The sequence below is a fragment of the Melanerpes formicivorus genome, unplaced genomic scaffold (assembly GCF_026170545.1).
Source record: "Melanerpes formicivorus ecotype bairdi unplaced genomic scaffold, bMelFor1.0.p_v2 SCAF_14, whole genome shotgun sequence".
Taxonomy (NCBI): domain Eukaryota; kingdom Metazoa; phylum Chordata; class Aves; order Piciformes; family Picidae; genus Melanerpes; species Melanerpes formicivorus.
The window spans coordinates 10,644,874-10,913,242 of record NW_027142366.1 but is presented as its reverse complement, the minus strand read 5'-3'; the positions used below and the strand labels follow the sequence as shown (position 1 = coordinate 10,913,242).

At 48.1% G+C, this 268,369-nt stretch overlaps 3 protein-coding genes and 1 long non-coding RNA gene across 9 annotated transcripts; 3 read left to right on the top strand and 1 right to left on the bottom strand.

The window, feature by feature from the left end:
* Nucleotides 1-220: 220 nt before the first annotated feature.
* ADCY9 (adenylate cyclase 9) lies at nucleotides 221-94,486 on the top strand. Of its 2 annotated transcripts, XM_068146962.1 has the most exons (10): nucleotides 222-2,694; nucleotides 53,753-53,925; nucleotides 58,479-58,583; nucleotides 62,976-63,193; nucleotides 67,811-67,913; nucleotides 70,458-70,666; nucleotides 81,437-81,596; nucleotides 84,972-85,120; nucleotides 87,081-87,122; nucleotides 92,319-94,486. In XM_068146962.1, the coding sequence occupies exons 1-10, from the start codon at nucleotides 996-998 to the stop codon at nucleotides 93,505-93,507; spliced, it is 4,047 nt and encodes a 1,348-aa protein (XP_068003063.1). In that variant the 5' UTR covers nucleotides 222-995; the 3' UTR covers nucleotides 93,508-94,486. The 2 variants fall into 2 exon arrangements, with proteins under 2 accessions (XP_068003064.1, XP_068003063.1); XM_068146963.1 differs by lacking the exon at nucleotides 58,479-58,583 and having other exon boundaries at nucleotides 221-2,694.
* A 30,198-nt stretch (nucleotides 94,487-124,684) lies between these two features.
* On the top strand, nucleotides 124,685-228,079 carry CREBBP (CREB binding protein). 5 transcript variants are annotated; one of them, XM_068146959.1, is made up of 32 exons: nucleotides 124,686-125,206; nucleotides 139,209-139,744; nucleotides 139,871-139,921; nucleotides 164,861-165,037; nucleotides 176,429-176,678; nucleotides 177,349-177,462; nucleotides 184,540-184,782; nucleotides 186,044-186,143; nucleotides 186,617-186,763; nucleotides 187,245-187,362; nucleotides 189,985-190,177; nucleotides 190,297-190,350; nucleotides 192,106-192,230; nucleotides 192,820-193,008; nucleotides 194,301-194,720; nucleotides 195,343-195,522; nucleotides 195,753-195,939; nucleotides 200,353-200,471; nucleotides 200,606-200,845; nucleotides 201,609-201,697; nucleotides 207,490-207,600; nucleotides 208,309-208,365; nucleotides 209,557-209,634; nucleotides 210,119-210,186; nucleotides 215,253-215,403; nucleotides 216,175-216,321; nucleotides 216,790-216,903; nucleotides 217,325-217,490; nucleotides 219,249-219,416; nucleotides 222,772-222,933; nucleotides 223,206-223,487; nucleotides 225,657-228,079. In XM_068146959.1, exons 1-32 carry the CDS (start codon nucleotides 125,122-125,124, stop codon nucleotides 227,823-227,825), a joined length of 7,290 nt encoding a protein of 2,429 aa, XP_068003060.1. In that variant the 5' UTR covers nucleotides 124,686-125,121; the 3' UTR covers nucleotides 227,826-228,079. The 5 variants fall into 5 exon arrangements, with proteins under 5 accessions (XP_068003059.1, XP_068003057.1, XP_068003060.1 ...); XM_068146958.1 differs by having other exon boundaries at nucleotides 124,685-125,206; nucleotides 139,209-139,921; nucleotides 192,136-192,230; XM_068146956.1 differs by having other exon boundaries at nucleotides 124,685-125,206; nucleotides 139,209-139,921.
* Nucleotides 228,080-229,601: 1,522 nt separating this feature from the next.
* Nucleotides 229,602-232,566, bottom strand: LOC137445342 (uncharacterized). The gene is made up of 3 exons (XR_010988391.1): nucleotides 231,848-232,566; nucleotides 231,408-231,541; nucleotides 229,602-230,268 (listed from the first exon to the last, which is right to left on the bottom strand). It is a non-coding gene; the product is annotated as an uncharacterized lncRNA (long non-coding RNA).
* A 1,623-nt stretch (nucleotides 232,567-234,189) lies between these two features.
* Nucleotides 234,190-262,902, top strand: TRAP1 (TNF receptor associated protein 1). Its single transcript, XM_068146961.1, has 18 exons — nucleotides 234,190-234,293; nucleotides 239,204-239,371; nucleotides 240,262-240,344; nucleotides 240,735-240,875; nucleotides 250,634-250,705; nucleotides 251,426-251,586; nucleotides 252,743-252,852; nucleotides 253,023-253,096; nucleotides 255,784-255,939; nucleotides 256,807-256,927; nucleotides 257,043-257,112; nucleotides 258,515-258,662; nucleotides 259,169-259,354; nucleotides 259,952-260,090; nucleotides 260,533-260,618; nucleotides 261,104-261,249; nucleotides 261,599-261,671; nucleotides 262,095-262,902. Exons 1-18 carry the CDS (start codon nucleotides 234,206-234,208, stop codon nucleotides 262,194-262,196), a joined length of 2,124 nt encoding a protein of 707 aa, XP_068003062.1. The 5' UTR covers nucleotides 234,190-234,205; the 3' UTR covers nucleotides 262,197-262,902.
* Nucleotides 262,903-268,369: the final 5,467 nt, after the last annotated feature.

Here is a 268,369-nt window from a genome sequence, read left to right as displayed (position 1 = left end):
AGACCCCGCACAGCCCGTCTCGGAGGGCACACAGCCTGTGCGTGTGCGAGGCGAACGGCTCCCGTCCCGCGCCCCTCGGCCCGGGAAGAGGCGGGCGGGAAGGGAGCGGACCGGGAGGGTGTGCGCGTTCCCGCCGCGGCGCCGCGCCCCATTGGCTAACGGGAACGCGCTCCCGCAGCCTCCCTCTCATCCCCCCGTCAGGAACATGGTGGCGGTGGCTTGAGCGCGCCCCCGCCGTTCCCTCCCTCCCTCCCCTCGGACGGCGGCGCGCAAGCGGGCGGGCGGGCCGGCCCCCGCCCGGGCACGGAGCTCCCCGCGGCGCGGCACCACCCCGCCGGGAAGGGTGACGGGACCAGCCCCGCCGCAAGCTGTGGAGGAGGAGGAGGCGGAGGCGGTGGCCAAGCCCCGTGCCTGGGGCTGAGGGGCGCCGCGGGGGCATTCGCTCTCTGGCCGGCGGTGCCAGGAAAGCGCGGGGCGGCGGAGGGCCCAAGGCCCCGCGGAGCGGCGGAGAAGGGCGACCGGTGCCGTCCCGGCTAGGCGGGAGGGAGAGAGGGGGCGGCGCGGCGGGAGCCGGCCCCTTGGCGGCGGCCGTGAGGGGAGCGCTGCCCGGCGGGCGCGGGGAGGAAGCGGCGGCCGGCTGCAGCCGACATGGAAGAGCGGTCCCCTCCCGGCGGGGGCCCGGCGTCCCCCTCGCGGCACTGACTTGAGCCAGCGGCCGCCCGCCCCGAGCTTCGGCAGGGCTTGCGGGAGCGGGGCCAGCGGCAGCCCCGGCCCTGCTCGGCCGGCCTCCGGAGGGGACTATGCGGGGCTGCCCGCGCCCCAGCGCCCTGTGTGCCGAGCCCGGCGAGCGGCGGAGCGGCGCGGCGCTGCCCGGCCGCCTCTCCAGTCCGGCGGCGGGAGGAGACTAGAGGCGGCTCTCCGAGGAGCCCCGGTGGCTTTTCCCCAAGCCCCAGAGACCCAACTCTTGAGCGGGCTTTTCGGGAGGAATTGACAACATGGCTTCCCCACCGCACCAGCAGCTGCTGCATCACCACAGCACCGAGGTGAGCTGCGACTCCAGCGGGGACAGCAACAGCGTGACGGTGAAAATCAACCCCAAGCAGCACCAGGGCTGCACCTCTTCCAAGCACTGCAAGTACAGCATCTCCTCCAGCTGCAGCTCGGGGGAGTCGGGGGGCACCCGTCGGGTCGGCGGGGCTGGCGGCAGCGGCCCTGGCCTCCGCCGGCCGAAGAAGCTGCCGCAGCTCTTCGAGAGGGCCTCTTCCAAGTGGTGGAACCCCAAGTTTGACTCCAACAACCTAGAGGAGGCTTGCATGGAGAGGTGCTTCCCTCAGACCCAGCGCAGGTTCCGCTACGCCCTCTTCTACATTGGCGTGGCCTGCCTTCTCTGGGGCATCTACTTCGGCATCCACATGAGAGAGAAACAGATTGTGTTCATGGTGCCGGCCCTGTGCTTCCTCTTGGTATGTGTAGCTTTTTTTGTGTTCACTTTCACCAAGACCTACGCCCGCCATTACGTATGGACTTCGCTGACACTCACCCTCCTGGTTTTCGCTTTGACTCTCGCTCCGCAGTTCCAGACTCTGAAGCCTGTCTCAGGAAGTGGTGACATGTCCAATCGGACTCCCCCGGCAGATCCCACAGACACTTGTCTTTCCCAAGTAGGCAGTTTTTCTATGTGTATCGAAGTGCTCTTGTTGCTCTACACAGTGATGCACTTACCCCTGTATTTAAGCTTGTTCCTGGGACTGTTGTACTCGGTCCTCTTTGAGACCTTTGGCTATCACTTCCGTGATGAGAACTGTTTTACACCTCTCGGAGCCGGTGCAGTTTACTGGGAGCTGTTGAGCAAAGCCTTCCTGCACATCTGCATCCATGCCATAGGTATCCACTTATTTATCATGTCCGAAGTCAGATCAAGAAGCACGTTCCTGAAAGTGGGGCAGTCCATCATGCATGGAAAAGACTTGGAAGTGGAAAAAGCCCTGAAAGAGAGGATGATTCATTCTGTTATGCCAAGAATAATAGCCGACGACTTAATGAAGCAGGGGGATGATGAAAGTGAAAACTCTGTCAAGCGTCATTCCACCTCGAGCCCCAAAAACAGGAAGAAGAAGCCCTCCATACAGAAAACCCCCATAATATTCCGTCCCTTTAAAATGCAGCAGATCGAGCAAGTGAGCATTTTGTTCGCAGATATCGTTGGCTTCACGAAAATGAGCGCCAACAAATCTGCCCACGCGCTGGTGGGACTCCTGAACGACCTCTTCGGCCGTTTCGACCGCTTGTGCGAGGACACCAAATGCGAGAAGATCAGCACCTTGGGAGACTGCTACTACTGCGTAGCCGGCTGCCCAGAGCCCCGGGCAGACCACGCTTACTGCTGCATTGAGATGGGCTTGGGCATGATTAAAGCCATCGAGCAGTTCTGCCAAGAGAAAAAAGAAATGGTGAACATGAGAGTGGGTGTTCATACCGGGACGGTCCTCTGTGGCATTTTGGGAATGAGGAGGTTCAAGTTTGATGTGTGGTCTAATGATGTCAATTTAGCCAATCTGATGGAGCAGCTTGGGGTGGCTGGCAAAGTCCACATTTCGGAAGCTACCGCCAAGTATTTGGATGATCGCTATGAAATGGAGGATGGGAAGGTGATCGAGCGAGTTGGGCAGAGCGTGGTGGCCGACCAGCTGAAAGGTAGGTGGTTTTATTTCATGCTCAGCCTTTTTTGTTTTGCTTTGGTTTGGCTTTTTACTGTGTTTAGTGCATGTTTTGTGCTTGCTGGCTTGCAGATGGAGCACCCTTTACGTTTAACTGGTAATCAGAAGCGCCATGGGAGCTAGGGAGTGAAAGATGTCACGGAGATAAGCGTGAAAGATCTTTTGGGGGTGCTCAAAACGTCCTCAGAGCTCCACATCCCCTGTGAGAGGAGTGTTGTAGGGAGGAGAAGGTTAAACGTGTTCACTGCCTGCAAGAGGTGTTTTGTTCTACTGTTGTGTGTCATCCTTTAATTCAGTGAGTAAACTTGTTAATTGACTTCATGTGCCATACAGGGAGCATATGTGTTTTGCAAAATTATGTCTGTCTGTGAAAAACTCTTTCCTTGTGTGTTTTTTTTTTTTGGCATTGGGAGAGTTGGGACTGCGAAGGCATTTGGGAGAAATGACAGCTGGATTCACAGAAAGGAGCGAGCGCTGGAGATTTGGCAGTTGGGTAGAGCAAGTTGTTACAGCTCGAAGTTAGGCTGGAAAAAGTTACTCAGGTGGCTCAGTCAGCTGGCAGATGCAGCCCTCAGGATTTGGGGATGAAACTGTGAATTTGCCTTCTGGAAAAGCACACAAAGGATCCCTCGGTTCCCCTTCCGGCGTGGTGAAGGGTCTGGGATTTGTTTTTCTAGAGTATTCATTTTGCAGTGCAGCCTTTGACTGCTTGCTGGCAGCGTGTGGAAGCGCGTGCAGGGGGATTGTACATGCTGAGGGTTTAATTGCCCCTTTAGTCAAAGCTGTGTCTCTAGTGCTGTGCCTTTGTCTGGTGGAGGTACAGCTGCCTGCAGTGTTTGTGGCCCAGAGCGGGGAGCAGATGATCAAAATGGGAGTGGAGTGCGTTGCAAGCCTTTTTGTACTCTCTGAGCTCATTCATTCTGCCCATAAATGCACCCCTCTTCATAAAATAAGCACGGGAGGAAAGGAAGGAGTCGTAGGATGGCGTGGTGACAGAGGAAGGAGATATTTGTTGCAGCAAATGCAGCAGGAGGCTGGGATGGCTGTGGAAAGGTCAGTGAGTGAGGACGGGGGAGCGTGTTGCGGAGCAGTGGTGGAAGCAGTCGCTGCAGGCCGCTGGCCTGTGGCAGGTGCTTGTCCTGATGTGACAACGCTTATTTTGGGTGAGCCTCTGGCCTCTTGCATTCGGCAGCGGGGCTGACACGCGAGGCTCACAGGGAGGGAAAGTATCGACAGTGACACTGGTGTCTGGAAGCTGTAGAACTGAAGCAGATGTGTGTCCCTGGGCTTTGGCTTTCTGTTTAGCTTCTAAAAATACAGATCCAGTTAATTTCTTTGAGAGCTGTTGGCACTGATGTATTTATAGTGGAAGTGTGCTTTCAGGAAAAAAAAAAAGGGGTCAGCCTTAAATTCTCCGTTGCTCTGAGCTGAGTCTTGCTGTGCTGGTGAAAATAATTGGAGCAGGTTATAGAGAAACAGCCTGGTGATGTTTCCCTCTCCCATCCACCTTCACAGCTTTGCTGTAGCAACAAATGAAATTAAGTATTTTTGTAGTTATAACTGTCCTCAAAACCATTAATCCCCAGATGAGGTGAGAGACTGCTTGTAGTGCTCTGAAATATTTCTGTTTATTCCTGTTTTCTAGGAGTCACCCCCTGCTAGCAGTGGCTTTTCATGGTCTTCCTCAGACTTCTCTTCTGTCTGTGATTACATTTATTGCAGGAGAGCTTAGCCTGCCATCTCTCCTCAGTACAGTGGTCTGGATTTTGCAGCTTTGAATGCCTTTCTTAGGTCCTGCTGTAGACAGGGCACTACAGATGAGCAAACTGAAACACAGTCTAGATGAGGTGAAGTATGCTCTCTGGACTGACTGACATTTTCACAGTCTCTTCTTACCATGAAACCTAGCTAGGAAAGCAGCTGGAGCATGTGGTAAGAATTAATTTAAGGAGGAGCATGGGTTGGGTTGATTTTCATCCTTTTCCCTTCTGTGTTGTGGAGCTGTAATTAGCTTCCGTTTCTTATCAATGTCTTGCATAGTCACAGCAATCAGACTCTGGGTGTACTTTTAAACCAGGCAGGCCTCTGCTGTGATCACCTTTACCCTTGGGTCTGTGGCACATGCAGTAAGTTCCTCTCTCTCCCAGACCTTCAGAGGCACATGGTGGGCGATGAGTGGCTCATTTTCTCCTTTTCCCTCAGAGCTTTGTTCTGCAGTGAAATTCCTTAGCTGACAGGTAAATGACACCAGGAAAAAGCCCCAGAACTAACTCAGAAGGCAGCGATAAAAGCAACCTAACAGCAGTTCCACAGGCTGGCATTGAGAACCTGCTGCAGGGGAGGGTTTTGTTAAGGAGCTGCTCAGAGATTTAACAGAGTAAACTGAGATTTCATCCTCTGCCAAGCCCCTGCTTGGTTCTGCGAGTGGAGATGCTGTGAGGAGGCTTTGCTTGCCTGTTTTCCCTGAGAATCTGTTGATAGAGAAGAGGAAGTTTGTTGTGCTTGTTTAATTGTGTCACATGTAGTACTCTCTTCAAGTATGTAAGTGCTGTGGAGATAACAGGCAGAAGCTTTGTTTCCCTCCTGGTGCTTCACTTCTCAGCTTCCTTTCAACCTTTGATATCTTAATGATATCCTACTCTTAATGCTGGGTGTCTAGTTTGCTATCTCTTCTCTGTCTGAGCTGCTGCAGCAGTCGTAGCTATCTTTCTAAGGCAACTCAACACCGTCAAGTAAACTTTACAGAGCAAAACAAGAAGTGCTGGGGACTCAGTGTCCACGTTATATATGCTTCAAGAGTGCTGCTGCCTGAGGCTGGATCTGGACTGGCTTTTTGAACAGAAGTACCTCTGTGGCTGAGCACATCAAGCATGCTCCTGCAGCCAGTTGTTTGGCTTGGTTCACCTGAGCGGAATCTGGGTACAGCTCTACAGTGTGCACCAAAGCAGGGCATGTGGGAGTGGACTGGGCAAACCACTTCAAACCTGTGCTCCTCGTTCCATCTGAATGCTGATGCAGGTGTACCCTGAGTTGTCCTGGTGCTGCTCTCATTAGTTTTGGCAAGATATGAGGCAAAACTAAGTTTCCCTTTACCTGGGCTTCACTTAGGATGAACATATCTTTTCTTCCTCATTTGCTTCCTTAGCTCCATATTGCAAGAAGTGGGGCTGTGGTATGTTCCCTCCTGTTCCTGACTCCTGAATTAAGTAGATAGTGTCTAAAACCATCCAAGACACTGAGACTGAAGACTATGATGTTCTGGCCTGGTTTTGGCTGCCATTTCCTTTAGGATTGCTTAAGCCATCTGTTTCCACAGCACCTTGTCCCTTTGGGTCTGAGGGGAGTACTTTGGTGGTGATTGTTGGAGGTCCACAGATAAACCCTAGACATCAGTTCAATTCTATCTTCCATAATAACTTTGCCATAGGATTTGAGACAGTTATTTTAATTTTTTTTTCCTGTTTTCATGCTGAGCTTCTTAGCAAGTGAATGTGTTGAGGACTCTGTGATGCTGGGCGTCAAATAATACAGGTTAATGTGTCCCTTCTGGACTCTGGAGTCAGAGCTCTCTTCTCAGGATATAAAAAGCTCTGCTTGTGGAAATATTTTTGTTTTGCTCTGTTCTTCCTGGTTGTTTGCATTTCTCTTTCTTGCTACTCAGGAGGTCACAGTATTACTATTTGCCAGCCAACAACTCTTCCAGAAGTACCAAGGTCAAAATACATTAAGCGTGTTGGGGCAAGAATGTCTCTTCTGTGTTTATGGAGCATGTCACAGTGGAACCATGAGTTCATTTGGGGCAGTTGTGCTGATGCTCTACATAAGAGCTGTCCTTGTTGATGTTCCCCTTAAAACAATTTCTCAGCTTTCTGCAGCCAGACACCTCCTTGTTTGGTTTGCCTCAAGGAAAGGCTTTATTGCTGGATTTCTGTTAGAAGCCATGGAAGATACAGACAGGCTTTGCTCTCCCATTTTGTCGCTTGCTACATCATGGTAACATTAAGTGGGTCTTGTGCCTGCTGTCACCTGGCTAACCAAACCAATCTGAGCTGTCAATAGTGTCAGAGGGGGTCAGAGAATTGTCTCAGTTGGAAGAGACCCCCAGGATCACTGAATCCAACCATCAACTGAAGACCAACATGGCTATTAAACCGTGTCCCCAAGTGCCATGTCCACATGTTTCTGGAACATCTCCAGGGATGGTGACTCCACCACCTTCCTGGGCAGCCTTCTCCAATGCCTGACCCCTCTTGCAGGGAAGGAACTCTTCCCAATATGCAATGCAAATCTCTCCTGGCACAATTTCAGGCCACCTCCTCCTGTTCTGCCACCTGACATGAGAAGAGATCGACCCTCACCTCATTGTGACCTCCCCCCAGGGAGCCTTAAGAGAGCATTGAGGTCCCTCCCTCAGCCTCCTCTTGTAGCTCTCACAGTGCTTGCTGCATGGAAATTCACCAGTTCACCTGTGGCAGCTGCTGGCCCTTGCTGATAAACCCTGTCAAAGATCTGCAGCTCCTCTGCTGTTCTTCGTGTTTTTACTACCTGTTTTACCCTTAAACACGTTTCAAATAAACCAAACGAGTTATAGAAGTCGCTGTTTGGGTCACTGTTGAAAGCTTTCTGTGTAATTTAAGGCTATTATTTCTCCATAAATAGCTCAGTGCTTCACGTGGTGCCAACCTGTGACCCGAGGGCTGCTTTCTCCCTTGGCAGCCCCTGGGGTACAGCTTTGCCTGGTGACTCGATACTCTGCTGCTGCTTCAGGCTTGGGTTACAGGGAACACGGTGCAGGTGCTCCTCAAAGACACAAGTCTTGGATGAGGTTATAAAGAGAGAAGTAGCTGAATTGTTCTTCCCTTCCTCCCCTCTGTGTCTCTTCTCCCCATGCTGGGAGGGAGACCACACACCCTGACAGCAGTGAAGCTTTCCCCTGCCTGCTTCATCTTTCTGTCCTGTACCAGCCCTGCACACAGACCTGAAGCTGTCCTGTGCTTCTGGAAGTGCATGGGTAGATGAAAGATAAGATGAAAGTTTTTCTCTGCTTTTTGAGCCCAGCATGCTGAGTGTAGAGAAAATCTAGAAGGATTGTGCTTGTGCCAGCAGGACAGCTCTGCAGAGCTCTGCACAGATTCAGCTGTAGTCACTGACCAGGGAGTGCTTTTGGGGCTGACTACAGGAGGTTGAGATGCTTGTCTTGTGTCTCACCAGCTGCTGTGCAAGTCTTGCCATCCAGCATCTAGTTTCATCCTGTTCAATCTTTAGATTCTGGCTTTTGATACGTGTTGAACTCATTTGTGGCAGACACTGTAATTCTGGATTTCATGTCTTCTGATGCTGGCCTCATGGTCAGGCAACAACTGATGCAGAGCAAATGCCAGGTTTTGCCAAGTAAGCATGTGTATGGATTTCCCACAGAACAAAATGCTGGGTGCTGACTGAGACCATGTGATGAGCAGCCACCTTATCAATTTTGCATAATCCAAGCTATTAACTGTTGCTAGTGAGTGGTCCAGGATCTTGTTTTGTAAGTAGGAGGCGGAAAATAAAATACCATCCCCGGGCTGACTTCACTCCTCTGGTTAAAAAATGAAAAGTATTCAGTGGCAGATAGAGAATTCTAATGAGAGGTGATTTGCATGAAGGCATAGTGCCAGGCAGGAGTGAATTCTACACTGATTCAACATTTTGACATGATCTGTAATTTTACCATGGCACAGCAAAAAGAAAAGGAGGTAAATAGTGAATGAAGTTGTTCAGCCTGGTACCTGTCAAGAAGTGTTTTGTAGCTATACAGGAAAGACAGAACTTTGGAGGGAATGTGAGTGATTCTGTTGCACTGACTGTGTTTGCAGTCAAAGACTGCAACAGGCTGCCCAGGGAGGTGGCTGAATCCCTATCCCTGGAGGTGTTTCAAAGAGGCAGAGGTGTGGTGCTGAAGGGCATGGTTTAACACCAGGCTTAGTGGAGTTAGATTAAGAAGGAGCTGATCTTGAAGGTGATACTGTGATACTGTCTTTTCCAACCAAGACAATTCTAGGATTCTGTGGTTATTGAGCTTTCCAAATACTTCATGTGTGGCAATGATACCACTTTTTCTGAAGGGAATCCTGTGTGTTTGTGCCGTAGCACCAACCATCTTTGCTGCCAGGCAAGATTTGTGACCTCTACAGCAAGGCCCCAATTTCTCCCCTTTGTGAAGGAGATCTTTTGAGTTGCTGTTGGTTTTGTTTGTGTGAGACTGAGTCAAAAAATACCTCAGTTAACAAATATTCACACTTCAGCCCTTTTATTATTTAAGGGAAAGTTGGATGTTGGCTTTAGAGCCTTCAAGCTTTGATCACTAATTTAAGGGCTAATTTGACTGCACACTGTGGAAAATAATGTGTGAGCATACTTGGTATCAGTCTCCACTTTGTGTGAGATACACAGAGTGACTCTAACCATGTCCAGGTTGGGAGCCCTCAGCACAGGAAGGACATAGTCCTGATGGAGTCCAGAGGAGGACCACAAAAATGATCAGGGGCTTGAAATACTTTGGCTATGAGGACAGGCTGAGGGAGCTGGGATTACTCAGCCTGGAGAAGAGAAGGTGCTGGGGAGACCTAATAGCAGCCTGCCAGTACCTGAAGGGGGCTACAAGAAGGCTGCGGAGGGACTGTTTGCAAAGGCCTTCAGTGACAGAAGGAGAGACAACAGTTTGAAGTGAGAGAACAGCAGATTTAGATTGAATGTGAAGAACAAGTTCTGCACCATGGGGGTGCTGGAACACTGCAAAAGGTTGCTCAGGGGAGGCAGTTGAGGCCCCATACTTGGAGATATTCAAGGTCAGGCTAGACAAGGCTCTGAGCAACCAGCTCTAGTGGATGCCCCTGCTGAGTGCAGGAGGGTTAGATTGGATGACCTTTGGAGGTTCCTTCCAATCCAGACCATTCTATGATTCTGTGTACTTTGTTTAACAGCGTGGGCTGTGTCCTGACAGTGATTAACAGATTAGACCCTGCAACGCTGATGGTCGGGTTGTAGCCTGTTGCAGTTCTGCCTGTTTAAGCCCTGAGTAAGCACCACATGGTGAAGTAACAGTTTCAATAGACCTTTAGACATTTTATATCCTGCAAAAGTCCAGCTTTGTTCTAGACTGTGTGAAAGCTGAGCTGAAATCTGTGGTCCTGTGGTAGAATGTGGCCTCAAGTACCTCCCTGGGCAACTAGTGCAGAACTTGTTCCTAGCATCCAATCTAAATCACCTCTTCTCTAATTTAAAGCCACTGCCCCTTGTCCTGTCACTACAGGCCTGGAGAGCCATGCTATTGGAGGGAGGCTATGATGTCTGCTGCATTTGGTGATCACCAACTGTGTCCAGTTATGTCCCTCAGTTTAAGAAGGACATCGAAACACTTGAATGTGTCCAGAGAAGGGCAACAAGGCTGGGGAGAGGCCTTGAACACAGCCCTGTGAGGAGAGGCTGAGGGAGCTGGGGTTGTTTAGCCTGGAGAAGAGGAGGCTCAGGGGTGACCTCATTGCCCTCTACAGCTACCTGAAAGGTGGTTGTAGCCAGGAAGGGGTTGGTCTCTTCTCCCAGGCACCCAGCACCAGAACAAGAGGACACAGTCTCAAGCTGTGCCAGGAGAGGTTTAGACTCAAGGTGAGGAGAAAGTTCTTCACCGAGCGAGTTGTTTGTCATTGGAACAGGCTGCCCAGGGAGGTGGTGGAGTCACCATCCCTGGAGGTGTTCAAGAGGGGATTGGACGTGGCACTTGGTGCCATGGTCTAGTCATGGGGTCTGTGTTGATAGGTTGGACTCGACGATCCTCGAGGTCTCTTCCAACCTTAGTTGTACTGTGATACACCATCTGCAGGGGCTTTCCCTCATGTTTCTTGTTTGGCTTTTTTTTTTGGCTACCCAAAGTTTGGGGACTGCACTGTAAACAGGCCTCTTAAAAATCAGAACTCTGAGCTCCCTACTTCCTGTTCCTATCAGTGAGTCTTCAGAGGTAGGTGAGTGATTATCTAAATACAAGAGAACTTCTATAAATGAAAGCCTTGACACAGTGGTTTTGGGGGAAGCAGATTGATGGAAAAGACAAAACAAAGTCAAAGACACCTAATTCAGATCCATCTTCTGTCATGAAGAGGGTGCAGGATTTGAACAGGTTGTTTAAAACTCTTTGCAGTTGTTTCACAAGATGCACTTCCCTTTATTTTTTTCTTCTGGCAAGCAAGGTAGATAAGAATTTACATTCACCACTTTAGAGCAAAGCAGGATCTCCTTGGATTCTCAGTTGCTGTAGATGGTCCTGGAGTATTAGTGAAGTGAGTACACGAGAATGAGTTTCTGCCATCTCCATTTGTGTGTACTCGCTCTCAGCTCCTGAATCACAGGCTTGCTCCATCCATCCTGGCTCTGTAAGCAGAGACAGCCATTCCTCTTTCTGTCACAGCTGACACTTGAAAATTCTCTGCTATTTTTAGCTGATTTTCAATCTCATTTCTGTCCTTTGAAAAGAAAGAAAGGGGGGGAAAAATAATCCTAGCCTTTAAATTGGTGACTTGCAGTGGGAGTTGCTGTTGCAGAGAAGCCAGCTAGTCAATATAGCCTCATTAACACATTTCAACAGGCTGTCTTATGTAAGCCTGCATTATTGGGAGGGCTGAGCCATAGCTTGGTTGGTAGGAAACTGTTGGGACTCAATTGAAAGCAAAGCCATGCAGGTTTTGAGAGTGGAGCTGCTTTCTCCCAGTTATGATTTGGGAAAATGATGAAGTGGCAGCTGGAAGAGAAGTACTGGCTGGAGGCTGTCAACCTACAGGAACTCTTCTGCTCCTGGTACTGGGTATTTAGTTCTTCACATCCATTAGAAAAACCAGGATCCCAGAATACCAGCATGGTGAGAGCTGGGAGGGACCTCTGGAGATCATCCAGTACAACTCCCCTGCTAATGCAGGGCACTCACAGCAGCTTGCCCAGGATCACAATAGCCAGGTGGGTTTGGAATCTCTCCAGAGCAGGAGACTCCACAGCCTCTCTGGGCAGCCTGCTCCCGGGCTCCAGCACCCTCACACCAAAGAAGTTTCTCCTTATTTTTCCTTAGGGTATTTGAGTCAGAAATGGAGCCTTGTTATTCTGAAACGTGCAGCTTTGGTGTTTGACTTAGATGTACGCTCTCAATACAGCGAATAGAGGTTAGTTTGTGCTTCCTTGCAGGGGATTACGTTAGGTGTGCTGGTGTCAAACAGGCTCCCTGGGAAGCGTTTACGTAGCTGTTCCCAGCACTTCTTGGAATCAAGTTCTCATGTCCTTTCACTCCTGTTTATTGGACACGTGAGGTCTGTCCTGTGAGGTACTAAGTGTCTTTAACCTCTGACCAACTTGGATGAAAATACAACAGATAAATCTTTTGCAAACGCTCCGGGCCTGACAGGCCCGGTGTTAAAGACAGGATGTGGTGAGGAAATGGTTCTGTAAGAGCATTATTTGTGAAGAGACCAGGTACAACCTTGGCTCCTAATTTCCTTTGTTTAGACAGCATGATGCTTAGTGAGAGCTGTCAGTGTTTCCAGCAGGTCTGTGTGGGGACTGCACCAAGAGGAGAAATAGCTCCAGGCTTCCAGGAGAAAGATGGAGGCTTTGCTGTGTTGTACACACCCACACTGAAATGACACCAGCAGATAACCAGGCTTTGGTGCAAGGCTTTTGTAACCTTTCCCAGCTATTCACAGGTTTTAAAACTTGGTTCTTATTTGATAATAATCTGTAGAAAAGGAAAAGGCTTTAACCTGTTTTGTTCTTACTCCCTTTGGGACTGATCTTAACACTGAGGTCATAGAATAATAGAATGGCTCAGGTTGGAAGGAACCTGGACATCATCTGCTCCAACCTCCCTGCCATGAGCAGGGATACCTCTTAACTGGACTTGGTTGCTCAAGGCCTCATCCAACCTGGCCTTGAACACCCCCAGGGAGGAGACATCCAAAACCCCAACAGGGCAGCCTGTTCCAGAGTCTCACCACCCTTGTACTGAAGAACTTCCTCCTAAGATCCAGTCTAACCCTGCTCTCCTTCAGCTTAAACCCATTTCCTCTTGTCCTAATACTAGACACTCTTATGAAAAGTCCCTCTCCAGCCTTCTTGTAGGATCCCTTCAGGTACTGGAAGACATCTCTAAGGTCCCTCTGGAGTCTTCTCTGAGCTGAACAAGCTCAGTTCCCTCATCCTGTTCTCATAGCAGAGATGTTCCAGCCCTTGGCTCATCCTTGTGGTCCTTCTCTGGACTTGATCCAACATCTGTGCCCTTCTTGTGATGGGGACAGGACACAGTATTCAAAGTGGGGTCCCACAAGAGCAGAGAAAAGGGGCAGAATTCCCTCTCTTGACCTGCTGGTCACACTGCCCTTGATGCAGCCCAGGACATGATTGCCTTCTGGGCACTGTTGGCTCACAGTGAGCTTCTCATTAATCAATGCATCCAAGTCTCTTTCTTCAGGACTACTCTCACCCCAGTCTGCACTCCGCTGGGATTTGTGCCTGGGATTGGCCTGACTCAGATGCAGGACCTTGTGCTTTGGCTTGTTGAAACTGATAATAATGGGCAAATTGTCAGTGGCCCACTTCTCAAGCCTGTGAAGACCCTTCTGTGTGGATCCCTTCCCTCAAGTGAGTCCAGCACCATGCAGCTTGGTGTCGTTGGCAAACTTGCTGAGGGTGCACTTGATACAGTTATGGAAGGTAGAGGTTAGGAAGAAGATTGCATCTCTTATGTGCATGTAAGTTCACAGGATGGTAGAGGTTGAAAGGGATCTCTGGAGATCATTTAGTCCAACTCCCCTACCAGAGGACCACAGAATCTAGCACAGGTCTCACAGGAATGCATCCAGAGAAGGAGACTCCACACGCTCTCTGGGGAGCCTGTTCCAGTGCTCTGTGACCATCACAGTGAGGAAGTTCCTCCTCAGGTTGAGGTGGAACCTCCTGTGCTGTAGTTTATATCCATTGCCCCTCGTCCCATCACAGTTACTGGTGACAGACAGTATTTCATGTCTGACTTGCTGCTTGCCATTGTGGCACCAAGTGCAAGCCGAAAGCCTTCCGAAAAGCACCACGTGAGGATGAGAAAATTCATTCTGAGTTGTTTCACAATCCCAATAAACCACTGCAGGGAAGCACACACGCCCCGCGCCTCGCCCCGGGCCCTGGAATCCCTAACAATCAGTACCTGGATTTTTCTGCTGAGGATGTTAAAACAACATGTACATCTTTGGTTATGAAACCTTCCTGCTGCTGGGGTTTGCTGTGGATACAGAGGTAAATAAAAGCTCTGCTACACTTCCTCACTCAAGTCACATTTTCTTACCTGTTTCAGATGCTTTGATTTGGTGTTTGACGATAGTTTTCCACCAGTAAGGCCAAAAACCTTAATTACATAAAGCTGTTGTGAGTTACTGGCTTTTTGCATGTACACTTATATGTGTTTGTCATAGACTCACAGAATGGTTTGGGTTGGAAGGGACTGTCAGGATCACCTAGTTCCAATACCCCTGCATGGGGCATGGACACCTCTTGCTAGACTGGGTTGCTCAAGGCCTCATCCAGCCTGACTTTGATCACTTCCAGGTTTGGAGCCTCCACAACCTCTCTGGGCAACCTGTTCCAGTGCCTCAGTGCTGTCACAGGGAAGAATTTCTTTCTAATGTCTAATCTCAATCAAGCTTTTTCCAATTTGAAGGCATCACTCCTCATGCTGTCACTCTACACCTTCATCAAAAGTCTTGCTTCAGCAGCCTGCTTCAAATACTGGAAGGCTGCTCTAAGGTCTCCCTGAAACCTTCTCTGCTGGAGAGCAGCTCTGGAGAAGGAAGGAGCTATAGTGGAGTTGTGTGAATAGGATCTGCATGCTTGTGCTGAGCCTGTGACCTTATGCTTTGTCTGGTGCCAGGGAGTGGTGAAGAGGATGTTGGGAAGAAATCCTTCACAGAAAGAGTGATTGGCCATTGGAATGTGCTGCCCAGGGAGGTGGTGGAGTCACCATCACTGGAGGTGTTTAAGAAGAGACTGGATGGGGTGCTTGGTGCCATGGTTTAGTAGATTAGCTAGTGTTGGGTGATAGGTTGGACTTGACCATCTTGAAGGTCTTTTCCAACCTGGCTAATTCTATTTGTAAGATAAAGGGATTCTAGGATGGCAGCAGAGCTGCTGAAGGGTGTGGAGCACAGATCTTGTGAGGAATAGCTGAGGGAACTGGAGTTGTTGAGAACTTCTGGCTCTCTACAACTCCCTGAAGGGAGGCTGGAGCCAGGTGGGGGTTGGTCTCTTGTCCCAAGGAACAAGTGATAGGACAAGAGGAAATGGCCTCAAGTTGCACCAGGGGAGATCTGGGTTGGACATGGGGAACCATTTCTTCCCCAAAAGGGATGTCAAGCCTTGGATCCAGTTCTTGGTGGTTTAGTGGTACCCTGGCAGTGCTGGGTTAATGGTTGGACTCAATGATCTTGGAGCCCTTTTCTAGCCTGAATGATTCCACAATGCTGTGACGATTTTTGGTTCTTTCTTTGCACGTGCCAAGGCTCAGGAGAGGAAGGTGCTGGTTTCTGAGCCCAGCAGCTCCACTGGGGTGCCTGTTGTGCTCTTGCTTACCCCTGCCTGAAGACAGAGGCAGCTTGGGGCTGGGTGCTTGCCGTTGAGGGCTGCTTTGTGTTGGCGGTCAGGCAGCAGAGCAGGCAGACGCTTCTGATCAGGCGCAGCGGCAGAGCAAACCGCGTGCGTGATGTGGCTATATTTGAAATCATCTGCATCTGTTAAACATTTAATTCTTTCCAAGATTTCAGGAGGTGACAAAGTTGGAAATTGCCTTAAAATTCAGATTAAGATTTGTTTTTTTTCCAAATCATTTTTCTTCCCCCCCCTCCCCAAGTTAGGCTGTTTCGCCTGCTTGGCATCCGCACTCGCCAGCGCTTCGCCGGAGTGGTGTGTTTGATAAACACTCAGATAATCTGCATTACAGATGTATTTTGGGATTTAGATGAGGATTTGACTGGTGTGAGCCTAACATATCAGCCCTAGACAAGCCAGTGTGGTCATAAATCTGTGTGGGTTGTTGTGCTGCTGCTGTAATGGAGAAGCTTTGCTGGGCTGGATTGTGCTGACAGTGCTTTATGTGTCTGACCCGTTTGGAGGACAGGATTTGTTCATTCTTGGGCTGCTTACTAAGCGCAGCAGTTGGACCGTGCCCCGCCAGTGTTTGGGGCAGCTTTTTAAACACACAATCCACCCAATTCAAATGGCACTCTGCTAAAAGTTTGCAGTTGTTTGTGTTTCAAAGAAGGGCCAGTTGGTTTTAATAGCTGGATTAAGGATTCGTGGAAACAACGTGATGATGTGATTTTTTTTGGGGGGGAGGGGGATGTTCTGGTAGCACAGCAGTCTTGGGGGGGGGAAGAAATGCTGCAGTTAATAGACATTGAGGCTCTCTGTAGTCTATCTGAATAAGGCAACTTTAAATATAGCAAATGGCTTTCACAAATATAAGTACAGCAAAATGGATCCTCCCAAGTCCTTGCTGCTGTATTTAGGTGACCCAGCATGAGGTGAACACAAAGTGCAGGAGTTGAAGCTGTAGGCACTGGCTTTTTGTTGTGATGTGACTTTGTCACATCTCATAAATTGAAGACACTCACTCCCTTTCTTTCAAGAAGCCTTAGAATTAATATTTGATTGCTATCTGTTTGGATATTTTTATAGTGATATAGCTGAGCTCTGACAAAAGGAGGATGAAATTTGATTTTCTACCCTTACTCTTTCCTTTGTCAGGGGATAAGAATCTACCCCATTGGCACAGCACTGAAACTGGGAAAGATCAGTGGGAATTTGGGTGACTGGTGTGGATTAAACATACCTGGATGTTGTAGTAAGAGAGAGCCAAGTGCTTGGTTTGAAAATCTGGGGTCCCTATTTTTGGTTTCTTAGTGAGTTAGCTCTTCAGCTGTAGCTCTGTAGCTCACTCCTCAGAAAAGCCCTTCTCTGGACATTTGACATGTGTTATTTTTCTGAGGTGCCCAGTCAGTAATCTGCCAGAGGGGATAAGTTATCTCTCATCAAGCTCCAGTTGTAGCTGGTGTTTTGGTGGTTGTGTTTTGTGGTGCTCCTGCTTGCTTCAATAAAGCTTCTGGAATAGCTTGCTGTGAAGTTTAGCTATTGGTAATGGTTTGGGGTTTGGTTGTCCTATTTATTTTTTCTTTTCCTGTGATGCTTAGCAGACACATCCTCAAAATGTGACAGTGACACGTTGCCTTGCTGTGACTGAGACTTCTGCTGCACGTTCTGCTGGGTGACTCCTAAACCCGGCTTTAAATCCCTAGCAGTCATCCTGGAGCAGCTCCAGGGCAGGCCACAAAGATGATCAGAGGGCTGGACTATCTTCTCTATGGGGACAGGCTGAGAGACTTGGGGCTGTTGAGCCTGGAGAAGAGAAGGCTCCAGGGAAGGAGACTCCACAACCTCTCTGGACAGCCTGCTCCAGAGCTCTGCTACTCTCACAGTAGTGAAGCTTTTTCTCATGTTGAGGTGGAACCTCCTGTGTTCCAGCTTGTACCTGTTGTTCCTTGTCCTGTTACTGGGCACCACCAAAAAGAGCCTGGCAGCTTCATCTTCACACTCACCCCTCAGATATTTACAGACATTGATAAGATCCCCTCTCAGCCTTCTCTTCTCCAGGCTAAACAGCCCCAGGTCTCTCAGTTTTCTTCAGCATACAGGTTTTTGGACATTGGAGATGGAAAGAGCATTCTGCAACAGCATATCCAAGATGGGTTTTGTTGCTCATTTGTATTAAGCTCTCCCCAAAGGAAAATTCCATGGAGGAGCCTCTACTTGTCCCTTGTGTAAAAAGGATTGATTCAGGAAATATGTCCAGCTAATACTTGGCTGTTTTGAATACAGAGACTACTTAGTGTGATTGTTTATGGGAATACTTCTTCTGTTGTCCACATGTCTCCATGTGTGGAGAAACTGGAGTTCTTGATCTGTCAGTACACCTTCTACAAAAAAATCATGAGGTTTTGATGTAGCTTTGTCAGCTAGGACAGCAGAGAGATCAAGTGTATGAAGAGCTGAAAGTTAGGCACCAACATATGCATTAGAGCACAAGTCTTGCCAGGAGCATCTGGGGGACCTTGGGTTGTTCAGCTTGGAGAAAAGGAGACTGAGGGGAGACCTCCTGGTTCTCTACAGCCCCCTGACAGGAAGTTGGAGCCAGATGGGGGGGCATCTCTTCTTCAAAGGAGCAAGTGATAAGACAAGAGGAAACGTCCTCAAGTTGCACCAGGATGGATTTGAGTTGGACATGAGGAACAGTTTCTTCCCTGAGAGGGTTGTCAAGGCCTGTCCCAGGCTGCTCGGAGCAGTGGTAGAGACCCCATCTCTGAAGGGGCTTCAAAGCCCTGGAGATATGGTGCTGAGGGCCATGGTTTAGTGATGACCTGGCAGTGCTGGGTTAGTGGTTGGGCTTGATGTTAAAGGTCTCTTACAGCCTTACTGGTTCTGTGATTCCATGGTTATGGGGATGTTTACAGCACAGTCAGCAGGTGGTTGAGTTCCTTCATGTTTGCCTTTAAAACACACTACTGCAGGAGTTGGAGATTTAATTACTTAATTATTATATATTGTAGGTTTTCATTTTAATAATTGATATTAAAAAATATCTTCTTACCTGAAGTTAATTTGGAAAAGAACTCCACAGCCATCTAAAAGAACCTGAAGTGAAAGGAAGATTAATGGCAGCTTTTTTGGTCTAGGGGAAGATGATTAATTCCCAGGGTCTTCTGAGCATGGTGGTGATGGTGCTTCTGCATTTTCTGAGCTCAGATGCTGGGTTCTCTCCACAGAGCTTAGTTTTGCCTTTCTGGTTGCTGCTTTACATTCTTCACTACAGATTGCAGGGGCTGCATGGGAGCTGAATTTTCCTGGTGAAGCACAAGCTACTACCCATGGTAACTTGTGTGTGGCTAAAGAGAGGTCATATTTGCTGGTAGATCATTCTCCCTCCCCCCCCAAAAGACCTGACAGCTGGTTTGAGAAGTTATTTTCAGGCTGGAACGTGAAACTTGGAGGAGAACCAAACTCCTTTATAAACAAACTTAGCAGTCATGGTCTTCCCCCTACTCCATTAAAACGGATTCTGTGCTTTGATTTACACTTCAGGGTAGTTGGTCACATGTTAAAACTGTAGTTTATTTGCCCCTTTTTGTTGTTCTTTAATGTTTGTTTCCTAATAATTCTAAAGCACAAACAGCTGGGGGGGTAATGGTGGGCTGTGTGCTAGTAGTTGTGATACTGCTCCCTGTGTAATTTGCTGGTGTGAAATAGGTTGGATTTGGTCAGCAGCCAGTGCATGCTCAGGTGGTCAAGAAGGCCACCAGCATCCTGGCTTGGATCAGCAGTGGTGTGGCCAGCAGGAGTAGGACAGGGATTGTGCTCTTGTACTAGGCACTGGTGAGGCCACACCTTGACTGCTAGGTTCCTTTTATGGGCCCCTCACTCCAAGAAGGACACTGAGGGGCTGGAGCAGGTCCAGAGAAAGGCAGGGAAGCTGGTGAAGGGTCTGGTGAGGAGCAGCTGAGGGAGCTGGGATTGTTCAGCCTGAAGAAAAGGAGGCTGAGGGGAGACCTCTGGGCTCTCTGCAGCAAACTGAAAGGAGGCTGGAGCCAGATGGGACTTGGTCTCTTCTCCCAAGGAGTAAGTGGCAGGACAAAAAGAAATGGCCTGAAGTTGCACTAGGGAAGGTTTAGCTTGGACATGAGGAGCAATTCCTTCCCCTAAAGTGTTCTCAAGTCCTGGAACAGGGTGACCAAGTCAGTGGTAGAGTCCCCATCCTTGGAGGGGTTTCAAAGCTGTTCAGGTGCGGTGCCGAGGGACACGGCTTAGCAGCAGACTTGGTAGTGTTTGCTTAATGATTGGAGTCAATGATCTTAAAGGTCTTCTCTGGATTAAACCATTGCATGTTTCTGTGACTTACAGAAGCTGCATTATGGTTTCTAGCCATAGAACTGAAGAGCAAAACTTACTTCTGAGGAGTATCTTGCATATTTTGCTGCAAGTTTCCAAGGTCCCACAGCACCGGGGTAGCTTTCCTCAAAATATTGTGGCTTGTTTAGATAAATTCTCAGGGTTTGTTCTCTTTGTTCTGTTGCAACTGATGATAAGCCTTGGAGGCATTGTAGTAGCCAAATATTTTAATGGAGTGGAAGCTGCTAAGGGAAAAAGAGTTATTAGTAAATTCTCTTTTGTACTTTTAATTAGCCATTAGATTATGCCCTCTGAGAAGTGAATTGGAGAACTTTGTGATGGTATTTGGAAAGGCTTTGGGAGCCAGTGGGGAAGTGGCAATCAAAGGGTGATAGTGTAGGGGAAGAGATCATGAGGAGTTGGAATCTAAAGGAAATGAACCAGAATTGCTTTTTGTGGGGTGTTTCTAGTTTAGGCTGTAAACCCTAACAATTTTGTTTCAATAGTATAAGAAACAAAAAGGATGTGAACCAAATGGAGAGATTCCCAAAGAGGGCAGCCAAGGTAGGTAGATCCATAGAAAGAGCAGAGGAATGGTGTAGTTGGTTTAGTCTGGAGTAGAGAGCTGAATGGCTCAGCCAGCCATGGTCTTCTGGAGTAAGAGAAAAGTGGGACAGCCAGCCATGGTCTTCAAACATGGTGAAGGCTGCCTATGGAGAGGAAAGGAGACAGGGCAAGAAGCCTTGTACTGAAATTGCTGGGGAGGGGAAACACCACCAACTGAAGCAGAAGTTAGGCAATTTATCTGCAGGGACTGCTTTGGGTACCTAGCCTTAGAGCAGGTGAGTGTCTGGATTGCCAGCAGTCCATGGAGCTTTACCATGTTAACACAGAATGGGATCCACTGGAGATCATCCAGACCAACCTCTCTGCTCAAGCAGGGGCACCCACAGTAGCTTGCCCAGGATCACAGTGGCCAGGTGAGTTTAGAATCTCTCCAGAGAAGGAGACTCCACAACCTCTCTGGGCAGCCTGCTCCAGGGCTTCAGCAGCCTCACCAAAGAATTTGCTCCTCCCGTTCAGTTTGTGCCCATTGCCCCTTGTCCTGTCACTGGGCACTAGTGGCAAGAGTCTGGCCCCATCCTTTTGACCCCTGCCCTTTAGACATAGCTAAGCATTGCTCAGCTCTGCTCTCAGTTCTCTCAATTCCTATGTTTGTTCATTCTGTGAAGATAACTTCCCACCTTCCAGAAGGGACTGGGAAGCTGTGAGCAGTGATGGGTGGCTGCTGTAAGCATGTAGCTGTGCTGCTGTAAATAAAGATGCAGTGTTTCAGCAAGATGGCATTAAAAGAATGTTAATCCTCTTTTGACATGGAGCTGTTGTTGATTTTCTGAGGGGGGAGATTGCTGTTTGAGTGTGTTCCCAGAGGAGCTGCATGGTGCACATAGATGTAGGTTGCCAGAGGGTGATGCAGATGTGTGTTGGTATCATGGTGCCCATTTCTGGAATGAAGATGTGTTGAAGTGGGAGCTTCCCTTCCTCCTAGTGACAGCTGCTGAAGAGGGCAAGGGCCTTCAGAGGAGTAGTGGTTCTTGGTATTTTCTTTTTTTAGCACCTCATCAGGCTCTGCTTTTCACTGCCAGAGTCTTTCCTGCAGGTGAGAAGTCAGCCTGCAGTGGTGGTATTTTTTTCTTTCTATACCTGCATGTTCAATGAGGGCAAGTGTAGGGTCCTGCACCTGGGGAGAAACAACCCTCTGCACCAGTACAGGTGAGGGGTGACCTGCTGGAAAGCAGCTCCAAGGAGAAGGACCTGGGGATGCTGGTGGATGACATGTTCTCCAAAAAGGCCAAATGGGCTCCTGGAGTGCAATGAAAAGAGTGTGGCCAGCAGGTCAAGGGAAGATCTCCTCCCCCTCTATGCTGACCTAGTGAGGCCACAACTGGAGTACTGGGTCCAGTTCTGGGCTCCCCACTTCAAGAGAGACAGAGAACTACAGGAGAGAGTCTGGAAGAGAAAACAAAAATGCTGAGGAGCCTGGAGTAGCTCTGTGAGGAGGAAAGGCTGAGGGTGCTGGGGCTGTTGAGCCTGGAGAAGAGCAGCCCCAGAGGGGATCTGATCAGTGCTCAGCAAGAGCTAAAGGGGTGGGGGGGCACGAGAATGGGGCCAGACTCTTGTCAGTGGTGCCCACACAAGGGGCAGCAGGCACAAACTGGAGCCCAGGCAGTTCCATCTGAACAGGAGGAGAAAATTCTTTGGTGAGGGTGCTGGAGCCCTGGAGCAGGCTGCTCAGAGAGGTTGTGCAGTCTCCTTGTCTGGAGAGATTCCAAAGCCACCTGGACATTGTGATCCTGGGCAAACTGCTGTGGGTGCCCCTGCTTAATCCCCCTGGATTAGCCCAGGTGATCTCCAGGGGTCTCTTCCAACCCCCACCATGCTGGCACAATCTGCCAATCCATGCCTTGATTCTGTTCTGAGCTCTTACTTCTCACAGCAATGCTGCAACCTCCTGTTCTGGGGATTCTTTGGCTTTTAATGTGAAAACCTTTGGGTGCTGCAGCCACACAGAATGCCTGGGCAGAAGCTGGTCATCTCTCTCCATTCTGGCTGTGGGGGCAGTGTCCCTCAGCACAGGGGCAGCCTGTGTCCCTGGCAGGTAGGTGGGACAGCCCAGGTCAGCGTTCTGCAGGCTTGTTTTTCAGGCTGTTTTGTCTTTCTGTGCTTATCTGTGTTTGCCTTGGCCGGCTGAACCCCATCCCACTGCAGCCGGCCGGGCCTCGCCGCGCAGCACTCGTGCCTCTTCTCTGAAGGTGCTTCTGTTGTGGGTACACTTCTTTGATAAGCTTTTGTGATTAGTTCTAGTGTTTGTTGTTGGAATTTATTGGGCTCTGCTCTGCAAGCCATGCCATAACATCTCCAGGTTTGCTTAGCTGGCAACTTCACTCCTGCTGTTTGAACTTGCAAAACCAAAGCAGCCATAACTCTTGGGGAAGGTGTTTGTGAGAGCTGTTCTTTTGGTGTATGTACTCTCCAAATTCAGATTGCAAAGAGTAAGAGGAAGGTGAAAAAAAAACACAGGTGATTTGGGTGAGCCAGGAATAGTGAAAGATGAATTTCCTCTCTGGCTTGGTGTACTCCACCACATGTGTATCATGAAATGCTCTCAAATATTTTCCCTTCTTATTTTCTGTTCTTACCTGCCAGTACAATTCTCTAGGCTTGCTGATTGATAAGCAGGTATCAATGGATCTGTATCAAAGATTAAGAAAATAAACTTGATGTTTTGATTGAGTCAGAGTTGGCAAGTGCTTAGAGAGTCGCAGAATGATAGGGGTTGGAGGGGATGTAGAGATCATCCAGTCCACCCCCCCTGCCAAAGCAGGGCCCCCTAGGGCAGGTCACACAGGAACGCATCCAGGTGGGCTTTGAAAGTCTCCCAAGAAGACGACTCCATAACCTCCCTGGGCAGCCTGCTCCAGGGCTTCAGCATCCTCACAACAAAGAAGTGTCCCCTCATGTTGAGGTGGAACCTTCTGTGTTCCAGCTTGTGCCTGTTGTTCCCTGTCCTATCACTGGGCACCACCAAAAAGAGCCTGGCAGCTTCATCTTGGCACCCACCCCTCAGATATTTATGCACATTAATAAGATCCCCTCTCAGCCTTCTCTTCAGACTAAACAGCCACAGGTGTCTCAGTCTTTCCTCACAGGAGAGATGTTCAAGTCCCTCAATCATCCTTGTAGCCTCTGTTGGACTCTTTTCAGAAGACCCCTGTCTCTTGAACTGGGGAGCCCAAAATGGGACACAATATTCTGGGTGTGGTCTCACCAGGGCAGGGCAGAGGAGGAGGAGAAACAATCCATGATGTGGTTCATGTGATGGAAACAATCTGTGTGTGAGGGAAGGTTCTCTGAGGTGGGTGAGCCTGATGGTCTTATTGGTACTGTTTCAGCCTTAATGTCCCTCTTGGCTATGAGGAAAGACATCAAATAATTCAATAGCATGTCAGCAGTTCTCTCCTTGCAGTTATCTACAGGGAGACTAAGGAAAAATACCTTAGGAAAAAACCATGTGACTAAGATGAAAGTATATTTAGGGGAGGATCACTTCAAGGGCTCATTTTAGGTGCCTAAAACTTGAGACTGTCTCATCTCAGCCCCAGTTTGGTTTTATATGGTGCTTTAACTGGTCTGGTGTTCGGGGTTTTTTGGGTTCTTTTTGTTTGTTTCTTTGGTTTTAAAGAAATAAGATAAATTCTGATTATTTTCCTGATCAGGAACGTTGTTGCCTTGCAGTGCTGTATTTTCAGTGGTTTCAGGAAGTTTTAGGGGATTGCATTGTTTATGTTGGGTAAAGAGTGAGCAGAATGGATAGAGAGCAGCCCTGTGGAGAAGGATTTGGGGGTGCTGAGGAGTGCAAAGCTGGCCATGAGCAGGTACTGTACACTGCTAGGGCAGCAGGGGCAGGGAGGAAATTCTGCCCCTGTGCTGTGCTCTGCTGAGACCTGCCTGCAGTGCTGGGGCCAGCTCTGGTGTCCTCAGCACAGACAGGGACCTGTTTGAGCGGGGCCAGAGGAGGCCACAGCAGTGATGCAAGGATGGAAGCCCTCTGCTGTGAGGCCAGGCTGAGAGAGTTGGGGCTGTTCAGCCTGCAGAAGGCTTCAGGGAGACCTTCCAAAATGTGAAGGGGCTACAGAAGAGCTGGAGAGGGACTTTCAACAGAGCCATGTAGTGAGAGAGTGAGGGGTAATGGCTTCAAACTTGAAGAAGCTTGACTGAGATTAGACAGTAGGAAGAAATTCTTCCCCATGAAAGTGGTGAGGCAATGGAGCAGGTTGCCCAGATAAATTGTGGAGGCTCCAGTCCTGGAAGTATTGAAAGCCTGAAATGTTGATGGGGCCTTGAGCAACCTGGTCTAGGAAGAGGTGTCCCTGCCCCTTGCACAGGGGTTGGAGCTAGATGATCTTGACAGTCCCTTCCAACCCAACCCGTTCTACCATTCTGTGGTACTAATGAGTTTGAAGTGTCTCTCTTACCTTTGCATCTGTTTTATCAGTTTTTCTGTTCTAGACTTTCTTCTTCAGTTGGAGAGAGCTGAGGTTGGTATGGCAAGGCTGCCAGCATGGCTTTGTATCCAGTTTCCTCAATAATTTGTTCTCCTTTTGAGTTTGCAACCCAAGGCTTTGATTTGGTTGAGTTCAAGTCTAAGGTAACGGTGCCAGATCTCATTATTTAAATTTCCCATTGTAATCTCCTTACAACTTGAACATTCCTACAGCATGGGGCTTTCACAAGTCCTGAACTTGTCCAGGCTGTACCTTGCATGTAATTTGCAATTGCAGTGGGAGCTGTGTCATGATCTATCCAGCTACAGGTTGTAGAAACCAAGTGTGAAGCTCAGCCCGGGGAAGAATGTGCGGGATAAATATCCTTTGCTCATTTCACTGGAGCTGTTTCTGTAGAAAGCAAGCTGTGTTGAGCAATGTGAAGCCCTTATTTAGTATCATACAGCATGTTCCCAAGAGCCACTGGTGGCCTTTTTTTTCTACTCTCATGTGGGATTGATGTAGTTGGGATAGACTGAAGGCTTAGTCCAATAAGCTAAGTCTTGCCTTTTGATGGAGACAGATGTATTAATTTCTCCATCCAGGTGCCAAATGCACCTTCTTCACCATTGCTGGAGCTGGGCATTATTTACTGAAGGATAGGAGAATGCCCACACCACCCCAGCTGCTGCTGGCCATGGCCACAGTGCCTTTCTTTGCAGGATGTGCCATTGCAGGGAGTTAGGTGTGTCCTGTTAACGTTCTGCAGTTCTCCCATGTCCATAGCCATGTCCATAACCTTGTGCAAATAACTAACCAGCGAAGCTGCATCCCTGTAAGTCACCCTCCAGACTTGGGCTTCATGCTCCTCAATCTGTAGAGGGATATCCCCAGAGAGCAGAGTCCCTGCCCAGGAATAGTACAGCAGCAGCTGCTGGTGCTGGCTTGCTCTCTGGCTTTTCTCCCCCTTTCTTTGCCAGCTCTCCTCCTCTCCTCTCATTAGTGTAACTTTTATTCAAATTAAATTAAGGAAGCACAAGGGAACATGCATACATTTTAAGAGGCTGGTTCTTTTCTGCTTGTGCAGTGTTTAAGTGCTTCTTGGAGTTTGCCTCCATTTAGCTCTTGCTTATTTTCAGGAGAGGGGCAGAAGCAAGCTAGACGATTTTAAATAGGGGAGGTAACGAGGCTTTGCTGCTTGTAACTGATGCAGTGTTCAGATGGCTGTGTGGTTTCTTGGCCTTGCCCCCTCTATCTAGATTAGAACTGGTGCATTTCCATTACCATTTGGAAAATTTGCTTCACCTTCTTTAGTAAAATCTTAGAACTGTTTTCCCTCCCTGCCTCCAGCTTCTTTATTCCCATGTCCCTTCCCCTCCTTCCAGTCCCTTTTTCCAGATTTCCTCTCTGAATCCACAAGAAAGGACTCAGTGTTTGATGCAAATGAGGGAGTGAAAAGCTGAAGCAAAGGAAGAAAATGAAATAATAGGAGTCCCTAGGTGGGACTGGCTGGAAACCTGTGCAGCAGATCTGTTGATGAACAGGAATACCTTGCTGGTCTGCAGCAGATCTGCTACCAGGGTTTCCTACTTCCTCTGGCCTCTCATTTTCCTCCTTGCAGTTGTCCAGTTAATGTGCCCATCAGGATGGGATTCCCTAAGAAATGGCCAAAAACTTGACTGAAAAGAGGCATCCTTTTAATTTTATGTGGGCTGTGATCTGGAATATTCCACAGTCACAGAGCTGCTGGACTGGTGTTGAGTCTCCAGGCCATTCATTCTCCAAAACCTGTTCTAGCTGCTTTTAGTAACCTGAAAATGTAAAGATGCAAATGGCAGACAAGAGATGGAGCAGCTGAGCCCCTGGGGGGGTTCCTAGGAAGGCAAGGAGCCTGACTCAGGTGGTCTGTGAAGCGTCCCTCAACCTCCCTCAATCCAAGCAGCTTCTTTCCACTCTGGATTTGGGATTTACAGTAAGCAACCTGGGGAGCAAATAATGCAATAATCTAACTAGAGCATCTCTTCTAGACTTGAAAATTTAAGGGCATCAAAGTTGGTGAAGGGTCTGGAGAATAGGTCTGGTGAGGAGCAGCTGAGAGAACTGGGGTGGTTTATCCTGGAGAAAATGAGGCTGAAGGGAGATCTCATTGCTCTCTACAACTCTCTGAAAGGAGGTTGGACCCAGGTGGAGGTTGGTCTCTTCTTCCACAGAACAAATGAGGGAATGAGAGGAAGTGGCCTGAAATTGTGCTGGGGAGGTTCAGGCTGGAGATGAGGAGAAACTTCTTTGCTGCAGGAGTGGTCAGGCATTGAAACAGGATGCCCAGGGAGGTGGTGGAGTCACCATCCCTGGAGGTATTCAAGGGACATGTGGCCATGGCACTTGGGAACATGGTTTAATGGCCATGGTGGTTTTAGTTTGACATTTGAACTCAATGATCTTAGAGGTCTTTTTCCAACTGAAACAATTCTATGGTTCTGTGAGTTCTAGGAAGGGAAGAACTGGGATGCCTATGGGAAGCACAGCTTGCCTGGGGCTCATAGCGCTGTTTGGTTGAAGACTGGGTGCTCCCTGCCTTCCTCCAGCATAGACCACAACCACCAGCTATGGGCCATAAAAGGGAGCAGCATTTCTTGTCAAAATACAGCTGCCCAATGCCTTTGCTTTCTGGGAAAGATGTCCAGTAAGTGCTGAGACAGCTTGTGAGGTGCAGATAAACATTTACTTGCTCTTAACCAGAATTGTTGGCTTTTCAGAGCCCAGGGGGCAGGGGGATCACATCATGCTGCCGACTGATGAATGCTTGCCGTGGAAAGCCTAGACAGAGGTTTAAAGTTCAAACCAGTTTGCTTTGCTTTAAAACAACAAAAAAGAGAGCTTTTATTTTATCAGGAGGAATAGAGCAAACAGGCTCATTATTTGGCATAACAGTGAATCTTTGCATTAAGCTCCATTTTGGGAGAAAAGGTAGCAAAGATTTGTTTTCCTCACAGTTGAATGTGAATGATTGTATAATGCTTTTCCTTATTGCTCTGAGACTTTTACGTTTCTATGAGCTCTTTAAATGATGCAAGAAAGTGCTCTGTTGGCATAATGTAAACTGAGTGAGTGGAAAAGTAAATATTTAAGGTTGACATATCAGAGTATAAATAGCGGTTACTGTGTGTAATGTTTCAATTGTAAAACTATTTGGAGGGCTCTGGTAGGCTGCACCACAGCTCCTTGAAATGGTGGGGGTTTAAAATCACAGGATGGAATCAGAGTCCTTTTGATTGGAAAGGGTCTCTAAGAGCATTGAGTTCAACTATTCTCTAACTCTGCCAAGGCTGGGGCTAAACCGTGTCCCTCAGCACCACATCTCTGCCTCTGTGAAACCCCTCCAGGGATAGCTATTCAACCACCTCCCCGGGGAGCCTCTTCCAGTGGCTGAGAACTCTTCCACTGAAGAATTTTCACAGTATAACTAAGGTTGGAAATGACCTCAAGGCTCATTGAGTCCAACCTATCAACACAGACCCCATGACTAGACCATGGCACCAAGTGCCACGTCCAATCTCCTCTTGAACACCTCCAGGGACGGTGACTCCACCACCTCCCTGGGCAGCCTGTTCCAAGGATGAACGACTCGCTCGGTGAAGAACTTCCTCCTCACCTTGAGTCTAAACCTCCCCTGGTGCAGCTTTCTTCTAATATCCAACATAAACCTCCCCATGTACAACTTGAGGCCATTTCTTGTTCTCCTGTCACTTGCTACTAGGGAGAAAAGTCCAACACCCCCCTCACTACCACCTCCTTTCAGAGAGTTGTAAGGAGTTCAAATTTTCCCCAGGCTGAATTCATGTTTTGGAAGGTAGAGCTAAAACTGCTCACGAACACATCTCAGTCATCTGTGGTGCCTCAGATTCCTGATGTCTTTGTCACTCCCCTCCTGAGAAGGTCTGATCTGCTTGTCAGCAAACACCAATGTACAGTCAGTGAGGTTTATCATTCCCAGGGCTGTGTCCATATTCCAGGCTGGATTTGGAGCTGTTTAATCCAAGACTAAAGAAGGTGGTCAGGCAGCAGGAGCTCGCTTCATCCGGTACCAGCGGTGGGTCAGCTGAAAGCCCAGGCTGCTGGGTGGGCAGCACTCGCTGGGGAAGCTGCTTTGGGGGAACGCTGGTGGTGCTCCTTGTGGATCATGCTAAGTAATTATCACATCTCCCCAGGCAAGCAGAGTTTGGGTTTTCTGCCTCTTTGGAACCTGATCTTTAGCACTCGTGTTTTGCAAGAATGAGGTATTGTACCTTGTCTCTTGAAGTACCTTGTCCTAGAGCCTCACTTGAGTGACTCTTCTCTGGGTTTCTCACTCTGGCGGATTGAAGAAGATCCCAAGTGTTGCTTCAGCATAGCTCTTGTCTTTAGCAGTAATTACACAAGCTTTACTGTATCCTATCTGTGTCATTAAGACTGGCTGGCTTCCATGCGGGCAGAAAACCAGCGAGATGAAAGCTTTTAGCATGCCTTGACATTGCACAACAGCTGTATGCTACTTGCAGCTAAAGTTTAGCTCCGCCTAAGCCAACCTGACACTTGAACTTAATGTTTAACTGCACAACTAATGCTAGGGAGGCATCTCTCTGTGGAAAGGAGTTGCTGTGGTAACAGGTAACACTCCTGTGGAATTCCATTGATACCTACAGCTCAAGCTGCTGTAGAAAGTTTGTGCTTTGTATGTAAACTGTGTTTCCACTGAAGGAGTAGTGTGAGAGAGCTCTCTGAATTGCAGGAGCTATAAGCTGGAACCCAGGAGGTTCCATCTGAACAGGAGGAGAAACTTCTTTACTGTGAGGGTGCTGGAGCCTTGGCACAGGCTGCCCAGAGGGGTTGTGGAGTCTCCCTCTCTGGAGAGCTTCCAAAGCCACCTGCATGTGTTCCTGTGTCGCCTGCCCCGGGTGGTCCTGCTTTGGCCGTGGGTTTGGGCTCGATGATCTCCGGAGGTCCCCTCCAACCTCTACCATTCTGTGATTCGAGTTCTTAAAATACTGAGTTGAAAATGCAGCAGTCCAGGCTTGGATTGCACTGCAGAATGTGAACACACTGGAGCTTTTCTGAGGGTTTTCTTGCTTTTCTGAAGTGTGGCTTGCTCCGAGCAGATTGATGAGTTTGCCAGTCACAGGCACAGTTCTAAATGTTAATTCTCCTCGTCTCCATGGCTGCTGCTGCTGTCCTTGTCCGCTCACGCCTCCTCTTGTCTGTTCCCTCTCTAATCCTGCCTGCTGGTTCTGAGTCATCCTTTGAAGCTGTGGTTTGGGGACTCCTTCCCAGGACCACGAGCTCTCCCCCAGTGATGTGCTGTGTTGCATTACTTTCTTCAGTAAGCTTCCTTTGCTGGCAGCTCATAGCCCCTGGTTCTCCTAACCCACCTGCAGCCTTCATGGTCACTGCTCCAAGTAGCCCCTTACAGGATGAGTTTTGCATAGCAACACAGGGACAGCGGCCACACAACTTCTGGTTCTACCTGACTGTCCTCAAGATGGGTTTATAATATTCATGGTGAGGGTGTTTTTGTGTCACTAGCTAGGACCAGCAAGAGGGAGTGGAGGATTAAGGATGACTGCTTCCATTTAAGTCACCTGGTTGTCACAGAAGCAGGAGAGGCAACTGAGAACAGCACAAATGTGACTGCAGAATCATAGAACTGTTTTGGTTGGAAAAGCCCTCTGAGATCATTGAGTCCAACCATCAACCTGACTCCACCATGGCCATTAAACCATGTCCTGAAGTGCCATGTCCACACATTCCTTGAACACTTCCAGGGACACCCTTATGAAAAGTCCCTCTCCAGCCTTTCTGTAGGCTCCCTTCAGATACTGGAAGGCAGTGCTAAGGTCCCCCCAGAGCCTTCTCCAGGCTGAACAACCCCAGCTTCCTCCACCTATCCTCATAGAAGAGGTGCTCCAGCCCTTGGCAAAGGTGTTCCTGTTTCTATCCCACCTGATGATCTGCTGCAGCTGGTCAATCCTGCCAGTCACTGATTAGCAGTGATCTTCAGGGAGGCTGACTATGATGTGGTCACATCTTTGAAGATGCTTGCTTTAGGCTTAGCTCCTTTTCATTGCTAAAGCTCTCAGGTTTGTAGAGAATCAGCATGTTTAAATGCTGGAGAGAGACACACACAGTGTCTCCACAGAGTGGCCAGAAGCTCCTTCCCTGAGCTCAAAGCTCAGCAAGGGCCAGCTAGCTTGGTAAGGTGAGAATTGCTGATTTGACTTCCATCAGTGATACATATTTCTTTATATATGTATTTAGCAGTGTGAGCTGCAGTAAATGAGGGTCACTTATAAAGCTTTAATCCCAACAGGTTTTCCAGGTTGCATGTAGTTAATTCCTACCCCACAAGGCTCCGTTGAGCAAACGCTGAGTATCTTTTATTACCTGAGAAACTCCACTTTCTGCTGCGGTTCCAGTCAGGCTGAATCCTCATTTCATCGGTGTGTCACTTAACAACAGATGCTCTGGTGTGTAAAGGCTCCTGTAATGAGCTTTGGCATGTGCTTCCATGGTAGGTGAAATAGTTTGCATGCCTCTAGAATAAACATTTCCAGCAGCCTGTGTTTGGAGTCATGGTAAACAATCGAAGGTCTTGGCTCTGGCTCCTCTGTGGTCAGCGTGAGCCGTGGCGTTGGAGCAGGCATCGTACCCTTGTGATTCACAGCTCTCGAGCCCTGCTCGAATGGCATTTTTTGGTTGTTGTTTTAATGCTCCCAAAAAAGGGAAAAGATCAAAGTGCAATCTGTTCTTTCCTGCCCTTCTAGATATACAAAACAGCTGCAAAGCACAATCAGCCATTGTAGTGATATGTGCCCCAGGTCTATAAATAGATGGAAAGCTTCAGGCCTGAGCTGTGCCGCTGGAGAGGCCAGGGGATTTTCGCTTGGGGTTACCAAACATTCCCTCGCTTGTTTGTGGTTCAGAACCATAATTTCCTAGGCTGCTATATTCCAATTAAATGTGAATTCAAAATGATTTTACTGTGAAGGCTTTACATGACTTCAGCTTGCAGTTTTCTCCTTCCTTGTTTTTGATTTTTTTGTAAAGAATGTGTTCCCCCCAATGCACAAAAATTGCTGCCAGTTCCTAAAGGAAACCTATTTAGATAGAACAACTGCATTCTTAATTCAGCAAGGATAAGTGCAGAGTCTTGCACCTGGGGAGGAGTACACCATGCTTCAGGACAGGTGAGGGGCTGACCTGCTGGAGAGTAGCTCCACAGAGAGGAACCTTGGTGAAACCCTGGAATGGGTTGTCCAGGGAGGCGGTTGAGGCCCCGTCCCTGGAGGTGTTTAAGACCAGGCTGGACGAGGCTCTGGCCAGCCTGATCTAGTGTGGTGTGTCCCTGCCCATGGCAGGGGGGTTGGAACTAGATGATCCTTGTGGTCTCTTCCAACCCTGAATCATACTATGATACTATGAACCTTGAGTCCTGGTTGATCAGAAGTTATTCAGGGAACAGCAGTGTGCCTTGGTGGCCAGGAAGGTCAATAGTATACTTGGGGGCATTAAGAAGAGGGGGCATTTAGGAAGAAATTCTACACAGAGAGAGTGATTGCCCATTGGAATGGGCTGCCTGGGGAGGTGGTGGAGCCACCATCATTGGGGGTGTTTAGGAGGAGACTTGATGGGGTGCTTGGTGCCTTGGTTTGGTTGATTAGGTGGGATGGATAATAGGTTGGACATGATGATCTCTAAGGTCTCTTCCAACCTGGTCTGTTCTATTCTACTCTCAAAGAGTGTGGCCAGCAGGTTGAGGGAGGTTCTTCTCCATTTGTTTTCAGTCCTAGTCAGGCTACACCTGGAATACTGTGTACAGTTCTGGGCTCCCCAGTTAAAGAGGAAGGGGGATCTACTGGAGAGAATACAGCAGAGGGCTATGAGGATGACTGAGGGACTGGGGCATCTCTCTTACTTGGAAAAGCTGAGACCTGTGGCTGTTCAGTGTGGAGAAGAGGAGGCTGAGAGGGGACTTTGTCAATGTCTGCAAATAGCTGAAGTGTGGCTGTCAGGAGGATAGAGCCAAGGCCTTTTCAGTGATACCCAGTGATAGGATAAGGGGCAGGGGCCATAAACTCAATCACAGAAAATTCAATCTCAACATGAGAAGAAACTTTTTTACTGTGAGTGTGCTGGAGCCCTGGAGGAGGCTGCCCAAAGAGGTTGTGGAGTCTCCTTCTCTGAAGACTTTCAAGACCCTCTGGATGTATTTTGGTGTGACCTGCCCTAGGTGATCCTGCTCTGGCAGAAAGCTTGGACTGGATGATCTCTGGAGGTCCCTTCCAACCCCTACCATTCCATGATTCTTTACCCAAAGAATATTGCTGTGGTGGGAGTGGGAGGTTTATGGAGATGTGTATGAAGAGTGAAAATTGGGAGTCACATTCCATTAAATCATGGTCTGGACTCTCCCTCAACCTGGAAATATGTAGTGTGGTGCTTGCTAAGAGCTTCGTGTTCTCTTGAACTGGAGAGTAGGCGGCGGGAACGCTCTGCCTCGCTGCGCGAGGGGAGTGAGATCTGCACGGCAGATCCAGAGCTGCCAGAGCTGTTCCCAGCTTTTTTTTCCCCTTAATTCAATATGCTGCATATTTTTTATTCATCATGTTAACTGGTACTGAAGAGCTGTTGAGAATGTGAGAGCTCGGGACTTGTTAGATGATGAGAGAAAAATTAGTGTGCTTGGCCGAAGGAAGGTGTTGGAGTAATTTGGGTTTGGAATATCCAGGATGTGGTTGAAGCTGCTGCTGGCAGAGATGAAGACGACTTGAAACTGCTCATCTCCTTTCTGTGCTCTCTCCCTAAAAGTTCATAGAATGGCTCAGATTGGAAGGGACCTTAGAGACCATCTACTCCAACCTTCCTGACATGGGCAGGGACACCTTTTTGCTGCTAAAAGCCTCATCCAACCTGGCCTTGAACGCTTCCAGGGAGCGGGGATCCGCAGCCTCCCTGGACAACCTGTTCCAGCGCTTCACCACCCTCACTGGAAAGAACTTCTGCTTAATCTCCATTCCAAATCTCCCCTCTCCCAGCTCAAAGCCATTGTCCCTTGTCCTGTCACTCAAAGCCCTTGTCAAAAGTCCTTCCCCAGCTCTCCTTCAGCCCCCTTCAGGCACTGGTCCAAACCTGTGCTCCAAAGGGTTCTAACTAGAGCTTGTTGGTATGAGTCTTCCTAGGTGTAACTTGTCCCTGGAGTATCTTGTCCTGTCACTGTGCACCTCTGAGAAGAGCCTGGCTCTGCTGTTTCATAATTAGTCTTCTCAAAACTGCTAAACCCCCTCTCTGTCCTTGCTCTCGGTGAGCATCAGCCACCCAGTCATTGTGGTGGCCCTCCCTGGCATCACTCCACTGTATTGGGTCACACTCCTAGTCTGGGGAGCCCCGAACTAGACAGTGCCATCCACAGTGCTCACTGGAATGCCCTCACTGCTGAGGTGCCTCTGCATGCAGCCTGTTCTGTCAGCCTATTGACTTCTCCCAGCATGCCATCGAGTGTGAGGAGTTGTGCTGGAGGCACAGTGTAGGGTGCTGCTCTCATTAGACGTTCTGTCACAGATAATAAAGGTGACGAGGAGCCATTGGGGAGGTCAGTGGATTCTTTGTTTTGGACTAGAAGATGCTGTCATCTGTTTCTTTTCCCAGTAAAAAGAGAAGCATTTTAGAAGGGTTGGTTTCTCAGGCAGGTTCTGTGTTGCACGCTCCTGTCCTTTGGGATCAACATCCTTGCCTAGCACTCATCAGGCAAAACCAGGCTCTGCCTTACTTCAGTACCCAGTGGTTTTATCTGTTTGCATTTGAGAGCAGCAGTTTGTTCTGTTTGGTTTTTTTCCAGTGAGCTCTTGCTGGGTTTCTGATGTTGATTCGGGTCCCTTAGCTGAACTCCTGAAATCACCTCGTTATCTCGAACAAAGCGCTGCTGTTGTGATAGTCCTCACAACAGTTCCCTCTGCGAGCTGGCAAATCTTTTCCTGGACTTGCTGTACCCTGCAGTAGATAAAGTGGCAATCTAAAAGCAACACAGGCTCCACACCAAAAGACGTTTTTTTAATTATTATTATTTTCCCTCCAGGCTTCTGCACTTTCTGCTTTGCCTGAGAGAGACAGCCCAGCTACCCTGGCTGAGTGCACCACGCTGCTCCAGCTGGAAAGACAAATGCTTTGCTTGTGCTCTGGTGCTAATAGGAGAGCAGACTTAAAATAATCACTTTTCCTCTAAAGCAAACAACTTTTATGCTTCTGACATGAAAGATGAAAAGCACACCTCCTTTTACAACCAGAGGCTGCTCCTTGAGACTGTGGCAGCTTCATAAATTCAGGAAAAATAATAATAAAATTGTATATGCTCCAGATGAGAAATTCTGTTTAAGAAACACTCCATGATTGCCATCTTCCACATATTCTTGGGACTCGATGAAGAGGACACCCAGCTGTTGTGTAATGCTGCTGGTCAATGGCTGTGACGCAGTGGAGCCCTCCAGTAACTATTACAGAAGCATTTCCTTTCCCAGTTGTAAGTTTATATGCTCTTGTTCCAGTTTCCCAAGTGAACTCTTGCATGAAATTCCAGTGGCCTGGATCAATGAGAAATGGAAATGTCCTTGCTTGGACTAGACAGCTGATGGGAAAAACCACATTGAGTTAGGGGTTTAGCACAACAAGGCTGTTGGAGGCTGGATTTTGTGCTCTGCGGGGGGAGAATGCTGTGCGTTTGGAAGTCTCATTTTCCTGAGAGACATGGATGGAGGATTCTAGTCTAGGGAACTGTCTCAAGTGGAGCAAAAACTGCAGTGCTCTGGAGTCCTCAGCACAGGACAGACAAGGACCTGTTGGAGTGGGGCCAGGAGACCACAGCAATGACATGAGGGCTGGAAGCCCTCTGCTGTGAGGCCAGTGTGAGAGAGTTTGGGTTGTTCAGCCGGGAGAGGCCTCCAGGGAGACCTCCTGGTGGCCTTTCAGTGCTTAAAGGGATTGATCAGCAAGCTGGGGACAGACTTTTGAGCAGGGCCTGTTGTGACAGGATGAGGGCTGATGGTGTGAACTAAAAGAGGAAGATTCAGACTGGAGAGAAGGAAGAAATGTTTGGCGCTGAGGGTGGTGAGACTGTCCCAGGTTGCCCAGAAAGGTTGTGGAGTCTCCTTCTCTGGAGAGATTCCAAACTGACCTGGCCATTGTGATCCTGGACAAGCTGCTGTGGGTGCCCTGCTTTAGCAGAGGGGTTGGACTGGATGATCTCCAGGGGTCCCTTCCAATTCCCACCATACTGGAATTCTCTGAATATGTGCACTGAACAGCCTGTGAACTCACCCCTCAGTCATGCACTCTGCTCAAAACCATTTCATGATTTCAGTGTCTTTAATTTGATTCTCTTGGTGGTTTCATTTTGGTTTCCTTGGAGGAAGACACATCAAACTGAAGGGTGAGTTTAACACTGCCAGTTCTCCTCTGTGCTCTGCAGCTGCCTTGCTGTGCTGTAGACTCATAGAATGGTAGGGATTGGAAGGGACCTCTGGAGATCCAACCCCCTGCCAAAGAAGGATCGCCAGGGGCAGGTCACAGAGGAATGCATCCCTAGATGTGCTGTGGTTTCTAAAGCAGCAGGAGCCTGGTTAGCTCAGGATGCAACTAAGGTGTCAGCAGTTAGTTATAAAATGCTCTCTTTACATAAAACATCATCAACAATGGTGAGGGTAACAAAAAGCCTAATCTCTTTTCTCATTCAAACAAGTTCAGAGTGTTTCTTGGATACTTTTGAAAGAAGACTTGCTTTTATCAGATTAAACAGCCCCCATTTTTTATGATGATTAAGCTAAACCCACTGTGATTCATCATATTTCTCAGAAACCTTGATCCCTAACCTCAGGGGAAAAGTAATCCCACAAAACACTTCAGTCTTCATTAAGGAATTTTCTTTTGAATGCTCAGATCTTCAAATAAATCAGGAAAGGCAACGTTAGATGAATGATTGGTAGAAATACAGAGAAATTGGACTGCCCCTTCCCATTCTAAGAGAGTTCTGTTGGCAGGAGCAGCAGCAGAGAAGCAAGTGTAGGGGGTGGGGAAAGATTTAGCCTTTGTTGGCTTTCTTTCAGTTTTGCCAAGAGCCTTTTGGAGGTGGGGGGTGGAAAGGAGCTGTTTCTTTTGTGTCTGTGCTTTTACAAGGGTTGGAAGGGACCTGGAAAGATCATCTAATCCAGCCTTCCTGCCAGAGCAGGATCACCTAGAGCAGGTCACACAGGAACACAGCCAGCTGGGTTTTGAATGTCTCCAGAGAAGGAGACTCCACAGCCTCTCTGGGCAGCCTGCTCCAGGGCTCTGTCGCCCTCACAGTGAGAAGGTTTTTCCTTATTTCACTTGATTTTTAGTTTCTGGGTTGATTTTAAGTATTATTCTTTTTACAGGTATGGCTTTGGTACAGGTGTAGTTTTTACATCTGAAGGCCTGAAATGCGATCTTTATTTTTCCTGGTGTCAAAGTGGCTAAGAATAGCTCCACCTCTAAACAAGGAGGGATTTAAGTTCCACCGGTGCAGCACACCAGCACAAAGCCCAAACAACAAACTGGGAGGACTGATCCCCTCATTTCCATAGGTACCTTGCAGGGCTGCTTCCTTCTGCTGTAGCATCCTTTGCAAAGAGGCTGGAGACCTTCAAGCTCTGTGTGCTGATTCCAGGGTTTAACTCCCTGCCTGAAGGTGCCTGGGCGCTAGAAGGTGGAGGGTGATGCAGGAATTTGCATGGACTCAAGTCAGTTTTCATAACAGAAACTTTCTGTTGATAAACCTGTTAGATGCCATCATTTAACCATAAGAAAAACCTTTCATGAGAAGAACTTCTCCTCTGTTTCTTTCCAAAATGTGAAGTATTTGACATACCCTGAAGCTACTGTCAACAGATTACTCAGGATTGTTAGCGACCTAGCATGCAAGCGTAGTAGAGGCTTTATTTATAGTGGATTTTGTGTAGATACAAGATGTCTCTTACTAAGAGCTGGGAAAGTGGCTGAATCACTTCAGCAGTCGATTAGCTCCAGCAGATAGTGGGCCACCATTTCCTGGCTTTGGTTTGTTGAGAGGAGATGAGTTTCCGCAGCGAACCATCTATTTATACCAGCTCGGAGCCCACTGATTTTTCACCCCGGTTGTTGTTGCATTCCAGACACATTCCTGTACTCCCCAGTAATAACTTTGAGCCTGAGGGAAGTTTGCAATGTAATCAGCTAGTTATTAGCATGAAGTCTGAGAATGTTTTTGGAAAAGATGGAAAAAAAAAATCCAATCTGGGCTGTGAGCTGCTGGAGGAGCTGCTTGTTGGGGGCCTTGCTTTGGTATGAAGCAGGCTGCTAGGTTTGGAGCAAATACAGAGGAAAATAGTAGCTAATTTATGGAATATTCAGACCTAGGAACAACATAAATGCTGGTTGGTTTGGTGGTTGTTTTTTTTTCCCCCCCCATTTTTTACCCATGTCTGGTTTATGTCACTTGAGGCACTGAGTGGCTCAAGAGCAGTGTGGAGGAGAAGGACTTGGGGTGTCAAGTTGATGATAAACTCTTCATGAGCCAGCAGTGGTTGCTGGCAGCCCAGAAGGCAGCTGTGTGCTGGGCTGCATCCAAAGCAGGGAGAGCAGCAGGATGGGGAGGGGATTCTGCCCCTCTGCTCTGCTGAGTCCCCACCTCCATCTCTGCACTGGGGTGGGGGACAGGTAGCATCTGGCATCCAGACATCACAAGAGCCGCTGTGTCTTTGAGGGGCTGCTCCACGTGGCTGTCTCCATAGTGGGTTTAATGCTGTGTCTCAGGTAAAAGGGATCCATAATGTGGGTCTGACCTGGAGTCCCAAACTGACTGCCTTATGAAGAGGAAGGTTCATGTGTCATGTTGGGACTAGAAGTTGCCTGAGTCTTAGCCATGGGGGAAAGGAAGGAAATTCAGAGACTGTGTGAATAAGCAGTCCTGGAAAGATTCAATTTTTAACTTTGGTTTGGGACTTTCAAATTCTTTGTGTTTTGGGGAGGGGCTGTTTGTTTATACATCTTACTGAAGGAGGGGGAAATAAACTGAGAAGATAGCTGTTCTCTCAAATTAATCTTTCTTTTGTGCCCCAGACACTGCAAATACCCTGTGGTTGGCCTTTGCCCACTAAGAGCACCACCGTGCCGTGATGCATACTTAGGTGGTTGCTGCACTCAGGAATTTCTCCTTCACCACCTCACCAGTGTTTACACTGCTGCTCTATATTGTTATTCTGAAGTGCCTCCTGCAGCAGTTTTATTTGCATTAGTTTTATTTGTCAGGACTGCATCAGTAACCATTTAAAGCTGTCGACCACATGTAAACAAGTCCTGGATAACAACCAGCTCACGGCAGCTGCCTGCTTGGACTGCACGGGACACAGAGCCAGGGGAGCTAGGAACTGGCTGAACCCCACAGGACAACATCAGCTCTCCTTGTCTGCTTGCTTGTATCAGATAGATGCTTGAAGGGTTCCCATCAGCAGCCATGCAGGCAGTGGGGTTGCTGGATTTTGCCATGGTGAAATATTCTGGCTCAGATCCAGGCTGTCTGCCATGTGAGGAGCAACATCTTAGGTGGTGCACACTATGTAGCTTTTTGGTTCTGTCTGAAGAACTAAGTGCAAGGTCCTACACTTAAGTTGGGATAATCCCAAGCACCAATCCAGGCTGGGTGAGGAGTATCTCAGGAGCAGTCTGGAGGAGAGGGACTTGAGGGTGTCAGCTGATGGCAAACTCCCCATGGGCCAGCAACGTTGCTGGCAGCGCAGAAGGCAGCCGTCTGCTGGGCTGCATCAGGGGAAGTGTGACCAGCAGGACAAGAGAGGTGATTCTGCCCCTCTGCTCTGCACCTGCAGCACTGCATCCAGTTCTGCTGCCCCAAAACCAGGAAGGACATGGAACTGTTGGAGTGGGTCCAGAGGAGGCCACAAAGATGATCAAAGGGCTGGAGAACCTCTCCTGTGAAGACAGGCTGGGAGAGTTGGGGCTATTCAGCCTGGAGAAGGGGAAGCTCTGGGGACACCTTAGAGCAGCCTTCCAGTATCTGAAGGGGGCTGTGGGAGAGCTGAGGAGGGACTTTTGACAGGGATGTGGCAGGACAAGGGGCATTAACTTTGAGCTGGAAGAGGAGAGATTGAGACTGGAGATTAGGAAGAAATTCTTTCCACTGAGGGTGGTGAGACACTGGAACAGATTGTCCAGGGAGGCTGTGGATGTCCCCTCCCTGGAAGTGTTCAAGGTCAGGTCAGATGGGGCCATGAGTAACCTGGGCTAGTGGAAGGTGTCCCTGCCCATGGCACAGGGGGGGCTGGAACTGTGTAGCCTTGAAGGTCCCTTCCAACCCAAACCGTTCCGTGAATCTATGAGTAACAGGGCTTGGTTGAGGGGAAAAAAACCCAGTGATTATTAAGTGATTTAACAAAATGTATTTAACAGGCACTTGAGGTAAACATTAATGCAGGTGAAGAAATGATGACATTTTCTTTTACTTTGGTAGAGGAGTGATTTAAAAATGATTATCCTCTTTTAATGCAGGAGTTATCTGAGATATGCAAATGTGCTGCTTCAGTTTGATGCCTTCAGGACAAATCTTTTCTGTTCTCTGATTATGACTTGGGCTAATCAGGTTAATGAAGTGTGACTGGAGGTAACCTCAGGAAAAGTGCTCAGGTGAAATTTCACAAACTGTTTTCCGTCTCCTTTTTGACTCAGCATGTAGGGTTCCTGGCAAAGTGTCATTTACTAAGATGCCCCAACCTGCTATTGAGATGCTTCAGTGCAAATAAGCAGGGGTGGAGAAAAGCTGGCCAAAGTTTGTAGGGAAGCTGAAGAGCAGAACCAGTGGTTTGCATTTCCCAAACAATTCCTTCTATTCATAGAATCCTAGAATGGCTCAGGTTGGAAAGGACCTCAGAGATCATCTACTCCAACGTCCCCATCATGGGCAGGGATGCCTCACAACTAGACTTGGCTGCTATATCCAGCCTGATCTTCAACACCCCCAGAGAGGAGGCATCCACAGCCTCCCTGGGCAACCTGTTCCGGAGTCTCACCACTCTTGTACTGAAGGACTTCTTGCTAAGATCCAATCTAACCCTACTCTCCCTGAGCCTAAAACCATTCCCCCTTGGCCAATTGCTAGGACCTTATGAAAAGTCCCTCTCCAGCCTTCCTGTAAGATCCCTTCAGGTATTGGAAGACAGCTCTAAGGTTCCCCCCGACAGAGTCTTCTCCTCTCCAGGCTGAACAACCCCAGCTCCCTCAGCCTGTCCTCATGGCAGAGGTGCTTTTTTTACTATTATTATGTAACTGCTTTGTAGCAATGACCAACTAGAAGAAGTTCACAGAGATAAGGGGACTTGGAAGGGACCTCTGGAGAACATCCAGTCCAAACCCCGTGCTAAATAGGGGCACCCACAGCAGCTTGCCCAGAATCACAATGTCCAGCTGGGTTTGGAATCTATCCAGAGGAGGAGACTCCACAAGCTCTCAGGGCAGCCTGCTCCAGGGCTCCAGCACCCTCACACCAAACAAGTTTCTCCTCCTGTTCAGGTGGAACCTCCTGGGTTCCAGTTTGTGCCTGTTGCCCCTTGTCCTGTCCCTGGGCCCCCTTGACAAGAGTCTGGCCCCATGGTCTTGCCCCTAGCCTTTAGCTCTTGCTGAGCATTGATCAGATCCCCTCTCAGGCTGTTTTCCTCTGGGCTCATAGACCCAGGGCTCTCAGCCTTTCCTCCTCACAGAGGTGCTCCAGGTCCCTCAGCATGTTTGTGGTCCTCCATGGACTCTCTTCAGTAGTTCCATCTTTTTCTCAAACTGGGGAGCCCAGACCTGGACCTGCTCTGGCCTCCTAGAGGAGAACCTCCCTTGAGCTGCTGGCCAAACTTTTCTTCAGGCACCCCAGGAGACAGCTGGCCTTCTTGACCCTGAGGACACATTGCTGGCTCATAGCTAACCAGTTCCCCATGTGGAGCCCAGCAGTGCTGTGGCAGGGGGTTAGGGTTAGTGGCTGGCAGCGAGCGGTGCGCTCACACGGCGCTGGGGACATAACTACTGTAGGATTGCCTTGGCTTAAACAAAATGCTGATGGAGCACGTGGACTGCAGGCTACCTGCACTATGCAAGAGGGAAGGAATTTGCCTGATTGTGGCCCTGTCAACACAGAGAGATTGCAGCAGTGTAAGAAGAGAGGCTGCTGAAGTCTTGTTTGAATTGGCTTGGGCCCTTGTCTGGATTCTATTAAAAAAAATCTTAAGTACTGGGAGCTACAGCAGCTCACCCTGCTACCAAAGGCTGAGCAGGCTCCAGTTTCATCAGACTATTGTTGTTCAGTGGAGTCCTCCTGTGCATCCTGCATGCTCCCTCTTCATCATCTCCAAAATACCCATCACAGACAGAAGTGGCATCGTCTGCTTCCAAGTGAAATGGCCCTGGGTGGGCTTTCCAATGAACTTCCAACTGCTTTCAATCTGGCTCTGCCTTTTGAGGTTCAGATGAATAAAGTCCCATTCCCAAGAGCCTGGAGCTGACAAAACTTTCATTTAGATCCTCCCTCTGTCTTCAACTCCTGGGTTTGTGCCTGTATTCAGCAGAGGCTGGCATGGCCGGCCGTAGTTCTGGAGGTATGGGAGGCAGTATGTGGGCAGGAGGACATGTGGTATATAGGATGGCTTTCTGGAATGTTTGTGAGGCTGCAAAATTGTCCCATCTAAGATGAGGAGCAGCTGAAGGAGCTGGGGTAGTTTAGTCTGGAGAAGAGGAGGCTGAGGGGAGACCTCATTGCTCTCTACAACTCCCTAACGGGAGGTTGTGGCAAGGTAAGGATCGATCTCTTTTCCCTGAAAGGAGGTTGGAGCGAGGTGGGGGTTGGTCTCTTCTCCCTAATATCAGGTGATAGGACAAGAGAAAATGGCCTCAAGTTGCACCAAGGGAGGTTTAGGGAGTACATTAGGAAAAGTTTCTTTGCTGCAAGAGTGGTGAGGCATTGGAACAGGCAGCCAAGGGAGGTGGTGGAGTCGCTGTCCCTGGAGGTGTTCAGGACATGTGTGGGCATGGCACTTGGGGACATGGTTTAATGGCTGTGGTGGTCTTAGTTTGACAGTTGGACTCAATGATCTTAGAGGTTGTTTCCAGCCTGTTCTGTGATTGTATAAACTCCTCAGCCATCCATACATCCCTGCTTTGTAATGCTGCTGCTGAAGTAGATGGTTTGAAGTCCTTGCCTTGGAGCTACCCCCGTGAAGTTTCCCCAGTCGCTCCTTGCCCTCCCACAGTAAAATGTATTTTTAAGTAAGGAACACTTTTTTTGTTTATAATAAAAGGAAGTTTTGGAAGTATGTGATAGATGTCCTCAAAGGATTGCTGTGCTCTGAGCCATCAGGAATGTCAGAGCTTCCCGCATCTGCAGGCTCCCCGAGGAAATGCTGCCAGCTGCCTGACTGAAAGCTGGGCTTTAAAAGATTGGACGGGAAGCTGCTCCCAAAGGCTTCCTCCCTTGCCTTGCTCACTTCCATGCCCTCCCCAGGGCCTGACCCTGTAAGCACAGGGATGCACATAATGCAAGCGTGCTGCAGAGGAGCTGCTGGGTCTCCATACGTGGAGGGCTGAGCAGAAGTTCAGGCTGGTTATTACCTCAACCATCTGGTATTGAGCCTTGAGGTACTTCCCTTGACTATTATGGAAGTTGGGAACTCCCCAAACCCCACATCTGCACCCTACATAAGAAACTGTAAGTAAATCTCCCTCTTTAATGTCTTCCAAAGACTTTACAGCGTTGCCACCTTATCCTTTTTGTTAAGGAACAGTCCCTAGCATGCCAAACCAGGCATGTAGTGTAGCTGAAGTGTATTTACATCTGCTTTGCATTGCTGCAGCTGGGCAAAGCAGGCTGGATGTCTTCCTCCCATGGCTCCCAGTTCACAGGGGGTGTACTAGTGAGCAGGGCAGTGCTAGAGAATGTACTGGTGCTGGAATTATTCTGGTTTCATCTCTGCTCAAAGCAGCCCTTTGCTTCTCTGCAGGTCCTGCAGCACTGGCACCTCGTTCACAATCCAGGCAGTGCACTTCCAAAGGGGCTGTATTCATAGTTAGCTTCAGTGCCTAATGCATTTTTCTTTAGCTATACTCTCAGAACAGGTATTCTGTGGAAGGAATGAGAAGAATTTGAAGGAGGAGTTTGGCCCCCCCCAAAAAAGGTTGTGCCATTCTGTGCTTGGTTGACTCTTGTTTTGGCAGCAACACCCTTCAAGAATTTAATTTTCTCTCAGACTCACAGACTGCTTTGGGTTGGAAGGAACCCTCAAAGGTCATCTTGTCCAATCTGCTTCTGCTGCAGTGAACAGGGACACCTCCAACTAGAGCAGGCAGCCCTAGGCCACATCAGGTCTGGTCTTGAATGTTGCCAGGAATGGGGCCTCAACCATGTCCCTGGGCAACGTGTTCCAGTATTTCATCACCTTCACTGTGAAGAGCTGCTGTCCAACCTATATCTTCCCTGCTCCAGTTTCAAACCATGGCCCCTTGTCCTATCACTACAAGCTCTTCTAAACAGTCCCTTCCCAGCCTTCCTGTAGGTCCCCTTGAGGTTTTGAAAGGCTTATCCCTTCCCAGGTGCTAAAAGGAACACAGAGAATGCGGGCATAATCAATACCTGATAAAGGAATGCCAAGGAGACAACAGCAGATGCCTTTTCAGACATGGAATTGCATCATGGAATTTGTTTCCACAAAGGTATTACAGAGACCAAGACTGCAGGAGTGTTTCCAGAAGGACTGAGCAGTGGGAGTAAAAGCCAGACAGGATCTTTACCAGTTAGTCCCATCTATCTTAGGGCTGGAATTAGGCCCTCTGCTTGCTTTAAAGGCAGGAACATCACAAATCCTGAGAGAGATACATGAGGAGCCCTGAGGGTAGTCTTTTACCTTCAACGTGGTACTAAATTTGCTGGACTTCAGGCTTCCCTTGTGGCACACACTATTTCCCCTGGCAAGGCTGAAAAGTCCCAGCTTACCTTTTAACTCAGACCTACTCTTCTTTCCTATTAAGGTGTCAAGCTGTGAGCTGTATGCAGTTAAAGAAAAATGAGTTCAAAGCCCAGCAAGTCCCTGCAGGGAGCAGGCTCCTCTGCCACTTGCTTGCCATAGCCCACAGTACATGGCCAGCAGCAGAGCTGGTGGAGCAAAGGTAGATAAGGGCAGTTGTGAACCCCAGGCTGTAGGGAACAGCTTCACTCCTCAGCCTGTCTTTCATTTTGCCAAGAGAGTTTAAAAATTCCTGTGTAAATATATTTCTGAGCCAAGCCTGACAGCTAGACTTTGTGTCTGAGCTGAATTTACCTAGGCCTTCTCCCCTGTGTCTTCTCATGGATGCATAGAATGGTTTAGGTTGGAAGGGACCTTCAGGATCATCTGGTTCCAACCCCTTGCCATGGGCAGGGACACCTTCCACTAGACCAGGTTGCTCAAGGTCCCATCCAGCCTAGCCTTTATCACCTCCAGGGAGAGGGCATCCACAACTGCCCTGGGCAACCTGTTGCAGTGTCTCACCACCCTTGGAGGAAAGAATTTCTTCCTAATCTCCAGTCTCAATCTCCCCTTTTCCAGCTCAAAGCCATTGCCTCTTGTCCTGTCACTACAAGCCCTTGTCAACAGTCCCTCCCCAGCTCTCCTTTGGCCCCTTTCAGGTAATGGAAGACTGCTCTAAGGTCTCCCCAGAACCTCCTCTTCTCCAGGCTGAACAGCCCCGATTCTCTCAGCCTGTGCCCATGATTAGAGGCCAGGTGTTCTGGCCTCTAATCATCTTTGTGGCCTCCTCTGGACCTGCTCCAGCAGCTTCATATCCTTGTTATGCTGGGGACAGCAGAGGTTGCTTGTTCAGGGCTTTTCTTTATCCCACACAGGTGAGAAGAAGATGAAAGGGACTGCGGAGGGACAGAGCAGCAGCTTGCATCTTCATTTCTGTCATTTAGCAAGAAATGCAGTCAGTGGGTTTGGGGACAGGGTTCCCCACTTCAGCCTGGCAGCTGCTGAACACCAACAGGACACACACACACTGCTGAGCAGCATTTTCCAAACCCACTGTTGTCTGAGATTAGCTGCTCAAAAGGGAGTGTTTTGCTGGACAAAAGGGGGCATGAGAAACATGCTGGATGTCCAAAATCCAGGAGATGCCTCTGGCTCCTCTGGCTCCTTGCAGTTGTGCTTTGGAGATTCTGAAGATAGGTTTGGGCTTTGTTTTGTGTTTCCAGTCTCTAAAGTCTGTTTCTTATTATCATTGTTTCTGCCTTCCAGAGACCCAAGATAACAAGTTGGCTCATGAATTCTGTTTCTAATTTTAGCCACAGGAAATGTTGCTCCATACATCCAGAGTGTTTTTCCCAGGTAGGCTGGGTCGGTAGGATCCAGGCAGTTTGGGTTACTCTCTTTTGTTTACCATGAGCTGGAAGTGGTTTCAACACACTGGAGGGTGGAAGTTGATTCATTGGAAATCCAGCTCTGCCACTTAGAGAAAATTCCCACCCCCCCTTTTTTTTTTTAGTGTGTGAAGTCATCCAATGCAGTCCTGCAGTGGCAGCAAATGTCTGTTGATATAAAAGATAGTGATGTGCTTTCCAAGCTAGATAGCCAAGCTTTGTTTCCAAGCTAGATTGCTGAGATCTCTGGAGATAAAAAGCTGAAAGTCAGGACTATGGCAGGACAATCCTGAAGTACTTTCAGGACACTTAAAAAAACCAAAACACCACATGCAATTTTGTTTAACCTCATTCTGTGTAGCCATTTACTTAGCAGAGCAGTGGGATGTGTTGTGTGTGACCTTCCTGGCACTTCCACCACTGTTTTTCAACAAGGATGGATGATGGTGGGGGTTTAGGTTGTATTTAACCCCAGAATGCCAGCATGGTGGGGTTGGAAGGGATGCTTGGAGATCATGCAGTCCAACCTCTCTGCTCAAGCAGGGGCACCCACAGCAGTTTGGTCACAATGGCCAGGGGAGTTTGGAATCTCTCCAGACAAGGAGACTCCACAATCTCTCTGGGCAGCCTGCTCCCGGCTGCCAGCACCCTCGCACCAAACAAGTTTCTCGTCCTGTTCAGGTGGAACCCCCTGGGTTCCAGTTTGTGCCTGTTGCCCCTTGTCCTGTCCCTGGGCACCACAGACAGGAGTCTGGCCCCATCTTCTTGGCCCCCAATGCTGAGCATTGAGCAGATCTCCTCTCAGGCTGCTCTTCTTCAGGCTTAACAGCCCCAGGTCTCTCAACCTTTTCTCCTCACAGAGATGCTCCAGGCTCCTCAGATTCGTTGTGGGCCTCCATAGACTCTCTCTAGTCATTGCCTGTCTCTCTTGAGCTGGGGAGCCCAGAACTGGACCCACTACTCCATCTGCAGCATCACTAGAGCAGAGGGTAAACATAAAGAGACAAAATACTAAGTTAAGTACTCAGGCCTTTCTCTCAGATCTCTCTGAGGAGTCACCTTTTTAGTTGCTGTGTCTAGTAGTGTTTAACCACAGCTGCTGATAGTACATTCAGGATATCAGATGAATTCCATTTGGCCCAGTGGGCAGGCTGGGGTGGGCAGTTGTTTCCATTCTTGCTGGAGAAGCTGCTCCTGTAGCAGCTAAGGATCAGGCTGTTAGCTCTGCATCCTGGGCATGGTGCCTTGTGGGGATCTGGTAAGGTTCTGCCCTGGAAGCTCTGCACTGTTTGACATGGGCAAGCAGATGTTTGACTGCCTGCCTGCCTGTGCCCCTTTGGGAAGGAAGGTCTTGTGAGCCCTTGTGCTGGCAGTGCCCTCTTGGCACAGCCTCAGGCACCACATGGCCTCAGGAGCTGCTTCAGAGAGTCCAGCAGAAATGTAGTCATTTTCAAAAGTAATTGTGACTATTTTCTTCCAGCTGCAGACCTGCTGGGCTGCAGCTTTCTCTCCAGGCATTCTAATTACAATGCAGTCACGTCTTTGATATTAAAAATGCACCTTCAGGCCTTTGCATGCCTGCATTTCTGAAAGCCAGAAAGCCTAAGGTTGAGCTTTGAAGTCAAAGCACACTCAGTGAGTTGTGATGCACAGTAACTGCTGGAGTACTCCTGCTCCCCAGGCTGTGACAGTTCAGCTGGCTGAAAGGTGCCTGACAGGGACATCACAGCCCCTCTCAGCATCCTCTTGTGAGACCCCACCTCCAGTACTCTGTCCAGTTCTGAGGTCCATCATAGGATCACAGGGTTGTTGGAGTGAGCCCCAAGGAGGGCCACAAGGGTGATCCAAGGGCTGGAGCACCTCTGCTGTGAGGATAGGCTGAGGGAACTGGGGTTGTTCAGCCTGGGGGAGAGAAGATGCCAGGGGGACCTTAAAGCTGAAAAGGTAAAGTGATTCCTATGGAGGAAGGAGCAGGGATATAGAGTATTATGAAACAAATCAGGCTGTGAATGAAATACTGCCACCACTTTCTGGTGTCTCTGAGAATCACTGCTGAGAAGGGTTTCAAAAGCACTTGAAGTTTGCTAGATAGAGATGTGAGAAGTCTGACATCTTCAATTTGCTGGAGAGAAAGCAATTTCCCTGTCTGCTGTTACTAGAGGGCTAAAAAGTTTCCATTCCATACAGGTGGAGCATAAAAATTTGAAATGGTAATCCTGTTTTGTGAAGGAATTGCTTATCAGTATTCATCTTAATCACCCATCTCTGAGATCTCCTGTAGAAGACTCCCATCTTGAAAAGGTGCAGGGGGGATGCCCTCTGCTCATGTAAATCAGGAAAGTAAATGAGCTGCAAGGAAGGAAATAAATGAGTTAATTAAGAACCCTAAGGACCAGAACATATTTCTCTCCCTTTTCCCATCCCTTCCCAGAAAGTGACTTCCCACTGACTGCCTGGGATGCTGCTTCTCTCTCCCTTTTCCCATCCCTTCCCAGAAAGTGACTTCCCACTGATTGCCTGGGATGCTGCTCCTATGCTGAGACAGCTAGTGTCAAGGGTGGCAACATCACTTCCAGCCTGACCCAGCTCAGAGCAGCCCAGTGGCTGGTGGCAGGGTGGAGGCAGGGAGTTTGCAGGGTGAGGGAGGGTGCAGGCAGGGTGTTGGCAGGGTGCAGGCAGGACAGCAGCCCTCGGGCAGGGCGCTCCAGGCTCTGCTTGCACCCTCAACACTGAACTTTCCGTTCACTCCACACCAGCCCGGTTTTCTCACGCTACCAAAACCAGGTTGAGGACTGGGATGTTTATACACAGCCTTATTTATACTTCTGTTTATTTTTGGTTGTACAGAAAATAATCTGTGTGTGAGTGCATGCATATGGGGTTTTTTTGCTCGTTACTAGGAGTAGTTTTTAGCCTTTGGGCTGGTTGTCTGTTTTTGTAAGTTCAGAGAAATGCCACTGATAAAGAGAAGAAAGAAGCCAAGTGCAGAAATTGCCTAAGGTTTCTAAAATTCAGCAGTAGCAGGACTAATAAACCCTCTATAAAAGGGCTGGGAGCGCCTCTGCTATGAGGACAGGCTGAGGGAGCTGGGGTTGTTCAGCCTCGAGATGAGAAGGCCCCAGGGAGACCTAATAGCAGCCTGCCAGTACCTGAAAGAGGCTGATAGAAGGCTGCAGAGGGACTGTTTGCAAAGGCCTGCAGTGATAGGAAGAGGGGCAATGGTTTGAAATGAGAGAAGAGCAGATTTAGATTGGATGTGAGGAACAAGTTCTGCACCCTCAGGGTGGTGGAACATTGGTACAGGTTGCCTAGGGAAGTAGTTGAGGCCCCATCCCTGAAGATATTGAAGGTCAGGCTGGTGAAGGCTCTGAGCAACCCGATCTGGTGGAGGATATCCCTGTGACTGCAGGGGGAATGGACTAGATGACCTTTGGATGTCCCTTCCAACCCAAACCATTCTGTGATTCTAAGATCCTGTCAAAAATACACTTCTCCAAGAGGACCATTATATTGTGCATTATATTGTCAATATTGAAGCTAGTTGAATTCGAGAAGGGAGTGGTTTGGCTCAGTTACTTGTTATAATGCTTACAGATTTTCAGAGCTTGGAGACAAGTGAAGGACATGTGTTTCTTAAAGATACACCATGGAGCTGATGTTTTTTTTTTCCTCAGGGCAAAAAATTCTTGATGTGTTAAACTGGTATGTTGGGGGATGGGTTGTTGTAGCCAGTTCCCCCCTCCCGTCTTTGCTTCCTAAAGCCATCTCTGGAGCAAGCAGGAATGTGCTTCAGGATGGAGCCTGCCAGAGCTCGGATCTGCTGTGGGTCACTTTGAGACCGGGTTGGTTTTCAGCATTTATTTGGCCTAAATCTGGGGGAAGGACGTGAGTGTGAGTCTGGGAATGACAGGAGGGGAAGAAAGGGTGAGCTTTTAGAGAGAGCTGTACGAGCATCTCATAGCGCTTGCTTCGGCGCTGTGTCTTCAGCGATGTTGTTGCACGGCAACATGCACCCAAAATTGCCCCATTTGCTGGTTTTCACATCAAAGAGCTCCTCCATTGTCAGCTTATCCAGTTAATTGTCCTCTGTTAGCTAATTGATCTGAACGTGCCGTGTGGCGGGGCGAGCGTTCCTCGCTCTGTGCGCCGTCTGCATGGAAAATGACAGTGTGGAGTGTACTGATTCACTGGAGATGGAGGAGGAGGAGGAGAAATGCTCATGTATAACAAGTTTTGGTTACACCACTACAGTTCTGCTGAATTAATGCCCCCTTTTTTATACGGAAGCATTTCAGGCTGAAGGGAGGAGTTGTTGTTTCAGCCTGAAGGCAGGAGTTGCTGTGTGAGGCGTCAGCAAGTCACAAGGAGTACCAAAGTGAATCGAATTTTCCTGTCACAAGAGAGATTGAACAACAAACAAAGCATTAGGTGGACAATGGTAGTAAGGTTCTGTAACAGTCAAAGGTCTTTACTCCTCCTAATTTTCCAACACTTTCTCAAAATACCCGTTTTATTCTTACTTGCTTTCCCAAGAGCCTCACATTCAGCACTGGGAGCCCTGCTGACTTCCTAGAGAACTGTGCTCTGATTCGGTAGGATATTGGCTTTTCTTTGTCCCATTTCCCAGGATCCCACCATGGTGGGGTTGGAAGGGAGCTCTAGAGATCATTGAGTCCACCCCCCCTGCTAAAGCAGGGCACCCACAGCAGCTTGCCCAGGATCACAATGGCCAGGGGGGTTTGGAATCTCTCCAGAGAAGGAGACTCCACAACCTCTCTGGGCAGCCTGCTCCAGGGCTTCAGCACTCTCACACCAAACAAGTTTCTCCTCCTGTTCAGATGGAACCTGTTAGGTTTCAGTTTGTTTCTGTTGCTCCTTGTCTTGCCTGGCCTCATTGTCTCACCCCTAGCCTTTAGCTCTTGCTGAGCACTGATCAGATCCCCTCTGGGGCTGCTCTTCTCCAGGCCCAACAGTCCCAGGTCTTTCAGCCTTTCCTCCCCCCAGGGGCTCCAGGCCTCTCAGCATCTTTGTAGCCTGCACTGGCCTCTGTCTCTTTTGAACTGGGAAGCCCAGAACTCAACAGAGGGAGAGGAGAACCTCTCTCTGCCTTCTGCTCACACTCTTCTTCATGTATCCCAGGAGCCCATTTGCTTTCTTGGCCACGAGGACACATTTCTGTCTCACGGAGGACTTGTCCACCAGCACTCTGAGGTCCTTCTCCCTGGAGCTTCTTTCCAGCAGATCATCCCTCATCTGTACTCACGCAGCGGGTTATTCCCTGCCAGGTGCAGGACCCTGCACTTGCCCTTGCTGAGCTTCATGAGGGTCCTCTCTGCTCAGCTCTCCAGTCTGGGGCAGGTCTCAAACAGTCAATAACAGAGGCAGGTCTCTGGCTTGGTTTGAATGTTCAGGAGCTGCATCTGTCAGTGGAATAAACAGAGAAATGGCAAAATTGGTGTTCTTCTGACAAACCTCTTTGTATTGGAAAGGTTACAGACAAGGTCCTGCCTGCGTTACAGGTGACATTAAAAGAAGGGGCTGTGAGTGTGATTTTTCTGCCTGTAAGGAAGGTTGTGAGCCAATGACCTTTCCCTAAGGAGCAGAACCTGCCCTCTGCCAAGGGCTGCAGCCTGACCTGTTTGTTTCCAGCTTCCCTTCTCCGGGCAGAAGCGGTTGTGCGCAGTCGATGGCTGTGACAGTCACGTGTCAGGGGGTGACAGGAGTCAGACAAAGGGAGGGGGAGTGCACAGCTGACCCAAATGGAAACCTTACAGCCACCCTGGGAGCCTCAGAGCAGGAGGTCAGCCCTGGAATTGGGCTGGAGAGCAGGCTCTGAGACCACAGCCCAGTGCTTGTCAGGGCCATGAGCTGCTGACCTCCATGCTTTCTGGAGCAGGGCCGAGCTCTGCCTGGCTGACTGGGAGAGTTCCCATGCAGTGAGCTCAGCTGAATGCAGAAAGCAGTGTGATTAGTGGCTCCTTCTTAGTCTTTGTGCCTAGAAATAACCCAGAACATCATAATACGAAGTTTTCAGGAAGCAAGGCGTATTCTGAACAAAATTCAGCTCTTTTCTTCTTTGAACAGGTTTTTGACACAGCTCAGCTTGCTACAACATGGTATTTACCAGCCTGGCCTTTAATATTGGATCTGCTTTCCAATTATGCTTTAATTCTTACAACAGTTGCAGAGGGTGGGTGTGGGTGGATGTGTGAGAGAGATTGATTCTGTGCTTTTAAAATGTGAAGTCTGCTCTAGCTCTGAAAACCCACCAGGATTTCTAGCACTTTAAACACCATTTCCTCCCTCAGCGTGCTACCAGCCTGGAGCAAGCCTACTGGCATCTCTGACAAATGGAGAGTGCAGGTGGAGGGATACAGGCTGGTATTTCAGCCATCCAGAAGGACCTGGGACAGTCTGGAGAGGTGGGCTGAGGAGAATCTCATGAGATTCAGTAAGGCCAAGTGCAAGGTCCTGCACCTAGCTTAGGGCAGCCCTTGATGTCAGTCAGGGCTGGGGGATGGTGAGCTTGAGAGCAGCCCTGCAGAAGAGGACTTGGGAGTGCTGGTGGTGGAGAAGGTGGACATGAACCAGCAATGGGCACTTGCAGCCCAGAAGGCCAATGGTGTGGCCAGCACATGGAGAGAGATGATTCTGCCCCTCTCTGGTGAGACCTCGCCTGCAGTGCTGCGTCCAGCTATGGGGCCCTCCACACAAGAGAGACATGGACCTGCTGGAGCGTGTCCAGGGGAGGGACACAAATACGATCAGAGGGTTGGAGAACCTCTCCTATGAAAACAGACTGAGAGAGTTGGGGCTGTTCAACCTGAAGAAGAGAAGGCTCCAGGGAGACCTTAGAGCTGCAGTTCAGTATCTAAAGGTGACCTACAGGAAGGCTGAGAAGGGACTGTTTAGAAGGGCCTGTGGTGACAAGATGAGGGGCAATGGTTTGAAACTGCAGCAAGGCAGATTTAGGTTGGACATCAGGAGGAAGCTCTGCACAATGAGGCTGGTGAAATACTAGAACAGGTTACCCAGAGATGCAGTTGAGGCCACATCCCTGGACAGCCTGATCCAGTTGCAGGTATCCCTGCTGACTGCAGGGGTGCAGCACAAGATGATCTTTGAGGGCCCCTTCCAACCCAATGCAATCTGTGAAAAGTAGAATAGGAGCCCAGCAGGCTGAGCAGCCTTTCCAGAAGTGCTAATGTGGGAGCTCAAATCACAACTTGGACATGAGCACATGAAGTCTTAGTTCTATCTTTCAGAAGTATCTGAGTGAACATGGAACAAAGAAAGTATGTATCAGTCCTGACTGGTGCTCTGTGTTAGTCTCTTGTGTCTGGGACAGCAGATGTTGGGCAGCCCTGATTGCCGTCGTGTTACTCAAAGCATCTTTGTATCCTGGTGATTGTTCCCAGCCCCTCTGCTGGATTCCCAAGCCTTGACAGTGCTTTGAGAAGTTACTGTTTCCTATCTGAGAAGTCCAAAGCAGTACTGTTACTACCTTTCAGGCATTCTGACTGTTGTTTTATTGTTTCCTGTAGGTCTGAAGACCTACCTGATCTCTGGGCAGAAGGTGAAGGAGCCCCACTGCAGCTGTTCACAAGCATTGCTTCCTGGCTTGGAGTCTGGAGATGGAGCCAAGACACAAGGAGCTTCGTCAGCTGAGAAAGCCAGCGAGTCCACAAAGGCTCTCAAGCACCCAGACAAACCTAAGGTGAGCTCTTCCTTCAAAGCCAGGCACTACAGGTCCCAGGCTGGACCCAGTACTTCAGATGTGCCCTCAAACATTTATTGTGTGCTAACTTGTGGTGCTCCTTGTTAAAATGCTCCGAGTCCCACATGCAAGCTGCTGTTCAGGACCAGCTGTGGCATGTGTGTTCTGAAGCAGTGCAAGCTAAGTGTGCCTTGCTCTGCAGAAGGGTGGCTGTGGACACACCACTCTAACTGCACAGCCAGCATGCAATGTGGAGATGTGCTGCTGACCATGATGGCTTGGTTCTGCCTGGTCCCCAACTTTCTGCTCTGGTTCCTACCATCCTGGCTGGGCTTTAATTGCTGTTGAAGTGCTGAATAATGCTCTGCACAATGCAGAAGGACAAACATAGCTGTCTGAGTAAGTGAAGCTAAAAGAAGCTGCTTCCAAAGAGGACCTAGGACAAATGCCAGCTTCATTTCAGCCACCTTGGATACCCTGTCTACTGTTGTGCTAAAGCTGCTGCATCGAGTTTATGCTTAGAGATACATGGTTTGTTCATGCCCCTGAGCACTGCAGGTCTGGCTGGTGTTTCCCCAAGCACAACTGTGAAAATAGTCCTCACAACTCTTTGGAAATAGTCCTGCCCCAAATACAGCAATGCTGGAGTGAGTTTTGGATGAGCCCAGCCTCAGCTTTCACTGCGGTCTGGTAAGCATCCACAGAACGCATGCCACAGGCGGTGTCGGGATGCCTGCAGCATAGTGAGGAAGCTGAGCACTTACAGATGTGTTCTGCCACTCTAGATGCAGCAGAGCAGGGCAGTGCAGAGTCACTTCTCACAGGATGGCCAGGTACAGGTGTTCCCAGACACAGGATCACAGAATGCCAGCATGGTGTGGTTGGAAGGGACCTCTGGAGATCACCCAGTCCAGCCCCTCTGCTAAAGCAGGGCACCCACAGCAGCTTGCCCAGGATCACAATGGCCAGGTGGGGTTGGAATCTCTCCAGAGGAGACTCCACAACTTCTCTGGGCAGCCTGCTGCTGGGCTCCAGCAGCCTCACACCAAATGAGTTTCTCCTTCTCTTCATATGGAATCTCCAAGGTTCCAGTTTGTGCTGATTGCCCCACATCCTGTCGCTTGGGTACCTCTTGAAAGAGCCTGGCCCTGTCAGCACTGGTCAGATCCCCTCTGGGGCTGCTCTTCTCCAGGCTCAACAGCCCCATGTCTCTCAACCTATGCTCTTTGCAGAGATGCCCCAGGCCCCTCAGCATATTTGTAATCTTTGCTGCACTCTCTCTAATATTTCCCTGTCTGTTGAACTGGGAAGCCCAGAACTGGACCCAGGAATCTAGATGTGGCCACCCTAGGGCAGATCTGATGGAGAACCTGCTGGAACCTGCTGGCCCTGCTGTTTTTCATGCACTCCAGGAGACCATTTGCCTTCTTGGCCATGAGGGCACATTGCTGGCTCATAGGTAGCTTGTCCACCAGCACTCCCAGGACCTTCTCCGCAGAGCTGGTTTCCAGCAGGTCACTCCTCACCTGTTCTGATGCAGGGGATTGTTCCTCCCTGGGTGCCAGGACCCTACACTTGTCCTTGTTGAACTTCATGAGGTGGTGGAGTCACCATCACTGGAGGTGTTTAGAAAGAGGCTGGATGGGGTGCTTGGTGCCATGGTTTAGTTGATTGGATAGTGTTGGTTGATAGGTTGGACTCGATGATCTCAAAGGTCTTTTCCAACCTGGTCTGGTCTAGTCTAGTCTAGTCTATTCTAGTCTATTTCACAGAATGTTAAGGGCTGGAAGGGATCTCGAGAGATCATCTAGTCCAACCCCCCTGCCAGAGCAGCAGGTTCCCCTCCTGCCAGCTCTCCAGCCTGGCCAGGGCTGGCTGGCAGCACAGCCTGAGGGGGTGTCAGCCACCCCTCCCAGTTATCATCAGCAAACTGGCTGAGAGCACACCTACCCTTCATCCAGGTCACTGATGAAGATACTGAGCAGGACACCCCAGCATGCTGTGGGGTGCAGATGTAGAGCAGTGTTGTCTCTGCTGGAGCTGCTGTGGACCAAGAGGGCTGGGCCAGGCTTTCAGGGAGCGTTCATTTGCCAGCCGTGCTCGAGTAGGCCTTGCAGTGTTAAGAAAAATACCTAAATATCTCTGTATGCTAAAACATTCCCTTCAAGAGCAACTGCACAATTCAGTAACAGATCCTGAACAGCTCTGGAAAGTAGTGGGTCTCTTTTTCACGTGTTTTTGGGTTTTTCAGTGCCTGCATCTCGCTGGTAAGGACCGGAGAGAATAATTTGCCGAAGAATCATGACTTACACGGCAACTGTTTTAAATACAAAGCTGTAAACAGTGTCAGTGTGGGAGGAGATGACTCCAGCTCTGCAGGAGTCTGAAGTAGGTGGGGCAAAATTACAGGGAAGCTGAAATATTTTGGTTTTCATGGGAAGAAGTGGCCATGTTGGATGCAAAGGATGGCTTCATTTTGGCCTTGGAATGGATGTTCCAGCAGATGAGATCTGTCAAGGAATGTCAGGAAGGAGGGTGCAACAGTGATGGATCCATGGAAGGAGTTGTGTTTCCCCCTCTCCCCTTGTCTATCTGCAGTTCATTTCATTGCAAACCTTGTTGCAGTATAGATATCAATAAAATCCACATGGGTAATTGAAATGGTGAAGACAGAGGCTGCAAACTGGGAGTAACTCTGTAACAGCAGCGAGGGTTTGAATGAGAACACTGCTGCCTGCTCAAGTGGGTTTGGTATCACTTTATTTTCCCCATCATGTTTTATAAACCCCCTTACATGACAGGGAATCATAAGCTGTTGTTGAAATGTTTTAATCATCTCCTGGTATGAAAACAGAAAGTGCTTCTGCTTGTCTTGGTGTTTGCTGAAAGCACACCCGTGCATTATTCATCAGGCTGAGGTCACACAGGCACCAAGGCTGTGTGAATGTCTGCAACAGAGAATGGGGTTAGTGGTGGTGCCTTCAGAAGCTGGGGTCAGTTAGATGGACTTGGGCTTCTTCTCCAAGCATCAGGCTTCCTTTGTGAGGTTTTTGTCTTCTGGGGTGAGGTGGTCTTGCAGCATCACCTCAGTTGATGAATGTGCCTCTCTGCTCTCCTGAGACCCCACCTGGAGCCGTTGAGAGGCATTGTTGGGTGATCAAGTGGTCAGCAGTCATGGGAGGAATGAGTGGGAGAGATCACAGTATGTTAGGGGTTGGAAGGGACCTTTGGAGATCTTGGAGTCCAACCCCTGTGCCAGAGCAGGACCATATAATCTGATGTAGGTCACACAGGAACACATCCAGACAGGTCTGGAAAGTCTCCAGAGAAGGAGCCATGCTGTAGCCACCTAAAAATGAAACATGCTGCAGGTGTGACAGCAGAGGTGGAAAAGGGGCTTTGAGTGCAAAGTCAGTTCTGAAAAGACCTCCACCACTGCTCTCTGAAGTTGAGAGAGAACCTGGGAGCAGAAGTTGTGGTTTTGGAGCAGCAGAATGACAGACTGAAGGAATCCCTTCTGAGCCCAGAACAGACAAATGAAATGGACATGAGGTGTTGAGTCTGGGACAAAAGGCTGGAGTTGCTTATTGGAAAATTGATGCTGCTTAGTGGATCACTTACCACCATTTAGTGCATAGTGTGCTGCATTTAGTGTGCTGTTCCTCATGACTGGTGTCTCTGTAACCTTTAGTAGACTTCTGGCAAGCCTGATACCAGTAAACCATCTCCAGAGCAGAGAGGTTGCCAGTGGCATCACACACAGGGTCCCTGCCATGCAGAATCCTGCCTGTGCCTTGCCAAGACTGGAGAAAAGTGTGAAGAACTTGCAAGTCAGGGGGTTAATGCCCTCCAAAACCAGAATTTCAGCTCTACAAACTGAACTCTAAGGAACTAGGTTGTTTGAAAAGCTGTGTGTGACATTTCAGATTGTCTCCAAACTGCATAACCTGCAATGATTCCAAGTCTGTGATCGTTTTGCTTTCCGTGGATATTTGTTGGCTTCCACGCTGCGCCGCAGCCTGAGCTCCACTGAGCTGCCTTAGAGCCCTATCTGTGGAAATGAATTTCCTTTGATTAATTTCAGCTTTGTTGCTTTCCATTGCCCAGTACTGTTCACAATGCATCACGGTATTCTCTGCTTGTTTGGACCTGGTTTTGTCTGCATTTTGTGCTGATTCTTCCTTTGTGAGGCCGTTCAGCTCCTTTTGCAGGCAGTTTTTAAGCAAGCAAATTGCATTCCTCTCAATAAAGAGTATGTTGTCCTTCTTGGGCTGGGCCTGTTGCTGGTGTGCAGTGCTGACAGTGTATCTGTGAGCTTACACCAGTGAAGCTTCCCTGGATTAGATTTAGCTTTGGTAAACAGAAAAGCTGTGACTTATTTTTGAAACGGTGCATTCTGTTCCAGTCAAATTTTATTCCCTGCCTCCCATTCTGTAGCTTTGTTTATCTCCTAACCCACACCACAAGCATACAAGTGGACCAAATTATAAATTGCATAATAACAACGAGGACACCAGAACATTCCTGGCTAAAACCTTTTTGTCTCCTTGCAGCCTTGCCCTTCATGTAGTACCACCCTTGCTCCCCACTGCGATGTCAGCCTAGAGGAAGGAGCTATCCAAAATGGTTGTCAGGATGAGCATAAAAACAGTACAAAGGTAACTGAAGTATTTGTCATTTCCCTTCCTTTCCCTTTCTTTCTCCTCTTCAGTTAGCTTCCTCCTTTTGGCATTGCTCTTCCTTTCTGCAAGCTCTTAAGCGGCAGGACTGATACGGAGCAGTTGTGTTCACAAATTTAATTGAGGCTCCCTCCCCCCCCATTTTCAACATTAATAGTTATTGCATAGGCCCAGCTTGATACTGAGAAGGACCTGAAATTTGGACTCTTCAAATTATGCTGAAACTACCCAATCCAAAGGGCACAACCATCTCCATCTCCTACGGCAGCTGTCTGTGTGTCACCCAGCCGCGAGTGACACCAACGTCTTGCTGATGTCTTTTGCACCGTAGCTCTGTAAGTGATCCATGCCCCTCCACACAGCTGACTTCCACAGCCTTTAAGGCACTTTGCTCCCTTTTTCTGACCAACATCCTGCATATTCAGCATGCTGCTCCCACCATTGCTTTCCTTGCCTGTTGCTTAGTTGTTCTCACTGCAGCCACCCGCTTCCTCCACAGGTCCAGACCTTGCCTCTTTCTCATCCTGCTGGTGGCCTTCCCAGCCTCTCTGCTCTGCCTGCCACCTCTTGCTCCTTCCTGACTGTTAAGCTTCTGCCTACATGCAGACTAGATATGAGTCCTCACCACCTGATGGTTGTATTCTCAAATAAGTGTTGTTGGGGAGAGTCACTTAGCATGCTCAGAAAGAGTTCCTTGTTCTTCTTTGCAGCTCTTCTCACGTGTAGAGCTGACTAACAGACCAGCCACTGCTTGTTCTACTCATGAGCTGCTCCATTAATCTGTGTTTGTCCCTCTGTTCTCTGTGTTTGACCCATTGTCTCAAATGCCTCAATGGAAAGCTTGGAAGCAGGGGTTGCCTCACTGGGCTGCAGTGGTAGGTGACAGAGGAAACCACCTTCTGTGCTATGGCTCCTAGGAAACAGCCTAAGAATAAAATAAGATAATCTCTTCAGCCCTGAGGGAGGTAGAGCAGGCTGGCCAGCAGGTGCTGGCCTCAAAGCAGCAGGAGATCTTTAAGGCAGAAAACACCATGGGAGCTGTGCCCAGGCTGCCAGGATGGTAAGTATGAGATGATGCTTCCTCAGGTTGCTCTGCCCACGTGCCAGGGACCTCCAGAAGTGACTGCAAACGGAGCTATTCCTTGGGTACCAACTGGCTAGGGTCAGGTGTTCTTCTCATCAGAATTAACCTTGAAGTTTCTTCCTGCTGCAGCTGTATTAGCTTCATGTGTGTGAACCAGCAAGTCATCCAACCTTGCTTAGAAGAGGTCTGGACAGTGCTGAATAAAATGTCTGTGTTTCACTGGGAGTAACATACTCCTGCAGACAAATCACATCTTTCATTTGCTTTACTTATTGCTAAGTCAAACCCTGGAGCAGTTCAGTGGCTCTCCAGTAATGTGGGATGCCTGTTTAACTGAAAGCCTAAAGAATAACCTGCTGCACAAGGTTGCTGTGGCATTCAATTTCCAAAGTCTTTGCAGTCCCAGCTTTCTTGGGCAGAAGAGTCATAAGCTCCCTCTACTCATCTCTGGAGCTTGTTCCCTTGCCATGCCACGTTGCTGTGCCTGGCCCTGCAGTGTCCCCGTCCCCATTTAGGGAATGTTAATGATATTAAATATGTCCTTGGACCTTCATGGGTCCCAAAAGCCTCTGGAGCCTTCCTGTCTCTTGATGAAACTGTCACATGCATGATACTTCAAACCTCTGAGTGCTTGCAAAGCCTTGTGCTGCCTGTTGCCATCAGAACCCACAAGAACATTTCCTCAATAGGGATTTTCTCCTCACACACAAGCAGTTTCACACCCTAATCCCCTCCTGTTAAGATTAACTGAGTGGAGACAGCACAGGAAAACCTTGAGCTGACTGGAGGGAAGAATTTTCTTAGGGATTTGAGCCTGTGCCAAGGAGCTAAAGAGAAAAGGCCAAGAGAAGTCCATGCTGACCTTCTCTGAAAGAGCTGAAATTTTTGCTGCATTTCTCAGATGAACTTGAAGAGCAGACAGGGAAAGCAAACAGTGCACAGGAGTCTGTAGCTGTCATTTGAGCTGCTCATAGCTCTAATGTGTCCTCTCTTAGGCTTCTCAAGTAAGGACATCTACTGCAGGGTGAGGAAAAGGACAAAGATCCTTTGCCAGAAAAAAAACCAACCCTAAAGTGATAACTCTGACCATTATTTTTTCTTTTAGGCCTCCCAGTTGTTCTGGAAAGTTCTCTGAACCTAAATTAAAAAGAAACAAACTAAAAAAGGAGACCTTTCAGCTCTAGTACCTTGTTGGACAGTTCTCTTTTTGAGTTGCTTTAGTTAGGACCCTTTGTCCCAAAGTCAGAGAGGTTGCCTGGGCACTGCAGTGCATCTTGAGCTCCCTAGCCACGTGCCCTCTGGGAGGGCTGGACAGCCTGTTGGGGCTGCAGGAGGCCTTGCTCTGCATCTGCTGGATGCTTTCCCTCAGAAAAGAAACTGGTGACCTTTTATGTGAGATGTCCTATGCCTCTGGCTTACCAGCAGAGTGTCCTTCTCCAGTCCAAAGCATTTTGGTCTGCTTCTGCTGAGAGATGTGCTGCTGAAATTACCTTTCTCTTCTGTTGATTATGTCCTTTAGCAAAACATTGGCAGCACACCAGGGTAACTGCTGAATTCTCTATTTTACTCTGTCAGCTGCTGTCCCTGTGCTGTGAACACCTGCAAGCTGCCAAAACAACAGTTGTGAGTGGTAGAAGGGACTCAGCTGGGAATCCTTTCATCTGCTGGCTCCCAGCACGTGGCTGCTGGGGCTCCCACCTCCATCAGGGCAGCCTGCAGGGTGGGAGCCCTGCATCCCTGATGGGCAGGAGGAAAAGGAAGCACAGCCCATCTCCCTCCTGCTTTTCCTGTAGCTCCAGGGAACCATTCCAACACACCTTGTTATGACTTCAGCTCTTGAGGTCTTGGCAGTGATAAGGAACCAAGCCCAAGTGCTTTTTAGCTCTTCCCTGCTCAAGGTGATGTTCTCCTGCTGCTTCATTAGCCTTGTATTCTCACTGATTGTGGCTGCACCTTTCATTACCTGCCTATATTCACAGTATCATGGACTGGTTTGAGTTGGAAGGGACCTTTAAAGGTCTCCTAGCAGGGACATCTGCAACCAGAGGAGGTGCTTAGAGCCCCAGACAATGTGACCTGTAATGGTTCCAGGGATGGGACATCCACCACCTTTCTGGGCAACCTGGGCCAGTCTCTCACCACCTTCATGTGCCCCCTGTGCTTTACAGGATGTAGCTGCACAAGGAGGTTGAACTAATTTTGCATGAGCAGCCAGAAACCAGATTATTTCTTAACTCAGTGAAAGTTAAGAACTTGAAGTTAATTTCCACTGTAGGTAACATATTTCACTGTATAGTTGGGGTGGTGGTGATATTTATGGTATTTATTTATGGTCACTGTGGTGGCATCCAAGAATAGTCTTCTGGAGGAGCTTGTCAGTGCTGCACAGGCAGGAATGAAGGAACTTCTGTCATGAGTGGGCTTCAGCATGAGGATAAATGATACGTGATAAATGGTAAGACATGAAGGGGGGAGCTGAGCATTGAGATCTGCCAAGTTTGGTACATGTTTGCTTTTGAAAATGATCCTGACTAACTGCAGCTCATTTTCATTCTAACCATACTTAGCTGTCTTCATTTCTTTCCCCCCCCCCAATAGCTTCAGTACATATTTGCCTAGGCCAAATAAAATGCAAAAGGAGGAACTTCAGGTTCCATGAAAATAGAATCATTTGGCCCTCGAAGTGATTTGTGCCCTGCGGCCAACCAAAGCGGAATGGCTGATTCTGTGGACCTAAGCTGGTGTCAGTATTTAGGAGTGCAGCTTTAATTAACACAAAGGCAAAAAGAAAACCAGGTCTTAGTGAAGAAAATGTGGTTTCACTTGCCAAAGAAACTGTTTGTAGGACGACGAGATGTTAAGAAGGGCAGGAGGAAGCTCTGGCTGCAATAGGGCTGTAATGGTCAGTGGGAGGATCAGCAAGGGCTGGTGGAGTGGATCATCTCATGAAAGATAGCAAGGGTTAGAGATTTGAAAAGCTTGTTGGTGGAATCTTGACCTTAAGAGAAGGGAATGAAATCTGGGCTCGTGGTTGGTCATGTGGAAATGTACTTTCGTTTTCTGCTCCTTGGAAACTTGGTACCTAGAAAGGTAAAGAAGTGACACCTAAAAATAGCCAGAAGATGTGAAGGATTCCATGGCAGGTGGAGTGAATTCTGTGATGAGATCAGGTAAAAGTTCAGTGTGTTGCAGGAACAATTTCTTTCAGCCTCTGCTCCACAAAATCTCTTCTGTTGATTCCTCAACCGCTGACATTCTCCACTTGTGTTTCGCTTTCTGCCCTTCAGGCTCCAGGAGGACACAGTCCAAAGACTCAAAATGGGCTTCTGAGTCCCCCACAAGAAGAAAAGCTCAGCAATAGTCAAACCTCACTGTATGAAATGTTGCAAGAGAAAGGAAGATGGGGAGGAGTGAGTCTGGATCAATCGGCTCTGCTTCCTTTGCGGTTCAAAAACATCAGAGAGAAGACAGATGCTCACTTTGTGGACGTGATTAAAGAAGACAGGTAAGGAGCTGTAACAGTGTGAGGTGGTGCAGATGCAAGAAGGCAGGAGCAGGGCTCCTGTATCTGTACTCTTTCTGTGTGTGCTTTTTGCCTCATGTCAATAATTATTCTTCACACACATCATGTGTTTTCTGATCTTAGTCTGTGTTTTGCTTAATCTGCAGTAGAAACTTGAGGTCAAAAACATTCCCTGCAGGGATCTGTGAAGCCAGGCTTTTTATCATTGCTGTGGTTATCAGGCATGCTTCAGCTGAGTCTTCACAAAGGAAAATATGTCTAAATCATAGAATGGCTTGGCTTGGCAGGGACCTCCAAAGGTCATCCAGTCCAACCCCCCTGCAGTCAGCAGGGACATCCTCAATTAGATCAGGTTGCTCAGAGCCTTGTCAAGCCTGACCTTGAATATCTCCAGGGATGGGGCCTGAACTTCCCTGGGCAATCTGATCCTATCTTCTGCCACCCTGATGGTGCAGAACTTGTTCCTAACATCCAATCTAAATCTGCTCTTCTCATTTCAAACCATTACCTTTGCAAACAGTCCCTCTGCAGCCTTCTTGTAGCCCTTTTCAGGTACTGGCAGGGTCTCCCTGGGGCCTTTTCTTCTCCAGGCCGAACAAACCCAGCTCCCTCATCCTGTCCTCATAGCAGAGGTGTTCCAGGCCCCTTAAAATTTTTTTGTGACCCTCCTCTGGACCTGCTCCATCAGGTCCATGTCCCTTCTGTGTTGAAGGCTCCAGAGGTGGGCACGTTACTGCAGGTGAGGTCTTTCCAGAGCAAAGTAGCAGAAGCACCTCTCTCCAGCTGCTGACCACTCTGCTTTTGATTCAGCCTAGCATGCTATCACAGTGTTGCACTCTTATCTTTACATTCAAAAGTCCTCTTAATGCACATAGTCTGAACCTTCCTCTGCCACTGAAAGTGTAACACAGAATCCAAACCATAGAACTCACATTTTTGTCCAACAAAACCCTGTCTGATAACATTGTGTGACTCACTGATCCCTAGCAAAGTGGGCTTGGAAGCAGAATTCACAATGAATTCTCCTGGAGCTACAACCTACTGACAGTGTTTTCTAAAGTTAGCTTCTCTCTCCGTTTCAGACCCAAATAACCTTAACTTGGACAAAAGACAAGCTGTCCCCCACAATTCAGTACTGTGTGATTCTTGTGAACACACCCTCACTTCTCCCTTGCTGTGACAGTGACTTGATTGGAGCAGCTCACTAGATAGCTGGGGGTTGTTGTTGTTGATGGCTATTCTTAGATTTGCTTCACTGCTTCCACTCAGGGCTGTTTTATCTGAATAGCCTTGAAACTCTGTGTTTCTGTAGACTTCAGGCTGCTTGAGACAGGGACACTGTCAACTGGAAACATGGCTAAGCCAGGAAGAAGTGAGAGGGAGGGCCACCAGTCCCTCTCCAATCTCTTCTGAAGGTTCTGGTTTTCAGGTTTCCTTTCTCCTGTGGCAAACTTCAGTTAAAATTTAGCCTCCCACTGTGTTTTTCCTCTGCATTGTCAGTTGTTGGTGACTGAGAATAGGTGTTTAGGTGATATTTTCAAATATCAGGGGCTAGATGGATTGGAAAGGTCCAAATGTTGGCAGCAATCAGCAAGGACAAACTGGACTTTGGTTGATCATGTAACTAGCATGCAGCACATTTGAGGTTCCAAAAGCAGACTAATTTATGCTATTGGTCTGCTGAAGAATCCTGGCTGAAGCTCTTCTGTTCCTGATGCTTTCCTCCTCCACTCCCCAAGTGGATCATTCTTTCTGATTCAGAAAGAGGAAGAGGTAGGACCATGGTTTGACAGCAGTCAAAGACTATATACTGTTGTGGTTTTTTTGGTCTCAATTAAATACCATCCTCACCATATTAAGTGGGCCAGTTTGTGTTGCCAGGGAAACTTCTCTGCTGAGTTCAGTGCATGTAAACATAACTTTCCCAAAATAATCTTCTGATGAATTGGATCTGTGCAAAAATCCTTTAAGCCCTGCTGTTTTCCTTTACTCCTTTCACATTTCTCAGTTATATGTAGGAAGGCATTTCAAAACCATTCTTGTTCCCCTCCTGTAACACATAATCCATTAGTGTTGACAAATCCAGCATCCAGGATGATGGATGATGGGAGATCTGAGTTCTCTTAGGGATAAGGGTGAAGTCCAACCTTCTCTTTGGTCATCTTCCATGAAACCTCACTTGGAGCATTAGAGGAGTTTGGCTGCTGTGGGTTTGAGCTTCCTCAAGCACTGGGCAGTGCTTTCCACTGGGGTGATGTGGTCTGTGTTCTACATTCCTGTTAACAGGAAGTACCTAACCCAGATATGGTGATGAGGTCCATAAATTCAATCCTGCAGGCTCTGTGCTGCTGGGAAGAGTTAAACCTATCCTCAAGAGGATTCAGGAGTCTGCACTGCCTTAGGAAGCTGCCTGGGGATAGCCTGGAGGAAATGCTGGACACTGGTGGAATCAGTGCCAGCCTCTCTCTAGAGTTGAGGTGTGTGGCTGAGGGCTTCCTGAGTGGCCACTGATCTCTTTGCATGCCAAGATTCCGTCTGGAGCTGGGCTGCATTCAGAAGAGTGTGGCCAGCAGGTCAAAGGAGGTTCTGCTCCCCCACTGCTCTGCCCTAGTGAAGCCACATCTGGAATAATGGGTCCAGTTCTGGGCTCCCCAGTTCAAGAGAGACAGAAAAATACTGGAGAGAGTTCCCTGTAAATAGAAAGTGGAATTGGCTGCTTGCAAAGGGAAGGAGGCTTATACTGAGTCTGTGGCTCTGAAGGCTCAGATGAGGACTGCACAGAAGGCAGGTTGACAGGCTTGTCCCAGCAGGAACTGGCAGAAGCAGATGTGACCTCACTCTTGGAGCACTGGGCCCAAGGCTTTTGGTGCTCTGTAAGTTGTGTCCTTGAAGCTCTTTGGCACCTACTTGAGGAAGAAAACGTTTGCAGCTGAAGTACCTTAGGTGTCATTAGAGAATTTCTTTCATAAACCTCTTACACCTAAAGGAACACTCACAAACTGACCTGTTTTGTTTGAGGGTGAGGAATAGAAACAACTTTGCCATGATTGAAGCCTCTTGTGTTATTTTTCCTGCACCTGACCCTGGAAGAGAAGGTGAAGGAGGTATATATCTCCCTGGTAGATGTTGTCTCCTGGTTTGTTAGACCTAGTAGGGAAGGCTGACAGCCCTGGGGCTGCTGAGCCCGGAAAAGAGCAGCCCCAGAGGGGATCTGATCAGTGCTCAGCAAGAGCTAAAGGCTAGGAGCAAGAGAATGGGGCCAGGTTCTCTTCAGTGGTTCCCAGCAACAATACAAGGGGCATCAGGCACAAACTGAAACCTAAGAGGTGCATCTGAACAGGAGGAGAAACTTGTTTGGTGTGAGGGTGATGGAGGCCTGGAGCAGGCTGCCCAGAGAGGTTGTGAAGTCTCCCTGTCTGGAGATTCCAAACCCACCTGGGCAAGCTGCTGTGGGTACCCTGCTTCAGCAGGGGGGTTGGACTGGATGCTCTCCAGAGGTCCCTTCAACCATGCTGGGATTCTGTGAGCTCCCTTCATTATTTTTCAGGGCCTTTGTTGATGATTCTGGTGATGTCAGGTCCTCTGTTTCAGAAGTAAATGTAAGCTGCCCGTCTGCTCAGGTTCCATTTCTCTGCAGCCTGGGCTGTAAAGGGAGCATTCCCATCTGAGTTGCTGAGTTGTTTCAGTGCCTGTGAGATCACCCAAAGGGCTGCTTTCTAAAATGGACAGCACAGGGGGTTCTGACAGTTTGTCCCCTTTGTCATCCTTGGCTTGCAGTGAGCGATCGAATCCCACCTCAGACACCAGTACCCCCCAGCCACACCTCCCCTGGGGTCGTGCCTCTGTGGCAGCAATTAACCTTTACTGCTTGCTGGCTTCTAGTGCAATTAGCTGTAGTCAGATGTGCTTATGGCTGTTCTGTTTCTGGAAGGACTTCTTAGCCTCTTCCTGAAAGTATGAAAGTTGACTCTGTGTACTCTCCCTTTCTCTGCTCCCAGCCAGACCTTGTCTCTTGTGGGGGAAGTGTGTGGCTTGGCTCAGCCTTGGCACAGCTAATTTCTTCTGTGGAATTCAGGCCTAGGCATGGGGGCATAGGGAGGCATGGGGGGGAGTGTGTGTTGAGCATGGAGGATTGGTTGGGGGGAAGGTTTTGGATGATCTTGGCTTAGGGAGGTTTTGAATTGTTGTTGCTGGTCTCTTCTCACAGGTAATTAGTGGCCTCCAGCTGCCACTGGGTAGGTTGAGACTGGACAGTAGGTCAGGCATTGGAATGTGCTGCCCTGGGAGGTGGTGGACTCATGTGGTGCTTGGGGATACAGTTTAGGGGTGAACCTTGTAGAGTAGAGTTCAGGGTTGGACTTGGTCATCCTGAGGGTCTTTTCCAACCTGAATGTTTTGGTGATTCTGTGAGTTTGTCAATTTATTTCCTGTCTGAGCAGTGATGTGGGTGAGGTGATGCCTGTGTGAGTGAGAGTGATGAAAAGCTCCAGGAGCTTCCAAGCCAAGCACCAGCACCCCTAGATACTGAAAGCACAGCACAGGGGGCTCTGGAGGAGTTACAGCTGAGTAAACTGGTGTTGTGTTATCTTTCCTCTTCAGCCTCATGAAAGACTACTTCTTCAAACCACCTATTAACAAGCTGAGCCTGAACTTCTTGGATCGAGATTTGGAGATGGACTACAGGACAAGCTATCAGGAAGAGGTGTGTTCCTCCTGGCATTGATTTCCTTCTCTGATCTCTTTATGCAACTGCCAGTCATTGTTTTTAACACATTTATTTGCAGCTGATGACAAGAGTCATGAAATGTCACCATGTGGTTTACTGCTTGGCACTGCCTCCCCTGAAAGCAGTCTCCTTTCAGTTTCCCTGCTTTGGGCCATGTCCTCAGTCTAGTCCAGCATTTAGGCTGGAAATACATTTTCACAGTCCACCAAGATACACTGATTGCTTCTCTTCTGCCTTCTCTCTGTTTTCAGCTTCATCTTTGAAGGCTTTAGACAGGCCAGAGAACCATGCTAAGGTGACAGCTCTGAGAATGACAACTTTGAACTTGGTTCTCATTTCTGTCACAGCCTCATGGTTTATCCCTGTGGAACCCAGACCTGCTCTGAACTCAAATGTCCTGATTTCTGTCAGGGTGCTGTGTTCAGAAACAGGCATGGAATGTGGAATGGGAAGGCATAGACAATAAATTGGGAAGAACTTGGTGCCTGTTCCAGTGTTTCACCACTCTCACATTAAAGAGCTTCCTTCTAATGTCCAGCCTAAGTCTACCCTGCTCTAATTTCAATCCACTGCCCCTTGTCCAGTCTCCACAGGCTCTTCTAAACAGTCCCTCCCCAGCCATCCTGTAAATTGGAGATACTGAAATGCCACTATAAGGGTTCCCTGGAGCCTTCTCTTCTCCAGGCTGAACAGCCCCAACTCTCTCAGCCTGTCCTTGTAGGAGAGGTGCTCCAGCCCTCTGGTCATCTGTGTGGCCTCCTCTGGACCTGCTCCAGCAGGTCCATGTCCTTCTTGTGTTTGGAACCTTGCAATGGGAGTCTTCACTCTGCAGCACTGGGACAAAACCTGTTGAAGCCTTACTATGAGCACAGTACTGGTCCAAAAGAACAGCAACAACAAAAATCTTCTCTCGGGAAAGTGAAATGATTTGTCAGTACTGCTGGTCCTTCAATTGCCCTGCAGTGAACTGCTGCTGAAAGTGGCTTCCAGCAGCACTGAGTTCACCTTGAGTTCTGCAGTGCCTGCAGTGTGAGTGCTCTGCAGGCAGTGCTGCTCCCCAAGAGCTCCCTGAGCTACCTCTTGTGAGGAAAGGAAGGCATCACGCAGTGCTGCCAGGGCATCCTGAGTGCTGCCACTCTGGGGACGCTGCTGCTCTCCTTCCTACAGTTGTGACTTTGTCTGGACTGACAGGATCCTGTCACAGCTCAGAGGTAAAGGCAGTTTTGCCACTGTGCTCACTGAATCTGTTCATCTGCAGAGAGGTACAAATGAGGATCAAGCTCACTGCCTAGTACTGAGTGCAGGCAGTGCTCTAGGGAGCAGAAGACTTGTCCAAATGAAACAGAGCCCTAAACTGTAGTACTGGAGATATGGGTAACACACTTTGTGTTTTCCCTTGGAACTTGCTTCTTGTGGTCCCTTGAGCAGACCAAACTCTCAGAAGACTGGGCTCATCTAAGTAAAGATGTGGTGCTCATCATCTAGTTTCTGGCTGAACTGGCCAAAGCAGCACACAGCACAGCTGCACCAGCACTGGGGCCAGGACAAGAAGGGACAGGAATGTGTGGTGAGGGAGAACAGAACTGGATGTCCTGGGCTTTGATCAATTTAGATTACATAGTGTCCTGATCACTGCTTTTAATCTGCTCTGAAAGGGAGATATGAACTCTGCCACAGGCAGCTCGCTGTTTCTGTGGAGTGGTGTTTAGAGGGTTTTCTTAGGAAAAAAACCAACAAACCCCAAAAGATTTATTGTGAACTCAATCAGCATTTTAAATGAAAATCCTTGAAGAGAGAGTTCTTAGAAATTACCATAGCTTTATCTGCTAGTAACTCTGGCTTTAATGTTTCTTTGCACAGAATAGGTCAGGAAACGTTTCCATATGGTTTATTTCTGTATCATAACAGTCTGTGAAGTCACCCCACAGCAGGGGCTGGCTCTGCCACTGGCTTTTTAAAGCGCAGACTTACTCTCAGGGAGCTGTGATAGCCATTGAACCACCTCTTCTGCTCTGTGCTGGGTTCAAGAAGTGTCAAATAGTTCTGTGTTTGGAGATCCATAAAATGGTTTGGGTTGGAAGGAGCCTTAAAGATTGTCTAGTTCCAACACCCTGCCATGGGTAGGGACACCTTCCACTAGCCCAGGTTGCTCAAGGATGCATCCAACATGGCCTTGGACACCTCCAGGGAAGGGGCATCCATGACCTCCCTGGGCAATCTGTTCCAGTGTGTCCCCACATTCACTGTGAAGAATTTCTTCCCAATCTTCAGCCTAGATCTACCCTCCTCAAGCTTCACTCTATTCCCTCTCATCCTAGCAGTACAAGCCCTTGTAAAAAGTCCCTTCCCAGCTTCCTCACAGCAACCTTCAGGTACTGGGAGGCTTCTGTAAGGTCCTTGGAACCTTCTCTTCTCAAGGCTGAACAGCCCCAACTCTGTCTGTGAGCTGCTCTTTATGGTCCAGTTGAATCAGCAAAACAGCATTTAATCTCGTTCATCCCTTCCCTTTATTCCACACAGGTTATAAGGAATGCTCCCGTGAAGACATTTGCCAGCGCTACCTTCAGCTCGCTCCTGGATGTGTTCCTCTCCACCACAGTCTTCCTCATCCTCTCTATCACCTGTTTCCTGAAGCATGGGATGGTTGCATCCCCTCCACCACCTGCAGCAGTTGTGGTGTTCATCATTGCCATCCTGCTAGAGGTGCTCTCCCTTGTCATCTCCATCAGGTAAACACAGCCTAAGAGTGTCTTGAAATAGCAGTGGGACCTGAAGTGGTGGCTGGCTCGGGAGCCTTCTGCTTGATGGCATCCCAGGAGCTCGCTTGGGCAGCCTGTAATACTTGGAGAAGAGGGTTAGTGAAGCCAAGAAGGCTTGTGGCAGATCCTGTGCAAAGAGAGGTCTAAAAGTGACTCTGATAAAGGCCACTTAAGGAAGCAGAGTCTGCATGCCATGCCTGCCCTTAGGATGCCACACGCAGCTGAAGGCCTTCTCTCCTCACAGAGTCATCAGAGTAAGGGAATTCAAAGACAAAACCTACCTGTTATTTAGGAAAAAAAGCCTCCTTCCTTTAAATCCCTAGATAAAAGTGCATCCTTCTGGAGTCAGAACTGGAATAAGTCATCAGAACAGCACAGAGCAGGCCTTGTCTCAAAATACACCACACCAAGCTGGCTGCAGAAGTCACATCGCATTGGTCCAGCATTGGTTTTCTCAGTGATCTGTTTCAAGTCTCATGGGCTCATGGCCCTGTGCTGTGTGACACTCAGCTGTTGCTTGAGAAGGAAGGGGAAACTCCTTGGTCCCCCACACTACCTCAGCAGCGAGGTATCCCTAGTCCCTGAATCCTTAAATGAGTCCCTGCAACTCAACCTCTCCGGTGCCCTCACAGGTGAGGCTTGGCTGCAGATGCAGACACTTGATATTTAATAGTGATTTCTCACTCCTGACCTCTATCCAGTCACCCAGAGGAGGCCTGTTCTGCAGTGCTAGGACACCTGGAGGCCTTACCCTGGCATTTGTAACTGCTCAGTGAGTGGTTCCTGTGGGGTATCCCCTGGGCACAGCAACTGTTACTAACACCTTCAAGCACAGCAGTTGTCTCTCCATTCCCTGACACTCACACTCTCCTCAGTTGCACAGATACCATGTGTAACCTTTTAGTAAGCCAGATGACAGGCCTAATAGTAAGTTGTTTGTGCTTGCAAGAGGAAGTTTATCCTGCTCCTCTGATCCTTTATTCTCACTGTTTCATTCTGACACGAGCATGTTCTGAGGGTGGTGTGTGGAAGTGTGTGTCTTTGCTTGTAGTTCTGCAAATCAGAGAATCATTATTTGGTTTGGGTTGGGAGGGACCTTAAAGATCATCTGGTTCCAACCCCCCTGCCATAGTCAGGGACACCTCTTCCTAGGCCAGGTTGCTCAAGACTCCATCCAGCCTGGCTTTGAGCACTTCCAGGCTTGGAGCCTCCACAGCTTCTCTGGGCAACCTGTTCAGTGTCTCACCATCCTCCATGGGGAAGAATTTCCTCCTAATGTCTAATCTCAAATGAGCTGCTTCACCTTTGAAGTCATCACCCTTCATCCTGTCCCTCCATCTCTTTGTAACAAGTCCCTCCCCAGCTCTCTTGTGGCTTCCTTCAAACACTGGAATGCTGCAATAAGGTTTCTCCAAATCCTTCTCTTCTCCAGGCTGAACAACCCCAACTCTCTCAGCCTGTTTTGATAAGAGAGGTGCTCCAGCCCTCTGACCATCTTTGTGGCCTCCTCTGGACCCACAGTAATAGTTCCATGTCCTTCTTGTGTTGGGAGCTCCACAGCCAGACCCAGCACTGCAGGTGGGATCTGACCAGAGTGAGTGAATCACTTTCTAGCCTAACGCCATTAGCCCTCAGCCTGTCTCTCAGGTGTGTGTAAGTTAACATGTTTTTGCAGTTACAAGTCAGGAGCAATTCTGCTGTGGTTTCTCAGGAAACAGGAGATGGCAGTCTGCACTCTTGGTTTGGCTCTGCAGGGTCAGGGCAAAAACCACTAAATTAGGACCTCAGTCACTGAAGGAAGCTTGGAACTCAGTGTGCCTGTAAATGTGTGCAGGCATCTTCACCTGAAAGCTGGCATTTGGGAGCAGAGAGAGGGCAGTTAGCAAGAGGGGAAATGCTTTTAAGGAGAGGATTTCTCACTGAGTGTGGTTGATTTAACTGTTGCTCTGTCCTCTCTCCTGCACCAGGAATGTGTTTCCCCTTTTGCAGAACAGTTTCTGTACCTTGCCTTGAATGAGGGAAGGTTTTTTCAGTCAGTTTAATGTGCCTGGAGAGCTCTTTGGTCACATCAAGCAGTATAAAATCTGGGTTAGGAAGAAATTCTTTGCAGTGAGGGTGGTGAGACACTGGAAATAGGTTGTCCAGGGAGGTTGTGGATGCCCCTTCCCTGGAGGTGTTCAAGGTCAGGGTGGATGGGGCCTTGAGCAACGTGGTCTAGTGGGAGGTATCCTTGCCTGTGGCGTGGGGATTGGAGGTAGCTGATCTTTAAGGTCCCTTCCAACCCAAACCATTCTATGAATCTGTTTAGCTCTGAACCACCCTGACAGCACTTTCCAGAAGAGTTGGCTTCTGCTGTCCAGATAGATTTGGAAAAAAACTTGTGGTGCTTCACCTTGCCACTGCAATTTTATTCCAGTACAGTATTTTTCACTCCATTACTGTTCCCACTTGTTTTTCCAGTGCTGCATCGTGTTTGCCTTCTCTGATTTGGCACATGTATAAAAATGACTGCTCTAAGCTTAGGCATTTTTATGTAGGTAGGTACAGAAGGTTTTATTTCAGTCCTGTTCTATACCTGGTGGTTTCTGAAGGAGAAGGAAAATTGTTGTTTTCAGTGTGCTCTCCATCTAGTCACGATTTTGCAAGGTGGTTTTGTCTTCCCGAGCTGTGTGTGGCTGTGGAGATGTTTAGTTTCACTGCAGCGTGGTGGTGTTGAGAGCCCTGCTTTCTGGGAGTGAGCCTGGGCCATCACCAAGGTGACTTTAAGTGGCTTTATGATGTTTTCTTTTTAACACTGTTTGGTTTTGCTGCTAACGCTTCTAATGTTTTCATGAGACCACGCTGGCTTAAAGCCCAAGTTTTACTTTCTAAGCTGGCTTGGGTGCCTCTTTTACAGTCAGCAAGTTTTAAAAAGCCAGTGCTTCAGGATAGCTCCTAAGTCCCCAGATGTCCCTTGCTGCTGGAGCCGTTGTGCACGTGAAAGATGTGTTGCTCCTATCTTTTGATGGGAGGGAAGCGTCTGCACGTTGCTCTGCGTTTCTTCCACTGTTGCAAGCAGCTGTTTCTCAGGAGCTTGCTACCATGGACTCACATTCACAATCTTTCCTCTCCTAATGAGATGTGTTTTGGCTCAACTCTGATCTCACATTAAGGCACCACTTCAATAAATCACTTACCATACAAACCAGGATCATCTCAGACCTGAGTAGCTCTTACCCATGGTACCTTCTTCAGAATAGCCTCGTGATGTAGAATAGAATGGAATAGAATAGACCAGACCAGGTTGGAAGAGACCTTCAAGATCATCACATCCAACCTATCATCCAACACCACCCAACCAACTAACCCATGCAACCAAGCGCCCTGTCAAGTCTCCTCCTAAACACCCCCAGTGATGGTGACTCCACCACCTCCCCAGGCAGCCCATCCCAATGGGCAATCACTCTCTCTGTGTAAAACTTCTTCCTGACCTCCAGCCTGAACCTCCCCTGGCGCAGCCTGAGACTGCGTCCTCTTGTTCTGGTGCTGGCTGCCTGGGAGAGGAGACCAACCTCTGCCTATCTACAACCCCCCTTCAGGTAGTTATAGACAGCAATAAGGTCACCCCTGAGTCTCCTCTTCTCCAGGCTAAGCAGCCCCAGCTCCCTCAGCCTCTCATAGGGCTTGTGTTCCAAGCCCCTCACCAACTTCGTTGCCCCAGCAAGTCAACCTCCTTCCTAAACTGAGGGGCCCAGAACTGGACACAGGACTCGAGGTGTGGCCTAACCAAAAGAGCAGTTGCAGAATCATGGAATTGCAGACTGCTTTGGGCTTTAAAGCTCATCTAGTCCAACCCCCTTGCAGCCAGCAGGGCCATCTCCAACTAGAACAGACTGCTCAGAGCCCCAGACAAGCTGACCTGCTGTGCTGCCAGGTGTGGGCCATCTATCACCTCTCTGAGAAATATGGGCCAGGGTCTCACCACCCTCGCTGTAAAAAATGTCTCTCTTCTATCTAGTCTGAATCTCCCCCTTTTAGTTTAAACCCATTACCCTTGTCCTGTCACAACAGGCCTTAGATGTCTGTGTAGATGTAAGCTCTCAGATGCTTTCTGGTAGGTTTTCAGTTTCAGATGTACTGGCAGTGGTGTATCTGGGGGGACTTCTGTCAGAAAAGGTTTATGGTTTGGCTTGGAGGGTACTTTTGGTTTGCATTTATAATATGCATTTGCTTTGGAGTAAATACATAAAACAGGCTTTAGGGACACTATGAGACCTTCACAGCCTGAGGCAAACACTTCTGTGCAGCTCCCTTGAGCAGAAAGAAGAAAATCATTTTCTTCCTCTCCAAATACTCTTCAGAGTGAGGACTGCTCGCCCTGACCACTCGTTGTGCACTAAAATGGTGCAGAACTTCCTGTGCAGAAATGTCATCCCAAATGACAATCACAGAATCCCACCGAGATATCTGAAGGGAGGAGGTTGGACTACAATGCTGGGCACAATCCCAGGATTTCAGGAAAAGAGATTATTTTAGAACCAGAAAATTCTTGCCTGAGTTTCTCATTGTATTTTCATTGTCGTGATGCTGAGCACCAAGCCTTTAAATCAGTCTGGCTTCTAATTGATTCCAGCACTCAGCCCAGGACTCAGCCCAGGAGGTGCTCACTGCTGCTCTTCTGGCTGAGACCCTCTGTCTAGCTGCAGGAGTGGAGAGGAGAGCACTGTCCCTGCCATCCCATGAGAAATGGGCTGCACTATGAAAGGTGTCTAGGGAGGTTTGCCTACTCCTCTATTCTGCCCTGGTGAGACTGCATTGGAATACTGTGTCCGGTTTTGGGCTCCCCAGTTCAAGAGAGACAGGGATCTACTGGAGAGAGTCCAACAGAGGTCACAAGGATGGTGAAGGGACTTGAAGATCTCTCCTATGAAGAAAGACTGAGAGTCTGGGGCTGTTTAGTTTAGAGAAGGCTGAGAGGGGATCTTACTGATGTCTATAAATATCTGAGGAGTGGGTGTCAGGATGAAGGTGCCAGGCTCTTCTTGGTGGTGCCCAGTGATAGGACAAGGAGCATTGGGTACAAGCTAGAACACAGAAGGTTCCACCTAAACATGAGGAGAACCTTTGGTGTGAGGAGCAGGCTGCCCAGAGAGGTGGTGGAGTCTCCTTCTCTGGAGACTTTCCAAACCCACCTGGATGCATTCCTGTGTGACCTGCCCTGGGTGATCCTGCTGTGGCAGGAGGGTTGGACTGGATGATCTCTAGAGGTCTCTTCCAACACCAAACCTTCTATGATTCTATGAGAAGAGTTAAAACTTGTAAATTCTGGAAGAGCAGGAGTCCTCCTGGAGCAAAGCTTACAACAAAGAAGGATGTTTTGATTCCTCTGAAGTGTCTGATAATAAATTATTGCAGTATCTCTAGATGAGGATCCCACTGTGCCCACAAGTGCCACTCCAAAATTAATTGCATCAAACTGCACGCACAAAAGGGTGCTTCATTTGTAAAGCACGTGGAAGATGTCATCTCTCGTGAGTGTGCTGCAGAGTGGCCTTCTGCCCACTTGAACTGTGACTGCTTTGACTTTCCTGGCTTCAGCTGAAGTTCAGCAGTGCCTAAAGTTCTGCTGTATCCTCCAAATCCTTTGGGAAGTGTCACTGAACATCCAGCAGTGGTAGGTTTCACCTGGGCTTCGAAGGAGTGCTTCTGCAGGAGCACAGGTGGAAGAGAGACATCTGCCCACTGTTTCAGCTGTGAGTAACAGTTTGGTTAACTTGATACTTGACATCTAGTTCTTGTTCTTGAGTAGAACTTGTTAGAAAGAAGTATGTTTAAAGGGGGGGGGGGGGGGGGGAAGTTGCTTTTGATAGTATCCTTCAGGGAAGACTTCTGGGTGAAGAGGTGAGGCCAAGAAGTGGCTGTTCAAAATGCTAGGGGGTGAGAGAACTTGATTCGTTGATCTGTGAGTTTAGAAGGACTTTTCTAGAGAGCCAAAAACCCTCCTGGATGAAGAAAGCAAGTACAATCACACCAGCAGAGTGGAGAAGTGCTGTTGTGTGACTAAGCAGAGCTGCCCTCTGCCTGGTCCTGCACCTTCCTGGCCCCCATGGGCTGATCGCAGCTGAGACCCTGCGGCCAACCACTTGGATCTTCGTAAATTCCTAATGACCGGGAGCAGAGATTTTCTGCAGCTAGAGCTTGATGAACCCACTCCATTAACAACAGAACTGATAGAGTATTGATGCAAGGGAGAACAATGTATTCCATTTGCCTTGCTTTTATTTCCAACATCTGTGACTTTGGTATTTAATATCCCACCAAGTGGCTACTGTGCCAAAAACTTTTGATTTGAACTCTGGGAATTGCTTTTAAACTGCCAGTAAATACAGCAATGATGATAGCATTCTCCATTACCCATTAATCATTTATGTCACAGTTCCTAATTTGAACTCCAGCTTGTGTAAATATCTGGGATGCTTTTGCATTTAAGCCCTGCTGAGCTGCCCACTGACACTGCATTATTTACTGGTACTGCCCATAGCCATTAACGCTGTCTGCAGCTCTCCTCCCTGCCTGCATTTAATGCACTTCTGACTTCCTGTGATGGGAGCCTTGTGCAGTGCTCAAAGGCCTTGGCTGCCTTCTGAAGGATGAGATTTCACAGAATGCCAGCATGGGGGAGGTTGGAAGGGGCCTCTGGAGATCATCCAATCCAAGCCTGCTGCTGAGGCAGGAGCACAGAATGCAGGCCTGTTGTGACAGATAAAGGGGTGATGGTTGAAACTAAAAGAGGGAGATTCAGACTGCGTGTAAGGAAGGAATGTTTCAGGCTGAGCGGGGTGAGATGCTGGCCTGGGTCGTCCATGGAGGTAGTAGATGCCCATCTCTGGAGCAACTGCAGGGCAGGATATCTGGGGCTCTGAGCAACCTGCTGCAGTTGCAGATGCCCTTGCTGACTGCAGAGCTGGACTGAATGAGCTTTAAAGATCTCTTCCAACCTGAAATACTTTGTGATTCTATGATAACAATGTCTAGGTGGCTTTGGAATCTCTCCAGACAGGGAGACTCCACAACCTCTCAGGGCAGCCTGCTCCAGGGCTCCAGCACCCTCACACCAAACAAGTTTCTCCTCTTGTTCAGATGGAACCTCTTGGGTTCCAGTTTGTGCCTGCTGCCCCTTGTCTGGGCACCACTGACAAGAGTCTGGCCCCAGCCTTTTGCCCCTCCAGCCTTCTCTCTTGCTGGACATTGAGAAGATCTCCTCTCAGGCTGCTCTCCTCCAGCCTCAACAGCCCCAGGGTCTCTCAGCTTTTCCTCCTCACAGATATGCTCCAGGCCCCTCAGCACCTTTGTGGCCTTTGCTGGACTCTCTCCAGTAGTTCCCTGTATCTCTGAGAGAGCCCAGAACCCTGTAATCCATCTGTGGCCTTCATGGATCAGAGTAGAGGGGGAAGAGAACCTCCCTTGACCTGCTGGCCATGCTCTTCTGAATGCACCCCAGAACCTCATTGACCTTCTTGGCCACAGGAGCATGCTGACCCCAGAGTGGAGAGCATCACAATTAAAACCCACTGGGACAGATTAAAAACCAGTGCAAGAAGGTTAACATCAGCACAAGAAATGTGGCGTGGTCCTGGGATTTGCAGTAGCTTTCTTGATGCTCACAGCTGCCTAAATAAAGAAGTGTCCTCATGGCAAGATTAACTGATCAGGTTCTCTGATGGATTTGTTGCTATAGTTCCCACAAGAATTTGTCCTGGCATGGAGGCTTGCAAAAGAAACAAACACCACCAAACCTGCAGAAAAAAGCTTTCTGCACCATGGAGTCCCTGCTGCGTGGGCTGGGGTGAGAGACATGAGCTGCACTGGGTACCTGCCACGCTTTACACGCTGCAGAGCTGGTTTCTGTGCCAGCCTCCACGACATGAAGCTCCAGCAGAGCGTGGGCAGAGGTGTTGCTTCTCCTGGCAAGGCTCCGGCCGCTCTGCCGCCGGCACGTCGGCTAGGCCAGGGAGCTGCTGCTCTGCCCTGGAGCCTGCCTCTGGTTGCCCCCTCACAGCTCAGCCCTGTCAGTGCTGACCCTCCTGCCTCGGCATTCAGAGAACTGAGCTTTATTTTTAGAGACATGAACTTCGGTGGCATTTTCAGAAGGACTTGATACTGGGCAAGCTTGGCTGCCACTGAAGATGGGGATCGTTCTGTCATTGGGGGTAGATGCAGCGGAGTTGGGCAGTGTGGGGGGCTGCAGAAGAGCCAAGTCTCATTCTGCAGAAGCTTTCTGATTTTATTGTTGCTTTTATGTGCCATTTTTGTTTTTTAAACTTCTGTGCTTTGGAAATTCATCGCCGTGATGGAATACAGGCATCGTTCCTGGTGTAAATGGAACGAGTCCGTGAGACTCGGAACTAGCAGATCTGTGAGCGCCCTCTCGTGGGGTCCTGCTGCACTGCAGCCGCTGCCGTCCTCTTTCGCCACATTTCTCTCTCTTTCTCTTTCCCCCCCCGCATTTAAATATATGAAAATCTGGAATTTAGATTAAAGAAACTCGAAGTTTCAAAACAGTGCTTGAGGCTGCAAAATTCGGGGCAGAAGCCTAAACCAGAGGATGAAAACATCATCCACAAACAATGCATATTTACAGGTGTGGAATGAGTGTCAAATTCACATCCAGAACGTCAGCCTGGCTTCAGGTTGGGATTTTATCCAGCATAATTCCTTGTGGTAAAAGATCAATGGAGAGCTCTTCTCTTTTAAAAGATACAGGTAGTGTGGAATTGTCTGTGTCACCTTGGACATTGTGAACCATTTGTGTCACTTGAGGGATTGTGAATGTCATATTTAGTGTAAGTTCTGTTTAATGTGGGTTGTGGTTGATAGGTTTTGGTTGGTTGGTTTTGTTTTCCTAAGCTGTGAGCATCTCTGTCCAAACCCAGTGGTAGTTATTGAATCTTTGAGCTCTCCTGTAGCCCACTGTTAGTTATCTGCCCAGACTGATGTGGGTAATTCCTACCGTCCACTTGTGATGGCTTTGAACAAAGCTGGAGTACTGTGCCCAGTTATGCCGCCCCCATCACAAGAGAGACATGGACCTGCTTCAGCAGGTCCAGAGGAGGGACACAAAGATGGTCAGAGGGTGGGAGAGCTTCTCCTGTGAAGACAGGCTGAGAGAGTTGGGGCTGTTCAGGGAGAAGAAAAGGCTCCAAGGAGATCTTAGAGCAGCATTTCAATATGTGAAGGGGACCTACAGGAAGACTGAGGAGGGGCTGTTTTTCAGAAGGGCCTGTGGTGATAGGTGAGGGGCAATGGTTTGAAACTGGGCCAAGGTAGATTTAGGTTGGACATCAGGAGGAGACTCTGGAAAAAGAGGTTGGTGAAATACTAGAACAGGTTGCCCAGGTATGCAGTTGAGGCCCTATCCCAGGAGACATTCAAGACAAGTCTTAATGTGTCCCTGGGCAGCCTGCTTTTTGGAGGTGTCCCTGCTGACTGCAGGGAGGTTGGACCTTTGAGGGTCCCTTCTGACCTGATGCAGTCTGTGACTCTCTGATTGTACCATGTTGCCTTTTAATATCTTCATTAAGATCATGAGGAGCATGAAGAGCAGTCCCAGTGTCTCCAGAGGTTATCCCTCGGATTTGCTGCCGTAACTAACTGATAGTTTTCTGTGCCACGTCCCCGAGCGCTGAGCACCCTTTTACCTTTCCTTGTCCATTTTAACTGCTCTCATTTACAATATATCACTGTTAAGCTGCTCTCCAGAGCTCTTCTGTTGGGCTCCTTCAGCACCACCCAGCTTTGGGTCCAGCAGCACGAAGCCAGGATGGTTCTGTGCCGCATGCCTCATGTGGAGCCAGCTGGGCTGCTCCGAGGGGTGAGCAAAGCAGCTGCCCGGCTGCCAACTGGGCTGCCTGCCCGGGGTGCCAGCTCTCACCCACGCTCCTCTTTCCCTTCCCTAATGAGAGGCACCAGAGGGTGGCTGTAACTGGGAGAACTGGTTTTGTTGCAGCACGGTGGTAAGATGGCGTGGAGCTGGAGGGCCCCTGGGTGACAGCTCAGCCCTTCACATGTTCCTGGTGTTATTTTAAGTTGTTTTTTCATCTTAGAATCATAGAATGGTTGGGGTTGAAAGGGACCATTAAGATCATCTAGTTCCAACCCCCCTGCCATGAGCTGGGACACATTCTACTTTGCTCAAGGTTGCTCAAGGCTCCATCCAACCTGGCTCCATCCAACACCTCCAGGGCTGAAGCCTCCACACTGAGTTCAGCCATTCTCTGACTCTACCAAATCTGCTGCCAAACCATGTCCCTCAAGCTCCACATCTCTGCCTCTTTGAAACACCTCCATGGATGGGGACTAAACCACCTCCCTGGACATGCTGTTCTGGTGTTTGAGAACCCTTTCAGCGGAGAAATTTCTTCTAATCTCCAACCTAAACCCTCCCTGCTGCAACTTAAGGCCATTTCCTCTCATCCTATTGCTTGTTTCTGGGGAGAAGAGACCAACTGCCACCCAGCTCCAACCTTCTTTCAGGGAGTTGTAGAGAGTCAGGAGGTCTCCCCTCAGCCTTTTCTTCAGGCTGCACAACCCCAGTTCCCTCAGTTGCTCCTCACTAGACCTGTTCTCCAGAGCCTGCGGTGTATCACGTGCTGGGGTTGCTCACACAGCCCAAGTGAAGGCTGGGGACCTCTATTCTCACAGAGATATGAGATATGTGCAGTGGTGTGCTGAAGCTGATGCCTCTCATTGTGTTTGTTCCAGGATGGCTTTCTTTCTGGAGGAGGTGATGACTTGCACCAAGCGTCTCCTGGAGGTGATATCTGGCTGGCTGCCTCGCCATTTCTTCGGTGCAATCCTGGTTTCTCTCCCAGCTCTTGCAGTTTTTTCGCACTTCACCTCTGATTTTGAAACAAATATACATGTAAGTTGTCCAACTCTGTTTCATAATGTGATGCCTTGGATCTGACAATGCTTGTTGCTTCCCTGCTGTCTCCCTTCACCTCCCTCATGCTTTACCTCTGTTTGACACAGATCCCTTGGAGGGATAGAACTGTGTGATGAAATGCTTCATTATGTAAATACAGTCACTGGCTTGTTGGGAAACTCTCCTACAAAGGAGGAGAAGGATACCTAGAAATGCTTCCCTATGTAGCTATTTTTCTTGTTGCCTAGACCTAAGCTTTCTGGAGGTGTTCATTCTAGCTAATGCAGGCAGTGTATCCCAGGCTTTCCATTGCATTCATCCTGGGTTTGATTTAGAGGCTGTAGTTGGTGGTGCTGTGTGTAGTGAAGAATTTGGCATGCACCAAGTGAATCTCAACAGCAAGCACAGTATTAGCAGGGGATGTGTTTTTGTTTGCTGAGTTAGATGGAGGAACTCAAAGGAGAGCTCTTGGTACATAGAAACGATTCTCCTGAAGGAATGGTTCAAGGAATGCAATAAGCTGCCCTCTGAAAAGGAGCAGGCAGAGATGGGCAGCCCAGCCACGGAAAAGTCCACAGGAGATTTGGTGTTTCCTTTAATAAAAATGTTCAGAAAGGGGAAACAAGGGATTAGATATTGAGGAGGAAGAACAGTTTACTTCAAAGGCTAAGTGTAACATAAAACCAGTGCCTGAAAACTGCTTGTGAATAAAAATGGGCTGGAATCAGAGGGTGAGGTTTCTTTCCCTGCAGGTTTCTCTTGGGTAGCCTAGGTTACAATCCTTCCTTGCCAGGATCTTCAGTTTCACTCATCTTTTGCTATTTCAGGGCCCTGGGACTAGGTAACAGCCAGATCCACATCATTCACAGTATCACAGTATAACTAAGGTTGGAAGAGACCTCGAGGCTCATCGAGTCCAACCTATCAACACAGACCCCATGACTAGACCATGGCACCAAGTGCCACGTCCAGTCTCCTCTTGAACACCTCCAGGGATGGTGACTCCACCACCTCCCTGGGCAGCACATTCCAATGACGAACGACTCGCTCGGTGAAGAACTTCCTCCTCACCTCGAGTCTAAACCTCCCCTGGCACAGCTTGAGACTGTGTCCTCTTGTTCTGGCGCTGGTTGCCTGGGAGAAGAGGCCAACCCCTTCCCAGCTACAACCACCTTTCAGGTAGTTGTAGAGGGCAATGAGGTCACCCCTGAGCCTCCTCTTCTCCAGGCTAAACAACCCCAGCTCCCTCAGCCTCTCCTCATAGGGCTTGTGCTCAAGGCCTCTTCCTTCTATCATCGATTGCTACTGGATGTTGGGAAATGTTTCTTCCAGGGGAACATATGGATCAGTCATTTTTTGGGCCTTCCTGACTTCATTATCTAGTCCCTGATTATCATAGTCACAATAGAGAATATTTGGTCCTCTTTCACATCCCCTGTTTAGAATCATTCTGCAGCTTTTACCTTTTGTGAACTTCAGTTAACTAATTGGAAGCTGTAAATGACTTGTTTTCAGTTTAATGATGGTCTTCTTCCCTCCTGTTGACCAGTAAACTAGTGTAGGATTGTTTTCCTCGTGCTGAAGGGAGCTGAAAGCCTTCAGATCTGTCCATTGATTTTTTTTTTTTATGTCATCCCATTCATCACCATCCTTGATCATCTCTCCAAATGTTTCCAAACAGTGTCTGCAGAACCATTTTGTTGGTGTCTTTTTGATACCTGCTTGGATCAGGTTGTTAGTCTGAGCGCTTCAGGCAGCAGCAGTGAGCTGATGGTGTCCATCAGCAACCTGAGAATGAACTTCCCTTTCTTTCCTCTTTGCAGGTCCTCCAGAGTCGTGGGGTTGTTGGCTCACTCTCCAAGAGGTGTCCCAGCTCGCCTTGTGCTCAGTGTTTCAGCAATCACGGAGCTCTAGGAAGCGGAGTTAAGCTGTAGAGGGTCAGGTAAGTGTCATATTTTACTATGACATGGTTTTGCAAAGTTTTTTTTTTATTCAGACCATTCTATACCTTCCCTGGCTGTAAAAACAATTACAATTGAAATTAACCAAACCAAACCAAAAACAGCAATGAATGAAAAAAAACTTTCCAAAGCCATGTGTACATAGTAAAACACGGCACGGACCGACCCTCTACAGGCTGGCTTCACGCTGGGGGCATCACTTGGAGTGAGAACCAGTGCTCTGCCACTTTAGGAGACCTGAAATGGGGGGACCAAAAAAAAACCAACCCAACAAAGTAAGTTTAAATGCTGAGACTTCTGATGGAGGCTTCTGAAATTCCTTTTATCCCTCTTTGGGCCCGAAAACCAAACAAAAAGGCAGCGAAAGCAGCCCGGAGGCGGTGCTGGTGGCCTGGAGGCGGTGAATTCCGCGAGGCGTTTGCCCTCCGCCGCGGCTGCTCGTGGCAGCGATTTGTCCTGCTGCGGCCTTGCTGATCTGCAGTCTCTGCACTTGGGCTGTGAAGGAAATCTGAGCTGAGAGAGAATGATCACTTGGTGCTGTGACCGGCAGCGTGGAGCTAGAGCAGAGCTCCGTAAGGCGGTGGTGGAGCCTCTGCTTTAGCTCGGATGGTCATGAATATTCTCGGTGAAACCAAAAGCCGCACGTCAGCCTGAGGGGTTTGACCTCTGGAAGGTGGCTTCTCAGGGAAAGAAAGACTTGCTGGGCAGTGTTTCTGTCCTGTCCTTTCTTTTCTATATCCAGTAAAGCTATGGGAAGGGAAAGGGGTTTTGAGACAGGGCAGCTGAAACAGAAGATCTAAAATTGTCCTTTCAAATTGGCACAAGCGGTGCTGTTACCAAGGAGCAGCTGACAGTGACTGATACCTGCCTTTTGTTGTCAAACCAGTTTGGCTTAGCTGAATTCACCTGTTGCTGGCCAGTGTAAAAGTGTCCTCTGAGAAGTGTTTGTAACAGCAGTTGGGTAAAGTCTCTGAGGGTGAATGTTCCACATTTTCGATGCAGTGCCATCTTCAGTTGCAAACAGGCAGGGTCTGACCCCAGCAGCTAAGAGGAGGTTACCAGGAATGTTTCTCTTTGTGTTTCATTTAAGCACTGAGCTTGTGGCAAAGGTAAGCTGAAGGGATTGCAGGTTACTGAAATAACACTTGTGGAAAGCAGTGACACAAACCTCCTTCTAGGGAAACCAGTGACAAACTACCTGTGCTAAAAGTGTTCTTGCTCTTTGAAGGGAAGACCTCCACCTCCAAGTGCTGTCTCCTGCTGCAGACACAGTGAGGGATCTCTTGCTGTGTGTGTCACAGATGAAATGAGCTCCTTCTCTTTCTGTCCCACCTTCCTTAATGTGCACTGGCAGCTCTATGCAGAAGGGCAGCACGAAGAAGCTAACTCCTGCTCTCTCTCTCTGTTGCAGTACACCATGTTCATGTGCTGTGCCATTCTGATCACCATTGTGCAGTACTGTAACTTCTGCCAGCTTAGCTCCTGGATGAGGTCTCTGCTGGCAACTGTAGTAGGAGCAGTGCTGCTCATTCTGCTCTACGTCTCCTTGTGTCCAGACAGGTGAGCATCACACCTTGGCACTCCCACACTCTGGGTTTGGATGAACAGATGTGGGGTTCTCCACCAGTGAAGTGAGAGTCTAAGACCTGGGATTTTAGTGTCTGCCTCCAGCATCCCAAACTTGATAATTTTGTTTGGGAAGAGTTCTTCTTTTTTTGTGTTCTTTTTTTGAAGGATTTCAGGACACTGAGAGGTCCTTTCCTGTAACCTGTCTTGAAATGCCACTGTCCTCAGGTGATGTATTTCTAGAGCACATTTCCTCTGATCAAACCCATGGAAATGTCCTTCACCTTTTCTTTGAAAATCCATGTTGAGAAGAACTTTCAGAGGTATTTAGTGGTGCCTGAGAATGCAGTTGTTCCCCCACACCCCTCAGGGTTTATTTTTGCCTTCAGGAACTATGTGTCTGTGTTCCACCTCCTTCCTCAAGGAGTTTTCCACTGTGGCAGGCAGGTGCTTAGATGTAATAGGATTCTAGTGCCCTGTTTCCATTCTCACTTTCCTGCCTTTTCAGATGACACTTGCAAGACAGTCTCTGTGCAGGAACCTTAAGTCTTTCAGTTTTTCCTCTCATAAACAATTTTCCCCATTGGAGAATTTGTCTGCAGTGTTCTCCTCCTCTTTTCTTGCCAGGAGGGCCAAGGGAGTCCCTGCAGCCATCCACTCCTGTCGTCAACATCTTGTAATCAACTTGCATTTCTCAGTGCCTTGAGAAATCTCCTGCCTGTGGCACTCTCACCTCAGGGTGGGCTTTGCAAGGACTTCTCATAGAATCACAGAGTCAGAGAATCGTTTTGGTTGGAAAAAGACCTTTAAGATCATTGAGTCCAACCAGCAACCTAAGGCCACCATGGCCCAAAATGCCATTGTCCTGGTTCCTAGCCCTTCTTCAGAGGCCTGCTCAGTCATGTGGGGAAAAAAAACATACAGGTTGAGTCAGAGCCATAATTTTGTTTGTTAATAGTAACTTCTTTTTGTTCCTCTCTATTAATTATCATTGAAGGGGGCTGCTGGAGAGGGACTTTTGACAAAGGCAAGGAATGACAAGATGAGGAGTAATGGCTTCAAACTGGAAGAAGCTCGATTTAGATTAGACATTAAGGAGGAAATCCTTCCCCATGAGGGTGGTGAGGCACTGGAAGGGGTTGCCCAGAGAAACTGTGGAGGCCCCAAGCCTGGAAGTGTTCAAAGCCAGGCTGGATGGGGCCTTGAGCACTCTGGGCTAGTAGGAAGTGTTCCTGCCCATGGCAGGGGGGTTGGAACCGGATGATCTTTAAGATCCCTTCCAACCCAAAACCTTCTGTGTGATGATTTTGGGTAGTATTTTTGCTCCAGTGTAACTGCAGCTTTCTGTGTGGCACAGGCACATTCACTCTGCAGATTCTCTTACTTCTTTTGCCTGGAGTAACCCTGAGAGCTGCAAGACTTGATTGTGGTAGAGAAATTGCAATGCAAGTAAACACAAACATTGCTTGATTAGGGACTTGCTGTCTGTAGTGGCGTTGTCAGCAATAGGCTCTGTTTTGTTTGGGGGCTTTTTTGTTTAGGGAGGGGTTTGGGAGGTTGATTTGGAGGTTTTTGATTAAAATCTTTGTATTGTGTGGCCAGATAAGATGAAGGCATAACTGGGTTTTAGAGTTCTGAAATTGCTTTTCCATATTTCCAAGGTAAGATTGGATTGGTTAATAATTACTCCTTGCAGGCATTTATACCTTGCCTACACTATCCTCAGTCACCCTTCAGGGGTGCTCACATCTCTGGCTGGTTGCTTCTTCCAAGCAAAAAGAGCAGATAAGTCACGTTCAGACAAAGTTTGTCTGAAGCTGCTCAAGCATTCAGTGCAATTATCAGTCCTATGGTCTGCAGAATGGAGAAGCTTAAAAAGGCACCTGAAATGCTGGCAGGATGCTTTGTTGATTGCTTGAACTTCCCTTCTGAAATGGGTGCTTTTCTGTTGCAGCTCTGTGGAAACTCTTCATCCAGATGTGGCACAGAACGCCAGGTAAGCTTTATACACAGTTCTCATCTTTATGTTTAGGAGTAGAAACATTTCCAGTCAATTACATGTAGCAAAATTCCACAGCCACAGTAGCACACTGGTCTAGTGGAAGGTGTCCCTGTCCATGGCAGTGAGGTTGGAACTGGATGATCTTTAAAGTCCCTTCCAATCTAAACCATGATTGAGGGACTGGACCACATGTGCTGTGAGGAGAGGCTGAGAGCCCTGGGGCTTTTTAGTCTGGAGAAGAGGGGACAGGCTCTTCTCCTTTGCATCCTGTGACAGGACAAGGGGCAATGGATATAAACTGCAGCACAGGAGCTTCCACATCCACATGAGGAGGAACTTCTTCACTGTGAGGGTCACAGAGCACTGGAACAGGCTCCCCAGAGAGATTGTAGAGTCTCTTCTCTGGAGGCTTTCAAGACCTATCTGGATGTGTTCCTGTGTGACCTGCACTGGATTCTATGGTCCTGCTCTGGCAGGGGGAGGTTGGACTGAATGATCTCTGGTGTTCTCTTCCACCCTCTAACATCCTGTGATCCTTCTATGATTCTGTGAAAGAGCTGGCTGTGAAGCTAGCCACCTTCACTGTGCTGGATGTGACATTCTGGGTGCTGTCTGCCACCCTGAGCCCACTTTGGCAGAACAGAAAGTTGGAGAGCAAATGAAATGTAGCCCCTAGGCTTTTAATCAAAGCAATTATCTTTTCCTGGATTTTTAATAGCTCCTTATAAATGAACCCATTAAAGAGTCACTCATTACTTCAGCACTGAGTTTCCCAGGTTTTGCAACACCCTTTCAAAAGTGTTTTTATTGGGCTTTGGTCTTAGAAAAATATGTTTGCTAATTAGGGATCTGGGGGCAGTGCTGGGGTGATGTTGTGTTGGGTTGAACTGGTGACCCTGTAAATAAGTGACTCAGGAGTTCATCTAAACAGACTCAGGAGTGTGAGGCTTTTACTGCAGTATCTATCAAACAAAATTAGTTTGGAGAAGGAAAGGCTTTGAGCTGGAAGAGGGCAGATTTAGACTGGAGGTTAGGAAAAAACTCTTTCCAGTGAGGGTGGTGAGACACTGGGACAGGTTGCCCAAAGAGGGCAACCCCAACAAACTCTTTGGCTGTTCCTTTCTCTGGGAAATAAAACAAAAGGGTTCCTTGCTCACCCCAGGCAGCACAAAAGCTTTCCTGTGTCCAAAGACAGCCTAACAAACTCCTTTGTTTTGCAAGCCTTTAGTGAGGTTATTGCCTTTTCTTGATCAAGAATTGAGATAATTATTAATGTTACATGAGAAGAGAGATCCTCAGAATAGTAATGAAGTCCTAGCAGAGAGTTCACCTCTGGACTGTCCATGCTGTGCTCAGTAAATCAGACCAAGGAATTTGCTTTGTTTTCCAGTCAGACCAGTTCTTCAGCCCACAGGAGATACAACCATAGACTTTGTCATTCAAGCAGGAAATATGTCTCTGTTTCAGTCATTTCTTACCTCAGAGCAGGTAGGGTGAATCATTTCCCCATCTGTGACTGCTTGAGGAAGAGCAGTGATAATCCATTGAGGTGGAAGGCTTAGATCACTTGATGGTAGCAGGCTTTTGTAAGCATCCACTCTGTGTTCTTCATCAACAGCAGCAGCTGGAGTCTCAGTTCCACACTACTCCACCACTGTGTGCTTACTCAAGGTACAGTAGATGTGCATCCTCCTTAAACACATCAAGGCATCCTAATCCAAGTGTAGGTTACAGGTTTAGGAGCAAAATGGCTTTCCAAAAATCTTTGAATGGCAAGCCATTGTCTTTGTGCTTTGTGAGCCAGCCAAAGGAGATCCTATCTCCAGAGCTCTCACTTGTTCCATGTTCACCATGCAGCCTGGATGAAGATGCCAAATTAATAGTTGGCTGTCTGTGCCAGGAAGCACTTCACCCATGTGAGTTAAAGAAACTGTCAGCTTGAGCTTTCAATTTGAATGGCTCTTGAAATGAGTTTTCTGCTGCGGCAGCTCATAAAAATTTGACCTTAAAAAGATTTGGTGGGGTGTGATCTTTTCTGTTAGAGATGCAGGGAAGGGTTCTCCTTTTCATGCTAAAGGGTAGTTTCAGGTCATCTTTGCTAGCTGACTGTGTTGGATGATTTATAGTCCTGTAACCTGGTCTCTGCAGCATCCAGAAACTTGATTTCCAAATGAGTAAGCTGTAAGTGCTCCCTCCTGAGGCTGGCAGCCGGGCTTCTGTAGCCGTGGTGGTGTGATCAGGAATGCCTGCTCTGGCACCTTCTTTTCTGAGATACTAACCCATTACCTTGGTAATGAAATCAGGTCAGCTTGTGAGTGAGTCACTCTCCTCACAGGCTCATCTCTGAGCTTGTTTGCCCACGTGGGAAACAAGGTCAGGCCAGCCTGGAGGAGATGATTGAGAGCTCACAGATGCCGGCACTTGGAGAGCAGGAATGGGAGGCAGCAATTGCTTCTTACAGGGCAGAGCTTGCCTTCAGCACAGGCCACTTCTGGTGACATCACATTTGTGGTGCTCTCCTAATTCATTTAAGAGGAATTCAAGTACTTTGAGGAGTATTTTATACAATAAACTGTAAATAAAGAGCCTTTAATGACTTGACTATATCCCTGTGGCAGGGTTGTTTGATGTTAGAGCAGATTATCTGGATCACCCCTGTACTCTCAAAGCAGTAACATGCCAATGCTCAGATCCTCTTTGTTCCCCACAAGGTAGGGAAAATACTGTGCTGGTCTAAAAAGAACCTGAGTCATGCTGATTTAACCAAAAGCCATTCCTCACCTTCCCCAGCCTTATTTATTTCATAGTATCATAGTGTCAGTCAGGGTTGGAAGGGACCACAAGGATCATCTAGTTCCAAACCCCCTGCCGTGGGCAGGGACATCCCACACTACATCAGGCTGGCCAGAGCCTCATCCAGCCTGGGCTTAAACACCTCCAGGGACGGGGCCCCAACCACCTCCCTGGACAACCCATTCCAGGGCTTCACCACTCTCATGGTGGAGAACCTCCTCCTCACCTCCAGCCTGAATCTCCCCACCTCCAGCTTCATTCCATTCCCCCTAGTCCTGTCACTACCTGAGATCCTGAGAAGTCCTTCCCCAGCCTTCCTGTAGGCCCCCTTCAGATACTGGAAGGCCACAATGAGGTCACCTCGGAGCCTTCTCTTCTGCAGACTGAACAGCCCCAACTCCTTCAGTCTGTCCTCACAGGAGAGGTGCTCCAGCCCTCCGATCGTCCTTGTGGCCCTTCTCTGGACATGTTCCAGCACCTCCACATCCCTCTTGTAATAGGGGCTCCAGAACTGGACACAGTACTCCAGGTGGGGTCTCACCAGAGCTGAGTAGAGGGGGAGAATCACCTCCCTCGACCTGCTAGCCACACTTCTGATGCAGCCCAGGATCTGATTGGCTTTGCAGGCTGCAAGTGCACATTGAGAGCTCCTGTTGAGCTTCTTGTCCACCAGCACCCCCAAGTCTCTCTCCTCAGGGCTGCTTTCCAGCCAGCCTGGTTTTCCCGCCAGATTTCCTCAAATCTTTGCTTTTACTTATCCTCCCCTCATTCTGTTTTGCTAGCCCATCAAACTGGGAGAATCCTTTGCCACTTGCAAATGTAGTAGCCAGGATTATATTTCAGGAATTGCTGCTGGTTTAGTCATTTAGTAACTTAGTCTCTGTCTTAGCCTCTGGCTTGTGTTTCTAGGGATAAAATGAATAGGTTCTGTTGAGAAAAGTAGTTGTGAGGGGGAAAGGAAGGAGTCTTAGTACAGCAACAGGGCAGCAGTGACAGGAACCTGATGGCTGGGGCCTATTCTGTGGATTGGGAGGGGTCTCCTCTTGTTCTCCCCTTGTGGTTTTTGTACTACCAGACCAACAACAGGAGTATACTTTCACTGCTCCTAGGAGGAGTATGCTTGTGTTTGAGGAGGAGGAATTTCCAACAGAATACATGATCTTATCTTTAATCTCAAGTTCAAACTGTAAGCTCTCTAGTGTCAATATTTAACTTCTATGAGACTTTCTTGCCTAGATAAAAGCTGGGAGATACCTTCATAGGGAAAGTACAGAGGTACAGACTGCCTTTCTGTTCTCAAGGAGCAAGGCTGATGTGCTGCTTTCCCTTTTCAAGCCCTGAAGGATTTCAGCATTTTCTGCTCATGTCAGATCTTCAGCACTGAAGAAATGGCAGTGAAGTGACTCCAGAAGTCACTGCCTGCCAGTATGTCTGGGCTTAGGCTTTGCATAGGTGGTGTCTGCCCAGATTACATTGGTGTCTTTGCATCTCTCCAGAACATGGAGATTGTAGACTGCAGATGTCTCCTTGTTAAGACTGGGCTGGCACTGGAAGCATTGCTCCATCTTCATGTGCACAGGCAGTCAGCTATCAGAAGGGTTTGAAATGTTGCTCTTGATCTGTGTGAGACAGGAATTTGTTTTTCTTTAATCTTGGCACTTTGAGAAACTGTCTACCTCCACCACAACAAGCTTCAGTGGTTATCACATACCAAAGATGTCATCCCAGAGCTCCATGTTCTCCGCTTCCATGCAGCTCTCTGTGCCTTGTACAGGGTTATCTTATGCCAAAGCCTTCCTGGGTTACAGAATCACAGAATAGAGTTGGTTGGAAGAGATCTTCAGGATCATCTAGTCCAACCTTCAAGTCAGTACCTTTAAAGGTCCTCTGCAAAGGCACACCTCCTTTTTGGGGAGGCAAAAGAAAGGCCCCAGGAGTGCAAAGCAGATGTTCCTGAATACAAAAAACAGGAGAAATGCCACAAAACTGAAACACCCCCCCAGAGCCAGTCGTGGGCATGCAGCTCTCTGAGCACAGACATCACTGAGCATTTGGATTTCCAGGTTTGCAGGCAGTGCTTTTAGTTCTGTCTTTAGATATAATTAAAACTGCTGCTGCCTTGGTGAAGTCCTCAAAATAGGACTGCTTGGGTGATTTCTGTGTTGCTGAACCCAATGCTGTCCCTTTAAGGAAGTGCTTGAGGAGGTTAAAAATGAAATCAATTCTTTACCATTCTGAGCAGCAGCAGCAGCAGCAGCTCTCGAGGCACGTGTCATGGTGCAGTTTGCAATGTACACGTCCTGCCCTTCTCTTTTAGCAAAGCAGCAGAGGTAGCAGTGCTCTGCCTTTGTGGTCTTAAATGCACCTTTCATGTTCTTCCCTTTCTTCTGCTTCCAGCTCCAGAAAGAGTCCCTGCAACAGCTCGATGCCAAATGACACAAAGAGGCCATCAGACCTAATTGGTCAGGAAGTGATTTTGGTTTCCTTCCTCCTGCTCCTCCTGGTCTGGTTCCTGAACCGAGAGTTTGAGGTCAGCTATCGCCTCCACTACCACGGAGACGTGGAGGCCGACCTCCATCGCACCAAAATTCAGAGCATGAGGGATCAAGCCGACTGGTTGCTGAGGAACATTATTCCGTACCACGTGGCCGAGCAGTTGAAGGTTTCCCAGAGCTACTCCAAGAACCACGACAGCGGCGGAGTGATCTTCGCCAGCATCGTGAACTTCAGTGAGTTCTACGAAGAGAACTACGAAGGGGGCAAGGAGTGCTACAGGGTCCTGAACGAGCTGATCGGGGACTTCGACGAGCTGCTCAGCAAGCCGCACTACAGCAGCATCGAGAAGATCAAGACGATTGGGGCGACCTACATGGCGGCCTCGGGGCTGAACACCTCCCAGTGTCAGGACAGCAACCACCCCCACGGGCACCTGCAGACCCTTTTTGAATTTGCCAAAGAGATGATGCGCGTGGTGGACGACTTCAACAACAACATGCTGTGGTTTAACTTCAAGCTTAGGATCGGCTTCAACCACGGCCCCCTCACCGCCGGGGTCATCGGCACCACCAAGCTGTTGTACGACATCTGGGGGGACACTGTGAACATCGCCAGCAGGATGGACACCACCGGCGTCGAGTGTCGCATACAGGTGAGTGAGGAGAGCTACCGCATCCTGAGCAAGATGGGGTATGACTTTGACTATAGGGGCACTGTCAATGTGAAGGGGAAGGGTCAGATGAAGACCTACCTCTACCCCAAATGCATGGACAACGGCATCGTGCCCCACCACCAGTTGTCTATATCTCCGGACATTCGGGTTCAAGTGGATGGCAGCATTGGGCGATCTCCGACAGATGAGATTGCCAACCTGGTGCCTTCTGTACAGAATTCTGATAAGATAGCCCATGGCACAGATAACTCAGAAGCCAAGGACGTCCTTCCTTCCGCCAAGAAGCTCCAGAAGGACGCGGTGAAAGCAGAGGAGAGGTGCAGGTTTGGCAAGGCCGCGGAGAAGCCTGACTGTGAGGAAGCGGGAACTGAGGAGGTCAATGAACTGACAAAGCTAAATATCTCTAAGAGTGTATGATGCACTGTCGGAGTTGCATGAAGTGCTCTGTCAATAGAAACACAAAGACATTTGCAGTGGGCAGTTTTCTTTTCCAAGAGAGACCTTCTCAACACCCGGGTTGTACGTTTGTTTTCATTTCAGCGCCTGGTGCTGTGTGGATCACAGCTCTTCAGGGCTTGTTTTCATCCATCTCTCTCCTCCATGCCCCCATATCACATCCCAAGCTCCCCAGCTCCCTGTGCAACCATCTAACAGCTGAGTAGAGGATATTAAGTGCCTTCAGATATACTCCATTGGACTCCCTGTCAAGGTACAGAGGCCCCAAGTGAAATCATAGCTTTGGGTATTTATCTAATTTTAAAGAAAAGAGAAGCTGTGGTTATATCATTTTTATTGTTGTTTCTCACAAAACACTTTTTTTGGCTACTGCAACTCCTTGGGTTTTTTATATCTCTCTGAACAATGTTTTACTGTTATCAGACCTTTTGTATGTAAACACACAGACAAACGTGCATGTATCTAGCGTATGAGACTGACATAAAGTGCCAGTAAAGTACCACAAGAGAATGTCTTGGCGAGGGGGTGACGCAGCCCGACTCGGTGTTGGGCTGGAGGAGGAGCTCTGCCGGGGCTCAACGTTTAGTTAGAGTAGGCTGAACAACTGCTGGCTGTGCTTTTCTTCTCCTTTACTGATGCTTTCTTCAACCTTAATGTGCCATTGTGTGCTTTGGATACACTTCTGTTCCATATAGCCAATGAGTTACTGATGTGTGAGGACGAAGCGAGGGCTTGGCCGTCACCAGCTCTCAGGACAGGTGTCCAGAAGCAGAAGGGTGACCGCCAGAGGGTCACAGTTCAGGTCTTGCCAGGCTAAAGCAGTTCCGTGTTACTCCGTGCGCGAGCTGGATTGGCGAAGGTAGGTGAAGTTGGTGTCTCTAAGCTGGTCTGATTGGAGAGGGAGAGAGAGAGAAAAGTGAAATAAATGTTTTGGGAATGCCTTTATTTATTTATTTATTTTGTTCCTGGGGTGGGGGCAGTTTGTATCGTTTGGGGAGTTTTCCTCTGTGTGTGCGGAAGGGCTTGGGAGAGCCGAATCATCCCTCGGTTCAATAGGAGTAATAAGGTGAGGTTTCAGCCTCTTTGAACTGCCAGCCACTGTGAGGATGTTACCTAGGCAATATCTGTTTCCGAGCTGGTGAAACTTCCAAAGCCACCAAATGCAGCTGAGGATCCCAGCTTCCCTCTGTACTGAATCAGTGGCGCTGCACAATACCGTTCAGGGTTTCCCTCCCCGCCCTACACTGTGCTGTCGCAGCAGGGAATAGAACAGCAGGCTCCCTGCGTGTCACCAAGAGAGGGAACAGTGAGAGGAGTCCTTCCTAGGGAGCTGAGAAGCACAATAATTTCCCAGTCGTGCAGATGACTCTGTGCAGGCCCCTGGGACTGGTGAACTCAGGATCCTGCTTGTATGGAGGGAACTGCAGGACGGGGGCCTTAGGCTTTCCCAGCCTGCCCACTGCGTGCTTCCATCACCTCCTTCACTCGCACTGGATAACGTGAATTACTCAGCTACTCCAGTTCAGCTGGCTCCTTGTGACACCAAATAAAACTGAAGAATGTTTATGCCTGAAGGAAGTTCATTAGTCAGGGGAGAGCTGGTGAAATGCAACACTCTGCTGTCTGCACCTGTTTCACTCTTTCTTTCCATCAGAACTCAAGTCAGCAGATATTGATACTTACGTCTGTTGCCTATGTGAATGTGGAAGTTTGAGTAATAAATACATACATTGTGAAGTTCCTATGCAGCTCCTGGAAATCCATCTGCGCTCCATGGCGAGCACGGAGCCCTCGAAGCCATTGCCTGCAAGAGGTGTGGACCTGGGTTAGTTGAACAAGACTGCATGCTCTCCTCACAGCAGCTCCTGTTGATGCACATCTAAATGGGGTTTGATAGGATGTCTGCTCAGAGTTAATCTGACTTCCTCAGTCTGCCAGCACACCAAAAACCAAAGAGATGCTCATCCCCCTACCCTCCTGCTGTGGCCTCTTTGGGACTATTCCTGCTGAGCAGCAATATAAGGTCTTTCTCAGTGCACAGTTTTGCAGCAGCCTTCCTTCCCTGCAGATCCAAACTAGCCCCTCTCTGCCCCCCTCCCTGTAGTGGGCTGCACTTCCACATTGCAGGTAGTGAATTCTGCAGATACCTCTTGCACCTGAAGAATGCACTCTTGAAACCATGTCTAGGGTTGTCTTTTCAGCTGAGCATGTGTCAGTATTGCTTTGCTTCCTGGAGAGGAGCTAACATGGTCTAGAATTGTTTTCATGCCTCCTGGTGTTTTATTAATGTCTCAAAGTTGTTCAAACCTTCCTCCCTTTCAGTCTTTCTCCTAGTTTTATAGGTGACTCCACTCAGCATTTCCCTCTCACTGATGAGCTGTTCACAGCATCAGAGTTCAGGTGAAACATGAGGTGCTGTGCAATAACTAAGCTTCCACCAGCCCTGCACCCCATAAGAGGTGGGCACACAGGGACTAAAGCTGTGAGGAGAAGGCATGGGAGTAGGGCCTCATCCCCAGAGCCCTGCCTTCTCCCTGTTCAAGCACTGCAGGATACAGCAGCCTCATTCTCCAGCCTATAACACTACTGGTGGTGTGGTGCTACAGGAGTAGTGTTGGGTTTCTGGTAATCTTAGAATACCAAAAAATAAACCTCAACCCAGGGTCTCTTTTCTGTTGGCACTAGGCAAATGAAGTGACTGAGGACAGAAGCTTTAGTGGACTCTGAGTTCAAGCTGTTGTCTGCTCTGGGAGCTGCTTGCAACATTACTCTGCCTTAACTCTGAAGCTGGAAAGAGAGCCCTGAAAAGCTGAGTGATGAGTGGTTTCCTATTTGCTTGTGGCCACCAGGAGAGCAGCAAATAGTCAACAACCAGAGTGCAGGTTTGCTTCTAGAGCTTTTGCATCTTCTCTTTCATGCAGTGCAGGCAGGAAACCAAGGGTCTCAGCTCTCAGCATGGGGTTCAGGTAGTGAGACTTTCCCAGGCCCAAGGAGATCCCTCTTTTCTGCTTTACAGCAGTGGGAGCTGAACCTTTACACCTTCAGCACACACCCCAGTGCTGGCAGCAGTGGCTGTGGAGGCGTTTGTGATGGCACTGTGCAGTTCTGCATTCCCCTGGGCACAGCCCCGTGACACGTGTGCGCTGGTGGGAGGCTGCGATCAAAGTTCACCTGGTGAAAATACCTCCTGTGCTCCTTCTGTGAGTGCCAGCACAGCTCAGGCACAGGCTGGGGACTGAGGTAGGCAAGGAGCTCGCACCTGGCAGAGTGTTCTGTGAGAGCAGCCAGTGCATTCCTGCTTTTAGGATGTTTTAATGGTGATGTCAGAATTCTCCAGAGGGGGTTGGGAATGTTGCTGAATATTCTCTAGCCCCGTGCTGCCTCCTGCCACACTTCACAGCGTAGAGTAGTGAGGAACAGGCTGAATATTTTCTGCAGTGTCATCTGAATCTGCTGCTAGCACACCCAAATGCTTATTTTTCCCCCCAGCTACTTCTGTGAGACAGATTTCTCACTCCAAAGCAAGGAAATGGCATTCCCATCCATGTGCTTCTGGCATTTGTGATTTGGAGAAGAGCAGATTTGCCTGATAGTGCCCAGGATCTGGGGCCATTCCCCTCTGCTGGAGATAACACAAGGTGGTGCAGTGCCTGACTCCTGTGTCCTTGCACAGAGTGCAGGAGGATTTCAATGTGACAAAATGGGGAGAGAGAAGCCCCAAGGGCTCAAACAAAGTATTTAGATACTCTTTACTTTTGGACTACAACATAGAAAGGAGATGCCTGGGGCAAAAATGTAAGGAGCTGTAAAGCAAAGAGTGTACCCATAGCAGCTTTGAGCTAAAGGAGAGCTTGGCTGATTACAGAGCCAAGCTTTTGGGTGCCTGGCATTTTTGATTGGCTAACTCTAATCTGTTTCTAAAACCTTAACTCTGAAGAGGACCAAAAAGACATTGCAAGGGAGCAGCTATTAACTTCATCTCTTCGTTTTGCAACATCACAAGAGGCCAAGAGCACCTGAGGCTGGAGGAATGCCATCAGCTGTTGAACTGTGCAGCCTGGGGTGGGTTTGGAGGCCAAAGTTGTCTTCTGCCTTCTTCCCTGCCATGGCTGTTTCCTGGGCCTGGGCAGGACACACGACTGGTTCTTGTCTCCCTGTTCACAGAATCACAGAACCAATAAGGTTGGAAAAGACCTCAGTGCACAGCAGTGGTTGAACTCTGCTGCTGCCAGGCCCTGGCTTCAGCTGCTGCTTCTGCTGCTCTTTGCCTCTCTGCTTACCTAATAGCAAGGAGCTGAGTGTGTTTGCTTTGAGGTCTTGGTCCCTTTGTCCAGTCACAGCTCCAGCTTTCTCCCTGTGGTGGTGTTAAGGTGTTTGACAGAGGTGATGGAGGAGCAGCAGGCACTTACAGTTAAGAAGTCTGTGAAAAAAAGACATTTGTCATCATCTCTGACAGGGGGGAAAAAGTTGCATTTCCCTGAGCTTCAGCAAATGTACAACATGAGAAGAGGATGAGAAGTAAAATCCAGTGCTTGCTGCCCAGAGTCTTGGTTAAATATTCCCAAGCTGCTACATTGCTGATTGCTGTGACTCTCTCCAACCCTGGAGATGTGGCAGGGGTGCTTTGGCTGTAAATACACAACAACTGTGGAAAGAGAGAGCAGTTGAGGCAGAGGTGCAGGGGTCCCCCAGTGCCATGGAGCTTTCATCTCGATGCCCAGGCAAGCAGCAAAAGTCCAGTTGGGTCTCGGAGTGATCCTGAGAGGTGCTTGGTTGTACGTGGGACATGAGTTTGGGCAGGGAATTTTTATCCTTTGAGTCCTCTAGGCAGGCTGTGGCAGTCCTTGTTTTGGTTTCTAGGGGAGCAGCGTTTAAGGGGAAGAGCTGAAGTGCTGTTGGTTGTTGTGAGAACATCCTCCACTGCCAGCAGCAGGATTCTGCCAGGTCCTGCAAAAGTGCTGGCAATTATAAACATGTCACACTTAATTCTGGCAGGCACTGGTGCTGTCCAGGTTTGGTTTGAGTGCACCAATGCTCTGAAGTGTTTTCAGTCAAGAGCTGTGTCATTTTGGACTGTTCTCTGCTAAAATACACCAAAAATGGAATGGAAGCTGAAGAGGTGGAAGCCCACAGACTGCAGAAAGGCAGCAGGAGCAGTGTGGGGGTTGGTGTAACAGAGGAGTTGGTGTAACAGAGAGGTTTGGCTCCCTGTGCCAGGGTAGGAGTTGGTGTAACAGAGAGGTTTGGCTCCCTGTGCCAGGGTAGGAGTTGGTGTAACAGAGAGGTTTGGCTCCCTGTGCCAGGGTAGGAGTTGGTGTAACAGGGGTTTGGCTCCCTGTGCCAGGGTAGGAGTTGGTGTAACAGAGAGGTTTGGCTCCCTGTGCCAGGTTAGGAGTTGGTGTAACAGAGAGGTTTGGCTCCCTGTGCCAGGGTAGGAGTTGGTGTAACAGAGAGGTTTGGCTCCCTGTGCCAGGGCAGGAGTTGGTGTAACAGAGAGGTTTGGCTCCCTGTGCCAGGGTAGGGTTTGGTGTAACAGAGAGGTTTGGCTCCCTGTGCCAGGGTAGGAGTTGGTGTAACAGAGAGGTTTGGCTCCCTGTGCCAGGGTAGGAGTTGGTGTAACAGAGAGGTTTGGCTCCCTGTGCCAGGGTAGGAGTTGGTGTAACAGAGAGGTTTGGCTCCCTGTGCCAGGGTAGGGGTTGGTGTAACAGGGGTTTGGCTCCCTGTGCCAGGGTAGGGGTTGGTGTAACAGGGGTTTGGCTCCCTGTGCCAACCTACAGGGAGTGGGAGATGCTTTGTGTGGATGCTCTGGGTGATTTCAGGTCTGAAATCTCAGAGAGAAAGAGCAGAAGTGAGAGGCTGAGTTGTTGGAAGGCTGATCTTGAATCGCTGGGGGCAATGTCAGGGGGAGGTGTCTTGGGTTGTCCAGCAGCATTTTTGGGGGTGGGGATCAGGGAGCCTTAGAATGAGCTCAGTTTTTATATGTGCTGCATTGCCACCCTCTGAGCTCTGTCCAGGGGGATGCAGAGGAGTTTGTTCAGGGAAGATTGGACACCAGGAGTTTGTCTTTGTCACACCTATACAGCACCCAGTGTCAGCATTGCCATGTGTCAAGAGCTGTGGCACCCAGCTGCAGCCTGTGAGAGAGGATTCTCCAGGCAAGAGACCCAAATCTGGGCTGGCTTTGGACCACCAAGCAACTGTCAGCCAGGCAGTGGTGTCCCAGGAGCTGGTGTGGCCTCCTGACCACCTGCTGCTCACTTTAAAAGCCACCTCAGCAGTATTCCCCCAGAGACCAGCACTGCATAAGCACACAGGGAAGTGGTAGGGAAAGTGTTGATCAAGAAGGTGACCCAAAGGTTGTTGAACGATGAGCTGGAACATTGAGAATGGTTTCCAGTAAAAAGAAAGAACAGAAGCATCTCTGTGTGTGTGTGTGTGTGCAAACTAGAGCATTTTGAGGTCACCAGGCTAGCTGGAAATTCTTTCTTCATGACACAAACCACAGAAGGGCAGAGGTTGGAAGGGACTTTTGGAGATCATGGAGTCCAACCCCTCTGCCAAAGCAGGATCACCTAGGGCAGGCTGCACAGGAGGGCACCCAGGTGGGTTTTGAAGGTCTGCAGAGGAGATGACTCCACAACCTCTCTGGGCAGCCTGCTCCAGGGCTCCAGCACCTTTAGTGTAAAGAAGTTTCTCCTCATCTCTCTGTTCTTCCCTTCCCTGCCCCAGCAGAGCCTGTGGCCCTGATACCCTCTTCCCTCCCTTCCTGCAGAAGGGGATGGGGTCTGTTTACTCCCACAGCTGGGGAAGGACTTGGCTGGGGCCAGCACTTCCTCACGGTGGCTTCTCCTGCCTGTGCTTTGCTGCCAGAGCCAGAGCAGGACCTATGCTGTGCCTGTGTACCTCAGCTGTGTGTTACCTCTGCCTGGCTGCCACGGCTCTGTGACCACCATCCTGGCCCTGTCTCGCCCTGGAGCCCATCATTTCCTGCTCTCCTAGCTGTGAGCAGTTCACTCACAGCTATCTCCACTTGGAATGGGTTTGCTCTTGCATTCTTGCTCCAGCACGACTTCAAAAGCCATCCTGTGCTGCTTGCACGTTGTTTGGGAGGATGATGGTTTGGAAGAGCAGATTTTGCAGCCATTTGTCCTGGATCCAGCTTCTGGCAGCGTGCCTTTGATAAACCCTGGAACCACCAAGTTAGTTTGGTGCTTCCTTAGATGGCATTTAAAGATGGGAGGGATTTGTCACATCGACCTGCTGCGCTTCGGTGTGTCTGGTGGTGGTAAATGACCTTCACAATGGCAGTACCAGCTGAGAAGATGACTCCCTCCTCACTTGTCCTCCTTTTAGCACTGATGTAAAGCACTGGGCAGGGGCTGTGCAGCAGCTCCTCTGGCAGCACCTCTGCGGCCGTCGCGCTGTCACCGCTGGCTGTGCTGGGAGGCCTCAGCACAGTGGGGAGCTGGCTTGGGCCAAACCTGGGGATGAGTCTTACACAGTTAGCTTTCCCTTGAACCAGAGAGCACTGCTGCTTTGTTCTGGAGTACCAGTGCCTTGTTCAGCTTCTCTCAGTCCACTTGGAAAGAGGAGTTGAGGCACTGTAATTCTGGAGCAAGCACTCAGAACAAGGAAGGGCTGACCAGGAGCAGCAGGCAGGCAAAAGGAGCCTTGGTGCTTTCCCACCCTGAGCCCAGGTGGCTGAAGCAGCGGAAGGTGTTGGACTGCTGCAGGCAGCTGTGGTGCAGCCCAGCCCAGGGCGCTGGCTCTCACACAGCTCCTCCTTTGGGGTCTCTTTAAGCATCTCATTGTGTTTTCCCTGGGCTTCACCAGGGGACCAAAGCCCTAACAGAGCCCTGAGCCCTTGTGACATTTGGACCTGGAAGATTTCCTCTGGATCCATGCCCAGGAGCTCCTCTCCTGAGCAGGGACCTGCAGCTGTCATATCCTGCAGCACTAAACCTCCTCTCTGCACGTGCAGGCGACAGGGCCCTGCGGCCCTAAGCACTTCCACAGGTCCAGCAGGACATCCGAGCCCAGGCAGCTCCATTTCCCTTTCCCTGCTCTCCCTGCAGCAGACCAAGAGCTTTGTCCTGCTGGAGGCACAGCAAGGTGGAGTCCAGTTCCTCTGAGTGTGCTCATTTATTGCTTTCCCTCATGTTAAAGAGTTTGGTTTTCTCCCAAAGGCAAGGTAAGTATCAGAGCACACATGGCAGGGGCTTGGCTCTGCAGCCAGCACCTCCACCGTGGTCCTTGAGGCCCCTGCAGGGTGTCAATGCCAACAGGTGTGAGCTGTGCTCGAGTGTTCCCAGGGCTTTGCCTGCAGCTGTCAGCCAGAACTGTTCCATGGTTACCCAGCCTGGGTCCCATGTAGGTGGTGGGGACTGTCAGCTGCCAAGGGATGTTTTGAATAAATCTCACCAGGTCATTTCAAATAAAGCAGATTTCCTCCTTTCCTTTGCACTTCTGGGCTGTTGTCTCCCCACCTAACCCCACGTTAGAAGTTACTTTCTGTGCTTTCTTCTGTGGTCAGGACATGTTGGGTGTGTGTGGAATGATGGTCCTGATGTTTGTGTAGTTCTCATAGAGGCAGAGAATTGTTTGGGGTGGAAACAACCTCTAAGATCATCAAATCCAACCATCAACTTAGGACCACTCTAGCCCTTAAACCATGTCCGAAGGTGCTATGACCACACAGTTCTTGAATGCCTCCAGGGATGGTGACTCCACCATCTCCCTGGGTAGCCTGTTCCAGTCCCTGACCACACTTGCAACAAAGACATTTTCACCAATCTCCAACCTAACCCTCCCCTGGCACCATTCCAGGCCATTTCCTCTCCTTCTATCCCCTGATATTAGGGAGAAGAGACCAAACCCCCACCTGGCTCCAACCTACTTTCAAGGGGTTTGTGGAGAGCTAGGTCTCCCCTCAGCCTTCTGTTCTCCAGACTGAACAGCCCCAGTTCCCTCAGCTGCTCCTCACCAGACCTGTTCTCTTCACCCTTCACCAGCTTCCTTCCACCAGCACCTCAGTGTCCTTCTGGAGTGAGGGGTCCAAAACTGAACCCAGGATTCGAAGCGGGGCCTCAGCAGTGCCAAGTACAGGGGCACCATTCCTGCCCTGGTCTTGCTGTCGACTGGTCTCCAACACAGGCTGCAGTCTGCCCACCAGAAGTCCCAGGTGGCATGTCTGCTGATCCCTCTTTTCTCCAACAACTGAGAACTCCATCATTTCATGAGCCCTGATGGGGACTGTGGGTACAAGGAGTGCCCAAAGACCTTTCAGGGACACATTTCACAGCAGTTCCCGAAAGGCCAGGCTGTGTTTGTCCATGGGCTGTCCTTGGCTGAGGACAGCAGGGGAGGATGGAACTGACCTCGAGGCTGTGGAATCTCTCCCATTTGCAGGTGCTGCCAGGGATCCATCCAGAGCTTCAGGTCAGGCCGTGGCAGCTGGGAACTCTGCAGGAGCTGCTGGTTTCTTCCTCCTTTGTGTTCCAAGGCTGTCCTGGATGTAGGTATTCACTTAACCCGGGGGTCATTAGCATGGGGGGGGGGCCCAGCCTGGTGCATGCCACCCAGTTGTGCTGCTCCCAGGGTCAGCTGCTTCTGAGGGGCCACCATCACTTCTGGGTTGATAGAGGTAAATCTGCCTTGCTCTAGGTGTGCTGCCACAGCACCTGGAGTCATCTCGCTGCTCCAAGAGCCATGTGTCTCATGGGTGGCTGGAAACTGTTCCCAGCTTGTGCCCTCCCCTGGTTACCACAGGTGGTCTTTCAGCCTTTCTCCATGAGGAGCAAGCCTGTGGGTGACTGCCATCTGAGCTTGGCAGGGCACAGAGACTGGGGGCCCCCCTGGCTCCAGTCCTATGGAAGATGGGTGTGGAACAGGGCTGCCAACTCCTGACCCTGTTTCCCTGAGGTATCCTTCAGGGTTCCCTGGTGATCCCCAAGCTCCAGATGGTTTCCTGGGACTGCTTCAGCCCTCTCTGGGTCTCAGCCCCACACCCTGTCAGCCCAGCCCATGCTGGACACCATCTCTGCTCGGGGGACACTCACCCACCTCACTCTGCTGTGCCATTGCCCAGGCTTCACCAAAGGGCCCTGCTGATGCTGCCAGCCCTGGACCCTCTTGGTGTGCAGCCCATGGGCACAGCAATGAGGGTGCTCGAGGCTGGCTTCCCACACCTGTGCCTGCCTTTTGTTGCCACACCACTCAGAGAGCTTTTCCTCCCTCTCTGGAGCCAAATCTTCCTCTGAAGCAGTGCTTTTTCCCTCGGCTCTCCCTGGTTTCACAACGTTTCTGGCCAGCCAAAGCCCCTGAGCCATCTGTACTCCATTGCCATCACCACTGAAGCTCCTGTTGGTGGCGTCGTAGGGTGCAGAGCTGCCACAGCTCGGGGGGGACCAGGGAGCCGTGGGGGCTTTGCTGGGCCTGGCTGCAGCCACCTTTTGTTCTCCCTTGTTGATCAGCCCTTGGCTTTCGGTAACTCACTTTTTGTTGCTTTGTGGTGTCGAGCGGCAATTCTCATTTCACAGCTTTGTGGAGTTTATGGGAATTTAAGAGCTGGATGCAAATGAACTTCATTAACATGCTTAATTATCTTATAAACCTCGTCCCCATCTGTCCTGCATATGCTTTGCACTCGACGCTTGCAGACGAGCGACCGCGTGAGGCTTGGCGCGAGGCGCCTGGCGCGGGAGCCTGTGGGGAGGGACTGGCCTTTAATGCTGGGGGATGTGCTGGAGCAGAAATGTCATTTCCTAAAGGCTGTGTCCAAGCCAGGAGCCTGGAGACGACCTGGTGAAACGCAGGGCAGGATGAGGAGAGCTGGGGAACGATTTGCTGACAGCAGAAAGCCAGCATGGAAACTTTTCTGGTCTGCCGAAAGGGGAGAAGGGCTGCTGGGAGGGTCTGGGCCAGCAGCTCCCTGGTCAGGGCTGGGAGGACAGAGCTGGAGCCAGGAGCTTCGCTGCCAAAAGCTTTGGCTATGTCCTCCAAGGGGACCTGACTGTGTGGTGCTGTGTTGAAGGACCCATCCCACACTCAGGTGTCTCCAGAGGAGTGATTTCTAAGTGTGTGCAGAGGATGGGTTTGGGGTCACCATGGAGCTTTGGCAGGCTCCCTCCTCTCTACCACCCGGGAGCTGTGGGCTCTACAGGAGAGCTGTAGGGTCTGGCAGAGCACTGAGGGGTGCCTTGCTAAGGTGCCAGCCTGGCACACGTGATGGGTGCTAGCACCAATTACTCACAGCAATCTCCAGCTCCCAGACTGGGATGTGCAGGGGATGGCTGAAGCTTGAAAGCCTGAATGATTTATGTGGTTCTTGGCAGAAAGGTGGAAACAGAGACATGAGAGCATTGGAGGGCCCAGTGGGATCCTCTCCAAGCTGAATCTCCAGGTCCAGCTGCCTGTTCCACCAGCCTGGCTTGGGCACATGGAGCATCTGAGCCTTCCCTGATGGCTGGCTCTGCTCCTGCGTGGGGAACAATTGCAATAAACCCCAAATGCTGCCTGCTTGCAGCCCAGGATCCTGCACTCACAGCCCTTAGTGGCACACAGCATGGTGTGTGATGAGGAAGCTGCAGTGCAGTCACAGCCCTGGGAGCAGGATGCCAGGGGACTGCTGCTGTCCTGATTTAATTCTACACAAAAACACCAGGAAAAAAAACAACACCCACAGCCTTTACTTCCAGGTGGTTTAAGAGACAGCAGCACTGCCAGCCTTGTGCCAGAGCCTCTGAAGGGTTTGCAGGCCATTGTGGGGCTGAGCACAATCTTGAGCTCTGTTCTGTGACAGTGTTGTGCTGGAGCTGCCTCCATCAGCCACCCCTGAGCACACAGGGTCCTCTCAAGAAGAGAATTCACTTTGGCTATTACCTTACATTGGCAATTTTCCCTCATGTGCCCCTGGGCCCAGGAAACCACTGACGTTGCCTTGCACTGCATTGCTGCTTTCTGAGCATGTTTGTGACAGAGCCAAAGCAGAAGGTGGACTCCTCCAAGCCTGGGAAGGGCTGAGGACCCAGCATGCAGCAGCCCCAGAGCAGCACAGCCCTGGGACAGCGTCCTGTCACTGCAGCTCCGAGTCGGTGTGCCTGGGAGCGCAAGGCACCGCCAAGTGCTGACAGAGGCTCCCCTCCTGCTGGCTCACAGCATGGCAAAGGCACCTTGTTCATGCAGGGGCTCGGGTAACAGCCCGGCCCAGGCACCCCTCTCCTCCACATCCAGCCTCCCTGGTCCCAGGCCAACATCCCTCTCCAGTTACCAGCCATCCTGGCCTCCCTGGTTCCTGCCAGCACAGCCAGTTTAGGAGTGAGGATACTGAGAAACTGAGGGCTGCAGCTCTAAACATTTGAAAGATTAGCAAAACAGAGATGTGGCTGCAGGGTGACACCACTCTGTGAACGTGGGCATGAGGACCTGCTTGCAGCCAAAGGGCCCTCACCAAGCCATGGTGGAGAAGGTGGGAATCCCCTGCTCAAGCCCTTCTGCTCCCATGGGGACAAGGATGGGTTTGTCGAGGCACTGGTGGCCAGGACCAGCCCAAGGGAGAGCTTCACCCTGCACAAGGAGCTGCCAACAAAGCCTGACCCCTCCCAGCCACGTCCAGCTCCCTCCAGCGCTGGGAGCTGGGAAGGCTGTGAGCCCAGGCCCTCTGCAAATCTGGGCTGTGGGCAAGGTGGAGAGAAAGGTGGTCCTGGGGCAGGTTGGTGAGTTTGGAGGCAGGTGCTCTGTGAGTGTTGCAGGGCAAGCTCAGGGACGTGTCTGGTGAGCTCAGACCCGAAGGGCACCGTGGTTTGATGGCATCACAGGTGATGTACAAACCTTTATCCATGGCAGTTGTGATCACAGCTCTGTGCCAGCCAGGCTCTGAATCCCTCCTGGAAAAAGGGAGTAAAATTTGCCTTTGCTACTCCATTCTGAGCCCAGTGTGTGGTGCTGGTTCACACCATGGGATCCAGGGCTGCACCCATGGGTGCCTGTGAGATCCAGCTGTGCATGAACAGCTCTGACAGGGACAGGTCCTGCTGGTTTTGCTCCTCATCTCCCAGTAGCTCCCCCAAACTACCTAGCAAGGTCCTCCTGTCCCACAGGTCCTCTGGCCCACAGAGAGGGGAATGTCCAGAGGAGGGAACTGGTGTGATACCAGAGTACTGGCTGGAGCCAGAGATCCCCATGAGATGTTTTTTAGCCCTGGAAGAAGCTGGTTTGCAGTGGTGGGGTGGGAGGGGGATGGCACTGCAGTGACAATGCTGAGTGTACCCACAGGGGCATCAGGAAAGGGGAGCTGGGGCAGTGATGGGCTGAGTTTCCACCTGAGCTCTTGCAGTGTTCCTCACTCTGCTGCCACCCGAGGTGCTCAGTCCCCTCTTTCACTGCTGCTGCCTGGGCTGTTTTCCTCCCTCCTGGGTGCATTTCTGGAGTGCCCCACAGCTATCTGCACAGGTCAGAAAACAGCTTCCTGCTGCATGCCTGCTGCATGGATGTGTAGCTGCCTTAAGGACTCTTGGTGCTCAAGGTGCTCCCCAAAGACTGAAGTTGCCAGAAAAAACAACAACCTGCAAAGCAAGTGTTGCACCCTGAAACCTACAGCTTTCCCCTTCTTCCTGGGGCAGCAGGGGCCAGGGTGGCCTTGGGGACAGGGGGACAGCAGTGAGCTGGTGAAGGCACAAGGCCCAGCATGTCCCGGCCTTTATCTCCCCCTAGTGCCACCACCTTGGCTCAGTGCACAGAGTCCAGCAGTGCCACACACAGCAGCCATGGGGCTTGAGGGGACCTGCTGAGATCCTGGAGCAGCATCTGGTTCACAGCCACTGCCAGGAGCTTGAGGGACTGGGCACAGCTCAGGGTGCAGTGTCATGGTGTGGGGCAGGACCCCTCAGCATCAGGACAGTGTAAGTAACCTAAACTCCTGGTCAAGCAAACCCCACCCAAGGAGGTGTTCTGCATCCTGGGAGTGTTACCAGGACACTGCTGATGGGGAGGAGAGGAAGAAGGTGGGGAGAGAAGTGATGAAGGTGCCTTGACTTGGCCTGAAGGTACCCAAATGGTGACATTTCTGAGGGCACAGACCTGGGGATGTGTGGTTGGAAAGCTGCAGCTTGGAGAGGGACCTTGGGCTATAGGCTGATAGTCAACTGAATATGAGTCACAGGGTGCCCAGCTGGCTAAGAAAGCCAGTGGCATCCTGGCTTGTATTAGAAACACTGTGGCCAGCAGGAACAGGGAGGTGATCATCCCTGTACTCAGCACTGGTGAGGCCACACCTTGAGCACTGTGCTCAGTTCTGGGCCCTTCACTGAAAGGGTTCTGAAACACTGGAATGATCTGCCCAGGGCAGTGGTGGAGTCACCATCCCTGCAGGTGTTTAAGCAATGTATGGACCTGGTGCTTAGGGACATGGTTTAGTGGTGACCCTTCAGTACTGGGTCAGGGGTTGGACTGGATGATATTTGAGGTCTCATCCAACCAGATAGATTCTGTGATTCTGGGGCTGTGAAGGGCAGAGCGTGGGGCCTTGGGCTCTGGGACCACCCAGAGCAGGATGTGGGGTGGTGCTCTGTGGGATCATATGGGGCAGGGTGTGGAGATGTGCAGTGTGAGGTTATGCTCTATGGAGACCATGAGGTGCACAGGAAGCCTCTGCTCCATGGAGGACACAAGTAGTGCTGGCCCCACATCACCATGTCACTGATGCAGGGACCCACCCAAGCTGGGGGTGTCACACCTGTGCCCAGCCACAGAACACTCACCCCCTGCAACATCCCTCAGCCCTGCTGTATCCTCTCCTCCCAGTTCCAATCTCTGGGTAATTCCCACAGCAGGATTTTGCTGCACTCTTCTGGCTTTAGAAGCATCTCAAAACAGAGGATTTGTCTGTTTTCAGCCCACCTGGAGGGGAGCCCTGCACCCAAAGGGTTAATTGCAATGAAACCCCGTTTGGTTTTTGCAGCCCCCCCGCCAGGAGCTGCTGGCAGCCCAGCTCCTGGGGTATTTATAGCTCGGTGAACTTTGAGCGTGTCCAGCAAGCAGGCAGAACCCCAGCTGGAGACACAGGGACGCCCCAGCAGAGCTGGAGGCTGTCAGGGTCCCAGCCTTGGCGCTGCAGCAAAGCCTCCCAGCACCCCACTCCAGAGCTGGGCACCCCGTGGGCAGGCAGCACCAGGGCACCCAGAGACCCCAGGCTGTGGGAGCAGCCATGAACACAGCTGGGTGGCCAAGGACACAGGGTCAAGTCTCCTTCAGCCATGTATAGGAGCAGTGTCCTCTCACACTGGTGTTCCTGGCTCTGGGAGCAGCGTGTCCTGGCAGCAGGGCACAGGCATCGTCCCTTTGACATGGCCAACAACAGGCAGAAGCTTCCCACTTCTGCTGCTGCCCTAGGTTCAGATGCCTTCCCTAGCTGACCTGCCAGCCAGTTCAGCACAGCCTGGAGTGGAGCAGAGCAGCATCACCTCTGTCTTCCTACCTCTGAAACTGGGCAGAGGAGCAGAGATTGTGGCTGGGAGGGAACAGGAAGCCTTTGTCTGTGTGCAAAGCCTTGCAAGAACCCCTAGAAACACCAAAAAATGAGGAGTTGCTTCTCTTTTAACAGAGAAGGCACCACATGGCACAGACAGGCAACAAGGATGGTTAAAGAAATGGAGCAGCTTCCACCCAAAGAGAACTAAGCAGGTTGGGATGGTTCATCCAGAGGGAAGGAAGGAAGAAGGCAGGAAATGCTAAGTGACTGTGAGTGAATCTTTATGAGGATGATGGGAGAGGCATCACTGACCCAGAGATCATCTCCAGCCACATTTATAATCACCAATATCCACACTTCTGTGCAGCTATACATCTGGGCCAGTGCTGGGGGCAGTTGCTCAAGATTTCCTCTTTATTGGAATCATAGAATTGTTCTGGTTAGAAAAGGCTTCTAAGGTCATCCAGTCCAACCATCAACACTACCATGGCCATGTCCCAAAGTGCCACGTCCACACATTTCTGGAACACCTCCAAGGGTGGTGACTCCACCACCTCCCTGGGCAGCCTGTTCCAATCCCTGACCACTCTTGCAGCAAAGACATTTTTCCTCATCTCCAACTGAACCCTCCTCTGGCACAATTTCAGGCCATTTCCTCTCCTTCTATCACCTGATACTGGAGAGAAGACACCAACCCCCACCTGGCTCCAATCTCCTTTCAGCACTACCTGAAAGCACTCGTAATCTATTTTGGGAGAAGGACTTTTATTCCCTCAGCAGATCAAATGGCATTGCCGTTGCCCTCTGAGGTGTTTTGAGGTCCTCCCCACTCCGGGGCCATCGATAGACCTTTGTATTGGCCACTGGAGGAGCAAGCACTGAAAGGCCAGGAAAGGAAGGGGAAGAATGGTTTCAGCCTTAGAGATTTCTACATAAAGTAGAGGCTTTGTCATGCCTCCAAATGATTGAACAAGGATACTGCTCATTACGTAAGCTTGGGGGGGGGAAGTAGGCTGCTATATGTTTTTATAGGAAATAAAAGGAGTTTGGTGGGTGACATAGCACCTTCCACTGAGGATGGCAGTGAGAGATAAGTGGGCTTTGGATGAAAGAGTCAACATTCTCCAGCTAAAGGAGAGGGACTGAACTCACAACAGGGAGCTTGGTCATAGGAGAGGGACTGAATTCACAACAGGGAGCTTGGTCATAGGAGAGGGACTGAACTCACAACAGGGAGCTTGGTCATAGGTGAGGGACTGAACTTACAACAGGGAGCTTGGTCATAGGTGAGGGACTGAACTCACAACAGGGAGCTTGGTCATAGGAGAGGGACTGAACTCACAACAGGGAGCTTGGTCATAGGAGAGGGACTGAACTCACAACAGGGAGCTTGGTCATAGGTGAGGGACTGAACTCACAACAGGGAGCTTGGTCATAGAATCATGGAATTGTTTCAGTTGGAAAAGACCTCTAAGATCATTGAGGCCAACCCACAGCCTAACACCACCGTGGCCATGACACCCTGTCCCAAAGTGCCACGGCTGCACGTTTCTTGGTCTGGGAGGAAAGCCTACAAAAGACAAATTTTGCCATCAATACTATGTTTTGCTAGCACTGTATGAATTCACAGCAGGGATGCTACTCCTCACCTTTGCCTGCAAAGCTGTGATGGTTATTCTGAGTTTTGGTGAGGCTTTGCATGGCAGGAAAACCAAACTCACCTGGATTCCGTGGCTACGGTGGTTCCCAGGGCAGGAATCTCCAGGCAGGACAGAGTTTGATGTGCTCTTGAGGAATGGGGTGGTAGTGGTGGTGGATGTTTCAGCAGGCTGTAGCTCAGCAATGCTTTAATTTCATTCACAACGAGTAGCCTGGTGGGAATTTGCTTCTGGTTTCAGGTTGGTGGCCCTTCGCGATTCGCTGTGCCACGCTTCGGATCCGCTGCTGTCTGGCATAACAATTCAGGTTGCTCCTAAGCAGTGATTAGCATAGATGAAGGAGTGGGTGAAGCGTTTGTTCGATTGCCTACTGTCATGTTTGTGTACCAGATTTTGTTGCCATCTGTCATTGCTGTTTGCTTGTTGTTGCCAAAAGTTGTCATTCTGAATGGAGGGTGGGGATGGATTTTCAAAAGCTAACCGGAGATAATTTTAGGTCCTTCAGGGCTCGCGTGCTCTGCGCTGGGTGGCAGCAGCCCTGGTGTGCCGCAGCCGCCCTGGTGTGCAATGGCGGCTGCCCTCATGTGTGGTGGCGGCAGCCCTCATGTGCAGCAGCCGCCCTCGTGTGCGGCGGCTGCCCTCGTGTGCGGCTGCCCTTGTGCGTGGCAGCTGCCCTGGTGTGTGGCGGCTGCCCTCGTGTGCAGCTGCCCTGGCACGTGGCAGCTGCCCTGGTGTGCGGCGGCCGCCCTGGTGTGCAATGGCAGCTGCCCTGGTGTGCGATGGCAGCTGCCCTTGTGTGCGGTGGCGGCAGCCCTCATGTGTGGCAGCTGCCCTGGTGTGCGGCGGCTGCCCTCGTGTGCGGCGCCTGCTCTCATGTGCAGCAGCAGCCCTTGTGTGCAGCGGTGGCTGCTCTCATGCGCGGCGGCAGCCCTTGTGCGCGGCGGCAGCCCTGGTGTGCAGCGGCTGCAGCCCTCGTGTGCGGCGATGGCTGCCCTGGTGTGCGGCGGTGGCAGCCCTTGTGTGCGGCGGTGGCTGCCCTCATGTGCGGCGGCTGCCCTCGTGTGCGGCGATGGCTGCCCTGGTGTGCGGCGGTGGCAGCCCTTGTGTGCGGCGGTGGCTGCCCTCATGTGCGGCGGCTGCCCTCGTGTGCGGTGGTGGCTGCTCTCATGTGCGGCGGCAGCCCTTGTGAGTGGCGGTGGCTGCCCTCATGTGCGGCGGCTGCCCTTGTGTGAGGCGGTGGCCGCTCTCATGTGCGGCGGCAGCCCTTGTGTGCGGCGGTGGCTGCCCTCATGTGCGGCGGCTGCCCTTGTGTGCGGCGGTGGCCGCTCTCATGTGCGGCGGCAGCCCTTGTGTGCGGCGGTGGCTGCCCTCGTGTGCGGCGGCTGCCCTCGTGTGCGGCGGTGGCTGCTCTCATGTGCGGTGGCTGCCCTCGTGTGCGGCGGTGGCTGCCCTCGTGTGCGGTGGTGGCTGCCCTCGTGTGCGGCCGTGGCTGCTCTCATGCGGCGGCAGCTGCCCTCCTGTGTGTGGCGGCTGCCCTCATGTGTGGCAGCTGCCCTTGTGTGCGGCGGCTGCCCTCGTGCGCTGCAGCGGCTGGCCTTGTGTGCGATGGCTGCCCTGGTGTGCAGCAGCGGCTGCCCTCGTGTGCGGCGGCTGGCCTTGTGTGCGATGGCTGCCCTGGTGTGCAGCAGCGGCTGCCCTCGTGTGCGGCGGCTGCCCTCGTGTGCGGCGGCTGCCCTCGTGTGCGGCGGCTGCCCTCGTGTGCAGCGGCTGGCCTTGTGTGCGATGGCTGCCCTCGTGTGCAGCGGCTGCCCTCGTGTGCGGCGGCTGCCGCCCTCATGTGCGGCGGCTGCCCTGGTGTGCAGCGGCGGCTACCCTCGTGTGCGGCGGCTGCCCTTGTGTGCAGTGGCGGCTGCCTTTGTGCGTGGCAGCTGCCCTCGTGCGTGGCGGTGGCTGCCCTGGTGTGCAGCAGCAGCTGCCCTGGTGTGCGGCGGCTGCCCTGGTGTGCAGCAGCGGCTGCCCTTGTGTGCGGCAGCCACCCTCGTTTGCAGCAGCCGCGCCGGTCTTGGAGACCTTCTGGGCAGCGATTTCATGCAAGGAGTTTCTGAAGTCATTGGCTGCAGCCAGGCAAACGCGTGAGGTACTCTGCTCTCGTCACTGCAAAAGTATTTGCCGTTGCAGAGAAGGGCTTGGAAACGAAAGCAATGTTTTCCCCTAACGTTAAATGAAACAGAGAGTATAAAGAAGGGGGTGCAGAGCAACATCAGGCTGTGAGAACGCAAGCGCCTGCCTAAAGAGCTGACCGAGGAAGGCGACAGCTCTGCTCTGACAGACTGCGACGTCCTCAGATTATTTCCAGAGATGTAAATGTCCTGGGGATGAGGAGCTGGACAAATTCAACCTTGAAATAAGCTGCAGCTCTCTCGCAGTGACGGTGCCTGCACACTGCGACAAATTGCAAGGGGAGCAGAGCACTGGCAGGGCCTCGCAGCAAAATGAGCTCCTTTGCAGCCGCTCGACTTTCGCTCGCTTCCTGGGAGGAATGGCTCAGCCTGCAGGGAGGGAGCTGGGGAGGTGAAGCCACGAGGATTTCTTACCTCACCTGGTCCAAGAGCTCAGTGCTCTGTGCTAGGCAGGAAGGGAAACAGCTCCAGGGTGCCTATGTTGTCCCCTTTCCTCTGGGCTGGAGCACCAAGTTTGTTCTGCAAGGGTTTAAACCCTCCCTGGCAGCCCCGGGGCTATGCTGGTGCTTCATTGCTTCCCATCACAGCCCACAGCAGCTCCCAAGGGTTTTAATCTGATCCAGGGTCCATGTGAAGTGCAATGACCTGTTGCATCCAAAAATACGGAAGGGATGACCTAATGGGTTCACGTGGACTTAAACTCCAGGAAAATACAGAGCCAGACAGTTCTTGGGGTGTTTGGGGCTTTTTTTGATGGCTGGGGCACAGCTAGCTAATGGTGCAAATTCATAACCAAAGTGGTAAGGATATCCCAATGGCATGGTGGGAACTCATGCTAGAGTGGGAGTGCAGAGGGTCGCTGCTTGCTTAAGGAGAGGTGAAGGAGAAGGACATGGGGCTGCCTTTGAGCCAAAAGAGGCAGAAAGGATTCTGAATATCTCTTATTGAGGACTGTGGGGAGACCATCACCATGGTGTGTGTCTGAGGGGTCAGTCTGGGCTGGGCTCCTCCATAGCTGGAAGCTTCATTGCACTCTTCCCAGCTGCTTTGCTCTTCCCATGCATGGGCTGAGTTCACTGACCTGCTCTTGCTCCAGCAACTGGGGCTCCTGCTGGTACATTTTGAGTTGGTTCCCTGCATGCCAAATCCTGTTTTACCAAGTCTTGGGCTATTTTTGTAGTATGGGTTTGACATGAGGGCTCTGTCCTGTTTTAACACTTCAGCGATGCAAATTGGCTTTCGTAGCTTGAGTTCCCTCTGTTTGCTCAGAGGGTAACTGTACAAAGCTCACAAGAAATTCCCAAGCATTTCAGGATGGTGCTTGGGTCTGGTTTCATTTACCAAGTGTGTTTCAGAGCTCTCAACCTCAAACCAGGCTGGTGACTTGCCCTGTCTGAGCACCAATCCTTGTGTAAGAGAGCATGGAAGGCAGCTGAGAAGGTTTCAGATAAGCAGAGAGAGGGGAGCTTGGACTATGTGGGCTGGAGCTGACCTGACAGAGAGGCCAAGCTGATTGTTTATAGGCTGGTTTTATAGATGTGACCATAACCCAGGTATGGTGGAGTTGGGGCACGGATTCAAGGTGTGGTAGTTTGTCAAGCACCAGGATGACAATGCTCAGACCTCTAGGCTGGGCAATTTGGAGCTGATCTGGCTCCACACCCCTGGTAGGCACAAGGCTGGGATAGGCTTTAATGGCTGCTGTAAGGTAGGAAGAAAGGCAGGAAAAAAGGGAGTTTCTCTTCTTAGTGCCTAATCTGCTGTAAGCTTAAGAAAACAGGAAAACAAGCAACCTAGGATGAGCAAAGACCTAAGTACAGAGGGCATGGGCATGGCAGTGCACACCGACAGCCAGCCTGTGGAACTCAGCGTTGCAGGAAGTAAGCAGCGTGCGTGTGGGGGGCAGGATGGTTGGAAAAGTTAATCCTGCTCTAATTAGAGAGAGTGTTGTAACAGCAAAGTCACAGAGTCACCAAGCAGAGAGCAAGATGCCACCAAGAGCTTATAGTGTGTCAAGTCTTGCAGGGATGGGACAGGAGTGCTATGCATAACACAAATTATGCGGCCTCACGCTTAAAGGGACAGAGCAACAATCTGGGAACCAGGGAAGATTTCTTTCTCTCCTGGTCCAGCCAGCAAGGTGTTTGGCCTTGGGGAACTTCAGGTGAGAAGAGCATTGTGTCCAATCAAGGCCACACAACCCAAACAGATTAAAATGCATCTGGACTCATGTGCCGTGGATGTGCTCACGTTCAAAGTGCCGCCTGACCTTTACAGGGAGTGTTTTATACCCTGGAGCAGAACATTTTATTGCTCTCACCTCCTGCATAATTTATGGTAGAAAAATATTATTTTGTCTATAGAATCACTTGCCTTCCTTTTGAGCCCAGCAACAGTATTTAACTTTCTGCTCCTGTCTGAAACTAATTTCCCCAGGCAAATTACAGACTGCACCCAGAGATTCCTTCAGCTTTACATTTTCCTGCCATTAGTGTCACCGAACGGGACATCACAGCTGAGAGGGTGATCATTTCTCCCAAGAACCTTGAAAGCAACAGAGTCAAGCACCTCAGCTGAGTGGGTCTCACACAGGTTTGCCAGAGGAAAGATCCCAGTCTTCCTGTGCTGCTTATCGCCACTGCTGCAGCTCGCTCCCTGTCCTGCTCTGAGCCTCTTCACCTGAGCTGGAAGCTGTAATGACAACAATTATTTCTATTTTTGCCTGAGGCCATTATTTAGGCACTGTGCAAGCATGTGGGGAAAGGCCATTTCTGCTGAGGAAAGGGTTTTCATGCTATGTTTGGGAGAACTCCAGAGTGAATGGACAGAAGGGAGCTGTGGTTGGTTCTGCCACGCTCTACACTGGACACCCAGGAGAAGCCAGGTAGGATTCAGGCAGCCAACACAGGCCAGAGGGAGGAAGATCATAGTATCATAGTATCACAGTATCAGTCAGGGTTGGAAGGGACCACAAGGATCATCTAGTTCCAACCCCCCTGCCATGGGCAGGGACACCCCACACTAGATGCATCCAAGTGGGCTACATGACAGCCAGACCTTCACAGAATAGAATCACAGAATGTTAGGTGTTGGAAGGGACCTCCAGAGATGATGGAGTCCAACCATCCCTGCCAAGGCAGGATCACCTTGAGAAGGTCACATGGGTGGGCATTTGGGTGGGCTTTGAATGTCTCCAGAGGTGGAGGCTCCACAACCTCATTGGGCACTGCTCCAGTGCTCTGTCACCCTTAAATTAAAGAAGTTCCTCCTCATGTTTAAATGGAACTTCTTAGATTCAAGTTTGTGCCCATTACCCTTTGTCCTGTCACTGGGCACCACTGAACAAAGCCTGGTCCCATCCTCCTGACACACACCCTTGAAGTATTTATAAACATTGATGGGATCCCACCTCAGACTGCCCTGTTCCAGCCTAAAAAGCCCCAATTCTGTCAGCCTTTCCTCATGAGGAAGATGTTCCAGTCCCCTAATCACCATTGTAAGCCTCTTCTGTGCTTTGCCCAAAGAGCTCTCCAGGAGAGCCACAGGGCTGGAGAAATAGCGGAGCCTTTGAGCTGGTTGTTGCCACAATGAGTCAAAAATAAGGAATTTGGTCAGAATCAAAGTGATGTGCAAAAAATAGTAAAGGGGAGGTTGGTGAAGTGTTGCGTTCTGCTTACTGTGGCTTTTCTTACTCCTTTAGTTTTCCCAGGTTTTAGAGCTAAAAGCTGGTTTTAAAGCTCTGCTCGTGCAGCATGGCAATTAAATGTTTTTGTTATCAATTAATAGATCAGAAGGTTTCAGTGCTTTCCAAGTTCCAAGAGCTAAAAACTCAGGGGGGTTCTGAATCCTCACTGAATACCTGAACATGCCAGAGTTGCTGACCTGAAGGAAAGTGCAGCTTCCCACAGGTCTGCCTTTTGCTAGAAAGAGGGAGAAAATCCATCATCATCACCCAGCTCTGCCAGTCCCCCAGGAGAGCTGAGAAGACAAACAGTGCTTGGGCTCAGATCTTCTGGAAAATGCAGTTCCTAACTCCAGAGTCCTCTTCTTGACATCTGTCACTGTAGAACTCTCCTGCTGTCCAGCCCTGTGCCACAGCCTGCCTGGTTTGGCCCCAGGTTTGGCCCTCATCCAAGCAAAGAAGGCTCTCAAGAGACCACCATGCCATGGATCATAGAATCATAGAATGTTAGGGGTTGGAAGGGATATCCAGAGATCATCTAGTCTGACCTCCCCACTCACCCCAAGGCTGAGCCTGGAGCTACATCTTTCCAGCTGCTTGGCCAGCATGTTGCTGGGGACCAGAACCCCACACATGGCTTGGTGGGGTACACTTCAAGTAATGTGGGGCTGTGCCACAGCAGACCCCACTTTGAACCAGACAGCATTGAGCTCTGAGCACTGACCTCCTGTGCAAAGTTGGAGTTTTTCAGTCCAGAAGAAGGAAGGAGCCCTTACGGTGGAGGCAGAGCAAGGCTGGAGGAAGAAACAGGCTGTTAATGTATTCACCCTGTCAGCCCAGCTCACTGGGCTCCTGCCTTGATGAATATTGAGGAATTTTATACAAATAAGAACTGGTTCAGCAGGACAGATTTCCAGAGACCCAGCCCAGAAAGGCTTCCTGCTCCCTGCTGGGGGCCCTTTCCTCCATGGGAGGAGAGCAGTCCACAGCCTCGCTCAAAGGCTGGAGAGGGATGAGCACTCCCGTTCCACTGTGGGGTGAGCTGTGGGAGGTGCAGGTTGGGAGACTCCCCAGCAAGGGTGATTGTGGGGGGAGCTTCAGGTCAGTGGGATGGAGGGATGGCCACCTGCAAAGCTGCTGAGGCTTTAGTGCTGCAGCAGCCTGGTGTGCCATAAGCTAGAGGGACATCCAGCCACAGAACCATAGTCACCAGAAATGTCCATCACTGGAAATGGCAGCACACATGAAATTCATGTGTCTGAGGAGGAAAGAGAGGGGTGAGCAGAGTCTGCAGACTGAGTGGTGACTCAGTGCTCAGGAAAGCAGAAGGGCAGGGAAGTCCTCTCCACCTATAGAGGAGGTGACCATTTCTCTCAGAAGAGTTCAGCTTTGGGACATGGTTGAGGTCTGCAGAGGCACAGTGCTGTTGTGCATTCACCTTGGGAGCTGGTCTCTGCTTGAGTGGATGCATGATGGCACTTGATGGTGCCTGAGCAAGGACAGGGACAGCCACCTCTGAGGCTCTGTCCTTTGAGATCTTGCATAGAAGTTGAGGGATCTGTCTGCCACCTACAACCTAAACAATTCACAGAGCTGACTTTTAATGCAGGTGAGGAGAGAGGCTGACACTATGGAAGAGATTGGGGTTCCTCTCTGGGTGGCTCTGGGAGTTCATCAGAGTCTCTGAGAAGAAGTAACAGATGGGAGGAATTTAACCCAAAGCAAAAAGCTCACAGGCTAGTAGGCAGGCCAGGATTAACCCTTGACAGGCTGGGGAGAATTTTCCAGGGGTGAAGCTCCTGGAGATAGCCAAAGATCTTGCACCAAAGCCATGCTGGACACCAAGAGTTCCCCTGAAGAAGAGGAACGAGGCAGAGAGACAGGCAAGGCTCAGTGGAGCAGGGGCAGCAGCGGATCCATGATGTTGAGGCTACCTCCATCAGGCAGGACGATGGCAGAGGAGGGGAGAAGCGCAGCCAGTGTCCCCGCAGCCTGGCTGTGCAAAGGGTCAGCAGAATTCTGCAGATGAGTGACTAATGGGCTGGTGGTGAGACTGAGAGCTCAGGCAGCGTTTTCATGGGGACATCAGATTTTTGCTGCAGCAAAAAAACAAGACAGGGTACAAGGAGGGCACTTCCAAATGTCATCCCAGATGCTTACGTGGAAGTCACTGCTTTGTTGTGAGCACTGCTTCCAATAAAACCCAAAGCTGTAATGCAGAGAGAGAAAAACAGCTGAACTGTGAGATTTATGGTGATGAATTTGCTTCCACAAGATAAATATGCAGTTATCCAAGTAGGTTAATAAGTGCTTGGATTGCATGTGATAGAAAGGAGCCATGTGCAGTAAAATGTGCTGAGCCTTGATCTTGCATCTGCAATGCCCTCTCGGAAAGAGCGGAGGACAGAAATGGGCAAGAGTGACTCTGAAGACGTCTCTCAAGGGACAAGAAGCATCCAATCCTGCACCTTGGGGCAAAGGTTCAGAGATGGTAAGCTGCCACTGCTCTGGGTTGCATGGAGTGAACAGGAGAAAGAGTGGATGGAGTCACCAGTTCCAGGTGGGAAGGATGGAATCTTTCTCTGAGACAGAGGTTCAGGAAGAGGTGGTGAACTTGGCAGACAGGAGCGTGAGCGGTGCTTGCTGCCAGAGATCACAGCTCAGCATGTCAACCTGGGCTGCCACTCAACTGGGATTAAGGTGGTGCCATGCTGTGACCTGCAGCACCTAAAGAGCTTCTGAATGCTCCCTCCTACTGACTGTGGTACAGAAGGACAAGTCCCTGACAGACAGACATGGCAGAGGGAATGGAGGTGGAAACCACTGACATCTTGCCCCCTCGAATGGCCAGAGTGAACCTGTGGGTACCCTGTGTCTCCATGTACTTGGGGAATGATGTTTCACTGTCATCTGCAGGGGTAAAAAAAAGTTTCCTATCTTCATTTTGGTCTGTGTTGGCTGAAACTACAGATAACCCATCCACTGCAACTGCTAAAAGGGAGCTGGTAGATGTGCACCTCACCCAGGTTACCTGCATTACTGCCTTATGGGTAGCAATATAATTTTGAAGCTGGCTGTGAGGATGGGTGAGAGCTGGCATCACATGGACAAAACCATCGAGTAGCAGAGCCCAAAGACAGACATTTTTCACAGCACTTTGACTTGAAAAGTAAAAACAGCTGGACTGCTGTCTCTCAGACTAGGTGCAAGTGATGATTTCTGAAGCAACAAGCCAGGCTGGGAGTGTAAAACCAGGCTTGTGCAGAGGTTTTTGTAATAGCTTGTCAGGTGTGGCAACATTATAGGCCATTATTAAAAAGGCCTGCTGAGAGTGAGAGGCTGGATTATGCTGGTGGCAGGGGATATGTGTTTTTCCTGAGCTGTTGTTCTCACTTTTGTGAGAACTCGTTAGGTGGATGATTCCCCCACAGCAGACCTATGGCAGGACGATCTCGACAGACAATGGGCAGTATTTTGAGCAGATCACAGTGATGTCCACATCTGCATCCAGTCCTCACTAGACTTTAGCCAGCAAGGAGGTAGGAAATGGCTTTAAAATAATGACTATGTACTGAAAAGGAGAGAAGAATCAGGTCTGACCGGTGCTTGAGAGCATTAAGCAGCAGGATGGCACCCCCAGAACATGGCTGCCACCTCTAGATACTTGGCTTTGCAGAAGAAGCAGCAAGGAGGCAGCTTGGGATGTAAGCTGGGCTCCTGTGGCCCAAGGAGCTGAGGGTTTGCAGAAGTGCACAGACATTCAGCTAAAGACAAACCAGCACTATGATTGCGGTCCCGGGGGTTACCACCACTTCCTGAACACCACAAGAATTCACACATACAATCAAAATCAGAAGCCAGGAACAACAGTTATTTCACATGAAGTTGCTCCACAATCCCTTGAGTGCAGGGTGAGTAACCAGAGAGCTGTGCTCAAAGGAACAGGCAGCACCTTCTGCAGCAGCTGGGAGGAGAGGAGGTAATGGGTGCTGGGCTTGTCCTTTTGCCTGGGACAGCTTCATCTGGCAGCACACTGGGATGGCAAGGAACAGATGCCAGGACGTGATGTTACCAGGAAAACCAGACTCTCTCACTCTCAATAAGAACTGCTCTGATGATGCCATGGTGATGAGACATTACAGGGCAGAGCTCCTCTGAAGTTATTCAGACATTGTTAATTGTTTGGCTGTAAGGATTTGTGGTCACAAGCTATAGAAATGATACTTCCATGTTTTGGCTGGGAAAGGAAGGTGGGATCTCTGGAACTGTGTCTTTAAGCAGCTTAGTTCTGGAGACAGGAAGTCTGAAAATGGGCAGCAGCAGTGCAGGGTTTTATTATGCAATTTCTCTTGGAACTAGTCCCTAAATAAAGGAGTTACCCATTAAGCACCTGCTTCACTGTGCCTCCTGAGCACCACGGGTGAAGTCCTCAGGAATCCGTACAAGGGCTGTGGGAGTGGGAGAGCCCTGCACTGGGGTCCAGACTGAGTGCCAGTTTGCAGCAGCAGGGCTCATTTCCTTGCTGTATGGTGTCCTTCAGAGACTTGACTTTCTTTTCACAAAATCCTCCTACTCTGATCTCACTCTGTTTGGCTTTACCAGTGAGTGAGGCTGTCTGACCCTTGCAATGCTGATACCAAGGGGCCGAGGTACCCTGAGCACTACAGCACTGTTAAGCCTTTAGGGTATTTAATCATAGCCCTGTTTCCCAGGGGAGTGGAGAACAGTCAAGCTCTTCTCCTCCCTCTAGCCATCATTGCAGTGTTGTTTTAATCCCATGGCAGGGGGCAACTGGGTCTACCCTAAGAGAAGCTGCAGGACATAGCAGCAATAGGGTCCTCGTCCTCCCCTACTGCCCAGGGTATCTGGCACTTGCAGTAAAGATAGAGGAGCTCTCCCAGCTAAACAAGGAGAGGAATCATGGCCTCCATGAGTTCTCCCATCTGTTCCCCACTCCCAACATCAGATACATAGCCTTGCCTTTGCACACCAGCTGGTCAGGTGAGGTACTGTTGTAACATCAGTGTACTGCCTAGTACTGGGCAGCTTGAATATCCTGGAAGTAAGCAGTAGCTGTGGGAGTATCACAGTATCACCAAGGTTGGAAGAGACCTTGAGGATCATTGAGTTCAACCTATCAACACAGACCTCATGGCTAGACCATGGCACCAAGTGGCACGTCCAATCTCCTCTTGAACACCTCCAGGGATGGTGACTCCACCACCTCCCTGGGCAGCACATTCCAATGGCTAACGACTCTCTTGGTGAGTAACTTTCTCCTCACCTCGAGCCTAAACTTCCCCTGGTGCAGCTTGAGACTGTGTCGTCTCATACTGAGGTTCTGTCCCCAGTGGTATATCTCCATCCTGACTTCATGCTGGAGCTGCAGAGTTATTGCAGCATCAGAGCAGGGGGTTATAAGGGGAGAAAAATGTTATAGAGAGGTCTCCTGGTGTCAGCTGCTCCAGCAAATCCTTCATTTCCAAGACCAAAAGTGATGTAGTGTGCAAAGCAAGCACAAAAGGTTATCCAAGCTGCAGTTCAAAATGCACTGACCAAACTTGTCAAAAGTTGAAGCATCAGATAGCAAAGGGCACTTCTGTCCTCAGTTTTACCTGACAATCTGACCTGATTTTCAGTCTCCCACCTCCAACAGCAAAACAGTTTCCCTTGCCCTAAACTGGGGCATATGCCTTATATCACAGTAAAATACTGCTGGACAAGAGCTGCTGCTCTCATGTCTGAAGCTGCTGTGAGATGCTGAACCATGTCCCGTACTGAACCATCCTAAACCAGCTGGGAACCCGCTGCTTTTGAAGCAGAGAGCACCTAATGAGTAATATACTGATAGAAGCAGAGGCCTGTAAGAGACCTTCAGTGTGGTTACAGTCAGACCTCAGCAAGGCCAGGCACCATGTAAATAAACACAGAAATTTGCAAGTAAATGTGATTAAATGCATGTAAATGTAAAAATGTAAACATAATTCAAGTTGTGCAGTAAACAAAAGGCAGACTTACTGCTTGAAGAAGAAGGTGTCATTCTAGATCTCCTTTAAACCAATAAAACATCACTGATTAAGCCATCAGCTTCCTCAGGATGGTCTCAGTGCCCTTCTCCAGCTTGTCCTCCAGTTGTGACTGCTTTTCATGGGCAATAGCAGCCCCAAGCAATCAGTTTGGCTACCAGGAGCTCTGCTATGCCACACTGGCACATCACCAAGGCTTATATGACCTGCTTCTCAGGTTGGGAACCAGTATGGAAATCCATGGAAATAGAGGAGCTCCAATCCTATAAACCTGTTTTGGGCCAGGGAAAACTGTCTAGACAGAGTACAAGGCAAGGTTGGTTTTGGTCCTGGTGCTTGGACATCTGCCCTCAAGTGTATCTACGCTGGCCAGCATAGCCACATGTGAGGGTTGAGGAGCAGGGAAAAGCAAAGCCCATGGGTGTGCAAAAAGCAGATGGACAAGCCCATCAGTGAGGCCACAGCAACCCCTTGCAGGGTGGATGTGGGTGCAGGAACAGGCAGGCAGGAGGAAGCTGCAGGGATGCAGGGTAGGTTTTGGTATGAGGGAAGGAGGAGATGGAGAACAAGGGCAGGAAAAGGGAAAGGCTGAGGGAAGCCTGGGGGGACACAAGCACATCATGGTGTCAGTGTCACCCCAAGGGCCTGGCTGTATGTCACACCCTGAACTCAGTACTTGTAGTAGGGCACAGCCCAGCATGATCCCCCAGACTGTGACAGGAGGTTGGGTCCTGCTGCACCTCTGCTCTGAGGCAACTGGGGGCACCAAAGGAGGACTTTGAGAGGAGACTCTGTGAGGGGGATGTTGAGGAGATATCTGAGTTGGGACTGAAGAGGGGAGACTTGAGAGTGGACATCCATGGCAGGACTGAGAAACTGGGGGGAACGTGGGGAGTGACTATTGAGGGCAGTGAGGGGAGAGCTTGTGAGGGGATGCCTTGAGGAACTCACTGAGAAGGGACATCTGCAGAGTTACAGAGACTGCGGGGGGTCATTGTGGGGGCACTGAGGGGCAGCATCCACGGCAGGATTGAAGGGAAACTGGGGGGCACTGTGTGGATGGTAGCATGGGGGAAGACTGAGAAGGGACTGAGGGGAAGCTGAGAGGGGACACTCTGAGAGGGACGTTGAGAGAGATTTCTGCGGTGGGACTAGCAGGGGAGGCTGGGCGGGGGTGACTGTAGAGACTGGGGGAAGACTGCGAGGGGACTGTGGGGAGAGCCAGAAAGGACTGAGGAGGGACTGAGGGGGCAACGATAGAGGACTTCGGGGAGAACGAGAGGGGAGCGAGGAGAAAAGGAGAGGGACTAAGGAGATGAGACTAAGGGGAGACTGCTGAGGGTGACTGTGGAGTGACGCTGTGGAGGGAGCCCTGTCAGAATCAAGTAGGGGAGACTGAGGTGAGCGACTGGGGGCAGCCGAGAGGGACGCTGCGAACGCTGTCGCAGAGGTCTCAGAGGAGGGCGGGCGCAGAGGGACACGGTGGGGAGCCCTACACCTGCCCGGCCGGTCCCGCCGCCGCCCAGCCGCCTCGCAAGCCCTCGGCGGAGCAAGTGAGGACGACCTCGGCTCTTTCCGGCGCCGCTCGCGCCTTTCCGGCGTCGGCGGGGGCGGCCGGGGGGCGTTCCGCCGTGCGCGGTGACGCCAGGCGCAGGCCCCGCCCCGGGCCCGCCCCCATGGTCTCTGGAAAAGAGAAGAGAAAAAAAAACTTTTTTTTTTAATTGAGGAATCAACAGCCGCCATCTTGTCGCGGAGCCGGAGCGCGGCGGGAGCGGAGCGGGGCCGGGCCGGGCCGGGCCGAGGCAGCGGGGCCGCCCGCCGGGACACGGGCAACGGCGCGGGAGCGCCGCCGACGCGCAGAGGGGCTCGAGGCAGCGGGGCAGAGCCGGGCCGGAGCCAACTGACCGCCGCCGCCGGGACCGGGAGCCGCGGCCGCCGCCGCGCCGCGCTCATTGTTTTGGGGCGTTTTTTGGCTCTTTTCGGGTTTTTTCCGCTTTTTTGTGATTTTTTTTGATTTTTTAATTTTTAAATTTTTTTTCCCCCCTCCCTTCCTTCTCTGCCCTCCCTCCCCCCTACCCCCCCTCCCCTACCTCGGCCGCGGTTGGGCGGCGGGCGGGGGCCGGGGCGATCCCCCCGGCGCGGAGGGGAGGGGACGGGGCGAGGCGAAGGGGAGCCCGGTGGCGACGTTGTTGGGGTGGGGGGGGCCCCGCCGTGCTCCCCCGGTGACTGACTGAGCCGCCATCCGGGCACCTCCGCGGCGGCGGCGGCTGCGGCCGGGCGGGGGAAAGAGGCCGGGAGGAGCGAGGCCGGCAGGGAGGGGGCGCTGGGCTCTTCCCCACCCCGCCCCGAACCCTCCTCCCCTGCGGCCTGCTGCGGCGGCGGCCCGGCCCGGGTATGGGGGAACGGGGGCCGCCGCCGGTCGGGCACTGAGCGGCGCTGTTGCTCGGCGGTGGGTTCCCCTTCGGAGGAACGGGGAGAGAAAGCTTCGCCCCCCCTCAGGCTCACCCCTTCGTTAACGATTACCGGCTCGGCGGCCTCTCCTCGGACGGCCCAGCCGGCTACCATGGCGGAGAACTTACTCGACGGGCCGCCCAACCCCAAGCGAGCCAAGCTCAACTCGCCGGGCTTCTCCGCCAGCGATAGCACAGGTAAGGCCTGCGGGGCGGTGCGGGGGCGGGCGGGCCTCGACGGCGGGTCCCCCCCAACTCCGTTTCACCTCCTTCGGCGGGGCGGCCGGGCCCCCCCTCGGCGTGGTGGTGGGGGAACCGCCCGCCCCGCCTCGGTTCCCGGCGGGGGTGGGAACCGGCCTGGCGAGGTGCCGGGCAGGAGGGGAAGGATCCCTCCCGGAGCAGTTGGGCCTCCTTCAGTCGAAGTTACCGGGTGGGACCCGTACGCCAAGTACCGTCCCGGCTATAAATAGCGGTTAGAAGAGACGAGCAGGGCCTTGCGAGTTGAAATTTCTTTTTCCTCCATCATCCACCACCGGTTCGTTTTAATGGGGAAGGGGTGAAGGGATCCGCCTCGGTTTGGATGCTGGGGGTGTCCAGGTGAGTGGGGTGCGGGTGAGGAAGGGTAAAACCCCAGCCAGCAGAAACACTGACACCCTGGTTCTGCAAAGGGTGGTCAGGATTTCTGTCTCTGCTCTTGAAAACCCACAGATCGCCCGCAACTAAAGCCCTACGCAGGCAGCCTGTGTGTGACAAGCTACGGAATACAAACTCCCTGATAGCACGTTAATATCTTGCTGTTTTTTACCTCCCTGTCTGCAGCCTTGATTTAAGGTGCGCGGCTCGAACTGTTGTAAGCCTTTTGCCTTAAAGCCCAAACGATTTGCAGAGAATAATTGAAGTTGTGGGGGTCTCCTGGTGTGATGAAAATGCCCAGCAGGCTGGCAGTCACCGTGACCCGTCTGTATGTTGTGTCGGGTCTTCGGTGTGCTCTCCCCTCCGCTCTTAATGGGTTTGTGGATCGTAAAACACATCGAAGTCTCTCCTCTCCAGCAAGCGCGTGCCCATGGTAAATACGCACGTGTGTGCACAGGAGCGTGTGTGCACAGGAGCATGTGTGCGGGCACTGACGTCTTCCAGGGCTCCAACTGTTCCAATCACTGAAGCAGTGGCTTTGTGGGAATACAGAGTGCGTTGGGCTCACGTTTCGGTTTTCAGAGACTAATGAATCTTGTGGAAGGGACAGCGATAAGTTAATCGCGTTATGCCTGCTGTGTTTTCTGTAGACCGAAAAAAAATAGTGCTATAATTGAGCTGATAAATTCTGTGGGTTTTGGGGTTTTTGCCCTCCTGGCTTGCTTAATCTGCGTTTGGCAATAGCTTTGAGATGCTTCAGTCCTTTTGGGTTGTGTGTGTGTGTGTGTGTGTGTGTTTGGGGCTTTTTTGTGGGTTCCTTTTTTCTTCTCAGCCTCCAAATAAAGGAGCCAAAAAGAAGTGGTATTGAGAGTAAGAATTGGCAGAGAATATCTAGGTGAGGTCTTGTGATTGAGCTACTGTAATCCCTGTCGTGGAAGCGATACAGAAGGCATGGCAGTAAGCGGGGAAGAGCACAGCTTTTCTGTAATGCTTCACTGAGACATTTTAGGCTCGACCAGTAGCCAGTGAGAGGTGTTTGAAGTGGTGTCTTTTTTTGGCTTTTATTTTTATGGTGTTTTTTTTCCCCCCCTTTCTTTTTTTGAAGTTCACTTGGTCTGTTCTGGAATGCTTCAGTCATAATTACGTCCTGTTCAGCAAGTTCTAATGCGTCTGGGTGAGCTCTCTGCAGCACTAGATATGTAAACTCGAGCATCTGCATAAAGTTCTGCTCCGCTGAGGGGCCTTTGGTCACCAGGGCCAGCAAACTCTAGGTTGTATTTTGAACGAGTGTCTGTGGCATTTTGTCATCAGCTTGGTGTTCTTCAGGCAAAGGGACCTCTCTGCTGGAGAGTGTAGTGTTTGTGCACTTAGAAGTGGTTTTTTTCCCCACCCCAAAAATCTCTTTAGGTTTGTGGCCAGCAGCTCGTGCTGCTTGTCGAAAGATCGTTGAATGCTTTTCTGTGCACTGTTAGCAGGGAACACAAATAGTCAGAGCTGTGATCAGATGCCTGCTCCTCATCCTGAGCCAGGCTGCTGCCTTGCACTGAGCCTTAACAGAAAAGTTGTGTTACAACCTGGGAAGTTGCCTTTGCGACCAGAGGTGCTTGGGGAGATGGGTTTAAGGCTCATGCCCTGAGTGAGCAGCAGGTTGTGTGTTAGTTAAGTGAATTGTAATTGCAGTCGTAAACCCACGCTGTGCGATGCTGCAGCCTGCGTGACTGGGACACGCTTGGAAGACCTTGCGTTAGGGCCGGGTTGTGCAGATCCGTTGCCAAACAGTCAGCCTCCCAGCCTGACACCCCTGCAAGCCGAGCGCGGCGGTGCGCTGCTGAGGGCTCTCTGGTGGCAGGCCTGAAGGCTCGGCAGAAAGCAACTGCGCGTCCTTGTTTATGTTTTGCTTCTCGCTTTGATGCGGTGATGTTAAGCAACTCCTTTTGTCAGGGTAAATTTTAGCTGCCTTTAATCTTTCTGATAAAAATAGCTCCTCAGCTTACCCGAGCAAAGTTTGTGCTGTTGGTCTGCTTATGTTCTGAAAAGACGACCTTTCCTGTTAAACTCTGGTGGCTGAATCAGACATGTGGTCTCGGGGAGGGGAGCAGAGATGAAAGCATAATAGAAACGTGTGCTGCGACCGTCGTTCAGTTTCACATTAGCCCCATTTTGTGGTTGCCCCGTTGGGTTTTGTGTGAATGAGGAGGGTTAAGGCTCATGGCTATTAACTGAGCTTGCCATTGCTAAGCGGTATTGAGCAAACTGGTTCCTACACTAAAATGTCCATGGGAAAGATTGTTCCTTGTCTAGCCAGGTAGGAGTAGTGCTTTTGTCTAATTACCACTTTATTAGGTGTACATGGTATTTTTCATACCTAAGCATTTGCCTGCTCTCTAACTGTTAGAAGGAGTTCTCATCGAGGGTGCTGCAGAATGAGCAGGGGACTCATCCAAAAAGTAGAATTACAGTAACTTCAGTTATGGCAGCTGTTTATTTTAACACTGAGTGTCATGATTGTTCAGTACATTGCTGGTGTGAGTCCTTCAGCAGAATATAGAGCAAACCAGCAGCATTCTTGAGCTGGTCTTGGTCTGAGCACAGGCTAGGGAAAAACGTGCTTGAGTGGAGCAGCGGCAAAGAGTGTTCTTGCAGTGCCCCTTCACCGTGATTCTGTAGGTAGCTTGGTGAGGTCTGTGTCTCATTGCAAGTAGTGCCTCTATCCGTGTCTGTTATGTACCCCCAGCCTTTTGCTGCTGTTAGTTTCAGAAACGACCTGGTTTGGACCAGAGCAGAGGGCGTGCTTAAGAGTAATGAATTAACAAACTCCTAAAGGAGGTGAAGTTGCAAAGATGAGGTGAGCAGCTCCAAAAGTCCATTAGCGCTGTCTTTTTCACTTCTTACTTCCCTTATGTGTGTGGGTTTTGTGTTGGCTTCTTTTTTTTTTCCCTCCACAACTTCAGCTTGTAAACAGCTGAAGCGGTGCGGCTGTCGCTGCGAAAGCTGCGGGCCGGTAGCTCACGTTCTCTCGACAGCTCAGCGTGTCAGCATTGCAGCGCCCGTATCTCAGAGCAGGGGAGAGCCTGGCCCTGTCGCACGTGCCCGTGTACGTGCCGAGATAAGTAGATCCCTGGCTCACTCCCAGCCAGCTACGGAACTTTGCAGAAGGGAGTTTGTGCCTTTGCACAACCTGGTCTGATCTTATTCTCCTGCCAGAAACCAGATAGATGTTTCAGTGGGTTTAGTTGCAAAGGAGGTGGGCTCCCTTTAAAACAAATTAGCTTAAGGAGACACCACCAAGCTTTCTGAGCTTATGTTCGCATACTTAGGTAGCTGAGACTTCAAATGGAGTGACTTCTTGGGGATCTGAAGCCAGATTTGGGTTGTGCACGTGAAAAGCATTTGTATGTTTTAGAAGGGCTTGTTCCTGCATAGCTGCAAAGTTCCACGGAAGCCGGTTTAATCGGGCTGCTCTTGTTTTACATCAGTGCCGTTTGTGTGCTGCCACACTAAGAATTGCTTTTGCACACAGGATTTCTCTGTCTCTCCCTGGAATAAGAAAAAGGATAATTCCATTAAGTGAACAGACTTGGATTTCTAAGCAGATAATTAGGGGAAGAAATGCTGCTTCTTGAAAGCTGCCGGCGTAGGAGCTGCATGGAGTTGTAACTGTTTCATGGGAGCATCCTTGATTTTGTGGTACTCACAGGGTAACTTGCTGGGATGGGGAAAACACTTGGTGTGATATTTTATGGCTATGTTGTTCCCTAAGACTGACCATATATAGATGTAATGATGATGTAGTTGTGGGTGGGAGATGAGGTGGTCAGGTAAAAATGTTTACTTCGAACTCTTGATACAAGCTGAATATTCTTTTGCAGCTTGACTCAGCTGCATAACTTCATGCCTGAAGCTGTAATCTGGGACAGGAGATGTATAGCATTGGAAATAGGCTCAAATATGCAGCATCTAGCACAGCTACCTCTTCCCAATTCATGAAACACTGCTGATAACAGATTATTTTGTACTTTGTTATTGATTGGGGTTTTTACGATGTTTTCCAAAGAGTTTGATACCAACATCTGTGTGAGGTGAAAAGTTGAGCTGATGACCTGCCAGCCTGGTTCTCTGTGACAATCTGCAGTCCTAAAATTGTGCCTTTTCCCTTTATTTGAAATCCCAGCTTGGAGTGATAATTACATGTGTACTTGGGACGTTATCAAATCATTTCCTTCCTCCACTCCATGATTTAAAGTTAACTTGGTGAGTGCTGCCTTGTGCTGTGACACAGCTCCTGGAGAAGCCCTGCCAGCAGCAGGCAGAAATGAAGGCTGTGCTCAGGGAGGGTGGGGGCCAGTCTTTGTTGGACCCCAGAGATCTCTTGATAGCTTGTGAAATGATTCCCAGTTTTCTGCTGCAGATTTTTCACTTTCTGTCCTGGCTGAACATTCCTCGGAGTCACAGTCCGGTGCCATTAATTATTTCTGCGGCAAGACGCCGCGTTTCACTGTTACATCTGCAACTTCACCTTGACAAAATCCGCCTCTTCTTGGTGTGTTTAGTTGTATTAGAGAGTTTACTCTCTGTTGTTGCCTGCTAATAGAGAAGAACATGAACAGAAATCTCACTCTGTTAGCAGAATACTGCAGGCTAATGTGAAGTTGAGGTGGAGAGGGGCAGTGGAATAGGGTTTGAGAGATTCTGGGGTTCGTTCTTTTACACTGAAAAAACATGTGGGATAGCTTAGAAATCCGACACTTCCACCCTAATTTGGTTTACACTTTCAAGAATCTTTGCTTTGTAAATCTTCCTTTTAACATATGTTATGTTTTCCATCTGTCTTGTCAGATGTCTAAGATGCAGAGAGGAGAAGCTAAGTCTTTTTATTTGGAAAATTCTAATAGAGATGTCTCAACAAATACTATCAAGTATTGTGCAGAATCATAGTGAGAATCAAAAGAAAACTGAGACCTCTATTACCACTGGTAATTGCAATCATAACTCAGAGTCTAAACCTCTTAACGTGCGCTCCTCAAAAGCTTCCCTTCATCTTGCCCTTCTTATTCACCCCCATGGAGAAATGAGGATCTTACTTGCAACATTGGATACACTCAGTCCCTTTGATTTGCAGTAACTTTGTGTGTGCCTGTTTATATTTTTGTTGATACATATATGGGCTTGTGAAAGTATCTCCTACTTTGTCCTTAATGCAGTGGGAACTTCCTGGGGAAGAGTGATGTGTCAAAATGAGTCGCTCTTTGTGGGTGATGTACTTCCCAATCTCACAGGTGGATGTTACTTCATTGTTTGGACACCTTTGAGGCAGCTGTTTTCTGTTGCCCAGTGAGAAGGGAAAGGCAGTATCAGATTCCAGCCCCTGTCTGTGTGTGTCACACCTGAAGAGCAAGAGCTTCTCTCTCAGGCTGCCCAGCTTCACTGCTGCTGGTGCTTTCATAGCTGGGTTTGATAGTGGATGTTGTTGATGACATAACTTCTATGTCATCACCTGTGTAGTTTCATCTAGTGGAGCAAAGATACGTGGAAATTACCAAGAGGCTTGAATTCAGTAAGTGCTGAGTGTAAATCTTGTTTTGTAGTAGCTGTGAAGTTTTTTCCTGAGGTTCATAAACTTCTTTAAAGGAAAGTATTAATGAGAGTGATTCAGAACGTCTTTGTCTCACTGACACCAGTAAAGCGAAATAGACTTGGAAGGCATTGGGGGTTGTGTTTTTTGACTCAGGCAGTTCTGATTGAGAGCTTTTATGAAAGAGATCTATATAAAAATCCTCAGTTCTAAGCCTGTCTGCTGCTGTTTCCTTATTCACCTTCGCTTTATTTTGTGTTGTACGTTCTTGCAGAACTGAACTGAAGTTGCCAAGCAAAGGACTGTTGACTTAAACTGTGGTAGCAGAAATAGGGAGAAGAAGGTTTCTTAAAAATGAAGGGAACCAACGCACTTTCTGCAGCTCTTACACATCACGAAGGAGACACAGAACTTGCCTGTTCCCTCGTAATCTTGCGTAACTCCGCTTTTTCTTTGTTTCATAATATTATTTCAAGTACACATTAATCACTGCTATTTTAGTCTTCACAGAATAGGCCTGTTCTGTGCTGCTGTCACAGGAGGCACGTAACGGTGGGGGCTTTCAGGGGACTTGTGTAGCAGAAGGGAGTGTTGGGAGCAGCCTGAGCAAGGAAGAGATACCGAGTGTGGAGTTGTCACCACGGTGCTGTCAGTCTTCGTGGGGAGGGTGAGCGACTGAACGAACCTGAGACGCTGTGTTGACCTGTGTGTTCAGTAAGAAGTGTGTGGTCAGGGAGTGTCACAGTTAAAGGTTGTCAAAATAATTCATGTCTGTGTGTGTGAGCTGCTGATTTTTCCCACAGATGTACGGTGAGGGTAGTGCAGCCTGCACGTGAAGCGGTGGATGTGTCAGATGTGAGATAACTGAAAGCATTCTCATGCCAGCGCTCTGTTTTGATACAGGCTGTGCACTTCATAGAATTGTTTTGGTTGGGAAAGCCCTCCTAAGATCATCCATTCCAACCAGTGACCTAATACCACCATGACCATTCAACCGTGTCCCCAAGTGCCAGACCTGCTCTCCTGACCCTTCACCAGCTTTGTTGCCCTTCTCTGGACACGCTCCAGCACCTCGGTGTTCTTCTAGGAGTGATGGGCAGAAAACTGAACCCAGAACTCAAGGTGCATCCTCACCAGTGCCCATTGCAGGGGGACAATCCCTGCCCTAGTTCTGCTGGCTACACTATTGCTGATTCAGGCCAGGATGCTGTTGGCCACCTTGGCCACCTCAGCACATTGCTAGCTCTTGTTCAGCTGCTCTCAACCAGCGGCCCTTTGCTTTCTTGAGCAAGTGCCCTCTGATAATTACTGAATTCCCAGATGATTTCTCTGTAAAGGGAGATTCTGAACTTAACTGTTAAAATAGGGCAATAGAGATGGGGGTGTGTGTGTGTGTGACAGGACAAGAAGGCAATCTTGCTTCTGTTAACGGGCTTCAAGAACCCTAAAATATTTAATCGTGATTGGGATGCTGTGGTAAATGAGAAGCTGACATGAGCATTGTGGTGCTGTCCCAGTCTTGAGGCAGATTGCTGGACTCCTCTTTCTTCTGCCCAGATTCCTGCTCTCACAGCAAAGACAGTCACTGAAGCCCTTTGGTCACTATGTGTAGTCCAGTTGCCACATGCAGTGTGACAGCAGTCATGTCCATGTCATTGGTACTGCTGGGTAGGATTTAAAGTTAACAGACACACCAGTGATGTCAAAACAGCAAAGGTGCCTTGGAAAACAGCAGTTGACAGGAAGAGTGGCTGTGGAGAGGCCCTTCAGGACTAGAAGGCAGCAAAGTCAATCCAAGATTTGCCATCCCACGCTTTCAAACAGAGCAGAGAGAGAACTCTTGTTGGGCTGCTTCTGCCACACGTTTTGGGGGTTATTTTGGATTTATTTCCCTCTGTCATATTGAAAGAGCTAAGAGACTAAGTGGTTATCTGAGTGCATCTCTCAGTTTCCATCTATTAACTTTGGTACCAGCTGCTTTTAATGTGGTCTCATACATTGCTTTGCTTTTAGTAATGGAACATTCAAGAAATTTGTGATTTATGAATTTTATCTTTTTTTAAGTGGAAGGGTAGATCAGAAAACAGGGATTATTCCTGAAAGGAGCTGGTATCCTAGGATTTTGTGGACTTGGAATATTTGTGAGCACAGCAAAAGGAGAGATGGTAGAGACGGTTTGGATAAGTACAGTAGAGAGAAACTTGAGCTTATGATGTTGTGATAAACAACATGCAAGTGGAAAGAGAGGCTAGGAACTAAACTTGATGTAATCAAGAAAAGATCTGAGTTTAGACCATTCTCTTTTCTGGGAGCTGAGGAAGAAGCCAGGGGCAGAACTGTTGATCTTTCCTGTGTCAGGTAGTTGATGTTACCCCACACTGTAGCTGTGGTCCAGGGGGTACAGACACATGCATTTTCCCTGTCTGTGGTGGGTTGAAAATTCCTCCCCCCCCAACCTTAAATCTGCCAGACCAGCTCAGACACCATCCTGACTTGCATATTTGGGGTTTGGGATGGTGTCTGCAGCAGTTTCAAAACTTAATCAGTAATACTGGGAATATTGCAGCAGAAGTTAGAAGAGAACAGATTCTTTTTCATTAGCTTCTTGATTTGTTTGCTCTGTGTAATGAGCTTCAGTTTGGAAAAGTCACTTAGTTGCTGAAGTCTTAGAAAGATGGATTGGGGAAGATTTTAGGAGGTTGAAGCTACTGTAACTAGATTCTAAGCTGATAGTGTCCCCTTCAGTTATTGGGATGTGGAAAATGGATCTGATTTAACTGATTTTAGGATCTGTGTCTCTGCTTAGTTGCACATCTGTGCCCTTAATAGTGTTCATCTTACAGAGAATCGTGCTTTGCCGGAAGACAGGCTGCAAAGGAAGTGGTAAAACTGATGTCTCCTCCTCAGCCCCTGTATCCCTACAAATCCCAGCTGTGGGAGAGCAATAGAAGACAAGTGTTACACCTGTTTTCGGGAAGGGCTAAAAGGACAATACAGGCAACCACAGACATGTCAGCCTCCCTTCCATCACTGGGAAGAGCATGGGGGAGCTGGAGGGAATTTAGTGAAGGGCTACTGAGGAGCTGGAGCACTTGCCCTTTGAGAAGAGGCTGAGGGGCTAGGCTGCAGACCTCCTGAGTTCCCTTCCAACCTGAGTGACTGTGAGTCCTTGAGCAAGAGAGCACTGAGAATTATTCCATTGAGTTTCCTAGAGGCAAGTCTCTAGAATGCCTGAAGGTCAGGCTCCTTTCTGAGTATCAGGATATTTGATTTTGACCAGTCCCCTGACTTAGGAACGAGCAAACCAGGATGCTTCTTTCTCATTCCAAATGCAAATGGTTCACAAGATCAGACAGAAAGAAATGCATTAAATAACTAAATCTCTTATTATGCAATCCATAACTTTTGGGGACTCATCCAAAAGCCAGCATTTGGATTTCTCATTGCCTCCTTGCTTCCCTGAACCCAGCCATTAGGGTCTCTATGGCCCAGCCAGGTCCCTCATCACTGTCATTCTCAACTTGGTTGTTAATCATGTTCTGAAAATGTGATGCTCTTCTCCTGGAAGTCAAGGTCAGACGCACATCACTTTGCAGCCTCTGCTTCTCTCCTTAAGACACTAAGGTTTTCTTACTGGAAATGCTATTTTTTCTATGAATGTGTTGTTTAATGGCCCTAAAACATTAAATTATGCTAATTGTCTTTTATGAAACAAATTATGGAATCCTCAGAGCTGGGAAGGAGTTTGGGTTGGATGTTGTAATTGCTGGCGGCACCACACAACATGGCTGTTGAGCCGAGTTACCTGCCATTGGATTCTAGGGCATGGATGGAGCTCTGAACTGGTGAGGCTTTGTCTGCTGGGGTCTGGCATGATTGAAAGAAGCTTTATGAAACCAAATTGGGCTCACTGAAATGTAACAGCTATGTTGGCGTGGAAGAAAGGCACAGTGAAAATACTGCCTGTGTGCCGGGACTGCAGTGTGACTTCAGCGGCTGCTCCATGGATGGGCAGGCGGAGTTTGTGATGGGAGAACTCCCAGTCACGTTTACAGTGGAGGCTATGGTGTAGAAAAATGAAACTGAATGTGATAGTTCTCTTCCTGCTTGCTCTTTGAGGTAATACATCATGTAAAGAAATTCCTTAGAGTATTGGTCACCTGTCCAGACTGAAGTAAAGGAAAAGCAAACGATGACATTGAACCGAGTTAATTGATGGCGTATGTATGTTAAGAACGAGTCTCCTGATAACAGTTGCACGTAGTCATCATACAGATGACAATGTTCTGCCTTGAGAAGGCAGCAGGTTTTTTTTTTCTTCTTCTAAGAAGGCTTGGGAAGAAACAGAACATCTTTTTTTATTCTAGTTGCTGAAAGTGTTGTCCAGGAAGGCAAAAAACTGTGACATTTAAGCTCATAAAACTGAAATTAGGAGAGAGTGTGTCTCAAGTGTGGTTCTCTTCAATGTGTGAAAGTAGCTGCTCAAAGAACTCAAAATTCTCAAATTGGAACAGGAGTCCTTTGCGAAGAGTGGGGGTGTTGCAGCTGCCTAGAGCTTTTCCATCCCTTCCCAAAGGCATCTTCTCGCTGGGGTCTGACTCTCTGTGAGGAGGATGTTTGGTTTTATGTAACAGGGGTAATGAAAGGGGTGAGGCTTAGGATTGGGAGTGCTGCGTTGAGAGATGAGATGCTACAAGGCGAGTCACTGCAGCCTCAGTCAGCTCTGCTGCTTCCTGAGCACTGAAGTTGGATGTGTGTGCCCCATGAGTTAAGGGAGTCTGTCTTTCTTTCAAATGAAGACCAAGCAGGTACAAAGCTCCTCAAGGAGCGAAACTCCTCGGTGTAGAGGATTTGTTTTTGAGCGTTGCTTCGGATAACAGGATGCAAAGACAAAGGCATCTCTCCATTTTTAGACTGCTGGTTAGCTGCTGCTGGCTTTGAGAAAGAGTTGAAGGGTTGAGAATGGGATTGGTGATGCTCTTCTTATGAGGATGGAGAAGCAACTGAGGTTTGCTACCAGTAGAAGCAGGCCACGTTCTTCTTCCAGCAGGTTTTTATATGTGTATAAATATACTTATTTTATAACTGCCAAGGCAATCTCTTATCTTTATGGATTTGTTTCAGACATGCTCAAGTAGGCTTTTGTTTTCTGTTATATTTTATAACTGCTGTAAAATGTGCCTTGTGTTGATGTTTTTAATGTACACAACCGATTAAAATATGAAAGCAGGAAGATTAATCATCGTCTGAAAGCTTGAAAACCTACTGAATTGTACTGTTTACCTGCTTTTTATTTTCCTGCTGGCAGAGCTGTAAACTTTCCGTGCCTATCTTTAACATATAGCCTTCTTACAGGAGCTAAAGAGTGGTAGATTGTTTTAGGTTTTAAGAGGCAGTATTCCCAAATGCTTTCTTTGCTCTTTTCCTAAACTGCAAAACCATTTCCAGTCCTTGGCTCTCTGGCAAGCCTGTTCAGAGTCCAGCCAGCCAAACAAAAAAATTGAGCACTTCAGACTCCAGCATCCCATTTTGAAATACAGCTGCCCAAAGCTGCTGCTCTTTTTTTAAGCTGCAGCAGCATCATCATCCCCCTCCACGTCTTGTCGCTTCTCCTCTGTCCCTGCTTCCGCACGCATCTTCCATTCATGAAATGTAAACAGTTTTGTGCAGAAGCCTGGAAAAGCAGAGTTTCCTGGGATTTACAGAAGTTGTCTGAACAAGTGCTGCAAACTCTGAACTTCCCAGTGAGCTGGGATGACAAGAGCTGTTTAACGAGGGTGAAGCCTCAGCCGTGGACTCAGTATCACCAACCTTGGTGGCATGCAGGCAGATGTCTTTGGTTGTGCTCTGAGCTGCATCTGCCCTCTGTGTGTGGAGACAGGGGCTGCGCTGCCAGGACACCAGGACCTGTTACTGGTCCCTGGCCAAACAGGGCTTGGTGCTGAAAATGGGCCATGGGGTCTTCATCTGAGAAGTTAGAGAGGGTTAGGAGGTGAAAAATAGCAGGGTCTTGGAGGAAGGAAAGTAGGAACTAGAGACACAAACTGCAGCACAGTGAGGGTCAAGTAATTGTGCGGGAAAGAGAAGAGATAAAGCTCTTGCTGGAAGGGGTGTAGTTGAAGGTACACCAGGAATTTCTGTGAAAAATGAGCTGCAAAAGTGAACAACTCAAGGGAAGGGCAGCAAGGAGGAGAGATACCTTGATGAACATAGCTAATGAAAATGTTAGTTTGTTACTCCCCTGCTTGAAAGGCAGCAGGAGGTCTATTCCTGACTTGTGGTGTATTTTGTCCTGTGAGCCTGGAGGGGTTCTTCAGAGCTTATTGACTTCACCAGGTAGTGATGGCAAGTTGCAAGCCCCTCAAAGATGCACTGCTGTGAGCATTGGACAGAACTTAGTGCTGCTGTGACTGTTTCTGCTCACCACCACACATCTGAACATGTTTATTCCTTTTTCTTCAGTTAGGTTGAATTGAAAGCTGGAATACTGATGAAATGCATTGTATTTAGATGCAATGAGATGTGTTGGCAATAGCTTTGTGATACAGGTTACATGGTGTTTGGGATTGTCTCTGTTCAGTGTACTTAGTGTGGTCCAGGCTGTCACCTGCTGAATGATCTTACACCACTTCTGCAACCTGAACCTTGCACCAGGATAAATACTGAATTAAACTTTTAAAGCATGAAGCATTTGGGATGCCCCTCTTCAGAAAAGGCCTTCTCTTGGCTCTGAGCTGGAAACTCTTTGGTTTGTTGCTCATTGTGAGGGACTAGGATTTCTCAGGGGGCTGGCTTTGAGGGGGGCAGAAAAGGGTTTTCCCACATTTTTGATCTGTTACAGTAAAAAGTGGTTGGTTTAGGTCACATCCTTGAACTGGAAGGCTTCTCTGGCATGTTTGCAAAGCTGCTCTGGTGAATTGAGGCTGGTCTGCTTAGTTGTTAGTTAATATCACCATATGCACTTGTCTTTAGATAAATAACTTACTTTCACATGGAATAGCTTATATGCACCTAGGTAATTTCTGGGTTTATTTGCATACCAAAATGACATTGTTACACAGATGCTGTTTATGCTGTGTAATAAAATGTTTTAGTGAACCTGAATTGCTCCTTTATAGAAGACAAAACAAAAACCCCACCGCTTTTTACCAGGCTGGATGTTCCAGCCAGGCAGAGCAGTTCTGTCAAGTGGCTTAATGAAGATTTGATTGATTTATTTTGCTCATCTGGAGAGTGTGTGGATTACCTCTGTCAATATTGGGCATGATAAATGAGGGCTGGGCACTTAAAGAGCAATTTGAATTATTTGAGCTGTTCAGGGATCAAGAAATTACTTGATTCAGGAGGCATTATGAGGAGAAAATGCAGAGTGCCTTTTGGGATCTTCCAACGCAGCGGATCATGGTACAAATCAATGGCTAGAAACTGATACTGAATGTGGCTGTGTGAGACTGGGGTCAAACTACTGAAGTAGTTGTTGTCTTTGATCGAGCTTCTAAGCTTAGCTGGAAAATGTTCTTTGCCTGTGTGCAAACATAAATTACAAGGCTGGGGTAGGATCGCCGGGCGAAATGCAGCACCTTAGGGTTACACAGGAGGTCGGAGAAGGTGATGTAATCTCTCTTTTGGGAGAGTAAATCAGTATGAAAAGATCTCTTGACGTTTTGCCCAACTTTCAGCCAAAACAAGAGTTGAGTTAGGTCATTGTATTCTTACCACCTTATCTTCTTAATCTTGGTACAATGCTGTAGCAGAAGTCTTGCTAAAAGCCTGCTTCTTGGCCAGCGCTGTGCCCTGCACAGTTGTGTGTGCACAGTGTGTGCAAAGGGACTCTTTGAAAGGCTCTGGGGTTCACTCTCTTGCTGGCAGCGCTGCGTCTTGGGTAAGGATGTACCTCAGTTCATGCCATTGTTTGAGACAAAGCTGTGTAGGTGAATATTGCAGTCCCTTTTTTCTGTCATGTTTTTTCACCTGTGTTTCTGTTTTAACTTGTAGATTTCGGATCTTTGTTTGACTTGGAAAACGATCTTCCTGATGAGCTGATCCCCAATGGCGAGTTGGGCCTTTTAAACAGCAGTGGGAACCTCGTTCCAGATGCAGCTTCCAAACACAAACAACTTTCTGAACTTCTGAGGGGAGGCAGTGGATCTTCCTTAAACCCAGGCATTGGAAATGTGAACTCCAGCAGCCCGGTGCAGCAGGGAGTCAGCGGGCAAGTCCAAGGGCAGCCGAACAGCGCGAACATCGCGAATCTGGGTGCTATGGGTAAGAGCCCTTTAAACCAGGGAGACTCTTCTGCTCCAGGCCTGGCAAAGCAGGCAGCCAGCACCTCTGGACCTACCACACCTGCATCACAAACTCTGAACTCTCAAGCACAAAAGCAAGTGGGGATGGTGACGAGCAGCCCTGCAACATCACAGACTGGACCTGGGATATGTATGAATGCTAATTTCAGTCAGACACACCAGAGCCTTCTCAACAGTAATTCTGGTCACAGTTTAATGAACCAGCCTCAGCAAGGACAAGGGCAGGTAATGAATGGATCTCTTGGGGCAGCTGGAAGAGGAAGGGGAGCAGGAATGCAATACTCTGCTCCTGCCATGCAGGGGAATGCAGGCAGTGTGCTGGCAGAGACTTTAACCCAAGTATCTCCACAGATGGCTGGTCACACCGGACTGAACACAGCACAGACAGGAGCAATGACTAAAGTATGTACATATCAATTCATATATTCCATTTAGTGCACTAATTTTTTTTCTCCATACAGGTCTTTGGAAAATGTGGTAGATTCTGGAGCAGAGCTGAAAAATGCACTTCCTTGAGTTTGTAGTTAGCTGTTTAGCCACTAGTGGTATCATGAAAGCATGGCAGTGGAAACTGTTTCTCATGTAATCAGAAGTGAAAGCGCTTGTTGAAAAACACATCTTTGAAGTTGGAAGTTGGATGGTATTTTAGCATGGTGAAGTGGAAAAGAGTGGTGTCATCCTGCACTAGTTCTGTGCAGGGTCTCAGTTTAGCTGCTAGACGACATCTAAAGCAAGGTGAAAAACTATTTGCAGATTGAAGGGAGAGGTGTAGCCATTGGCCTTCTGGTCAAAAACCTCTGTGAAACAGAGTAACTGATCAAAACCCTTAAATTTCACCAGATTGCCAAGCAGATACAAACTCCATGAAAGGGAAAGTGTCTGGGCAAGAAATCCAATTTGGTGACCACTGCAGATCAGGGCAGGAAATATATATACCTGGAGGTATCTGCCTCTTGTTCTGGGGCACTGCTCTGGTCCCTGCTTGATATGATCATTGCCTTCTTAATTTTCCACGTGTGAGCGTAGAAAGGCGTTCTGCTGGCTGCCACTCCTGTCTGTCAGTTGAATAGCAGTGTGCTTCATCTGGTGTCTGGGTTGCTTGGGTACAGTTCCATCTTGAAATGCTGTTCTGAGGTGTAGAAGGAGATAATTTTATGTCTGAAACTTTATCTGTTCATCCATTGCTGGTGTAATTTATTAGCATGTAAATGAGAATTCATTGATGTGTTAGGGATCGTGGAAGCCATTGCATTGCCTGGCAGAAAAGTGGATGCTGTGCTCTCTGAAGAAATGCTGACATCATTGTGGAGGACTGTGTGGTTAATTCTAATTTTTTTTTGGTAATAAAGAGCATAAAAAGCATTTTGCCTGCAGTGAAGGGAGTCCCTTTGCTGAAGGAGGAGAAGCTTGTGGTCTGAGTGAAGGTCATAGCGTGTGGAAGTGGATAGAGCTGTCTCCAGCCTCTGAATTGGCTGCATTTGTTGTGTGGACGGGGTTGAGCTGCACAGAAAGAAAATCAGTGTATCTTAATTTGACATCTGTGGGAAGTGACACATTGTAGTTATCTGGCTGATCTCTGTAAACACAAGGATATCTCAGTTCTTAGAAGAAGATCTTTTCCTAGCCACTCTGTAGTTGTGGTGCAGCTACTAATTCTTTTTAAAATCAGGTTTTACTTTTTTGTGTGAAGAAATACCTCAGAGCAAAAGGGCTTGCTAAAGTCTTCAGCTGACAGAACTTGTAGGAACCTCCTGGGGGAGGTTCTGTGATACCTTGATTTATTATTGCACCCTCAGCAAGTTTGCTGATGACACCAAGCTGTGTGGTGCAGCAGACACACTGGAGGGAAGGGAGGCCATCCAGAGGGACCTTGACAGGCTGGAGAGGTGGGCACAAGCCAACCTCATGAAGTTCAATAAGAGCAAGTGCAGGGTCCTGCATCTGGGTCGAGGCAATCCCAGGCACAAATACAGGCTGGGCAGTGACTGGCTGGAAAGCAGCCCTGAGGAAAGAGACTTGGGGGTGCTGGTGGACAAAAAGCTCAGCATGAGCTCTCAATGTGCACTTGCAGCCCGCAAAGCCAATCAGATCCTGGGCTGCATCAGGAGAAGTGTGGCCAGCAGGTCGAGGGAGGTGATCCTCCCCCTCTACTCAGCTCTGGTGAGGCCCCTCCTGGAGTACCATTCCCTGCATATGGAGCCCCTATTACAGGGGGGATGTGGAGGTGCTGGAATGTGTCCAGAGAAGGGCCACGAGGATGATCAGAGGGCTGGAGCACCTCTCCTGTGAGGACAGACTGAAGGAGCTGGGGCTGTTCAGTCTGCAGAAGAGAAGGCTCCGAGGTGACCTCATTGTGGCCTTCCAGTATCTGAAGGGGGCCTACAGGAAGTATGGGGAAGGACTTCTCAGGATCTCAGGTAGCGATATGACTAGGGGGAGTGGAATGAAGCTGGAGGTGGGGAGATTCAGGCTGGATGTGAGGAGGAAGTTCTTCCCCATGAGAGTGGTGAAGCCCTGGAATGGGTTGTCCAGGGAGGTGGTTGAAGCTCCATCCCTGGAGGTGTTTAAGAGCAGGCTGGAGGAGGCTCTGGCCAGCCTGATGTAGTGTGGGGTGTCCCTGCCCATGGCAGGGGGGTTGGAACTAGATGATCCTTGTGGTCCCTTCCAACCCTGAATGATACTATGATACTATGATTTTTAAACAAGCCCTTCCCTGGTAAGGAGTAAGCCAGCACTTGCACAAATCAAGGGCCCCACTCTTACTGTGATGCCAGCTACAAATGGGATCCACCAGCTCAGGAAGCCAACTTGGACTGGTTTTATGTTCAAGGAGTAAAGTAAAAATTAATTTGAACATGGAGTATGTTGGGAAAGAATAGTGTAAGTATCCCTGTTAGACAAATCTTTTGGCTGTCCTCAGTTGCTCAGCGCTGGTGAAGTATTTCCAGATGAGTTGTGCAAAATCAGTGCTTTCAGAAGTCCTTACACAGAGTTGTTTGGAGAAACTGGACTGTTCAGTAACAGAGCATAAGTGATTAAAGTGGTGCTTCTGGGAAGATGGTGGCACTTAAGAGAAGGGGGGCACTTTAGTTGGCCTACTTCATTATAAAAACAGTGTTTTCCAGAGTGCCATCGTTTGTTGGACAAGGTGAGCTTAAAAATACTGTGTGGGTTTGAGTTTGGGGTTTTTTGTTTTGTTTTCCTAAAAATGTTTTAATTCATTTACAATTTAATTGCCTCTTAGTGAGAGAGCAAGTGAGCTCAGTGTTTTACACAGCTATTTTGTGTTTCCATTTTGGAACAAAACACTTGCTCCCAGGATTTTCTTCTGACAAGCAGAAGCGTTCTCTTAGCCGTTTTCCTTAGTAAGTGCTTGAGGCTTGACATCCTTATCCAGTCTTTTCCCATCCTCCAATTTATTGTCCTAATAGGATTATCAACCATGATTGTGCATTAGCTTTTTCTCTTATTGATGCTCCAGTTGTGATGAAAGCTTTGAAGGAAAGTAAAGAAACACTTGAGTGAGTTTGTCTGTTCTTCTGAAACTGAAAATTCAGCTGGAGGAGAATGTGGCTTGGTTTGGTTTTTCACCTCCTGTTCCCTGATGTTTACCACTTAATGTATACAGCTTAAAAGACTTGAAGAGCAGAAATAAAAGTGGTGAGACAGCTGATCTGCCTCGCAGTGAATGTGCCTAGCCTAACTAAATGGCTTAAAATGTGGCTGTGTGGTGCTTGAAGGACAGTATCAAGGCTGGAGGCAAATTGGCTAGGTGACTGCAGCAGTATATCCTTAAGGAAAAGAAGAGAGGTGAAACATTAATGCAGAAAAAAATCTAAAGGGAGTTTTTCAACCAAGTCCCTTTGTTATGTGTAAAGTAAGTGATGTGCAGCTCTGATTAACCTCACACATGTATGGCTTAGAACCTGTATCACAGTATAACTAAGGCTGGAAGAGACCTCGAGGATCATCGAGTCCAACCTATCACCACAGACCTCATGACTAGACCATGGCACCAAGTGCCACGTCCAATCCCCTCTTGAACACCTCCAGGGATGGTGACTCCACCACCTCCCTGGGCATCACATTCCAATGACAAATGACTCGGTGAAGAACTTTCTCCTCACCTCGAGTCTAAACCTCCCCTGGCGCAGCTTGAGGCTGCTGCTCGGTGTACTTATCTGCAGTGTGTAGCACTCATGACCCTTTATGGTTTGGGATCAGTTTTGTTGGGCAAGACCTTGCTTCCTTGATGGTTTGTTCTAATCCTTTTTTTAGTATATGACTAAACATTGCTTTTCCTGTTTTTCTTTCTTGTGGTATGTTTTTATAAGCATTCTTTCTAGTAAGAGAAAAAGGAGAACTAAAAAATCCCCAGAATGTTATCCCTTCACCTGCTTTTGGTACTAAGTGGGATTGATTTTTGTCTGGAGCATCACAACCCAGGATTGTTAATTTTGAGCTGTTCTTGCCGGTTTAAGGCAGCACTTGAATGAGAAGTGTGCCAGAAATGAGCATTGTAGCTCACGCTCACCCTGCATGTGCTTGTGTAAGATGAAGGTGGTGGATAAATCTCACCTCTAACCAGTGTAGGCTAACTCTCTCTCAATGTCAGAGGAGCATAAGGTGCTGACATCAAGATGTTTTTCCACTGGCAGAAAAAGATTAAAGCAAAATAGTTCCTCAGTGTATAGACATGATCATATGAAATCCTCTCCAGAAGCAGCCACCTGCACTGGATATTGGGAAGAAATTCTTCCTGGTGAGGGTGGTGAGACACTAGAACAGGTAGTCCAGGGAGATTGTGGATACCCCCTGCCTGGAAATGTTCAAGACCATGATAGACAGGGCCTGAGTGACCCTGGTGTAGTGGATGGTGTCCATGGCCATGGGAGGAGGTTTGGAAGTAGATGATCTTTAAGGTCCCTTTCAACCCAGACCATTCTATGAATCTATGATATTAAAGTCATATTTGTTTTCCTGGGAGTACATAGCATGTTCTGATTGCCTAGGATCTTTTTGGAAATGGGGAGAATGGCATCACATACTGGTTTGCATTTGAAGGGACCTTGAAATCATCCAGTCCAGCTGCCCTGCAGCCATCAGGAGCATTTTCAACTAGATTAAGTCCCTTAGAGCCTGGTCCAACTTGACCTGGAATGTTTCCAGAGGTGGAGCATTACCATCTTTCTGGGTAACCTGGGCCAGTGTCTCACCACCCTGAATAAATTCTTCCTTAGATTATTCTAACCCTCCCCTCTTTGACTTTAAAAACATTATTGCCCTATCACTACACTCCCTGCTCAAGTGTCCCTCCCTATCTTTCCTGCAGGTCCCCATTATGTACTGGAAGGCTGCTGTAAGATCTCCCATAGAGCAAAGCAGTCTCTTCGAAGGTTTTGTGAAGGCTTTGACTATGACTCTGCCATTTACATATTCAGATTTATTTAGAGCAACTGCTTTGTGATTTTGACTTAGACATCTGAGATCAGCTGCAAACCTCTCTTCTATGTTACTGTGCATGTCGATGGTAGGCTGAACATGAGCCAGCAGTGTGCCCAGGCAGCTGAGAGGGCCAATGGCATCCTGGCCTGTATCAGGAAAAGTGTGGCCAGCAGGAGCAGGGAGGTCATTCTGCCCCTGTACACTGCACTGATTAGGCCACACCTTGAGTCCTGTGTCCAGTTCTGGGCCCCTCAGTTTAGGAAGGAGGTTGAATTGCTGGAATGTGTCCAGAGGATGGCAACGAAGTTGGTGAGGGGTTTGGAACACAAGCCCTATGAGGAGAGGCTGAGGGAGCTGGGGTTGCTTAGCCTGGAAAGAAGGAGGCTCAGGGGAGACCTTCTTGCTTTCTACATGAAGGGAGGTTGTGGCCAGGTGGGGACTGGTCTCTTCTCCCAGGCAACCAGCACCAGAACAAGAGGACACAGTCTCAAGCTGTGCCAAGGGAGGTTTAGGCTGGAGGTCAGGAAGAAATTCTACACAGAGAGAGTGATTGCCCATTGGAATGTGCTGCCCAGGGAGGTGGTGGAGTCACCATCACTGGAGATGTTTAGAAGGAGACTTGATAGAGTGCTTGGTTGCATGGTTTAGTTGATTAGGTGGGTTGAATGATCATAGGTTGGACGTGATGATTTCAAAGGTCTCTTCTCACCTGGTCTGGTCTATTCTATTCTATTCTATTCTATTCTATTCTATTCTATTCTATTCTATTCTATTCTATTCTACCAGACTCCTTCCTCTAACAGTTTTGCTTGTAACTGTGGCATTGGGGCCCTGTATTCTTGGGCTACACTGCAGGGATAGTTTTCATTTAACTGGGCTGAAGTTAAGAAATGTGCTTAAAAGAGCAGAAGGAGTCGTCCTTGAACAGCTACGGCTTGGCAGAGGAGTGGATCATCTTGTTGCAGTCATTTCCAGCAGGAGCAGAATTGCCCTTTTGTGTTGTACCGTGGTTTTTTGTGAAGTTCATTAAGTCCAGAAAATGTGTTCAAACTGTCTAGAAAATCTTCTAAATTACAGTTGTGGGGTTTTTAAGGATTGTTGGTGGTGGAACACGTTAAACAGTAGCAAAGCTAAAGCAGATGGTCTCTTGCTTCCCTCAAATCGCAGCCTTCACTGCACGCCTGCTCTGTGCCAAATCTTCTGCTGTTGCTGTGAGAGGGAGATGAGAGATAAAGCCTTTGTATCGTTCATCATGGCTGGAAAGAGGTTGAAGTTGTTTCTATAGATCAGATGTTACATAGAGTCATGCTGAGGTGTGCTCCCCTTGTCCTCATACTGCTACCAAAGCAGGTGGATCAGAAGATGGTTTTAGAAGGTTCCCATTTGTATGGTTCTTGGGCTTCCTTTTTGTACTCTGTGAAGTTTGGCTAGGGCTTCACCTAATTAGTGCTTTCACTTTTCCCTCAAGAAGCAGTAAAGTCCTGTTGAGGTGAGTAGGACTCTTCTTTTCTTTCTGGTGTGTTCCCAGGGTGTGATGCTTCCTTGCATAATTCTGTTAATGGAATCACCTGCTCCTCAGTAACTTCAGAGCCAAATCACTCCAATAAGGAAATGCTGCTACCCAGCAGAAGAATCTTAGGAGAAAACCTTGGAGTTCTGTGTGGCTGCTGATCTGCAGCAGCACAGAATCATAGAATGGCTTAGGTTGGAAAGGACCTTAGAGGTCATCTACTCTGACCTCTCCACCATGGGCAAGGACATGTCTCAGCTAGACTCAGCTGCTCAAGGCCTCATCCAGCCTGGCCTGAAACACCCTTAGGGAGGAAGCATCCCCAACTTCCCTGGGCAACCTATTCCAGAGTCTCACCACCCTCACACTGAAGAATTTCTTCCAAAGATCCAGTTTAACCCTACTCTTCCTCAGCTTAAAAGCATTCCCCCATGTCCTATTGATAGACACCCTTATGAAAAGTCCCTCTCCAGGCTTCCTGTAGGATCCCTTCAGGTGTTGGAAGGCAGCTCTTGGGTCCCCCCAGCGTCTTCCCTTCTCCAGGCTGAACAACCCCAGCTCCCTCAGCCTATCCTCATAGCAGGGGTATTCCAGCCCTATAAGCTGCAGTGAAACTAGAGCTTGCTGGGGGTCCTCTTGAAGTCTTTATAGAACAAATAAATCAACCTCAAGGTCAGTTTTCTTTCTGAAAGGGGCAGTTTTATCAGATGTTACTGGGCTCTGTGTGCAAAGATGTAATTGTTTGGTCAGATCTTAGTCTGGATCTGTAAAGAGATCAGGAGAAAATGCTTGTTTGTTTTCATACCTGGTTATGAGGATTACAGCACTGCTGGGATTTTGGTAAAATGCCTTGTGGAGATTGTGGATTTTCAGTAACTCCATTTGATGTGTTTGGAAACTCTAAAAGAAAATGTTTGTGTTGATACAAGCTAGAACCTGCCTGGCAGGCAGAAACTGATACAAAAGCAGATCCTCCAGTGTGGTAGTAGTACAAGAAGGCTGGGGAGGGACTTCTTAGGATATGAGGTAGTGATAGGACTAGGGGGAATGGAATGAAGCTAGAGGTGGGGAGATTCAGGCTGGATGTGAGGAGGAAGTTCTTCACCATGAGAGTGGTGAAGCCCTGGAATGGGTTGTCCAGGGAGGTGGTTGAAGCTCCATCCCTGGAGGTGTTTAATACCAGGCTGGATGAGGCTCTGGCCAGCCTGATCTAGTGTGAGGTGTCACTGCCCATGGCAAGGGGGTTGGAACTAGATGATCCTTGTGGTCCCTTGCAACCCTGACTGATTCTATGATTTCTGGAGATGATCTGGTAGGGGTGAGTTTTGATACAGATTTCCAAGTGATGTGTACAGCTGGTGGGGTTTCCCTAGCTGGGGGTGTTTTTGGGCCCTTCTGGTGCCCGCGGCAGGATCGATATCACAATCTTTACAGGTTCAAAATTCTTGCTGACTGTGCAAAGCCAGGTCTGTTGTGCTGGCTTTCTTCTATGAGTTCAGAACAGCTTTTTTTCTCTTAACCATATTGGCCCAATTTGTTTGACTAGGGCATGTTTTCAGCTTTGTTTTGGTCAAAATAGCCACGTGGCAGTGCGTGTCACAGGAGAAGTTTCATATTCAAGAGCAGGAGGAACTCTCCCAGAAATGATCTTCAGAAAACAGTGAAATGGTTTTTCTGTTGTACTGGGAGAACAACCAGTTGTCTCTTTTTTAACTCTCGAGCCATAAAAGAACTGGATTCTACTACTTGTTATTTCTAGGCTGAGTGTCTACATTTTACATGTGCCTTTGGGAGAGAGAATCACAGTGTTGCTCCTCCCTGGTGTTGGTCACTGAGTGGTGTTTTGCTGTTGGATATTAATCCTGAGTCAATTTAATAAGATAAGGAAGCTACGTTGAAGAGCAGGAATCCTGACACAGGATTTTAGTTGTGTTAGGTGGTTGTGTTACTTGCTTCTGTGTTTTGATGGAGCTGTAGTAAGGAAAACTTGTGATGAGGGGGGGAAAAAAATGAAGCAGTTTATTTAAACAGATTACCCAGCTGATGTTGCTAAGTGCCTGATTTAGATACGCTTGCTGATTGTGAATTAAGTCAGCTGAAGATGTTCTCATTCCTTTGCAGCTCTCTGCGTTTCAGCAAACTGCTGGTGCTGGTTTTTTCCCTCTGGTGGCTCTCAGTCTGTCTGGATATGCCTGAATTGTTTCAACAGGACTTGCAGTTAATTTGCTTCTCTTCCTCCAAGTGGTCCATGCTCGGCTGCCAAGCTGTCTCCTAGCAGACCATGTCTCTGGCAAACACAAGTAGCCAGTTCAAATCAAATTCCCAATAATCCTGCATCCTAGTTTCAGGGGACTACTAATAATGTTACAGACTTGAGCAGAGCCACTTGGTTTTTGGTAGGGTAGCTATCACCAAACCAGCATTTGTACTGAGAAGAGGTGTGTGCTTTTATACTAATGGGTAATACACATGTAGATAAACAGAACAGCAAAACTCACTGGCTTGTAGTAAAATCAAAGTATCTGTACTGCAGTTTTGTTTTGAAACACGACAGTGCAAAGTGGTACTCCACAGATGAGTTTACTCTGATGCATTGAAGAGATTTCATGACTTAAAAAGCTCAGTTACCACAGCTATTACTCCTGGCACCTGAAATTGAGTTGTTTCTTATTCCTAGTACATGAGTTAAATCTGGTTTGCAGTTGTGCAATGTCATTGAAGATCTGTGAAGCGATAGTCGCTTGGCTCCAGCCTTCTGCTTACGCTTAAGCAGGTGTCTGGGTTCAGTTTGGCTCTGGTGCTGTGGGGGTAAATGCTGCAAGAAACAGCAAAGTAAGCCTTTGTGAGGCAGACCACAACTTGGTTTCCCCTCCTCCTGCTTCGAGGTCAGGCAGTTAGAAAGCCTGTCTCTGTTAGCTTATTTTGACTTAGCATCCAGCTGACAAAAATGAAATGTTTACGCTGTCTTTTCAGAGTAGAATTCTGCTGTTATCTTCTACGGTGGTAACACACCACAAATGTTACAGATGGTGTCACTAACTCTAAATCACATTGGTTACTGTCCTGTAATTGCACAGCTTGTGTTGTTGGAGTGGGGAGTTATTTCTAAGTAATGTATGTGACACAAGGTTTTGGAAGTGAAACTGATGGAGCTCCATCGGTTCTCCTGGAATCTGCAGATTCAAACTAGGATTTGCAGGGTTGTCTCAGAAGGGTTATTAAAACAGCAAACTCTCAAGTACTTACAAATGTGATAGAAATGATTTCTTTCTAGTTTTCAGACTGTGTTCACATAACTTCCTGCTGCTGTTCATGGTTTGTTGGTGGTTGGGTTTTTATGAATACACAGCTGAAAAATGACTCAGATGCTGAGAGGGAGGAAAACCTGCCAGTTTACCTGTTGCTGTGTGGAAGTTACGAAATACCTGGCTGCTTCAGTCTGAAGGAAATGTCTTTGTTGGAACAATTTTAATAGACTCCAATCACAGAATATATCTGGTTGAAAGAGACCTTCAAGGTCATCCAGTCCAACCTTTGACCCAACACCCTAAGGTCAACACTAAACCATGTCCCTAAGTGCCAGGTCCACACGCTGCTTAAACACCTCCAGAGTCAGTGACTCCACCACTGCCCTGGGCAGACCATTCCAGTGTTTTGAGAACCCTTTCCATGAAGAAATATTTCCTCATATCCAGCCTGAACCTCCCATGGTACAGCTTGTAACCATTTCCTCTAGTCCTGTCTCTTGCCACCAAGGAGAAGGGACTGGCCCCTTCCTTGTTCCAACCTCCTTTCTTGTGTATAGATGGCATTTTGCAGGAGCTGTTCTGATAAAGGTCTTCTGGCAGGTCTCTAAACTTCTCCTTACTTAAAAGAAACACTGAATATTTGTACATGACAACAAGCTGTGATTGTATTGGGAAACCTGTAATTGCAAGTGCACACAGAGATGTGTCAAAGCAGCTGGTGCTGCAGTCTGAAAACTAGATGCTGGTGGTCTGTTTCCTTAGGGGAAAAAAGCAATGCAGGAAACTTGGGAAACGACAGCTAGATGCAATGCTGTGTCAGTCTGCCTGAGAAATGGGCCAGGAGCAGAGATGCAGGGAGAGGAGACTTCTGCTTTGTTGAAGTACGAATGGGACACTTTCTATCATCAGACAAAAAACGTTGTCTGAAAGTTGCCCTTTGGAATCTTGAAATCCCCTCACTTAACTAGCGATTTCGGTACAAGAGGCTGCACAGGGCATGCCCAAGTCTAGTGGGCAGGCTGGGTTTCACCTTTATTTAAAGATCAACTTTTAAGCTAGAAAAGATGCTTCAATACCCTTAACCCTCCACATCTCAAAGAAAGCAATAAATAATCCTGAGTTCTTACTGTCAGTTGCTAGTTTGCTTTGCAGGGCTGGGTATTAAAAAATGGCAAAATCTGATAGCTTTTTTCCTTTCTTCTTGTGGATGTTTGGAGGAAATGCCTCTTGGTTTGGAAGCCTAAGTCAGTTTGCCTGTGTGTGGCTTCAACAGACAGTTTGGCTGTCACCTTTGAATGACACATGCTGACTTCTTGCCACTCCAGTTTCCTCCAGGCATGGCTGTGACTGGGGACAGAAGTGTCATACTAAGCTCATTGCTTGCATTTTACTTGTCCATGTGTAATCCCAGCAATGGCTTTAGGGGGAGAAAGATTTTGTGCAATTGAGATTTAGATGAGTGAGGGCTTCAGATGATTTTTGAACACCTGATGCTATAAAAACTACCTTTAAGTAGCATCTGGAAATCTTGGTGCTTGAGTGTCCTGAAGGTGCTCAAGCTCTAAACTTGTGTTCTTTGCTGTGAGGACAGACTGGAGGAGTTGGGGCTGTTCAGTCTGGAGAAGAGAAGGCTCCAAGGTGACCTAACTGTGGCCTTCCAGTATCTGAAGGGGGCCTACAGGAAGGCTTGGGAGGGACTTCTCAGGATCTCAGGTAGCGATAGGACTAGGGGGAATGGAATGAAGCTGGAGGTGGGGAGATTCAGGCTAGATGTGAGGAGGAGGTTCTTGACCATGAGAGTGGTGAAACCCTGGAATGGGTTGTCCAGGGAGGTGGTTGGGGCCCCGTCCCTGGAGGTGTTTAAGAGCAGGCTGGATGAGGCTCTGTCCAGCCTGGTCTAGTGTGGGGTGTCCCTGTCCATGGCAGGGGGTTTGGAACTAGATGATCCTTGTGGTCCCTTCCAACAGATACTACGATACCTACCTGCTTTAGGTTTGGCAGGGCAGCAGTATGTTGTGCCGTAGAAGGGATTCATTAGTGCCTTTGATTTCAGATGAATCATAATGAAAATACAGCACACTAAATATAGGCACATCATTGCCAAAAGGACCAGTCTATGAAACAGCCTTCTAGAAGAGAGCAGTAAATAGATTATTTAGCTGTCTCTGAGAGATGCTGCTGGTTTGGAGTGGAGAGGTTTTGTGTTTTCAGAGTGACTGCAGCGTAATGCTCTCCTCTCTCTGTGGTGTTCTTTTTGGGTTTTATGGGAATTAGAAAAAAACAACCAAACAAAAAGCAAGTGCCCTTTGAAACTTTTGGTAAATTGACTAAATGAAACCACTCCCTCCACAATGGGAAGTGCAAAAGGGTTGGAACACCGTGAGTGGCAGAGGGATTTCACTCTTGGATCTTGGAATGAGCGTCCTTAAGCTGACATTTGGCATCTTGGGTTGTAGCACGTTTCAGGACAGCACAGTGTGCAGGCTGCTTTTCAGTGGGAAGTTTGTTTGTACTGGGGATTTTAAGTGTGTGTTTACAGATGACCACCAGATCTTACCTTGTTTAAAAACCTGTTGAGAAGTCTCTTGGTAGCTTGATGTGAGCGGATAAATCTCAGAGGGGAACATGTTCCTACAGAAAGACTGAAGAGTTCAAGGTGGCTCAAGTGTGGTGTTTTGACAGAAACATATTTGGCTTTTTAAAGCTATTTCAACAGTGTAAATAATTTATATCTGTGTTGCTCCATAGTTGCTGCTAATATCAGACTGTGAGGCTTGTGCTGAGTTGTTGTTTTGAGTAAGTTGTGTTGTTGTAGTTTTAATGTCTTTCTTGTCTGTTTGATTTTTCTCCCCTGCCCTGTCCTGGATTGAAATAGGAGGCTTTTAGAAGCCTTCAGTGTCCACTTTCCCTTTAGTGTTCCTGTCTGTGGAGGAGAGTACATGCCCTAAAGAACAGAAACAGTTTCTGTTACATTTTTGAGACACTTTTCCTGTTGCTGTTACTCTGTAGAGTTACTCTTACCTTGTCTCCTGCCTGTGGGGAGCGTCGCATCACACGACTGCCTAATGTGTCTTTGGTCAGCTTCTGGGAGACAAATGGGAAAGAATCCCTCTAATAGTGCTGCTGCTTTTCTTACCACAGTTTATTCCCTGTAACACTGAATTTTTGGAGCATGACGTGCTCTCCTTTTGCCTTGGCTGTTTTCAGCCAACTATAAGAACTTCAGGAGGGCTGAGGTGCCATCAGACACATCTGTAAATTCTCTGCTGGCCTGTTGGGTATGTTTCAAAAGGATAATATTTACAATATGGAGAAAGAAGAAAGAAGGTCTTGCTGTTGGTTTAGAAACCTACATTTAGCTTAATGACATCAAGAATTGGAGGAGGACAAGGATATTGGAGTTGAGATCCTGTGTTACAAAATTCTGTTTTGCTGTGACTCTAAATGTGTTTAGTACACACTGATGCTGTTTCTGGAAGTAGCTCAGAAAGATTTTGGCATGTGGATATACAAAGCAGTATCTGCAAAGGTGTATCTTAACTGAATTTCAGTTTTGCCAAACCCTCTTGTTAAGTGTTGTTGAATTACTCTTGTGTCCACGCTGGGTTTTCTTAATAAAACAAAACTGTGAAACATCTTCAGTTAATTTGGGGGGGGTCTGGTTGACTTTCTGTTCTTGCATAGTAAGAACAATCAGAAAATGTTAAGGGTTGGAAGTGGCCTCTAGAGATCCAGTCCAATCCTCCTCCCAGAGCAGGACCACCTAGGGCAGGTCACACAGGAATGCACCCAGGTGGGTTTTGTGTGTCTCCCAAGAAGGAGACTCCAGAACCTCTCTGGGCAGTTTGTTCTAGGGCTCTGTCACCCTCACAGTGACAAAGCTTTTTGTTATGTTCATGTGGAACCTCCTCTGGTCCAGCTGGCACCTGTTGCCCCTTGTCCTATCATTTGACATCACTGTGTAGAGCCTGGCTCCATCCTCCCAACTCTGCCCTTCACATCTCTGTGAACATGCATGTGCTCACCCTTCAGTCTCATCTTCCCCAGCTAAAGAGACCCAGCTCCCTCAGCCTTTCCTCATAGTTCTTTTTTTCTCTGGAGAAAGACAGTTTTTCTGCTTGGCACTCTAGAAGCCCTTGAAGCAATTTGAATATATTGATCAATTGTGGCTAATTATCCATTAGAGCTCTGAAGTTTTTATTTGCAGAGGTGACACTCATTAGAAAGAGAGCCTTCAGAGCTGTGTTTTCAGCTGGTGAATACAACAGTGATGCTCAGTGTAGGGAATCACTTTGCTAATACACTAGAGGAAGAATCACTCAGGCTCCTGCAGACTTTGGGAGTCTGTAGGCATTTATACAGTACAAGCACACGATTCTTATTTCTCTTTTTGCTGGAGGAGGTTGATTTCTAGTTAAATATATTAAAGAGTGTGTTTGCAATATATCCAGTCATTTGTAAAGAGCATTTACCCAGGAAGTTCTTTTGTATTTCAGTAATTGTATGGAAAGGCTTGTATGGTTTTTAAATGGTCTTGTTGACTTGGAATACTTCAATTCGTCTTTTGACCCTTGAAATACTTGGAAAAGAGTTTCAGATACTCTTAAAACTGGTAATAAAATAGTTCTTGGCTTCCTCTTAATGAGATCTAAAAATTCTATTTCTAGCTTTCCCTAATCTTTCATCTTGTAGTAAAAGATGAAGTAAATTACAAGGATTTCTGAGCATTTGAGTGTTTTTCCTTGACTTAGTTGGCTGCTGAAGAGCAAGACACTCAAAATGTTTCATGAATCTGTTGTGGTATGGTTTTGTTACTGCTTGGAGAGGTGGGAAAATGGAGACTTCAGGCAGGAGAGAGACTTCCTCTGCATGCTGCTAGTCAGATCATGATTGAATTCTCAAAGTGATTCTTGAAATGTTACTTTCTCAGAGGCATTTTTCTTACTCACTGACTTTCAAAGCGAGTATTTAAAGTGAGTATTTTTGTCAAGCTGCCAAACCTGCAGATTGGTTTAGGTGAGGAGCTCTCACCTCAGCTCAGATAATAGGATTGCCACCATTCTTGCACTGAAACTGATCATTTTTTTTTTTTTTTGGTCATGCCACTGGCTTTCTGCCATACAATGATTAATCTTTTCCTTGCTTCTCCATCTGTCCCTCTGGCATATACATTCCAAGCACCATGGTGACTTTCTTCTGGAACACGCTACTATAGGATGAAATAGTAATTAGCAGAGAGTGAATTTTTTTTGTCAGTAAACAGATAGAAGATGATGCCAACATAGTAAAGAAAGCCTGTCTTTCCCACTTTGTGAATTCCTGATGGACCTATCTTTTATACTTCTCCCAGAGCCTTAATCTGTCAGGTGGACCTTGCTTTGGGTTAGGGATTTGTGTTCCATTCCAGAGGGAGATAAGAGTCCAAAGTACGAAGTCCTCAGCGTGTGCCTGGCTGCAGAGCTGCTCTTTTGTCCTCAGCATGCAAGCTGCTGCTGGAGCCGTGGCAGTAACACAGGGACTGAGGAGGGATTAACTCCAGGGGGTTGATGCCAGATCATAGCATCTCTGAACCTGTGTGTGTCTGAAACTCACCTGGGAACTGATGGTGAAGTGATGCAGAAGGCAAAGCACAGCTCTCTCTCTCTCTCTTACTGAGCTATTCTGGAAAGCAGAAATAAGCCTTTTGAAAGCAGTTCTGTTCTTATTCACTGTTGCTTACTACCAGTAGTAAAAGCATACTACTTGTCTTACCATTCTGAATTCCTGATGTTTCTCTGTTACCTACAGACCCACTCTTGCATTCACAGTGCTCCAGGGAGTAATTTGTGAACCTCTGAGACTCCTGACTGCTTGATTTCCTTGTCTTGAAAGATAAAAATGATTGAAAATAAGAAGTTAAAATGATTTAAGTCAAGCCAGATGACAAACTTCCCAGTATCAAACCCATTTCAATGGATGGGGAGATGGGAGGGGACAAAATGGTGAGTTTTTAGTGTTGAGAGCCCAGGTTTGAAGTTTGTGTAGTAATTTGATGATAAGGGATTTGAAGGCTTAGTCCAATTAATGAAGTGTTAAGTGAAGTGTTAAGTGACTGCTTTTTGTGAGGTCCATAAAAGAGGAAAGGGTACCAGGGATTGCACATGGCTTGGTGGCAGCAAGTACAGAAGTTCCAACACATCACTGTCCTGTCACAGAGGCAGGAGCAGCTTGCATTTCTGTGTGCTCAACCACTCTGTTCATGCCAAGCCCAGGGGATACTGCTGGATCTGTGGGTCATAGTGGGAAGTGCAGTTTCCATTTCGTGCCAGCATGCTGTCTTACAGAGAGAGAAAAGTGTCCCTGACATCTGGATGATGTCATAGGGGATTTTGGCTGAAGCATATGAGACACTGAGTAGCAGTGATGCTAAAAGGGTTGGATTATTGATGCACAGTTGCTCTGCCGACCTAAGGGTATTGATTATGGTATAACCCTGAAGTTACAGCTCAAGCATTCAGGAAACTGGATCGTAGTTTATAGGTGGGTTTTGGAAGGTGAAAGTAGTTACAGTCTTCTCAGCATTTAGCATCTCTTTTTCAGCCTGGATTGCTTCAGTGATAGGAGAAGAGGAAGTATTGGAACATCCTTTGCTGTAAATAGAAGGCAGCAGTGAGTGACAAATGTGTCTAACTAGAGCAATTGATGCTGTTGGACAGGCAGGCTCTCGTGTATGCAGCTCTGCAATACAACTGTTAGTTTGTGAGGATCTGGCCTTTTATCAAAGCAGATTGTATCTTGCATGCCTCTGCTCTCTTCTTTCCTTGATTATGACCTGCACTTTCTGTTCTCTGAAGTAATTTGAATTATTAATCTGAGCCTTACAGTCCAATTGATTTTAGTTTTTGTGCTATAGACAAAGTCCATAATAAGGATAGTGGTGGCTCACTGGAGGGTTGTTGTTGTGTCTTCCTCTTATGGCTGTTTTGTCAGAGATATGGGAACAGTTCTGTGGGGAGGAAAGGCTCTGACTTCCCTATTTTTCGTTGCCAGATGAAATCTCAGAGTAGCATAACCGTTAGGCTGGCTGCGTATCCTCACACTGCCACTACAGAGGCTGTAGTTCTTCACAGTACTCTCCCCAGGGTTCTTCTAAGCCATTTCCTATTGTGCTTTCAGCTCCCTCCATGTCCTCAGATAATCTTTGTGAGGTGCTGACAGGACAAAACTGGCAATCATGGTGGCTGAGGGAGAGCCCTGGATACGCCTGTCTGCTGCTGAACACGGCGATTAATGGCAGAGGGCTTTGTGCCTTTTCTTAACAGAGATGTTAATCTGAGTGTCATAATCTACCTCTCCATCTCTACTCAGCAATCTCAGCAATTCAATTATCTGTTAGACCTTTAACTGGCCAAATTGACCAGTGATTTCCAAGGTGATTAGAGAAAAATTGATTTGAGGAAGGGGGAGAAGATGGGGACGCTGATTGTCACAGCAGCATCTCTTAAACCCAGTTTCCTTAGGCTACCTAGCTAAAAACCTCACTGGTGCTGAGATCTGCAATTGGTGTCAGGCTGAAGAGGCAATTTAATTGCTGCTGGATTGAGGGAGTGAATGAGATTGTCTCAGTCCATGCTGTGTCTGATCTTGTCATTAGAAGAGCAATCATGTGAAGTTGCCCTTAGCATTGCTCAGTCTGATGGCTCTGTGGCACAGAGGAGGATACAGTGGTTTGATGCTGGTTTTGGCTTCTGTTCTGCACCTCTACCTCCCTGAGCTTTTCTCTGGGTTTGGTTCATGGACTTGGCAGCTTGATCATGAGCTTAGATACTTTCTGCTTCCTGAGATAATTTTTTCTTCTCACGTTTCTCTGTTGTCTCTAGACAAGCAGAAGGGAACTTCTAATTCCCTTTCTATTATTGGATACCATTTTATAAAGAATTAAGCATAGAAATATCACACTGATACCAAGTCAGCCATCATACCCCGATTGTAGGTCCTGGGGCTTTTGTGAATTAATTCCTGTTGATGAGTAGAAACACACACCTTTTAGATAAATTAATGTAATCTTAAGCATCTCAGTGGTATTTGGTCATTTGGGTATTTTTTGCCTATTTTTTTTTGCTTTGAAGCTGTAGAACTTCAGCTCATACTTGTTGAGAAGCCTTTGCTAAGTAAAAAATATTTGTTAATCACCTTTCTGTTCCCCAGATGGGTCCTTTAGGATCTCTTCAGTCCTTGCCTTATAATAACCTTAAATAGTAAGTCTCTTCTCTCAAGCAACCAGCACCAGAACGAGAGGACCCAGTCTCAAGCTGCACCAGGGGCAGTTTAGGCTCAAGGTGAGGAGAAAGTTCTTCACTGAGAGAGTTATTAGCCATTGGAATGTGCTGCCCAGGGAGGTGGTGGAGTCACCATCCCTGGAGGTGTTCAAGAGGGGATTGGATTTGGCACTTGGTGCCATGGTCTAGTCATGAGGTCTGTGGTGACAGGTTGGACTTGATGATCTTTGAGGTCTCTTCCAACCTTGGTGATACTGTGACAAACTGTGACAGATTATTAGAATGCAATTAGTCTATTGTAGTGAAACCTTTTTGTCCTTTAGGCCCCTCTGCCCCCTGCCATTTTTGGGTATCCATGAGGAGCTAACACAGCATGATTGTCAGCATGACAGTAGCATTTGCATCAAGCCAGGTGTGTAAAGGTGTCACTTTACACTTACGCTGTCCTCTCTTCATACCTCCTCTTGTCATTGTGAGAGCGAAGATTTGTGGTTCAAGCACTTTGCAGGTTCAGAGTTGTCAAACTCCAGCCAAGCTTTCCAGGATAATTTTCCAGTTAAAAAGCTAATAGTTAAGGAATTGAATATTAATGCTGACTGGGTTTAGTTTACAGGATTGGATCATAATCAGTATTTCAACCAGGCTGATTTTCAGTGGCCCCATGCTGCTTTGACTCTCACGTCAGCCTTTCGGTGTGTCCTCTGCTGTCAGGCTGCTCTGCTAGTATTGTTTTGTTTATAAATACTTGGCCAGAAAAGTGTTCTTCCATTTTTTGCACAGAAGAGTCAGTGCTTCAAAACTTAATGAAAATCAACATTTTCCTTCGAGATAAGTTGTTTTTCCTGGCCTAAGCTGTCTGGACCAACTAATTTAACAAAACATTTATGGCATTAACTTAATCTAGGCAGCAGTGGTGCGAGATACACCACCAGGAGTGTTGCCAGAGGTAGGTGCTGCTCCTCAGCTTATGAATGAGGTTGCTTTCTCTTGCAGGAAATCTGGGAGTGAACTCAGTCTGTCCTGCCAGATCTTTTATTATTCACTCACATTGGAGTGAAGGATGGGTTGAGGCAACAGAGGAGAGCAGAGTTCCCCAAAGGAAAATGGACAGCAAGGAGCCGGGGTGCATAGAGCTCTGTGGTTTATGGCAGTGCGTTGGAGGGGAAGCTGGAAAAGGGTCTGCTGCTGGGAAAGGGCATGTTTGCAACAGTGAAGGGTGTTTGCAAGTGTTGTGTTGGTCCTGGGAGCCTTAGAGGAATTCATGGTGATGAGGTAGCTGAGAATGAGAGAACTGGCTGGAGTGGTAGAAAAGAAAGGACAGTCAATAAAAACTTAGAGAAAGAGGAAAGGACAGGATTTATTTATGGCCTAGATGCTTTGTGTCCAAAGAGGGAGTAGCAACTCGAGGCTGAGCTGGAGCAGGAAGTCCTGTGGCATGTCAGCAGTGATGGAGAGGAGAAAGAATAACCTTTAAAAAGAGAAGAAATGGCATAGTATGAACAGTCTGGTCCTAGGGTATCTTGTCCATGAGATTGGTGAACTTGTCTGTCATTTCAACTGAGTTGCACCATCAGATCAGATACATAGACTTGGTCACAGAGTTGTTCTCCAGTACCTACAAAAGTCTGGGAACTAGAGGAATTTGAATTGTTGCTTTGCTCTGACAATAACTAAAAAGCAACCTAAAGACAAGTATTTCCCACACCTGCCACTCAAAACACTGTGATGTGAGATGTGTTCTGTAGTCCAAGGCAGCTAAACAAAGGTTCTAAGTTCTTTCCTTTCTTTCTTCTTTTTTTTTCCTCCCTCAGCTTGGAAGTTTGTGCATTTCCTTGGCTTGTGAGAGTGAAATACCCCATTTCCTATCCATGCTCTGTAATAGATTCCAGTATCTTAGAGAGTTGCCATAGTGATAAAAAAGGGAACAGAATCTGCTTGTCTTTCTGGGATAGCAGAATTATTAAATTAAATGTCTCCCCTCCATTAAAGGAGAGCAGCATTATCATATTTCTGAGAAGAACTGGTTTAGAGTAGAAATAATGTGTTTAAGCTGATGTCCTGCATTAATCATGTTGCGTCTCGAGGCACTTTTAACCTTCACTTGCAGTTCTGTCCTGGGGTGTTCTATTGCTCCCATGCATCTCCCCCATTGCAGCTGGTGGACCAGCTTGCTCGTGAAGGAGTCTGGTCTACTCCATCAGAAATCACTGCATTTGTGACCACAAAGAACAGGACAAGAAGCTGGAGTTGCACAAAGGTGTAACAAATAGAAATGTAAAATGTGAGCTTCCAGAAAGGATGAGGGGGGTGAAAGGAGCCACCTCGGGATGCAATGCAAAGAGCATGGCCTGCAGGAGATGGTGGCTGCATCAGGTGGAGGAAGGAGGTGAGCTGACAGTTGAATGAACTGATAGAGAGGAAGAGACAGCGACAAGGGAGGGAACATGTTTAAGCTTAGAGCAAATGGGAAGGGACTGTCACCTAACCCAGGATAGTGGAGAAGCTTTCTGCTTGTGCTGTGATGGAAAGGCACTGGCTACTAGTGATACGTTGAAGCTTGAGTAGCCCTGTAATACACCTTGGCCCATTCGTCCCAGTTGGAAAAAGGAACAACTTCCACTGGATTGCTTTTTAATTATGTCCCTTTCAGGAAAGCAAGTTTTACACACTTCAAGCAAAACACCCATCTTTGATGGCTTGGAGTCCCACATGAAAATGACCATTCTTGACAGCTAGCTCACTCCCCTGTTCTGCTCATTTATCTTTGATGACTTGTAATTACCTAGTAATCTTCCCCCGAACTACCTTGCTTGGGATCAGAGTTCTGTTTCAGAAATAGTCATAAGACCTTTAATTTTATATCTGCCTTCCCCCCTCAGCCCCCTCATTTCACACAGGAAAAAGCCCAGGGGCCGAGGCAGGAGCCGCGGTGTTTGAGCTTTTACGACTCGTTTGCTTTGGAGCTGCTGGTTTCAGTTTGCAGAATGAATAAGCAGTGTAAAATCTTCACTACCTATAGGCCAAATCATCTGATTGTATTTGCCAGTTGTTCTTTGAGATTTCAATTAGCAGTAGTTTAGATAAGGCTCCCCAGAAGGTCATCCCTTCTCAGCGTTCAGATAATTAACCAGGAAATGCCAGTTAATGCCTCATGCACTCGGACGTATTCCAGTGTCTCATGTGCAGGAGATCTGCCTGATTCCTCCTTTTCTTCCTTCTCCTTTTTGCTGTGTTCCCACTGGTGAGGACCTGGCAGGGATTTGCTTTGCTGGAGTCCTGACCTTACTGTGCTTGCTGCTGGAGTAAATGCTGAGATGCTCCTCACGTTAGCGGCAGCAGCTCTGAAACACCGTTGATCTTAATGCTGTTTGGCAGCAGGTTGTTCTGCCACTAAAACTCCTCGTCGATCCCAGCCTTGGTTGAAAACTGTTATAAATAGACAAGAGTTCATTAGAGCAGTTCTTCTATTGTGCTGTGTGCTTCCAGTCTCTGGAAATCACCGTCCTGCTAATAAGATTTAACTCCTCTGAGGCTGAGTTTAAACCCAGTTTATAAAACCCCTGAAACAGTGAACAGCTGTGAGCTTTAATAAACTCATCTTGAGTATGGTCCCTCCTGATTCTTGGTTCTGTATTTACTTCAGGGGTTGCCACAGAAGAAAGAGAGGTCCTTCCACCTTCTCAGGTTTGTTTGTTTTTAAAGGTGGACTTCAAACAACCACAAAGTCTGTGGCAGATTGTTTCCGTGGCAGTAATTGACAAAAATTAAATGTAGGTTAAAGGGTATGGTTAAAGGTCTAATGTTTTACAGTGTTATCAAGCTATCTGCTATTTTTGTTTAAAGTTGTAGACCAGTGTCACTCTTTGGCCTTAGGTTCCTTTCACTTAAGGCAGCACAGTTTCAGTCACAAATACCATGTGGCAGAGAGCAGCTGTGAAAAACAGGTTTCATGTAGGAGATACTCTGGTTCCAGCTCGTGGGAAAGAGCAGCAAAGCACTTCTTAGCATTTCAGTCAAGTGTCTATTACTAAATGACCTCCTGGAAAGGAAGAATTCTCCTCATCCTGTTAAACACTGTTTGGAAGGCTCAAAAGGTGGCTTTGTTGTTGGTCTGAGTTGTGATGTGTTTAATAACAAGATCTGTTGAAAAAGGAAATAAATATAATAAAGCATAGAATCATAAAACCAGGTAATTGTTATGGCTGGAAAAGCTCTCTGGGATGAAGTCCAACCATCAACTCAGCACCACCATGGCCATTAAACTGTGTCTGCAAGTGCCATGTCCACATATTTCTTGAGCACCTCCAGGTCTGGTGACTTTGCCACCTCCCTGGGCAGCCTGTTCCAATGCCTGACCACTCTTGCAGCAAAGATATTTTTCCTAATGGCACAATTTCAGGCCACTTCTTCTCCTTCTATCACCTGACACTAGGGAGAAGAGACCAACCCCCACCTAACTGCAGCCTCCTTTCAAGGAGTTGTAGAGAGCAGTGAAGTCTCCCTTCAGCCTCCTCATCTCCAGACTAAAGGATCCCCCTTCCCTCACGTAGTACTTGGTAGGAGTGGAGTTCCGTGGTGCTTCTGAGAGGTGGTGGAGGTTAAGGGTTGTAATGAACATGTAATTTCTGTGCTTTGTCTTTTGAGACCGAAATATTTGGAATATTTTTCCTAAAAATTGAATTCTAGACAAAGGAGCAAGGGCTTTGATTTGGTGTAAGATTTGCTTTAGTGTTCTACTGCCTGCAGAAAAACCTCTTCTGCTTTTTGACAGTTCAGCTGTGCTCGAGATTCTGCCGGAGGCCCAGAGCTCTGCGCAGGCTCAGCGCACCCATCGCATGCAGCTTTGCTCTCTGTGCTGAGGCTTTTCCACCTCCTCCCTCTGCACTGATGAGTGGGGTCCAGCCTTGAGCTGCAGGGCCTGAGGAGGACTTTGTGCTCTCTGCACCAGGCTGGTGTGGCCCAGGAAGGGCCAGGGACCTGGTGAGAGAGGTTCATGTGTAGGCAGTGTTTCTCTCCCAGTTCAGGCTCACCGCTGTGGCAGCATGGTAGTGGTGATGGCTGCAGGGGCTCGTGGGAAGCTGTAGTGTGGCAGTTGGTGGCTAGAAGAGTCAATATATTACTCGACTTAAACTCCACCAAACCTGTACCCAAGTTCAAAACCAATTAGAAGAGCCAAGTCCTGCAAACAGGTGAAGATTATAGTTGGGGATTTAGACAGAAGGGAAGGCTGAATACCAACTAAACAGCTACTGTTCCTGTTGCTGTTCCTTTGCTCTTACTTCTTCAGGGAAAAGCTGCCCAAATACATGCCCTAATAAATAATAATTAGAAAAACTAACTTACTTGAGCATACAAAAAGAAATGCAGCAAATGAAGTTCTTGCTGTTTGTGCATTGTGATAGTGGCCAATATCACTTCTCTTCAAAAGCAGTCTTTATTACTCAGCTTTTTATGCTGTTAAACAGTTGGAGTTTTGGGGGCTCTGATATGCTGTTAGAGTTACCCAGGTTTACTGGAGAACACAGCACATGCAAATTGCCAAGTACCTGCTTCTTGGGTTTAATGTCTATATAACTTGTAGGTCAGATTGTTCTGTAAAGGTAAAAACATTTTGGAAATGGAAACAGCAGTCAGGATGCAGGATGCTGGGTCAGGGGAGTGTTTCCTAGTCTAAAGCTACTTGGAGTGTGGCTGGGTCAGCTGTCTGAAACCCAAGTGTACAAAGTACACTGACAAAGATGACGAGGCACAGTCAAACTGTGTTTACTGGACTCTGCTCCAACATCATTTACTGTTCTTAACCAACTTCATCAACTGGTTGTTCAGCCTGATTCCTGTAAGCGGGAAAAAGCAACCACTGAGTAACTCCTTATTATGAAGCTGTTGCACTGATAAGCTGATGATCCCTCTTCCAGCCACGGGAATAGCTCTCCTGAATCCCTGCTGGGAGGGGAAGGGAAAAGACCAGGACCAGGGAAAAGCAGTGTGTTGTGTAAAGAAGGTCTGGAGAGGTCAAAGGGAGGGGAAAACAGGATTTAATATTTCAGATAAAGACTTGCTCAGTGGCTGGGTTTATTTAAGGCATTCTGACAGGCAATAAAGTCATCTAAAAATCCTCCCAGTATGGGGCATGGGGGGCAAAAGCATGATCTGTCCACTTGACATTTTATTTCCCCTCTGTTGGGGGGGAGGAGAGTCCTAGTCTTAGTCCTCTTTGAAAGAAGCACAGTCCTGCTAAAACATCTTTCCAGGACCTTTTATGCTGTGTAACATTAACTGGCTCATGTAATAGAGATTTCAGCACTCCTCTTGGGAGGCTGTTCTTGAGGTGCAGGGGCTCTTTGAATGGGCAGTGTTCTCTTTCTCATTCAGAGGGAGTTGTGCTTCCACCTGAGTTTTGGCGGTGTCATTTTTGACCCTTAGATGTCCCTTTGCTCTGAGGGTTTTCCCTAAGCAGCAAATCATAAGTAGCCAAGCATTTGCTAGATGCCTCTCTGTTCCTACCCAGTGTATGCAGGAAGCCATGCTTTAGGCACAGAATGCTCTAAGTGTTTCAGGAGTTGAGATTGGGTTGGTGTGCAGAAGTTTTTCCAGTGCTGGCAAGAGAAATTCCTGTCAATACAGACTGCTTTGCATTTGCATAATGATTTTGTAAGTTGACTTGCAGGATGTCAGACACACCCAGCTATGTAAATGTCTAAAATTGTTTAAAAAAAATAAATGTGATCAACGTTGGGAAATGAAGGCTTTTAATGTTGAGTAACTCAAACCCAGACTTGGTCTCTGTGAATGCAGAGATGGATGTTTGACATATGTTTTCTTTGTGTAATATCCCTTTGGAATCGAGGAGATGATAATAATTTCTCTCATTCTTTTCCAGATGGGAATGACAGGTAACACCAGTCCCTTTGGGCAGCCTTTCAGTCAAACTGGAGGGCAGCAGATGGGAGCTACAGGAGTGAATCCTCAGTTACCGAACAAGCCAGGCATGGCCAATAGTTTGTCTGCCTTTCCCGCCGACATCAAGAGTACTCCCGTCACCAGTGTGCCAAACATGGTGAGTTGTACCTGCCTGCTTCCCTTAGCCATTATGTCCTGGGAGTACTTCATGAATTCTTGGGGAATGCATCTTCTGCAGCATTTCTGGAACTACTTATGGGCATTTAGATGTCAGAGTTACCCCGTGGCTCCTTATTGCCGCTCTAGGGTGCACGTGGAAAGTCTGTGCACGTTTTATGCACTGATTTCACTTTCTAAGCACTCAGTGTTTTGTTATAAGAATTGCATTACATCCTTTCATTTAGTCTGGTACATTTAGTTCCAAACCAGAAGAAAATGCCTTCACTGTAGGTGCTGTTTGTAGCTTTAAATTCCTACATCAATTAGAAAGTGTTGGATAAGTCATCAGCTTCCTGCAACTAAATGGCACCTTTCACATCCTCTGAAGCTGACAGGGTAAATACACCACATGCTTCCCAGTTTATACTATGCATGCCTTGCAGCTCACAAACTTGGGAGAACAGTTCTTATTAGGATACCTTGCCCAAGTTTGTAGTGTTCTGTTTACTAGAGTTTCCTTTCTGAAGTAAAATGAAATATTCCTGTTTGTCTTCGTGTGGCTGCGTCTTAATCAAACTGCTTGTGTCGTTTCCATGGCAACTCCAGCTTGTTGCATTTTATATTCTTATATGTGACAGCAGTTACTATAGAAACTTGTAAAACCTTCCATAAGATGCAAATTGCTTATTTTTAAAATTGACTAGAAAACCAGCTATCTTTTGGCACCAGCAGTGCTTGTCCTTCCATCGGCGAGCATGCTACCTGCCTGTCACTAGTAAGGCCATGTTTGAGAGGGAACAGGATGCAATGAACTCCCTCTTTTCTCCTCCTTTTGGAGGAGTGCTTCTTCATTTCCCTCTTTGTTTAATATCAGCTGTCATTTACTGCTTATGACTATGTAAAGAAGCTGGTGGCTAGGATTAAGAACATGTTGTGTTAAGCAATGTGTTCCTGGGGCCAAGCGAGGCCAGTGGTATTGTGGGATGCATTAAGAGTGTGGCCAGCAGATCAAGGGAATTTCTCCTTCACCTCTTTTCTGCCTTAGCAAGGCCACATCTGGAGCCCTGCCTAGATCCAGTTCTGGGCTCCCCAGTTCGAGAGACAAGGAGAGAGTCAAGTGGAGGCTACAAAGATGCTGAGGGGCCTGGAGCATCTCTGCGAGGAGGACAGGCTGAGAGCCCTGGGGCTGTAGAGCTTGGAGAAGAGTAGCCTGAGAGGGGATCTGATGAATGCTCAGCCTAAAGGGTGGAGGGCAAGAGGATGGGGCCAAGCTCTTGTCAGTGATGTCCAGCAACAGGACATGGGTCAACAGGTACAAACTGCAACCCAGGAGATTCCATCTGAAGAGGAGAAACTTCTTTTGTATGAAGGTGCTGGAGTCCTGGAGCAGGCTGCTGGGAGAGGTTGTGGAGTCTCCTTGTCTGGAGTGATTCCAAAGCCACCTGGCCATTGTGATCCTGGGCAAGCTGCTGTGGTGCCCCTGCTTTAGCAGGGAAATTGGACTGGATGACCTCCAGAGGTCCATTCCAACCCCCACCATGCTGGGATTCTATGACCATGTTGAAGTACCCCTTGAACTTGTGCAGAATATTTATAAAAGACAAATTTCTGCATGACTTTGCTAATTTTGTTTTTAAAATACTTCAGGTTTGGACCTGTTGCAAAGCAAATTCTTTTTTTCTTTTTCTTCTGATTCTGCAGAAAACCTCCAAATCTGCCCAAAGTGCTGGATTCACCTCAGGGGCTACCTCATTCTGAAGCCTAATTTTGAGCTCATTTGAATGGCAGATTTTGGGGAAGCACAAATCTGAACGTAGTCATTAGTACAGGATCTAATGGCAGATAGTCAGGTGGAATGAAAAAAGGCATTTACCATCAAAGCTTTGCTAGTGGTGGGGAAGGAAGTAAAAAACCAAACTTCCTGTTTCCCCTCTGTTGTCTGAGAGAGGGAGGAAGGTAAAGGAAACTTGCTTCCCTACTGCTGTGAATTGCAGTTTCACTAAGATGTTGGGTACCAGTTGTTTGCTGAGAGAACAAGCAAAACCATATTTCTTTGTTTCTCAGGTGTCAAAAGCTTTGTGTGTCCCAATGTATCTTTTTCTCCCCCAGGCCAGTATGGCCAGTAAAAGCTCTTTTTGGCCAGTGTTGAGCCAAAGGTGGTGCTTAGAGTCTGGTTGTGGCCCTGAGGGAGGTGGAACTTCCATCTTTTCAAATGTGAAGTTTCCATCAAAACATTTTTTGTATTGCAAAGGCAAGAATTCAGAAGGAAATGTCAGGCTTGTTAAATGTTAACCTTTCCTTGGCAGCAGTGTAATTATTTGCTAACAGTACCTGCATGGCCAGAGCTGTTCCTTCCACAGGGGCTTTGCTTCATTCCGCATACAACATCAGCGGTGCCCTCGGAAAGAGCACATAGTCAATGTTTGGTTGGTGTTGCTGCTTGCTGTGTAGCTGTGCACCTCGTTGATTGTACTAATACATTTGATTCAGCCAGTCCTTTCCAAGAGGTCTTTTCTGTGACATTCATCCCTGGAGCATGTGTATAGTCTGGATTAGTTAATTTTCACAGTGCCTCACTGTAATAACGATCATAGGATGGCAGGGGTTGGAAGGGATCTCTGGAGAGGGAGTCCAACCTCCCTGCCAGAGCAGAGTCACCAAGGGCAGGTCACACAGAAATGCATCCAAGCGGGTTTTGAAAGTCTCCAGATAAAGGAGACTCCACAACTTCTCTGGGCAGCCTGGTCCAGGGCTCCAGCACCCTCATACCAAAGAAGTTTCTTCTCCTGTTGATGTGCAACCTCCTGGGCTCTAGCTTATACCCATTGTTCCTTGTCCTATCACTGGCACCACTGAAAAGAGCCTGGCACCTTTATCTTGACGCTCACCCCTCAGACATCTATAGACATCAGTAAGATGTCCTCTCAGCCTTTTCTTCTTCAGACTAAACAGATCCAGGTCTCTCAGTCTGTCTTCATAGGAGAGATGTTCAAGTTTCCCAGTCTTCTTCATAGTGCTCTACTGGACTCTCTCCAGTAGATCCCTGTCTCTTAAACTGGGAAGCCCAAAACTGGATAGAGTATTTCAGGTGTGGTCTCACCAGGGCAGAGTAGAGTAGGGAGAAGCTCTATAGACCTGGTTTACCCCAGATTCAAACCAGAGGCTGAAAGGCACAGAGACTGGGAGAACCTGCTGGTTCTGAAGTTGAGGTTTGTAGAATCTGACTGACTAAAGCCTTTCTCATTCGATGTGTTAAGACACTATCTAAAGGTAAAATACCATTCACATGGGTTAGATGTGTGCTCCTGTAACTCAGGGAAGTGATGTCTCTCTCCTGTGCTGGGCAGCTGAAATACAACCCAAGTGGCACTGGTGAAAAGTTGCTTCTGACAATGGCAGCTCCCCAGAGCAGGGTGCAGTGTTTGAGCTATTGCATCATCTTCTCTTGCCGCAGTCCCTTGATTTGTTCCATCCCTGGAGATGGGAGTTTGATTTCCTCTGTCTGGCCTTGTGCATGGTCTGCTGGAGCTATGGGCTACCCTGTTTCCTGAAGGAAGCAGGAGTGAGGTGGCAAAGTGTGTAAGGTTTTGTTAGCCTCTGTCAAAACTGAGCCTGTGGAGGATCAGTTCAGACTCCATCTCCTGCTGGCTTTTTGTGAGGTAATTGGAACCACCTATCTTGCAAAAGCAGCCTGCGACACTGTCCTTATCTGAAAGGGCCCCAAAAGTACCATTGCATGGGAGAGACAAACCCACGTGGGTTGTGCTCTGGTTATGGTTAGATGTGGCACATCTGAGGCAGCATTCCAGCATGACATGAAACATCTTGATTACCTCTAAGAATACCTAAACTGGAGAATTGGAAAGGTGTAGCTGTTGTCTTTTAGGAGCCCTTGGTCCTAAGAAGCAAATCATTTGAAAATCCCCCTTTCAGTCCTTGGCCTTTCTCTGTAAGCCTGCAAAAGCAAAGCGAGAGGCGAGGATGGTTCTTAATCCACATTATTCTGAGCATCATTATGTATGCCACTTCTGTCCCAAACACTGACCAGGAGATCTCCCACTGCCAGGCATAAAGCCCTCCCACGGGCAGCAGGATAAACCTCTGCTGCAGCAGTGCAGGTTTTTAATCCGCATCCAGGCTCTCTCTCCGCTCAGAAGATGAGCTCTCTTCTTCCCCTGGCTCCAGGATGAAGTGGTTCTCAGAAACGTTAGTTCATTGCATCTTCAGCCCTTGCTCCAAGCATGACCTTATGCTAGACCCTGAGAAGCACATTTAGTTTAATCTCTTAATTAGGAAAGAAGTACCAAACCTTATGGTATTAAAATGATTAAAAGGTCAGCATTAAGGTATTAATTTTCAGTGCTAGCCGGGCGGATTGATTTTTGTTTGTTTGCTTTGTGGATCCAAACAACATAGCAGCTAATGCTTTCTGCAGCTGCTACAGAATACAATCAGTTGTCCTTTCAGAATGGGCAGCTTGAAATTTTGAGTGGACGACTTCTTTGCAAAAGAAAGATGTTGCTTCTAACGTTGTTGGAGGGTTTGGTGACACGCCGTAGAGACTCGGCGTCACTGAAGTTGTCAGATGCAGGCTTGGCAGCGCTGTGCTGCGGTGAGATCATGCAAAGCCTCTGGCCAGTGGAAGTGAGGCGTGCTCTGCACTTTGGCACTCAGCTCAGTGTGCAGCCTGTAAGGAAGCCAGGAGCTGCTTGTTTTTTGCAAGTGCCCAGATGCTGGGATGTGCTGTCAGTGGAGAGTACCCTGTCAGGGTTTTCCATCAAACTTGCTGAAGCTGAGCGGTGTCTGTGGTGCTGCGTATTCCAGGGGTGGTGATGGATGGTTTCTTTGTGGACATACCAGTAAATCTGGTATTTCTACATGGGTGAGGAGTACAGTGTGTGAAGCTTGGCTTCCAGGCACCAGCCTGTTTTCACAGTTACCCTTACAACCAGCAGATGGAGTTGAGAGAATATTACTTCCTAGAAGCAAAGGAAATTGTTTCTCCTCAGTTCTCTTGACTTAGAATTGGAGCAGCACATCTTCTCTTGTGTTTTTATTCCATTTTCTTATCAAACTGCATCTCCAGTTTTCTGTGGCTTTCTTCCTTGTTTCTCTGCTTATTTCTGTGCCCTTTGCATTTCTTTATTAACAAATTTTGAATAGAAAAGAGGGATGAGGATGTCTTAGGTGTGTGCCTCACTGCAGGCTGCCTAGGCAGAGGAGGAAGGCTTTTAAACTGGGAGGCCAGGTCCAGTTAGGACAATTAGAATGGTGGCTGTTTAAAACAGACAATTTGTGGTTTATTCTGGAGACCTGAAATAAAAAAGCTTCATGAAAAGCCTATATGGTGTCCTTACAGCTTGCTTTCTCAACCTTCCAGTGATGGTTATTTTGGGGTTTGCTTTGTTTTCTCTCTTGCAGCACAGTCTTCTCTTTTACTGTGGGAGAGGTCTGAGACTGTCACCCCAGAGACATGCTGTGTGCCTGCTTGCTGCTGTCAGCAGTAGTCTCCCCAGTCTCTGGTGGGCTTGCTGTTTGCTGGGCTCACTTCCCCTGTGCATGCCACAAGCTGCAGTCAAAAGTTTCTCTTTCCCAGGTGTGCTCACTCCTCTTTCTGAAGAGAATCTCACCTGATTTGAAGTGGAGCAGCACTCTAGCAAACAGCTGAGAAAAGCTTTTGTCCATGTTGCTTTGGCATGGGTTTTCTAAGGGAAAAGTTCTTGAAAACCTGGAAACAAACCTAACAGATAATATCCAGTGCCAGAGAAACTCTTGTTCTGTTGGGAGCAAAGCTGGCATCTCTGTTGCATCTGGGTGCAGGAGTTTATCCTGGGAGCATGTATTGCTGTAAATGGTGGAATGTTCCAATTTTTGCACCATCCATAAATAATGGTTCCAGGCTAACAAAAGGCTTTGGCTCATGTTCCACTTTCCCATCCACTGGACAGGAATATATGTGGTGGAGAATATCCATGGCCAATTCTTACTCTCTTCCAGCTTCTGAGGTGAAGTACTCCATACTTTCACTGAAAAGTTCTCTTTTGGTTCTTAAGTTTTTTAACATTGATCATTCCTGAGTCTTTGTTGTCACCCAGGAAATTGTGCATAAAGCTCTCTTAATTTTCATAAATCATAGTATCAGTCAGGGTTGGAAGGGACCATAAGAAGCTCCTGTCTGCAGATTCCTTTATTCAGCTTTGTTCTTTTTTGTTGCTTTGAAACACTTCATTAGGTGTTTCTTGTTATTTACTGGTCCTTCTCCTAATAAAGCTTAGCAGGACATGAAAGTAAAACTCCCAGGAGTGTATCCCTAAGAAAGGTGGTGATCCAGCCTTGATTCCCAGCAGAGTCAACTGCATGATAGTGAGACTGGTGTTAGAGGAAAATTGGTTTGATGATTAAAATCCAGGGCCATTGAGGACACTGTCTAGGACAAATTATTCAAGCTCCTTCTATGGAGTGACCACAGGAGCCTTATCCCCTTTTGTGGTTGCCATTGGCTGGTGAGGCTCACTCCCAGTACCCGCTTCAGAGGGGGGAAGTTAAACTCCATTGTGGTAGGTGGAAACTGGAAGATGAAAACACTTCTCTTGATGTGAAGACTCTGCCTGCAGCCATGACAATGCCAAAGCTTTGAAAATAGATCTTGGGCTCTGAACATGCTCTTCATGTTAAGACCATGTATCATGTTAGCTCTGAATGTGGGAGCTGCAAGTGTTACCTTCCCCTTCCTCTCATTTGTAGCTGCATTGGAAGCTCTCAGGTTGGTCCTACTAAGAGACTGAAGTCATGACTACCATGACTTTCAGATTCCAGGGGTCAGAAGGATTCTTCCTGTATGGGTAGGACCAGGCTGTTCAGACCATGCCTCTTTACAGAAACTGGTGGAACCAGAGAAACCACCATCCCCATGCAGAATACCAGAATGAACTGCAAGGAGAGCAAACTAGTTCTGTGTTGGTTTCCCAGTGAAGCTGTGGAATTACAGGAGAAAGCCTGAGTTCATTAAGTGACTGCATTGAGAGATGCCTCCTTCCTTGACAGCAATGTATAGCTGACACTTGAGCACTCACTACAGTTATGTGATGGAGCAGCGGTTCCTGGGTTGTTCACAGCTGGCTCAGTGCTTGACGAAGGGTTCCTGCAGTTCCTGTTTGCAGGAGGGACTTGTTCCAATCTTAATGTAAATGTGTGGGATACATGATTGGAGTTGATCACACTGTGAATACTTAACTCAGATAGAAGTGCTGCTAATCAGTTTGAGATATACAGTTCATGCCTATATTCACTTCATGCCCACTTCCTGAAAGGGACCCTCAAGATACACTTTCAGCCTGTGACTCAAGGGGAGCTGAAGAGATTCGGGTGTGAGGGAAGGTGGGGTGCAACCTTGCTCTCTGCAAGTGTTAATGGGTAGATGGATGTGCCCATGATGTAAGTACATGTGTGGATGACATGTTCAAAATCCCCTGTCACTAGTAAATAGCATCCTTCTAGTCCTTGGTACCAACAGACTGAGAAACTCTGAGTCTAAAGTGCTACCTGCCCTCTAGTAAGGGAAAGTCTATAAAACACACAGCTATACCAAAATGCTAATCCTTTGTGGCAGTGGACTCTTAATTATCTCACTAAGGTTCTCTCTTGATTACATATCTGTCATCAAGAAGCAAAAGGCATTTTGTAAGTGCAGGTTTTGTCCTAATGCAGCCATTTCAGAAAATAGCCTTCTGTTATAAGAGAGAGGGAAAGAACATGGAAACAAAAAGGAATTACAAAAGAGGAAATGTGTTTTGAAAGCATAAAAAATGTTGTGTGGAAGCTAGACTTGAGACTGGGTTCTCTCTTGGGCTGTTTGACCTATGGCAAGATTACCTGTGCTGTTGAAACTGGTGCCTGCTTTGATAAGAAGCGGTACACAGTGTTTGCTCTTGACAGATGATGGTGAGTGCTTTTGAATATGAATACATCAAAACACAGAGCATTACTGGTCATCTCAGTAAAGTAAAACCACCAGGGATTTTTGTGTCCATCCAAGTCCATGGAGATGAGATACTTGTGCACCTGTGCTGCCCAGAAGCACAGGAGGATTTCACTCTTTGAGAGAGGGACAGAGCAGAACTGACTTCCTGTACAGTTATATAAAATCAGAGTATCACAGGCTGGGTTGGGTTGGAAGGGACCTTTAAAGCTCATCTAGTCCACCCCCTCTGCAGTTAGCAGGGACATCTGCAACTAGACTAGATTGCTCAGACCCCTAAACAACCTGACCTGTAAAGGTTCCAGGGATGGGGCATCTACCACCTCTCTGGGTAACCTCAGACAGGGTCTCACCATCCTCAGTGTAAAAACTGTCTTCCTTCTCTGTAGTCTGAATCTTCCTCTTTTAGTTGAAGCCCATCACCCCTTATGCTGTCTCCAGCTTTCTTATTGCCCCCTTTAAATCCTGAAAGGCCACAGGAAGGTCTGCCTGGAGCCTTTTCTTCTCCAGTTTCCATGTTTTTAAATGGCACTAGTAGCTGCATTACACCACAGAAGTTTTGTATTAAGCTACTTCTAGACAACTGGTTAATGAGCTGCTCGCTCTGTTGGAGGTTGTAGCAGACTTCCAACCCCTGGCCTATCTGTTCTGTTTGTGATGCAGCTCAGCAAGGTAGCAAGAGAAGCAAAACTCTTTTCTATTTTGTGTATCTGGCCATTGAAGCATTTATTTTAATTGTGGGAGCAGAAGTGTCTGAATTTCCTACTTCATCAAGAAAAGCGTTAGTCATTCAGGTGAAGCAGCAGGAAGCCTCCTGCTCCTTCTGGAGTGGAATGATTTCAGTGGCTGATGACGGATTTACACACCTTTGATGTGCCTGTGATGCACCAGTGTATCTCCAGTGCTCAACTGGTCCTGCAGGCCACTGTTCTTAATACACAAACTAACAGGGAAGAGGTCAGTTTCCTCAGTCAACGGTCCTGAAAGTAAGGTGGAAAAATCATTTGTTATGTTTGCAAGTTGAGGACTTTATAAGGGTGTAAGAGTGACCAACACAACTCTGTAGAGCTTAGGAAATAGAAATTCTGAGTTCTTTGGTTTTTTTGTGTGCCTACATGCAGATACTGTCATCTGAACCAAGACTGCTTGTTCTTCTGACTGCTGATACTCCACAATCCTGCTTTTGTGTTACTTAATCTTCAAGAAATCCTTTTGGGTCAGGGCATCTATGCTGATACAGCTGTAGTCATATCAGTTAACTGGTAGGTTAGTAACAAAAGGAGAACTTCAGCTTGGGGAACAGTTCATTGACTGGGATGAACACACCACTTCCAACAACATTTTCTTTGTCACAGTCCCTGTATTTTTTTGCAGATTAGCTGAACTAATTGTTTCCTACTTGTGACCCAAGAATCATTTTGGCAAAACCTGTCTCCTCCTAGGGATTTGTTCACAGAGGAAATGGAAGACTTGATTTTAGCTGGGTTTCTTTCACCCTCTTTTTCTTGCTCTTGCAAACTCAAGACAAACAGATGCAACAATTCCCTCTTTGTTTAATCATTATCTGTGGCAGATTCCCCATGTCCTCCATCAAGTAGCAGTTTTCTGCTTGATCTTGTGAGCTTCATTTTCCAGAAGAAAAGCTAACTGATGTGTTGGTGGCAAAGCAGAGGACAAAGTAATGGGGAACTTGTGCCAGGGATCCTTCTGTTGACCTAAGAAAATGAAGGGGTTTGCTGTTACGTGCTCTGGTTTGTAAGATGTGGAATTCTCTGGGGAATCCTTCTGGAGCTGAAAAGTAGAGCAGGCTACAAATGATGTGTTCTGTCACTTGTGATTGTCCTTAAATGTATGAAGCAGGCTTTGACCAGCAGTTCTTTAGACAGCAGCGAACTATTTCCTCTGTTATCTCCCCACTATAATCCTGTTCTTCCTATGTTCCATGTATAAATGTTTTTAATGGCTGATTTTCCTTAGGTAGCTGGGAAGTTGGTGAGCTATTCTGCTGTACCCTGTTTTTACTGCACATAATCAGAGTGATTCTTGGGACAGTTTCGTGTTTGTCCATGAGCTGAATTCAGGCTGCAAATCACAGGGACTTAAGCACTTCTGCAGTCAAGTATTTCCTGCTAGCAGAGTTGTTGCAGGCTGTAGATAGGTTTAGTTTTGAAAATTGGGTTCCTACATTTGTTACCCTTCAAAGATGTAAGAAGGTGGTAGGAAAGCTGAATCTGTGCTGAAGAAATGAGAGGTTAAGGAGGCCGTTTCTCTTCTGCACTGCTGTGAGCTGGGCCTTAGAGTGAAAATATCAGTGGGTACAAAAGCTCTGTTAGGCAGGGCTCAGACACTGGTGCAGAATTGTGTCCATAAAGAACAGAAATAAAACAGCAGGGTTTGCAAGCTAATACAACTGGATGATGTAATGCAATCCAGACTAAGGTGGCCCTTCCTGGGAGAAAACTCTATACATCTCACCTGGGGAATTTTCTCTGATTTGGAATGTCAGCACTGGTGAGCAGAGAGGCTGATTTAGGACTTGCACTGCAATATATACATAGTTTTGACTGTCTTCACCCATTGGACTCCTCTTTTTGTTAGGGACAAGAAACTTAAGAGTGAAGTATATGAAATCATAGAATGTTAGGGGTTGGAAGGGACCTCTAGAGATCATCCAGTCCAATCCCCCTTCCAGAGCAGGATCACCTGGAACAGGTCACACAGGAATGCACCCAGGCAGGTTTTGAAAGCCTCCAGGGAAGGAGACTGCACAACTCTGGGGAGCCTGTTCAGGGCTCTGTCACACTCACAGCAGTGAAGTTTCTCCTCATGTTGAGGTGGAACCTTTTGTGTTCCACCTTTATACCTATTGTTCCTTGTCCTGTTACTGGGCACCCTGAAAAGAGACTGGCACCTTCATCTTGGCACCCACCCCTCAGATATTTGTAGGCATTGATAAGATCCCCTCTCAGCCTCCTCTTCTCAAGACTAAACAGCCCCAGGTCTCTCAGTCTTTCTTCATAGGAGAGATGTTCAAGTCCACCAGTCATCCTTGTAGGTCTCCGTTGGACTGTCTCCAATCTATATCCATGATATAAATGTATAATACTAACAGACTTGAATTCCACTTGCAAGTGTGGTAAGAGCTCGTTCCTGTTGAAGATGTGATCTAATAAACAGAAGGCTTTGGATGGCTCATTAGTTACTGTTGTTTGTAAAGGTCTTAACAGAGGAACCTCTCACTACATTTTTGCTGTTCCAAGGTTAGAATAGAAACCTTTTGAGAGCACTATGCTCCTCAGAGCAGCATGCCAGCATGCTTGGTGACCAGTCTTGTACCACCCAAATTGTTACACAAGATTAAGATCAGAACCGAGACTTGCAGACAAGATGCTGAGCTCTCTGTTCTCTCAGTCCCAGATGCAAACCCAAGTCCAACAAGTGGGGATTGTACCGACGCAGGCGATGGCAACTGGACCAACGGCAGACCCCGAGAAGCGCAAGCTGATCCAGCAGCAGCTGGTGCTGCTGCTTCACGCCCACAAGTGTCAGCGGCGGGAGCAAGCCAACGGGGAGGTGCGGGCCTGCGCGCTGCCGCACTGCCGAACCATGAAGAATGTCCTCAACCACATGACGCACTGTCAAGCTGGGAAGGCCTGCCAAGGTAAGGGCATGGTGCTGAGGCTGCTCTTGCCAAGTGGGCTGTGTAGGGCTTCTTACCTGTTCGTCGGCAGCGTTTCTCTTGTCAGGAAGGTCCCCACGCTTGGCATTAACGAGGGCCAGAACCGCTTCTTAAATTAACCAGTTGCTCCCTTTTTCGTAGAATCACAGAGTCATTTTGGTTGGAAAAGATCATTGAGTCAAACCATTACCTAGCTCTGCCAAGGCTGGTGCTAAACCATGTCCCTCAGCACCACATCTCTGTGTGTTTCAAACACCTGCAGGGATGGGGATTCAACCAGCTCCCTGGAGAGCCTGTTGCATTGGTTGAGAACCCTTCATTACCTTTGCCCAGTTTCTGTTTCTGATCTCTGCATTTGCCAGTGTAGAAAACGGAAGGCAATATTTGCCCTTTAGAAGTAGGATAGTAACAATGTAAAGCCCCTTTTTCATCACCTGTGTTGTATAATGAGAGTAATATCCACTATGTCTTAAAAGTACTGGTTTCCTTCATTTGTTTTATAGCAGCAGTGGTAGATCCCAGAATGTTGCAGTTCTATGCACAGTATTGTTTAGGAAATGGAAAAAATAGTTACTCTAAAAAATGAGATGAGTTAATTCAAAACCAATTAACCAAGGAGTGACCTTAAGTCTATTGCTTTTCCTTGTTGCAGTTGCACATTGTGCATCTTCAAGACAAATCATCTCCCACTGGAAGAACTGTACTCGGCACGACTGTCCGGTGTGCCTTCCTTTGAAAAACGCCAGTGACAAAAGAAACCAACAACGTGAGTATACTTCTTTCCCTGCTCTCACAGAGGAGTGATGCTGCTACAATAAAGTTCATCAGATGTGCAGTTTAGGGGTAAACTTCAACAGTGCCCCAGCAACATTAATAGATGCTTAATATGTAAGGATTAATCTACTGGTGAATGCTCCTTTCTGATCATTGAATGTGATGCATTATTTAATGCACAATAATCAACAAGGGAAAATCTCAGATCAAGCACACACCCACTTTTAAAGGGTGTGGCAGCTTCTATCTGGTGTTTTACTGTGAGACAGGTCAACAAATTTCAGTTATAGTGCAGTTTTGGAGGTAGGTAGGGTTTAGGGGAAGGTATAGGCTACTTCATTATTCTTCGTGCTGCTAGAAACAAATCAGCGCACTGGTGATTAAGAAGACACAAAAGCATTCATGAAAACAGAGAAGTAGATTCTTGTGCACAAAAGGATCTGTTCTGTGTGTCTTAATGAGAAGTGTATGAAGTTCTGCAGATTGTAGTGAGTTTTCCCTTGCCTGGATTTGATGACAACTATTTCTTCACTTGAGGACAGTCAGTTTTTTAGTGCATTTCTTCCCTCTTGCTCTCAAACAGACAATACTGAACTTCTGTTGGTGGGTTTGCTTCTCAACCAATCCTTTGAAGAGATGCCAAGGTAGAACATTTTACAGCATTCATACAGCGTTCTACAAGTCTCAATAATGTTATGCTGAAGTATATTTAAATAAGGGTTACGAAGCAGAAAATAGCTGGAGGACTTGTAAAGCTTGTACATTTGAATTGTTGGAAGCATTCCCCTAATTTCCATTTAGGCTGAGACTGCAGTGAGGAGCACTCACATACTTTGGAGGATAGAGGAGAGCTCGCAGGTTAGGTGGGATTAAGGCAGAGGAGAAATTAGCTGGTAAGACTGTGCAAGTAATCCATTGAGGATGCTCTCATTCCCATTTCAGGAGGGTGGTTTTCCCTCCAGAAGTGAACAAAAATTATAAACAAAAGAGCTATTTGGAGGTAAGAATTTGGGGTTTGTTTTACTAAGCTTCTCCTTGGTAAACAAGACACATCTTGTGTGTTGAAAGTAGCGATCTGTTACAAGTGATCAGTTAACATTTGGCCTTCTAAGAATGTGGTGAAAGCTTTTCTTTTTACTGATGTGGTCCATTTGTGCATAACATCCTTATTACACAGTGGTTATCAAAGTGATAGCATAAAGCACAACTGATTGGAGTTTTTCTTCAATACAGGCTGATGTAGAGAAGTAGTTTGTGGTGGTTGTTTCTGTCTTTGATCTACCTTGGGTCATTCCTTCAGAAGAGAAGGCACTTGAACAAAAGCAGTCCTTAAAAGTAGTTTTGTTCTGGGATCAAATAGGATCTTGTTTGGATGCAGCAGAATTACAGTGCATGAGTTCAGAATCTGGCTCTCCTGTTACATGTGGGGAGGCTTCTATTGAATTAATCCAATCCAATGGTAGTAACCATGAAAACTGGCAGCTCAGTGTGCTGAGGTGCAAGGTTCTTTGTTCTGGATTATGTCTCTGAGTCATACACGTAACACCTTGCGGTTTGTTTGAAGGTAGAGGGTGAACATTTGTTTAGATATATTATAAAGGTTGCTCCATTTTAGGCATTCAGAAACTGTGAAATGATGGACATTAATGTCTGGACTTGGAAACACTGCCTGATGAGGTGAAAACCAATCTGAAGTAGGTTAGTTTAAGACTTGACGAAAATGTTGGCTCCCTTAGGAGTAAATAATTGTGGCATCTACTAAATGGAGAGGTGGAGGAGGTCTGAATATGGCAGAATGTGATGAGGACATTTAGAAGAAAAAAGAGAAGTCTAACAAACCCTCCTTAGTTTTATCAGGCTGTTGTCCTTACAGAATGAAAACTACTTGATGGTCATAAAGAGTTTGAGTTTTGAATCTCCCTTCCCATGCTCATGCCTGTTTCACTGTTGCTGTTTTGAGCCCTGCTGTATCTCTGCTGGGGTTTCAAGCCTTCCTTGCAAGAAATATCTTTGGCAGGTTTCATGTGTATTGTTTTTTGTGGTTATTAAAAGTGATCTTGAACAGTCTTTTATTGCAATTGTTTATAGCAGTGGGACTTGTTAATAGGACATGTTGGGACAAGTTTAACACCCTTTCTGTTCCACATGGCTCTTACTGTATATACCACATATACCTAAGGAGGAGTAGGGGAAAGCTGCCAAACAAAGGTTACTTTGCACATGCTAAAACATGAGACTTCACTTTAGAATAGGCCAGTGATTTCTGTGATTGGAGGTAATGACTTGAAATTTGACTGAAACGTTTTGGGGTTGGAAGGTTGTTTTAGTAGGAAGTTCTTCTTGCTCCCTGCTGAGGCCACTACAATTTGAATTCTAAACTCTTGCAAACTGCAGTTCATACATTTGTTAGTTTTATAGCTCTATCATAACAGCTGTTTTTCTGAAGATCCATCTTGGGCACATGCTTGAGCTTCTTATTCTCCTGTTTGTGGGGTGCATTGTACCAACAAACAGCTACTGACTGTGCTTCCTCTTGCAGCCCCACAGCTGGTGACAAATGTGCTGTGTTCACTGTTTGTTGTGACCTGGGCTGTCCTCATGCGATACTTGATGTGCTTCACTCCAGGGTCACTAGCAAATCTTTGGGATCCCTGATCCAGCTGAGTGAGACTGGGAGGTGGAGTTGTGAATCCAGAGCCAGTCTTCTGGATGTAGAGCATTTTGGAGTTACCCCTTTGTAGAGAAGGAAGGAGTACATTGGTGTGCAGGGAAACACGCTTGGAAGAGTAGGCAGCAACTTCTTAGCTGCAGAGCCCATTTCCTGGGAAAACTGAAAGTGAAAGCCAGTTTGGTCAAGCCTCATGAGTGTCTGTAAAATCTACAAACAAAATGTCTTGTTTTTTCAAGTGCTGGAAATGGTGCATCGTGGTGACCTACCAGCTCACAGCAATCACAGATGGGGGGCCCAGAGATTGGGAAGCTTCTCCCTTCACTGACTCATGATGCTGTGAAAGCTTTTAGCTTAATGCTTAAAAGTTAAAATGGCATGGGTGCAGTTTAATACTGACACTTCCTACCTTTAAGTTGCCTATAAAAATCTTTCCTTACCCCATGATTTGATTCATTGCCATGTTTAAGAGACGGGGCTCAGCCCGATGCAGGCCAGGTGTCCACTTCATAATGCAAAATCTTTTCTTTATAAAAGCTAACACAACACAGGAGCAGTTTGTGATTGGTTACAGAAAATACATCACCTCTATCTTATCAGGGTTTTAGCAGACATCAAAGTAAAATTAAGGAACCAGGGACTCTGTTATAACAATCTGATATGTGTGAAGTCTTACACTTTCAGGTCATAATAAGCACTTGTAATCAGGTATCTGTGTTCCTCCAACTACCCTGCTGCACTGTGTTCCCATAGTTCACAAGCCATCAAGGCTAACACTGTCTCCTCTTATCAGTCCAGCAGTGCTTGGAGCTCGGCTCTCCAAGTTTTAACCCTTCAATTCATGATACAGCCTTCAATTAAAGGATCATGTACACTTACCCTTTGTGTAGCTGCTGAATTCTGGATGCAGGACAGGCTAGCGCTGGGATGAGGCAAGGTCACCCGCAGAATTTCAGCTCCAGCCACTTGGAGCTAGAATGGATGCAACCAGCAGAGTGAGGAGCTGCAGCACAGAGCTTTGAACACTGCTGAGAGTCTCAGTTACAGCATTTGGAAGCAAAATGGAAAATTCAAGTCAGTCTTCTCACAAATGGATTCATGTTGCTGTTATGGGGTGGTCAGATTGGAGAAGAGCTGGGCATCAGAGAAGACCTGAAACAGCATGAGGAGCCTGTAGTTGAAAAAATGCCAGTTGGGTGGAAGGATTCCCCTCTAGAAGACACAAGCGTGGTTTCATTATAGCAGCACACTGAGACAGGAATCCTGTAGATGAGAGAATGTTTGATCATGTGTATTACATCTGGAGGGTTTAATCAGGCTGTTCAGAAAGTTCTGGGGCTGCTTCACTTCTGCTTGTTTGAACTTTCACTCTTAAGATGTCTAAACACATGCAGCCTTCTAACAGTGGGACATATGGAGCTCAGTTGTGTCTGAAGCATTTTGGATGTGATCAGTCCTGTACAGAGCTGTCTTCACATCTGCAGCTTCTGGCATGAGATCAGCAGTGTCTGAAGCATCAGTTAATAAAAAAAAATCACAGTAGGCGTTGCTGCATGTAGCAGTGGCCTAATGTGATAAGTTCTTTTTTGTTTCAGTGCTGTGTCTATGGTAATTGACTTGATTTCCCGTGGTATCTGCCACGGAAGGGGCTGCATTTGCACTCGGTATGGTCAGTGTGGACATGTAGTACGCTCTGACTCCATCTTTCTTGTTTGACAGACTGAGATAACATTCATACAAAACCAAGAAACAGACAAAAAACCTTCAAAGTAATATTCCTGATGTTGTGAAAATACTCAGTATAGTATGATAGTGAGTTATAAAGGGTAGAAAAGCTGAGACCAAATAGTCAGAGCCACTCAGTTCCATGTTGTAAGCTTTCTGCAGGGTCTGAGAATGTAGTCTGTCCCCCAGTGATCCAGTTTGAAGTGGTGAAGCACCATTCAGCTGTTTCCCAGCTTTACTGAGTTTTGCCTTCTTGAACAAATGCACACACCTATGGAACTTCCTGGAGACCTTTAGTCTTTTCAAACTGCACATCAACAGAATGGCCTTCCTATGCTTTCCCCTGGCAATAAAGGTGGTGGCTTTATGAGGAAGCAGTGGGGCTTTCTTCTGTTCAGAATAGGCTCGCTCTTCCTGGAATCACTTCTAAAGTGACATTCAGACTGACATACCCAAGCAATTCTGTAAGCAGTCTTTGGCTTGGGGCAGAGGCAGAGATCTGGAAATTTGGTCCTGCTGAAGTAGACTTCTCTAAAATTGGCGGGGTTGTGGTTCCCAAAGTTACTCTTAACACAAGGACTGAACTTGTGCTTCGTAGTAACCGATTCCGCTGCCAAAACTCAGCACAAAGCCCTGGGCAAGAGGTGATTGACTTCTCCAAGTCTGCCTTAGCTTCTGTGTCAGCTTCAAGCCAAGCTTGCAGTCCTCAGATCAGCACCAGCTTCCCTCCCAGAAGAGTACAAGGAATGGTGAAATGCTTGGCTATCCTCAGTGGGATGGCTAGAAGCCTTTCTCCTGTTCCCAGCCTTCAGCATCACCTGTGGTCCTTCTCCCATCTCCAGAGATGTGCCACATTTACAGCCAGTGCTGAAAGCTCCTTTCTCTAAGAAGCTGGAATTTTTATTAGGTCTTCAAGTGATCCTTTGCTGTCACAGCAGCCTTTGAAGCCTTCTCAATTCCAGGGTGCCACCAGCTTTGTGCGATTTAACCTTTCTAGAGACTTGTTAATTTCCTGACTTGTGCTCATGTGAAGACATCTTTCTCTTGGATTGTGGGATTCCAGAGTGCTATGTGCAAGTCCCTCAAGAAGTTCAGACAGTTGCTTTTTAATATGCCTTTTTTGATGAACTAAACTGATAGGATCTCAATCATCTTCTTTGTTTTTAAACATGCTTGGAAATGATCAGTGGTTTCAGAAGTTGTTTTGAATGTGTCCACAGAGTGCAAGCACACATAAGCCTAATTTCCATGGTAAACCCAGGGATGAAAACACTTGGAAGGGGAAAAAAAAGAATGTTTTGTGTTGTAGTGCTGCTTCTGGAGAGGGGGATCGCTGACTATTTATTTGTAGTCTTCTGGCGAATGAGATCAAATTGGAGTTTCATCTGGAGAGGGCAAAGTCTGGGCTCTCCTAATGTATGTGGTTTCTCTTGGATGGCAGCTGTGTGTATTTTTTCCCAGCAATTCTCTCCATTCCCATAGTGGGTAAGGATTTAAGAAAGCCTAGATAAAGCTGTTAATGTCTCAGAAGGCTTGTTTTCCTCATTTTATTATTTTTTTCCCTCCCCTAACCATGTGCCTCTCCTAATATTTCAATAAACCAGCTCTTGTTGCCTATATTAAAAGCTATTATTGTTGCTGTGTTTAGCTCACAAATTTGTAAGGCACATTCCATATTTAATTACTCAAGGGGGAAAGTGTCGAGGCTGTCTTACTTCTGCAGAGCCTTGGTTATCACAACACAGTGTCTCTAGTGAAGGGTATGCTCTATGTCTCATTCACAATGCAACATGCTATTGCTTGGAAGGGCAGCTAAAATGCAGGCCAGAAAGCAGCTTTTTTTCATTCCTGGCTTTAGTAAAAGCTACTTTTCCCTGTTGTTTCCATTCCCTGTTGTTTCCATTCCCTGTTTACAAGGGAAATTACTCTTCTGAGCAGTGAGAGAGGTTGGTCGGTTGTGGTGGTCATTTAGGTTAATGGATACCTAAATACCACCTAAATCATTTACCAAACCCTGTGGCAGGCTCATCCTCTTTCTGACTCTTCAAATTGCTTTAGATTTTGTCAGTACAATCTGAAACCCATCAGGGCTGGGGGTTTTTTTTGTCCCTCTGCTAACTTGGGGTTTAGGGTAATTTGGCTTTCAGAGAATTCATCTAGTGACTGCTCGGAATGAAAATCTCTCCCAACAGATCTTCAGTATTACCTTTGTGTCCAAAGACACAGTATTTCTGCTGAACTCAGGATCTCTGTTCTGGAGCCAAATATTTTGACCTAAAATGGGATTGATGGGAAAGAGGGAAGTAGAGGAATTAATATATTATTTTTTTCCCCCTCCCCCTTAGTCTACTGTCCCCAAGCATGAAAATCCTATTTAGCTTTATATTGAAGCCTATACTTTGTATATTGCAGTAATTATGGGCCTATTTGTCCAGAATTTACAGCACTTCTCTGTAGACTGCATGTATTAATTGCTAGGGTGGTTTCTGTCCTGTAGAATCAGAGGCTGAGTTTCCCCACTTGGCATCTCGGGTGTCGTTCTGTCCTTTGGCAGAGGAATACAAACCGTATAACTTTATGCATGTTCTGTCAATTCTTGGCATGATTTGGTTTATTGTTTGTCCTCACTGATTTTCAATTTTCTCTTATCCTTTCTTTTTTTTTTTTTCTTTATAGCCCTTTTAGGCTCTCCAGCTGGTGGAATCCAAAATTCCATCGGTTCTGTTGGCACGGGCCAGCAGAATACTCCATCGCTAAGTAATCCTAATCCAATTGACCCCAGCTCCATGCAGCGAGCCTATGCAGCTCTTGGGCTACCATATGGCAACCAGCCTCAGACACAGTTGCAGCCCCAGGTCCAAGGCCAACAGCCAGCACAGCCCCAGGCTCATCAGCAGATGAGGACCATTAATGCATTGGGTAGGTGGAAAACACGCTAAGGAACTCGGGTGCTGAAATAAGCAACTTGAGGCTATTCAGTCTGGAGAAAAGAAGGCTGTGGGAAGACCTTATAGTGGCCTTCTAGTACCTGAAAGGGGCCTCCAGTACCAGAACAAGAGGACACAGCCTCAGGCTGTGCCAGGGGAGGTTTAGGTTGGATGTTAGGAAGAAGTTCTATACAGAGAGAGTGATTGCCCATTGGAATGGGCTGCCCGGGGAGGTGGTGGAGTCACCATCACTGGAGGTGTTCAGGAGGAGATTTGATGGGGTACTTGGTGCCATGGGTTAGTTGTTTAGGTGGGTTGCATTGGTTGATGGGTTGGACACGATGATCTTGAAGGTCTCTTCCAACCTGGTTTATTATTACATTATTATTTATAAGGGCTTGTAGTGACAGGATGGTAGGGAATGGAGTTAAGCTTGAAGAGGGTAGATCTAGACTGGAGATTAGAAAGAAATTCTTTACAGTGAGGGTGGTGAGACTCTGGAACAGGTAGCCCAGGGAGGTCATGGATGCTGCCTCTCTGGAAGTGCTCAAGACCAGGTTGGATGATGCTTTGAGCAACCTGGGCTAGTGGAAGGTGTCCCTGTTTATGGCAGGGGGGTTGGAACTACATGATCCTCAAGATCCCTTCCAATCCAAACCATTCTATGAACGAATGGGCTGAACTGCTTAGTTTTTAAGATACTCCAGTCGCTGACTGCACCAGAGCAGTGAATATGTTCACAGTGATTAATCATGTCAAATTAAACTGTTTGTAAACCCTGCCATTCATTTACCTTTTGTATATCAGAAAGCTTTGAATGTGTTGCTTCTGCCAAATAGCAGCAGTTTTAGGCTCTTTTAAAATGCCACCCATAACTCTCTGGTGCCTGAGATGGTTAGAGGATTTTTGGTTAACAAGTATTTCACCTGTTCTAGCAGACAGTTCTGTCTCAAGTGCTAATTTCTTTCTGCAGTTTAATTATATTACCTTTTTTTTTAGCTACTTGAACTAATCTTAAGAGTTTATGAATTTTAGGTTTTAATAGACTGGGTTTTGCAGGGAAAAAGTTTTCAGGCTGAAAGTAGCTTGATTCCATTGGTAGCTGTGTATGTAGAGCCCAACAGATGTCATCATTAATATGATCTGATGTGCTGCTTATTTCATTCATCAGTGGGGTCACTAAAGTGTGGGTTCACCATGTTGCTGTCAAAATTGTGAACTGGGTACCAATGATGTCTGTTTTTGTCCCAAAGGAGCCAACCAGATGAACCTTCCTGCAGGAGGAATAACAACAGACCAGCAAGCTAGTCTAATTTCTGAAACCGCTCTTCCAACATCCCTTGGGACAAATAAGTAATGCACACATTTTTTTGTTCTTGCTCAATTAAACATTTATTTACATGCTTATGAATGTAAATAAAGAGCATGCTTTAAAAACCTAACTGTGTTGGCATGGAAATGATCAGTCCTATCTATAGCTATGCTCTTCTTTCCTGTTTCAATTCTCTCTCTACCACTTGGTCACCCCAGAGAGCCCCAGAATATTCAGGAGTTTTGAATGCATTCTCAAAGGAAGAATATTTGGCATTAAGTGTCCAAATACTTTAACAGTTGTGGTCCTCTATCATTCTTACTGTGCCTTGTAAGCTCCTGAGCTTTGCTGCTCTAGGCATTGCAGTTTGTTGGTACCAGAATTTCACTTGGAGGATGTTTGATGCCGTTGCTAGAGTGATAAAAGCAACTACTCATAAATCACTTCAGGCACCAAGCATACGACAAAACTCTGCGTTCCTGTACTGCAGCAGTTCCTTTTCTTCTCCTTTCAGCCCACTAATGAATGATGGCACAAATTCTGGCAATGTTGGAAACCTCAGCTCAATGCCAACGGCTGCACCTCCTTCGAGCACCGGGGTAAGGAAAGCATGGCATGAACATGTCACTCAGGACCTGCGCAATCATTTAGTGCATAAACTGTAAGTATTCACCAAGACCACCTGGTTTTGCCTGAATGTTTGTAAAGAGTTTCAGTACCCTGGTTCTACTGCTAACTTTCCCAACAACTTCCCAGCTTAGCAGCAGTAGTTCTCTGCTGCTGGGCCACTGAGGATGAGCTGTTACCTTTAACCCTCTTCTTCAGTCCATTCTTCATGCTCATTAAGGAATGGACATGAAATCAGTTCCTAATGCTAGTAAATTTACTCTGCTCTAGTAAACAAATATGTAGACTCCAGACTGTTAAACTTCATCTTGTTTCATCATTGAACTTGCAGTAATCTTGTGGGCCATAGTACAATACTGATTTGGGGGGGGGTGTTAAATAAAAAACAGTTTTGATATGCTTTTACATAGCTGATGTATAAGGGAATGTCCAGGGTGGATATCATAAAGCTATACTGATGAAATTATTCTTCTCCTCTGATGAGTTTTTCTTTTATTCCTTCTCCCTTCTTGCAGTGTCCAAGCCATCTTCCCCACTCCTGATCCGGCAGCGCTGAAGGATCGCCGCATGGAGAACTTGGTGGCTTATGCCAGGAAAGTGGAAGGAGATATGTATGAATCTGCTAATAGCAGGGTATGTTGCTTCAGCCCAGCTTTTCAGTGTATCTTTTAACATACCAGCAGTATCACAGATCTTAGAGGCATAATGAAAACCACAAAGAATCATTTCACTGTCCTCTTGATGAGGAAAGTCATGCTTCTGTCTATGACAGTGTTTATATATTCCCAAGCCATCTGATTAATCACATCCCTGAGCTCCATAAAAACTAGACAGCATCATCCCAGGCCAATTTCCATTCCTTCTGGAAGTGTGATTGATGTGCATGAAGATTGGAGTACACATTGCAGTTCTTGAGGGTTCCCTTACTGACTTTCCAGAAGTCTCTGTAAATTGTTGTTCAAAACTTCCTTAGTGCCTCTTTGCCCTTGGAGAGCTTCTGTAGGACTCAGTCCCGTTACACTGCTTACCCTTTATCCATACTGTTAGAATTTATTTCTCCTCTCCTGAACAGCACTAAGACATGTAGCTGTTGCACATCTCAACATAATAAGCAGTCAGTTTGCCTGTGTTTGTCCTAGCGTATGGCAATCAAGGCAGAATTCCTGTTGTTGACCGTGATTTTTGCTCTGTCTGCAAGGAGTTCAAATCCCTGTTACTCAGAGGGAGCAAACCCTTGTGGATTGGCATGCCAAGGATGCCATTTCATTATGACACTGTGGTAGCTCTACCCTAAAGAAACTGCTCCCTGGAAAATTTCAGCAGGTAAAGACAATTTTAGTGGCACCAGTGATCATAGCTAATGAAGTCTTATGTGGTCATAATCTTCAGGTCCCTTCTTAAATAAGCTAAGAGTATCTAAAGTGTAGTTGGTTGCAGTAGTGATCATCCAGTAAGACTTAGTTTTCCCCTGTCAGACCATCTCCCAGAAGAGCTGAAGATAGCATGCAAGTTATATTTCCTAGAGGCAGATAGGCAGGGGCCATACTTGTGATGCTGCTGCTGTGACAGCCTTGGTCAGTGACAGTATCATATTCTCCTTGTGGCTACCAAGAGGTTGTTTAGCCAGGAAGACTGGTGTGTGATCAGACCTTTAGAGAAAGCTTTGGGGAGAATGAGGATTTCATGGACACAGAAGGCACTGAAATACCTTCTTAGTAAAGATGAGCATGGTAGACTCCTGGATGTAAAATTAAATGTCTCTTAACCTCTATGCCAGACACATACTCAGAAGGATCTTCTCCTCATTCCTTAAAACAGCTGTCAGAGTCTCATTGCCAGAAGTCTTTATGGGAATTCATCTAATGTATTTGGCTCCAAGCAGCAAACTTGGAAGAAGGGAGTAGTTTAGAATGTATTAACGATGCCATGAGGAATTGCATCTTTCTTTTTGAGGAGCATCCCTTCTGCTTTGACATTGAAGAACAGATTAGTGTGAGGCATCACTGTGAGCAGCTTGACACTGTTTTGGTGGTATGAGCTCCTTGGGAACATGCCCTTTTCCAGGAAGCTTTGTGGTGTGAAAATAACACAACATTGCATTGACAAGTAGGAAGTTCCAGGTGAAGATCTTGAGCAGGAGGAGGGGAGGAGGCTGCAGCGCTTTGAAATTGAAGAGCAGAAAGTGTGTGCACCAATGAATTTTTGAGGTGCTTGGAGGAGAGGACAGTCCTAAAGAAAGGCTTTCTATTGTAATACTGGACTTGCTTGACCATGCTGGTGTGGAATACCTACCTTGGAGTAGTTTTCTGAAATTAACTCAATACTGCTGTAATAAATTCCTGTTTTGATGAAGATGATGTGACTGTGGAACAAGCATCACTCAGCCTATGCTGCCTGTGACAATGGATTTTAAGAGCATAAGGACCCCACAAAAGAAATGTGGCCTTAAGGGTGTGTGGGGAATTCTTTTTTGCCTTTAACAGGTGCATAATCTTATGCTCTTGACAAGTGTGTGTCCAGCAATTGCTGACAAGCAGAATTGTCTACCTTGCTGTGCACCATGACTGTCTGATTTGATCAGTTGTCAGTGTGGATAGAGGGAAATGGATTTTTCATCTTGTACTGATGTAATGTTCATTTGTCTGTGCCTATGGACTGCTTCTCACTGATTTCCTCCATTCCTTTGGGGGTTTGTTTCTGGCTTTGTTTATTCCCTGCAATGACTATCAGTAGTCAGATGCTAGAATAGGAGCTGTTCCTTTCCTCCTGTAGAAATTGATATGCCTTTAACATCTGTCTCCTGAAGTTTATTCAACATAACCATCTTGTTGGGGCCATCCTTTTCTTTTGTCTGTGGACTAGTGGAAATGTTTATTACAGAAATAACACCTAAAAATCATGAACACATAGACAGCATCACAGCTTCCTGAGGAGTTGGTTGGCTGGTTTTTGTCCAAGCACCAGAGAACCTCCATTTCTCTCCTTCCTATTAATCTGCTCAGGTTAGAGTTGATGGATAGCCATGGATAGCCATAAAGTCAAGTTTCATATCTGTTTCTGGAAGCTTTGTTTTTCCCTTTCTGCCTTAAACCAGTGATGAGACTCTCAGTTTAACAGAATTCTGACAAGCAGTATTTCTTGTTTAAACAGCCAGGGTGTATACATTAGAATAACAAACCCCACATAGGTTCTGTTGCTACTTTCTTAGACCTGACCCTGAGTGCTCTGGTTTTTGTTTTGTTTGGGTTTTTTTAGGATGAATACTACCATTTGTTAGCAGAGAAAATCTACAAGATACAAAAGGAACTGGAGGAGAAGCGGAGGTCTCGTCTGCATAAGCAGGGGATGCTGGGGAATCAGCCAGCCTTACAGACTGCGGGGCCTCAGCCCCCTGGTATCCCACAGGTGGCTGCTGCCATGGGCCAGGCACAGCCCGTGAGGCCACCCAGTAAGTACAGGAGCTGCTTCAGCTGTAGCTCTGCACAGTTGGTGTCCTTGAGCTCTCATTCTAGATTTGTGTTTGCATTTTCAATCACTTTTGCTGACCATCTTTCTGTTACATTGCAGATGGGCCTATGTCCATGCCAACTGTGCCTATAAGTCGTATGCAGGTTTCTCAAGGTAGCTATCTTTTCCTCTCTAATTGCAGTATGTGGGTTCAAAAGTATTGTTGGGGGGGAAGAAGTTGATGTTCTGTTTTCCCTTTAGGGTTGAGGGAACTACCAAGTCTCTTTTTCAGCATCATTATTTTTTGTTCATTCTTTAGGACAGGCTAAAGAGGTCCCCAGAGGAAAACATGTCCCTCAAGGCCTGAGCTAAATTAGGGAACAGGCCTTGCTTATCTTCTTGGGGTTGAACTAGATGATCTCCAGAGGTCCCCTCCAACCTGTACCATTCTGCTGTTGCTCTGTGGCAGGAACTGTCTGTGTGGTCTGGCATTATGTGCTTGATTCATAGTGTTGTAGAATGGCTTGAGTTGGAAGGGACCTTCAAGATGAGCTAGTTCCAACCACCCTGCCATAGGCAAGGACCCTTCCTATTAGACCAGGTTGCTCAAAGCCTCATCCAGCCTGGCTTTGGACACTTCCAGAGAAGTTGCAGACACCTCATCCCTGGAAGTATCTCATCACCCTCATAGTAAAGAGCTTCTTCCCAATGTCCAATCTGAAACTAGCCTGCTCTGGTATAAAACCATGGCCCCTTGTCCTTTGCTGGTGGCTGGGAAGTAATTCAGCCCTTTCAGAAAGAACAGAGCAGGAGCTAGAGCATAGTGGATAATCTCATTTAAAACACCATCACAGCAGGGGGAAGAAGGATATTGGCATTTTCATCAGTTAATTAGCCAAAAATACACCTAGAGCTGGAACCTTAGCAGGTTAATCCTGGAATCTCTGTAACTAATGATATCCTCTTTAGGTTTCTGATGCAGAGTGTATCTTAAAAGTCTTGTAGCTTGTTTGTAGTGCTGATGGTTTGCTATCACTGCTTGTGGCTGCTGGGGCCTCCTGGGTGTTGGGGGCTTTCCCTGAAAAATATAAACCTGCCACTTTTAAATGCTTTGACTTCCTCCCCAAAATGTCCCCAGTTATCTTAGTTCTTGATTGAATGTTAGTAATAAATTGAAACTGGTCTTGAAATGTCTCTGAGAGGTTACATCCTTTACAAATTCATTTTGAGAGGAGAAAAAGGTGATAGCAATTCTAGCTCCATAATTACTTCTTTACACATTTGCTCCTGTTAGACAAGTTTGGGTGTTTTGGAGGAATTAAGTATCTTGCATGAAAGACACAAGAGAGAGTCATTCGTCATTGGAATGTGCTGCCCAGGGAGGTGGTGGAGTCACCATCCCTGGAGGTGTTCAAGAGGGGAGACCTTCGAAATCATCACGTCCAACCTATCATCCAACCCACCTAATCAACTAAACCATGCAACCAAGCACTCTTATCAAGTCTCCTTCTAAACACCTCCAGGGATGGTGACTCCACCACCTCCCTGGGCAGCCCACTCCAATGGGCAATAACTCTCTCTCTGTAGAATTTCTTCCTGACCTCCAGCCTAAACCTCCCCTGGCACAGCTTGAGACTGTGTCCTCTCATTCTGGTGCTGGTTGCCTGAGAAAAGAGACCAACCCCCTCCTGGCTACAACCTCCCTTCAGGTAGTTGTAGACAGCAATGAAGTCTCCCCTGAGCCTCCTCTTCTCCAGGCTAAACAATCCCAGCCCCTTCAGCCAAGCAGTTTGATAGGAGTTAAAGGAAAAGGATGATGTGGAGGGCAGTCAAAACTTCAGTCATAGGAAATGTGAATGTTGTGGTAGAGTGATAATGCAAATTCTGATGACTTGTTCCTAATGAGTTGTTTTGGGGGTGCATTTGCAGGAATGAATCAGTTTAACCCCATGTCCATAGGGAATGTGCAGATGCCACAAGCGCCCATGGGACCCCGCGCAGCCTCTCCCATGAACCACCCTGTACAGATGAACAACATGGGCGCCGTCCCTGCGGTTCGTACCTCTCCTTACCAGCTTCCTCTGCAAATGGGTTGATTGCCTTCAGCGCTGCGAAGCCTGCTCTGAAAAGGCCATGTCATGGAGCAGAGCTGTAAATTGTAGGATAATTGCATGGAAACCTGGGGAGTCTGTCAGGCTTTTGTTGAGCCATTTGTTTTCAATGCTTCTGAAAGAGGCAACAAAACTTGAGAAGGGTAGATAGCAGAGATGCCTGTGGAAGGGCATAGTTCTTTCAGAAGCTGTCTTTTTGCAGTGTATGCACCTTCTTTATTCCTCCATGAAAACATACTCTTATTCCTTAGAAAACCAGAAATATTTCCAGTTCCACTGGCTTGTCTCTGTTAGCTCAGAGAGCAAAATGGGAGTTTGGACACTTATCTGTTAAAAAATAATTTCCTTGTGAATACTGTGGAGCAAGTGCTGAATTTCTATGCTTATGCCCACTGCCATTGGGTTTACTGAGGCTGGTTTTCCCCTTTATGTTTTTGGCCTGTCTTCTGGTTGATTCCATTGAGGGTGTTTTCCTTTGTCTTCCTCCATCATACCAAACGGTAATGTCTTTCATTTGGGTGTTCATTTTTAGATGGCAATGTCTCCTTCCCGAATGCCTCAGCCACAGAACATGATGGGAGCTCATTCCAACAACATGATGGGTCAGGCTCCCACCCAAAACCAATTTCTGCCCCAGAATCAGTTTCCAGCATCCAGTGGGGCTATGAATGTGAACAATGTGGGCATGGGTCAGTCAACAGCCCAGGCCGGGGTGGCACAGGTAAGAGGCACTGTCTAATAGTTGAGTCCTTTACTCTTTGCTATTTTCTTCTAATGAATTTAATTTGTGTGTTTGTTCATATTTATAAATGGATTGTTTCTTGTGGTCAGCCCTGACTTTGGGGGATCCTGGACTACATGTGCCTCCTCCATGAGCTCTTACAAATAAACTCTCTGCATGTGCTAACTTGGAGGCAACACCCCATCATTCCTGATTAAAACCTTAAACAAATGCTTGCTGATGAGGTTATTACTGTTTTCTTTTAGGGAGGTTATCAGAAGTTAGTTTGTGAGATATTTGTGGGCATAAACTTGTGTCTGTGTGTGGACCTGAGTAGCTAACTTTAAATCAAGAGTTACAATAAAATAGTTGTGGAAGGTGTTTTAAAGTTTGGTTAAACCTCTTTCCTTCTGAAGAGAAAATTGAAGGATTGGGGTTTTTTTCCCCTGTAACTTTTTTCTGCTTCAGTAGTACTCAGGGAAGTAGCAGCTGCACTTATGATGCCCAAGTATGTACATTCCTGCAGGTAGAGGCTTGGGTTTTAACTCAGGAGTCCAAATAGTTTAGTGGGACCTCCAAAGTTCTCTAGTCCATTCACAGCCTCAAAACTTCCTGGGCTCTGTCAGTATGTTCAGGACAGAGCATCTGCAATGTCTTGGGCTCTGGCTCAGTTGTTTGACCACCTTTGTGAGCACTTTTCTTCCTAATGCATTTAGTTTACTAAAACTGGCTGTGTACAGGCAATATAGAAGCACGTTCTAGACTTGGAACCTTGTCTTTCTAAGAATAAGAGGTACATCTAAGGGCAGGGTATTCTTTTATTAACTAGTTATCTGATGCAAAACCCTCTTAAGTCTTGCACCATGCAGCAAGGCAGGCTTTAAATGTGCTGAACTGTCTTTTAAAGCAGAGCTGCTCTGGAGCCATGGCGTAAAGTCTGTATTTGCTCAAAAGCATTGTGTATGCAAAGCCTGACCTTTGCCCAGCTAACAGCAAGGTTTGGAGATTGCCTGCTTGTGGGTGTCTGTGTTGCTCTGAGGTGGCATGGGGTCCCTCTCTGTACCAGCAGAATTAGTGTAAAACAACATGTATGGCACATCTGTGTCTAGGAGCAAGATCTGTGAGAGCTGATGAATGCAATGAGAGAGACCAGAGCAGAATCAGTGGCACTAGCAGCATTGGTTTGTGGTTGATCTAGTGTTTAGACTTACTGTATGCTTTTAAAGATTTCAGTGCTGTGATAGAGATTCTCTTGCATGTCTGTAAGGGAATCTCTCTCTCTCTCTCTCTAGCAGGGGCAGGTTCCCAGTGCTGCTCTTCCCAACTCCATGAACATGCTAGGACCACAGAGTGGGCAGCTACCATGCCCACCAGTGACCCAGCCGCCTCTACATCAGACTACACCTCCTGTGTCCACTGCTGCTGGGATGCCACCTATTCAGCACCAAACGCCAACTGGGATGACTCCTCCTCAGCCAGCAGCACCCACGCAGCCATCAACACCGGTCTCATCCTCAGGGCAGACCCCCACACCGACGCCGGGTTCTGTCCCCAACGCGACACAGACACAGAGCACGCCAACGGGGCAGACGGCGGCACAGGCGCAAGTCACACCGCAGCCCCAGACCCCAGTGCAGGCCCAGTCTGTGCCAACCCCACAGCCATCCCAGCAGCAGCCAACATCTGTGCAGGCACAGCCACCTGGCACTCCAGTAAGTACCAGCTAGTTGTGTTTGTCTTCTGTAGTGACATTCCACAAGAGTTCTCCCTGTTGTGAATGTGTAGAGCCCATAGTTGTCCATAACAGATTGTACTTCAAAGAGTTCATGACAGAGATGTGTAAAATACATTGTGTGTGTGTGTGTGTGTTCAGATGTTCTCAGCATTGCTTGAAGGAGGGGGGTGTACTGAATGACTCTGAACTGCTCAAAGTAAAAATGGCAGCAGTGTGCAGAAAGATGAGGGGCCTGACATTATGTTTGACCTTAATGAGAATCAGTCTTTTCTGATCATAAGATTTGCATAATTACTTTTTTTTTTTGGTTTAAAGATGCAGTCAGGACAAATGGACATTTCAAGGAATGTACACTGTTTCACTGGGCAGGTGTTTTCTCTGTAAGAGAAGCCTCTTTGGGGCAGAGTTCTCCCTTGGCTTCTCTGTAAAACAGAGTTATTAAATGTGTGATTATCAAAACTTGGCTACAGTGAGCTCCTGTATCCATGTTCTGCACTGTTCTAGAGTATCATCTCATGTCTTTTTGTGCTGTTCATTTTTAGTAAAGGAAAATATTTCTATATATGCAGTGTCTTTCTTTTGTACTGTTTTTACAACAGCTATCCCAGGCAGCAGCTAGTATTGATAACAGGGTCCCCACCCCTGCCTCAGTTGCTAGTGCTGATACGAATTCCCAGCAACTAGGACCAGATGCACCAATGCTAGAAAGCAAATCAGAAGTTAAAACTGAAGAAACTGAGCCAGAGACTAGTGAGACACAAGTGGAAGCTAAGACTGAGGTAAATGAGATTCTATACAGCTTAACTGAAAGCAGTGATAGATATAAAAGCACTTAATGATGTGTCTGAATTGGTGAGCTAAGGGGCGAGAGGAGGGTAGTTACTGGAAAGTAACTGTCCTGAGGAAAGCCATGGATGGAGAGTGCTTTGACAATCTCAAACTGAGCATTATGGTGGCTAAAGTTTGGCTCAGAGATGTAATAGTACATCCTGTTGCATCCTTTCTTAAGGTGGAGGAGGATTTGCAAGGATCTTCGCAAACAAAAGAAGAAACAGACGGAACAGAGCTGAAGCAGGAGCCCATGGAAATAGAAGAAAAGAAGCCTGAAGTAAAAGTAGATGTGAAAGAGGAAGAGGAGAGTGGCACTAATGGAACCACTTCACAGTCCACATCCCCATCTCAACCCCGTAAAAAAAGTATGTGGATGAAAGGGGAGCTTTTGTTGTGTGCTCTGCTTCCCTTACATTTGTGTTCATTACATTCCCTTTGCTTTCCACGGTCTCAGCTCCTGCTGGGAGATGGGTTCCAGTGCATGGAGCTCTGGAGGATCAGTGCTCTAACTTAGGTTTGACAGTAGGGTTCTCTTCAATATTCGGTGAATCATGGGTGAGAAAAGTATGTCATTGTGGTCTTGATGCCAGTAATCTTCTCACAGACTCCAGTATCTGCCCAGAAGGACCAAATCTGTAGGGCAGTGATCGAGAAATTCTGTCCATAAATCTCTCCCTGTACACCTTGGGCAGTGCTCTTTCAGGGAAGCTCACTCTAGATACCAGTGCTCTCAGTAACCAGACATTCCATCAGAGGCTGCAGACACCACCTTCATATTGAATTCTAAGGACTTATGCCACAGTGTTTCTCTGGAAGCTTTCTCCTCACAAATAGGTCAGTAACCTCTTCATCTACAGTGCTAGCACAGGTTTAGGTGTGACTCTGCCTGCACTGCATATTTTTCCAAAAGGAAACTTGGTGGCACTACAGATCTTGAATGATGCCTTGGAAAGTCATGCATGAAACAAATCAGCAAGATTCTTAACACAGGCAAATAAAAAGGCTCCCCTCGTAGTGCAGGCTTTGTGGGAGCTGCAAGGTAAGGTTTTGGACTCAAAACTGTGGCTGTTTAGAGACCTTTGTCTCTCAGCATCTGCTTTTTAGAGATCGTTTTTGACCAAAGGTAAGCTGCAAATGTCAAAAAAGGGAAAGTGAGGATCCATTTAATGACTTTTTTAGTTCTTTCCTTGCTAAGGAAACTGCATATAACTGTTAGGAGATCATTAGGAGAAGTGCTTTCCAGACTGTGATCAAGGCAGGCATCATAAACTTTTAAAGCTTTTGCAGCTTGAATTTTGGTCATACATGTCTCGAGTTGCATTTAATTACTAAACATAATCTTTCTGTAATGAAACACTATAAAGCACATTTTCCTGTGGAAGCTGCACTGTGTCCTACTGATTCATTCTGGGTTGCTACCTATTTCCAGTCCCTCATTTAGTAATACAGTTTTATCTTGAAAATACTGTCACTAGGTAACCACGTAGTAGGATGTGTGCAGCTTGGGCAGGTACAACCATACAGCCAGTTGTCAGTGGCAGTGCTTTCTCACCAAGTAGTTTGTCCAACTTCAGCAGAGCATTTGCATTAAAATGCTGAATAAACCAAGAGGTATTTGAGAGCAAATACTGTGAAGTGTGCTTAAGGGTTAAGTGATATTTTAAACATACTTATGAGAATCACCTGGAGTTCTGCATGGGTTACAAAAGCATTGGAATCTCTTCATCCTTCTCGTGCCTGGACTCCTGAGGTGTAGCCTGCAGTAACCTGGAATGTAGCAGATACATGCTGCAGCTCCTCAGGGAAGTGTCATGGAGCCTGTATGGGAAGATAATTTAGGAGATGGTAGCCTGATGCCCTAATGTTTTAAAAGATTGATCTGGACCCCAAAGGATTTGCTTTGCTGGGGGCAGGTGGATTACGTGTGGAGCTGGAATCTCACCTGTTTGTTCTGCCCATGGTACATCAGCCTGTCTGTGCTTAGTATTACTAGACTCTGACCTGACTGCAGTCAGGGAGATGTTGTATGGGCTGGAAAGCAGACCATGCTGAGATACTGCTCTGCTCAGTTCATCCCCTCCTGTATGTTTGTAGTTGAGGTTTTCTTGGAGAATCACAAATACCCTTCAGCAAGCTTTTCACCTTCAGCAAGCTTTTCACCTTCAGAAATGCAGGCAATCCAATCCTTCCAAACTGAGGGTTTGGTTTGGGTTTGCCTTTTTTCCCCCTGCTAATCTAATGTAAGCAGAAAGCAAGAGTGTTGGTTTCTTGCCTCTTCTCTTAACAATCTTCTCAGAAGAAACAGTACAATACTCATTTGGGTAGCTCCTCTTCTCCTTGCAGATGGCTGCTGTAGTTTGACCTTCAAGAAGGTTTTACTGCTTTCTTCCCTGCAAGGGCTGAGTTTGGGGGTGAGGTGGGATGTATTCAGGTGTATTAATTTTTTCCTCTCAGCTCCTGTTTGAAAGAAATAAAAACTGGAAAAGGTAGCATTCTAATCTTCTGGCAGATACTACGTCATCGTGATTCAGGCAAAGATCCCATTTTCTTTTTTACCACCCACACATCCAAGACAAAATGGGATAACTGGATGCCAGCTCCTCACAGAGATCTTCTGGTTGCCAGAGGAGAACCAGGAGCATTTAATTTTGGAAAAGAGTGGAGGGAAGAATGGAAACTTCCATGTAAAATCTGTGCATAGGGAGATTCTATGATCGAACGTTCTGTTATTAGTCATTCCTTGGAGCCAGGGCAGCTTTTGTACTGCTGAAGATGAAGGCAACTTCCCTTTATGTTATTAGATGAAGTCATAGACTGAAATAACAACTGGAGTTTTATTTATTTATTTTTTTCCAAACTTCAAAATGAAAATGGGTTGTGAACTTTTACCAGCAAAGACAGTCAGGCTTTAAGGAACTTAGCAGAAGTTGCGCTGAATCTCTCTAATTTTGGGCTTAAGTAAGACTGGATTTATTCTGAAAGATATTCTGGCTTAGTGGTATGTTGGTGCAGAGGAAATTCTAAGAGCAATGTGAAGCAGGTAGCCAGAAGAGATTATTAAAAGGTGTGTTTTGACCTTTACATTTCATTAAATGAAATAATTCGGGTGGTCAGGCTGTGAACTACCCGAGCCACAGCAAGATGGTTCCAGAAGCAGAAATGAATGCTGCTTCTCATCAATGGAATCTAGTATTTCCTTCTGTTCTCATGAGTTCCATAATTTAGTAGTTGTGTATAAACCTTTGAGAGCTTGTGGTAGGGTTCCTTCCATAGGGAACTGCCTGCATACATGGTATCAATAAATATGGAAGAGAATTGCCCTTCTATTGGTACTGTGATCGTGGCAACAGCTGAAGTGGTCACCGAGTGGCCTTCTTGTGTTAACAATGAGCATGAGCCTATTTGCCTCATCTCATTTTCAGGCTGGTGAGTCTGGTTTCAGGAGTAGCATATATCTGTAAGGCCAGCCCTTACAGGAGCCCTTCTGGCACCTTGTGTAGTCCTTTGCCATGGTTTAGGTGACTTGAAACGTATCTTGCCTGTTGTGTACACAAACAATCCCCTCTCGAGTTAGAGGCAGCACACTCAAATGGCCTTCACAGTTTTCATCCTGAGTAACAATTTCCAGGAGCTGCAACATGTACAAATGGCTAAAAAGATTGAGAACTTAATGATCCAGAAGTGTTTTGAGTAGGGTCTACTTGGTCTCTAGTCTTGCTTTATTTTATGTATAATTTCAGTGTGTGATTGAGACAAAAAAAAAAGGGGGGGGGGGGGGGGGGGGGAGAACTCTTTGAAAGTCACACATTTTTAACTGCAAGTCCCCCAAAGCAATTTATATCTTAGCAAAATAGCATTTGAGTGACAAAAGCAACAATCAGCCTCGAAGGGGTCACTGTAGCCCTGTTGATTTAAGTGCCTTCAACAGAACTCCTAATTGCTCCCTTTTATTGGTATCGTTCCCATATCAGCCAGGTAGATAAATAGTAGATGCTGTCCTGCTTTCCTTAGTCTTTCTTTTCTCAATAACAGGCATTCTTCCCTATTTAAAGACTCTGTTCCTAAGGAAATAAATGTAATTACACTGCTGAGATGTTCAAAGAGCTCTCCAAGTTATCATTATTTTTCAGAAAATGCATTGCTTTTCTCATCCTTGTCATCCACTCTTGAAAGAAACATGGCTGTTGCCATGCCACTGTTGCCAAGTGGTTGTAATGATGCACAGAAATCTGCAAGTATTAACACTCTCAAAATCAATTAACAGTCCATCAGACCAAGACTGTTTGTATACTATGGCCAGCAAATTCCTGTGCCAGCTCTCAAGACATCTGGTTACTCTCCGTAGAGGGAGCTCTGCGGTCCTGTCCACGCTGGTGGTTTGTGCTAGAGGAATCCTGGCTTGGAAATAGCAAACAAGGAGAGAAGAGAGGGAGAGGAAAATACCCTTCACTTTCTCTGAAGAGCTGGGGTTTCATGCATGTTGAAGCAATTGAATTAATTTGGGTGTGGATTAGTTCTTTCTTTTTATGCTCTGAAATACTGCCACAGTTATGGGCCACAGTTGTTGCTATTTCCTTATTCTGGGAATGTCACCTGCTGTGATTTGAGTAAACATAAAAGCTGTGCAGGAGCCTCTTCATTGTAAGATCTACCTCTAATCAGGCCTGCAGATCAGGAAATCATTCTTCAGGTTTTTAAGCTAACATATTTCTTTATTCTTTCAAGAGATTAGGAAATGTGGAAGGAAACTTTCTAACCTTTCTGGCTTTCTTCAACAGTTTTCAAACCTGAGGAGCTGCGCCAGGCTCTCATGCCTACCCTTGAAGCCCTGTACCGGCAGGACCCAGAGTCTCTCCCTTTCCGACAGCCTGTGGATCCCCAGCTTTTAGGGATTCCGGTGAGTTGGCAATAAAAACACCCCCAAACCTTTCTGTGTTTTGTCTTTGCTCACGAACAGAAAAGACAAAATGTCTTTAACACGTTGTGAACAGTTGATGTGTTAGAAATCAATGAGCCTGTCTCTGTTTAAAGGACTACTTTGACATCGTGAAGAATCCTATGGATCTTTCCACTATCAAACGTAAACTGGATACTGGGCAGTACCAAGAGCCCTGGCAGTACGTGGATGATGTCTGGCTGATGTTTAACAACGCCTGGCTCTACAACCGCAAGACATCCAGGGTCTACAAGTTTTGCACTAAGCTGGCAGAGGTGTTTGAGCAGGAGATTGACCCAGTGATGCAATCCCTTGGCTACTGCTGTGGGCGCAAGGTACGAAAGCCAGGGATGGAGCTGTGCTCTTCCAAAGAGCTTCATGAGATCAACCACATGAGATCAGCCATTAGATTTGGAGATTCTTTATTTTTTATTGAAACACTGAATGAAAGTTTGCCTTTGTTAGAAGCATGCTAAGAGCTTAAAGAGTCAGAAACCTTTGTGCTGCTATTCTGTTACCTTTGTATTTTACTCCTTCAGAGAACACCTTTTTGTGGTCATTAACAACATTAAAATGCTTTGCTTGTTTTCCAAACATCTGAGGGATGGGTGTCAAGATGAAGGTGCCAGGCTCTATTTGGTGGTGCCCAGTGATAGTACAAGGAACAAGGAGTACAAGCTACAACACAGGAGGTTCCACCTCAACATGAGGTGCAGCAAGGGTGATGAAGCACTGGAGCAGGCTGTCCAGAGAGGTTGTGAAGTCTCCTTCTCTGGAGACATTCAAAACCCACCTGGATGCTTTCCTGTGTGACCTGCTCTACATGATCCTGCTTTGGCAGGTGCATTGGACTGGATGATATTTTAAGGACCCTTCCAACCCTTAATATTCTGTAATTCCATGTCCATTGCAGTAAAGTAGACGATTAGAGAGGTCAGCTATTTACCTTATTAATTGTAATTACGAGAGCTGTGCCAACGTATCTAGCTTGGAAAAGTGTGATAAACATAATCTGTGATCTGTCAGATTTGCCTGATAAACATTTGATGATTACAACATCAGGTTTTAAAGATTCTTCTCTCACTCTTTTTTTTCCAGTATGAGTTCTCTCCCCAGACCTTGTGCTGCTATGGCAAGCAGTTGTGTACTATTCCTCGTGATGCTGCCTACTACAGTTACCAGAATAGGTAAGTCCCCAGCTTTGGGTTTTATTCTTTATTCAGGAAGCAAGATCCTCTGCATTCTCTGTACATACAGAGGAGGAGGGTTATTAACTTCTCCTTTCCTTCCTAACTCAGGAAAACATTTGTTTTATCTCTTTGCATGCTGTCCTTTGCAGGTGACCCTTTAGTTTCCTGCTCTGCAGCTTGATACATGCAGTACTTGAGTGCTTGCCATTAGCCAGGCTGCACTGTGCACTGGTTAGAGGGGAGAGTTGTTGTCCATGTTTTCTACAAAGTGAGTCCAGGAGCATTGTAGAGAGAGTAGGGCACAACTGCAGCAGGGCACTTTAGAACTTATGTTGCCTCCTTCTGGAAAAATTGTTAAAACATGGAGGTTTGTGTCCAAATTAGTATCAGAATGTGCAAAGTGAAGGGTACAGCACCTCTGTGAGGAGGAAAGGCTGAGAGACCTGAGGCCATTTAGTCTGGAGCCTGAGAGGGAATATTCTGAGTGCTCAGCAAGAGCTGAAGGGTGGGGAGCAAGAGGATGGGGCCAGACTCTTGTACATGGTACCCCATTGACAGGGCAAGGGGCAGTGGGCATAAACTGGAACCCATCTGAGCAGGAGGAGAAACTTACTTGGTGTGAGGGTGCTGGAGCCCTGGAGCAGGCTGTCCAGAGAGATTGTGGAGTCTCCTTGCCTGGAGAGATTGCAAAGCCACCTGGACATTGTGATCCTGGGCAAGGTGCTTTAGCAGAGGGGCTGGGCTGGATGATCTCCAGAGGTCCCTTCCAACCCCCACCATGCTGGCATTCTGTGATTGCAAGGTTCCCTCTTCCTAGTTAGTACTTAAATTCTATTTAAATTAGCTTTGAATTAACACTGAGAACTACCCAGAGACTCCATGAGAAGCCATGAAAACAAGTTTTTGGTATTTTTTTAACTAATATGATTATTGGTGTATGACTATTAAACAATTGTTATTTTACAACATTCATTTTCCATGTAATGCTTACATCAGCATTGCTGTAACAACAAAGCAAACTTTGAACTTGGCTTTGGTTTTGGTTTCTTAGATGTTCCACTCCCCCAGAAAATAATAACAGAAAGCCTGCTAAACATAAATGGGCCAAGACACAAACTTCCTCTTCCCTGTTTAAAACAAAGTTATGAATTGCTTTCCAGTGGCTTGGAAGTCTTAAGTCTTGCCAACTCAGAACAGCAGGCTGTTGTCTAATTGAAGCTTCAGAACTAAGTCTGTCAGTCAGTCAGTACTTGCATTATTAGGTCTCTTGTAGGGCAATCCCCACATCACCGAAGATGTTGTAAGATGGTGTGAGGCTGTTGTGTACCACTGAGCTGAAACAGCACAGTGTGGACATGAAAATGTGTCATTGTAAGTTGTGTTTGGTCTTAGGTGGCCTTTGTGAGGCAGATTGTATTGACATAGAGGAATGTAAATTCACAGCTCTCAAAAAAGATTTTATACAGCTGCTGTGAACTCTAAAAAAAAAAAGTCAGTCTGAAGAAAAACAAAGCAATTAAAATGCATTTAGAGAGCTAGGACTGGAAAAATAACCCTTAAATACCAGCTCTGTGTAGTAGAATTGCAAATACTTTCCACATTGCATATCCAGGTAGTACTGCTGGAAAGCTGAAAAGAGCAGTACCTTCAAAAATAATTGATGGGGGATCATTTGTCTTTCAGTAACACCTTTCCCATTTAAGTTAGCATTAAATCGTTTTGAATACTCAGTAGAAGGCAGTTGGCTTGCTAGCAAGAAGTCGGGGATCGATGGGGCAGTGGGTTCCTCTGGGCTGGGTGCTGCACTGTCAGTTCCCTGCCTTTTACCAATATGCTAGTGCCTTTACATTGTGTTTAGGCTCAAAGTAGTAAGAGAAGCAGATGATTTGCCTGAGTGTCAGTAGCCCAGCAGCAGAGCAGAAGCAGGTTCATCCAGAAGTCATAGAACCACAGAATGGTAGGGATTGGAAGGGACCTCTGGAGATCACGTCCAACCCTCCTGCTAATGCAGGTATGCCTTGATCAGGTTGCACAGGAACATGTCCAGCTGTGAGAGAGGGTTGGGATTTGGGGTGGTTTGGGGTTGGAGGGATGAGATTTTCTATTTCAGGCCATGAAATTGAGCAATGAATGGGCTTTTAGGATTGAGGCTTAACAAAGTATTTTGGAAGGTCACTCGCTGTATTTTAAAGTGCATTTGGACTGACAGATCATGGAAAGCTGTGTTGCTCTAAAACAGCCCAATTACCTGTTTCCTGTGACAGTCATCTTTAGATCTTAGATTTTTCTTAAACAGATAACAAATCAGTGAAAAACAAATTCTGTTGTTCCAGATGAACTTTGAATTAGTCAAATGTTGTTGACTTCTTCCATTACAGAAGAAAGCTGAGTGTACCACAGAACTGAATTACAGCTAAGGCTGTTTAGGCACCGTTGAATAAATGAACTCTGGCACAACAGTTCAATGATTAAAAGTTAATTATTTGGTGTAGAACTGTTTGACTTCCATACCAAGGCAGAAGTTCAGGTTAAAGTGTCCAGAAAATATCCAGCTGGCAAAACTGATTGGTGTTTCAGACCAGTGCCAGCATCAGTTACTAATCCAGAGTTTCCTTTGAATGCAATTAATTCCAGTTGGAAACTCACCTCTTAATGCAGAGGTTGAACCTTTTTCTGGACTCGGGTACTGAACCATGATGTTACTGTTTGATAAGCAGGAGCCAGTTACCTGAACAGTCTGCATTTGAAATGCTTTGCATGTTTGATGTCTTGCAGTCAGTATCTTCTCTGAATATTTGCTGGCTGTTTAATAACTAAAGTATTGTGCATGTTCTCTGGGGTCTGTTGAATGTCTGTAGTGATGTGCAAAAGTCAGTGAATTACAAGCAAGTCTCCTCTTCTGAGGGTTTGCATTCATTATAAGTTACAGCTATTGTTTCACCTTGGTTATTTTATGGACAAACATTCATGATCTTTAGCTGATTCATTTTCACTCTCCTTCAATTTTTATTTCCTCATTTAACATCATGGATTAAGGCTTGCTCTTGTTAAACTTCAGTTCTGGAGCAGGTGCCGCAGCGTGTGCTCCCTTTTGGATCCCTGGATCACTGGAGCAGGTGCTAAACATGCTGCTGAGCTGAAGGGCTCATCTCTGTCAGACTGAGCTTCCACAGCACGAACAGAGAGGGAAACATCCATACTGGTGGAACCAGTTAGATTTCTGCAGGGCAACTTCAACCCAGTACGGAAGGCAGCCTTGCTGCTCAGTTTCAGGAGTGCTTTGGAAGCCTCTAAATTACTCTGAAAATGGATCAGAATTAACCTTTTCTGGGATTGTTTAAATGTAGCAAAGTGTTAACAGGAGCCTTGGGAGTGGAGTTTTCTAGCTACACACTCTTGTGTTTGTATTCTTCTGTGTTTCAGTCCTTCACAGGCTGACTCTTAAAATGAGCAAGCTTGTTAGTAAGAAAAATAATGAGTGGTGGTTTTGTAATTGAAGAAAAAATTAAAAGTTTGGAAGTTTAGAAAAAAGATCATTATCAATTTAAGGGTCTGGGGTGAGGGACAAATGAAGTCAGTGGAGGTGAAATGTGTGGTGTCAGTATCTACTCCTGAATTTCTCTTGTAGCATTGCTCTGTAGTAACCACAGTGTATCATTCCCAATCATTATGAAGGAATGAATGAAGGATTTTTTTTTCTTCTTTCTTGTTCTGTTCTTTCTCAGCTCCAAAAGCCTTAGTTTTCCTTGGGAGGGTGATGTGTTCCATATCCTAGTTGAGCTGGCCCAGGCGAAGTCACTTGCAGTGTCACCAGTGGTAGGCTGGCACAGGCTCATGTGGTTGCTACCAAAGCTGCAGCTGTATGTCAGCTGGGGCTGTATTAGCTGGGATAAAATGCACCTCTTCCCTCTTGCTGTCAGCCCACAGCAGAGTGGAACAGTGAGTGTGCTGCTGCCTTTAAGTGGCTCTTGGCTGACAGAGCAGCTCTTGAAGCCTGAGCCAGCTGGCAGAGCCTGCAGCAGTTTTCAGGCTCTTGTAAACGGTGCTGTGGTAACAGGGACCTGGCTGCAGCCCGGGGAGGACGTGGTCTGCTCCTCAGAACGTCTGTCCCCCATCCATCAGGCGCTGCTGAAGGACCTGCTCCTGCTTGCTTGTGCCGTGTTTAGAAAACGTAGCGGTGCCGCGCCGGCCAGTGTGTCACAGGAGGGCGTTCTGAGCCGTGGGGTTCAATAAGTGCCTAGAGATGGCTTTGGCTGTCTTCAGGAAAGCACAGCCTTGGAGATCTGTCACCTGGGTTGCAGCAGTTTAAGTGTACAAGTATGTGTTTGGAGGGGCAAGCTGCCACGCTGATTAAGCTCCATCCCCGAAGTTGTTGGTTCATTGTGACATTGAGTCTCGTTTGATGCCTTTTGCACTCCATCCTGACGGGTCTGGTGTTCGAGTACTAAAACCGCGTTTTACTGTGCTGCCGTTGCTGCTTATACTTTCTCACTCTTGATCCTCCATAAAGCTCCTTTATTTTGATGATCCTTTGTGGCCTTCCTGCATTTTACAGCTGTGGCCTCTCTTTGTTACCTTTGTTCATGTGTGAGTTCATATCCTTTCCAAACATTTAGCCTTTATTATTTGGTTCCAAACAAAAAACCACCACCAAAAACCTCCCCTCCCCCCCCCAAAAAAAAATAATCCATGGAACTTTGATTTTATTTTATTTATTGGTTTGGGTTTTGTTGTTTGGTTTGGTTTTGGTTTGTTGTTTTTTTTTTTTCAAATGCAGATTGTATTTTCACAGAGTTTTGTTCCAATTTACTCAGCTTGCTTTGTTAAACTGCAGCGTCGGTTTAGCTGAGTGTGACTTGGATTGGCTCTTGGTCCGGTGACCAGAAATTGTGCTTAAGCCTCACATTCGATTTGTAAAGCTGAATTCCCCCACCCCTTAATGTACCTGATAAATATATTGTATGTATGTACAATATTTTATGTTGTCCACATATATACATATATTGTACTTCTGTAGTTAAATGGCTGGAAACTCCTGACCCATGATTGCATTTCTGTTAAATGTTTGTCTAGAGTATGGATTTGGTTTCATTTCTATTCAATAATACTAGCTGAGCAATTGGTCACATTTAATCTTATAGCCAAATAACTTCAGGATTTAATATTTTTGTAGAGTGTTTTTGTTGGGTTGTTTGGTTGTTTTTTTTTTCAATGCCACCTGTTTCTATTTTTTACAATTTTTAGTAACAATCAGTGAACGCTTTCAGCATATTTCCTAATTACTTCAATCTATAATAAATATTCTTAAAGCTTCTTAACAGGCTTTTTCTTTTCATTTGCTCCAAAGAAACTCCCATCAGTCACAAGCCTGGAATGAAAAAAAGGCATTTTTTTTCCTAAGTAATGCAAATCAAATCCAAATTCTTAAATCTGAAGTCTATGCCAGTGTAGCACTTGGTAGCTACCTCATCACCCCCCCCCCCCCAAATTCTGAATTTGAGGCCCCAGGACTTGTTAGTACTGTGTAAAATGAGACCGAATGCTAATCTGTGCTTTGCCTTGGCTTTCTGCTCTGTGTTGTCTTGGTGTTTGCGTCTTACCTCTTACGTCTGTGCTGTTTGTTCCCTCCCCTGTTCTCTAATCCTGCCCTCCCTCCCCTCTGTGCCTCCTCCTCATTGTCCACACTGACCCATCAATCAACCAACAACGCCCCCCCTTTCGTCGTGGTGATCTGCCCTGCTCTGGTTGGTGGCTCCGTGCTTGGGTGGCTGTATGTTGTGCTGGACCAGTTCACCCAAATATGGCCTTCTTGCTGACAGGTATCACTTCTGTGAGAAGTGTTTCACTGAAATCCAGGGCGAGAATGTCACCCTGGGTGATGACCCTTCCCAGCCTCAAACGTAAGTCGCTTCCGTTCTTCTGCACAATGCCTTTTTCAGTGGGAGGGGTAAGGAGTTGTCCTCACTGCAGAGCAAAGCCCCGGGGCTGGTGGTGATTTTGGTGGGGAAATGCCACTTGCTTACTGCCAGGAGATTTTTACAGTAGCCTATGATTAACACTTGGGTCTGTTAGTCTGCCCAACAATGTCACTTGTGTCTACTCAAGAGCTGCACATGGCCTGATTGCAAGGGGTGGAGACACACTAGATAATGTGGTCAGGGGATGGAAGCTGTGTCAATAAATGTCACTAATCCATTACCTTCTCTAACGAAGACTTCAGCTAATGCTGGTGTCTCCGTTTCTGAAAGGCAGCTTTTCTTCATGAAGCCAGAGGCTCATCCTTAGCCTAACCAGAAAATCAGACACTCCAAGATTTGAGTACAAGCTGGTTTGGAAGGTGGCTGCTTTACTGACAGTAGCTTCCCTTATTCTTTCTGATGTTTAAATTTGTGTCTCTTATTTTGGTTTTAATTTACAGAGAAGTGCAATGGGGACAATATTGTCTGTAGCTTAACATGAAATTCTCTGAATTGCTCTCTCTGAAGAGAAAAGATTTTTTTCTTCTGACTTGAGTTTTGCTTGTTTGCTGCAATTCAGAAAAGCATGATACTATCTCAGCCTCTAACAGAAAGGTGCTACTGAGTTTCATATTAACTCTTTGTCTCTAGAACCATCTCTAAGGATCAGTTTGAGAAGAAGAAAAACGATACTCTAGATCCAGAGCCGTAAGTACCAGGCTGTTGTTTTTCTTACCGTAATCTCGCTGCTTTCACTTGTCCTTCAGCCAGCACTTGGAAAATCAGGCAGGAAATAAAGAAATCTTCCTTTTTCCCCCCATCTCTGCCCAAACAGGCTGCAGAATCTTCCCCTAGAGTTCGTAGCACAACATACGAACTTGCTGTCTGCCATTGATACCCAAGAGGAAAACGTGAGCCTGTTTTAACGGCGGTTTCTAGTTCTGTTCATTTGGGTGATCCCTCAGGTGTGCTCTGCAGGGCACACACCCTTCAGCCCTTCACACCAAGCCCCATGTACCTGGAAGGAGAGCTCTGTGTTTCCCTCTTCTGGTTTAAACTGGCTTCCAAAACACCTTCTTCTCCCCAAGTGAGAGCTCAGCCCACTGGAAGAGCATCTTTTTTTTCCCCCCATGTATTACCCTCAGAAGCTCAGTAAAAGCCAAGTTGAACACTTCTTTAGTAGTGTTATGCTGCCATTCCTGCTGCCCCTACCTAACTGAAACAAGACTTTATCTTCCTGCTCCTTTGTTCTCTGACAGTTTCAGAAGTAATACATTTTGATTCCCTTTCTCATCTTTGCAGATACTAAACAGAGCTTCTCCAACAGACCTTTAAAAGCAGTTTACGTTTGGCTCCATAAGAACCATTGTAGTCCTGATTTCTAACAGTTTTCCCATCCAAACTAGTTTTGACCCCTACAAAAGCCTCCAGCAGACCCATGCAGGCAAAGACAAGCTAATACATGTTTTCTTGGCAGAGTGATTCACAAATGACTGGTTTTTTACATTTGCACTAAGTTGAGCAACTATTTAGTGTGTGGTTCTTGCAACAATTGAACATTAAATCTGTGCAGGTACTGTGGAACAGAATTCTTTGAAGCTGGCAAGACTCAGAGCTCTGCTTAGAAAAGGGCAAAGATAATCCATTAAAAGTTGTGCTTGAAAGCCCATTTCTTATTTTTAACCTAGTAAATTGCACACTTTTTATATCTTATTTGCACATGAGGTTGGCAGATGTGCATCTGAAGCTATTATAATAAGTGTGGGGTTTTTTTAAGCTGAGAGAAATTGGGCCATTGAAGTGGATTCAGTTCTTAGCAGAGGGTTGGGAAGCCCTTTCTTGCTGGAAAATAATTTGTCTCACAACAAAAGTAATCAGTAGCTGTTTTTTTCTTCTCAGGTTTGTTGACTGCAAAGAGTGTGGTCGGAAGATGCACCAGATTTGTGTATTACATTATGATATTATTTGGCCTTCAGGGTAAGATGTTTGTTGCCTTCTTACCCCTTGTACAGCAAGACTGATGCAGTTTATGTAATTAAGGCTTTCTGCCTCTAATATGCAGGCACTGCCTTTTAAGAAGAGTACAAAAGGACAGAGCCTTTCTAAATAAAACACTTCTTTGGGTGTTTGGGGTCTCATTTCAGTATATTCAGATGAAAATGTGCATGAAGCCAGCTTGTTCATATGTGCAGATTTCTGTGGTTTCTTTTTAACTGCTAGACAATGGGAGCTGGCTGGAGGTAAGCTTGTGTACTGCAGAACACAAATGCAGGTATAACTGCTTGGCAGAATTAAACCAGCTCATAAAGGCTTTTAAGCCCTTTGGAAACGGAAAGATACAAGCTGTACTGTACTGCACTCTGATATTTCAATGATGGGTTCAAACAGTGGGGTTGAGGTAGCCAATAATGGGTTTATGCTAAGTTTTTGGCTCTTTTGTTGTTGTTGCTGTCCTCAATAGGTTTGTCTGTGATAACTGTCTGAAGAAAACTGGTCGAACGCGGAAAGAGAACAAATTCAGCGCTAAAAGTGAGTTTGCTCTTTCTGCCTTCATCTTCAGCTTCCATCCTCTCCCTGCCACCCCTAATGGCTTTTTGATTGAGGTTTTCTCTCGTTGTGACAGGACAGCACAAGAACATTTGCAGAATGGGGAGTAGTACAGCCCAGGGCCTTTGTAGGTGTCAGAGTTTTAATCAGTGTTTTAAAGACCTGCTCTTGATGTTCTTGTGGTCAGTCTTAATGCTGCTGGAGGTGTCTGGCATCTCTCCCCTTTATTTCTAAGATTCAGAAAAGAAAAACAAGGGGCTGGGGAGGAGCAGAGCAGGAGGCTCATGAAGCTGTGTGCACTTTACTGGCTATATTTAGGCATGTTTCCATGTAGCATTGAAGCTGTAGTAAATTACTGTCACCCCTGTGCCCTTCAAATAACATGTAGTAACAAGTTGTACTGCATTTCAGGTGTACTGGGGTAGTGCCAAGTACTCATGTATTTGAAGAGCTTTTCTTGCCTCTAGAGTGGCCTGTGGTGTAGAGCTGTCTGCTGGAATCAGTAACCAACTGCACAACATGTCTAGGATTACTTGGAAGTAACCATTGTCATGAGCTTGTTGAAACCTGCACCAAAGAGAGTGCCAAAAGCTGCCAGGTCAAGCTGGCTCAGTCTCCTTAGCAAACCTTTCGCAGGTGTTCTTTGCATGTAACATCAGAGAACAGCTGGATTACTTTTACTCATCCACGTTTTAGAGAGGGGGAAGAGTGGGGGCTAGGTTTGCAAATGCAGTGTCAGTGGCATCAGGTTGAGTGTGGAAACCCAAGAGGGTGATTCAGACACTTGAACAACTACAACTTGTAGGCACGCTCAGTTCCTCCTTCATTCTTCTCTGGTCCTTGGAAGCTGTGGGCATTCCCTTTGTCACGCTGCGACTTCGCAAGCCTGAGTTTTCCAAACTCTGTTAAAGGAGTGGTTTTGCTTTAAGTGTAGCTTCTTGGTAGCTTCGTGTGTGGTTGATTGCATAATAAGAGATTTGAAGGGGGATAATTTGGAGATGATAATGCTGTATGAGACACATTAGGTTCCAGTAATCAAAACGGTCTCTGGAGTAACCTGACGCAGGCAGGGTGGTATCGTTAAAAAGATGAAAATTAGCCTCATTAAAGACAGATTAAGATTGTAAGAGAGCATTAATAAAATGATGACATAAAAGTGCCATTTTAGATAACCATTTTAAACAGATGTCTTTTCTGTTCTCTGCTGTGAAGTCAGCACATATTGATGTAAATGAGCTTCAAGAAGTGCTCCATTTCCTTGGTACCTGAGTTGCTCTGTGACGTTACTTAGAGCAAGCAGACATTTGATTCAGGGTAACCATCCTGTTCTTTAGGGAGCTGGACAGGGAAATAATGCTGCTTTTTTTTGACTTTCATTCATACCCTTTTCCTTCTCCTTTCCCTGCTGTCTGACTCTCTTGTTTTCTTTTTCCCATGTCGTTTGAGTCCTGCCCCAGTTGTAAGCCACTGATGGGCTCAGCTCTTGAGATCAGTTTCCTCTAGCAGAACTGTGGGGATTGAAGAATATGCCACACAGTACTGTAGTGGAAAGTCAAGAACAGGAAAGGAAAGCCTGCTCTTGTCAAAATCTTGGTCTTACAACTGACCTGAAAAACAAAGATGAGCAATGAAGATTTAGAACATTAACATGTTTCATGCTTGTTTGAGGACTGTGTTCAGTTTTGGGGCCCTCACTCCAAGACATTGAGATCCTGGAACAGGTCCAGAAAAGAGCAGTGAAGCTGGTGGAGGGTCTCAACAGGTCTGGGGAGGAGCAAATGAGAGAACTGGGGTTGTTTGGTCTGGAGAAAGGGAGTCTGAGGGGAGACCTCGCTCTACAACTCTCAGAAAGGAGGTTGGAGCCAGGTGGGGGTCAGTTTCTTTTCCCTAGTAACAAGTTACAGGATGAGAGGAAATGGCCTCATGTTGCACCAGTGGAGGTTTAGGCTGGATATTAGAAGAAACTTCTCCACTAAAGGAGTTCTCAGCCACTGGACCAGGCTCCACAGGGAGGTGGTTGAATCCCCATCCCTGGAAGTGTTTCAGAGAGGCAGAGATGTGGTGTTGAGGGACATGGGTTAGCCTTGGTAGAGAGTGGTTGGACTCGATGACCTTAAAGGTCTTTTCCAACTGAAACGAATCTGTGACTCTTTGTTCCCTCTCCCCCTTCCATCCCCACAAAAGCCTTTTACTAAACTGCCATCAACATTTTTGTGCTTTCTCAAGCACAGTGGCACAAATGCTAACAACTAAGGTAGCACATCCCTCAGCTGCCAGTTTCTGCTCAGCTGTTACCATAACATAACTCATCCAGTAACAAATCACAGAATGGTTTAGGTTGGAAGGGACCTTGGAGATCATCTAGTGACAACCCACCTGGCATGGACAGGGACACCTCCCACCAGATCAAAGCCCCATCCAGCCTGGCTTTGAACGCTTCCCCAGCCTCCCTGGGCAACCTGTTCCAGTGTCTCAGCACTCACTCTAGAGAATTTCCTCCTAATCTCCAGCCTAAATCTCTCTTCTTCCAGCTTATGTCTGACCATTGCTACTGCCACAAAACTTGGTCCTCGGGCAGCCTGAAAGCTTCTGTACTGTTACTGGTTTGGGTGCCTTGTGTCAAGTTTGCACTGCAGTTTTGAGACCTGAGTTTTTGCTGGAAGTCCATATGTCAGAGATGCCCAAGAACCAAAATCCAGCTGCTTTCCAAAAGAATTTGCACATTCTAGTATATCAAAATACTTCACTTTTAGATCCTTGCCTTACAGTGCCTGACATCTTAGTACTGTTGGTTTCTTTTATCATCTTATCTGGTCTTTTGTTTGTTTGTTTTTCAAGTCTCAATGCATTGCAGCATAAGGAAGGAAGAAGACACCCTTGAGTTGCTCAGCATGGGAAAGATGATAAAGTGAAAACACAACAAGGCAGTGGAGTTAGCTAAAATGGCTCTCTAAAAATGCACCCACACAGCTGAAATTGAGCTGTCTCCTCTTTTCTTTTTCCCCTCTTTCTTTGGACAAAGCAACAAATCCAAATCATTTCTTCAGAAAGGATTTGTGAATTTTCCTTTAATTCTTTGAATTGCCTTTGAAACCAACTCCTTACTGTTCTATATGGGAAGCCAAATACGTTGTATTGGGCTGGGAAAGGCCAGTGCATTGGAATTATTTAAGGACATCATTTATTTTTACTTTAACCTGCCTTTAAATTTAGTTACTGGTTCCCAGGTAAATAAACTTCAGTCTGTGTTGTAACCACAGAATCTCACTGGGCAGGGGACAGACTAAAAGATGTAAACCAAGATTGTCACGTTTGGCATTTAAAGTATAGCAGTCCCTTTAAGTGAGGTCTTCTGTTGAGTGTGTGTGACTTTTTTCCCTCCCTAGTTTTGGTGTCTAAAATAATTTTGAGGGCCTTGGGCAATGTTGTCTAGTGGAAGGTGTCCCTGCCCATGGCTGGTGGGTTGGAACTAGGTGATCTTCAAGGTCTCTTTCAATCCAAACTGTTCTATGCATCTATGACATTTCACTGTGGTGTGCAAGCTCAGGATGAAGAAGAGCCAACATCTTTGTGTCTGTTGCCCAGGGAGCTGGTAGAAGCCCTATCCCTGGAAGTTTTTAAGGCCAGGCTGGATGGGGCTCTGAGCAACCTGATCTAGTGTGAGGTGTCCTTGCCCATGGCAAGGGGGTTGGAACTAAACCTTGAGGTCCCTTCCAACTCTGACAATTCTATGATTCTGTGGTTCTATAACAACTGAAAAGTGAAGCAATGAGAAGCTGAAAACTAAGTAGACTTTAGTGATATGACCGTCTGTAAAGTGCACCATCACTTTGGAAAAGGTAAAAGACAGGCCACAAAAATAAAGTAGAAATGCTAGTTGGTAAGATAGGTAGAGCAGGATAAGAGCAACAGTCCTAAATCTCCAAATCACAACAGTGTGCTACTTGTGTTTTCTTAATTTACACCAGAATCTTCATCTTAATGTCTGTAATTTGCTGTGGATTTGCTTGAAAACCATCACATCCTGCAGTCCTACCATAACAGCTCTCCCCACTAAAGCTAATTGTAACTGTAAAGGAGCAAGAGAGGGGATCTGGACAATATGTGGACTTGAACTTTTCAAGACCTCTATCACTGTGCAAGAACTATTTAAGCTTTATGTGCAGATTACTGTAACTGTTCAATCTAAAAGCTCTCTTGAAAAGAAGAGAAGAGAAAAAGCAATGAAATCTCCATTGAAGTCAAAAGGCTTTTCATTTCTGTTGATTTGCTTTGCTTTGCTTTGCTTTGGTTGAAAAGGTGTGGCACTGAGCCAGATCTATAAAGTGATGTCATCACTGTCAGAGGGCCAGAGAGTGGTTTTGTTAGGAGAAAACATTTGCAGGTTCATAAAATAAGCCTGCAGATTTAAACTGCTATGTAAAGCCTTCTCTGTTAGGTCCCCCAGTGAGGCGTTTCCCCAGTGCAGTGGGGCTTTGTTTCCACAGGAGGGTGTGAACACGTAGGGTTTGGGTGAGAACACACAGGGATGGGTTTGGCTTTCTTCATTTTGGCTGCATAAATAAAAATACCAAATTCTCTCATGGGGGTAAAACAAAGCCTGCTTCAAGTGGAAAAGCCCTTCCAGGATTTCAAGGGGGCTGCAGGAATGCTGGAGGGGGACTTTTCACAAAGGCATGGAGTGACAGGATGAGGGGTGGGAGATGGCTTCAAATGGGAAGAAACTCAATTTAGATTAGACACTAGGAGGAAATGCTTCCCTGTGAGTGTGGTAAGGCACTGGAACAGCTTGCCCAGAGAAATTATGGAGGCTCCCAAGCATGGAGGTGTTCAGGGCCAGGCTGGATGGGGCCTTGAACAACTTGGTCTGGTAGGAGGGGTCCCTGCCTGTGGCAGCAGGGTTGGAGCTAGATCTTGAAGGCGGCCTCCAACCCAAACCATTCTGTGATTCTATGAAGGACCTCACAGGCATGGTAACACCCTGAACTTCACAGTGATTTCTCCAGTGTTCACACTGCTCTTGTCTTGTTCTCCCCTTTCATTTCCAGGACTGCAGACCACGCGCTTAGGAAACCATTTAGAAGATCGAGTGAATAAATTTCTGCGGCGCCAGAATCATCCTGAAGCTGGAGAGGTCTTTGTCAGGGTAGTAGCAAGTTCAGATAAGACAGTAGAAGTGAAACCAGGAATGAAATCCAGGTTTGTTCTGTTAATGGCAGTGCATACAGCCCAGATTGGTTTATTCCTATTAGTACTTTGAAGGCTCCCTGCCTAAACATCCCTAAAATGCCTATTGGCACCTTGATCCCTTCTGCATATTTGAAAGCTAGGAAGATTGTGGAAGTAACTGGACTCAGAGGAGGTGACAGTTATGTTTTGACTGCTTGGGGGGGCAGTGGGTACTTGCTGGGTTTGGTTATTACATTGTGACTTGGCATTCTAAATCTTGAGATATGCTGACCACATTTTAGTTAGCATTACAGAATTCATGCTTCAGTTTGGAGCACTTGCTGAGATTCTGTTCCATCACCTTGTTGTGTTACTAGAAATACTTCAGTTTCCAGAAGTCACTTCCTAATTTGCTTTAATGTAAATGAAAAGCTTAGAAGTTTTATTCTATGAAGTACTTTGGCTGTAATTCATTAAGACAATGTTTACGTGACATCACTTCACTGGAATGCATCAGGTTTTTACTCTGCAGCACACTTAAAGCCTTGTGGTTTCTGAGGATGCTCTGGTGCTCAGTGCTGGCCTGTTCAGCCCTGTGTTGGCTGTATGGAAGCTGTCTCCATGAGTTTTCTAGTAACAGAGCTCTCTCTTCTAACACAGCTCTGACCTGCCCCTGTTTAACTCCTGCTGTAATGTTCCTAATGAGTTAAAAATAAGCTTGAAAGAACTTCCTCCTTCTGGTAGAACACTGGTTTAATAATTGCCTTTTTGTGTTGCTGTTTTTCCCCCTGTTCCCTGCAGGTTTGTGGATTCTGGTGAGATGTCAGAATCCTTCCCTTACCGTACCAAAGCTCTGTTTGCGTTCGAGGAGATCGACGGAGTGGATGTGTGCTTCTTCGGCATGCACGTCCAGGAGTATGGCTCCGACTGCCCCCCACCAAACACCAGGTACCCTCCAGCTCTCTGCTCCTGCTGCATGCAGAGAGCATCTTCCTGCACTCACTGCTCAAATTTCTCAAATACAGAAGACTGGGAGATACTTTTCAATTCTGTGGCACTGTTCAACTCTGTGTCCTACTCTAAGACTGCAGATGACTTCAAAGGGGAAAGCAACCATCACAACAAGAGCATTGGAATTGTTTGCATTTAGTTTTACCTCTCGCTGTCTAACAAACCACTGCACATCTGTTGCTTCTGACAACTGTTTATACCATGTTAAGATGCTTCAATGTGCATTAAAGTAATGTTACAGAATATTTTTGGTTGGAAAAGGCCTCTAAGATCACCGAGTCCAACCATCATTGTCAGTTTTTCTTTGTTCAGCACAGCTGTTTGTGTTTCTGATACAAAAGTCAGCTCTCACTGGACCAGATGTTCAGCCACACCTGATTCTCTGTCCTCCTGTCACCCCCACAGGCGTGTGTACATATCCTACCTAGATAGTATTCACTTCTTCCGCCCCCGCTGCCTGCGAACTGCAGTTTACCATGAAATCCTCATTGGATATTTGGAGTATGTGAAGAAACTTGGGTAAGTGAGGACTTGGGAAAGAAAGAAACCATTTTGGTTTATCCAGGACACCAGGTAGATTTTCACTTGGGATAGTCTCTTTCCTTCTGCCCTTTCTGAGGCACGTGAAACATGCATCCCTACTGCAGCAGGGAGAACAGTTGGCTTTTATCACTAAGGTAGTTATTTCTGCTCTTAGGATTCTTCAACTGACAACATAGATCATTCTTTTGTATGAGAGGTTCACTTGTTTAACCTTTATTATTACATCCCAGACCTTTTCTCATCTCTTGTATAAAGAGAGGTTGTTGCCTCAGCTTCTTTGTTAAAAGAAGGGAAATCAGAACCAGAGGTTTGAATTTCTTTCTCAGTTTCCACGAGTTGATGGTAAGATGGCAGTCAGAATGGCTAAGAGGTTTTCTTTCTCGTATGTGAAACACAGGTATGTGACAGGACACATCTGGGCCTGTCCCCCAAGTGAAGGAGATGATTATATTTTTCATTGCCATCCACCTGATCAGAAAATACCCAAACCCAAACGTTTGCAAGAATGGTATAAGAAGATGCTGGACAAGGCATTTGCTGAGAGAATCATTCATGATTACAAGGTTTGCTCCTCTCTACTTCTGGAGTTAATTTCTGTGGGCTTTTCCTTTGAAGGTGGCTAATGCTGTTTCATAACATGTGAGACTCTGGTAGTGTTGTACAAGGTGGGCTGTTAGAGGATGTGAGGGAGTTGGGTTGGTGGTGGTTCAGAATGGAGAAGAGAAGGCTACAAGGAAACCTGCTGGTGACCTTCCGGTGCTTAAAGGTGCTGGTCAGAAAGATGAGGACAGCCATTTTATCAGGGCCTGCTGTGACAGGACAAGGGGTGATGGGTTTGAACTAGAAGAGGGAGATTTGGACTGGATAGAAGGAGAACTTTTATTAGGCTAAGGGTGGTGACAAACTGGCACGTTTTCGCAAGTGAGGTGTTAGATGCCCCATCCTGGCACCATTGCAGGTCAGGTTGTTCGAGGCTCTGAGCAACCTGCTGTAGTTGCAGATGTCCCTGCTGACTGCAGGGGTTTGAACTAGATAACTCTTAAAGGTCACATCCATCCCCAACCAGTCTGTGATTCCACCATTATTCTCAGCTAGTATCTTCATTTCTGAAGAGTTCCTGGAGGTTTTGCCTTTCAGACTGAAAGTTCCTTGGGTTTGGTTTCTGCATTAAGTGTGCAAGAACCTGCCTTCATGCAGGTCTGTCACTGCAGCCTTCAAGGCAAGGAAGTCTGTGGCTTCTTAAGGTTTATAGAAGCTGTTTGCTTTTGGTGGTTCTGGAGGAACAGGTGGAATACTGATCCTCACTAGAAAAAAACAAGAAACATGCTTATAAAACAGCTTCTTTGCCTGAGGAGGGAAAGGATGATTTTTCTAATTGGAAGATATCACACACTCAAGGAAATACAGGTAAAGGCAGTGTTTGCCACTCCTTACATGCTCAAATTTACAATTTCTTAATGGTAGTGACAGTGCTGGGGGAAAAAAAAAAGTATGTTTTGATTGCCAGTGACAGCTACTAAATGTGTGGAACAGAACAGCATATAGCAAGGCTTGTCATCTGATCTGGTGTAGCAAAACTGGAAAATCTGTGCCTCCTAATAGGGTGGGTTTGAGAGGAATCTGAAGAAGAAATCTGGCTACTCTGAGATGTGCTTGTTAAATGGCATGCACCTAAACACACACCTCCAGAGCAGCTCTAGATAAAGTACCTGTTCCTCTTGGTGGGCCCCAGGCTTGGTGGCTAGGTGGTCTACAGACCTTCAGCCAGTGGTCAGTAAAGGACACAAGCTGTGGTTAGTGCCACCACCAGACTTTGATATTCCTCTCTGCAGATCCTGAATGGTGTCTTCAGCAATTCTTGCAGTTATCAGGCCTGTTGCACCTATGATCACAGCCCAGATGTGCACCCACCGCTTACAGACTGAGGGTTTGTAAGGGGAAGGGCTGGGTGAGACACCTCTGCTGTCACTAGAGCAGTTCCTGCTCTTGTCCAGGAACAGTGCAGGAAAAGATGAGTGGTGTAGACTTTGGTGTCATGACCAGGGAGGGTTTGTTATGTTCTCCAAGGGTATCTTAGTCTCTCCCATTGTGTTAGGAACATGAACGGATTGCATCATGGAGGTTCAGGAGGGCCTCAGAGCTGTCTAATAGGCAGGGGCTGGACTGTTACCGACATTACCAGACCAGTTTTGAGCTGCACCCAGAAAAGGAGGCCTGGCAAGAGCTGTGAGGTGTACTCAGGGTAGTACTGGATCATGTCTGGCTCTCCTCTCTCTTGGTGCTCTTGGTTTACTCTTGGTGTTGTGTGATATTCCCAACAGGACATCTTCAAACAAGCAACTGAGGACAGGCTGACAAGTGCCAAGGAGCTGCCTTACTTCGAAGGTGATTTCTGGCCTAATGTTCTGGAAGAAAGCATTAAAGAGCTGGAACAGGAGGAAGAGGAAAGAAAAAAGGAAGAAAGTACTGCAGCTAGTGAAACAACAGAGGTGAATTAACTTCAGATCCACTTTAATAAATTAGAAAGCTCACATCCAGCAGACTAGAGAAGGTCAGGTGTTAAATCAGGTCTCCTTTAACTGCATTCCTGGTTTCCTTCTTGGATAACAAAGAGACTGGTGGCTTGTCACTTACTTAACAGAATCAGAAGTCAGTTCTGTCAGTTCAGCATCTCTGGTCTCAGAGAAATGCATAAGGCTGCTTTTGGATTGCATCATGATTGCTCTGCCTGCTTGCAGTTACTTGGTTTTTGGTTCTCAGTTTCACAAATCACCTCAGTGTTTACATTTTGCAAAGCTGAATGAAATCTGGCTGTTGTTGAAGCAGATTCTTGTAGTTGTTTGTGACAGCAGGGGGCTGAAATTTGAAAGTATTTATTGCAAGCTTTGCTTCGGTGTGAAACATTGATCCTGATGCTGATGTTCCTTCAGCAGCATTCTCCTTCTGTGTATAAGAAAGAACCAAACAAAAACCCCCAACAACTTGACTTTTTTCAAGGTCCTGGCCAGAATGTCATTATTCATTTTTATTTCTGTCTTGATTTTCATCTGTAAATGCTCTGACCACTTTCATATTGTCCCTTCTGCTTGTGATTTGCAGCAAGGTGTTGTGAAAACAAGTGTAGTAGTCTGGCAGATTGAGGTGGAACCAAAAGCTTTAACTGGGGAAAGTCTGCATTCAGCTTCCATGCCATGACAGTTTGCATACAGTGTGCATTCCATGTGATGGAGGTGCAGTGATGGACCTTAATTCATCAGTTCTGTTATGTCAGAAGGTTCCTTCTTACTAAATCTTCAAAGCCAATATAGTTTGTTACTATGTGTTCCATGGAACCATGAAGTTAATGGTTTTCACCTTGTTCTTTCTGAATTTAACTTTCCATACTGAAATACTCCAACAAACATAACAGTATGAAAGCAATTGAAAGAGAAGGCTTGGGATTGCAGGTGCAGTCCTCTTCTGCTATGAGTATCACTGTCAGTAACTCAGAGCCAGCCCTTCCAGTGAAGACACCAGCAGAAGCCTTTGCTTCCAAAGATGGGAGAAAAAGTGTGTTCACAAGCTCAGGAGAGCTCACCATGAAACGGTGCCCTGCCTAAAGTGAGACGGTGCAGCTGTGGCTGTTGACGTCCTTCTGTTCCTGCTTAATGCCATTGGTGTCACTCGAGGTACTGAGGGAACAAAATCTGCATCCAGCTTGCTGAAGGTGGCATCCAGATACCCAGCAAACAGTGCAGTAGTGTTGTCTTTGCTGAGGGAAAGGAGTGAAATTTAATAGCATGAGAACTTCTCCAACACAGCCGGCTGAACTTGTGTCACTTTATGGAGGAAACTCTGCCCAGTAGTGGAGATCTCAGTCTTTGCACTTTGGTTTGTTTGGAGATGGTGCTGAGTGTGTCTTTTCTCAAGTTCTTAGACCTAGACTTTATGTGGAGAGAAAGCTGCTTAAAAGTCAGCACGTGCCATGAGTATCAGCTAAATGGGGGCTGAAGAAGTGGCAAATACTCACAAGTTGTTGAAGATGTTTCTGAAGGGACAAGGCTCGCTCAGTAATGGTGTGGTCAGCATCTCTGGCAAACCTGGCTGGCTGTACGAGATGCTATCAGAAGCAGTAGTGCAGAAACAACCTCACAGCTTCTTAAAACACTCCAGAATAGCTTTGTGCAGTTGACCAAGTATTAGCATGCTGGAAGTGGAGTAGAAAGAAGACTTAAAATTTATGCCACTAGCTAAGTTTGTCTGTTCTGCCTTGTGGTGTTTCAATGTTAAAACCTCTGTTGCTTTCACAACTCCATGCAAGGAGGTTGGAGCAGAGTTGGTCCCTTCTCCCAGGTAACAAACGGCAAAATGAGAGGAAACAGCCTCAAGTTGCCCCAGGGGAGGTTAGGTTGCATGAGGAACAGCTTCTTCCCCAAAAGGGTTGTCAAGGCCTGACCCAGGCTGCCCAGGGCAGTGGTGGAGTCCTCATCTCTAGAGGAGTTTCAGAACTGTGTAGATGTGATGCTGAGTGGTGACCTGGCAGTGCTGGGTTAATGGTTGACTCTGATCTTGGAGGTCTTTTCCAGCCTTAATGATTCCATGGTTCTGTGGTGCTCTGGAGTATATAGGCAAATAAAGGCATCCCTGACTTCCAGCAGGGCATGAGGAAATTTTTGGGTGAAGCAAGCAGAGTAGGTTCATTTCTGAACACCTTCAGATCACTTGGAGCTCTGTCTGGTTTCCTGTAAACCAGTGTCCTTTTAATTTCCAAATAGATGTGGTCAGAAAGGTCACAAAATTAGTTACAGAAACCCCAGGACTGGGCAGGGAATTCCTATCCCAGCCCAATTAATGGCATGGAAGCGTGGCAACAGCCCATGTGTAGCATTGCTCTCTTCAGGTGGAACATTCTTGTTTTCTTTGAGCAGATGTGGTTGTGGATAATAAGGCCCTGTGTGTGCTTGCACGTAGTGTTCATGGAGCTTTCTTGGGTGTGTACACATAAAAATACATATTGGAGTATTTCAGCAGCTTATTTTTAGTGTTTGTGATAACCACTGTTCTGGCAGCTGGGGAGGGGTTCTGCTGAGTGCTGAGCTCCCTGCTGAGGCCTTGGGCTTTTCTTTTTCAAGACACAAGAAGTCTAAAAGTGATTTCTGTTTTCTCAGGTCGTCTAAATAGCATCATCTGCTATTTTTCACTCTCTTTACTAGCCTCTCACAGGTTGTGGTCACTGTGGTCTGTGTTGTTGCAACTTGGGCGCAAGTAAAGGTTTGGGGGGGTTATTTGAATATGTATTTTATTTCAGTTTCATAAGTAGCTGTAAGTCTCCAGCCTGGAGAAAAATGTATTGTGTTAGTTTTGAATCCTGCCTTTTTTTGTGTCTAAGCCCAAATTACACTCAGTGGAAACAAATGAACCAGCATTACATCAGAGCTCCAGCAAGCACGTGAAACCCTAGAAGCACCACAAAGCAAAATACTGCACTGATGGATAAGACTTCCTTTTTTTTAAGTCCATTTTATTTGTAACTCATTTTGCTATCAAATATCAGCAAGAGCTTGTAAAGCAAGCAGCAGAGGTTGAAGGGCAGTGTTGGAGAAGGAGCAAAACCAAGTGTGAGATAGGAACAACTGTTGTTGTGATTATTACTACTTAATGTATAGGCAGGCTTGGAAAGTCTATTTTTAAGCAGTGTTTGAATTTCCCTGCCAGTTTGGCTTTGGCTTTTTCCTGGAAGGTGGGATATATTTAACAGAGTGATTTGCAGGAGCTGGAACCAAGCTCTGTTAGTGCCAGCAGAGGTGTTCCCTTTCAGCTGCAGTGAATGGGAGTGTAACATCTTTTCCTCCGCCTTCGTTGCAGGGAAGCCAGGGAGACAGCAAAAATGCCAAGAAGAAGAACAACAAAAAAACCAACAAGAATAAGAGCAGCATCAGCAGAGCTAACAAGAAGAAACCCAGCATGCCAAATGTGTCCAATGATCTGTCCCAGAAGCTATATGCCACTATGGAGAAGCATAAAGAGGTACTGTCTAAACACGCTGCCTAAACAGAAGGTTTCATTCCTGTAAATCCAGGCATGATGGAGTTCAGAGCTGAAAAATCAAGAGGAGCAAAGCTTGTGATTGCACTGGAATCTTGCCTGTTGTGTAACAGCCCAGTGGAAGAGATTAGCCTGAACTCAGTTAATTAGATAACGTTTGTAGAACACCACTACTGCAACAGGCCATGGGCTCTCTCCTGCAAGATTCTCTAACCTCTTTGATGTTTCTTCCCCCCCCCCCCATTTATCTGCAGGTCTTTTTTGTGATTCATTTACATGCTGGGCCTGTAATTAACACTCTGCCTCCCATCGTGGACCCCGATCCATTACTGAGCTGTGATCTGATGGATGGGCGAGATGCCTTCCTCACCTTGGCCAGAGACAAGCACTGGGAGTTCTCCTCGCTGCGCCGCTCCAAGTGGTCCACGCTCTGCATGCTGGTGGAGCTGCACACCCAAGGGCAGGATCGCTTCGTCTACACATGCAATGAGTGCAAACATCACGTGGAAACAAGGTGGCACTGCACTGTCTGTGAGGTAGGTGCCTGTCACCAGACACTTCTGTGCCCTCCTGCCCCACAGCCAAGCTTGAGGTTTTTTAATATTTTTTTTCCTGTTGCCCAAAGTTCCTCCAAGTGCAGCCTGTCTTGATCAGAGGCCTGCCAGGCCTTAAGACCTCTTCTTCTGGAAGAAGTTTCTATTTTCTCAGCATGGAAAGCTCTCAGTACTCTTGAGGGCTACAAAGATGCTGAGGGGCCTGGAGCATCTGTGAGGAGGAAGGGCTGAGAGCCCTGGGGTTGTTGAGCCTGGAGAAGAGCAGCTCCCAAAGGGATCTGATCAATGCTCAGCAAGAGCTAAAGGATCGGGGGGGTGGGCAAGAGGATGGGGCCAGACTCTTTATCGGTGGTGCCCAGGGACAGGACAAGGGGCAGTGGGCACAAACTGGAACCCAGCAGGTTCCACCTGAACAGGAGTAGAAACTTGGTGGTGTGGGGGTGCTGGAGCCCTGGAGCAGGCTGCCCAGAGTGGTTGTGGAGTCTCCTTCTCTGGAGAGATTCCAAACCCAGCTGGACATTGTGATTCTGGACAAGCTGCTGTGGGTGCCCCTGCTTTTAGCAGGGGGCTGGACTGGATAATCTCAAGAGGTCACTTCCAGCCCCCACCATGCTGGGATTCTGTGGAATGGCTCCTGCTGCATCATTTATCTCACTATGGCTCCTTTGCACAGACAAGTGTTTAACTTAATTTTGAAGAACTTTAGGACTAGGTGGTAGGGTGTGATGGCATCAGCCTCATCTGAATCTGCAGGGCACTGTCACATCAAATAAATGTCCATGAGAGGAGTTAGCATATTTCTGCCAGGCAGCTTTTGTTCTGCTTTATTCATGCTGTAAGGAGAGAAGCCAGGTGTGTCCAGGCTGCCACAAAGCTGGGGAAAGAGGCTGCCACAACTTTCTCATTGTCCTTTTGGCCCAGCATTAGTGGTTCCTTGCCCTTCAGATCAGACTTAACTAATTGCTTCCTAACCTGGCTCAATACTTTTAATGATCAGCATGGATCACTTCCACTGAACTGTGTTAGAGAGCAATTATGCATGGAGTTATACTGGTGGACTTGAGGAGAAGTTGGCCTCCAGAGGGCTTGTGATGACCTCTGCCTGTAGCTGAACACAAGCTACACTGCAAGTTATTGCCAGGCGTGTGGTAGAATGGTCTTAATTAATCCCTATGAGGAGAGCACTGACCAGGACTTCTTGAGGCAAGCCTGCAGGAAATGGATCCTGCACACCAGGGGAATGAAGTGGTGGAAGGAGGTATGGCTTTAGGTTTCTTCAGAGTACTTCATTGTAAAGAAGTGTCCTTCCTCCAGCAAAAAAAGGACAGGGCAGTGAAAACCTGGGGGTGTGAGCAGGTTTTCAGGTAAGTGTCTTAGCATGAGGCTTGTGCTTGATTTAAGGGTCACTCTAGAGATTTTACAAAACATTCTGCCTCTCTGCTCTGTTGAGACCCCCCCTGCCATGGTTTTGGGGTCAGCTCTGGAGTCCTCAGTACAGGAAAGACTTGGACATGATGGAGTGGGACCAGAGGAGGCCACAGCAATGGCAGGAGGGTGGAAGCCCTCTGCTGTGAGGCCAGACTGAGAGAGTTGGGGGTGTTCAGCCTGGAGAAGAGAAGGCTTCAGGGAGACCTGCTGGTGGCCTTTCAGTGTTCTGAAGCACTCCAGCTTTATTACACACCCAGTGTTCAGACTTTGAGAGAAATGTGGAGAGGGAGTTATTTACAAGGACATGCAGCGATAGGACAAGGGTTGATGGCTTTAAACTGAAAGAGAGGAGGTTTAGAAAGGAAGAAATTCTTACCCATGAGGGTGGTGAGGCACTGTAACAGATTGCCCAAAGAAGTGGTGGAGACTCTAAGCCTGGAAGTGTTTGAAGCCAGGATGGATGGGGCCTTGAGCAACCTGATCTAGGAGGTGTCCCTGCCCATGGTAGGGGGTTTGGAACTAGATGATCTTTAAGGTCCCTTCCAAGCCAACCCAACCCCTTCTAGGATTTGTTCTGTGTGTTTGCACCCCCTGAAACCCCAAGCGTGCTTCCCCAGCAGGCTTGCGTGGCACACTCAGCACCACTCTCACTCTCCTGCTCTTTGGCTGATGTGGTTAAGTGCTCTGTAGACGACTGAACTCTGGGTTTTTCTTTGCTTTCAGGACTATGACCTCTGCATTAACTGCTACAACACTAAGAGCCATGACCACAAGATGGTTAAGTGGGGCCTGGGCCTGGATGATGAGAGCAACAGCCAAGGAGAGCAGCAGTCGAAGAGCCCCCAGGAGTCGCGCCGGCTGAGCATCCAGCGCTGCATTCAGTCCCTCGTCCACGCCTGTCAGTGCCGCAACGCCAACTGCTCGTTGCCATCCTGCCAGAAGATGAAACGGGTTGTGCAGCACACCAAGGGCTGCAAGCGCAAGACCAACGGAGGCTGTCCGGTGTGCAAACAGCTCATAGCTCTCTGCTGCTACCATGCCAAACACTGCCAAGAGAACAAATGCCCCGTGCCATTCTGTCTCAATATCAAACACAAACTCCGCCAGCAGCAGATCCAGCACCGCCTGCAGCAGGCTCAGCTCATGCGCAGAAGGATGGCTACCATGAACACCCGAAACGTGCCTCAGCAAAGTTTGCCTTCTCCTACCTCAGCAACGCCTGGTACCCCCACACAGCAGCCAAGTACGCCGCAAACACCACAGCCTCCTCCCCAGCCCCAGCCATCCCCTGTAAGTATGTCACCGGCTGGCTTCCCCAGCGTCTCCAGAACTCAGCCCCCTACTACTGTTTCTACAGGAAAACCTGCAAACCCGGTCTCCGCCCCTCCACCTCCGGCTCAACCTCCGCCAGCCGCCGTGGAAGCAGCTCGGCAGATCGAGAGAGAAGCTGCCCAGCAGCAGCAGCAGCTCTACAGGGTCAACAACATCAACAATGGTTTGCCTCCTGGTCGCCCAGGGCTAGTAAACCCAACAGTGGGTTCAGTGAACCAGATGCAGCAGGTTGGCATGAATGTACAGCGGCCCAACCCTGTCGGCGGGCCGGTGATGTCCAACATGCAGCCGGGACAGTGGCAGTCGCCCCCGATGCCGCAGCAGCAGCCGATGCAGCCAGGCATGGCCAGGCCGGTGATGCCCATGGCCACGCCGCAAGCCGTGGCTGGGCCGAGGATGCCGGGCGTGCAGCAGCCGCCACGGAGCATCCCCCCGAATGCACTTCAGGACTTACTGAGGACCTTGAAATCGCCCAGCTCTCCGCAGCAGCAACAGCAGGTTCTTAACATCCTTAAATCCAACCCTCAGCTTATGGCAGCTTTTATAAAGCAAAGAACAGCCAAATACGTGGCTAACCAGCCTGGGATGCAGCCGCAGGCGGGCATCCAGCCACAGCCCGGGATGCAGCAGCCACAGACTGGCATGCAGCAGCCAGGCATGCATGCCCAGGCGGGGCTGCAGAACATGAATGCGATGCAGGCAGGAGTGCAGAGACCCAGCGTTCCTCCCCAGCAGCAAGGCATCGGAGCTATGAACCCACAGGGACAAGCGATCAACATCATGAACGCCGGACACAACCCGAGCATGGCCAACATGAGCCCACAGTACAGAGAGATCCTGCGGCGGCAGCTACTGCAGCAGCAGCAGCAACAGCAGCAGCAGCAAGGAGGGGCTGGCATGGCAGGAGGGATGGCGGGACACAACCAGTTCCAGCAGCCGCAAGGACCAGGAGGGTACCCTCAGGCCATGCAGCAGCAGCGGATGCAGCAGCACCTCTCGATACAGGGGGGTTCCATGGGACAGATGGCTCAGATGGGACAGCTGAACCAGATGGGCCAGCCCGGCATGGGGGCCGACGGCACCCCCAACATCCAGCAAGCGCTGCAGCAGCGGATCCTGCAACAGCAGCAGATGAAACAGCAGATAGGGTCCCCTGGGCAGCCCAACCCCATGAGCCCACAGCAGCACATGCTCTCAGGACAAGCGCAGGCGTCTCATCTCCCAGGCCAGCAGATCGCCACCTCCCTCAGCAACCAGGTGCGCTCCCCGGCACCCGTTCAGTCTCCCCGTCCCCAGTCCCAGCCACCACATTCCAGCCCGTCACCCCGGATACAGCCCCAGCCGTCGCCGCACCACGTCTCTCCCCAGACTGGTTCCCCCCACCCAGGACTCGCAGTTACTATGGCTAGCTCCATGGATCAGGGACACTTGGGCAACCCCGAACAGAGTGCAATGCTTCCACAACTAAACACCCCCAGCAGGAGCGCGTTGTCTAACGAATTGTCTCTGGTCGGTGACACCACCGGGGACACGCTAGAAAAATTTGTGGAGGGTTTGTAGCATTATGGGAGCATCACTTTTATTATATATATTTTTTTTGGAGGGGGGGTTGTTTGTTTTTATTTTTTTGGGTTCTTTTTTTCTTCTTTTTTTTGGTTGTGTTTTTTTTTTTTTCTTTCTTCTTTCTTTCTTCTTTCTTTTATTTTGGTTGTTGTTTCTTTTGGTGTTCTCGGACGTTTTGTACCGCAAAAAAAAAAATAACTCAGACATCTGGGTTGTTTCGAATCCTAGATGGAACTGCTGCTTCCTACACACGTGGAAGAACGAATTGCTGTTTAACAAAACAAAAAAAGCAAAGAAAAGAAAAGAAAAAGGAAAAAAAAAAAAACAAACAACAAAAGGAAGGGGGGGGGAGAAAAAAAAAAGAGGAAAAAAAAAACCCCACAACAAAAAAGAAAACCACAATAAAAACACCAAACAATACAAAGAAAATATATATATATATATATATTTTATTGTTAACACCAGGCGGTTCAAATTTCTGCTCTCTTTTCGTGGGGGTTGTTTTGGGTTTCTTTTTTTTTTGCCTTTTTTTTTTTCTCTTTTCCTTTCTTTTTTTTCCTTGTTGGTTTTTCTTTTTTTCTTCCTTTTTCTTTTTTTTTTCTTCTTTTTGGGGTTGCTGTTGACTCATTATTTTTGTTTCTTTTGAACGGGGGTGGGGGCAGCGGGGGAAAGTAAGGGGGGAAACCGACTTCGTTATATTCAATATTTTTTATTTGTTACGTTCAAGACTTTTAAAAGATTTTTTTTTTGTTGTTGTTGTTGTTGAAGAGGAAAAAAGAAAGAGGAAAAAAAAAAAAGAGAAAAGAACAAAAAAAAGGAGGAAAAAAAAAAAAAGTAAATATTCAGAAACTGTTTTCCTGAAATAATTGCAACCTTCTAACGTCAGCCCCCCCACCCCCACCCCCCGCCGCCCCCCGGCGACTTCGCCGCGTCGCTGGGATGATTTTTGTTTTCTATAGTGAGAACTCTGCAGACGTTTGAAGTATTACTCCCCCCCCACCCCCCCCACCCCCCCCCAGGGGAGGATAGGAAGTGACTCTTGCACACACCACCACCACCACCACCACACATTGGCCAGCGCCAACCCCCCCCCCTCCACCCCCCACCCCCCCCCGTTTTTTTTTTGTCTTGCAGATGTAGAAATCGTTGCTTTGTTTCTCTGATAAAAACAAACTGGTTTTTAGAAGAAAAAAAAATGGAGAAAAAAAAAAAAAGAACAAAAAAAAAAAAAGGACAAAAGGAAAAAAGGAAAAAAAAAAACAACAAAACATACCAAACCCAACCTAGGGATGATCACTCTCTTAGGCCGTGCTGATTTGAATAGAGGAGAAGCTCTTCTTTTCTTCCTTTCTTCTGTGTGAAACTTGAAATGAGGAGAAGCAATTCTAGTGTAAATCATGCAAGCGCTATAATTACTTATAAATAAGAGGGGAAAAGAGAAAAAAAAAAAACCAACACAAAAAAAACAAAACAATTCCAAGAAGATTCAATCACTGTATAGAATGGTAAAAAAAAACAAACAAACAAACAACAAAAACCAACCACCGAGGACAAAACAAAGACAGAAAAAAACACAAAGGAAACAAAAAACCGACCGCAAAACCGACCGAACTCGTTTCTTACTTTAACGCTTATCATATGGTTAAATAAACTGTGTGCAACAGACAAAACAAACAACAAAAACCAACAAAACCAAGGGTGGTCCTTCTTGAATCCATGTACATGGTATTAACACTTTAGTGTTTTTTGGGGGGTTATATATATTATTATTATTTTTGTTTTGTTTTTGGTTGTTTATGGATATAAAACAACAAAAGGAGAAAAAAAAAATGCTGTTTTCAACATTGTATTTTGGACTATGCATGTCTTTTCTTTGGGGGTTTTTGGTTTGTTTTTTTTGGGGGGGGGTTTGGTTTTGGTTTGTGGTTGTTTTTTTTTTGGGGGGGGTTGGGGTTTGTTGTTTGTTTTGGGGGGTTGGTTTTGGTTTTTTTTGTTTGTTTGTTTGTTTTTTTCTTCTTCTCTCCCATTGTATATAAAGTATTGCTTAAAATTGATATAAATGACGGAAGTTTTTAACATGTATTCTGTTCTTTCCAAACAAAAAACACCAACAACAAAAAAGCAACAAAAAAGAGACAAATCCATGTAAGAATGTTTTAAAAGGGGTTTTTTTTATTTTGTTTGGGGTTGGTTTTGGTTCTTCTTCCTTGTTTGGGGGTTTGGGGTTTTTTTATTTATTTATATCATTATTATTATTATTACCTTTTTCTTTTGGGTGTGTGTGAGTGTGCGTGTCTCTCCTTTGGATCACGATGTTCTTTGTAAGACGTAGCGATGGACGGCCGTAGGAGCGGCGCGGCGCGGCGCGATTGCCTGCAGCGACTCCTTAAGGGAGAGGGTCGTCTGGGTTTCCCACACCTGGTAGCGAGAGCTTTTCCCTCTGCGGGGAGAGGAGAGGAGGAAGGGGAGCGGAGCGGTGCCCGCACCTGGAATACTTGCAGGGGTTCAGCCATAAAGGGTTAACTGGAATAAATTATTTGCTAGCTGTTGCTTTCTACAAAACTGCGTTACTTTAGAGAAGGATCACCAATGAGAGGGGAAATAGAGAGTATTGAGTTAATTCTAGGCTAATTTATTTAGTCTACAGTAAAATATGAACCTATTGACTTTAACACTATTTTTCTGCTGTTAACGCTGAGTCTAGATTTGAGGGTTTTCTGTGGAATAAAAAATAACAAATCATGTCCATGTTCCCTTTAATATCCTGCCACCATGGCCCTGGGACACGTCCCCCCCCAGCCCCCTCTGTCAGTGAATTGCTTCCTAGGACTTAAAGCATCCAGGGAAGCTTTTCCCCAGCGTAGGTGTGAGCTCAGAGCCCCAGCCAGCCTCAAGCGCCATCGCTCAGACCTGGAGGCCTCTCGCTAGTGGGAGTGGCAGCAAACTCAGCGTGCGCTCTCTGGCCCAGCTGCTGCTCCGGCGGGGAGCACCGGGCACACGTGGCCTTCACCTGGAGCCATCATTCCCTCCAGCCTCACCTGCTCCCAGGAACGGTGCTGCAGGGCTAAGGGGGAGAAGAGCAAATGATTGATCTGCACTTTCATCCCTGTGCTGTGAACAGCAGCGTCTGGGCACGCCGTGTGGCTGTTTTTAACTGTAGAGGGTCTCTGCTTCAACTCTCCTTGCCAACTCTTGACCTGCTGTACCATTTTCACTGCCATCGGATTCATCTGCACACCCAACCTGTCTTCAGCAATTCAAGATGTCAAAATTTGGGGCTGGGGTGAGGTCAGTGAACACTAACCCAGAGCTTGTCCAAAAGAAATTGCTGTAAAAAAACCCCAACCCAACCAACCCAAAAGAGGGAAAGCCTTGATGCTGTGTCTCATGCTGTGTACTTAAAAAAAAAAGAGGAAAAATACTATATTTGTGATCAAAAAGAGGAAACTTGAAATGTGCTGGTGTTTCTAATAAAAGCTGGTAAAATTGCTTGGATTGAAGGATGGTTCCCCTTGGCTGCTGCCCGTGGGGATCGGCAGAGCCTGACGGCAGGGCTAAGATAACTGCGCTCAGTCCTACCTCGCTAATGCCTTTAAGTAGCCTCCGTTTCAAAACCAGCAGCACCGCTTCCGGACATGGGTAAGCAGAGTCCTCCTTGGAGCACAGAGGTGGTGATGTGGCCCTCAGGCTGCAGCTCACTTGGGTTCCTGCTCCTGGGGAACAGTGGAGAAAAAGCCTGATGGAAAGCAAATACCGGAGTGTTATAAGTACAAGCTGAAGTATGTTGAGAATGTGGAACAAGGGATAGGTTGAGCTCTGCTAATCCCAGCTTGCTGGAGCAGTTTAGATCAGGTGTTTTACCAGGGAGAGAAGGGATGTGCAGAGCTAGAGATGAGGATTGGTGTACAGCCCCTGCAGCTTCAGCAGGCTGCACATCAGTCCCTTTTGGGTGTTGAGAGAAAATTCAGCACATCTGAAGACTGGATGGGCATCTCATTTTTCAGGTCCTTGGTCCTTACCTTGCGTTTGGATGGGGAGGTACTGCTGATAAGGAACAGCATCCCAGAAATGAGAATGGATAAGGCAACTAATTGGTGCAGGATCTTTATCACCAGCGGGCTGGCTACCAGCCTCCCCCTAAGTGAATTCTGGAGGAGGTGGCGGCACTTAAATCTGAACAGCTTGGTCCTCTGCTCTTCGTTTCTCCAGCTGTCTGCCATGCTCCACTCTGCTGCTGGCTCTCCTGCCTTCTACCACAGCAGGCTCTGAGGTGTTTCTTCTTGCCACAGACACACCAGCTGAACTTGACTTTCTCAGTTGCTCCTTGGTGTCCCACCAGGCCAGAAATCCATCCTCAGCATTCCTTGCTTTGGTCTTCACCTGGATACACTGGAGCAAAGGGGTGAGAGTCTGACCACTGGAGCGGGACGAGGGAGAGGAGTCCTTCTGCCAGGGGTGCAGCGGATGCCAAAGAGCTGGGGACAGGAACCCCATTGGAAGCCAGCAGGGGTCCTTGTCCATGGTCATAGCAGCAAAACGTTCCTTCGGGTCAGCAGCAGTGTACAGCAGCACATGACAGCAGTTAATGGCTTACAGGTGATCTGGGTGGGCACCAAGTGCCACTTCCAAAGTGAGTTGCAGTACCTGCTTTCCTCAGTGCAGTGAAGATGGAGCAGCCACTCAAGCTGGAAGACCACAGCAGAGCACACGGGTGCAGGGACCAGCAGTGCTTCCTCTCCACAGCTGGAATCTTTACCTGGGGAGCAGGGAGAGCTCTGCTGCCCGCAGCATGCTGCTGGGGTAGCGACTGAAGCTTGTCAGTGCCAACTGCTGGATCATCAACGTGAGCTTGGGGGAGAGTCTGCAGCAGATTCCCTGCAGTCCCCAAGCAGGAACACGCTTCATGGATGAACAGTTAAAGAACATCCATGGCAGGAGGAGAACTCGGGTGTTTCACAGCAGGTACAAGAGCTCTGGTGTGGTGCCATGGCACAGCAACTCTCAGGAGTGCTGTGGCGTCAAGTCAGCTGGAGGCAGCAATGCACACAGCTGCAGGAGGGAAGTGTTTGAAAGTCATTTGGCCACAGCAGAGGGAACCTCAAGAGGAGGCTGGGGGTGGTTCCAGGTGGCAATGCAGCCCAGCTGGAGTGAGGCAAACACCTAATCCATAACATCCAGCATGGCACAAATTCCTCTGCATGTGAGTGGATCAGCAGTCCCACAGACCAGCTGCACGAGTGAGCTGCACCTATAGCTTCTCCAGCGAGCTCCCCTGAGCCTGGGCCTTACAGAGCTGTCTCTGAGGTGGCTGTGGTTCCCTCCTGAAGGCTGTCATCTCCTCTGTCTGAAAGGGGTTGGTGCTCACTGAAATGAGGCCTGCTTAGATGCTATTTTTAGCTGCACTGTTCATTGAGGCCAGGCTTTGCTCTCACCCACGTTCCAGATTCAGCTCTCAGCAGAGCAGTTTCTCTCTCACCCTGCCCCATCCACAGCCTTTCTCCAGTACCTCAGACCTTTAGATCTTGGTGATCTATACTCTGGCTGCTCCCCAGGAGATAAGGAATTTCAGGTAAATGGGAAAAGGAGAGAATAAGCAAGCAGCCCAAAGTCAAGTAGAGGAGCCTGGCCGGAGGGGGGCACAGGGGTCCTCCTGAGGGCAGCTCCAGCCTGGTGCAGGCTTTCCTTGGCCCTCAGCCCCTTCCGTGGGGAAGCTGGGTGAGACGCACTGCGGAGTGCCTGGCAGAGCCTCTTGCACGAAACGGGCTCCTCCGTTAGCTGGGAGATCCCTTCACGGGTGTCTGTGTGAGCAGAGGAGGCTCGTTTCGTAACCTGTCTGGGTTCCCCTTGCTAACAGGTCTCAGGGTAGAATAACCGTGGGCTTTTTAAACGTCAGAAGAGGACAGGTTTGTAAGTGGTGACCTGGACTCGACTGCCACAGTTACCACCTCTGGTGTAAGAGGCATAAAGAGGGCCCTGGAATGCACAGCAGCACGAGCCCCTGGCGCAGGCTGGGATCTGCTTCGCTGGTGCTAAAGCGAGCCAGGCCGACCCGAGCGCGGAGGCAGCCGGCGCGGCAGAGCTGCGAGGCGGCGGCCAGGGAGCCGCTCTGCAGGTGCTCCGGGCGCAACCCCCTTGCAGGGGTGGGGGGAAAGGACAGCGGCGCAGGGGTGGAGCGCGGTGCGAGGGGACGGGGTACGTGCGTGCACCCAGGCGTGAGGCCTAGCGCCTGCCCGGAGGCTGGAGCCGGGGCCGAGGAGGCTGCGCAGGCAGCCCAGGCCGGCGCGAGCCCTGCCGCGGCCTGAAGGAGCGGCGCGACGTCACGCGCGCGCGCCCGGTCTGGTGACGCCATCAGCAGGCGCCGGCGGGGAGCGCGCGGCATGGCGGCGGCGGTGCGGCGGGGGCGGTGCCTCGCGGCTCTCCTGCGCGCCGGGGCCGGGGCCCGGCCCGGGCCGCGGGCGGTCTCAGGTGAGCTGGGCCCCGGCCCCGCCGCGCCACTGCGCTGCCGCGACCGGGCGGGCGGGAGCCAGCTCTCAGCCCGGCGGGCCCCGGGGACCGCAGGCCCGTGAAGGAGACGGGGGTCCTGGGGCGGGCGGCGTGAGGCGGGAGCTGGGCACCCCGTGGCTCGCCCTAGGCTACAGCGCCGCTGGCCCACGCGGTCCTTCGCCTCTCCGGGACCGTTCCGTCCCTGGGGAGGTGGTGACTCCCGGGGCCGTGTGTGCACAAGCAGTGAGGCTTCAGGCGGTTGGGCCTGGCCGCAGGGCAGCCCTTCGGAGGAGGAAGGCGGGAGGGGAAGTGCCCGCTGGGACTGACCAGCTTGGGAAGCTGCTTGCCGGAGCCCCGCTCGCTCGGTGAAGGGCAGCTGCGAGCGCTCGGTCGTCCTGCGGGGAGGAGTTCGTGTTGCTCATACAGGGTGTGTCCCATGCGCAGGATCATCGCCTGGCTCAGGGCACCTGGCTTCCTCAGGTCCTGTACTGGGTTCACGTCTGTTTCCTGGCTCCTGTACGGTGTGTAGCGTGCTCGTCTCATATAGCATATCCGAGTTCATCTCTTGGCACATACAGAGCATGTGGCCTCTCATACAGGTCACGTAGCACGTCCAGATTCATCTCCTGGCATGTATAGCGTGTCCAGGTTGATGTCCTGGCTTGTATAGGGTGTGCAGCATGCCCAGGATCGTGTCACAGAGGGCTTACAGCATGTTCAGGTCACAGTATGTCCATGTTGTTGTCCTGGCTCATGCAGGTCCAGTTTTGTTTCCTGACTCCTGTAGGGTGTACAGCATGTCCAGGTTAACCTAGTAGTGCACATAGGCTACATAGCACATCCAGGCTCTTCTCCTGGCTCATACAGGGTATATAGCATATCCAAGTTGCTGTCCTCACTCCTATAGGCTAAACAGCATGTCCAGGTCAGCTGGGAGCTGGGAAAGGAGCAGCAGAAGTTGGCATTCTTGTTCTCTGGCCATTCCAGCTCCAGATAGCCTGACAGATGAGCCCAAAGGAATTGTGTTTCCCAGGGGTGCACTCAGGATTTCACCTAAGAGCTGAAAAGCCTGAGGGGTGAGAAATTCTGAGTCCTGAGGTCTGGTTTCCAGGCTGTGCTGTCTTATTGAGGTGTGGGTCAGGAGATGTGCTCAGGAGCTGTCGGTGGCCGAAGCATGGTGAGGAGCTTCCTGCCTCTATCTGCGAGTAGCACATCCTGTGCTCAGCACCTCCTTCTCTGTCATCTGGCTCCTAATGGGCAGATTTGGAGGCTGTCAGTGTGGTCTGTGGTTTCCCTGTGGGTTCTGTGACACAGGAAATCATGTAACAAATATGGTCACTATCAGGGCCACACTGTTAGATTTATTGTGCCACCAAGTGCCACTTGGATCTGTCTGGGCAGTTCAGTTCTTCCACCACAGAAATCCCCGGTGGCTTCTTATGTCTGTGACTGAGGAGGAAGCTGTGTGCCTCCTATGGGTTAGGTGTGCACCAGCAGAGACAGAGTTCTATCCCTCAATCTGTTGCCCAGGGCCATCAGGGAAAAAATGGGGAGCAGAAGCTGTGTGGAGTGGAAGTAAAGCAGGAGAGGCAGGAGGTGATTTCCCTTCACTCGGATGCAGGTGGAGATCCCTAGCTTTGGGGTAAGCCATCCTTTCCCTTCAGCTGTGCAGCTGACAGTGTCGTCTCTTGGCTCTGGCAATGCCAAAGGTGATGCAGGGTTTTCTGGGGGATGTATTGGTGTGAGCAGATCAGTCAGGAACTCTTCTCCCAGGACCTGGTGCCCAGCTCAACAGCCTTCTCTAGTGAAGTCTGAGCTGTAAGCAGCTCGTTGCAAGTGCTCCTCTGTGCAGGCGTGTCCTCAGGCTGACGACTGCACAGTGATCAAGCTGTTATGGTAATTTCTGCTGACCCAAATTCTCTTTGTTTTGAGCTGCCTGCTGCTTTGTGCTCGATTTCCCACCCCAAATGTCTGCCTGCCGATCAGCTTGGCTCCCAGCAGCCCTCTCCCAGGAGAGGCTGGTTTTGGTGAGGTCGCTTGGGCATCCTGAGGCATTCCAGTGCCTGGGTTGAAAGGAGGCCCTGAGACCAAGGGTCCTTGGTGTGTCCCCTGTGTTTAAGGCCATGTATACAGAGAATCCCTTAGGATTCAGAGAGAACTGGAAGTGGGTGTCTGCCATCTCTTAGGGTGCAGGTGGGACTGTGATGCAGATAGGAAGCCATGTGGAGTCTGATGGAGCTCAGCGTTTGATTAACCTGATGGAAAAAGACCTGGTTTGCCCCAGCACATTGGGGCAGCCAGGGCAAGAGCCATTCCTTTTTTGTCTCATGGTCTTAGGAGCCTGTTTCTTGGGCTCATCATGGGTGTCTCTCTACCCTGTTAACTCAGCAGACACTTTCTCAATAGCTTTTATGTGCTGATAACTGTGGTTTCATACCCAGAATTGCCAGGAGCCTTTCCCTGCTGGCCAGGCAAGGGCTCAGCAGGAGACAAAGAAGCTGAAGAAGCTGCAGCTTGCATTTAATGAGCCTTGTCTCTACCTGGCTGTTAATTAAAGATGATAAGACCAAACATTACACCAATCCCAGAATAACCTGTGAGTTGATGGGCAATGATTTATTGTTGTGCTTTAGGGGTAAAGAGGCTACAAATGGCTGCTCTAGAGTCAGCAAGTGCCTATGGGCTGGGGGGGGTGGCCTGCTTGCTGGCTCCAGGGCCTTGCTGCCTGCAGAAGTGGCCTTAGGGTTAGCACAGAGCTGCTGCTGGTCCGCTTCTTGGGATCCTGGAGTCCAGGATGGAGCAAAGTTCCCTCTTGCTCCTGCTGCTTGGGAGGCGTGTGTGCGGGCCGGCCCACGGGTGCGGAGTCTTTAAAGTACCCCACACCATCGACCTTGAGACCAGCATCAGATCTGTAAACACATAAATAAAGGATGTGAACCCTGGGGCTGCCTCAGGCCCTTTCTGTCTGAAGCTGGATGGGTGGACAGCCACGGGGAGAGCTCTCCACTGCTTTCTGCTCCAGCCAGCTGGGCTGCTCTCCTCGCAGGCAGGAGGCAGCTGAGGAACGCAGCCTGCGATAATGCGGCAGAGCTGTTTGTGACGCAGAGAGAGTGAACAGTTATGTGTGTGGGAGGTGTTCAGTGCATTAAGAACTATTTGTGGGCTCTTTTCTTTAAGGGCAGAATGACTGAGGAGTAATTCAAGCTCCTGGCTGGCGAAGTGGATCTCGATTCAAAGCTTTTTGGGAGGAGGAGGAGGAATGAGGACTGGCAGCCTCCTCGATCGGCTCTCGGGGATGAGGTGCAGGAGCCAGAAGCGCTGTTAAAGCTCAGGGGGTTGTGCTCACGTGATGTGGAGTAAGTGAGAGCCCAGCCTTATGGTCTGGAGCAGCAAGATTTGTTCTCTGAGCATACTGGCTGTGGCACTTGCTAAGGTGGGCAGGAGGTTTGCAGAGCACTTGTGAAGGGAGTCTGAGACCTCCTAAGATGAGCTGGAGGACAACGAAACATAGGTGAAAGGGCTGGGATGCTGAGTTAGCTCAAGGGCTGTGACGAGGTGGAGGAGGGTTCAGGAGGGGTCTGGGCTCTCCCAGCAGAAGACCTGGACTGGAGGGCTGTGGATGGCCTCTAGGGAGGTCACAGGTGTGCTGCAGGGACTCTCACCATGCAGTGGTTCTCAGCTCAGCATTTGGGTGGTTTTGTCCCCACTCATCTGAAGAAAGGACACCTTGAAAATGAGCCTCTCAGAGGCCTGGGGTGTACAGTTGGCCTCCTTCCCTTGTTTGATGGATCAGGCTGCAAGCAGAGTGAGCTGTGCCTGGGCCTGCCACTGCTTCCAGCCATTTCTGGTGCATACCCAGATTCTGCCCACTTTGCCCAGGCCAGCATGGGCACTCCTCTGCCCTGTTCTTTGTAGGGCTGGGGAAGGCTGAGTCACTGCCTGTCCCCAGCCCCACTGCATGCTCAGCTCCACAGCCTCCAGGCTCTCACTCTGGCACAGGCTATTCTTGCTGCAGCTCAGAAACCACACCAAGTAACTGACTTTGCACAGGGCTTGGTAGTGCTGTAGGTGGTCTTTTTGTGATCAGGTTTGGGTTTGCTTCATCCTCCAACGAAGTGTTCAGCTTACCTGAGCAAAAATGGAAGGAGGAGAACTGGGAATCCCAGTCCTTGACTTGTGCCCTGTCTCTTGTTTTGCCTGCTGATGGCTTTGTTGCCATGTGTGCTGCTTCCCCCCAGAGCTGCCTTTGTTGGAGGATGTAATCCCTTGCTCTGTTATCTGTGCTTGGATAGTCAAGGGCCTTATGGCTTTGTTGTCATAAAGTGACTGCTGAGCTGGCTGATGGGCCAAATGGGGCAAGTTGGAGTTTGATGTAAAGGAGATGGTCACTCCTGGTGGGATGAGGGTGAGCAGGAGAAGGTAGGTTTGGGTGCATAGAGGCCTGCCTGTTGATAAGTGTTAGCACAGCATCCAGAGAAGCTGTGTGTGCAGCAGAGGCATCTCCAGGAGGTTGAGGCAGCTTCTCTTGCACCAGGGTGTTGTGTTTTCACTGATGGTAATGTGGCAGTTGGTGTTCCCTGTTGTCTTCAGCTTGGCCAGGCTGCAGCAATCAATGCTGTAGACTGCCTCTTCCTCACAGACCAAATCCTTGTGAAAGCTGCTAATTGTCATCTTCTGGCTAGGATTTTAATTCAGAAGAGGCACTCTAAAGCCCTTCCTGTGCAGTGAAGGCAGTGCCAGTGGGAAATGGTGGGTGTTTGCTTGTGAGGGAACTTCAGTCTTGCTGGGACAGGGTAAGTCCCCATGGGATTGCTCAAGTGGAACCTTTTAAGAGTGCTCCTGCTGCTGCTACTTGTGATTTATGCTGAAATGCCTTCAATTGTGTCTTCTAGCAAAAGGAGCAGCGTGTCTCCAAAGGCAAATACTGCATCATGGGTGCCTCTGGTCCAATGTTCCTGCCAGCAGTGTGCCTGCTGTCCGGATGTACAGCACACAGGCAGCAGAGAGCAAGGATGAGGAGCCCCTGCACACCATCATCAGCAACACGGAGAACGTCCAAGGTCAGCACGGCCTCGCGTGTCTTGTGGGAGCTCCCTTGGAGCACAGGCAGGTGGGGGATAAGATCTGGGTGCTGCTGTGCCCTGACTGAGAGGGTGAGCCCTCTTCAGTGGTGTTTCTGGAGGAGGAACAGCTCTTGGTCATCACATCCTTGCTGGAAGGCTACAGTTGGAGTCTTTATTGCACCATCACCTCCCCAAAACTGGGAGGTGTCAATCCAAGTGGCCTTTGCTGAAAAAGGAGCCCATCAGAACTGCAGGCAGATGTTGCACCTGTGGGCTTGCCCTGGCAATTGATGCTCATGCATATATGCAGAGGCTCCACAGGCACTTTAAAAGAGCCATTTTGGCCCAAGTCATTGCTGTGGATCCTGAAGGTCTAATGAGAATCCTGGTGTCAGTGTTTCAGGGGGAATGAATTGCTTTGCACATCTCCACAGGGAGGTGCTTTAAAGCAAAGGTACATGAGCTATCTGAGCATAGAGACAGCATCTTCACTCCATGCTCCTGTGGTTTTTCAGGCAGGTACTTTTGAAGCTGCCAGGCTGTGCAGCCCCCAGTAGGGTTGATGCACTGCTGCTGTCACATCCCAGCTTTGCCCTGGCACTGGGGAATGTAGCAGCAAGGCATGGAAGAGGGGGGTGTCTGAGCCTTAGCTTTCCCATGTAACTTCAGGGTTCTCTAATGCTTCTAGCAGGAGAAATGCCTGGATTTAAAAGGCCGAGGATTGTCCTTCAGCTGAGATGTTTTGTAGTGTTTATGAGGAAAACTTTCTGGGCACAGAAAGTTCCCTCCTGGGAAGCTGAAGCACATGGTGAGACTGTAGTTTTGTCTTCATTCCCAAGAGGAGCCTGGTGAAGTGCCTCACAGGTGTGTTTGTGATTTTATTCTAGGTGCAGCCTCTAAACATGAGTTTCAGGCTGAAACAAAGAAGCTACTGGACATTGTTGCCCGTTCCTTGTACTCTGAGAAGGAGGTGAGGCACCCACTGCTTGCTGGTGGATCTTCTGTTGGCAAAGCCCTGTCTCTGCCAGGAGGCACATCCAAAACTGTAGAGCTGGAAGAATTCCTGCTCAATTTCCCAGCCAGTCCTGTGCTGCTCAGGTCATGCTTTCTTGAATGACATTTTCTGAAGACACCTTGAAAATGTTTTCAGAAGATGTTGCAGGTGTGGCCAGTTGGCTCTGTGAGCCTCAGAGCCTCCTCAGTTCAGACCAGCTGTTCTGCTGGCAGATAATGGGCAGCACAGTTCTTTTTGTGGTGAGCTTGGAATTCAGCTGTGAGTAGGCAATGAGTTCCCAGGTCTCTGGGGGGCTGTGCTGTGGCCAGGGCCGGGCTGCAGTGCCAGGTTGTGTCTCATCCCCAGGTGTTTATCCGGGAGCTGATCTCCAACGGCAGTGATGCGCTGGAGAAGCTTCGGCATCGGCTGATGGCAGAAGGGAAGGCCCTGCCTGAGATGGAGATCCATCTGCAGACAGACAGTGGAAAGAGGACCATCACTATCCAGGTACTTCCTTTGGTACCAGGACAGCCTGGTTTCCTGCTGCTGCCATCACTGGCCTGTGTCCTGTGAAGCATCAGTGGAAGTTGAGTGGCAGCACAGCCCCATGGATTCCCAGGCCTGCCTAAGAAGGGTTCTGTCCTCAGGTGGACTGTGTTTCTTGACACTGTAATGACAGGATTTGGTGAGAAAACACTGATTTATCTGCTCCCATTTCTCCCCATAGGAAAATTTGCTGTTCCTTCCTGCCCTATTTGGAACTACCAGTTGATTTGCTTCCAGCACTTTGGTGCACTTCCAGGGCGTGTGCATTTCTCACTAGGGAAAAAAGTTGGGAGTCTGATTTCATCCTGACCTCTGGGGAGGATTTCCCTCGCCTCCTTAAGTCTTAGGTGTTATGTGGTATCTCACAATTCTTCCCATCTTCTCATCTCAGGCTGAGAGATGCTGAGGTGGTGAGAAGAACCTCCCATTGCTTATTGTCTCTATCTCCTGCTCCAGGAGAGACCAGGTCCAGATGATACTGAGACTCAGTCCTAACACACAGGTGGGACTGTAGATTGTGGCAGTACCATAGCATTTACCTGTCTTCCTTTCTGCAACCCTGGTTTTGATTGTTCCCTACTGGTGACAAAGTGCTTACTTAGGAGGAGGTGAGGGTTCAATTTAAGTATGCTTACCTCAGGGGAGGGAGGGAGGGTGGAGCTGGACCTTCTCCTTACCTTGATTGCTCTTCTTCATGGCTGTTGTCCGGGGTGGAAAGCTGAGGCTGTGTTGGTCTTTTCTTGGTGAAGTTCTTAATGCCCAGAAGGTTCATCAGTGCCTTTCCTCATGGACCAGTGTCAGCCATGAGAGTCTAGTTGAGGACTGTTCCCAGAAGAGCAAAGAATGAGGCAGACAGCAGCATGTGAGCAAAGGCCAGCCATGGCAGGTTCAGGGGAGCTGTGGCACAGACAAAGCACACAAGCTGCTATTTTTCCACGTGGGACAAAAGCACTGGCAGTTAGAGGCTGCTCAGATATTTTATACTTGTGTTCCTCTGCAGAATGAGCAGCTGTGGTTGCCATGGGGAAGTTAGCAATTGTCAGTGGGCAACACAATCATCAGCCCAGCAACTCTCAAACAGTCATGTGGAAGCTTTGCTATTCCTATCTCACCTGACTGGTGCATTTTTTGACTGCTGTATAACACCAGCTCTTTAATGAGCTCTTGCTTCACCCCAAGTCTGTTGCCATCCCCACCTTCCTCTTGCCTCTCCCTTTTGCTGTCCTCGTGGATACTCAGCCTCTGAACCCATCAAGACATTCTTAGAACTCGTGCCCTGCAACCATGGAAGCTGTTCCCCGCCTTGGCAGTTTGGGTCAGGGACCCATTTGCTCACCTTGCAGATAGGATGCATTTGATGTCACACCCAATTAGCCATGTGAAGGATTTGTCTTTTTATAACTCCCTACCTGCCTGCCTGCACATCCCTAATGCAACTAAATGAGTCTTAACTAGGAAGCTTTTAACTGCAGCAACGCTGCGCTCTCGGAGGGGGAGAGAGCAGCACTTCTCCAATCTCCTCTAAGAGGTTTGTCTTCTCAGTAGTGCCTAAAGCTCCTTACCTCCAATGAAGGGTTTATTTATAACCTCTTGAAGAAACACTGTGTGTAATGATTACTTTGAACAAGGCTCATTCAGAACACCTCCCTACCCTTATGGGATGCCAAGGTGCACAACCTGCCTGCGGTGATTGAGACAGAGATGAACCCCTCCCTTCCTTGCTGTTTTGTTTTCCATACCCACTAGGACCTGCCAGAACGGAAGTGGCAGCTCCCTCCTGTGTGATCTATGGAGGTCCCATTGTCTTACTCTGATCTAGGGGCTTTGGCTGCTCTTGGCCCCTGGATCTGCTAGATCTTTCCCTTCCCCTTCCAAGCCCTGCAGCACCTCTTTGTGTCTCACCAGCTGAGAAAAGGCAGGTCTGTTACAGGCTGTTCCTGGGAAGGATTATCCAGCTCTGGTAAAAGACTACATCCATCTCTGTTAAGCAGCTGCAGTTCTGCTTTCCTCTTTGCCAGGGTTGGATTTCAGTCAGAGGCAAAGCAGGACCCAGAATCCTAAGACAAAGTCCTCCTTCAGGGATATCCTACCTAGGCACTGCCAGGTGCTGTCTCTGCTGAGAGGGGAGTGCTCATTGTCTGCTCCTCTGGATTACACCACCTCAGGTCCTTCACCAAGGCCTCGTTGTCTTAGCAAATTGCAGCATTTCCTCCAGCCCTCTGAAAACTGCCTGCTTGTGTTTCTGGGGCAGCTCCATCTGCTAGCAGCCACAGCCTGCAAGGTCAGACCTCTTAAGAAAATCCACTTGACAGCGTCAGGGCTGTGTTTGCAGCGAGGACAGATCTGCAGAGCTCTGCAGTTCTGCGTGACAACGCTTTACAGGCAGACCCTCTGATGTGGGGACAGAGAAGCCCTTACAGACCCCAAAGCCCTGGGACAGCTGAGCTCTCCTTCAACACCTGCCTGAGGCTTCAGTGACACGCTTGGCTGTGGTGCTGCTGCACAGCTCTGCCGTACTGCGGCGTCTGTTGGCAGCCCTGCTTGTGTGTGAGCTTGGAGCTGGAGCTCTGCTCATTGCTGGTGCCTCATTTTGGGCTGGGACAGTGCTAGTGTTAAGAGGAAATTGTTTGGAATGTTTACAGAGCTAATAGCTGCTGCTGCTGCTGCTGGTGTGGCTGCTGTTTTAACGTGCAGAAGCTGTGTCATTGCTGCCAGGGCTTGGGCTGCTCAGTTCTCTTTGTTGGGCTTTTCATCTTGCCACCACAGTCATCCAAAATCAGTGGCTGTGAAGCCACAAAATAACCAGTTTGCTGTGTTTGGGAGGAGTTAAAATTACTGCAAGCACCACTCCTCCCTGCAACAGCTCCCTGTATCACTGAGCAGATCTCTGCTGGCTTGCCAGTTAGGAACAGTCTGCAGCAAAGACTGGGCTGTCCTGAGGCTCCAGCAGGAGCCAAGATGTTTGTGTTCTAGCAGTTCAGTGCAGGTGCACCCACATCTCCAGCAAAGCTTGGTGCAGGTAGGGAGCAGCAGGTCCACTGCATGCTGGGTTGTGTCCCAGCAAGCACCCTGCACACCCAGGCTGCAGTAGAGGGAAGGGTTATGTCCTTTGCTATGTGCAGTACTGCAGCATCCTTCTGCCACTTGGGCTTGAGGAAGCAGGAGCTGAACAGTAATGCAGGCTGAGGTGGAGGAGCTGGCTGCACTTGAAGAAGCCTTGGGTGGAATGAAGGTTGCAGAAATGTGGCACTGATTTCAGGGGTGGGTTAGAGCTTCCAGTAGTTGCATCATCTTTTATGCCAGGGGAACCAGAAATACCAACTCGTCTCAAATAACCTGCAGCCAAGGAAGGGAAGTGAGGAATCTGTTCTTCCTCTTCATGCCAGATTAAGAGCATGTCCCATCTGAGAGTGGGAAATTCCAAGGGGGTAAAAGCAAGTACTCTTCTGAACAGCAGGTTTTTAACCTGGATGGGTGGAGGCCACTATAGCAGTGTGTCTTGAAAATAACTTCAACACATGGTACTGGAAAGGAAAGCTCAGGCTCTCTGCTTTGGACACCTTCCATCTAGGAGGCCAAGATTACCTTGAGTCTGTATGCATCAGTTTTATTTCTATTGTGCTGCCTCCTGTTGGTTGCTGCTGCAGATGCTTTATTGGTTCCAAACCAGAATGCTGCTCCAGTGCAGCTGCCATCCTGGTCTTGTGAATTTCAGATCTCTTTAAGCAAGGCATTTAAATAACAGGAGGGGAGCACTTGCTAATCAGGCATTTTGGGATGTGACTGAAATGCATGGCCTTATTTCTGATGTAGCCAGTGCTCTGCTGGTGCCCCGTTGAGGTTTTGCACTGAAGTGTTTCAAGTGTTTGTTTTGCAACAAAAGCCAAATGAAAGGCAGAGTAGCTCAGACATGTCCCTCTAGCTGCAGCACTCTTGCTGATGTAGCTGGCAAAGGCAGCAGTTAATGGTTCCTTAATGGATTGTTTGGTGTAAGGAGGCCCTGCAATACCTTGAATTGGACTCTGGTAATGAGCCAAGGCTGTTGTGTTACCTGGATTTTTGTTTACCAGCTAAATTAAGCAATCAGTTAATTGAAACTAGCTTTGTTGTTGTAGTAACTTGCAGGGCTTTTTCTGCCTCACCACAAGGTGTGGTGTGAATAGCAGAGCTGAGGACTGAGAGTGATCATGGGGCTGGAGGTGTTACCCCTCTGAGAAGGAAACCAGAGGTCCTCAAGGCTGTGGAGCAAGCAGAGAGCCCTGGGGTGCTGCATGCCCGGCAGTTTTCCAGCCATGGCTGCACGGAGCACTCTCAGTTTGCAAGTGTCCATGCACAAAGTGCAGAGACAGCATAAAGGTCCCATGAGGTTCAACAGCAGGTTTTGTGTCCTGGAAGTCTCCACACACAAAAGATGCTCAGCTCTTGTCTCTTCAGGGTAAATGTTGCTTCATGTAAAAGTGTAGGTCAAAAAGAGTGGCCTTAGAGCTCCTCACAGTCCCTCAGCAGAGGAGAAGAGAAGAGATGAGACCAGACCAGGTTGGAAGAGACCTTCAAGATCATCGCGTCCAACCTATCATCCAACACCACCTAATCAACTAACCCATGCAACCAAGCACCCTGTCAAGTCTCCTCCTGAACCCCTCCAGTGATGTGATGGTCTGTAGGCTGTTGTGTTGGCCTGCTGAGGGACAGGGCTGTAGAGGGAGTGGGTGGGGAGAGGCTGTTTGCTCTGCACCCAGAGAAGTCCCCGCAGGAAATTCAGTCAGGTGTGTAGGTTGTTGTTCTGCTGAGAAACAGAAGGCTTCTGTAATTAACCTTCAGCTAATGAAGTGTCAGTGCACTGAACTCTGTTTCATGTTATACAGTGGTTGGTTTCTCAGAGCTCTGGAGTAGCATTTGGCACTTTGAAGTCTGAGCAGATCCCTCCAGGAATTTGTGAAGGCCTGTGCACGATTTGCTTCGTGTTTTTATGAATGGCTCTGCTGTGCTTGGGTTCAGCCTGATAAAACTTCTGTTGAAAACTGAAGGCAGGGTCTGAAACTGCAGAGGAAGAGGAGTTGTGATGGTGGTGGTGGAGCAGTGGCAGTCCTTGCGTTTACGCTGCCTGCTGGCAGGCAGAAGGTGTTGGCAGGGGGGTGTGTGATGGCACGGTGGCTCCTGAAGACACCTGGAAGCCCAGCGGCTGTGAGAAGGGCAGCGGAGCGGTGCCAGCTCCTTCCTTGGACCCCACAGAGCTGTAGTGCTGCCGGCGCTTCTCAGCCCAGCCCGAGGCAGGGTCGCTTGCTCCCGTGGGCTCCCATGGCTGAAGAGGGCCGGCCCTGCGGAAGCCCAGCTCCTGTCTCGCCAGCGCTTCATTCCCGGTTCCCCGCTGCAGCACCACCTGGTGCAGGGAGCTCGCAGCGCAGCGCCCAGGCTGGCCGCAGCAAACGCGCTGGTGGCCTCAACAGCCGTTCAAATGGCCGTGGCGTGTCCGTCTCATCTGCCCAGGTGCTTCCCTGCTCTGGGAAACCTCTGCCCCGCCGGGAGCCTCAGCTGGCCACCTCAGAGGACACTTTCCCTTCCCCTGGTAGCGTCCCAGTGCTGCTGGGGAGCAGCGTTCTGAGCCTGCTGTCTTTGTTCTTGGATTCCCCCTCATCAAAGCAGTCTGCAGGAGCTGCCCTGAGGCGTTTTGCACTGCTTGGCAGGGCACGTGGAATTCCATAGCCCAGCAAATTCGAGGGGTAGGGATATTTAAACTGTTTTTTACCATAGTGGAATTTGGGAATGATATGCTGTGCTATAAATAGGAGTGGATCAGAGGAGTTAGGAGTTCTGCTCAGGGTCTGGCGTGAGCAAAACCTGAACCAGATGCTGAAAACTTCTCTTACTGGCTTTTTCTTCCCTGGGGGAAGGGACCATGTCAGATTCCTGAGACTCTGCCATACCCTGTTTGTTATTCCTGGCTTTTCATCTCCTGCTGTGGAGATCTTACTGGGCATCATCCCTCTTTTCAGCCAAGCTGCCTGACTGGCCTTACCATGGTTAATGAGGGGAAAGGTGTTGCTGTACTGTGACTCATGGGGGTGCAGAATAAATGTCTTACTCACATGACACCTCACTCAGTAACCTCTCAAGTTGACCACAGTTTGATCCTTCAGTTGAGTTAAATGCTGTATTAAAAAATAACTACTGACATTAAGTAAATAAGCCCAGTACATGCCCCACGTAGGTGGTAGAGGCCTGCTGTGCCCCAAGTCACTCTGGCATCTTGCCTCTGAGCCATCTAGCAGAAGCCAGTTCTGCTCCAGCTTGCTTTGCTGACTCCTGCAAGCCAAATTCCAGTCCTGCTTTAACAGCACTTGGGGATCTGCTGGCTCCTCTCAGCTGTGATAACCCTGCTCACAGATAAAGCAGTGGAGCTACCTTCTCACCTGAGCAAGCATCACCTTGCCTCCTGCCTTTCAGAATGACGTAGAGAACTTGTAAAGGTGACTTCTCAGGCTGTCTCCATCAGGTAGAGTTACTCAAGGAACTAATTCAGAGGGTTCCTTGGGATAAAGTCCTTAAAAACAAAGGGGTCCAGGAGAGCTGGACCTACTTCAATGAAGAATTGTTGAAGGCTCAGGGACAGGCTGTGCCAATGTGCCAGAAGATGAGCCGCCGGGGCAGACGGCCAGCCTGGATGGTTCATGAACTTTTAATGGAACTGAGGGAAAAAAAGAGGGTGTATCACCTTTGGAAGCGAGGGGAGGCAACCCACAGAATGTTTAAGGATGTTGCTAGGTCTTGTAGGAAGAGAATTAGGGAGGCAAAAGCACACTTGGAACTTAAACTGGCCTCTACTGTGAAGGACAACAAAAAGTCCTTCTATAAATACATTAATAGTAAGAGGAAGGGGAAGGAAAACCTCCACTCCTTGGTGGATACGGAGGGGAACATTGTAACCAAGGATAAGGAAAAGGCAGAGATACTTAACACCTTCTTTGCCTCAATTTTTACTAGAAGGGCAGAACGTCTTCCTGACAGCTGGTCTGCAGAGCTAGCAGAAGGAGCCAGGGAGCTGCACAGTTTCCCTATGTTCCATGAGGCGGTAGTTGGAACTCTCCTTAGCAGCTTGGATCCCCACAAGTCCATGGGACCAGATGGGATTCATCCTAGGGTGCTGAGAGAGCTGGCAGATGAGCTGGCCAAGCCACTCTCCATAATTTTCCAGCAGTCCTGGCTCACTGGCGAGGTCCCAGAGGACTGGAAGCTGGCCAACGTGGTGCCCATCCATAAGAAGGGCCGGTTGGATGAGCCAGGGAATTACAGGCCTGTCAGCCTGACCTCAGTGCCAGGCAAGATCATGGAACAGGTCATCCTGAGTTCAATAACACAACACTTACAGGATGGCCAAGGGATCAGGCCTAGCCAGCATGGATTTAGGAAGGGCAGGTCCTGCCTGACCAACCTGATCTCCTTCTATGATCAGGTGACCCGCCTGGTGGATGTGGGGAGGCCTGTTGATGTAGTCTACCTGGACCTCAGCAAGGCCTTTGACACCGTCCCCCATAGCAAACTGCTGGCCAAGCTGTCAGCCCATGGCTTGGACGGGAGCACACTGCGATGGGTTAGGAACTGGCTGGATGGCCGAGCCCAGAGAGTGGTGGTGAATGGTGCCACATCCAGCTGGCAACCAGTCACTAGTGGTGTGCCCCAAGGATCAGTGCTGGGCCCTGTGCTCTTTAACATCTTTATTGATGATCTGGATGAGGGCATTGAGTCCATCATCAGTAAATTTGCTGACGACACCAAGCTGGGGGCAAGAGTTGATCTGCTGGAGGGTAGAGAGGCTCTGCAGAGAGACCTGGACAGGCTGGACAGATGGGCAGAGTCCAACGGCATGAGATTGAACACATCCAAGTGCCGGGTTCTGCACATTGGCCACAACAACCCCATGCAGTGCTACAGGCTGGGGTCAGAGTGGCTAGAGAGCAGCCAGGCAGAGAGGGATCTGGGGGTGCTGGTTGATGGTAGGCTTAACATGAGCCTGCAGTGTGCCCAGGCAGCCAAGAGGGCCAATGGCATCCTGGCCTGCATCAAGAACAGTGTGGCCAGCAGGAGCAGGGAGGTCATTCTGCCCCTGTACACTGCACTGGTTAGGCCACACCTCGAGTACTGTGTCCAGTTCTGGGCCCCTCAGTTTAGGAAGGATGTTGACTTGCTGGAACGAGTCCAGAGAAGAGCAACAAAGTTGGTGAGGGGTTTGGAACACAAGCCCTGTGAGGAGAGGCTGAGGGAGCTGGGGCTGCTTAGCCTGGAGAAGAGGAGACTTAGGGGTGACCTTATTGCTCTCTACAACTACCTGAAGGGAGGTTGTAGACAGGCTGATGATGGTCTCTTCTCCCAGGCACCCAGTACCAGAACAAGAGGACACAGTCTCAAGCTGCGCCAGGGGAGGTTCAGGTTGGATGTTAGGAAGAAGTTCTATACAGAAAGAGTGATTGCGCTATGGAACGGGTTGCCCGGGGAGGTGGTGGAGTCGCCGTCATTGAAGGTGTTCAGAAGGAGACTTGACGGGGTGCTTGGTGCCATGGGTTAGCTGTTTGGGTGGGTTGGATTGGTTGATGGGTTGGACACGATGATCTTGAAGGTCTCTTCCAACCTGGTTTGGTTTATTCTAATAAAGGTTTTATTCTAATAAAGAAGCTGCAGGGATTTGAGAAGGGAAATGGCACTTGGTTTTCAAAGTGACATCCTGAAGGACATCAACCTTGTGCAAACACCACAGGACACCAGTCCAAGTGCCGAGTGCTGCACTTTGGTCACAGCAGCCCCATGCAGCGATACAGGCTGGGGTTGGAGTGGCTGGAGAGCTGCCAAACAGAGAGGGACCTGGGGGTGCTGATTGACAGCCAGCTGAACATGAGCCAGCAGTGTGCCCAGCTGGCCAAGAAGGCCAATGGCATCCTGGCCTGCACCAAGAATAGTGTGGCCAGCAGGAGCAGGGAAGTCATTGTGCCCCTGTGCTCAGCACTGGTTAGGCCACACCTCGAGTCCTGTGTCCAGTTCTGGGCCCCTCAGTTTAAGAATGATATTGAGACTCTTGAATGTGTCCAGAGAAGGGCAACAGAGCTGGGGAGGGGTCTGGAGCACAGCCCTGTGAGGAGAGGCTGAGGGAGCTGGGGTTGCTTAGCCTGGAGAAGAGGAGGCTCAGGGGAGACCTCATTGCTCTCTACAACTACCTGAAGGGAGGTTGTAGCCAGGAAGGGGTTGGTCTCTTCTCCCAGGCAACCAGCACCAGAACAAGAGGACACAGTCTCAAGCTGCACCAGAGGAAGTTTAGGCTGGAGGTGAGGAGAAAGTTCTTCCCAGAGAGAGTTGTTAGCCAGTGGAATGTGCTGTCCAGGGAGGTGATGGAGTCCCCATCCCTGGAGGTGTTCAAGAGGGGATTGGATGTGGCACTTGGTGCCATGGTTTAGTAGTCATGAGGTGTTGGGTGACAGGTTGGACTTGATGATCTTTGAGGTCTCTTCCAACCTTACTGATTCTATGAACCTGCCTGCTGCCTCTGTGGCAGAAGTGTGTGGAGCAAATCTGAACATGCATTGGACTGCAGAGATTTTTACTGGGGTCCTGTCACTCTCACAGTGAAAAAGTGTTTTCTCATGTTCATGTGGAAACTCCTATGCTTCAGCTTGCAGCTGTTGTCCTGTCATGGAACATCACTGATTACAATTACAATTGCTGTTTCTTTTCAGGACACAGGCATTGGGATGACCCAGGAGGAGCTGGTTTCTAACCTCGGTACCATCGCTCGCTCGGGCTCAAAGGTGACTCAGGATGAAGCACCCCTTCTTCCCCACTTAGAAAAGTCTTCTCCAGTTACAGCTACCTTTGTTCTCCTTTTTTTCCTTCCCTTGGCCCCCAGCCCAGCTGTGAAATTACACCCCTCTTGGAAGGTGAAACCTACCCTTGGAGCCTTCCAGCTCTTAATGGTCTCTGCTGAGTGCTGTGGGAGGCCTGTTGTGGCCAGGCAGTGCTAAAGGGTCCTGTGTGTAATGCTGCTGTGCCTCTCTCCTTCCTCCCCAAGCCATCTTTATAGAGTGCACATGCTCACTCTGTGTCCAGGAGGGCAGCAGCTATGTCCTCATGCTGGCTAGTTTTGTATAGATGTACCTGATTGGTGTCTCTGATCTCTGGAAGGTTTTGTGCTCCTGATTCTCTGAGCCATCTCTCATTTTCCATTGCTGCTGGTAGCAGTGAGCATTTCCTAAGCAATGCTCCCCTTTTCCAGAGGTGGTGTTCCCTGTGGGAGAAACCCTCTTTCTTGGGCATCATCCTTGGAACACTGATGCAGAGGTGTGGGATGAGGGTGCTGGGCTGCCAGGCTGCAGTGTCTGCTGTAAGGGCTGCATCAGTGCCTGAGGAGCAGACCTAGAACTGCCAGTGGTACCTGAAGCCTGTGTGCTGCTTTACCATAGAATCATTGCATGTTTGGGTTGGAAGGGACCTGTAAAGATCATCCAGTGTCTCCTCTTTTTTTCCTCCAGGCTTTTCTAGATGCTTTGCAGAGCCAAGCTGAAGCCAGTAGTAAAATCATTGGCCAGTTTGGAGTGGGTTTCTACTCTGCCTTCATGGTGGCTGATAAGGTGGAGGTGTTCTCACAGTCTGCAGAGCCAGGGAGCCCAGGCTACCACTGGTCTTCAGACGGGTAAGGCTGCAGGGTGGGATGGAAATGGGCTGTGTCCAGACCAGGCCTGGACTGAAAGCTGTGTAGGACAAGACAGGGTGTGTGTGATCTTTCACAACCAGGCTTACTGGTTTAGATCCTGCTGAGATTATCCACAGTAGCAGCTCCTGGCCAAGTGTGCCAGGGTGAAAACCACAGGGACAAACTTGCTTTGTCTGAATAGGTGTGCCACAGACAAAGAGAGTACCTGCCATTCCTGTTCCTTTCTCACTGGCAGACAGTCACCTCAAGCAGTGCCCCAGACTGGAGAGGCAGATTTCATCTCTTTGGTCTAGTTGTCACCTGGGTTTTGGCTCGAGGGCACCACCCACAGCAGGCAGTGCTGTGCAGTGGCTCTGTAGGCACATGTCTGTATTGGTTGATCTGTCTGCTCATCCCTTGCTGTCTACTTGGTTACAAACATCTGTGATGGCCAAGCTGTGTAAAATGGAAGCTTCTGGGATTGACAAGCCCTACACCCCCTTACAGTCTCCAAAGAATAAAGAATTTACAGAACTGTTTAAATTCTGGAAATAATCTTTTGTAATTGAGGCATCAGCCTGCCTTGGGCTGCAGTCAAGCTGCTGTGCACTGCAGTTTGCACTGCTGGACACTTTGGAGGCTTGTCTGTCATCTCCCCACTGCTTGATCCCCATCTGGCATTTACTTAGCAGTGGGGCAGGACTGGTCATCCAGAACAGGCTGTCTTCAGCAGAGCACAGCTGCTTCTCATCATAACCTGCATACTCCAGTGAAGAGCTGAGTGAGGACCCTCAAACAAGTCAGAGCTGTCAGGAAGAAGGCAGGAGCCTGGGTGTTGCAGCCACTGTAAGAAATGTAGGAGAGGAGCTGAAGGCAAGGCTCACCCAGCCTGAAGGTTGTTTGAAGGTTCCTTTTTGGTAGAGGCTGCTGGTGGCTTTGCAGAGCAGCCTGTCCTGGGGCTGGAGTCTCTGTGTTGAAAACAGACACAAGCTTTGGGGATGCTTCTCAGAGGTACCAAGAGCACTCAGGATTTATTGCCTTTGCCTCCTGGCACCAAAGTCTTGTGTGTGCTCTTAGATTAACAAAACGTTTCTGTGTCTCCTCATGGCTGTGTGTGAGATACACAGGCTGACACAGGCTCTGTTTCTAATCCCAGCTCAGGAATATTTGAGATTGCAGAAGCTTCTGGTGTCAGAACTGGGACTAAGATTATTATACATCTCAAAGAAGACTGCAAAGAGTTTGCCAATGAAGATCGAGTCAAGGGTGAGTGGAGGAGGGAGGTGCTGAGGGGCTGTGACGTCTGTTGGCGCCTGGCGCGTGGGAGGTGAATTTGCAGCCTCTCTGCTCGGCACCTTTCACCTGCTGTTACCGAGGAGATCCTCACTGTGCTGTTTGCACAAACGTGACTCTTCTGTGTCTCCTTTCCTTTCCAGAGGTGGTGACAAAATACAGCAACTTCATCAGCTTCCCACTGTACCTCAATGGGAGAAGAATTAACACCCTGCAGGTGAGCAGGAGGGTCACAGGCAGGTCACTCACCGAGGTGAACTGCTGTAATCCTCCACTGGAGGTAGGAAAGAGCATCAAGGTGAAATCAGGGAAGGGTTGTCCAGGGTATCACAGACTCTGTAGTGAACAAGTAATTGGAGCAATCCAGCAGAAGTCATGCCTGGAGCTGTTTGTGTACATACTGGAGAGCATTCTGGCAGATTAGCAAAGCCATTTTTATTTGTAGTTCTCTTCAGCAGAGTTACTGTTTCACTGCTTCATAATGCTTATTGTAACCTTCTGTGCCATACTGATGATGTGGGGACTGCCCATGTCACTGGTGTGCCAGCACCTCTTGCTGCAGTTCTTTCTAGGCTTCAGCACTGGGTAGCCAGTGTCAGTGAACGGTTGGGTTTCTGTGGGTGGCTCAGCTCACACCCTGGTTTCCTTCACAGCCTTTAGCCAAGTGCTGCTTGATGCTAGCATTTTCTGACCACTATAAATTGTGTTAGACATAAGGAAGAAGTTCTTTGCTATGAAGGTGGTGAGATACCAGAAGAGGTTGCCCAGAGCAGCTGTGGAGGCCTCATCCCTGGAAGTGTTCAAGGCCAAGCTGGGTGAGGCTTTGAGCAACCTGGTCTCATGGAAGGTGTCCCTGCCCGTGGCAGGGGATTGGAACTAGGTGATCTGTAAGGTCCTTTCCAACTCAAGCTGTTCTATGATATTGCAGCCAGAACCATTTGAGTCAGATGTTCTTGGCCCAATTGCAGGAATCATGTAGGTGAAATTAATAATCTTTAAACCAGAAATCTTTGAATCACTTTCCTACAGCATCTCCATGTCTGGTTGTTTAACTCTTCCTCACCTAAGAGAGCAGGTAGAGAGTCTGTGTGGCTTTTTCTTTCCTGGAATGTGGCACTGAGTGCACAGACTTCCCAGACTGTGCTTAAATATCTTATCATGTTAATTTATCTAAGGTTCTGTAATTGGTGCTGTTAGTTACTGATTTGGATTCCTGTGTAATTGTCTTTCTGTTCCAAAGGCTTTCCAGCTGTTTCCTTTCAACTGCAAAACCAAGACTAGACTTAGAGAGCTCTTTGCTTTTTTTCACCTGACAATCAATAAAACAGACTCCCTAGAGAAGAGCAGTACTAGAGCAGGGGGTGAAATTCCCCTAATAGAGCCATGTACTTTTATCTTCCTATCAGAAAGTCTCTTTTCCCTTGGGATACAGCAGCAGCTTTGTTCTCATTATGCTCTGTTTCAGGCCTTTTTGTTATCCAGGATCTGGGGTTTGTGTTTTTTTCCACACATCAACATCAGCTCACTGTAAACAGATCTGTAGCTGGTTCCCTGGTGTGGATTTTCCTATATAAGCTCTTGAATGCTTGCCATGGAGCTGCCAGTGTGGAGTTAGAGGCTTCTCTGGTCTAACAGTGATAACTGTTAATCTCTGGGAAAGCAACACGTCACCTAACAACAGCTGCTGTAAAGCACCTTAGCACCTAGTTGAGTCCATAATCCTCCCTGTGATCCCACAAACCCTCCAGGACACTTCAGTGTGCAGGAAATGTTATGAAGCCACTTGTGGAACAAGGCTTTGAGGCAGAAGAAGCTTTAAGGAGCATGGCAGGGCTGCCAGAACACTGAATCCCTTGGATCTGGTAGGTGGAGTGTGGGCTAAATGTTTGAATTGCCTCAGTAATCACTCCTGTCACTCAAGTGGCAAAGAGTGGCAGTGAGCGTAGTGAGTTTCACCTGGCTGGAAACAGGAGATTCTTAGTTGAGTCCCAGTGTGCTCTGCTCTTTGCCATGGGTTAGCTGTTTGGGTGGGTTGGATTGGTTGATGGGTTGGACACGATGATCTTGAAGGTCTCTTCCAACCTGGTTTGGTTTATTCTAATTCTAATAAAGGTTTATTCTAATTCTAAAGGGTAGAAACTCCCAAGTCTTTGCTAGATGCTGCTTTTTTGCTGAGGTACTGAAAACTGCAATGTGATGTGAGTATGGGCTGAACACTCCAGGAAGCACAGGAGTTTAGAGCAGCAGCAGGTGGGAAGCATGGCCAGAGGAAAGGAGCTTGTGAGTTCCAGTTCACATCTAGATGTGGGAAATAGTACTGCTGGAGCACATCTGACCCTGCAGCAGGCAGAGTGCTTCACAAAGCATTTCCTGAGCTCCAGAGCAAATCAGTAGAAAAGAGGCAACCCAGGAGTGCCTCACAAGCACTCAGCTGACCTTATGGTGGGATGGTGACCTCCAGCAGAGTGGCAGGGTGGCTGCAACAAACCCACTGAAACTTTCACTTTTCCTTAGGTTGCTGGTCAGGCCTTGAGATAATTGAGCAGCACTGCTAGTCAGCTGTAGTAACTGTCCAGGATGCTGTTGGCCAGTAGCAAGTGTGAGGCAATGGAGGTTAGCCAAAACCCCTTTTGTTTTGGGCTAAACAGAGCTGCCATATCCATGTTGCAGGGCAAGAGTACCTCTAGCAAAGGTGACCCGAGGTCAGGTGAGGGGCAGTGATTTGTCAGTGTGTGATAATGTGCCTGAGCCCATCCTGCTGCACAGAGGAGCCTGCAGCTTTGAAAGCTCAGATTTCCTTGGTCCAACATCCCAGAGGGAAAGTGTAACTGTGAAAGAAGAGCCCTGATCTGAGGCTGCAGGTCTTGAGAGTTGAAGGGAACTCATCTCCCTGCTCCTCCACAGGCACTCTGGATGCTGGACCCCAAGGACATCAGCGAGTGGCAGCACGAGGAGTTCTACCGCTTCATCGCGCAGGCCTACGACAAGCCCCGCTACGTCCTGCACTACAAGGCTGATGCTCCCCTCAACATCCGCAGCATCTTCTATGTGCCTGAGCAGGTACCTGCCCTTCTGCCCAGGGAACAGGGGGACATCTGCCTGGCTGCTCTGACAAGGAGAAAATAGGGCAAGGAGGCAAGAATGGGCAAGGAGGAATATCTAGTGTGGTATCACTGTTAAGGCTGCACCTTGAATGCTGGGTTCAGTTATGGGCCGGCCACTCCAGGATGGATATTGAGAGGCTGGAGTGGACCCAGGGAAGGTCAGTGAAGCTGGTGAAGGGTCTGGAGAAGAGGTGTGGTGAGAAGCAGATGAGGGAAATGGAGTGTTGAGCCTTCAGAAAAGAAGGCCAAGGGGAGACCTTCTGGCTCTACAACTCACCGAAAGGAGGCTGGAGACAGGTGGAGGTTGGTCTTTTCTCTCAGATAATTAGCAACAGGATAAGAAGAAGCAGCCTCAGGTTGTGCCAGGAGAGGTTTATGTTGGACATCAAGAATAATTTCTTCCCCAAAAGGATTGCCAAGGCCTGGCCCAGGCTCCCCGTCCCTGGAGAGGTTTCAAAGCCCTGTAGCTGCAGTGCTGAGGGCCATGGCTTAGCGGTGACCTGGCAGTGCTGGGTTAATGGTTGGACTCAATGATCTTAAAGGTCTCTCCCAATCAAAATGATCCCATGGTTCTGTGATTCTATCTCTGCAGTGGGCTGGGTGCCACAGAGTATTGTGGGGGCACTGAGTCACTACAGGAATGGGCTCAGGGAAGTCCTTAGAGAAGATAGCCAAGATTTCAGCTCTTGTTGGGTATAACACTGGTGGGGAAGACCGCAGTGTGACCTGGTCAGCTGGTGCAGCCCCAGAGGTACTGCAGCAGGGTGTAGAGCTGGGCAGGCTGCGCAGTGCTGGCGTTACCTTCTGTCTCTTGTCCCTGCAGAAACCATCCATGTTCGACATCAGCAGGGAGCTGGGCTCCAGCGTTGCCCTCTACAGCCGCAAAATTCTCATCCAAACCAAAGCTGCAGACATCCTGCCCAAGTGGCTGCGCTTTCTGAGAGGTGGGGGCTGGCCACAGGAGTGCCCTGGACACACACAGGGGCCGAGGCCAGGGGCTGCCTTCCTGAGCCTGGCACTGGGTTTGCCTTGCCGCTCAAGGCTTGTTTTGTGTTCCAGGAGTTGTGGACAGTGAGGATATACCCCTGAACCTCAGCAGGGAGCTGCTGCAGGAGAGTGCCCTCATCAGGTAAGCAAGAGGTGGATCCTGTGGACTGCTGAAGATCTTTTGGCTTCTTGCTGGCTGAAGAAGGACATTAGAGGGGTGTGGGGGGCACTTGGCATGTAAGTTGCAGCGTTTCCATCTTTGGGAGTTTCTGTAGTCTGTAAAGTGAGTTGTTTCTCAGCCATGCTGGTCACATCTCAAGACATGGGAGCAGTGTCCTGTGTCATACTGTCTGCTGCCACCTGCTCGGCCCACATGCCCCTCATGCCCTGTGCTGCTTTTTGGTATCTGCTCTACAGCAGCAACAGTGGATTTGCTATTGAAAGTGTCTTGTCCAAACCAAGTGCTTTGGGAAACAAAGCCAGACAGTAAAAAATAAACACTGGGAAGCTGAAGCAATGAAGCTGACTGTCAGCAAGGCAGTCTCCTCCAAGAACCTTTTAGATCTGGCTTTGTTTTTTCTGTTTTGTCCTTCATTGCCCTTCTCAAACATCTGCCACTGTTGGAACTTGAAGGAAGTGTAAGAGCAGGCTCTTGTTTCTTTAGCAGTGACACTGGAAACTTGTTAGGTTTGATGGCTAACTCTATTCTGCAGCTGGTGAAGTGCCTCTACCTTCACCAGAGTCACCAAATTAACACTGTCACTTCATGGTGAATTTTCAGGCCTTCAAAAAGGATTCCTCCAAGAGTCACCCTTTTACAGTTCTTTTGTCCCATGTCTGTGTGGGAACAAGGTAGATGCCCTCTGCACAGTCAGTTATGTACTGCAGCATCGCTGAGGGAGGAGTTGCTGAAGACTGGAGCTTCAGCAGGACAGTTACAGTATCACAGTATCACAGTATCACTTAGGTTGGAAAGGACCTCGAGGATCATCGAGTCCAACCTATCAACACAGACCCCATGACTAGACCATGGCACCAAGTGCCACGTCCAATCTCCCCTTGAATGCCTCCAGGGTCGATGACTCAACCACCTCCCTGGGCAGCCCGTTCCAATGCCGAATGACTCGCTCGGTGAAGAACTTCCTCCTCACCTCGAGTCTAAACCTCCCCTGGCGCAGCTTGAGACTGTGTCCCCTTGTTCTGGTGCTGGTTGCCTGGGAGAAGAGGCCAACCCCTTCCTGGCTACAACCACCCTTCAGGTAGTTGTAGAGGGCAATGAGGTCACCCCTGAGCCTCCTCTTCTCCAGGCTAAACAATCCCAGCTCCCTCAGCCTCTCCTCATAGGGCTTGTTGTACCTCAACTCCAGCTCTCTTCAGCTCAAGAGCTGCTCTTTAATGAGATACAAAGAGCAGAGGTAGAGCAGAGAGGGGACAGTGGACCACTTCCTTCTTTGTCCTCATGTTTGCACATGCATGGCTAAAACAAAGGGAGAGAGAGCTGCTTTGGTGTAGCAGCTGTCTTTGAAAGGCTTGCTCCTTTTCAGGAAGCTCCGAGATGTTCTGCAGAAGAGGTTGATCAAGTTCTTTGCTGACCAGAGCAAGAAGGACCCTGAGAAATATGCCAAATTCTTTGAGGAATACGGAGTGTTCATGAGAGAGGGGATTGTCACGATAGCAGAGCAGGATGTCAAGGTACCAGGAGTCCTGAAGCACTGCAGATGATGGGAGAGAGTACTGGTGTCTACTGTGAGCTGGAATGAGCGGGGCTGCTACTCTGTGAATCTCATGTGCCTCTAACTTGTGTTCCCAGGCCTAACAAGACCTGCAGGTTCTCTAGTGCCCAAACTCTCACTCTTTCTGACTGGATCTCATTCAAGGCACTGCAGGGTCTCTGTACCCAATATCATCAGCTTTCCCTGATGCAATATCAACTACAGCAGGCAATAAAGTAGGGCTTTTCCCACTGTTGTCCTCTGCTTGTGTTCCCACTTGCAGGAGAGCTCAGTCTACATACTGTCTAGCTCACTTTTCTACATCCTTAATATCTGGAGCGGGAAGAAGGGACTCGGAGTGCCCCGGAGCTCTTTTGCAGGGCTGCAAACTGGCCTGTGTGCTGCAAAGGGAGTTCTCAGGGCTGGGAGCAGTCAGATAGAGCCAGAGCTGCCTGCCCTCAGCTGACAGGAGCATGTTTCTTGCAGGAGGACATAGCCAAGCTGCTGCGCTTCGAGTCGTCGGCGCTGCCCGCGGGGCAGCTGACCGGCCTGGCCGACTACGCCTCGCGCATGAGGGCAGGCAGCAGGAACATCTACTACCTGTGCGCCCCCAACCGCCACCTGGCACAGCACTCCCCCTACTTTGAGGCAATGAAGAAGAAGGACATGGAGGTGGGTGAGCAGTGTGCCCTGGCCAAGGCAACGCATTGAGCTACCACGTCAGTGGTCAGGGCTCACCTGGGTCTCAGAGCTGAGTGGGGCAGAGAGGCCTGTGGTAGATCCCTGCCGCTGCAACTTCTTTGCCCAGGCTCCTCTGTCTGCACTCAGACTGGCCTCTGATGGGAGGCCAGGTAGGACCTGTCCCACACACTGCAGGCAGGTTGGTGCTTGTGCAGACACCTTGTTCTGATATCTGTTGAATACCTACACTGAACCGCAGAGCAGGGGTCTAAGAACTGCTCTGCAGGATTGATAATGGTGCTTATAGATGTCCTCTGTGAGCAGCTGGCCATTTCAGACCTGGAGTCAGTGCTGGTTCTCACTTTCCATGGGGCAGCAGGACCTTGTTCAGCTGCAGACCTATTCCCCATGGTAACAAAACCCTCCAAAGGTTTGCTTTCATTTGCAGCCCTGAGCGACAGTCCCCACGTTGTTGAACCCCGCTCATCGCCCCTGTGATGTTCTCACTGTTTGGTGCAGAGTCACCTTGAGAAGGAGGAAATGCTGCCACATCCCAACCAATGTGGTGGTGTCCCTTTTTTGGCACAGGTGCTGTTCTGCTATGAGCAATTTGATGAGCTGGCACTGTTGCACCTTCGGGAGTTTGACAAGAAGAAGCTGATCTCGGTGGAGACAGATATTGTTGTTGATCACTATAAGGAAGAGAAGATTGAGGAGAGCCAACCAGGTATTGTGAGGCTCCCCTAGCCATTCCTGCAGCCTGCAGTCCTGCCACCCTGTGCCAGCCAGTGAGGATACACCTCATCCTGCTGCTCTCATGCTCTGAGGCAACTTGCCCTTCTTGCAGATCCCTTTCATCCCACATAATCAGAGTTTCAGCAGCTGGCTGATTTGAGCAGTTGGAATGTCCTGTGTGCAGCTTCCATGACTTGAGTTTAACATGGTGTGTACACCTGACAGGGGCAGACAGGCACTGGCTGGGCACAAGCCTGCCCTGTCTGGGGTGAGGGCATGTACATAGGCTTCTGATGAGTGGTGCTGCCTCCCATTTATTTCCACAAGGGAGCAGATAAAGGGAAGTGTGACATGGGCTGAGCTCAGGAGCAAAGCTTGCTGTCCAGTGGCATGCTGTAGATGCACTCTCAGATGTGTCCTCTTTCTCCTGCCAGCTGCAGAACGTCTGACTGAGAAGGAAGCTGAGGATCTGATGGCCTGGATGAGAAACGCCTTAGGCTCCCGTGTCACTGGTGTTAAGGTTGGTGTTCTGTGTCTGGGTGACTGAGTCCAGGAGACCCACAGAGGCAATAACCTAGGGAAAAAAGATGGTGGCTCACTGGGGACCTGCTGCCACTGCTTTTTCTTTGGGCTCTGAGAGAAATCATTCTCCTCTGTGCCTCCTTTCTGTAAATGGTCTGAATGCTGGTGTTGCCATTTGGCTGGTCATGGAAGACCCACACCTTAATGAGCAAAGCCCTCTTGACTAAGTCATACTCAAGTTACCAGAAGAACAGGATGGTAACTGTCTTGCCTGTGGACTAGAAAGGCTCACTGGCAAGGAATGCTTTGGGTCCAGCTGCAAAATACTGCCTGTGGACCAGTGGGGCCATTTGGGCTTCCAGCTTTCCTGTTGGGGAGAGATGAATCATGGAGGGATAGGTGTGGATCTATGCTGGGGAGACTCTTGAGTCCTTGAACCTCCTCCCCTCTAGCCTGTGTCCATTTTCCATCTCTTCTGCACAGGTGACCACACGGCTGGACACCCACCCTGCCATGATCACTGTGCTTGAGATGGGGGCTGCCCGGCACTTCCTGCGCATGCAGCAGCTGGCCAAGACCCAGGAGGAGCGTGCCCAGCTCCTGCAGCCCACCCTGGAGATCAACACTGGGTAAGAGCAACAATACCAGTTCCAGACCTGGGGTGCTGTGGTCTTTCTGGGGTGGGGGCAGGGAGGAAGCAATGTCAGGCTCTCAGTACTAGAGTGCTTGAATCTGTAAGGCTGCATGGCACAGGCCACGTGAGCCACACATGATGTCCAGCCTGCTGAGGACTACAGGAGCTACCTCAGGGCAGGGCAGGAGAGAAGAAGAAGCCCCAGAACAGGAGCAAGGAATTTTGAGCTATTTTGCCTTAAAGTAGAAGCTTTTCTGTCCCACCTTGGCTTAGCTGCTTGGTTTGGAAATGTATTTCTCATTGTGTCAAAACATACCAAGTCTCAGTGCTGATTTCTCTCACAGGCACACTCTGATTAAGAAACTTAATGAGCTGAAGGACAGTCAGCCTGATCTGGCCCAGCTGTTGCTTGATCAGGTAGGAGCCAGGCCTTCTCCAGAAGCTGCCCCAGAGGCAGCCTGCAGACCATGGATGGCAGGGAATGGGGAGAAGCCCTTGCAGTGGGCAAGAATCACATCCCGTGGTCCTCACTCTGGGTGCTTCTGGTTCTTGTGGGCCAGAAATGCGGTGTAGAAGACCTGCTTGGTCTCAGCATGGGGAGTGATGTTCATTCAGTTCCTCTCCAGCTATCATCCAGCTGCACTTGCTGCTTATTTAATGCTTTCTTCTTAAAAGGATGCCTGGGATAGTGCTGGAGTCACCATCCCTGTAGGGATTTAAAAGCTGTGCAGATGGGCTGGACATGGTTTAGTGATGACCTAGCAGTGCTGGGTTATGGTTGGACTTGATGATTTTAAGGGTCTTTTCCAACCTAAATGATTCCATGATTCTCTTTTCCAGATTTATGAGAATGCCATGATAGCAGCAGGGCTGAATGAGGATCCCAGACCAATGGTGAACAGGCTGAATGAGCTCCTCACCAGGATCCTGGAGAAGAACTAAGCCCCAGAAGACCAATGGATGAACCCTGTGCTCTGTCAGCTATTGAAGCATCTGCTTGCAGCCACTGTACAGTAAGGGGTTCATGTGGCAGAGGGCCAGGGACAACACAGGGGACTTCCAACCCTCACTGCACAGAGAAGAGTCATTTGTCATTGTTAGATCATGCGTCATCAACCTGTTCAAAGTGTGATGATCTTGGTGAGAGCAAAATCCAGAAGCTGCTGCTCAGACAATATGCCCAAATTTCCCACACAAGCTTGAAGAGCTTCATACTGTTTCCAGAAATGGCCTTTCCCAAAACAGATGTTGGCAGCAAGATTCCCACTTAGGTCTGTGACCAGCACCCCACTGAATCCCTCTGCACTGTTGTGCTCCCAACAAGCGCTGGCAGGATTAGTTGAAGAACCTTCCACCTCTGAGCAGGCAGGAGGAGTTTGCTGGTCTAGAGATAGATTGCTGCAATTAGCAGACACAGACAGTGCTGGTGGAACCATGTCAGTGCAGTCCCACAGCAGAGAAGATCACCAGGCTGCTGGATAATTGAGTTCATCCTGGTCTTGCTGTGGAAAAGGGGAGGTGACTGGGAAACAGCTTTCCAGCATGTGGCTCTCTGGAAAGTCTCCAAGGCTTTTGCCTCTTCTGTGGGATAAACTGCATGTCTAGCTGATCTATGTTTATAATAAATAAATTCCTCTTCTTTTCCACACCCCTCCACTCTTCTCTCTTCCCCTCACTTCGTTGGTCTTTATGTCTTCCAGCTGGTGATTTGTTGGTTCCTCTGTCCTCAGATGCTGTTTGGGTCTTCAGGGCATCAAGCACCAGACAGTGGTGGGAAGAGAGGGCAGAGAGTGTGGAGGAAAACAGGAGAATCTGTAGCTCTGAGCCCTGTTAGCCTTGTCTTGGAGCTCAGCCCTTTGAATCCTTTCTAAGGAGCAATGGCCACTCGGTGCGGGAGGCCTTCTGACAGGAACTGCTGCACTGGATTCCCTCGGTGGGCTTGGTTTACATCATCCAAGCTGGGTTGCAGGAATTCTTTCTCCTGCTCTGTGGGGGCTCTGAGGAAGCTTTAGTATTTGTTTAGCTTATCTTTAAATTGCCAGATTAAGATTCCAGAACTGGATTTGGTTAACTGCTTGAATGCTTTGCTGGACAGGACAACCTCCAGCTCCTTAAGCTGAAGAAAGCCTGCTTGTGCAGAGAGGAATGAAAAGAGTCTGCTGCAGGGGGTATCATTTGAGAAGTGTATTAATCTCACCTGAAATTACATTCTTACTCAGATGAGGAACTAACATGACAATTAGAGAAGAACAAGGACTTGCCTTCTACATCCTACACCCCTTCTGATATATTGGATCAGCAATGGTGTGGCCAGTACTAGGGCAGAGGCTGTACTCGGCACTGGTGAGGCTGCACCTTGAATCCTGGGTTCAGTTGTGGGCCCTTCCCTCCAAGAAGGACATTGAGGGGCTGAAGCTTGTCCAGAGAAGTGCAATGAAGCTGGTGAAGGGTCTGGAGAACAGGGCTGGTGAGGAACAGCTGAGGGAACTGGGGTTGTTCAGCCTGAAGAAAAGAAGGCTCAGGGGAGACCACATTGCTCTCTACAACTCCCTGAAAGGAGATGGAGACAGGTAGGGGTTGGTCTCCTCTCCCAGTTAATGAGCAACAGGACAAGAAGAAACAGTCTCCAAGTTGTGCCAGGAGAGGTTTTGGTTGGACATGGGGAACAATTTCTTCCCCAAAGGGTTTGCCAAGCCCTGGGACAGGCTGCCCAGAGCAGTGGTGGAGTCCCCATCCCTGGAAGGGTTTCAGAGCTGTGTAGATGTGGTGCTGAGGGCCATGGTTTAGTGGTGACCTGGCAGTGCTAAGTTAATAGTTGGGCTTGATGATCTTAAAGGCCTTTTCCAACCTAAGGAGCTGTGTGATTCTCTAGGGTAGCTGTGTACTCAGCTAGGGGCCACAGGTCCTGATCCAGCTCCTGGTGAGGTATGGATGGTATCTGTTGATTATTTTTGTTCCTGGAAGCAGATGACAGATGTGGAGTTCAGCTATACTCTCTGGGCACCATTCCTGTCTTCCAAGTAGATTAAAGATCCTTTGCCATCAAACCTGGCTTAAATGTTTGGGAACAAATTAGCAAATGGATGTAGAGAGTCTTGCAGGACTCTTGAGCAGTACAGAGTGGCCCCTCCAATACAGGCTGTTGCACAAACAGACTGAAGAAATGACAGCCTGTGGTGATCTCCTGATGTTCCTGGTACAGCTGGTGAGTGCACTGTCTGCAAGAGGGTCACTTGGTGCTCACTCAGGAAGTACCCAAAGATAGCCTCTGTTGGTGCAATGCCTGAGCTGAAGCTGGATCCTAGTCTATAAAATATGATGCAGTGAGAAGCAGAGTGTGTGGACTGGAGTATTGTGTCCAGGTCTAGGGTCCCCAGTTCAAGAGGGACAGGGATGTACTAGAGAGTGTCCCAGCAAAGGGCTATGAGGATGATGAGGGGACTGGAACATCTGTCTGATGAAGAAAGGCTGAGAGACCTGGGTTTTGGGGGTGAGGGGGAGGTGGTTGTTTTGGGGTTGGGGTTTTGTTTCATTCATTTCTCTGTAAGTTAAACTCTGTGCTGATGAACTGTTGGTGATAAATAGCGTGGCCTTCTCTGTGGCTCTGCCCAGGCTCATCAGCTGTGGACTCAAACCTATATCCTCCAGGGCAGAAGATGGAAAATATTTATAGGCAGTGAAATCCAGTTTGAAAGGACATGCCTGAGACCTTGTGCTCCTAAAGTTGGACAGGGTCCCTCTCACGTCTGGCTCAGGAGCTTCAAACTAGACTGGCCCATAAAGCAGTTCACTGGGCCAGATTGAGAACAGAGTTTTCTCCCATCCAGACTTCCTGCTGAGACGATCGAGAGTGTCTTGGGTAGGCTCCAGGTCTGTGATTTATGAACAAACCACAGGCCAGGAATCTGCAATCTAAGCTCCTTGAGCAGCAACTGTTTAAAACATTATGTGAAGAAATGGCCACTGTTTCCAAAAGAAGAAAACTTGGGAGCCATTAATAATGGTTAGCACTTCTGTGGTGTCTCACAGTTGTTAATTAATCCTCCCACTCCCCTTGTGAAGTAAATCAGGATTGTTCTTTGTGTACAAATGAAGTCTGCGTGGAGCTTAAGTAAAATTCCCTGAGAAACACAGGGAATCTGTGCTAGGGACACAGCCCAGGACTCCAGAATCCCAGCACAAAGGGGAATAAACCTCCAAGATCCAGAGGCATAAAGACAAGTGCCTGCTAGGTTTGGATGAGGCAATCAACACAAACATGACAGCATCTCTATTCATTTGGAAATCCCTCCCAGGGCAGTTCTGGGTCTCCCAGGCTTTGTCCACTGAGATCATGTGGCTTCCCAGTTAACTCCTGGTTTCAAAAAGCTCTGGGATTTCAGAGGATACCTGGAAGCCTGACTGCTCACTGGAATTATCCAGTACAAAGCCCTTTCCAGCTGGTTGTCTTCCCTGTTGCTTAAGAAGAGGATGGTGTGCTAAAACCTGGCTTGCTGTCTTTCTCTGCTCAAAACAGCTCATCTCTAATGCTTCTGGAGTGGGTCAAACATGGCCTTTTTGTTTTCTTTCACCAGTAGGAAGTATCTGGGGGGGGAGGGGAGAAATGTTATTTGTTGTCCCTTTGCTCTCAGAGTCATCTTTTCTTTCTCCTTTGCCTCCTCCCTTCCAGTTAACCTCCCATCTCTAGAGCACTTAGTAGCTGATGCTGTGGTTGCAACACAGTTGAAGCCAGGAGTGGAGTTCATCTGCCTGGACAGTCATTTTCCCATCTTTCCCCATGACAGGAGGCTGCTCCTTGGTGCTGTCTCCCACTGTGAGTCCTGGACCCCCTTTGAGCAAGGATTTTATCTCCAATCACAAGCCCCTTCCCATCACAGTCTTCCTGGAAACAGTCTGGAGTGTGAACAGGTGGGAATGGGTAAAAAAATAAAGTCCTGGTCAAAATGGAGTAGCTGGCAGGAGTACAAGGACCAAAGGCTTCTGTAAGTGCTTAAATTTGTAAGGGCTCCTGATTGCCTCATTGCTGTAAATCCATTTATAGCAGCAGGAAGGATGAAAAATGAGTGAAAGAAGCTGAGTTTCCTCCTCTTTTTAAACCTACATGGCAAAAGGTACTGTAATGAACTGTCCATTGAATGTGTCTGCCCAGCTTTATTCCAACAGATGAGCTGCAAAAGGTTTGGGGTCAGGCAGTGGCAGTTAACAAAGAAGCAGCCTGTTAAGCCAAGCAAGGCTTGGTTCTCCTTTTGCAACCTGAGTAAATGAGAGGTAATTGGGGTTAAAACCCAATCCAGAAGTAAATCAGTAAGTAAATCCTTCATGGAACCAAAATCAAACTCTTTGAAACTCAGGAAGTCAGAGCTGTGACAGGAGATGGAGGGAGATTTCAGCCTGAGGTTTGTTTCACTAATCACTGGACTTGTTCTGTCTCAAGTGGTTTAGCAGATACTGTAAAACCCAAGGATTCTAAGTTGCCTTACAGTATGCTTCAGGAAATCAAAAGGATATAGATTTGTTACTTTATTTTTTTTTTCCTTTGGAACTGTTTTGATGTGTTTAGAGAGTCTTCACATGTGTTTAATGCTAGTACTGAATGGTGGTGATTCTTCATGGAAATTCTATTCCACTTCACCTCCCAGGAGAACAGGACAGATTTTGGTTTATAACAAGTTAATTTAGTCTGCCAGTCTAGCTCCTGCTCTCTGCCTTACCAAATGGAAACAGGCATCTTTTCCTGGCAGGCTTACAAGAGGAGATGGATATGGTGGCATGCCCCAGCCCAAAATTCACACTCCAGAGGAAAACCAAACAAAAGCAAACCTGCTCTTGAGGAAAATGCTACACTGGGGCTTGCTTTGCCCTTTCAGGAGAATCAGTGGGCTGAGCACTGTGCTGAGCTTTGTCATCCAGCATGCTTGGAGTCCGTGGAAAGCAGGGACTAACAAAATAAATTCATGCAAACCCTAAACTTCACTCACTGGAATTGGCAGAGACAGCTCCAAACCAGAGTGTGGTGGTAAATGTCCTACCTTTCACAATGTGTACTCAGAGTGGTGTAATTTGAGAGGGCTGCCTGCACCTCCACAGCTGTAATTCACAGGGGCGTACCACAGCACGCATTAAGCCAAGATTTTCATACTGGAGGCTGAAGCACTGAGGCCTGAGCAACTCTCATCAGTTTTGGGCTCTTCACAAATGACAGTGAGGTGCTGGAGCATGTCCAAAAGCTGGGGAAGAGTCTGGAGGATAGATCTAGTGAAGAGTGGTTATGGAGGGTGTTGAGCCTGGAGAAAAGGAGGCTCAGGGGAGACCTGGCTCTCTACAGCTCCCTGAAAGGAGGTTGGAGCCAGTTGGGGGTTGGTCTCTTCTCCCAAGTAGCAGAAAATAGGACAAGAGCAAATGACCTGAAGCTGCACCAGGGGAGGTTTAGATTGGGTATTAGAAGAAATTTCTTGACCGAAAGGGTTCTCAAACCCTAGAAGAGGCTCTGCAGGGAAGTGGTGAATCCCCATCCCTGGAGGGGTTTAAAGAGGCAGAGATGTGGTGCCAGACTTAGATAATGGTTGAACAGGATGATCTTAAAGGTGGATTCTGTGATTCAGCATCACTTCACATGCTGGTTCCCCCTGACCCAGGTGTGTCACAGGTTTGCAGCTTTATTAGAATAAACCTTTATTAGAATAAAGCAAACCAGCTCCTGGAGATACCCCTCCACATCCTCCCAATTATTCTTGTAAATCTTTATGCTTTTGCATTCAGCTCAGGTTTAGGGTTTTGTGCAACAAAGTGCCACAGTGACTTGGCATGGTCATCAGGTGGAACCAACACAGGGCCTCAGCACATCACAACCAGAGTGTTTTCAGCCTGTCTGTGCAATGTGCCCTTGCAAGTTCTTGCAGGATTTTCTTCAGAGTGCTCCTCATTCCCATAAGTATAGCTACTCGAGAAAAAGCTTGAATAAACCAGCAGAGGTGTTGAAAGCCACAAACCAAAGTCTTTATTCGTGTCAGTTTCAGGTTCTCATTCTGACATGGGCACACTGCACCTCCTAGGGGGGAGGTTCACTGCAAAAGAAATGCACTTTCATCCCGGCCACAATACCCAGGGGTGATGGT

Excerpts from the sequence above, each read along its gene's own strand:
- ADCY9 (XM_068146962.1), top strand. The coding sequence starts at position 996 with ATGGCTTCCCCACCGCACCAGCAGCTGCTGCATCACCACAGCACCGAG. Across the intron at positions 70,667-81,436 it reads TCCCTTGTCATCTCCATCAG|GATGGCTTTCTTTCTGGAGG; the intron begins GTAAACACAGCC and ends TGTTTGTTCCAG. Across the intron at positions 87,123-92,318 it reads GATGTGGCACAGAACGCCAG|CTCCAGAAAGAGTCCCTGCA; the intron begins GTAAGCTTTATA and ends TTCTGCTTCCAG.
- CREBBP (XM_068146956.1), top strand. The coding sequence starts at position 125,122 with ATGGCGGAGAACTTACTCGACGGGCCGCCCAACCCCAAGCGAGCCAAG. Across the intron at positions 125,207-139,208 it reads CTCCGCCAGCGATAGCACAG|ATTTCGGATCTTTGTTTGAC; the intron begins GTAAGGCCTGCG and ends TTTAACTTGTAG. Across the intron at positions 209,635-210,118 it reads GATATTATTTGGCCTTCAGG|GTTTGTCTGTGATAACTGTC; the intron begins GTAAGATGTTTG and ends TGTCCTCAATAG.
- TRAP1 (XM_068146961.1), top strand. The coding sequence starts at position 234,206 with ATGGCGGCGGCGGTGCGGCGGGGGCGGTGCCTCGCGGCTCTCCTGCGC. Across the intron at positions 240,876-250,633 it reads AGAGGACCATCACTATCCAG|GACACAGGCATTGGGATGAC; the intron begins GTACTTCCTTTG and ends GTTTCTTTTCAG. Across the intron at positions 258,663-259,168 it reads TAGCAGAGCAGGATGTCAAG|GAGGACATAGCCAAGCTGCT; the intron begins GTACCAGGAGTC and ends TGTTTCTTGCAG.